This window comes from Apodemus sylvaticus, chromosome 6 (genome assembly GCF_947179515.1).
Source record: "Apodemus sylvaticus chromosome 6, mApoSyl1.1, whole genome shotgun sequence".
Lineage (NCBI taxonomy): Eukaryota > Metazoa > Chordata > Mammalia > Rodentia > Muridae > Apodemus > Apodemus sylvaticus.
This window is the reverse complement of record NC_067477.1, coordinates 110,817,256-111,105,613: the sequence shown is the minus strand read 5'-3', so window position 1 is coordinate 111,105,613 and position 288,358 is coordinate 110,817,256.

The window sequence follows — 288,358 nt, the reverse complement described above, 5'->3', positions numbered from 1 at the left end:
CAATCAGATTTAACGATCTGCTTTCTCCTTTAATTCTCTTTTTTTCCTTTTTTATTAATTAATCATTTTATACACCCCATATATATTTTTATACACACACACACAGACATATATATATATGTATATATATATATATATATATATATATATATATATATATATATATATATATATTCCCCACCCTGCCAATCCATGTCCACCCTCTGACTGTTCCAAATTCCATACCTCCTCCCCTCTCCCCTATCTCCACATGGATGTCCCCATTCCCAACCCCCATGTAACATCTAAACACCCCGGGGCCTGCAGTCTCTTGAGGGTTAGGTGCAATGTCCAACTTCTTTGCAGATGTATAAGGTTCTATAAAAGTTCTTGCTAAATTTCACATTTTTCTACATTGTAGTCAACAAATGCACAGCCCTATTGGGAAAATGTAAAGCTGTTTATAACATTTATGTCCTCCAAAACTGAAATATGTTTTTTAAGAAATATATTTCTATTTGAGGATTGATAGAAATCTATACCACTTCAATTTGCATCACTGGCTTCTTGTGGGGCTGGTCTTTTCAGTGAGTTTTCTGGCCTTCCTAAGTTGCTTATATTGAGTGGCCATTTCTCTACTGGCACACTTGAAAATTGTTTCCTATGAACTCCTTGCTAGTTGAAAATACATAATAAAATATCTCCATTTGCATGAATTTGTTTAATTTGTAACATTCCTTGATGTATATCTAACACAAAGTGATTTGATAAAAGATTAAGTCATTTAGTCAAAATTTTTTTCAGAGTTAGATCTTGAAAAACAGAAATGCATCTTATCTCTAAAGCAATCTCATCTTACCTGTTTTTTAATATCATTTAAAAATGTTCCAAATCTTTGAATATCTACTTATACAATTAGAATTGAATAGTTTTCTTTTAAAATTTTACATAAACTTCTCCATACATGTATTTTGTAAATTATGTTTCAATGATATATGCCTTTTACATATTTTGACCAGTTTAATGTTAGAAAATCTATGCTCTCTATATATAAACATACATACATTTACAATGGGATATTTTCTTAGACTTTTGGAAGATATGATTAATTTTACAAGACCTCTTTAAGTATATGGACTAAATATTAATGAATGTCCCAGGGAAAGTCTAACCTTATTAATCTCATATATACTTAACCATTTTCTCAACAGCATATCCTGAATAATTAATTGATTCCCTATTGGTATGTGTTGTATTCTTTATTGCAGTTTGATTGCAATAAATCATATACTGTGACTTATGACTAAATAGTGAATGTGGTTGTAAAGTGTGTTGATTCCTGAACCAGTTCCACTATGCTTGGTCATTTTAATTTTATAATTCTATGTCCATAATGCCTAGGTTATTTAATATTACTGGTTTTCAATACTGTTTCTACCAGTTTTACATTTTTCTATGAACCAGACCTCCAAGTTACCTTGTTATCCCAACTCTCTCCTTTCAAGAAGAAATCTTGAAACTTGATTGTCTTGAAACTCTATGCTGACATAAGGGGCACACATTCTTACTGTGGTTAGTATCCCTAATTAGGAATGTAAGATAGTCCATTAGGTACTGTATTCTTGCTTGTTTTATGCACATTTATATATTGTCTTAATTTCCCTAATACACAACTGTTCCTGATTTTTCATAGATTCTGTGATTTATTGCATCATAGTTTATTGTCATGTTGTCCCTTGACTTGCTGTTGCTGGTACATTCTAATGTTTTAATAGACTTCATAACATCTGAATCATGTATCAGTTAATTATCTTTTGTGTCCATACAAACAATTCATGGCTTCTGCTTTTTGTCTCCTATTATCAAGAGCTAAAGATTGACTTGAACTTTATAACTTTGTGCCCTGGTCAAAAATTTAAAATAAAAAGTACACATGGAGAGACCCATGGATCCAGTCACATATGTAGCAGATTGACTTGTAGAACATCAATGAGTACATCAATGAGAAGGGAGGATGGGATAGGGAGTTTTCAGAGGGCAAACGAGAAAAGGAGTAAACATTTGAAATGTAAATAAAGAAAATAATAAAAAATGGAAAAAAGAAAAAATAATGTAGGACAATAATAGGAATGCTAGGAAATGTTAGCATAATTCTCAACTAAGGGGAAAATGACCCAGCACACTTTACTAACTATAATCATACCTTTGTATGATTTGTAGCCTAGTTTAGAATGGATGTAGTGCTAGAAAAGTACATTTATCTATGCTTATTTTAAAATAATTTTCTGGGGCTAGAGTGATGGCTCAGCAGCTAAGGTCACTAACTGTTCTTCAGAGGTCTTGTTCTCAACACCTAAGTCAGGTGACTCACAGCAGCCTATAACTCCAGCTCCATTTCCATGAATTCATCACCCTTTCTGGCCACCAAAGGCAGCCACTCATGTGTCAAAAATGCATATAGGAAAAATAAATCTTAAAATAATTTTGCACTTTCAATAATTAAATTGTGCTACCACCATGGTAAATTTTTCTATAATATGGTATTTTTTTTATATTCTTTGTTTACATTCCAAATGCTTTCCCCTTTCCCACTTCCCCCATCCCCATTGGTCTCATAAGCCCTCTTTCCTTCACCTATTTCCTCATCACCCCCCACCCATTTCCCTGTCCTGGTACTCCCCTACAATGGTGGATCAACTCTTTTCAGAGCCAGGGCCCTCTCTTTCCCTCTTCTTTGGGTATCATTTGAAATGTTAAATGTGTCTTGAGAATTCAGAGCTTCTGGGCAAATTAATATCCATTTATCAGTGACTGCATTCCATCTGTATTCTTTTGTGATTGGGTTACTTCACTTAGGATGATATTTTCCAGTTCCAAACATTTGCCTAAGAATTTCATGAATTCATTGTTTTTAATTGCTGAGTAGTATTCAATTGTGTAAATATACCACATTTTCTGTATCCATTCCTCCATTGAGGGACATCTGGGTTCTATCCAGCTTCTGGCTATTATAAATAAGGCTGCTATGAACATAGTGGAGCATGTGTCCTAATCGCATGCTGGGGAATCCTCTGGGTATATGCCCAGGAGAGGTATAGCAGGGTCCTCTGGAAGTGTCATGTTCAGTTTTCGGAGGAACTGCCAGACTGATTTCCAAAGTGGTTGTACCATTTTGAAACCCCACCAGCAGTGGAGGAGTGTTCCTCTTTCTCTACATCCTTGCCAACACCTGCTATCTCCTGAGTTTTTTAACCTTAGCCATTCTGACTGGTGTGAGGTGAAATCTCAGGGTTGTTTTGATTTGCATTTCCCTAATGATCAATGATGTTGAACATTTCTTAAGGTGCTTCTCAGCCATCTGAAGTTCTTCATGTGAAAATTCTTTGTTTAGCTCTTTACCCCACTTTTTAATAGGATTATTTGGTTCTCTGGGGTCTACCTTCTTGAGTTCTTTGTATATATTAGATATTACCTCTCTGTCAGATTTAGGATTGGTAAAGATTCTTTCCCAATCTGTTGGTTGCCGTTTTGTCCTTTTGACAGTGTCCTTTGCCTTACAGAAACTTTGTAATTTTATGAGGTTCCATTTGTCAATTCTTAATCTTAGAGCATAAACTATTGGTGTTCTGTTCAGGAACTTTTCCCTTGTGGCCATGTCCTCAAGAGTCTTCCCCAGTTTCTTTTCTATTAGTTTCAGTGTGTCAGGTTTTATGTGGAAGTCCTTGATCCACTTGGAGTTGAGCTTAGTACAAGGAGATAAGAATGGATCAATTTGCATTCATCTGCATGCTGACCTCCAATTGAACCAGCACCATTTGTTGAAAAGGCTATCTTTTTTCTACTGGATGTTTTCAGTTCCTTTTTCGAAGATCAAGTGACCATAGGTGTGTGGGTTCATTTCTGGGTCTTCAATCCTATTTCATGGATCCACTTGCTTATCATTGCACCAATACAATGCAGTTTTTATCACTATTTCTCTGTAGTAACACTTGAGGTCCTGGATACTGAATCCCCCAGAAGTTCTTTTACTGTTGAGAATAGTTTTAGCTATCCTGGTTTTTTTGCTATTCCAGATGAATTTGAGATTTGCTCTTTCTAACTCTATGAAAAATTAAGTTGGGATTTTGATGGGGATTGCATTTAATCTGTAGATTGCTTTTGGCAAGATGGCCATTTTAACTATAATAATCCTGACAATCCACTATCATGGACGATTCCATTTTCTGAGGTCTTCTTCAATTTCCTTCTTCAGAGATCTGAAGTTCTTGTAGTATAGATCTTTCACTTGTTTGGTTAGAGTCAACCCCAAGACACTTTATGCTGTTTGTGGCTATTGTGAATGGTGTCATTTCCCTAATTTCTTTCTCAGTCAGCTTATCCTTTGAGTATAGAAAGGTTACTGATTTGCTTGAGTTGATTTTGTTACCTGCGACTTTGCTGAAGGTGTTTATCAGCTGTAGGAGTTCTCTGGTAGTTTTCTGGGTTACTTAAGTATACTACTATATCATCTGCAACAGTGATAGATTGACTTTTTTCTTTCCAATTTGTATCCCTTTGCTGTTGTATCAATTTGCTAGAGCAATTGTTGTCTAATTGCTCTAGCTAGGACTTCAAGAACTATATTGAAAAGATATGGAGAGAGGAGCAGCTTTGTCTAGTCCCTAATTTTAGTGGGATTGCTTCAAGTTTCTCTCCATTTAGTTTGATGTTGGCTACCTGCTTGCTGTATATTGTTTTTACTATGTTTAGATATGGGCCTTGAATTCCTGTTCTTTCCAAGACTTTTAGCATGAAAGGATGCTGAATTTTGTCAAATGCTTTTTCAGCATCTAATGAAATGATCATGTGTTTTTTTTTCTTTGAGTTTGTTTATGTAGTGTATTGAATTGATGGATTTCCTTATATTGAACCATCCCTACATCCCTGGAATGAAGCCTACTTGATCATGGTGGATGACCATTTTGGTGTGTTCTTGGATTCGGTGGACAAGAATTTTATTGAGTATTTTTGCACCGATATTCATGAGGGAAATTGGCCTGAAGTTCTCTTTCTTTGTTGGATCTTTGTGTGTTTTTGGTATCAGCATAATTATGGCTTCCTAGAATGAGTTGGGTAGTGTTCCTTCTGTTTCTATTTTGTGGAATAGTTTGAAGAGTATTGCAGTTAAGTCTTTGAAGGTCTCATAGAATTCTGCACTAAAACCAGATGGTCCTGTGTCTTTTTTTGGTTGGAAGGCTTTCTATGACCCCTTCTATTGCTTTAGGGGTTATGGGTCTGTTTAGATGATCTATTTGATCTTGATTTAATTTTGATGTTCGGTATCTATCTAAGAAATTGTCCATTTCCTCCAGATTCTCCAGTTGTGTTGAATACAGGCATTTGTAGTTTATAATTTTTTGAATTTCCTCAGTTTCTGTGGTTATATCTCCCTTTTCATTTCTAATTTTGTTAATTTGGATACTGTCTCTGTGCCCTTTGGTTAGTCTGGCTAAGGGTTTATCTATCTTGTTGATTTTTTCAAAGAACCAGCTATTGGTTTTGTTGATTCTTTGTATGGTTTTCTTAGTTTCTACTTGATTGATTTCAGCCCTGAGTTTGATGATTTCCTCTCTTCTTCTCCTCCTGGGTGAATTAGCTTCTTTTTGTTCCAGGGCTTTCAGTTGTGCTGTTAAGCTTCTAGTGTATGCTCTCTCCAATTTCTTTTTGGAGGCACTCAAAGCTATGACTTTTCCTCTTAGTACTGCTTTCATTGTGTCCCATAGATTTGGGTATGTTGTGCCTTCATTTTCATTAAATTCTAAAAAGTCTTTGATTTCTTTCTTTATTTCTTCCTTGACCAAGGTATCATTGAGTAGAGTATTGTTCAGTTTCCATGTGTATGTGGGCTTTCTGTTGTTTTGTTGCTATTAAAGTTCACTTTTACTCCATAGTGATCTGATAGTAAATTATTTAGGATTTGGACAACTTTTGTATTATCTTAATGCTCTCTTCAAGTTGGAATGGTTTAATAAAATAAATTTGGAAAACCTTGGTTTGGTCTCAGTAATAAAATGACATGATATTGGACCTACTTTGAGAAGTCATAGTTTAAATGAAATGTGGACTAAAACCATCAAATCCTATCCTCGCAAGTCCTGAGTGACCCTTAAGTAATTCTTTCCAGTAAGTATTAGAGACCTCTCTTTTCTATGATTGCTTGAGTTCTCATCACATAAGACAGTCCAGGAAAGAGACTCATCCATTGACTTTCTCAAATTCATTCACATCAACATATGTCATAGGAGTATACCGACAATCCTTGATCTATAAATGGAACCTTTATATTGTAATAGGATATATTTAGAATACTCCTCTTTTTAGTCTTACTCAAGAAAGATACATGCCTAAATTAATATATTTACAGTCTTTACCATCCTACACAATCATTTCTTCAATTTATTTTTCAGAATTCCTAGTTTGAATGTGTCAAGCAAATAAATTTCAGTATTTTTCCTTCCTCTGCTCTCTTCAGGCTTGTTGTGTTATTTTACAGAAGTGGAATGCTTTGATTAATGATGTTCATTTTTGTTAATGAATAATGAACGTGTTTAAGGTTGCACATTTGCCTCTGAGCATAGCTTTGGAGATATTTGACAAAGTTTGATTAAAACAATTCTTATGATAGCTGTGTAGTAACTTCAGTTTTTCCTTCTCATTTATTTGAGTTCCTTGTAATGAAAGCTATATTTTTCTTAATTAATTTGTCTTTAAACCTTTTTTAATGCTTTTAAGTAATACTGCCTTATTGGGATTGAGACTAGAGGGACACATGAACATTTTCATATTTTTGTCATGTTTTGTGGTTGATTTGCAATCCAAAAAAATAATTTCCCAAGCAAGCATGCCTTCAGATGCAGACAAAGAAAGCTCATTGGGGTACATCTTCCTATGTGAATACCTTCATTTCATGAACTGCTTTGGTTTGTTTGTAAGATTTGTACTTAGAATGTTTTATTCTTTACTAGTTCTTAGGAATGTGATTTTTAAAGATAACTTACCATTTAAAAAGTTGAACATTTTCATCAATTTAGTTTTATCTTCATTGTATACCTTGTTTATATATCTGAGGGCAAAAGAATCTCATGATAGAGACTTGTACTGTACAGTTGTTATTTTCCAGTACAAAATGACTTTATCCTATGTAATCTGAAGGTTTAAAATTAATGAATTTCAGATAATTTCTAACGTAAGGTTGTTATGATTCTTTTTTGATTAGCTTAGATATTTTTATTTCTTTTGTATTTCACATATCATACACAATTATTGTATTTACATTGTTTCTACTTCTCCAACTCTTCCCTTATTTCCCATGACATCATCTCAAATTCATGAGCCATACTTTATTTGTACATGCACACAGGTACATGCATGTGTATGTACACACGCGCGCGCACACACACACACACACACACACACACACATACTTAAGCTACTGAGTTTATTCAGTATTACTCAAAAACTTTTGTTTCAAGCTTACCATTTGTGATGGAATAACTTATCAGGGGTCTTCCTTGGAGAAGAATTGATTCTCCCTCTTCAGCAGCTCTTGGTTCAGGCATAAGAGGTTCCCCTGTCCATATTTTAAGATTTATTTTTAATTTCTGTTGTGTGTGTGTGTGTATGTATGTATGCATACTTGTATGTGGATGCCTGAAGAATCCAGAAAACAGCATTACATATCCTAGAATTCGAATTGTTGTTGTAACTAAACATATATTGGTGCTGAGAATTTAATGCTGGTTCTCTATAAGTCTCTACATGACTACTCTGTTCTTCATGTCTGTTTTCTTAACATCTATTCTATCACTTCAGCTACTAGTGATTTCTTTTTGCTTTTTTTAATTTTTATTAGATATATTCTTTATTTACATTTTAAATGTTGTCCCTTTCCTGGATTCCCCCCCTTGAAAATCCCTTAACCTGTTCCCCCACCCCCACCCCTGCTCACCAATCCACCCACTCCTGCTTCACTTTCCTGGCATTCATCTATACTGGGGCAACTAGCCTTCTCAGGACTAAGGGCCTTTCCAGCCTTTGATGTCCAACAAGGCCAACCTCTGCTACATACGCATCTGGAATCATAGGTCCCTCTATGTGTACTCTTTGGTTGGTGGTTTAAGCCCTGGAAGCTCTAAGGGTATTGGGTGGTTCATATTGTTGTTCCTCCTATGGTGCTGCAAAGCACTTGAGCTCCTTGGGTCCTTTCTCTAGCTCCTCCAACGGGAACCCTGTGCTCAGTCCAATGGTTGGCTGACAGTGTCCCCCTCTGTATTTGTCATGCACTAGCAGAGCCTCCCAGATGACAGCTGTATCAGGCTCCTGTCAGCAAGCACTTGTTGGCATCTACAATAGTGTCTTGGTTTTGTAACTGTATATGGGATGGATTCCCAGGTGGGTTATGATTCTTATTAAGAACACTTCTACTGAGGTTGCAGGTTCTCTCTAGAGTGGCAGGCACCAAGTTTTTAACTTAGGAAAAAAAGGACTAGTGGTTTTGAAAGGACAACAAACATTGATAGAGTTTTGGAAGGTGACTCATCAGTAAAGAACCCTGGATGATTTTGCAGAGGAAACTTGTTTAGTTCCCAACACCCACATGATGATTCACAACCACCATCAATTTCAGTTCTGAGAGACTCTCCTGACATCCATGAGCAATATGAACATGGTACATATACATTCATGCTAGCAGATCATTCATGCACATAAAATGAATTAAATCAGTCTAAAATGAATTACATAAAACAATCAATGTAGTTCTTAAATTCTAAGTTGATAACAACGTTTAAATAATTATAACGTCTTAAAAACACTTAAATGATGAATATCAAGGTTTCCATGTTTAAGTTTTCTGATATTATTTTTTACCTTCTGTTTTGGCCAGCTCTATTATTGTTTTTAGTTGAGTATCAGATAATATAATACCTCTTCTTTTGTGGAAACCTTTTTAGTTTTCTATAGACACTACTCTATGGGGTTTTGTTTATGTATGATATTTGTTTTGTCATTTTACTTTAAACAGAATAAATCTGAGAATGGCTTTAATTTTTGTTCATTAAAAATTACTGGTTTCTCTCCCTTCCTCCACACAACTGTCTGTCCCTCCCTCCCTTTTCTGCTTCCTTTTTGAGACAGGTCTTATGCTGGCATTGAGCTCACTAAGCAGCTTAAGCTGGACTCCCATTAGTGAGCCTGCTGCCTCAGTTTCCCAAGTGCTAGGATTTCAGACATTAAGCCACAAAGTAATTTTTTGTTCTAAACAGGTTATCTTTTCCTATTAAACTTTATTTTATTTTCATTTTATGTGTATGAGCATTTTTGTCTGCATGTGTGAATACATCAGCATATGAATGCCTGGTACCCAGAGGCCAGAAGAATCTTTCAGATTCCCTGAAACTGGAATTAGGGCTAGTTTGGAACAGCAATATGTGTGCTAGAAACTGAATGTGGATCTTCCTCAAGAATAATAGACAAAAGCTTTTTTAAGTTCTTTCCTAGATGGATGCATGTTTTACTTTTGGTAGCTACGTATTCAAAAAAGAAAGAGGAAAAGAAAGAAAGAAAGAAAGAAAGAAAGAAAGAAAGAAAGAAAGAAAGAAAGAAAGAAAGAAAGAAAGAAAGAAAGAAAGAAAGAAAGAGAGAGAGAAAAGAGAGAAAGAAAGAAGGAAGGAAGGAAGGAAGGAAGGAAGGAAGGAAGAAAGGAAGGAAGGAAAAGTAAAGAAAATTAAAAAAAAAAACACTAATGGTGTGGTCTGACAACTAAACTGCTTCCTTGTCTTTGGATCTAAGGTTTTGGTGTTTGGTTTATTTGTTAGTTTGGTTTGGTTTAGTTTGGTTTTTAGTAATGATTGAACTCAGCGCCAAATGCACTCAGGGCACACTGTCTACCATTGGCTTATATCCCTAGATCTGCTTTATTCTGAGATATGTTCTTACTGAGTTTTACAGGGTGCACACTAACTTGCTGTGTAGCATGGAGTAGAATTATGTTTCCAATCCTCTTGCCCCATCTCCTTAAAGTTAGGAATACACGTGAATCATTTCTAACAAACTGAGTTCTTTTTTATCCCTATATTCTAAGGATATTTTTAAGGTTTTCATGGATCATTTTATAACGGCATTTTATGGGAACATGAATAAGATTGTATTAGTTACTGATAGCATGGGTGTTAAATTTTTAATTATGCCTCTAATATTCAATTTATTTGGAAATTAATCTTTTTGAACACCAATAAAATATTAGTGATCCATGAAGTAAATAAATATATTAAAGTTATGTATGAAATAATGAAAGTGAATAACTTTATGAAATTAAAGTTATATTTTAATTAAATATTAAGTGGTTTTCAAAATGGAAGGCTAGACCAGTGGAGGCATATTGCACTTAAATCTGGAATAAGATTAATGCCATACTTGTCTGTAGTGCAGCACTGATACCAAGCTTAGTTCTCCAGTTATAAATACACATGAACAAATGAATGAAGATTTTCAGCATCTCATCATCTCGCTGAGTGTCACTTATATTTGAAAATATCTTTTTTATTAGTTTAGCAAGATATTTACCTTGTAGAAGTAATTATACAATTCTGTATTCTTGCAAGAGACATATTTTGCCGGAGAAGAGACTCTTTCAGAGAGTAACCATCAGGAAACCCCCTGAGCTTCAGGGGAATGAAGCATCAATTGGATCCCACTCTTAGAAAGTCAGTCATGACTTTCCATGGCATGAGGGTAAAGCCAAGGTACTTGCTAGCTTTGCCTACATAATAGGACATCAGTGTCAGAAGGTCTGTGGGGAACTATTTGCTCATGTTCATAAGCCATTTCCAAAGTAAAAAATGATAGCTCATAGTATCATCCCATTACTATAGAGACTATGGCAGGGGGATTATCATGATTTCTGAGCAAGTTTGATTACACAATGAATTCAAGACCAGTCTGGTTTACTTAAAGAGACTCTGTAACAGCAAACAAGCAATGAACATTTAATTACCAGTCATTCCTTTGTCTTTACATATCCATAAGATTTTTCAGCAAAATATGGCTTTGTTTGAGACAGCAATATGTACAGGCAGACCTATGTTTTATAAATTAATTGGAATTATCTGTATTTTAATATATATTTGAAACACACACACCCAAGCATTTGTACATGCATATATATGTGTGTGTATGAGAATATGCTGCTTGCAGCATATATATACATATATATGGCTATACTATGTCATATGCAAATTTATATTTATTTATAATATATTACATGCAAATATAAAATAAAAACAAGTCTTATGATTGATTGACAGAACACAGATCCTAAGATGTTTCATTTCATACTTTTCCCTTTCCTTGAGAAATGACACGGATGCACCAACTGTTTTGCCTATGATGTCAGAAGAAACAAGAGCAAGGGACATCCATAGCAGATGATGATGGCAATGGGGTAGAATAATGGCCATAACTTCATCATATGTTCATCAAACTCATTTGTTCCAGACCCAGCTTCATATCCTCCCCTACATCCAGGCACTTCCAGAAAAACAACTTCCCAATAAATAGAGCCTCACGTGACATCTCTAGCTTACTTTTGAAATTTTGCAATCGTTTGACATACAACAGTGAAGCACTGACATATAATAAAATCTGAGGAGAGCTGTAGCTTTTACATATAATATGAAATTCCTTTGGATACTGTAATTGTTTTAAGGAGGAAATGCCCTCAACTTTGAAATCAATAAGAGCTACACTTTAAACACCTCTTTCTCATTTTACACAGTAACTATATTCCCTAGATGCTCACAATTAACATTGACTATGTGACTAGAAAACAATAATGCACAAGGTGATCAGTGTGTTCTATATATTAAATTCTTTTGTCCTAATTAGATTTTATGTCCAGTAGATTTTATATTAGTAGTAAATGTGGTCAGAAGCATTGCCTACACTGCTAGAAACTACTCTACAAACAGGAATCAGAAATGGATTTGACCCCTCTAACTAACCTTGAGATATACAGGACACCCCCTCCTGTTCCCACCTCCAGTTATTGTCTAGCCATCTCTGTTTGAGAGAAGATACAAGACATTTCAGTTTGGACTACAATCAGTGAGTAAGAACTGAGCACTTCTATGTGCATGTCTGAATGACTGAAATCCTTGAGTATTGATTTTGAAGTCACCAATAAATCTTAGCAAGAAGAGAACTCACAAATGCAGAATTCACAAATCATAACCATTCCCTAAGTTGCATTTTGTTCCTTTGTAGGTAAAATGCATTTTGCTACACCTTTTTGAGTATTACTAGTGGCAACGTTTGCTATAAAAGTAGAACCTGCCTTCCAAATTCCTCTGCTCATGAAAGATTACTTGTATTTCCTTTTATTTCTGTGCTGGATGCATGAATACATGCACTCATAAACACAAAAATACAGAAACAGCACACATGTGCTCACAAATACAGACACATACACACACACACACATACACACACACACACACACACACACACACACAGAGAGAGAGAGAGAGAGAGAGAGAGAGAGAGAGAGAGAGAGAGAGAGAGAGAGAGAGACTGTACCCACTCCATATCATGTTATTCTGTACATAAACTTAATCAGTAGTCGATTTGTTGACAGAATAAACAAAGTAGAAAGTATATGGAAGAACCAATATCTTCTCCATGAAAATCTAGAGAAATGAGGCACCATGGTATCAGTCAAGAGGTAAAAGGTAATAGAATTATGGGGAACTGAGTTTCCTTTGAGGTGATGGGCATGTTCTAGATTACAATACATCAGATTGTTTTGATTGTTGAATTATTGCTTAAGGATGCTAAAACTCATTTAATTATGCACTTTAAATTGTGCCTTTTATGCTATGTAAATTCTACTTCACTATATCAGTTCATATAAATAGGGCACCACGCTAACTCCATCAGCCTAGGCAGCAGGACAAAGGGAAAGCATGCCTTCCTGGTCAGGAATTCATACTCACTGAGGTTGCCACGTTCTAGTGTGGTTTTATTATTTGCCTGTCACAAGAAAGCTGCAAAACTCTGTGCTCTCGTGAGTTAGAAATGTCTATTAACTTGTCAGCAAATGAAAAGGGTGAGGAGTTTTCATCTTTACAGATGAATTGGAACAGGTGCGGCATGTCTCCAAGATCGCTAATTAAAACAACCGAGGACTTGCGTTTCTTTTACAGGGAAAAAAAGTTTTCTATGTGCTTGAAAATTATATGGAAATAAAGCTTTTACAATCTGATGCAACCATCAAGCTTTACTTCTGCCTTATAGCACTGTGTGAATGAAACCCTCACTAGGGCATTCCACTTAAGCACTAATAGACTGCATTAGTTTATTGTTTTATAGACCCATATAGCAATATAATCTGTATTTATTACAAGAGGAGCTGGGTTAGTTTGGCCATGATTATATGCTTTCCATTTATACAATATATATTTGACTCCATGCAGTGACATATATGTATATGCATATATGTATATATAATCTGTAGTTACATTTTCTAAATTCTGTAAATGTATAGAAATTCATATAAATTCTGTATGTCTTTGTACATAGCTCAGGGAAATTGGAATGTGGTACACTTTAAAGAAAAAAGAATATAGTGCTCTGTGTGGTCTTGAAAAGAATGTGAGTCTGTGTATAGGAAGATCTGTGTTTGAAGAAGTTATAGAATCTTAAACATGTACTAGAGCTAACTTTCTCCTAGATGCTCTGTCTTTTAAGGGGACGCTCAAATGCTATCTCTTTCATAAAATGACTCAAGTTTCTAGCTGGAATCAATACTCTCGTCTTATGTCCTCCAAGAGAAGCATGTACTTTCAGCATATTACAGGGCAAAAGGAGGATATAGGCAGAAATGGAGTTAAGAGGGTATAGCCCTGTGATGGCATTTGGATCCTGAATTCAAGCTCAGGGTGTTTGGGATAAAGTCCTAATCCACACTGGCTGTTCAGCCTGGGAAAACTTGCTTTATTTTCCATTTGTAAAATTAGAGCAGTATCGGGTCTCACCTTACTTGTTCTGTGGTGAAGGTTAGAAGGAAGAAGGCAAGGAGCATGCCTTGAAGAATGTCTGATAGGAATGACTGTGGTTAATAGTATTTATCTAGTAGATGAAGTAGTCATTTAGGAATTCAAAACAGGAACATTCTGTTGGTCTTAATTCTACTATTAACCAGCCCAGTGGTCTGGGGAAATCAGGCAGTTATTTGAGCACGAATTCCTTCACTGGCCTCAAACTGGCTCAGACTGGGTAAGGATTGAATACATTTGGGTGTGTGGACTGGTTTTATATGTGATAAGACACTGTTTAAATTCTACATGTTATCTGGCAGAAGCTCAATGTTAAAATGACAGTATATAATTTGTAGACAATTAGACAGGATTTTAAATTATGGCACCATCGTCCAGCATCTTTGAGTCTTTAGTAAATCACCAGGCTCCAATCAGTTACTTCATTTTAATACTCTGATAAAGTCACTATGAATATTACAGAAATAATATTTTAAGCACCAGATCCACAACTGGATGAGCAGAAGGTACTGGGTTGTAATATTCACTCTTTTCTAATTTGTTTGGTTTAGCTTTTACAGCGGTCTGTCTTCCATTTCCTGGTCTCAAAACCTACCAGGTAGCAGCTTAGCTTGTAACAGTCTAGAGAAGCTCTACTCCAGGGAATACATGCAGCCTAAGGAGGCATCAGCTTTAGTCTTAGGGCTCGAGAATAGCATGCAGAAGCAACACCTCAACTTTTTGGCTTTAGTCACACTCCATTGCATCATTTAAAAGTTTCCTTCATCATAAACAAGTTTCTGTATAAGAAAGAAATGAATCCACAGGCATAAGAGCACTGAAAAATTCCATTCTCTAAAACACAGGTATTTTCTTGCTCAGTAGCTATTCTTCCGCCCATCTACAGATCCCATGTGAGGACTGGCTCACCGTGTCAATTCTTACTCTTAATTGTGCCACCACAGGAATAATGCATGAATTTATAGCAGAATCTCTTAGCAGATGTGGACAACCCCCAGGGCACCCTTTTCCTTGCTGTTTGCTCCAGTGTAGTCACCAGCCTGGGACTGGATCAAGCTTAGATTTATCAGTACAAGATCCTTCATCTTGCTCCTCAGACCAGGACTGAGAAGCAAAGGAAAGAAGGAAGCCCAGAGTTTGCTCTGTTTTCTGTCGGGTTGGTTGTGGTATTTGCCGTACTTCATAGGGTTAGGAAGTGGCAAAGTGTAGAAAGGAAAAATCATGCTTCTTTGGGACTTAGTTTTGGATAGAGGAATTGGGGATAAGATATGAATTGAATGTGAATCAAAAAAGGGGAATAATCAATCTCTAACAAAATTTTCATAATAGTAGGTAGTAGCTAAAGGTCTTGAGAGATAGTAGACTATTCCCGGACTCAACACATACAAAGTAGCCACTATAAATGGTTCTGGAGAACCAAAGATCATTTTTTGCCTGTTTTCTTGACATTTGTCCCTGGGTTACTATTTGAAAACCCTTTTCCAGGACAGATCTGCCAATCACTCCCAACCCTGGCTCCCAACATTTGGCTAAATTGGAAAACAAACAGAAGAATCATTAAACATAGCTGAAAATACTTAATGGCGGCAGCGCTTTGTGCCAATACCTTGATGACAGCCAATTTGACCGCTGGCAACACATTAGAGACAAAAAAATAAAAATAAGTAAAAGGAAAGGCACAAGAGAAACGACAGCACTTAGTAATAAGCTAGAGTTATACAATCGATTCAGATTCAACTCACAAGCCCACTTTTCTCTGGGGGAAGAGGTCTGGGCTATTTTCAAAATGTTGCTTTATGTGTGCCCATAGGAAGTGGTATTATAAATATTCCCTGATGTGCCATTCTGGAACACTTGGCAAGACCAAAGGAGGATCAAGCATTAAACATTCATTTCCCCACCTTCTGGCTCCTTCCCACTCTATGCTATCACCTTACATTTACTTTTAATGCACAAAGAGGCATCTGAGTTATACTATGCAAAGAAGAGAGTTTCTATAGCTTGCTGCTTATGCATCAGGGAGGCGAGCCGACTTCAGGTGCTTGGGGAAGCCATCTGCAGCTCTTGAGGCGATGAAACTGGGCTGAACAGGCAGTGCTTTTTGGCTGCTCTGTTTCCAGCTGGAAAGACCACTGAAGAAGCCACTCTCAAAGCACTTTCTGCAAAATTGCCTCCATCCAACCCATCTGGTGTTTTCTAGTGATGGAGAGCTGCCTGAATTGTCCCACAAACTGAGGAAAGGGTTGCCAGGGTTCCCTCCAGAGTAGCATGCAAATGGAAAAGAAAAATGGGATGTGTTTTTCCAGGTGAATCCCTGCATGCTGCTCTTATGCTCACATGCAGGCAGTCCAATTCTGGGGCAACATGGGGTTTGGGTGCAGGTCTGAGCACACTGGGTGGCTGATAGAGATTGTAGAGGGCCTGTACCCTATGCAGCCAGAAGAATAGAAGCTCATTTTAACATATAGTACAGCTTTTGAAGTGTGTAAGCTGCCGATGAAACTTTACTAAACAAAGGCATCAAGCAAGCATAAGCAACTTTAAGTTGGAAAAAAATTGATAGAGTATGGCCAAGATAAAATAGAAATCTCAAAGCTATACAGGAAAGGAAGCATGAAAATGCCCTGGAGGATGCGCAAGACAGAAGTCAAGGAGCTTGGAGAAAGGGGAGTTAGCACCAGACGGGGAAGGTACGCATCCTGCATGGCACATTCTCAGGGGATAAGACCCTTGTCTCCCTGCCCACTGTTTACCAAGGCACAGGGGAGAACAAAGGCAGAGGGTGTGCTTTGTATGATTTTTTTCATCATTTTTTGTGTGTTCTGATTGAACCAAAGCCTTGTGTGACACACTGACAATGCCCTTTACCCTCCTTTTATCTGTCCTGCTCTCTAGACTTACCATTATTTCACCAGCTCCTGTGCTGGGCCCCTTTCATCTTTTCTCAGAAATGATTATCTTCAGACCTGCTATCTGAAAAAGTGTGACATAACACATAACATCTAAGCCCTTTCAAATGGACCTCCTTGAAAAAAAATCCATTTTAATACTAGACAAAGTCCGCCTGGATTAATGTTTGTCGTGAGTTCTTACAAGATGAGTGGGAACACTTCACAGGGACACTTCCCTCTGAGGCCAGGAGGAAAGAGGAGGAAGAATTCTGTGAGCTGAATATGAAATTCTCATATAGCCTGGCTTAGACATTTTGAAAGAAAACTAATCTATGTTTCCTTTTCATAAATTATTTACATATGATGTACATCTTATAATGAATTACTTGAGGTACAGAACAAAACACTTATTCAGAAATAAGCAAAGGTACAATAACAGAGACAGTTATAAATCGACCAAATCTTTGCCATTATAGTACAAATCATTGCATTCAGTTCCCTGATAGCCAGTGAAAAAATATTATGGAGTGCTTGATTATTAACAGTTAAAGTAAAACAGGCTGGATAGTTTAGAAGAACAAATTAATTTTAGAGTTCTACGACATAATTAAGCACATTCAAGTAACTTTAGCTATAGAAGCATGGGGAGTGGCGAATGGAGTCTTGGGGATTATTTGCGGGGGTAGCTCTGGGAACCACCCTGCCCCTTCTCTTTGCATGTGTGCCTCCTATTCTGTGAAGGAATGCAAACTCAAGCAGAGCAGGGTGTTCTCCAGCTGAGCCCAATTCCATCTCAGAATTAAAATGGACTATGCTGAATTTCTGCCTCCCCATCTCTCACAAAACTGTGACTGAAGCACAAGGGTGAGGGACTGATTCTCAGGAACTCACGAGAAGTAAACCCTCACTCAACCTAGCCATGGCTCTGCAGAAGTGAAGGGAGAACTCAAATATTGAAAAGAGTATTCTTCTTTCTACAAAGTAGCCATTGGATCTTAAGAACAGACTGGATATGGGCATTCTCTGGATACTTTCGAATGTAACCCAGACTCTGCATTTGTTCAGACACACTAGGATGCACATTTTTCTTTTCACACTCACCTCATGGCCAAATAAGTGTAAAATCCATTGTTTTCCAGGGTCGTACATTTCACCTTTGACTCAAGATGTTCTTGCTCTGGAGAATCATGGTGGGGGGTGGGGCTTCTTTTCTAAGATATCTACTAAAATCCTCTTCCTTCTTAGACCTTAGTTGGGAGATTTGGTAAAGTCCCACTTTACAGGAAGGCTTTTAATAAGGCTTTAAGAATCTAAGCCTGGTGTGGACTCCATAAGCAAAGGTTCTGACAATAAGCATTAAAGACAGAATTGATTGACCATGATCATTTACTGATGTTTATCAAAGGACTAAATTGAATAAATTCTGAAACCATCCTACTAAACCTAAATAACGCTATGCCCCCTTGTTTTGCATGTGATTAAAAGCCCTAAAGATGAAGAAAAAAACATCTCTTCATGTGTCTTCTAACATATGAAAGAGAAACATTGAACATAGACGATCTCGATTTCTATTTCCAGAAGCATAGTGCTACCTGAATTTGGGGCTTAATTCAGTTAGAGGCTTCCCCAGAACCTGCACTATCCAACATATACCCTATTGATAATTATGGTCCAATGTGTCCTTCCCAGTATTCTACACCTGGCAAAACTTATTTGCAAAATCTTTCAAACTCAAGGTTGAAGGTATTGCCCAAATTTGATACAAATCTTCAAAAATATTCACACTGATCACCACTGAAATCAAGATCCTAGGCACTCAGGCATTTGACTTAGTAACTTGAGCATGTGCAGAGAAACTAACTATAGCCTTGCTGTAGAATCTTTTTTGGAGACTGGAGCTACAAAGCCTTCGTTCTAATCCTGCCCTGTTATGTATCAGCTGTATGAACTTGTACTAATTACTCAATATTTATGTGCTTCAATTTCCTTCCTTTCGAAAAAATGTTACCAGCTAAGCATATCTTTGCAAACATGTTGAGGATTGAACACATTTTGGCATGTAAACTGTTTCAAAAATAGCCAACATGTCAAATGAGCACCTATAGTCATCAGGTTTTTTTCTCTTCTTTAATTAATTTAAACCATGTATGTCTTTGGTCACCAAATCATCATGAGAACAAGTGTCTGAGGTATAAGCAGTGAGTCTACTAACATGTAAGGTGGTATCAGAGATAGCTCCATTCATCAAAGATCCCATCATGAAGTTACAAAGAAAAATGCTTCCACTGAACATCTGCAAGGATTAGTCTTCCTCTTCCAGAGGTTCTGAATAAGGGGATTGTTCTCTGTTCCAGTCCCTTTGTTTTACTCTTTCAGACAAACACAGGGAAAAAATTAAGTTTTTTTTATTATTATTTGATATCACAGTCTCTTTTTTATCACTTCTCCCAAATTTAACATTGGGAGAATCTACCTATACTGGGAATTGTTCAGTGGTATTGATTTATGAGACTTATGCCAAAGAGAACAGTCTTACCAATGCAAGTATCTATTTGGTAAAGCAGCCATGATTTATAAAGAAGATGGTGACAATTACATAAAGGCAGCTTTCCTGGGGCAAGTGCAAAGCAAAGAGAGCTGCTACCAGTCAGATGACAGATGCTCTTGCTATGTTAAGGAGCACATAAATGCCAACCTCACTTTAACTCACAGTCCACACTCTGGAGGGTGTGACATCTCAGATAGTGGTTACTATTGAGTTTCCTGGTCTTCCTGAATTCCATGTTATTTTTGCTTGTATTTTTATCTAATAATTATGGATGGTTTCACCACCAAAGATCTTGTCTAATATTCACTAAAGCTCTGTATATTTACAGATACGTCGATCTTTGTGACCTATTTGGGAAACTTATATGCCTAGGATAATGTATTCTATATGTCTCAACATGCACAGTTTGAAACCTAGATTTGCTAACTAACCTTGGCTTGTTAGAGTTTAGGAGATTATCTCTCATTACTTAGCCTCAATTATCAATGGGTTGGTTTTATATTGAAGCTCTTTATTCCTTCTCTCAAGCAGCTCTCAGGCCATGGCAGTTTGCCCACAGTGAACCTCATCAGGGCAGTCTGTATAGTCAGAACTCCAGCCTTATCACTAGACCCTTTACAGATGATGTGTAAACTTTGTGGCAGGCTGGTCATGCAACAAATTGATCAAACTTTGTCAATGAACTAGAACTTGCTGTCTGTGACTGGAGTACATCGCATAACTAGGAAATTTGAATTATACAGCTCTTTCCAACTTGTTTTTCAGTTAATTTCATTTTGTATTCTTCCTGTGTTTGCTGGGAGGTGCTTGGTCATTGATCCAGCTTCAGGATTTTAGCAACAGTCTTTTTATTTTTTTATTTTGTATTTTGCTGGTACTGTGTGATTCTAACTTGTCAGCTGGAACTATGTTCTTTATCATTCCTGCTCCTGAAACTATATTATTAAATCAAACTCTATCTCAAATATTTCTACTCATGTGACAGAAAGAAAATAATCATGGCAGTCTATAAAATGATAAGTATTCTTTAACCAAAACATTCTTTTAACCAATCCAAGAGTCTTGGGGTATATAATCCTTCTGTTAAGAAGAGGTACTATCAGGAGGGAAGGTAGATCTTGGACACGATCATCTCTCATACTCAACTCACATGATTACTGGTTCCATGGCAATATCCTAAAATGTACCAATGGAATAAGATGTGAGGACTTCATTCAAGAAAAGTATTGTGCAAGGAAATGAAACAGTGTAAGCAGTGATGGTTTCAAGAAAGGAGAAACAATAGTAAGAACTGGTCATTTAGTCTACAATGACTTAAAATGACTGGTTCCTTCTGTGAAATTTTCCCATATAGGAAAAGAGGCATTAGTAAAATCAGAAAGTCTGACAGAATGGCTAAGATCAACTCTGCCCTACCCCAAGAAGTACAAAGAGTAGGCTCATGCTAATTTGAATAGGATGTTCTCTGTGAGAGTGAGAGTGACCGTGTGAGAATGGCTGACAACATGATTTGTAATAAACAGAAGCCCTATTATTTCATAAAATTGGATAAACTTTCTTTCAAAGACGGGGAAAATAGCAATGGAGAATAGGTAATTATGAATTACAAAAAAAAAAAAAAAAGAGCACAGAGTACTGAGAAATAGTGATACAAAGCATGTTGAGGAGTTGAGTTGAGGGAGGAAAGGGTTGCCAGGCAAAGTAAGTGCAGAGGCTACAACAAAGGAAAGACAGCAGAATGCTAGGAAAGCAAGTTCAATGGAAATGCATTTTATAGTAAAGCTTAGCCAGGCTAAAGAGGGTTTTACAACAAGTGGTGGTGAGTGAGATGAACAGCATCAGTTTCTCAACTCACATTTTCACAGCCCTTTATGGCAGGCTCTGTGCCAGGTTCTAGATATGGAAAGCTAAGTAAGACAGAGACCTTAACCAGCAACCGTTCAGAGTAGATAAAAATGTATAAGAGCAACAGAGCTATGGAATAGAAGGCTGTGTTCAAGAAACTCAGAACAAGACATGCTGTGTGACAGAAGCACATGCAATAAGCCATCAGCTGATATCACTGGAGGAAGAGGATGCTTGTGTCAAGTGGGTCAACTGACAGTTAAACTAATACACAATGATTTTTCTCTTCCTAGAACAGTGGCACATGCCTGTGATTTCAAAGCCAGGATGCTAAGACAGGAAAATGAAGAGGTTAAGGTCAGCCTTGATTACTTAGTAAATTTGAAGCCAACGTAGGCCACTTGAGATGTTATCTGTCAACAAGGAAATAGGCATAAATTCTACTAGTCTCTTGGATTTTGTTTGTTTTTTCTGTTTTTTATTTGATATATTTTTTATTTACATTTCAAATGATTTCCCCTTTTCTAGACTCCCACTCCCCGAAAGTCCCATCAGCCCCCTTCCCTCCCCCTGTTTTCCCACCCAACCCTTCCCACTTCCCTGTTCTGGTTTTGCCCTATACTGCTTCACTGAGTCTTTCCAGAACAAGGGGCCACTCCTCCATTCTTCTTGTACCTCATTTGATGTGTGGATTATGTTTTGGGTATTCCATTTTTTTCTAAGAATGCTGATACAGATTAAAGAAACTGAAGACTGATTAACACTTTACCATATAAGAGGTATAGATAGTTCATGGTAGAAAGCAGGAAATCCAGTAATACATTTTAATAGACATCTAGATCCGAGATAAAAGAAGTATAAGTTTATATCCCGCATAAGGACAAGATCCAAGGGCTATTTAGATCACATTTTTCTTCATTTCTCCATATTTAGCATCCATCCCTTCAATTCTGATCCTGAAAGAATTATGACAGGAAATCCATTTCTGCACACAAAAGTCTTTTTCAGCAGCAGGCTACTCAAAGGTGTGGGAGAATGTACTCTCAGAATACCCTGACACTTCACAGATGAATAGCGAGTGTCATTTCAACATCCTGAACCACCATCACCGGTGAGTGAAGGATTTGGCTGTATGAGGAACTCATTATGAAGATGAGAAACAAGGAACATTTACACATTGGAAGAGGAGAGATGCAACTGAGGGTAAGTAAGCGTGGATTACAGAGAGATGAGATAAGCAAATGTTAAGAAAGGGAAAGGCTGAGAGTGGAAGGGTGCATATGAAAGGGGTGGGGGGCAGCAAAATCAAACTGGCAGAAGAAAGCTTAAACAACTGGCAGGTGGTAGGATACCGAGGTGAAGGAGAATATATTTTTCACCCATAAAGTTCAGTGGTGCTTTTAGAATTGCAAATATGCATTTAAATTTAATAATACAATTATGGTATATTAAATGTCAAATGACTGTTACAGAAAAGCACTTAAAATTAATACATATGCATGAGATAAATCCTGTCTGGTTGTCAAGGTCTGAATTCAAAGCTACATAAGCCATGCTTTTTTTTTTCCGTTGAATTTTCTTATATCTTAAAAGTTGTAAAGATCTATGAATTTCAGTGGTTTGTAGCAAAGAAGTATGAGGAAATATTAGTTAGAACTCAGGGTTGGGAAAAGGCAGAGCTTCAGAAAATAGGACAGCAATACCCAAATGCTCTTCAACCATAAAGTTGAAAGCAGATGTTTATTCATTGTGCTTTAACTATGAATATCTTGAGCATCACTATTGTTATAAAGGATCCCTTCCCTACAGGTGGACCTGTGATTGCAGCCATATTTTAGCAAGCTCCTTTTTCCTCCTAGCCTTTTTATTGTGTCCCTCTCTACCCATCATTCTATACTTTATTGAAAAATTTCCATGACCTTTAATCTATGCTTTAAATGTCTTGGCTACACATTTTCAGTCTTAATTGTAAAGCTGTATAATATATTCATGCACAACAATGGGGAAATCTTGTGATCTCTAATGTCTTCCTACCAGTTCAGCTGGCACAACATTTTCCTTTCAGAAAATACTTTCGGAGAGCTTGATGAATGCGTCTAGAAGGATGGGTATTTTGATGAGAAGCAAGCAATAGGCAAACATAGCAATAATGATTCCAACATGGCTCCAATGCAGTGGGAAACTCTGAGAGAAGTCACAGTCTCCTGATGCTTTGAGACAAATATCCTGAAAGTTGCTGCCCTTTAAATGTTGAGGTCAAACTGGAAGTGAAACATGGTAGGTTGAACAAATACATTTACCTTACCTTCGTCCTGAAATGCCAACATAGTGGCAGTAAATCAATATTTTTTTTAAAAAAGTATAAACCCACAAAGACTGACAAAACAGCATCAATACCATTTTCAAAACAGCAAAGAAGAGTGTCAGGAGTACCTGACCTGCAGCTGGGCAATAGGTGAGCTTTAAAGAGAGGAATGATGGTGTGCAGAATCAGGCAACTTGGACCAGAGAATCTCAGATAAACTAATAGTTTAGAGACCAAAGGGTAATAGGAACCAGTATGAATTTGTGTTTCAAAAGTGTTGAAGAGCTTATTGTTCTCCTAGCTGATTAGATTAAACTCTTTCTATAAAAATTAGAAGTTCCCCAAAATTCAGCTTTTCACATCATCCAGGTATAGCATCAGAAAGTGATCAATAACTACCCTTACATTATAAGGTTCAACCAATATATTTAGGTATTTATACATATTATGAGAAGACAAACGCCACTGGGTATTTAAAATACACTTTTAAAACACACATCTCCTAATACTTATTGATTGCCCCTACCAAGTCTTTCTTCTAAACATCTCCATGATAAGCTTGTGAATAATTTGAATGATTTCAGAATTAAATCAAGATGTTTAAAACATTCTTTCATGCAGTTCTGAGTAAGCCTAGTTAAATAAAAAGTGGCTTTGTTCTTCAATATGGACTAGAGAGCAAAAATAAACTTTACACTCCTTTGGAGATATTAATTTAGTGCATAAGGAGAATTAAAATAATATTATGTGCATAAAATGATGAAGGTCTTAGAGGATAGTGATACAACTTGAGAAAAAAGAATGGTATCATTTATTTCAGAATGCGAGTGAGTGGGGACGATAGGAAGGGAACAACACTTAGGAAATCAACAAGAAAGCAATGCTTGGAAATGGATAAGAACAAAAGGATTGAGGCCTGAAGGATCCATCAATTAACTCAGAATGGCTGAAGGTCAGAGAGCAAAACTTTCAGGAAGCCTTCCAAGAATCTTGTAATGATAATTCCTAACCTCTGTTTGTTTCGTTTCCATCTTTGAAGGGAATAGTGGTATACAGTTCAATTCTAAAATGAATTTCTATTTTAGAACCAGGAATTTTAATATACAAGAAGTCTTTTCAGAAGAAAGTATAGGAAACTTATCACAACTTATTTTTGTAATGATCCTCTGCTTTGGTATACAAAGAACCATACAGTCTCCTCTAAGGGAAGACAAGAATCCTCATTATTTCCTTCCGGATTTTAACTTGTCAGCTAGAACTATGTTCTTTATCATTCCTGCTCCTAAAACTAATTATTAAACCAAACTCTATCTCAAATATTTCTAGTCATGTTGCAGAAAGAAAATAATCATGGTAGTCTATAAAACAATAAATATTGTTGTGCAGGTGCCCTATGCTCAGCATATGTTACTCTGAGCACAGTATTTTACCTTTCCAATCAGATAAAACATACTCAATTTCTCTAAGTGTATCAAGTTAATCTAGTTCTGAAAAACAGAAATCACAAGCACACCTTTCATTCTACATCACTAATTAGAAAAGAAGCCTTTATTTACTCAGGCAGTAAAGATTGCCTTGAATCTGAGTCCACCATTTTCATCTCTGTTCCCTTTTCATCAAGACCCTTAGAAGCTCTGAGAGTCATAAAAACTATTTTCACAGTCAATTCCTTGTCAAATTCTTCTTTTAAGTTGATGTTAAAAGACATCTTTCTATAAGCCATCAAGCATGAAGTTTAATATGAATAGCATGAAAACAATGTTAATCATTTATGTGCAAAATTGTCTAACAAAACTCACTTGTATGGCAAACACTGCAGCACATCCCTCTAATTGTTGAAATTCTTAGCCTTTGGAGATTTTTCCAAAAATATTGGATTTATGTGATAATGTATTAAATTCTTCAATTAGAAAAATGATCACCTCTGACATCAAGCTGAATTACAAAGCAATAGTGATTAAAAACTATACAGTATTGGTATAGAGACAGGCAAGAAGATGGAATAGAATTGAAGTCCCAGAAATGAACCCACATACCTATGGTCACTTGGTATTTCAAAAAGAGCTAAAACTACCCAGTGGACAAATGACAGCATTTTCAACAAATGGTGCTAGTTCAACTGGAGGTCAGCATGTAGAAGAATGCAAATTGATCCATTCTTATCTCCTGGTACAAAGCTTAAGTCCAAGTGGATCAAGGACATCCACATAAATCCAGATACACTGAACCTAATAGAGGAGAAAGTGGGGAAAAGCCTCAAAACACATGGGCACAGGGGAAATTTTCCTGAACAGAGCACCAATGTTTTATGCTCTAATTCAAGAATTGATAAATGGGACCTCATAAAATTGCAAATCTTCTGTAAGACAAAGGACACTATCAATAGGACAAAATGGCAACCAACAGATTGGGAAAAGACGTTTACTAATCCTACATCTGACAGAGGGCTAACATCCAATATATACAAAGAACCCAAGAAATTATATTCCAGAGAATCAAATAACCCTATTAATAAATGGGATACATATCTAAACAAAGAATTTTCAACTGAGGAATAACGAATGGCTGAGAAACACCTAAAGAAATGTTCAACATCCTTAATCATCAGGGAAATGCAAATCAAAACAACCCTGACATTCTTCCTCACACCAGGAAGAATGAGTAAGATCAAAAAGAAGTGACAAAAGATGCTGGTGAGGATTTGAAGAAAGAGGAACACTCCTCCATTGTTGGTGGGATTATAAACTGGTAAAACCATTCTGGAAATCATTTCTACAGTACCTCAGAAAGTAGGACATATTATTACCTGAGGACCCAGCTATACCACTCCTAGGCATATAAGCAAAAGATCCTCCAACATGTAAGGACATATGCTCCACTATGTTCATAGCAGCCTTATTTATAATAGCCAAAAGCTGGGAAGAATTCAGATATCCTTCAACAGAGGAATGGATACAGAAAATGTGGTACATTTACACAATGGAGTACTACTCAGCAATTAAAAACAATGTCTTCATGAAACTCTCAGGCAAATGGATGGAACTAGAAAATATCATCCTGAGTGAGGTAACCCAATCACAAAAGAACACACATGGTATGCACTCACTGATAAGTGGATATTAACCCAAAAGCTTAGAATACCCATGATGCAATTCACAGACCACATGAAGCTCAAGAAAAAGGAAGACCAAAGTGTGAGTGCTTCGGTCCTTCTTAGAAAGGCGAACAAAATACTTATGGGACAAAATACAGAGATAAAATATAGAGCAGAGACTGAAGGAAAGGCCAAGCACAGACTGTGCTACCTGGGCATCCATCCCATATACAGTCACCAAACCCTGACGCTAATGTGGATACCAAGAAGCATTTGCTGAAAGGAGCCTGATATAGCGGTCTACTGAGAGGCTCTGCCAGAGCCTGACAAATACAGAGATGAATGATCTCAGCCAACTAGACTGAGCACGGGGCGTCCCCAATGGAGGAGTTAGAGAAAGGATTGAAGGAGCTGAAGGTGTTTGCAACCCCATAGGAAGAACAACAATATCAAACAACCAGACCCCCCCACCCCCAGAGCTCCCAGGGACCAAGCCACAAACCAAGGAGTACACATGGAGGGACCCAGGGCTTCAGCTGTACATGAATCAGAGGATGGCCTTGTCAGGCATCAATGGGGGAGAGGCCCTTTGTCCTGTGAATGCTGGATGGATGCCCCAGTGTAGGTGAATTCAAGTGTAGGGAGGAAGGGGTGGGTGGGTGGGTAGGGAAATACCCTCACAGAAGCAGTGGGAAGGAGGATAGAGTAGGGGATTTGGGAGGGAACACCAAGAAAGGGGATAACATTTGAAATGTAAATAAAGAAAATATCCAGTACAAAATAAAAACGACAATGTATTTTAGAACTGCATCAAATCATCATCAGTTTGTCATGATAAAATTGGCACTTTGTAAGTATTTGGTGAAGAATTTGTCAGTGGACAACATTAAGGATTGTACACAATAGATTCAATTGAAATTCACTGTAGCTCTGTGGCAGAGATAAACTATATGTGCAGCAATCCATTACCATTTTCTGGGACCAAACCTAAGCATGTCGCAGCTCTGTTGCTCTTCAGTGGAGAAAATGTGATTATGTTCTAGATAATGAGAAATAGGGCATGGTGGTGTGGAAATGAGACTAGAAATTTAGAAACTTGTCTCACAATTTGACAAACTAATTTTAAATGCATGACTCTTCAGAGAAGGGTTTGTATAGTGTCTATACTAATTCTATCTCATTGTTTCATTAAAAAAAATAAACAGGACCAGTGAGGTAGCTCAGCTGGCAAAAGGTACTTGTCAACAATCTCATGGCTTGAACTTGATCTTAAAATGCACATAGAGAGAATTGACTTCTGTAATTTATCCCTTGGCCTCTCTGTATTTACTGTATGTGCATGAAACCATACATAGAGATATAGAGAGTAAATTTAATTTTTAAAATTCAAGTAATTCATTTTATTAACCTAGTTACTAAAATATTTTCCAAGTTCTTCCATATCTCCATTTCGTCACAATGAATGATTACTGGAAGGACTATAAGAGGGTAGACTCAGAAAATGGAAGAAACTTATATTGCCATTTATACCAGCAAAGATGTTACATAGAACATGTGTGCATCATGGAGCATCTCATGAATGCAGACTAAGCTTTTCATGTTAAGAAATGAAAAGATGGGGCATTTATTTCTGATGAATAGCCAAGATTCACTTCCCACTCACTCTGTAACTTTAACATTGTTTTCCAGTCTTATCCTTGTCACACAGTCAGACCAGGCATTTTCACCTCTATCGGTTCAAAAATGCTGTTATTTTAATTGGCAGCTAGAAAATATTCAGACAATTATACATGGAATATTACCTTTCCTAAATCTCCTCATTATTTTTTTCTGGATATAGCATTCCAAATCATATGCAATTCTACTAAACCCCTATTTTAATAGTGTGACTCAAAAAGAAAATTAAGTTCTCCAGATACTAAAATATAAACTATGCTAATTAAAATGTGGTTTAAAAGATACCAAAAAATGGAAAAAATATAATGCCCTTAATTCCTTAGTACATATCCACATTTAACATATATCATTAATAAAACTATTTAAAATCCACAAATAAAAATTCACTTTAGACAATGTATTGGGATAAGTAATTAACCACTTAAGTAATGATAAAAATAATAATCCTTTCTAAATTATGCCTACACATTCACATAAATACTCAAGCTGTTAGTGATGAAGGTAAACAGACCTATTTTGTGTTTTAAATTTTGACTTAGAAAGATCTACCACAGCATAATCCCTATAAAAAGTGAAAAATAATAATTTTTGAAGATTGTTTACAAACTTTAATCTAGATGTCTTTTAAGCTAGATAAGTAAAAGACTGACTGATTACTGAAATGGTTTGATCAACAGTTAAATAAATCCATCATTAGTTTACTGTCTTCTATTTTTGCTTATTAGGGTAATACAACTGAAAATCACATATGCTGTAATATATGAACAAATGTTGTATATGAACATAAACCTTGTGGATAATATTTCCATAATATATTTATGTTAAAACACTCCCTACTTTTAGGTTCAATTTTTTCAATTATAGGAAATAATACAGAGATTAAAAGCACTGACATTTAATGGTTATGCATTCTCTATGAATTCAGATAAACATGAAGAGTTGCTTTTAATAATATCAGTATATGTATAAGCAACATTCCGTTTCAGAAGAGTTCCAAGGTGGAGAGAAGCGTCTTGAAATAATCCGAGGACAGGTTGGGGCTCAGTGTAGTGTCAAGATGCTGCTCTCTACTAGGAGAAAAAGTAACTCGCTAGGTTGTGAGTGATGGTACAGAGAAAGAGCCCTGCACTGAAAACTCTAGAGACTGCGAACGCCAGCCTTGATTCCACCAAACAATGTTTACAGAAATCTGCTGCTGCCAGAAGGTAAGGGGAAGAGGATTGACAGGTTTGAAGAAATATTGCAGCTCTGCTATCCACATTTTATTTTACTCAGAATAAGTAAGAGTGGCAGAGAGGCCTCTTGCTAATGCTTGCTTTTTGTAATGTTTTTGGATTCTTAATTTCTTTTGCAATGAGAGGTGACCTTTGTAAGATGGCAATCCATAAAGACAAGAAATGAATCTCTCTCTCTCTCTCTCTCTCTCTCTCTCTCTCTCTCTCTCTCTCCTCTCTCTCCATCTCCTCTTTCCCCCTCTCTCTATTTCTCTCTCTCTCTGCCTTCTTCAAAACCAATGAAGCCAATTACTATTAAATAATGTAGGAAGAATAATTTTACACAAAATATAAATGAGTCCGATATAGACAGAGGCCCTGCAAACTCCAATTGAACCAAACAGGGCATACATTTTGGTCAAAGGGAACCAGACCCTCATTACTTAACAACAGCAAAGAAAACACTTTCAAATGAAGCTGGCAATTTCCCCAGTCATTTGCACGCTTTTCTATATAAGTAATGTCTGGCATGGCTCAAAAAATATAGGACATTGAAGACGTCTGGATAGTTTGAATGATCAAAATTACAGAGATTTCTGTAATCTTTCTCCTAAGGAGGAAGAACATATTCAGGACTGCAATTCATAGCCCTGAGGCCAAATATTACCTTGTTTTTATAAATACAATTTTCTTGAAATAAAATTACATTTATTTATTTATGTATTGCCTGTGGCTTTCTGTGCATGTGTGCCACAGTGGCAGGCTCAGTAATGAGGATAAAGGTCACACAGCGAAGAAAAATTAAATATCTGCTCTCTGACTCTTTACAGAACAAATTTTCTAACCTTTGAATTTCATATTAGAGGTAATATATGAGTATTGAAAAGTAAGTATTAATAAGGTTGTAAAGAAGCTATAAGCTAAGGAAGGGTTTTCAACATCCATCTTGTTCCTTGTTTTCTTACTACCCTTCAGTTCCTTTTCTGTTTTTCTTCCCTCATGTTTTGATGTAACTGGGTTAATATTTCTTACCATTTAATACATGTTATACGTATTTTCTCTGTGGTCACCACAAAAATTACATAAGGAAATTTGTAGGCATGGTGGTCTATTTTAAGCCAATACAACTTGCATTCAAACACATACAAAGTTGCTACAATTTCTCTACCCACATACTACACACATCAGCATATTTATTAGCAAGCTATGTTTGCTACAGTTATTATATACTTTTGTATTTCGACTGTGTTCTACAGTTAAATATGATCCACATCTTATTGTTACAGGGTTATAAAATTCTGAGTTTGAGGTATTTCTCCTTTATATTATGGTTTTATAATTCCTTATTTTTGTGTTGCTAGTTAATATCTATTTCAAATTGAAGAACTCTCATTAGCATATTTTATCCAAGTCCATAGTAATATATTCCTAAACTTGGGATTATTTCTCTGTTCAATTCTTTATTTATGAGGGGCAGCCTAGCCAGATATTAAATTCTTGACTGATAGTTTGAGTTTTATTTTGACAGTATAGACAGAGCATAACACCCAATCTTCTGATCTGCCCGGGTTGTTGTCAAGAAATATGCTGGTAGCTTGATGCGGTATCTCACGTTCCTGAGGAGCTGTATTTCCTTCACAGCTTTTGCAATTCTCTCTTCGTCTTTGACTTTTTAGTTTAATTATAAGGTCTTAGTAAGATCTGTTTGTACTTAATCCATTTGGGGCCCTTCAGCATTCATGGATGTGGCTATTCATTTCTCTTTGTAGATTTGGGGAGTTTTCTGTCATAATTACTTTAAGTAATTACTTTAAGCAATTTACCTGTTTCTCTCTCTCTCTCTCTCTCTCTCTCTCTCTCTCTCTCTCTCTCTCTCTCTCTCTCTCTCTCTCTTTCTCTCTCTTGTTTGTTTCACTAAGACTGCTTTGGAGTTCTCTTGATTTTTTTTAATTTTTTTATTCGATATAATTTATTTACATTTCAAATGATTTCCCCTTTTCTAGACCCCCACTCCCCGAAAGTCCCTCAAGCCCCCTTCTCTTCCCCTGTCCTCCCTCCCACCCCTTCAGACTTCCCCGTTCTGGTTTTGCTGAATACTGCTTCACTGAGTCTTTCCAGAACCAGGGGCCACTCCTCCTTTCTTCTTGTACCTCATTTGATGTGTGGATTATGTTTTGCATATTCCAGTTTTCTAGGTTAATATCAACTTATTAGTGAGTGCATACCATGATTCACCTTTTGAGTCTGGGTTACCTCACTTAGCATGATGTTCTCTAGCTCCATCCATTTGCCTAAGAATTTCATGAATTCATTGTTTCTAATGGCTGAATAGTACTCCATTGTGTAGATATACCACATTTTTGCATCCACTCTTCTGTTGAGGGATACCTGGGTTCTTTCCAGCATCTGGCAATTATAAATAGGGCTGCTATGAACATAGTAGAGCATGTATCCTTATTACATGGTGGGGAATCCTCTGGGTATATGCCCAGGAGTGGTATAGCAGGATCTTCTGGAAGTGAGGTGCCCAGTTTTCTGAGGAACCGCCAGACTGCTTTCCAGAGTGGTTGTACCAATTTGCAACCCCACCAGCAGTGGAGGAGTGTTCCTCTTTCTCCACACCCTCTCCAACACCTGCTGTCTCCTGAATTTTTAATCTTAGCCATTCTGACTGGTGTAAGATGAAATCTCAGGGTTGTTTTGATTTGCATTTCCCTAATGACTAATGAAGTTGAGCATTTTTTAAGATGCTTCTCCGCCATCCGAAGTTCTTCATGTGAGAATTCTTTGTTTAACTCTGTACCCCATTTTTTAATAGGGTTGTTCGGTTTTCTGGAGTCTAACTTCTTGAGTTCTTTATATATATTGGATATTAGCCCTCTATCTGATGTAGGATTGGTGAAGATCTTTTCCCAATTTGTTGGTTGCCAATTTGTCCTCTTGATGGTGTCCTTTGCCTTACAGAAACTTTGTAATTTTATGAGGTCCCATTTGTCAATTCTTGCTCTTAGAGCATACGCTATTGGTGTTCTGTTCAGAAACTTTCTCTCTGTACCGATGTCCTCGAGGGTCTTCCCCAGTTTCTTTTCTATTAGCATCAGAGTGTCTGGCTTTATGTGGAGGTCCTTGATCCATTTGGATTTGAGCTTAGTACAAGGAGACAAGGATGGATCAATTCGCATTCTTCTGCATGCTGACCTCCAGTTGAACCAGCACCATTTGTTGAAAAGGCTATCTTTTTTCCATTGGATGTTTTCAGCCTCTTTGTCGAGGATCAAGTGGCCATAGGTGTGCGGGTTCATTTCTGGATCTTCAATCCTGTTGCATTGATCCCCCTGCCTGTCACTGTACCAATACCATGCAGTTTTTAACACTATTGCTCTGTAGTATTGCTTGGGGTCAGGGATACTGATTCCCCCAGACTTTCTTTTGTTGCTGAGAATAGTTTTAGCTATCCTGGGTTTTTTGTTGTTCCAGATGAATTTGATAATTGCTCTTTCTAACTCTGTGAAGAATTGAGTTGGGATTTTGATGGGTATTGCATTGAATCTGTATATTGCTTTTGGCAAAATGGCCATTTTAACTATATTGATTCTACTGATCCATGAGCATGGGAGGTTTTCCCATTTTTTGAGGTCTTCTTCCATTTCCTTCTTCAGAGTCTTGAAGTTCTTTTCATATAGATCTTTCACATGTTTGGTAAGAGTCACCCCAAGATACTTTATACTGTGTTTGGCTATTGTGAAGGGGGTCATTTCCCTAATTTCTTTCTCAGCCTGCTTATCCTTTGAGTATAGGAAGGCCACTGATTTGCTTGAGTTGATTTTATAACCTGCCACTTTGCTGAAGTTGTTTATCAGCTGTAGGAGCTCTCTAGTGGAGTTTTTGATATTTTTTTTTAACTTAAAACATTTCTTCTGCTCCATAACTTCTGTTTCTTCTTCATTTGGGAGGGTGACATTATTGCTGTTGTGATTACTGCATTTATTTTAATTTGGCTTGGGCATTGTTTTCCTAATTCCATCAGATGTCTGTGTGTGTGTCCTCTTGCAGCTCACTAAGTTGTAAATCATACTGAATTCTTTCTCAAACAGGTTGTAGCTTTCTATTTCCTTGGGATCACTTACAACTGCTTTGCTCAGTTTCTTTGATGACAACATGTTTCTGTGATTCATTGTAATTCTTATAGCTTGGTGTTCGCATTTTCAAGCATCAAATAATACCTTAGAAACCTGTTACAGCAAATAAAACCTTCTCCCAATCATCTTATCCAGAAACTGTGAGTAGATAATTTATAATGATCTGCAGACAAACTCCCTATTTAATTCTTTAAGTGGGATAGTACAGAGCTAGGGTCAGGGGAGTGTATGTCTCATGCTTACATTCATGCAAAGGATTTATATAAGAACTGCTATAAAATTATACATCTCAATAGAATCTAAACAAAAGGAACCAGTCATTTCTACAAAGATTGCACCTACCTGTATTAAATCAGGAAGTGATTAAAAAAAATAAAAAGAAAATCAAAAAAATAAAAACCTTGACCAGAAAAATAGAATCAAATCCACTCTATAAAAAACTCCAAGACCAGATGATTACCGTTGGTACATTCTACCAAACAATCAAAAAATTAGTGCCGAGACTGCTCAAATTCTTCCAAAAAAATGAGAAAAATGGAACATTTTAAGACTCATTTAGCAAAGCAAGGCTTAATATAATATCAAAGCCAAAGAACACTTAAAAGCAAAGAAAATTACAACCCAATATTCTTGATAAATATAGAGGCAATACTTTCCAACAAAATATGCACAAATCCAATTCACAGTACATTAAAAATATCATTCACTATGTTCAAGTATGATTTTTCCCTGAAACACAATGATGGCTTAATATATATAATCCAGTAAATGTGAAATACAACATTACACAATAAAAGACAAAACCACATGATCATCTCTGTAGGCATATAAAATATATCTAGCAAAATTTAACCTTGTTTCAAGAAAAAAGAAATCTTCTAAGAATTCATCTAAGAACAAATCCTCTCTAGGGCCAGACTATCTATGCTCACAACTGACATCCTACTCACTGTTTAAAAGCCAGCAGTTTTATTTGAAGATCAGAGCAAGACAAAGATTCTTTATATTAACAATTTTACTCAATATAGCAGATCCTAGCCAAGGCAATTAGGGAAGAAATAAAAGTAAAAGCATTCAAATTGCAAAAGAAGCAGTCAGACTGTTTTGTAGATGACATTCCCCAACACATTGTAAACAATGAAGGCTTTCTAAAGTAATAAATTCAATGAATCTTCACAACCTACAACTTAAAAGTGTCTTTGAACTAACACTAAACATCCTTAAAATAAGCTAAGGAAACAATTCCACTTAAATGACTTCAAAAATATAAAATGAAACTGCAACATAAATTTAGCCAAGTAGGTCAAAGATCTATAATGTGAAACCTGCAAAACACTTGTGAAATAAATTACACAACACACAAAGAAATGAAAAGATATTCAATGCTCATAGAATTAAAGAGAAAAAACATTTTAAGTACGCATACACTCAAAATAAATAGAGATTAAAGATAAGCCTATTAAAAGTCCAATGACATGTTCTAAAAAATAGAAATAGATGATCCTAAAATGTATGTGGAGTCATAATACACATTCTTGAAACACACAAAAAAAATAAATTCAAAGAACTAATCTGGATGTATATCACTACCTTAATCCAAATATTCCACCACACAATGCAAGCTGCATTGAGTGATGTATTCTGTAATACAATTGAACAAAGAACTAGGAACAAAATATAGACCTTTGCCACCTGTATGTCCTATAAAAATGTCAGGGATATACAGAAAATAATGAACAGTCCCTTTAGTAAGTAGTCTTGAAGAGATGAATGTGAACATGTAGAAGACTGAATTTGGAGCTTCATTTAATGACATTCAAAAATGAATATACAACAGAACAAAAATGTAACCATCTGATCTGAAAGTGTACAACTGTCAGAAGAAAGTGAGAGACAAATTTTGACATAGACTTTAACAGTGTTTCTTTCTATTGTGACCTTAAAAGCCTAGGACACAAAGAAATGGGGGAAAAGCTTTTCTAAAACTCCAATGTTATGCTACTGTAAAAAATCTTTGAAATGAATGAAAAGATACATTTGCCAACAATGAACATCATGAGAAGTTACTATCCTTATTGAATGACTCAATAGAAAAATAAACAAGTATAAAAGAAGAAAACAAGAAGAACCCCCAAGTTCTTTGATTAATGAATGGGCAAAGACCAACTGGTATTAATAAAACAATGGTCACTAATAGAAAGACTGTGGGGAAAATGTGTACTTATGTACACTGTAGTGAAGATATCAATTGTAACAACTGTTATATATAACATAGTCAAGATTTTCAAAAAAGTAAAAATATAATTTCCATATTATCCTGAAACATGACTATCAAGATTATGCAAAAGAAAAAGTATTAGTGCTAAATGGCAATGACTGATATCCACAAAAAGACAAGTCTTGAGAAAGGCTGAGTTCCATAAATGGGGTAGAAAACTTGAAGATCATAGTCCCATAAAAGATTTTTAGTTAGCAAGTGGTGGGTAACAAGCCTTAAACTGAACATTAAAAAATACTATTGATTTACAATTAAAATTATGGAGTTCAAGTATAAGAGATAATCTCCCCTCAAATTTTGCAATCATGAGATATAAACATTTACTAGTTTATAAGAATAAAAACCATGAGACTTATAGTACAGGGACTGTTTTGTTGTTGTTAGCTGTAGACAGAAGAAAATGTCAATAATATCATTAATAATATGGGTAATACCTTTTGTCAGAAAAAGTGGATGCCAAGAAGTGTGTTCTTTCTAAAAAAAATATTGTCTAGCAAGAGGAGTAAAAGTAAAATTGGATCTAGGGTAGGACCCAGTGAAATAAATAAGTAAAAACATAAAAAGGAGAAATTAGTAAAGAAATTAGGAGACATATGCAGATAACTAGGTTCCTGGAGGAATTTCAATGTATATTAGAAGACCTTGATTATTAAGATTTTGGAGTATAATTTTCATTGTGTTTGAAGTCGTGATACATGTTGGTAAGAGCTATGTAAACAGAATGAAAGAAAAGACCTAAGAAGTGTTTCTCTTCCCTCAAAAATACTTTGACCTGGATGATATATTGTAAATTGGAAATTCATATATATCATGAAATGTTTTAGGGAAAAAATAGTCTTTTCTAATTCCCCAAACAACAATAATTTAATTTCTTTATGCAATTTTCCTATTTAATTTCAAACAATTTCCACTGTTAGAAAGATGTTTGTGATGTTGAGTCCACATCTGTTTCCATATAATTCTCATATATTTGTCCCCGTTCTGCCTGCTGGATTCAAACAGAGCAAACCTGCTTCCTGTTCCACATGACAGCACATCAAATATTTATTGACAGTCCACATGTCATCAGTGTTTTCTCCTGGCCAAACTCCCTCAGGTCCTACTGTCTCAGAATCGATGGAGTATGGAAACACAGATGATGTTCCCTTCATTTTCAAAGCCACTAACACCTGTTTCAGATACTAACTGGTAGTGAAATAAATAAATTACCGGTCATTCTTTCCACCTGGGGTTCCCTGGCATATAATAAGACAGGCCCACATATGGAGACTCCTCTTCAAAGACAGACCATTGCTCTCCACTCTCCCACACTCTCACAGCAAGGGTACTTTAAGCTCCTCATTTATGTTTACTTTAAACCACCACAATTAAGCATTCATGATTAGTAAGTACTACTTATCAAGCACCACTTTTGAGCATCGTAGACCACATACCAGCAGTCACAAAGTAGGATGTGTGTCTGAAAATCATATTATGTCCCTCACTTACATTAATCTGAATCTTCAAATCCCAGTTGTTAGATCTACAACAGTCATGAATACCTGAAGATGAGAAGTATCTTTAACATCCCATCAGAGATAGAGGAAGTTGCAACAAGCCCCATCCCTTTCTGAGGTAATACTGATAGTAATGATTGATGCCAAAGGATGTGTCAACTACTGCCACTTCTCTCCAACTAAAAAGCTCATTTAGAAGATGTTCAACAAGAAAGTAAAAGAGTTAATGTTATGGGGGCTGTGTGGGAGTGTAATCATTATATATATATAAAGTTGTCCAAGAAACGTCATCAAGAAAAAATTTAACCTTGGTAATAAAGAACTTGTCAAGAAAACCCAAATAATACTAACTTTCCATAGTTAATTCAGTTTGTCTTAGAACTGGCCCTTGAACCCAAAGACATCAGGAAAGTGTAAGAAACACATTTTATTAGTGATATGAAATATCACACTAGTACAGTACTGTGTTAAACATTGGCTTATGTTCTTTTGGGTTGTATGCCCAACATTATTTATAACTATGTCCAATTCTTATCAAACCCACTAGCAAACTCTAAATCCTGTAAACGTCATGTTTAATGACAACACTCAGCAACTTCGCAGCATATTGTCACTTATCTTTTAAAGTTTCCAATATTCCTAAAGTAAAAAACTGCAACATTATCATAATGGATAGTGATCAATCATATACTTCAGGAAAATATTTTATGAACTAATATAAACAGTGTTTGTTTGTATTATTGTATGTTATGCATAGATGCTAAGTATTATAACTTTGTAAGAGTTTAGTCAACACCATATAATAACAACATGGTTCTTGACCGAGTTTTAAATTTCTATTAGCAAAGGAACAATATTGAAATAAAGTATAGAATATTAACCTTTCACTTAATTTAAAGTGTAATGGGTTATCACTGATTGCTCTAGAAACCTAGAAATATTTCCAAATAATATATTTTATTCCAATGCTTTAGGAAGTGGTTCAAAGTGGTACACCTCCAGAATGTGATCCTGGATATCTTTCCTCCTGCCATGTTTAGTATGTAAAGTAATTTTAACTAGATGTTTACATATAATCAACATGCCAATGAGCTACTAAAACATATCTTCTAATCTCATCCTTATACATTTTATTAAATGTCAATTAAGCATCTCAGCCCAATGATATCTAATTCTTAGAAACTATTTACTATTTAGTTTTCTACTTAGAGAAAACACAGTGCCAAACACCATGTCCTGAAAACAAACATTTCAGGTAAAGCCTCCCAATGCTGCCTTCCCTCTGTCTGCATCAGAGAGTTCTGTTATACATACTTTCATCACATCAAGTGATGTTCTTTTTCCTGAAGGACAGACAGACCCTTATCATCCTGCCCCAGGTCTCATCCAACTCCTATCATCTGAATTAGATTTTAAAACTAGTCAGTTTTCTTCCACTCTTGCCCTCAAATAATTCATGTACTCCAGCCGTATTCACATCTTAAAATGTTAAGATTTACCAGGCTATTTATTATCTGCCTTAAAAAATACTTTAATGATTTTGAATGGTAGGCCAAGGAAAATTACCAAACCATAATCAATCATGTGTCTAATAAGGTTTTGAATTGGGTGGACCTTGGCCAGCCCCACGAACTGATCCATGCTGTTCTTGCTGTACTTGCAATAGCTCAGTTACACTGGCCTCCTTGGTGATGCTAGACTTGACCACCCTTATCACCTTGCTTCACTTTTTTTTTTTTTTTTTTTGCATTCAGCTATGCCTTCTCTCTTGCTAGCTCATTGCTGTGCCTATATTTCAGGCTGCTACTTTGGAGACACCTAGAGTATAATAAATAAGCAGCACTGATGGAGATGATCTCACACTTCCAACCAGAGAGGACAACAGAGACATAGCCACTGCACTTCTGTATACACCCTTTTGTTTGCACCAAGGTATTACCTCTCAGTCATAGATTAAGATTGATAGTGACACTAAGACATACCCTTCTAAGGACATCCAGGCCTACCATAATAGCTACCTTCATATGAAGACACTTCAATAGTGTTTCCCGTCCTTAGAATGAACGAAAATTCTTCAGGTGTTAGGTATTCATCCAAACTTTTCTCCATTCTTCTCCATTCAGAGTCGTACTCACTGCTGCTATTCTACCCCAGTTGATTCCCTGTTTTCTCCCACACTAACAATTCTTTTACAAAAGTCTTCTTTGTGAGCGAGTCTTGAAAGACCTAAACTAAGACCTGGTAACATCTTGATCTGTCTTATCCCATTAATGATTTTATTCCATACTCACCACTGCTGGTAACCTAAATATTCTTGGCATTGCTTCATTTAGGCCCACAGAATCATGGTCCTCATTTCATGCTTGAGAAGCTAGGCATCAGGAAGAATAAATGACCTATATTATGGGTTGTAATAAGCAAGAATAGAAAAAGGATTTGCTTTCCAGTTCTAAACTTTTTTTGTGGTATTTTCTTCCTGGTTACTTTTTCTCTGTTTTATATGAAGTAAGGCTTCAGAGAAACCCAAAACAAAAATCTCTACAAGATCTGCATCCGATTAACACTCTAAGGTTCTGTACTTCCATTGTGTTTGACCCTGGGGTTACACATCTAGTTAGGAAGGACAGAATGCTTAGCATTTTTATTATACATGGCATTCTTCTCTGCCAGTAACATATACATTCCTTACATTATGCAAATAAGTGTCCTCCTGACCCCTCATTATTTTAGTGAATCAAGTCCACCAAAGGTCACCGTCTTTGTCAGCAATGTGGTGCAGGCTGACAGTGTGATGTGACTAGCGCCTCAGCCTGTTAGTGGTAATTGTCAGCAGCAGGTTGTGATCTGGCTTCTCTGCTCAGAGCAGTAACAGCAGGGAGAAATAATTCTCTCTTCCCTTAATGACTGGAAGCAGGATAGACCTGCTTTGCCCAATGCCTACCAGAACCTCTGCTGGATCTTTTTAGGAATCACTTTATCATAATACTCCAGAAAAACCTTCCTACTTCTTCATTCACGATAACTGTGCACCAATGTACCTGCTTTTCTGTCCTCAAGGAGAAAACCCAAACTCAAGAATAGCTAAAAGTCCATCCTCCAGGTTTCAGACCATGAAATATACAAAGGAACAGAAGTTCTCACTAGTACTGTATCCAAATCCTTGAGTTTCTGAGAGGCATGCCACCATTTCTATAGAAAAATCCAAACCTGTCAATCTATACAAATCTTCCACTTTTTTCTTTAAATTTTATTTTTAGTTCTTCATTCATTTGATATACATGCATAGCAGGAAACTATTTGTTGAAATAAAATTAAGGAGGAAAAAAAGGATGCCTGCCATCAAAATACAAAGAAAACTGCATGGATTTAAAGTATAAATACATGCCCAATTTTTCAAATATTGAGACTGGTTCTCAAGTATAATTTAACATATTTACTTATGATTTCCCATTCTTTTCTTCTCAGTGAACATTGCCTGATAATTTTAGTATATTTATTGTTTTTATTTATTTACTTATTAGTTTATCTGTTTATTTATCACTTTACATCTGAAAGCACAGAAATAAACCCACATACCTACAGACACAAGATTTTTGACAAAGAATCCAAAACCATTAAATGAAAAAACTTCAACAAATGGAAATACTCTGACTGTCTACATGTAGAAGAATGTAAATATATCCAAATTTATCACCTTGCACAAGACTCAATTTCAAGTGGACCAAAGACCTCAACATAAAACTGAATACACTAAATCTAGCAGAAGAGAAAGTAGACAATAGCTTTGAATGCATTGGTAAAGGAGACATTTCCTGAACAGAACGCCAACATTTCAGGCACTAAGATCAACAATTTATAAATGAGACCTCATGAAGCTGAAAAGATTCTATGTGGCAAAAGATACCATCAATAGGACAAAAAAGGCAGTCTAATGGGCTTCCAGGATCTTTACCAAGCCTACATGCAACGGAGAGATAATATCCAAAATATATAAAGAACTCAAGAAATATAGTACATTTCTTAAGTAAAGAAGATTCAATTGTGACTTTACAAAAAGTTCAGTATGAATGTGTGAAATGTCATGCAATATCTAACTATTCCACAATTATCTAAGGAGCTGTTGCATTTGATGGCTAATGGAAGGGGTAGGAGTCAGTTTTCATCAGCAACCTGTTGCCTAGTAGGTTTTCCATGCTCTAGTGGATGGCTTTACACTCATATACATATGGGTGGTCTTAATAGGATATGATGTCTTTTAAAGAAAGGACAAGTTTGAGAGTGATATGTTTACATGCTTGGGAAAGAAAATACTCCAAAAGTCAGAGGAGGGAGAACATGAATACAATCACAATATGAAGTATATTTTTATGGAATTCTCAAAGAATATATTATGTATTTAAATTACTAATCAAAACAGTAAAATAGTCCTTTTCTAAAATTATAACAAATTTGGTTTTCTGATGACAATTGCTTGATAAAGACAACTCATATGCATGTCATTCCTCTTTGCAGAAAATTAAATCTGAACTGCATTAGATGAGTCAGGCTTCCCACAGTCATGAGTCCTTAGTACTGGAGAAGAGGCTGGAATCTAGATTTAACTCATTTCTTGCTTTCTGTTCATCGTCCACATCTCTGACTACCATGATACACTTGAAATGATTTGGAACTAAGTAGCTCATACCCAATTTACCACAGGATGTACCATGACTATCTGTTGGAGGGTCTGGGTTTTCATATTCTTACAGATGTTCAAAATACAATGAGTACTCATTGTTTCTATCCCTGATTTGAAAGAATACAACTGAATATAAAATTGTAAGAATATTCAATACTTATAAAAACTGAGGAAAGAGATTTTTATGAAGACCTTCGGTGAGAGAATCTTGGAAGCATTTGAAAAGTAGCGAGTAGATCAACATACACAGAAGAGAAGCAGTCACATAGCTGAGAGGTGTCTGGGGTCCAAACATGGGACTCAGAAGTTTCCTGGAGATAAAATACTAACTAAGTGAATGGGAAGCCAACACACATAAATACTGAAAAGGAAAGGTTTATGAATTTAAAAAACATCTGAATTTCTATTTACTTCTCTCCCTTTCTCCCTCCCACTCCCTCTCCCTCACCCTCCCTCCCTCTCTCTCTCCCTCCTTCCTTCTCCCCCTCTCTCATTCTCTCTCTCTCTCTCTCTCTCTCTCTCTCTCTCTTTCTCTCTCTCTCTCTCAGCCATATAACGCTATACCAGAGCGTTATATGTATATCTTGCTGACTTCAGTATTAAATGCAAACTCTCATATATTAAGCAAAGGCAGTAGTCTCATTGAGGAATGCTGTTTCTAAAGGGCAAAATGAGAGAAGTAACTTACAGTACAGAACCACAGACTTGTTTCATTTTACATAAATATAGGAATAAACCCATAGTGTGATATAGAAAAACAAGAATGCGCAACCCTATGCTAGGAGGTGGAAATAAATTGGTGTGAGCATGAGAATCACATACTTGTGGGTTCATACCATTACTATGACAAATAACTCGAGAAAACAACTTAAAGGAGGAAAATTTTATCTCTGCTGACTTTCAGATGTGATAGTCTTAACCATCAGAGGTGTTCTGGAACATCCAAGATGAAGGCAGAAGTTGCTTTGTGTGGACTAACGGAGATGTAGGCTGAGAGCCATTGATGTAAGCAAGGGATATATTATAAAGAAATGAAACTGTGATGTATTCAGACAAAGGAAATTTGAAGTCTAACCCAGAGATGGGAAAAAGAAAGAGTGAAAACAAAGGAGCTCACCTTATCCCCTTCCCTTCCTTCTATTCTTCATTCTTCCTTCCTTATTTCTTCTGCAACATAGGCTCCAACCATTATTAAAGCAGAGTGGACCCAAACAAAGGCACAAGGTTCAGAAGCAGATGCAGTGGCACCAAGTTCCAGGATCCCACAAGTGACATGACTGACTGTTGCCAAAAAGAAACACACAGACTATGTTCAACATTCAGGCAAGAAATCTATGTCTTTATATCAGAGAATGTAGGCCAGTAACTTAGGGATTTAAATTGGCATATAAGCCCCATAGGGCAGTAGGAAATCCAATGCACTCCAGAACCAAATTACAAGTTAGGAAAGTTCAATTTACATAAATACATGGATTAACTGATCTGAGACTGGGGTTCAATTGTCACCTTTGGGAAAATCAAATCTGTCATATTAATAACAAGAGTGTTAAGATGATCTCGCTATTCACATGCTAATCACAATAAGGTCTTTTCTATGAGTTATCAAGCAAAATAAAACATTTTTTTCCAATAGAAAAATTCTACAAACTTCATAATACCTCTAGAGTCTTATTAAAAGTGTTCACACATTTAAATAAAATTAAATGCCAGTCTAATCACCTCAGGCAGATCTCTCCATGTGAGTTGGCTACCCCCCAGAGTCTCTTCCAAAAGACCCAACATGGGGGATTTCACAGTTGTTTGTCTCTTGTGACATCACAGAATCACAGATATTCAATTCATGGATGTAGGGGTGTAATGATCTAGAGACCATGGCCTCATGTTCAATGCTTATTAATCCCTTTGGCTGTGTAACTTGGTAGAAGATGCCAAGATTCCAAACAAGCAAAGAAACAAATAGGCAAATAAATCTCATAGAAGAGAGCCTTGTTTCTGAAGACAAGACTGTCAACCACTTTACCAAAACGTTAAATCCCCAGTGCTTCAGGTATGTTGTAAGCAAATGACAACATCATTAGGCTTCACACAGTCCCATGCTTCAGTCAACACAGCAAACGAGCCACAAACACTACCATATTCTGTTCTTCTCAAAGATTTATTACTACCTCCTGGCAAAGAGTTGTGCATTCTGGGGTTCATCTATACAGTACTACGGGTTTATGCCTATCCTTCTATAAAGACAATCCTATCAGGGATTTCATACCAGCAATAAAACCACCAAACTTTCTTTGCATGCAATTTAATGTAACAGAGGCAAAGTACTTCCTATTCATGTTACAGTCTAGTTAGATTCTAATTGGGAGAATCTAATTACTTCCATTTTGAATTCCCACCATATCTGAGGACTGTTCCTTGGTTCTCTACTGGACTATTTAGATCCACCCTCCCCCCTACAAACTAGGGGAGCAATGTGTAAAAGAGCAAAGAAGACTAATTGAGCTAATTTCCACATCATGACATGACTAGTTTGTGTTCATCTAAAACATAAGATTTAATGGAGCACAGAAGAATAACAGTAGAACGTAATGTGTTTTATAAATCAAGGAGTGGCATTGTTTCACTAAGAAATATTCATAAAGAGATAGGTATTCCATCCATTCATTACTGTAATTGTGTCCTCTTTATTTCATCCTAGAACCTGAGGCTGAAGACTGAATTTCATTTTCCCATGACTGAGAATACCTAGTTTCCTAAAGGGCATGTGGATTGAACAAGAAATAATTAAGCCCAGGAACTGTACATACTGGAAGAATCAAACAGGTATACTAAGAAATTTGTATCTCCTCAGGTTTTCTCTTTACTTCTATTTCAGTCTCAGGAGCACCCTAGTTTATAGCAAAAAGAAATGGAAAACAATTAAGTGCTTCAAACCCAACCACCCTTCTCATGAGCACTCATGCTAAAGAAATTCCACAGAAGTAAAATATTTAGAAACCAGCGTGTTCACAGCAGTATTAGCTACAATAGAAAAAAAACTGAAAAATAATTATTCAAAATGCCCAATTACTGATATTTACTTGATGGGGATTAATATTCAAAGTTAGATTAAGTTGCTACATGAAAACATGTATGTGACTCTTTTGTTGCAAATGCAAAGTGAAATGTTTACTTTGCATCTTGTAGATCTAAAAAATTTTAAAAAGAATGGCAGCTCCATTGCAATGTTGAAATAGTAGATGATTTCTTTATTCAAACATCTTTGTACAAAAATTGCTATATCAGCTTCTCAGCAATTAAAACAGTTATAGCATCTGTAAGTGGGAGGAAAGCATAATGGATGTCTCATTCTAAAAAAAAAAAAGTCAGTTCACAATTTGTTGGCATTTATTTCCTAGAGTTTTCTATCTCAACTATATAAGTCTTTTCCACTCCATTGCATTCCTCTTAACTGAATCCACCTCAGAATTTTATTTTTCTCTTACTTCATACCAACATCTTCTCTCCAGAATCATCAGAAATTGAATTTCTTTGAACCCCAAAGAGCCTGTTGCTGAACAGTGGAGAAAGCCCAGGGCAGTGATGGCCTAGTGTTCCCTTGGGTAATAGTGATTTGCAGTGTCTTTCCTAAAACTCAGAAAGTATGCAAGCTGTGGAGGAACAGGAAATATGTCCTGCTCTGAGATATTTTTGAGTCAGGAAATAAGGAATGGTCTCCAGAAAATGTACCAGATATCATCTAGAGATGATTAGACAAGTAAGTTCAGTCCAACTGTGTCAAGTGTAAGTAGCCTTAAGGTTGAGGCTTAAATATATTGCATGAAGTCACTCTGAGCTTTCCTCCACTAACCATATGTTGCTTTTAAACCCAGGGTTTAAAGCAGTGTTCCATTTTGTCAAAAGAGAATCCAGCTGACCTTCCTTCTCAGCTGATGTCCCAAAAGCTCTTCAAGCTGAATGTCCTTCCCTTCTGCTCCCTGTGCATCAGTCTGTCCTCCTGACTTCTTCTTTTTTTTTAATTCGATATATTTTTTATTTACATTTCAAATGATTTCCCCTTTTCTAGCCCCCCACTCCCCGAAAGTCCCGCAAGCCCCCTTCTCTCCCCCTGTCCTCCCACCCACCCCTTCCCACTTCCCCGTTCTGGTTTTGCCGAATACTGTTTCACTGAGTCCAGAACAAGGGGCCACTCTTCCTTTCTTCTTGTACCTTATTTGATGTGCAGATTATGTTTTGGGCATTCCAGTTTTCTAGGTTAATATCCACTTATTAGTGAGTGCATGCCATGATTCATCTTTTGAGTCAGGGTTACCTCACTTAGTATGATGTTATCTAGCTCCATCCATTTGCCTAAGAATTTCATGAATTCATTGTTTCTAATGGCTGAATAGTACTCCATTGTGTAGATATACCACATTTTTTGCATCCACTCTTCTGTTGAGGGATACCTGGGTTCTTTCCAGCATCTGGCAATTATAAATAGGGCTGCTATGAACATAGTAGAGCATGTATCCTTATTACATGGTGGGGAATCCTCTGGGTGGTATAGCCCAGGAGTGGTATAGCAGGATCTTCTGGAAGTGAGGTGCCCAGTTTTCAGAGGAACCACCAGACTGATTTCCAGAGTGGTTGTACCAATTTGCAACCCCACCAGCAGTGGAGGAGTGTTCCTCTTTCTCCACACCCTCTCCAACACCTGCTGTCTCCTGAATTTTTAATCTTAGCCATTCTGACTGGTGTAAGGTGAAATCTCAGGGTTGTTTTGATTTGCATTTCCCTAATGACTAATGAAGTTGAGCATTTTTTAAGATGTTTCTCCGCTATTCAAAGTTCTTCAGGTGAGAATTCTTTGTTTAACTCTGTACCCCATTTTTAATAGGGTTGTTTGGTTTTCTGGAGTCTAACTTCTTGAGTTCTTTATATATATTGGATATTAGCCCTCTATCTGATGTAGGATTGGTGAAGATCTTTTCCCAATTTGTTGGTTGCCGATTTGTCCTCTTGATGGTGTCCTTTGCCTTACAGAAACTTTGTATCTGTTTTTGCTTTTTTGTTTGTTTGTTTTTTTGTTTTCTATATTCACTCCCTGTTAACTGGTTGCTTGCTCTGCCTCTTGACCTAAGGTTGATTTTATTTAACCATGTTTACAATATGGTTACTTACATTTTGCAGTAGTTCTTTCCTTAATATTGATTTTAATATAAAAAGAGACTATGCTGCATTTCCAGTTGGTAGAAGGCAAATTTCAACACTCTATAAATGGTAGCTTCATCTCAGATGAGATATTCCTTTCCTACTTCATTTGTGTCATCCTTATCTATCTTTTCTCCTCTTGATCATTATTTCATATTTTTCTCAAATTGTTATATGCATCTCGCTCCATTCTACATGCATGCCCTTCCAGTGGATGTTCAAATATATTCACATCCCTAAAATTCTTAGAAAATAGAAACCTTCCCCAGTTATTTTTAAAACTTGGGTTGCTAATTTTCTTTGTTTGTCTTTCCATTTCAGTCACATTGTACCTGAATGTTGTATTCATCTGCCTGGATACGTATATTAATATGCTATAAATATTTAGACTAGATCATTCTGCTAGATCTTTTACAATAGAATACCAATGAAATCAAAATCAATAGAAGTTACTTTCCATGACTTAGTTATGTACAAAACATATTTTATGATGTTCCCATTTGCGATTTTATTTTAACATATATATGCTTGCTTAAATTTCATAATTTCATTCTAATTTTCTTACCTACACATACTTCCCTAAAATTTTCTTCTCTGATTCATACTCCATAGACCATCAAAACTTAGGCATCTACAGTATTCTATCATTTAAGTTGTTAGTATTTTTCCTATGAGAAATGTTCATGAAACAACCTCATTATAATCTTCATTTTATCTATAAAGCTTATATAGAGAGCTTCCAAGTGATATACTTGATTAGTTCCCAGCATATTATATTTGCACAGCTGAGAGTCTCATACATATTGTCACAGAAAACATTTTAGAAAACTAAACAGTTTGCTGGTGTTTAGTATTCCACATCCCAAACCTGCATCCAAGGTTAGAACAGAGCCAAGGCTAAGTTGTGGAGGCAGGAACATCATATGCATTCTTTGCCTCCCTATGTGAATACCTACCATGCAGAGTCAATAACACAGTTCAAAAATCTAGGCATTACCTCAGCTCTGTTTATGTTATTTTCTGTATATTTTTCTGTATAAGTCAATCTAAAATCAGAAACTTCACTACCCATTATACTCACCATATCTGCCCTACTACAATTTTATATCTAATCCTTCATCATTTCTTCCCTGAATATGTAAAATATTCAGTATATTCAATATATATATATATATATATATATATATGTGTGTGTGTGCGTGTGTGTGTGTGTATGTATACACATGTGTATAAATACAATAATATATGTAATATAATAATACCCTATATATGTAACATAAAATATCATACATTTTATACAATTTTTATACTATAAAGTATTAGATATAACTATATATGTTATATGTATAATATTATATGATAATAAACAACAATCCAATGGATTTTGTTTAGGGCTTTTGCCTCATCTTAAAGTTCTTGTAGACACTGACTACCCAGACATAGGTAGATCAGTTCCTCTTAAGGACTCTAGTACTAAACCTGCCATTTATTTCTCTTAAAAGTTGTTCAACAAGGGGAAAATTCACCAAGAGAAAGTCTCAATTCTGAATATCTGTGCCCTAAATGCAACGGCACCCACATTTATAAAAGAATTTACTAAAGCTTAACACACTCACTGAACCCCACACAATAATTGTGGAAGACTTTAACACCCCACTCTCACCAATGGACTGATCATTGAAACAGAAACTAAACAGAGACACAGTAAAACTAAGAAGTTATAAACCAAATGGATTTAACCCACATCTATATAACATTTCACCCTAAAAAAAAAAAAGAATATACTTTCTTCTTAGCACCTCATGGTACCTTCTTCAAAATTGAGCATATATTTGGTCACAAACAACCCTCAACTTATATATGAAGATTGAAATAATACCAGGCATTCTATCAGATCACCATGGCCTAATACTGGTCTTCAAAAACAGCAAAAACTACAGAAAGTCCACATACATGTGGAAACTGAATGACTCTTACTCAATGATAACCTAGTCATGGAACAAAGAAATTAAAGAATTTAATGAAAATGTTGACACATCATACCCAAACTTATGCGGCACAATGAAAGCAGTACTAAGAGAAAAGTTCATAGCACTAAGTGTCCTGGTAAGGAATCTGGAGAGATCTTACGCTAACAACTTAATAGCACACCTGAGAGTTCTAGAATAAAAAGAAGCAAACTCACCCAAGAGGACAAAAAGGCAGAACATAGTCAAACTCAGGGCTGAAATCAACCAACAGAAACAAAGAAAACAATACAAAGAATCAACAAAACCAGAAGCTGGTTCTTTGAGAGAATCAACAAGATAAACCCCTAGCCAAATTAACTAAAGGGCCTAGAGGCAGTATCCCAATGAACAAAATCAGAAATGGAAAGGGAGATGTAAGAACAGAAATGGAGTAAATTCAAAAAACCATTAGATCCTACTATATAAAAGCCTATACTCAAGAAAACTGGAAAGGCTAGGTAAAATGGATGGTTTTCTAGACAAATTCACATACCAAATCAATAGCAGGTAAACTATCTAAACAGGCCCACATCACACAAGGAAATAGAAGTCATTAAAAACTGCCCAACCAAACAAAGCACAGGGCCTGATGTGGTTAGTGCAGAATTCAACCACTCCTTCAAAGAAGACCTAACACCAATTTTCCTCAAACGATTCCATAAAAGAGAAAGAGAAGGAACACTTTAACCCTTTCTATGAAGCCAGAAATACTCTGATACCTAAACCAAACAAGGACCCAACCAAAAGAGAGAACTTCAGACCAATCTCACTTATGAATATTGATGCAAAAATACTCAATAAAATTCTTGCAAACTGGATCCAAGAACACATCAAAATCATCATTCACCATGATTAATTAGGCTTCATCCCAGGAATGCAAGATCGGTTTAATATACGAAAATGCATCAACATAATCTACTATATAAGCAAACTGAAATAAAAAAGCACACGATCATCTCCTTATATACAGAAAAAGCATTTGACAAAATATAGCACCACTTCATGTTAAAAATATTGGGGAGATCAGGAATTCAAGGCTCTTACATAAACATAATAAAAACAATTTACCGCAAACCAACAGCCAATACAAAATTAAATGGAGAGATACTTGAAGTTATCCCACTAAAATCAGGGACAAAACAAAGATGCCCACTCTCCCCATATCTATTCAATATAGTATTTGGAGTGCTAGCTAGAACATTAAAACAACAAAAAGAGATCAAGGGGATACAAGTTGGTAAAGAAGAAATAAAGGTATCACTATTTGCAGATATGATAGTATACATAAACAACCCCAAAAATTCTACCAGAGAATTTCTCCTCCTGATAAACAATTTCAATAAAATGACCAAATATAAAATTAACTCAAACAAATCAGTAAATTTATATATCATTTCTTTATACAAATGATAAACAGGTTGAGAAAAAATTAGGGAAACACCTCCATTTACAATAGCTACAAATAACTTAAAATATCTTGGGGTAGCTCTAACCAAACAAGAGAAATACCTGTATAACAATAACTTCAAGTCTTTCGAGAAAGAAATTGAAGATCTCAGAAAATGGAGAGATCTCCCATGTTCATGGATTGGCAGAATTAACATAGTAAAAATGGCCATTCTACCAAAGGCAACCTATAGATCCAATGAAATCCCCATCAAAATCCCAACATAATTTTTCAAAGACATGGAAAGAGCAATTCTAAAATTCATCTGGAAATGCAAAAAACTGAGAATAGCAAAAACAATTCTTAACAATGAAAGAATGGCTTGGGGAATCACCATCCCTGACCTTAAGCTTTACTACAGAGTAATAGTAATAAAAATTTCATGGTATTGGTACAGAGACAGACTTGTTGATCAATGGAATAAAATTGAAGACCCACAAATAAAACCATACACTTATGGACCTGTATGTAAAAAAATGAAAATAGACACATATTTGTCACCTTGAACAAAGCTCAAGTTCAAGTGACCTCAACATAAAACCAAATACACTGAATCTAATAGAAGAGAAAGTAGGAAAGAGTCTTGAACTCATTAGGGGAATTTCCTAAACAGAACTCAAATGGCTCATGCTCTAAGATCTAGAACTGATAAACGGGACCTCATGAAACTGGAAAGCTTCTGTAAGGCAAAGGACAGAGTCAATAAGCTAAATCAGCAACCAACTGATTGGGAAAAAATCTTCACTAACCCCACATCTGATAGAGGGCTAATATCTAAAATATATAAAGAACACAAGAAGCTAATCACCAAAAAACCAAACAACCTACTTGAAAAATGGGTTATGGAATTAAACTGAGATTTCACAACTGAGGAATCTCAAATCGCTGAGAAGCATCTAAAGAAATGTTGAAAGTCCTTAGTAATCAGAGAAATGCAAATCAAAATGACCCTGAGATTCCACCTTACACCAATCAAAATGGCTCATCTCTAAACCTCAGGTGGCAACACATGTTGGAGAGAATGTGGAGAAAGAGGAACAATCTTCCATTGCTGGTGGGATTGTAAACTGGTACATACACTCTGGAAATCAATCTGAAAGTATCTCAGAAAATTGGAAATATATCTATCTGAAGACCCAACTATACCACTCTTGGGAACATACCCAAAAGATGTCTCACCATGCCACAGGAGCATGTGTCCCACTATGTTTATAGCGGCCTTATTTGTGACAGCCAGAAGTAGGAAACAACCTAAATGTCCTATGACAGAAGAATGGATATAGAAAATACAGTTCATTTACACAATGTAATACTACTCAGCTATTAAGAACAAGGATATCCTGAGTTTTTCACGCAAATAGATGGAACTAGAAAATCATCCTGAGAGAGGTAACTCAGACACAAAAGGAGATGCATGGTATGTACTTAATGATAAGTGGATACTAGCAAAATATAAGTACAGAATACCCAAGAAACATTCCACAGAACTAAAAAAAGGTCAACAAACTGAAATGCTCAAGTGAGGACATCTCAGTCCCACTTGGGAGGGAGAAGAAAGCAATCACAAGTGGGAAGGAAGGGAGGGACCTATGATGGAAAGTTGGTTGGGAAGGAGTCCAGGGTAGAGGGGTTCCTGATCTGGTATTGGGTGAAGGAAAAGGACTGAATCCCTGAGGGCCAACAGAAAGAATAGGAACAGGCAACCTTGGGAAATAGGAGGTTAGGGGAACCTCCAGAATGAACCAGAGACCTGGGAGGTGAGAGACTCTCAGAGACTCAAAGAGAGGGACTTAGATGAAATGCCAGAAAGTAGGGAGAGGGAACATATAGAGCCCACCTTCAACAAGAAGACAGGGCACCAAATGAGGGAGAGGGGGACCATCCCATAGTCCCAACTCTGGCCCGTAAGTGTTCCTGTCTAAAAGAATTACAGGGATGGAAATGGAGAGGAGCCTGAGGAAAAGAAGGTCCAGCAACATGCCAAAAGTGGGACCCAGCTCAATTGGAGTTCCCAAGGCCTGACAGTGTTACTGGGGCTATAGAGTACCCACCAAAAGGGGCCTAGTATGACTGTACTCTGGAAGACCCAACAAGTAGCTGAAAGAGTCAGATGCAGATATCTGCACCCAACCAGTGTACTGAAGCAGATGACCCCTGTTGTTGAATTAGGTGAAGCTGAAAGAAGCTCAGAAGGGAGACCCTGTAGGAGGACCAGCAGTCTCAATTAATCTGGACCTCTGAGATCTCTCAAAAACTGGACCACCAAACAGGTAACATACACCAGCTGATATGAGGCCCCCAAAACACATGCAGTAGAGGATTGCTGGGTCTGTGTTCATTCAGAGATGATGCACCTAACTGCCAAGAGACTGGAGGCCCCAGGGAGTTTAGAGATCAGGTGGGGTGTAGGTGGGGAAATCCACTGGGAGACAATGGGGTCAGGAGGAGGTATGGGATGGTGGGGAGATAAAATATGGAGTGTAAAAAAATAAATTTAAATTAAAAATTGTAGAAGTTTATTGATTGCTCAAAGGATATTTTGGCATAAATGGCAGCATGCTATGACCTCTTTCGCTCTTCAGTTTAAATCACTTAACTATGAACTTTAGTTTCAATGCATTTTTTTATACTGAACCACATACTATATAAGGATAGCCCGATTTTGAAAATCTTCTTGCTCACAAAAGCAAATATAAGCTATCTATACCATGACCCTTCTTCAGCAATTGCCTTGGACAATTAAATTTAGTTTATTTCATCATAATCAACCTTAGAAAGTATATACAGATATACACAGTACAATGAATGAAGACAGACTGTGACCTCAGGGCACAGAATCACAGGGACATTTGCTCTAACTGTAGAAATTATGAGACTCTGAGGATAAATTCTGCATGCTTTATATATTTCCCATCAAAATTTTAAATCTAAGAAAATATAAAATGCTATCTGTGTTCAATGAAAAACAAAATATGTCTTCTCAAGTAAAAAAATGTAGTATTAGAAATGTTGAAAAATACGTAATGGAAGAATTAAGGGTATATAAAACATGGCTGAAGGAGTAATTTATGAAATTATATAAAGTGTGCACAAAGAGATGGAAAATAAGATAAAGAATGTAGGACTTGCATGCAAACGAGAGCATCTCCTACACATTCAACTTGATTGCAGAATGAGGACATATAAAGCTTCTAAAGCTTTTGAGAAGGCGATGACTGAGAACATTCTAGACCTCAGTGAAAATCAGTAGCTTGAGGAAAATCATATCTACTTTGTACTTTAATACATTAAGTGCCAGCACCATAGAAACAACTGTAGGAATAGCCATATCATAATCAAAAATATTTAGAAATGAACAGTCAATGGCATAACTTCTGACCTTCAAGAATAAAAAATATGAGTGTAATAAAATATACAAAGTCTGATAGGCAATGATACAGATGTGTGTGTGTGTGTGTGTGTGTGTGTGTGCATGTGCACTCAGACATGTGTATGTGTATCTGTATAGACATACACGTGCGTGTATATGCATAGACATGCAGGTATGTGTATATGTATAGACATACATCTCCAATATTTAAAGGTTAATGAATAAGAACTTTTTTCCAAAGGATAATTTGCTTCTTCATTTTGCCTGTGTCTATTGCCCCTGTCCTAGTGTCACCTAGCTTGCATGGTTAACATCTGTGCTTATTATACCCTTAAAGTTCTCAGTAGAACACAAGGTAGGGTGAGAAGATAGCTCAGTAGGTAAAGTGCCTACCCTAATATTCAGGAACACCATCAGTTTGATCTCAGGCACTACATAAACTGGCTTTTGTGGAACATGCCTATAAACCTCATGCAGAGGTAGAGGCAGGAGGAACACAGATTCAAAGCCATTCTGAGCTGTACTGAATGTTTCTGGCCAGGGTGAGCTACATGAGATGTGTCTCAATTGAACAAAAAAAACCTCAGTAGCTGTATGAAAGGGGCCACTGACATTCTTTCTTAAACATACATAAGTACTATCCTTTCTCTTTGAGTACAATCCAAAATTCATCACAAATTATTTGAAGTTCTGAAGGTCTTAATACTATCAATGAACTGGATTTCTATGAAGGTGTTTTCTCTCTTACTTGATATCTTTAGTGCTTTGCTCATAGAAGATATTCAAAGGCAGTAACAGTTATGATTACACAAACATATGCCCACATCACAATCTCACCAGGTATGTGGTAGCTACTGAATAATGTCTAAGAAGAAGAGCTAAATGGAGAGCTTTAAAGCTGAAGTGACCACTGGTACAACCACTCTGGAAATCAATCTGGCGGTTCCTCATGAAATTGGAAATAGTTCTACCTGAAGACCCAGCTATATTACTCTTGGCCACATACCCAAAAGATGCCAAATAATACCAAAAGGATATGTGCTCCACCATGTTCATAGCAGTTTTATTTGTAATAGCCAGAAACTGGAAACAACCCAGATATCCCTCAGCTGAAGAATGGACACAGAAAAGATGGTTCATTTACACAATGGAACACTATTTAGCTATCAAAAATGAGAACATCATCAATTTTGCAGGAAAATGAATGGAACTAGAAAATATCATGTTGAATGAGGTAACCCAGACCCCAAAGGACATACATGATATTGTCTCTCTGGTATTAGTGGATTTTAGCCCAAAAGTGCAGAATACCTTGGATATAACCAACAGGTCATAAGAAGTTTAACAAGCAGGAATGCCAAAGAGAGGATGTTCCAATTCCACTTAGAAAGGGGAAGAAAGGGTGACTTCTGCTCCCCCTGCTGCTTCCCCTGCTGCTGGTGCCTGTTGCTGCTGTTTGCCTGGTGATCTTGAGCAAAGAGACAGAAGAAGCTGAATGTATCTTGATGATGAAGATCCAAGATTGTCTGCAGAACCCATGTGACCTGAATGCTGCCATGCTTCCCACCATGATGATACTGGACTAGACTTCAGAACCTGGATTTGTACCTTTGGCTCTATTGATACTGGAGAAGGCTAGGGTCCTTGAGAGTAACAGGATCTCCAAGCGGCACAGGAAGCCAGCTGTACACCCAGTAGCCAGCATGGATGAGGCAGCCTGCACAGGTGAGACTGGCCTTGCAGATCGGAGGATCCTGTCCAGAGGCCTCTGGCAAGAGCCTGCCAGTTTCTGCCTCAGGATTAGGAATATTCCCAGCCAAAACAAGGCATCTTCAAGCAACTCAAGAAACTAGCTATACACCCAGTACGAGCACTGAGGATATGGCTTGCACAGGTGAGACCAGCCCTGCCAGGGCCTCTGGCAGGAACTTTCAAGTCTCTGCCTCGGGTTGGAAACATCCCCTGCCACAGCACACCATCTACAGGCAGCACAGGAAGTCAGCTATACACCCAGCTGTGCAGACAAGACAGCCTGCACTGGTGAGACCAGCCCTGCAGATAGGAAGATCTTGTCCAGAGGCCTCTGGCAGGAGCCTTCCAGTTTCCAGCTCCAGATCCAGAACATCCCCAGCCACAGCATGCCTCCAAGAGGTTCAGGAAGCCAGCTATACACCCAGCAGTATGGAGGATACAGACAGCATCCAGAGTTGATCGTGGCCACAGAACTACATACCCAATTACAACAACAAGAGAGGGGGTCTCGGCCACCATCTTTACTCCTGTGACTGTAACAGATTGGTAGGCAGGGATTGCCAGAATAGAGGACCACTTGGGACACACTCCACCCTGCCTCCACGTGCATGCAGAAACTCGGCAGCACCACTGCAATTTGTGCCAGGGGAAAGCAAGTAACCCAGGGTTGTTGAGATAGGCCTGTAGGCACACAGGAGGGGCAAACACCAGCCAGTGACAGCAAGACCAACTAATACCAGAGATAACCAGATGTGATAAACAACTTCAGCGAAGTGGCTGGATATAAAATCAACTCAAGCAAATCAGTAGCCTTTCTATACTCAAAGGATAAACAGGCTGACAAAGAAATTAGGGAAATGACACCCTTCACCATAGCCATAAACAATATAAAATATCTTGGTGTGACTCTAACCAAACAAGTGAAAGATCTATATGACAGGAACTTCAAGTCTTTGAAGAAAGAAATCAGAAGATGGAAAAATCTTCCATGCTCTTGGATTGGCAGGATTAATATAGTAAATATTGCCATCCTGCCAAAAGCAATATACAGATTTAATCCAATCCCCATCAAAATCCAAACTCAATTCTTCATAGAGTTAGAAAGAACAATTCTCAAATTCATCTGGAATAACAAAAAACCCAGGATAGCTAAAACTATTCTCAATAGTAGGAGAACTTCTGGGGGAATCAGTATCCCGACCTGAAGCAGTACTACAGATAAATTGTGTTAAAAACTGCATGGTATTGGTATAATGCCAGGCAAGTAGATTAGTGGAATAGAATTGAAGACCTGGAAATGAACCCACAAAGCTATGGTCACTTGATCTTTGACAAAGGAGCTACAACCATCCAGTGGGGAAAAAAGATAGCCTTTTCATAAAATGGTGCTGGTTCAACTGGAGGACAGCATGCAGAAGAATGCAAATTGATCCATTCTTATCTCCTTGTACTAAGCTCAAGTCCAAGTAGATCAAGGACATCCACATAAAAGCAGACACACTGAAACTAATAGAAAGGAAATTGGGGAAGACCTTAAGGACATGGGCATAGGGGAAAAGTTCCTGAACAGAACACCAATAGCTTATGCTCTAAGATCAAGAATTGAAAAATGGGACCTCAAAGTTTCTGTAAGGCAAAGGACATTGCCAAAATGACAAAATGGCAACCAACAAATTGGGAAAAGATCTTTACTAACTCTACATCCGACAGAGGGCTTACATCCAAGATATACAAAGAACTCAAGAAGGTAGACTTCAGAGAGCCAAATAACCATTTAAAAATGACCTAAACAAAAATTTTCACCTGAGGAATATCAAATGACTAAGAAGCATGTAAAGAAAACATTCAACATTATTAGTCATCATGGAAATGCAAATCAAAATGACCCTGAGATTAGACCTCACACCAGCCAGAATGGCAAAGATCAAAAACTCAGGAGAAAATAGGTGCTGACAAGAATGTAGAAAAAGAGGAACACTCCTCTACTACTGATGGGGTTGCAAGCTGGTACAACCACTCTGGAAATCATGGGAATGATACTTCTGGAGGAGCCAGCTATACCACTCCTGGGCATATACCCAGAGCATTCCCCAGCATGTAATAAAAATACATGCTCCATTATGTTTATAGCAGTGCTATTTATAATAGCTAAAAGCAGGAAAGAACCCAGATGTCCCTCAACGAAGGAATGGATACAGAAAATGTGGTATATATACACAATGGAGTACTATTCAGCCATTATAGACAATGAATTCATGAAATTCTTAGACAAATGCATGGAATTAGAAAATATCATCCTAAGTGAGGTAACCCAGTCTCAAAAGAACACTCATGGTATCCACTCACTGATAAGTGGATATTAGCCTAGAAGCTTGGAATACCTAAGACACAATTCACATATCAAATGATGCCCAAGAAGAAGAAAGGAGTACCCCCTGGTCCTAGAAACGCTCAGTGCAGGGGAATACCAGGACAGGGAAGTGGAAAGGGGTGGATTGGGGAACAGGGGGAGGGAAGAGGGCTTATGGGAATTTCTGAGAGTGGGGATCCAGGAAAGGGGAAATCATTTGAAATATAAATAACGAATATATCAAAGAAAAAAGAAAAAGGGAAAGACAAATAATCATAGGAAGAAGAGAGAGGGAGGAAGAGACATGAGTGTGAGAGAGGAGAGGTTGAGAAAAGGGAGAACAGGATCAGGTATGGAGGTTGGAACAAGAGAGAAGCCCAGAGGGCCAAGAGAATGAATGGAGATAAGTAGCATCTTGGGGAGGAACTGTCTAGAAAGTACCAGAGATCCAGTAGGTAATTGATCTCAGGACTCAATGGGGATGACCTTAATCAAAATGCCCAACATGGGAGATGAAATACAAACAGGCCACTTCCAGTAGACAGACAGGGACTCAGGTGGAAAGACATGGTTACAAACTCACAGTAAACATTTCTGGCCCAGAACTACTCCTGTCTAAAAGAACTGCAGGGACACAAATGAAGAAGACACTGACGGAAAGTCAGTCCAATGACTGGCCCATCTTGGAATCCATCTCATGGGAGGGTGTCAAGGCCTGACACTGTTACTGATGTTATGATGTGCTTACAGATGAGAGCCTGGCATAGCTGTCCTCTGAAAGGTCCTACAAGCAGTTGACTGAGACAGAAGCAGATACTTATACCCAACCATTGAAGTGAAGTTCCCCAATGGACCATTATGGTTAAATTAGGGGGAGGATTGAAGAAGATGAAGAGGAAAGTGACCCCATAGGAAGACCCACAGTGTCAACTTACCCAGACCTCAGGGAGCTTCCAGAGACTGATCTATCAATAAGGAATATACACAGGCCAGACCCAGGACCCTGGTACAAATATAGCAGAGGTCTGCCTGGTTAGGCCTTAGTGGGAGAAGATGCGCTTAACCCTTGAAAGACTTGAAGCCTCAGGGAAGGGAAAAGACTGGTGGTAAGTACCCTCTCAGAGGCAAGGGCAGGGGGAATTGGATAAGGAACTGTTGGAGAGGTTGAAGAGAGGGTGGGGAATGACTGTAATGCAAATAAATAAAATAATACAAATTGAAGAAAGAATTCTGGTTCGCACCTCTGCAGAAAAGGCTAGAGGTTCTTGCTACAATAATGTTCCTAATCATCACTGCTTGTCTGTCTTCTCACTCTCCTTTCTCTGGCTATGTTTAATGTCCTCCCTCAGCACCTCTTTTCCTCACACCCAATGCATGTATTAAGGCACAATTAATCCTAACAAGACAACTTGCGTCACTCACTGCCAGTGCTTATGAATCATTCAATTAAATTAATCAATCATTGATTGAACTATTAACAGCTAATCACTTCACATGTATGTTGCATCCTGAAAGAAAAATAGCCCTTCAAGTTGGGGAAACACTTATGGCCTGGCTTTCCAAAGGAAAGAGTTTGTTCCATAATACAAAATTAAAAAAAAAATGTCTGTGTGTGAGGTATAATGATTTAAGACTCCTACAGTCCAGTTCTCATGAAAACTGATATCACATGTATTTGTACAATGACTGGGAACCAGCAACATACATTTACATAGTACTTGTATTGTGGAGATACATTTTCTCAGGGATGAACAAAAAGTCTTTATTCCCTTTTTAATGGGTATTCAATTCTAACGCAGGAGGAATACAGGATGAGCGCAATTCTTTGTCTTTGCACTTTGCAATAAAGTAATTGGAAGAAAATTACTAACACTCTCACCATCCAAATGACATTTTAAAAAGGCTATTTAAATTTAACTCAAGACCCACTGAGTCCCTATGATGTCTGAAAGGTTTTGCTAAGTACTGGACACAATAAAGACTAAGTTATACTGCACCCATGATTTATGTATGTGTTTTGAATGGCTGTCAATGTTTTCCTGTTTCCAGGACCCTTCATACCCCTGAAAATATTGTTCTAAGCAGGTCCAAGAGTCAATCTGTTTGCATTTTGGAGGGGAATGGTGATCATATTTATAGAAGAGAAGCCATATACACATTAAATAGATCTTTCTTACAAGATAATGTCTCAAAGATACTAGAACTGTACCAGGCAGAGCATACATGTGTGCATATCTTAGTTGAAGTCATTTTAAGGTGTTTGCAAGTAGAGCTTGCATGATATTAGCAACCACTACCCTTACCTGAACTCACAGACTTCTAGGCATGCTGTTCAAATGAGTCAGCCTACAACAGGCTAAAAGAATGGTCTGAGCAATATCCATTCCCCTGCCCACCCTCACCTTTTCTGAAACACTATATGAGAAACTCCTTCAGGGTGGAATGGAGAAACATATAGAAAATGGAAAGGAAGTGCAGGCCTGCACTCCCCTGGCTTTCTCAGAATGCAGGGTGTAGGACACAACGGAGAAAGCAAGTACCCAACTATCTATTCTACAGAAAATCCAGGGCCCTTCCTTCCTTTCCTGAGGTCTTGAGTGGTTTATGCATCCCCTTGTTGTGAGCCATTTAAGTTCCCCAGTACAGTGGTTATTGCTTTTTTGTAATAACTCTTTACCCTTCAGTGAGTTCTACAACTCTCCTGGGATGAAAGCTGGTTTATTACATCTTGAAAGATCTTGCTTCTCAGCGATTCAATATTCTTCATTTAAAACCTCAGATCTTCAGTTTCATTCTTTTTTTTCTCCCATCTGTACCAGAAAAGAAACAAAGAAGCAAAGATCCCTGCACCTTTGAACATCTACCTCAACGGGGAGGGGTCAGGTACTGGCTGACCGACATTAACTAATATCATCCTCACAACATCGAATCAATTGTTTTTATTGCCCATTTGCAGATAAGAAATCTGAATTACGGTGAGATTAAGTGAATTGTCCAGGAAATTCTAGACACAACCACTATAACTTTCAGTCCAATTGAATTAAACCTCATGTTTACACTAATCGTGCCAGAAATCTTTCTTTTCAGTTAAATAGGCAAATTCAGTTTTCAAAGGAATCCTACATAATTTGGCTACACGACATTTGGTAAGGAATCAATGAGCATTTAATAAAAAAAAAGGAGTTGTTCTCTGACGTGTGTATCTCTGTTTATGTCCATAGTGTGTGTGTGTGTGTGTGTGTGTGTGTATGTGTGAGTGTGTATGTGTGTGTCTGTGAATATGAATGTGAATATGTGTATTTGTATGTGTCAACATGTGCATGTGTATGTCTGTGTGCATATGTGTGTATGTTTGTGTGCCTGTCTGCATGCATATGTATGTAATGGTATATTTGAACATTCTGGATTCAGGATACTGTGTAGATTTTGTATAATTCTCTGAAAAACATTAGCAACACATACAGTAATTGTTGCTTCTCACAGTATGTGCATCATTGTTTTACAGATTTTAAGATTTTATATTGCTTTTCTGTCCCTGAAAATGAAGAAAACAAAACTGTTATGTAGGCCACTGGTTTCTTCAGACATCTCCCAAACAATATTAAGTGTGACCTCTACCTCACTAGTTAAGCTAAATATAAAACATCCTTTCTTACGAAGTGGGTGGAAGGAGCTCTGCTACCTGAGAAAGAACTAAACCATTTCCTTTAGATTTCTTCTGGATCCTTCTCTTCAATGAGATTAATGGATTCAACTAATGAGTCACACTATCAGTATCTATATAATTATTTAATAGTGAAATTTAAAAAAAATCTTCCAACGTTTCTGTCTAGTAGTACTTCTAGACATTGCAAATATTCAAAAGGAAGATATAACTTAATTTTAAAAATGTGAAGGCAGGTTTGTGTGTGTGTGTGTGTGTGTGTGTGTGTGTGTGTATTTGGGGGAGAATTCAGATGGAACTGATACCTGCAATATTCAACTGACTATCTAACTGAAATGCCAAAGGCGCCTTTTTCCTGCATTTAGACACGGCTGGGACTGAGGGTGGTCCAAATAGATGGATTTTGCCTTGCTGGATTCTCTACTTTTCTAGAAGTATAATATAAGAAATTGAAATAGGGGGATATTGAATATTACTGGTGCAGAATAGTTTGTACCTTGCGTGTGAACTCCACAGCCAGTCCCATAACACCCAGAGGAAGCTTCAATTCTAGGTGCTTTAACATGCCCAGGAACATAGGATCAGAGATTAGGAGGACATAACATCTGTCCCAACACCACTGGGCTTAATTGGCAGCAGTGGGATCCAGGGACACAGGAAACCCACTCTTCCAGTGGCTCCGGTACCTTCCAGTCTGGGCTGGTTTACCTTGGGCACAAAATCCAAAGCCAGTCTTGCAACACTCAGAGGAAGTTCCACTCCTAGCTGATCTAACAGGATCACAGGATCACAGGATCAAGGATCTCAGAAGCTTGGCTACACCAGAATCTCAGGGCTCCAGAGGTAGCTTGACTCCCAGGATTTCTGACACACCCAAGATCACAGGATCACAGGATCCAGGAATCACAGGACCACAGAGACAGCTGGACTCTTAGGAATTCTGACACAACCAAGATCATAGGAAGGAGAGGCTCCAGTTAAATATATCAAGGGGAAGTAGCACTAAAGATAATCAGATGGGGGGGGGGCAAACACAAGGCCATAAGCAACAGAAACTAAGGTAACTTGGCATCATCAGAACCCAATTCTCCCAACATAGCAAGTACTGGACACACCATCACACCAGAAAAGCAAGATTTGGATGTAAAATCACTTCTCATGATGACGTTAGAGAATGTTTAAAAGGACATAAATAACTCCCTTAAAGAAATACAGCAGAAAACAGGTAAACAGGTAGAAACCCTTAAAGAGGAAACATAAAATTCCTTTAAAGAATTACAGGAAAACACAATCAAACAGGTGAAGGAAATGAAAAAAAAATCCAAAATGTAAAAATGGAATTAGAAACAATAAAGAAATCACAAAGGGAGACAACCCTGGAGTTAGAAAACCATGAAAGAGATCAGGAGCCATAGATGCAAGCATCACCAACAGAATACAAGAGATAGAAGAGAGGAAGAATATCAGATGCAGAAGATACCACAGAAAACATTGATGCAACAGTCAAAGGAAATGCAAAAGGCAAAAATCTCCTAACCCAAAAGACTCAGAAAACATAGAACACAATGAGAAGACCAAACCTAAGGATAATAGGTATAGAAGAGAGCTAAAATTCCCAACTTGAAATAAATATCTTCAAGAAAATTATAGAAGAAAACTTCCCTTACCTAAAGAAAGAGATGTCCATGAATATACAAGAAGCCCACAGAACTCCAAAAAGACTGGACCAGAAGAGAAATTTCTCCTGCCATATAATAATCAAAATACCAAATGCACTAAACAAAGAAAGAATATTGAAAGCAGTAAGGGGAAAAGGTCAAGTAAAATATAAAGGCAGACCTATCAGAATTATACCAGATTTCTCACCAGAAACTATGAAAGCTCAAAGATCCTGGGCAGATGTCATATCGACCCTAAGAGAAGATAAATGTCAGACCAGGCTACTATACCCAGTAAAACTCTCAATTACCAAGACAGAGAAAACAATATATTCCATGAGAAAAACAAATTTACATAATATCTTTCTATAAACCCAAATCTAAATAGGATATTAGATGGAAAACACCAACACAAGGAGGGAAACTACACATTAGAAAAAGCAAGAAGGTCATCTTTCAATAAATCCAAAAGAAGATAGCCACACAAACATAATTCTACCTCTAACAACAAAAATAACAGGAAGTAACAATCAATTTTCCTTAATATCTCTTATGATCAATGGACTCAATTCCCTAGTAAAAAGACATAGACTAACAGACTGGATATCTAAAAAGGACCCAGCATTTTGCAGCATATAAGAAACTTACCTCAGTAACAAAGATAGACACTACCTCAGAGTAAAAGGTGGGAAAGCAATTTTCCTAGCAAATGGTCCCAAGAAACAAGCTGGAGTAACCATTGTAATATCGAATAAAATCTACTTTCAACCAAAAGGTATCAAAAAAGATAAGGAAGGACACTTCATACTGATCAAAGGAAAAATCTACCGAGAAATACTGTCTATTCTGAACATCTATGCTCCAAATGCAAGGGCACCCACATTCATAAAAGAAATATTACTAAAGCTCAAAGCACACATCACACCCCACACAAAAACGGTGGGAGACTTCAATATCCCAGTGACAGCAATGGACAGATCATGGAAACAGAAACTCAAAAGAGACACAGTGAAACCGTCAGAAGTTATGAACCAAATGGATCTAACAGATATTTGTAGAACATTTCATTCTAAAGAAAAAGAATATGCCTTCTTCTCTGCACCTCATGGTACCTTTTCCAAAACTGACCACATAATTGGTCACAAATCAGGCCTCAATAGATACAAAATTTAAATAATTCCATGCACCCTATCAGATCACCATGGACTAAGGCTGGCCCTAAATTACAACAACAAAACAACAACAACAACAACAACAACAACAACAAAATAATGGAAAACACACATATACATGGAAGCTGAACAACATTCTACTCAATGATAACTTGACCAAGAAAGAAATAAAGAAAGAAATTAAAGTCTTTTTTTTTTATGGTGCCATGGTATGCATTTAGCTATGCATCATTTTTCTTTTATTTTCTTTTTTTTCTTTTCTATATTCTTTGTTTACATTCTAAATGCAGTGGAGACAGATAATACCAAAACTTTTGGGACACAATAAAAGCAGTGGTAAATGGAAAACTCATAGCTCTGAGTGTCTCCAAAAAGAAACTTGAGAGAGCATACACTAGTAGCTTGATAGCACATCTGACATCTCTAGAACAAAAAGAAGCAAATACACCCAACAGGAATAGACTGCAGGAAATAATCAAACTCAGGGCTGAAATCAACCAAATGGAAACAAAAAGAAAAAGAATCAACAAAACCAGGACCTTGTTTTTTGAGAAAATCAACAAGACAGATAAAACCTTAGCCAGACTAACCAGAGGGCACAGAGACAGTATTCAAATCAATAAAACTAGAAATGAAAAGGGAGACATAACAACAGAAACTGAGGAAATCTAAAAAACCATCAGATCCTATTACAAAAGCTTATACTCACCAAAATTGGAAAATATGGAAAATTTTCTAGATACATACCAGGTGCCAAAGTTAAAACAGGATCAAATAAACCATCGAAACAGTTCCATAAGACCTAAAGAAATAGAAGCAGTCATTAATAGTCTCACAACAAAAACAACAACAACAACAACAAAAAGCCCAGGACCAGATGGGTTTAGTGGAGAAATCTATCAGACCTTAAAAGAAGACCTAATACCAGAATTTTTTTTATGAAATTAAACAAAAGATTCCTCTGAAGTTTATTTTATTGCATTGCTATAGGTTCTCCCAGAAGAAGGTTTTATAAGATGTTTGTTTAGGAACCACCATTAAGTATTAAGATCCTATAGTATTGAGGACTCAGTCAAGGATTTTAATTAACAAGGTTGCAAACTCTTAGAAATTAAAAAAAAAATGGAGTTGTGTGACGCATAGCTCAATGATTGTTAAAACGAATGCAAATCTGACTTTCCTACAGGCATTGTAGTTACAGAGAATAAAGAAAAAGTATGTATTGGCTGGTTTTGTGTGTCAACTTAACACAGGCTGGAGTTATTACAGAGAAAGGAGCTTCAGTTGGGGAAGTGCCTCCATGAGATCCAGCTGTGGGGCATTTTCTCTATTAGTGATCAACTGGGAAGGGCCCCTTGTGGTTGGCACCACCTCTGGGCTGGTGTATTGGGTTCTATAAGAGAACAGACTGAGCAAGCCAGGGGAAGCAAGCCAGTAAGAAACATCCCTCCATGGCCTCTGCATCAGCTCCTGCTTCCTGTCCTGCTTGAGTTCTAGTCCTCAGCTCCTTTGGTGATGAACAGCAGTGTGGACCTATAATCTGAATAAACCCTTTCCTCTCCAACTTGCTTCTTGGTCATGATGTTTGTGCAGGAACATCAGACAAACCCTGAAAAAGACAAAGTAGTTTTCCACACTTATAGGGAGAGGAAGATTAAGGAGAGAGGGTAGAAAAGTCTCTGGATAGTAAGGAAGACAAGGCCATGAACACTGCACCCCACCACCCCATCTTTCATGTTTGAAGATTGGCAGAAAGTGAAATTCTTAAAAGAGATCAGGAACATGAACTTCAAACATGAGTTTCAGACCAAAACAGAGGAGCCCACCGTCAGGAGCTGGAGGGAGAGACTCTCACCAGACAAGAACTGTCAGAAACACCACTGATAGAAGAACAAGGCTAACAAGAAAATACCTCCCTTGTTTCTTTGGTCAGTTGTAACCAAATCACCAATTTGGAATTCCCTGGTTGATCTAAACGGCTGAGTACATGGCTTGTAAACAATGTAGGCATTCTATTAGTTCTATTTGGGTACTAAACATGGTTGCCGTAAAATTATTACCATTGCTTATTTAGATTAAAAACAGTAGATGCTGCCATTGAGTCAGCTAAGAAATTTGTACTAACAGGAAGTTATCAATTTGTTTAAAAACAACCTTTGGCAGTTTGGATAAGAAACACCCTCCATAGTCTGGGGCATGTGAACTCTTGGTTCCCAGGTGGGTGCACTAGGGAAAGTTTAGGAGGTGGGGATAAGTGTGTCACAGGGTACCATATTGAAAGCTTAACGCCTTTCCACTTGAAGTTCACTCTCTCAGCTTCATGCTTGTGGCTTGATCTGAGTTTCCAGGCTTTCGTTTTGAGCTGCAATGCCAGGCACCTGCTGCCATACTTCCCAGCTGTGCCGACTGCTTGCTTCCCTGCCATCGTGGACTCTAAACCCAAATGAATTCTTTGTACCATAAAAAAAAATGAAAGCATCTCTCTTTTTAAATAAATGAGTATTCAAGGAGGATGAATTTAATGACTATGTCTGTTGTCAGATTTGGTATTTTCTCCTGCAGTTAGATGAGTTACTACAATGCTTCTCTTTGCAAACTTGGCTATACATCACATTAAACATGCAATGAACAGACATGGGGCGTATGCAGGCATGAATTTAGAAAATCTTGTTTTCTTTCTTTCTGTTTTTTTAGTATTATTAATTCTTTCAGCACTAGGGCTTATGGACTACAAGAAATTATATCCCCAAATATAAGAATCCAATATTATGCTAATTGTTTTTATTTTCTCTTTTGCCTCAATTATTTTTAGAATATTTCAATGCTTTACTCTCTTTTTATATTTAATAGAAAATAGATTTTTTAATATATAATATATTTTGATTATGGTTTCCCCCCTCTGATTTCTCCTCAACTCCCCACCTACCCAAATCCACATCCTCTGATGCCCTCGCTAATTAGAATTAGATGAAAGAGAAGGAGGATGGAGGCATCCCTGTGTGCCTGTAGGGCACAGGGTTAGCACCTTTATGCTGACTCTAATAACATCATTTTGGGGGGATTATTCAGATGAGAAAAAGGGTAAATGAGAGATCCATGAAAAAAATGCCAGGATAGTGTAACGGTGACTCCAGAATATAGTATTGAAAGAATGAGATTTTGGTAAATAAAGTCTAAGCAAAGAATCTAGACAAACTGGCAACCAGGAACTCTGGCCTAGAAAAGAAAAGCCTGTGCCTTTTCAAAGCATCAGGCATGTGAAAACACTGTCTCTATATGTGCCTGTTAGTGTGCACACTATGAAACAGGGAAAGCATAGTGTTGTCTTCCATGACAGTTTGAAGAACACTATAGAATTATAGACCCAAAGTTCAGCAATTTTAATAAAACCCACATGTATTGGGCTAGAATGTTCTAAATGCCCAATACTTTTGGAAATGCTGTATAATAATGATTATTATTATAACAATAACAACATCTTGCATTATTGTTGGGATGTGTTGTCACCTGGGAGTCTGACATCACAAGGATGGCGTAACCCACACTCCGCTGCAATGGTTCTCAAAAGACTATTTCCAACAAAACTGACATAGCTCTTGAGGAAGAGTGAACTCAACTCTGGAGAGAAAAATGACATGGACATGTAGAGACAGTCCTTCACAGTGAGTTTTTAAGAAATGGAGGATGTTTAGAAGATTCTTCTCTAATGTTTAGAACTCTACTAGATAATGAAATAAAATATGTTCTACTTAAGCCTCATATCAGGCATTATAATTTTTTTTAAATTTTAAGAAAGATTTTTTTATTCGATATAATTTATTTACATTTCAAATGATTTCCCCTTTTCTAGCCCCCCACTCCCCGAAAGTCCCGCAAGCCCCCTTCTCTCCCCCTGTCCTCCCACCCACCCCTTCCCACTTCCCCGTTCTGGTTTTGCCGAATACTGCTTCACTGAGTCTTTCCAGAACCAGGGGCCACTCCTCCTTTCTTCTTGTACATCATTTGATGTGTGGATTATGTTTTGGGTATTCCAGTTTTCTAGGTTAATATCCACTTATTAGTGAGTGCATACCATGATTCACCTTTTGAGTCTGGGTTACCTCACTTAGTATGATGTTCTCTAGCCCCATCCATTTGCCTAAGAATTTCATGAATTCGTTGTTTCTAATGGCTGAATAGTACTCCATTGTGTAGATATACCACATTTTTTGCATCCACTCTTCTGTTGAGGGATACCTAGGTTCTTTCCAGCATCTGGCAATTATAAATAGGGCTGCTATGAACATAGTAGAGCATGTATCCTTATTACATGGTGGGGAATCCTCTGGGTATATGCCCAGGAGTGGTATAGCAGGATCTTCTGGAAGTGAGGTGCCTAGTTTTCGGAGGAACCGCCAGACTGATTTCCAGAGTGGTTGTACCAATTTGCAACCCCACCAGCAGTGGAGGAGTGTTCCTCTTTCTCCACACCCTCTCCAACACCTGCTGTCTCCTGAATTTTTAATCTTAGCCATTCTGACTGGTGTAAGATGAAATCTCAGGGTTGTTTTGATTTGCATTTCCCTAATGACTAATGAAGTTGAGCATTTTTTAAGATGCTTCTCTGCCATCCGAAGTTCTTCAGGTGAGAATTCTTTGTTTAACTCTGTACCCCATTTTTTGATAGGGTTGTTCGGTTTTCTGGAGTCTAACTTCTTGAGTTCTTTATATATATTGGATATTAGCCCTCTATCTGATGTAGGATTGGTGAAGATCTTTTCCCAATTTGTTGGTTGACATTTTGTCCTCTTGGTGGTGTCCTTTGCCTTACAGAAACTTTGTAATTTTATGAGGTCACATTTGTCAATTCTTGCTCTTAGATAATTTTTAATACCAAAAAATATTTGTTCTGTAAGAACGTTAAAAGAAATCAATGTGTTAATTGCCCATTTTACCAAGGTCAATGTTAGAAATGCCAAAGAGTGTTGCAATAACATGCAAAAATCTTCTTAAAACATTCCATCATCATTGAATATAGTAGCAATTTTCTCTTTTTTTCCCAGATCATAGTTTTTCTGAAAACACTATCAATAAAGATTTCCAATTCAGTAGAGTCTGAAGTTCAGCTTGCCTTCTCCATTCAAAGAGTAAACAAGGCAACCCCTTCACAGACCAGACACTGATGCAAACAGAAGGTATATGAAAAAGTATGTAATACCTTACTATCATTAAATTTCTGGAGCCTTGGTGAGGACAGTGAAACTCTGTCATAAATTGTCTCAGTTGATTCCCATCCTAACCCTACGCCCACACAGGAAAATCCTTCCAGCACAGGGAGGTCTATGAAATGCTGTAGGAGGGGAGTCCTTTGATTAGAAGTGAATGTAAACCATAATCCTAACAGTAACTTATTGGTGAATAAAGAAGAATGGCTGGATTTATAAGAAGTACAAACATGCAGATGGAATAAAGGCAAACAGTGGAGTGATATACTAAATTAAAATTTGCTAAACACCATTTTTTGTCACTTGGTAAAACCACTTAAAGTTCCTCTATATGTTCTAATGACTTCATTTTCCCAAAGTGATATATCATTGTATATCATGTAATATATAAGCAATATAATTTAACCAGTATAAATGACTAGAAATTAATTTAACAATTGCTGTCACTTACTAATATCATTTAATGTTCTCTTATGCCTTTTAATACCTTGATATATCATTAGTTAATAGCAATATAACATAATATGTCATATATTGTAATATATACATGTATGCCCATAATATACAAACATACACATACACATATACATACATACATACACATATATACATACACATACACACATAAACATACATATACACAACACATACCCTTACATATACATGTGCCTGTACATGTATGTATACATGCACATACATACACATATATATACACATACACAAAATCACAACACATATACATACACATATTCATAAGCATATATGCATATATATATCACATATACATAAACACACTACAATATACATATATACGTTATATACATGTGTAGACATACAGGTACAGACAGACTGATACTCCTCTCCCCTCTATCTGAATGGACTACAGCTTACCCAGTCATTACTTTTAGGATATTTTGATTGCTTTTAAATTTCAACAATTATGAATAAAGTAGTTAACTCATATGTGCAGGTACTTGTGGAGATAGAAGTTTTCAAATTTGATAAGTTGTTGGTAAAAGTATCACTGAGTTCATTTACTAAAATATGTAGCATGGCTTAGCTTGTTATAAGCTAACCACTTGCCCACGTGTCTATACTGTTTATTATTATCACCAGCAATGAAGAGTTCCTGTTGCCCCATGCTCTCAACAGCATCTCATACAGTCAGTATTCCATATCTTAGCATTCTAACAGGTATATAAGATATCCCATTGACATTTTTATTTGCCATTCTGCAATGTTGGACATAGAACAATGCCTCATATGCTCTCCATCGTGTGTTTCTTTTGTGTTGATGGACCCTTTAAAGTCTCTCTAAACCATCCAGGATTCCTCTTGCCCAAAGCTCTCTCCCAGCTTCCGTGAAGTACATCCATGAAGTCTAATTATACCCTATGTGCATGAGGTGCCATGCCCCCCTACTTTGGAGCATGCGCAACCTATCCACAATGACATCACCTAAGGAAATAGACTCTCCCTCCCCCAGGGACTATCAACTGCTAATTGCTCTTTGGTTATCCATGGGGCCTTATGAGTTCCTTTCCTCTCCAGGATGAAATGTTACTAGCTGGTCTTGTTCAGGCTTTCTGCCAGAAACTATAGCTACAGTGGAGGTCATGAGTGTAACAGCCTTGTCATGCCCAGAAGACAGTATTTTACAGCAACCTTTCTAAACCTCTGGCTCTAATAGTCTTTCTACTCCCTCTTTCTTGATGTTCCTGAGCCTTGCTGTGTTAGGGGTATATGATATACATGACACATCTAGTGAATAGGAGTCCTAAATCACTTATTCTCTGCACAGAGACCATCCGTGAGTCTTTGTATTCATCAATCCCTGCTGTATGAAGAATTTTCTCTGATGAAGGTGAGAGTTACAGTACTCTATATGTATATGAATAAGTGTTTGTAAGAAAGCTTGATACTGCATGTCTTTAATAACATACTTGTATGTTCTATATCCCAGGGAAGGGGATGCCAAGAGCACCCTCTCAGAGACAATGGGATGGGATAATTAGATGAAGAATTCTGGGAGAGGGTACTGGTAGTGGGGACATCATCTGGAATATAAATAAATAAAATAATAATTAAAAAGAGATAATAATGTCTTAGTATAAAGAAGAAACCACCAGTGAATACATCTGAATATAAAAGTTACTGTGTGGGAAAAAATGTTTACTAAATACTCTACCATTAACATTTAGCATTACAAAACCACCTTTCTTTTTTTGGATTATATTTCTGTTCTATAAGGACATCATGGGATAGCAAAATAACTATTCCAATTTTCTCTTGATTATTGTTAATATGCAATGCATTCATACTAATTTTTCCATTTTCTCTTTTCTATGTCATATCAGGAATACATTTCTTAACAGGCAGTAGTTAGTGTGGTCATGAGTTTTATTAAAGTTCAATATATCTAACAGTTAAATTTAGATAAGTGAAAAATAATGATTTTGATAAAATTGAGTTTATCTGCAGGCTTTGAGACGTGCATTTACTTCATGTTATTTTTTTTTCATTTTTATTTTTATTTTTTTTATTTACATTGCAAATGATTTCCCCTTGCAAATGATTTCCCCTTTTCTGGGTCCCCACTCCCCGCAAGTCCCATAAGCCCTCTTCCGTCCCCCTATGCTTCCATCTAGCCCTTCCCACTTCCCTATTCTGGAATTTCCCTATACTCTTGCACTGAGTCTTTCCAGAACCAGGGCCCACTCCTCCATTCTTTTTGGACATCATTTAATTTGTGGATTATGTCCTGGGTATTCAAAGTTTCTAGGCTAATATCCACTTATCAGTGAGTGCATACCATGATTGATCTTTTGAGACTGGGTTATCTCACTTAGTATGATGTTCTCCAGCTCCATCCATTTGTCTAAGAATTTCATGAATTCATTGTTTCTAATGGCTGAATAGTACTCCATTGTGTAAATATACCACATTTTTTGTATCCATTCCTCCGTTGAAGGACATCTAGGTTCTTTCCAGCTTCTGGCTACTACAAATAGGGCTGCTATGAACATAGTGGAGCATGTGTCCTTATTGCATGCTGAAGAATCCTCTGGATATATGCCCAGTAGAGGTATAACAGGGTCCTCGGGAAGTGACATGCCCAGTTTTCTGAGGAACCGCCAGACTGATTTCCAAAGTGGTTGCACCATCTTGCAATCCCACCAGCAGTGGAGGAGTGTTCCTCTTTCTCCACATCCTCGCCAACACCTTCTGTCTCCTGAGTTTTTGATCTTACCCATTCTGACTGGTGTAAGGTGAAATCTCAGGGTTATTTTGATTTGCATTTCCCTAATGATTAATGATGTTGAACATTTCTTAAGGTGTTTCTCAGCTCTCCGGAGTTCTTCATGTGAAAATTCTTTGTTTAGCTCCGTACCCCACTTTTTAATGGGGTTATTTGGACCTCTGGGTTCTACTTTCTTGAGTTCTTTGTATATATTAGATATTAGCCCTCTGTCGGATTTAGGGTTGGTGAAGATTCTTTCCCAGTCTGTTGGTTGACGTTTTGTCCTTTTGATGGTGTCCTTTGCCTTACAGAAACTTTGTAGTTTTATGAGGTCCCATTTGTCAATTCTTGATCTTAGAGCATAAGCTATTGGTGTTCTATTCAGGAATTTTTCCCCTGTGCCCATGTCCTCCAGGGTCTTCCCCAGTTTTTTTTTTTTCAATTAGTTTCAGTGTGTCAGGTTTTATGTGGAGGTCCTTGATCCATTTGGAGTTGAGCTTGGTACAAGGAGATAAGAATGGATCGAGGCGCATTCTTCTGCATGCTGACCTCCAATTGAACCAGCACCATTTGTTGAAAAGACTATCTTTTTTCCACTGGATGCTTTCAGCCCCTTTGTCGAAGACCAAGTGATCATAGGTTTATTGGTTCATTTCTGGGTCTTCAATCCTATTCCATTGATCCGCTTGCCTGATATTGTACCAATACCATGCAGTTTTTATCACTATTGCTCTGTAGTAGAGTTTAAAGTCTGGGATATTGAATCCCCCTGAAGTTCTTTTACTGTTGAGAATAGTTTTAGCTATCCTGAGTTTTATTTTTAATTGAATAAAGAACATGTTCTGTTCCATGCACTAATTTACTGATTCTAAATCTCCTTGTTGCTATATTGTTCACTGCACCCCTGGAATTTGTACATGAGACCTTTAACTTAACATAGACAATCTTCAAAAGACTGTAATCTACTACTACTCAGAAAAAAAAATGATTAGAAACTTAGAAGACTATTTTCCTCCTCAATTTTCTAGCCATTTTCAGTATATTTTATCTTTATGTTATATCTCCCAACATTGAATTACTAGACAATTAACTTTTAAAATATTTTAATTGTAAAATAATTCCCCCTACCAGTTCCTGCATTACATAGTTTCATGGATTTATCCCTCTGTGTATTTCACTATTTTCTGGGTTCCTCCTTATGCTGTTTCTCCCATTTCCTGACTTTTAGAGCTCCCTCTCTCCCTTCCACACTTCCCCATTTGGCTTTCCTGTTGACTTTCCTCAGATTCCACCGACGACAGAAAACATGGCATGTTTGTCCTCCTATGCCTGAATAACTTATTGTCATATGGTATCCTTCTCCTCCACATGACCACAGAAGACAGGATTTTATTTGTTTTCATGGCTGAGAAAAATTTCTGCCTGCAGGAGTCCTTCTTCACCCGGTTTATTTCCCCCTTTGGCTACTTTGAATGCCTTTCCAATTTTTTATTGGTTTTGAGGAAATTGACTTTTTTCTTTGTGTTTCTCATATGGGATTTCTCCTGACTTTGATGTTTGAATTTACAGTTTTAGACAAATTTGGAAAATTTTATGACTGTTTCTTCAAAGATTCTCTTGTATTTTCCTTCCCTTCTTCTATGGCTCCTATTGCTTGTAGACTGGAAACAGCTTTTCTTCGATTTATACAGTTTTTTTTCTATTTTATTTCTATTCTTTTATTGCAATGCTTTTAAATTCAAAAATTTTATTCTATTTATAGCTAATCCGCCATTTCCCCCAATGCATATTCATTACTATAGTATACCTCTCTATTATTGTAAATGTAACCATTTTTATTTTTCTTGGGTATCACTGGACTAAATTTGAAACAGAATGTATTTCATACATTTTATCTGTCTTCTTGACATGTTGGAGGTGAATCCAGTTACTGTTGTTTGACCTAGACAAATGTGAAAGGCATTTCTTTGGAATTCAATAACATGGGCATGTATACTGCTACTCTACAGAAACTCTGCCCAAAACCTATATATATATATATATATATATATATATATATATATATATATATATATATATATAAACCTTCTTAACTTTCTTTCTTTTGCTTTTGCCACTCTCAATACTTCACAGCTAGAGGCTAAAGGGTTTCACTATACTTCACAGTGCATGGAATAATGCGTGCACCACAACTTAACACTTCGCAGTCAAGAGCATTAACCACAAATGAGACTCTACTCAAGCCAAGTTCCTCATCCTGGCGTCATATAAGCCTGAAAATGTGCTTATTTTCTATGCTTTCAGAAACCACTTTAACTTCAGTACAGGGGAGAGTCATTTAATTTATTGGATATTACATAGGAAAAGATAATCTATCTACTTGCCATGTGTATTACAATATACACCTGTTACCTCTTCAGAGCTGTGTTTTATGGACAAGGGAAATAAATCAAGCATCCTGCTTGCCTGGATACCTTTCCTTATCTTGTATAACAGATGTTTATTATTTATTTATTTAAAAATATAGTTTGGTATATATTTTTTATTTAAATATTGTATTTAATAAATTATATAATAAATAAAAATATTTGCTGTATACCATGTTTTATATAATAAATATATTTACATATAAATATTCATATATTCCTATATATAAATATTTATGCATGTATATAACTATTTATAAATGTATATAAAATATTTATATGCATATACAAATATATACATATATTTTTGTATATACAATTTTATTAGTTATCTTCTTAGTTGCTTATTATTTATTATATTATTTATATATGCATCTCATGTATGCACACATACATATACATATATAAATATATTTATATATGTAATATGCTATGTGTAGTAATTATTTAGTGTTTATTAAATACTTTATCTAATGAAATGTTAAATAAATATTTTAATTATTAAGTAAATGCTTATTTAAAGTATACACAGTTCAACTGGAAGATGTAATCACTTTTGTAATAGTTAAATAGTTAAATGGTTAAATTGTTAAAAAGTTAAATAGTTAAAACATTTTCCAAATTCCCAGTGTGATTAAAACCATGAATAGTTGAAGTGTTTGTCCTATCTCTACTTGGACATGCTTTGTAAAATAAAAATATTAATTTTGAAATCACTTTCAAACAACTGAAAATTCTGGATTTCAATTACATTTAAAATGTATTACTTCTTTCAGAATTTATACAGAAAAATTAGTTATCCTGAATTGATTTCTATATATATAATTTTAATATTTTAATTAGTATTATTTTTGTCCAATGTATTATAGTAAATGTATACCATGTGTGGGATTTGTTTATTAAGCAGAAACTCCAACTTTGATAGAATTGAATCAATCAGAACTGGATTCTTAAAAATGGAAAAAAACAAAGGGCATATCTTGCTTTTGAAAAGTAGTAGAAAATATTTCCCTAGAGAATTTTTAAAATCCTGTGTTTTTTTTTACTTTAACTAACTATTTCTTACAATTTGGAGAATTCTTCTCTTCCTTTAAGATAAACCACAGACAGAAACCAGAGGAGTTTTGCCATCTTCAAAGTTGTTTGGTAACAAATGAAACCCCAGAACTGAATAATCCAATTCAGCTCATTCAGACAAAAAACATATAGAAAAATAATATATTTCAATTATGTCAATATTTGTGTGAATTATTCTGAACATAGTTGGTATATTTGAAATGGTATGGGAGCTGGGCGGTGGTGGCACACGCCTTTAATCCCAGCACTTGGGAGGCAGAGGCAGGCGGATTTCTGAGTTCAAGTCCAGCCTGGTCTACAGAGTGCATTCCAGGACAGCCACAGCTACACAGAGAAACCCTGTCTTAAAAAACAAAAAAAAACAAAACAAAAACAAAAAAAAAACCCAAAAAAAAAAGAAAGAAAAAGAGAGAAAGAAAGAAAGAAAAAGAAAAAGAAAAAAGAAAAAGAAAAGAAAAGTTATGGGAGCAAAATAAGTCATAATTGGACAACTTTCTCTGCAAAAACCTCAACAGTGAGACTGGGTCCCACTGAACCTCAATACTTTACATACTTACATATTCTGGTACATCAGCCTTGGGAGCTACCACCATTTCTGCTCTAGCATGTAATTTATTAATAGCAATAATAAACAATATTCTCTTAATTTCCACCACAGTAGCTTCTCAGGACAGTACTATACTGTGAATAAGGTAGGATAATAGTCACTGTCATTTGTCTTCATCCATTTGGAGGCTGTTCCCAATATAGACCTAGTCATAGCATCTTCCATGTATGTGCTCATGTTTGTGGAAGGTTTATGCTTTGACAAAGCTTTGCTCTATTTTAAACAACAGTCTGCCAGACCCCAGTCATCAGCACTCAAGTTTACATAAACTGAGTTTTAAGGGACTCTTCCCAAAATCCTACAATTACCCAAGGCATACTTACTAATTACCCTACAGTGAAGCTACCCTGCAAAGCACATTCACCTAAATAGCCACACAGACTGGAAGGATACTTATATGCACAAGGATTCCTAAACCTGCATATTCCTCCTAGAGACTCCTTTTTTTATATAAATTATTATTCAGTTTTTACTTTAAGTATGTCAGACTTTTCTCCTCCATTTGAAGGCAAGGCCTCCCACCTTGAGATAATAACATGTCACTCCATACAGAATTGACATTCTGGGTACCACTCTTGAGTGAGCTTGACCTGAGGGACTGTTACATGAAGGGTGTTTTACAAATGTCAAAGATGATTATTCCCCAGGATAGCCAATGACAGTAACTAGGGAGCATACGTCTCTTCTTTCTCCAGAGAAGGTTTTATTGTGTTACCTCCCACTTATTGCAAATCCCATTTGCAGAAGGATCCCATGGGGAGTGTGCCTCACACTAATTTTTGAGCTTGTCAAACTATCAAGGAATGAAATCATTGTATTTCTCAAATGCAAATCTAGCATGAATATGGAATAGGCGTTTCTGTACATTGGGAGTGTGTTTCTGTTCAGCTTTAAAATAAATCCACAAGAAGGCATATTTCTTTCCAAACATTAAAAAAACAACCAAGCTGAGTTGCAAAATACCTTCCTTTCCCAAGTTTCCAGGACAAGGAAAAAAAACAACTGTGTTTCTAGGCTCTGCACCAACCTTATTCAGGAGAAAGTAGTCTGGGTACCTTCCCAAGGTAAATTGCAATGGAAATAAATGTTCCCATGAAGCCTAAAGAAAAGATTCATCTGCCTCTTCATCTTTGTGTACTACTATCCCAACTCATAAAAATGTGCACCCAGCTTATATTTTCTATTTCTACACCCACTTCCCTGAGATATTCTGGTTATCTCTAGAGATTTGGTTAGGAAGGCATTCTACACACATGTGACTGGCTTTATAGATTGAAGGAAGTTGCTTAAATTTCACATCAGACCCACTGAAAGACTAAAGTGACAAAATCTTAGAGCAGCAGATAGCCCAACAGGAGCACTGCTTATTTACCCTCAGATGTATCTCTCTAAGTGTTAGTACACCTAGAGAACCACTTCTAGAACAGTGGTTCTTAACCAGTGCCTCATGACCCACTTGGAGATCGAATGACCCTTTCACAGGGGTTACCTAAAACCATCTACATATTGGATATTTACATTATAAGTCTTAACAGTATCAAAATGAGACAGTTATGAAGCAGAAACAAAAATAATTTTATGTCTGGGGGTTGCCACGACATGAGGAAGTGTTAAAGTGTTGGAGCATTAGGAAAGGTAAAAACCACTGCCCTAGAAAATCACTATATTAAAACTTGTACACCAGGACTCTATCAAAAATCAATGAACTCATTACCATATCTTCCACTTTAAAGCTCTTCATACATCCTGAGCAACAAACCCCAAACCAATCTCTTAGCATTCCTATAAATTTATCCACTTCCAAATGCACACATCAGGGTAAAATCATCTAATTTAGACATAAACTATGTATGTCCTGGTAATCACCCTAGGATAAGACATCCTTTGCAATGCTTAAAATTAAGTTTTGAGTTTAATCTTTCAAAATTCAAATGAAATCAACTTTGGTTTTCTCAGTGTTTGTCTAGTAGTGACTAAATTAAGTAAACTACACATATTCATGACAGTCTGGCACTTAGTACTAAGTATGTCCGTACACAGCTCTTATTCTGTCTGAACTTACAAGGAAAAAGAACAACACATGCTGCTAACCCCAGGGCCACTAAATCACTACATTATAATCTCCTATTGGACTTATGTTTGGACCACAGATTATATCATGATGTTCTGACATCCTGTGTTCATCTCCTGTACTATCTGATGGCATATACAAATGAGATTCCAATAAGCCCTTGGTTGAGTTGAACAATATCATTTTTGGTCAACCCAAGTCATGGATACATTCTCTTTTTTTCTCCAAGATTAAATCATGTGAGTTTAGTCAGAACTATGCTGATCCATGTTGCCATGCCAACCCATCCCAGTTATTCCTCTTCCGTGTGAATTACCAGAATTACCGTGTTCCATACAGAAGCGAACCTTGCCCTGCTCCTCTCTCTAAGGGTGATAACACAATGGTTCTCAATCTTCCTAATGCTGAAACCCTTTAATACAGGCCCTCATCTTATAGTGACTTCCAATCATAGAATTATTTTTGTTGTTATTTCATAACTAGATTTCCTACTGTTGTGAATCATAACATAAATATTTGATATACAGAATGGTCTTAGGCAACCCCTGTGAAAAAATTCTTCAACCCCTAATGGAGTCTTTGGCCACAGGTTGAGAAACTCTGGGCTCACAGATGTATCATGATATCAGGTAAACAGCATTTGTTCTGTTGTTCCAAAATTAGCGTGGCCATGGATAGATTAGACAATATACTAGAAAAATGCTAATTGCCGAATATCATTCAATGTTTCTCAAAATAAGTCATTTCTCTTATGTAAGAGAATATGCATGGTACAAAAAATAAAATGTTTCCCCAGTGGTGTATACACCTTTCAATAAAATGAATTAGTTTGAATTTTCTAAGATGAAAATGAAATAAATATACTTGTCTGCATGAAATAGATTAGACATTTCTTAAAAAAAAATCAAAGAAGTGTAAAATTGCTTACAAATTCCGGGAAGTTATTGTATAAATATTATCAACTTAATGGTGCTTTATATGATGTCTGTCTTTGATAATGCATGGTATTCTGCTCATACTTTTACCTTCCTCTTTTCCTGATTTATTTCTACATTTCGACTAGGATGTCTGCCATTGTCCTTATACAAACATTTACCTTGGATCCTATGCTCATCCAGGAAACTTGACCCAGGTGCAGTGATCTTCCTAGTTCTATCTCACCTTCTTTATTATGTAAACATTGACCTATGGCCACAAATGATAAATTGCTTTCTAAGGAAAGAAGAGCTCTGGTATCTTTCAATTTGAATGCATGTACACATTTGGAAACATTTTTATGAACATATATGCTAATGAATTTGTGTGCCTTACTTATTTTTGGTCATCTCTTAAAACAGGACTAGACATAGGTATAGTGAAGTACATTATCACTCATATTCTCTGAATACATACACATGTATATATACATATATACATATAATATACATGTACATGTAATATACATATACATCACATACATACACATATACATATGAACATACACCATAACACTCTGACAAATATACTTCCATGTTGGTGATGTATATAAACCCTACTTGGTTACTGCACAGGATACTAATAGAAATAGATGCTATTACATAACCTTCACCTGACTTAGTACTTAAATCATCAGATTTGAGACCACTAGAAATATTAGAGACATGTGGAAATTGGCTCAAAGGAGAATGTCATCTTCAGATGCAGATCTACAAGAAAGATATGCCTAATGACTTGTTGCCTAAGACATGGCCACTTCATCACCTCTGTATAACACATCACTACCCAGCTAGACTTAAAATCTTAGCACTGTCATTCAACTTTACAGAGAATACAAGAAACAGATTGAAACCAAGATTGGGATCAAACCATGAAGTTCTAAATTCCCCCTAATATTAGCCCAGTAAAATATTTTGGGTAAGGCTCAAATTTCTGGCCATCATTTCTAGGTTTGTTTGGAGACAGAAGAGCAAGAGAGTATCCAGAAATTCTGGGTTCAATACATGTCCTCAACTCTCAAGCTCTCTAAATTTAGGGTTTTCTTGCTCCTACAATTTGAGAATTTGTTTCTACATAAAACAGGTTCATGGTATCAGAAGGTACCGTGAAAGCTTCCAAAGGAGGTAAGTAACCAATAATCAGTCCTAACAAGCTATGATGTGTTTGAACTACTACAACATACAGCATGGATCAAAAGCCTAAGGATGTAGTAGTGGCATGCATACTTTGATGATAACCACCAACTCTCCCACTGTACTTAAAAGCCTCTCAACAAGGGGTAAATCATTACTGGTTCTGGAAATCCAGTCAATTACCTATGGCTAGTGAAGTAATGGATCTTAGAGATGAACCTACAACCACCAATTTAATATACCTAATTTTTTCTAATTTGTTCTAATACCTGCACATAAAAGGAGTGTTCACCTCTCATTAAGCAATCTTCTCTTTGTAATAAATGGAGATCATTAACAAAAATCACAACTAATCGAACTGCTTTAGAGCTTAATCCCAATGCATAAATCTAAAAAAAAAAATATTACATTACCTTAGGCTTGGGGAACACTGCAGAAAAGAAGATACAAATGTTGTTTAAAAATCTGCTATGTCCCTGTATAGGGGAATGCCAGGACAGGGATGCTGGAGTGGATAGGTTGATGATCACAGCGGGGCGCGGGGGATGGGGGTGTTAGAGAGTTTTCCTCCCAGTAATCCCTCATCTGAGTCCTTCTCTTACTGTCTTTAGTAGAGGAATCCCCACTTTGGATGTTAACCCACAGGCCTGCTATCCCACTCCCACCCCCATTCCCCTCAGTCCCCCATCTATAATCTTCAGACCCCTACCCAGCACGTCAAGTTGTTTCAGAATAAGGCACATCCTCTCCCACTGAGACTAGAAAAGGCTGCCAATTTAGGAATGTGGAATCCACAGGCAGACAGATAGGCAATAAGCTCAGGACAGCCCCTGCTCCAACTGTTTGGAGTACCCTCATGAAGACCAAGCTGTTCATCTGTTATATATGTGCAGGGAGCCTAGGTCCACACCATACTCACTCTTTGATTGGTGAGTCAGTCTCTGGGAGCCTCCAGGTGGTCTTCCTGTAGAGTCCCTTTCCTTTGGGTTCTTCATTCTTTTTCCAAACACTTTTGTAACTCTCTGAGATCCATCTCCTGTTTGGGTGTGAGTCTCTGCATCTCTTTGCATTGTATTTTGGGTGGAACCTCTCAGAGGACAGTTATCCTATCTGCAAGTATAACAGAGTATCATTAATAGTGCCTGCAATGGATTCTTGGATGGGTCTCAATTTGGGAGAGTCATTGGTTGGTCATTCCCCCAGACTCTGCTCTATCTTTGTCCTTGCTTATCTTATAGGCAGGACAAAATTTGGGTCAAAATGTTTTATAGATGGATTGGTGTTCTTATCTCTCCACTGGAAGACCTTCCTGGCTACAGGAAGTGGCACTTCAAGATCCATATCCCCCACTGCTAGAAATCTTAGCTAGAAGTGCCTCCTTAGATACTCTGTGGCCTCTCCCCACCAGGTCTATGCCATGTACTAGAGATTGCCCCTACCACCTGGAAAATCCCATTTATTTTTCCCTGCTCTCCCTACATATAACACCCCTGCTCCACTCTCAATCCTTTCTTCTTCCCAGTTCCCTACTACCATTCACCTCCAATATCTATTTTATTTCTCCTTCTGAAAAAGATTCAACCATCCTCCCTTATGCTCTCCTTGTTATTTGAATTCTTTGGGTTTGTTGATCAGAGCATGATTATCCTGTAGTTTGGCTAATATCCACTTATAAGGGAGAACTTATCCACTTACATGTTAGAATGCCTGTGCTTTGTTTGGGTTACCTCACACTAGATGGTATTTTCTAGTTCCATCCATTTGCCTGTGAAACTCATGGTGCCCTTGTCTTTAATAGCTGAGTAGTATTCCATTGTGTAGATATAGCACATTTTCTGTATCCATTCATCAATTGAAAGACATCTATGTTATTTCCAGTTTCTGACTATTGCAAATAAAGCTGATACGAACATAGTTGATCAAGTGTCTTTGTTAGATGATACAACATCTTTTCTACCCTTATACAATCAATTTCTGAAAATATATGTGTTTGAGAAAATGTGTTTCATTTCAGTATGGCATGAAATTCAGGTAGAGATTAGCTGAGCTCTCTGCTTAGTGTCTTATCAAATAGAATCCTGTTGATTGAAAGAGACCTGGCTAGAACTTATCTACTTCTAATCTCTGTCAACTATTTGAACCATTTACTTCCTTGAAACTATAAGAATGAAGCTTTTCCTTTCTTCTTGTTATCTAGAGATGATGTTCATTTCTTAGGATAATCAACAGTCCTTGTTTTTTGACTCTGTATATTGTAAATTTGCAATGGATCCATTTGCTTCTTTAAAGGCAAGGGATAGAAAATCTCCTCAAAAACTACTGAAATAAAATCCCATAAAACAAAACATAATCATGGTAGAATAGATGGAATTTTATTGCTTTGTTTTCAAGGCCTGTTAATTAGAACCAAGCCATAGGCCCTGCTTTTCTTAAAAAAAAAAAAAAAAAAAAAAAAAAAGAGTTCTACATGACAGCATGATTCCTTGACAGCATGATTCCTTGTGGCTTACCTACTTTTGTCATCCATGGGTTACTTAAAGGTCTAGACGTTCTTTAACACTAGGAACTTATCCATCATACTTCCAAGGTGAATTCAAATTTGGTCATGGGCATTACCTTAAAAATATTGCTATCATCTTGTGAATTATAAACTGACAGGCTAATTTTTTTTATGTACCTACACAGTATTATAACTACTGAAGAAAAACTACAAACCAAACAACATATGCTACACATAGCAGAATTATTGAAACAGATGGTCAATGGATATAAAAGAAGCACAATAAATATTACTTGTAGGAGAGAATATATTAATAATATACAGTAATAAGAAGTCATTTTTAAAGTTGAAATATTAAATATGAAGAGTAAAATAGATGGAAATTTTATGTTACCTAAATAGGAGTTCAGTGGAATAATGAATGAGTAAGCAAATGATTGCATAGAAAAATATTCTAAGAATACATAGTAAATGGAGAGAAGCAGAATATAGCAGACACCTGGGAGATGCAGAGATAAATAGAAGTGTCAACCTCTATAAATTTAAGACAAAAATTAGTACATGAGAAAAAGTATGTTTGCACAAGTATAGAGGGGAAATCGCCATAATAAAAACAGGGAACAGGGGGAGACCTCAGTCTTGAAGTGCCTAGAAAGTATCCAGTAGGTTAGGTCAGAGAAGATTGTATAAAAATATCTGAGGCACATAACTTGCCAACATATTCGCACAAAAAGCAAGCTGTGTATGGTAAGGGTGCCTTCAGATTCTAGGGTTTGTTGTGCAACTAAATTTGCTATTGAACAGTGAAGGCAAGGTGCTGAGGGAATTGCCTAGCAGACACAAGTCCATGGGTTCCATTGACCGAATACAACCATAAGAGAAAGAATTAAAGCACTTTCAGACATGTTTGTGGAAGAGTAGCCATGTGAAAATGGACTTGGGACAACACTCTAGGGCAGAGGAATGTACATAAGAAAAAGATAGAGCCATATTTGAATTAAGGATGGCTTCATATGATGCAGTAGGTTATAGCTGCCTCTTGAAACAAGCAAAGAAGGAAACATGGAGTCTATATGTACTATACGCTTACCACGCAAGTCATTAGAAATGAAAGGGGGGCTAAGAAATATTTTGTAAATTGCTTGTCACATGTTATGGCTAATCTTGGTTATCAACTTGACTACAACAGGAGCAACTGAAGGCCAAGCAGAGGGGCACACCTGGGAGGGATTTTCTTGGATCATTTGAGGAGGGAAGACCCACACTAAATCTGGGCTCTGTCTTCCCATGACAATCTACATAAAAGTTGAGAGAGGAGGAACGCTTTTCCTTTTCAGCTGCCTGCCCTAATTCTCATCAGCAAGCTTATCTGCCCTGTCACTGAGACATTATCTCACAAGTATTAGAACCTACTTCATGAGAACTCCAATGTAGATGGAAGGTCAGCTGAAATATCCAGCCTCCTGCACTGAATAACTACATGGTTCTTAGATGGTCCATTAATGGTCTAGCTGGACTACAGTCTATAAGCCACTTTTAGGAGTCAGTTATTTACTTTTCTATATAAGCCTTGAGGATCAAACTCAGGTCATCAAGCTTCATGGCAAGAAACAAGATATATATATCTCAAAGTAAAGATATCTATCTATCTATCTATCTATCTATCTCTATATCTATATCTATATCTATATCTATATCTATATCTATATCTATATCTATCTATATCTATATCTATATCTATATCTATATCTATATCTATATCTATATCTATATCTATATCTATATCTATATCTATCTATCTATCTATCTATCTATATATATATATATATATATATATATATCAAAGCACCTATGTAAAAAAGTCAAGCACTGAAGTATGCACCTACAATCTAGCACTGGATAGACTGAGGAAGATGTCTAGAGCTTAGAGATTGGTCAAACTAACTAAATTGGCCTACACTTACATGTGCCCACAGACACACACACCCACACACACACACACACACACACACACACATATAACTAAATGAATATATAAACATCTAAGCAAAAACTAAACATACAAAAAGAAGGGGAAGAATAAAAATGCTATGAAAGGGAAAATATTAAACTGAAAGGCTAATATACCTTTGAACATGTAATAAGGTTAATTCAAAAATAAAATAATTTCAGCCCAAAATACAAAAAATGTATCTATGTGTAATTTCTTAAAATTACAACTAAAAAAATAAACAAAGATGAAAACTGTTACCATGTAAATATTAACTGAAAAACATGTGATGACATATTCTTTTTTTGTCTTTTTTTTTAATTCAGTATATTTTTTATTTACATTTTAAATGTTTTCCCCTTTCCTGGCTCCCCACTCCCCGAAAGTCCCATAAACCCTCTTCCCTCCCCCTGTTCCCCCATCTACCCCTTCCTACTTCCCTGTTCTGGCATTTCCCTATACTGCTGCACTGAGCCTTTCCAGAACCAGGGGCCACTCCTCCATTCTTCTTGGACATCATTTGATATGTGGATTATGATTTGGGTATTCCAAGTTTCTAGGCTAATATCCACTTATCAGTGAGTGAATACCATGATTGATCTTTTGAGACTGGGTTACCTCACTTAGGAAGATGTTCTCCAGCTCCATCCATTTGTATACGAATTTCATGAATTCATTGTTTCTAATGGCTGAACAGTACTCCATTGTGTATATATACCACATTTTTTGTATCCACTCCTCCGTTGAGGGGCTTCTTTCCAGCTTCTGGATATTATAAATAGGGCTGCTGTTAACATTGTGGAGCATGTATCCTTATTACATGCTGGAGAATCCTCTGCGTATATGTCCAGAAGTGGTATAGCAGAGCCCAGGTTTCTGAGGAACTACCAGACTGATTTCCAAAGTGGTTGCACCATTTTGCAACCCCACCAGCAGTGGAGGAGTGTTCCTTTTTCTCCACATCCTTGCCAGTGCCTGTTTTCTCCTGAGTTTTTGATCTTAGCCATTCTGACTGGTGTGAGGTGAAATCTCAGGGTTGTTTTGACTTGCATTTCCCTAATGACTAATGATGTTAAACATTTGTTAAGATGCTTCTCAGCCATCTGAAGTTCTTCAGGTGAAAATTCTTTGTTTAGCTCTGTAGCCCATTTTTTAATAGGGTTATTTGGTTTTCTGGGGTCTAACTTCTTGAGTTCTTTGTATATATTGGATATTAGCCCTCTGTCAGATGTAGGGTGGGTGAAGATCTTTTCCCAATTTGTTGGTTGCCGATTTGTTTTTTTGATAGTGTCCTTTGCCTTACAGAAACTTTGTAAGTTTATGAGGTCCCATTTGTCAATTCTTGATCTTAGAGCATGAGCTATTGGTGTTCTGTTCAGGAACTTTTCCCCTGTGTCCATGTCCTCAAGGGTCTTTCCCAGTTTCTTTTGTATTAGTTTCAGTGTGTCTGGTTTTATGTGGAGGTCCTTGATCCACTTGGAGTTGAGCTTAGTACAAGGAGATAAAGATGGATCAATTAGCATTCTTCTACATGACAACCTCCAGTTGGAAAAATCTGCCATGTTCGTGGATTGGCAGGATAGTTAAAATGGCCATGTTGCCAAAAGCAATATACAGAGTCAACGCAATACCCATCAAAATCCCAGCGCAGTTCTTCATAGAATTAGAAAGAGCAATTCTCAAATTCATCTGTTATAACAAAAAATCCAGGACAGCTAAAACTATTTTCACCAACAAAAGAAAATCTGGGGGAATCAGTATCCCAGACCTCAAGCAATACTACAGAGCAATAGTGTTAAAAACTTCATGGTATTTGTACAATGACAGGCAGGCGGATCAATGGAATAGGATTGAAGATCCAGAAATGAACGCACACACCTATGGTCACTTGATCTTCGACAAAGGAGCTGAAAACATCCAGTGATGACATATTCTTAACATCTAGAAAATATAATTTTAGATTTAAAAATCTCTAAGACCTCAGAAAAGGCTCAGATATTGAGACTACATGCTGCTCTTACTGAGCAATTGGGCTCAGTTTCTAGCACCCACATTAACTGCCACATGCTAGCTGCCTTTAGCTCTAGTTCCAATGTTCCTTCATGATATTCAGGCCTGGTGGCACCAGTATGTCTATGCTATACACAGACAGGCAGGCATATGCATATACATATGAACTTAAAAATTCACAAAGTGATCAAAAATATCATTATACTAATAAAATATGCAATAGGACAAGAAAATAGAACTATCATAAGTAATTATAAATCTTACTTAATAGACTCACAAAATATATAATACCAAATTCAGCTAATACATACACAAATTATCTGTTGTTGCTAGAGCAGTGTCATGCTCCGTTCAAGAATATATAGACCACAAATGTATAATAAATAGAAATTGGAAATCACAGGCAATAATGTAAATGAATATAATTAATCTGTGCAGTAAATTGAGACATTTATAGCCAAGAAACCATAGAACATATATTCTTATTGATCACGCATAAAGTATTTATAAAATTGACAATAAATTATTAAAGATAATAACTTTAAAAAAGAATAACTTAGTGAAGGGATGGGAGCAAAGAACACATAACCACCTAGGGAAAGAAGATGAAAGATTAAAAATACATGTGATCTAAATGCAAATAATACTAATTATATGCATTATAAATATGAAAAATGCATATAAATATGCATAATAAATATGAAAAAAGTAATTACAAAGAGTTTTAAAAGTTCTTGTGGATTTGGAAATGAAATACCAAGTTAGTAAGCTGACCTCTATTTATAACAATCAACATATGAATAGATAATGCTTAATCAAAATTTGCAGGAAGCAAATTTAATTGCGCTTGTCAAGAAGGTGTTTTTAAAATAAAGGAAGATTAAAATTTAGGTTACACAAACAAGAGCATTACAAAAAAGGCAAAAGGTAGAATTTAAGGACAGGAGAGATTTACATAACACAGTACCCTCAGCAAAACACCAAAGCTAAAACAAGAGCGTATTATACCCCAATCCGATTTTTGTAAGACATTATTAATGGGTAACTGTGATATGCTAATTCAAGAAAAAAATGTGGAGAATTTAAAATTTAAAAATGTGTTCAAAAGAACAAAGCCACTAAAGACAAAATAGCTTGAAAATAATTGCAATAAATTAATGAGGTGGTTAAAAATCTAGTTGACATAAATGTCTAGCATAAATGTTAAAAGGGAGGAGAAACAGAAACTAAAAGATATTAGAAGAACAAAATTATAAGTGAGGCATGCTAGTGGAATAAACCCTGGCCAAATGCTTCAGTCCTTGGCTCTCTTTTGAAACTCCAGTCTCTTTCCCCAGGCATCTTTGCCTACCTCTGTCTCCCACTGTCTCTCATATCCTGATAGCCAGGACAATACAGTTGCTAAGATAAAAAAAAAAAGGCCTGTTGGAACAATCAACCCAAGGAGGGAAGACATTACAGGCTTGTACTTAGCCCTCTGAAGTCATAAATCACCTGCCCACTCACCAAAGCCCCCCATACAAATTCCAAGAATCCCCTTCCCTCTTCAGCAGACATCCCTTTCCTGCTGTGTCTGCCCCTTGAGTCTGAAATCCACACTGAGTTCAGACTGGTCTTTTAAGCCCAGTGTGTTGTCTTTAAGCTACTCACCACCTGTAAGCCCAGAACCTTAGAAGGTGGAGGAAGAGGAGTTCAAGGTCAGCATAGACGACATAGTGAGAGAGACCTTGTCTAAACATAAAATAAAAATAAACAATTCTGTCCTTCCTCAAAGCTTCAGACTTTTACAAGTAAACTTCCAAACATCTATGAGGTTAGCTCATAATTTATATGATTTAAAAAAAATAATAACAAGAAAAAGTAATAAAACTAAGCTTCAAATACTCTGAAATCCTATGAAAGTTCTGAGTTGAATTTTTTAGAATTTCATCAAAATCGTGTTATATATTTATATACAAATAAAGATTATAAGCTATCATTATTTTTGTCAGATGAAAATCACAAAAGTAGGTGCTGGAGACTTGGCTCCGTGAGTAAAGTACTTGGCACCCTGGGCTGAAAATTGCAGTGCAGGTGTTCAGGGCCCATGTAAAAAGCTTCATGTAGTCGCAGTATCTCCAATGGTCACATTAAGGGTTGAAGCTAACTTGTTAGTCCATCTAGTCAAGCCATGAGCTTCATTGTCTATGAGATTCTCTATGTCAAAAAATTGGCATGTACATATTCAATGATGTGTAACACACACAGAGACACAGAAATGCACATGCGTGCATGCGTGTGCGCACACACACACACACACACACACCAAGACATGAAAGTAAACTAGCCATAATATTAACACCTCTTATAAGACTGTGCCCATTAGAAATAGCCTGTTATCATACAGAAATACCTAAATAATGGGCTAAAATATAAAACAAATAAATATCACACTTAATTAAACACACACACATGCACATACACTTAATTTAGAAGTGAAGCTCTGATAAAACACAATCAGGAGAAAAACTAAAGAAATGTATACTATATAGGGATACTAAGGTCTAAATGTGGGATAAAATAAATCTAATACAATGGAATGCATATTGAAAACTAATTGTAATACACAAGTGTGGGAGAGAAGATTAATAATATATCGAAATTATCTACAATGTGGATTGTGAAAGGATATGACTGTGAAAAACTTGAGAAAGTTCTTCCATTGAAGGGCATTATAGTCATGTTAAAAACAGAGAAATTCCACCCCAGGAAGAAAGGCATTGGTTACTGGCCTTTAAGGCAATATCTAGAATAAAAATGTTTAGAACACCTGTAGAAATTAGTAGAAAGGACATTAGAATGAAAAGGAGTGAATAAATTATAAGTTTTATAAGAATTTTTTAATCTTACTATCAAGCCGAAAGAGTGAAGGTTAAAATAAAAAATAACTCTCACATGCTGGAAAGATGTACAAACTACTGTCCCTATACCCGGAAATGCAGTACCCTAAGGCAATCCAATCTCTGGGCACCAGCACCAAAATCAAGAGACAGTTTATCCCAGTGCTGATAAGACATATAGCAGCAGATGTGTAGTGACTATCCTAAAAACCAGACTATCTGAGTTGACATGCAAGGTGTCTTCAATATAATGCAGAAGAAGAAAGACACAATACCCAAACCTACACAGGAAATTTTAGGCCTACTTCATGTTAGTGTTCAAAAATCTCAGCTGTGGAAAGGTTCCACAGTAGGGGTCCCACAGCCCAGCGATGGCCAAGGATTAAGAGATTTTATTCACATATGCTTTATTTCCTTAGGGGAGGGTAAATCTAGATGGGATGCATTCTTCCTTCCTGAGCTCCAAATAGCTGGCTCAGGATAACCCATTAACCCACACCCATCATGCAGCAGGATATAATCCATTCAAAATAAGTAAACTCTTACCACAAATTAACTTCTGATTAAACACTTTAGCAATTAGAATATGTTACCAATTATCAATTACTTAAGTGCTAACATTTCACACTTAGCCAAGCCTGGTTTTCAAAAGAACCTCAGCTAATTCTCCCACCTACTGCTTGTGACACACAGCAATAACAAGCAAGCTGCCTCCCAATGTGTTCAGCCTCACCTGCCCTGGTGGAGTTGCCCATTCTCTTTCTTACATATTCATTTACAATTTTTTTTGCACTATAAAGAACAGGGGGTCTAATTGTTTTCTGAATTTCAGATAAAGGGCAATGCATGCAAATACAACCCATATGTCATATGTGGCATACAATATCTATAAATCCCAACTGGTAATTCTAAGTTAGCCTTTTCTTACATATCATAAATGTTCATATTTAGGAATGTTTTTAATTTTTACCATTTTTTCAAACTAATTCTACTTTTTACAGTAATTTTCATTGCCTGTAAAGATTCAAGTATGTTGCCAAGACAAAGAAGGAATCTAACAAAACTAAGAGCCAGGTGCTCAAATCTATATAGAAAAAAATTCAAATTTCAGTTGACTTGTTTTGGTTGCTTAATAGAAATAGGGTCTCACACTGTAGCCCAGGCTGGTTTAGAACTTACTATGTATCCTAACCTAGCCTCTGACTCAAGGAAATCCTCATGCCTTGGCTTCTTTAGTTCTGAGACTGAAGTGCCCTACTTTGTTTTCTGTTGTTATTATAAAAACACTTTTGATTAAAAGTAACTAAGGGAAGATAGTGTTGATTAAGCTTAACATTCTAGGCCACTACTCATCATCAAAGAAAGCCAAGGGGACTCCAGACAGAAGTTTGACTAAGAAACTGCAGAAGAACTACAAGCTTGTCTCCAGGTTCACATTTAGCTACATTTTTTTTTTATCCAGTCCAAGTTTAGTTGCCTAGGGATGGCACCTTGCACAGTAGCTTGAACCCTCCTACATCAACCACAAATATGCACATGCACACACACACATGCACACACATATGTGTGAGCACACATAAATGTTCATAGACATGCTTATGGGCTAATATGATAGGGAGTATAGTCCAACTGGGGTTCTGTCTTGCAAGGTATGCCAACTTAACAAAGACTAGGCATCATGTCAAATGTGAGCCACTCAAGAAGAATGCAATTTAAAGTTATGCCTGGCACTATGTAGCTTACAAGTAGAGCCAGCCCTTAGATGTAGGGAAGTTGTGTTCCAGAGCCATTCCCTTTCCATTTGGCCTCACTGAAATGGAGGTGGAGATATTTTGTTGCAACACAAAGCCGTCACTCATAAGGAACAAGGAGACTATCAGTACTACACAATGACTGTAGGTTCTCTCTATACACTGAACAAGGCCATGCATAGACTGCAGCAAGCGCTTTAGGAGCTCCGTCATCTGACCTAGGGAACCCAAACCTGAAAAGCCACTGTAGACAAAGGAATGCAGGAAGAACAAGAATGTACAATGGTGGCTTGGAGGCCCATTAGCTCATATGTGCTGATTCCTAGAGACGGAGAATAAGTCGTCTGTAACCTCCCTGCTGTACTCACCAATAAACAAAGCCCAAATATGAAGTCAGAGAGCCTTAAACTAAACCCAGTGCACTTTCCACCTACCCTCTTCCAATGAGAAGGCACAAGGTTCCTGATCTTCGGAGAAATCACTCTGATTACATGAGCTAATTATTCATGATGTTTCTCTTTTGTTTTTCTATTCTGCTACTTACATTATAGTCATTTTTAAGAGAATCCAATAGCATTTTTAAGCAGAAGATTAAACTACTGGGATGTAAAAGAAAGTCCTAATTGGAGTTCAAACCAAATAAGGGCCACAGTTTAAATTCATCCTATTTTTTAAAAAAGACTCATACCCTTCGTCTCCAGTTTTCAAGTTTCCACTTGGTCAAAGGGGAAGAGTGACCCAGTCACCATGAGTCTCACAAATTGACAATATTTTTTCTTTGTTTGGTTTCTTTAGTTTCTTTCAAGCAGAAGGAACTGTTCTTCACTGTGTGCCCGTGAAACCCAGTTTAGGGCACTTTTGTGAGTCCCTGTAGTATCATGATTTTCCTTCAGAGAGTATGCAATTTTAGGTTCTTGCATAACAGCACAGATTTTTATAGCATTAGTGAAGGTTATAATTTTATTTCCCTCTGACAATTAAGTGCACACTGGTGTTATGGAAATTTTTTTCTTCCTCCCATCATATTTAGATGAAATCAGAAGGGCGAACTGCATAGCACTGGGAGTTCTCAAGACTAGAAGTATAAACGTTCTGTAATTCCCTTGTTAAAGAAGCATTTCATACATAGGCAAATCCATCACATCACTACTGCTTGTTTTCAGTTACAAACAAACTGTAACCTAAAGCATACAAGGCAGCAACAAAAAACAATCAACGTGCCATTTATACAATTTCTTTGTTTAGGAAATAGTTTAAGAGTTTATAGTACATTAACCCAGATGTGGGAACTAACCTTTCTGCAGAGCGGTCACATCTTCTGAAGAAATTCATTTTCCCCTCTAGAATTCATCATTTCCCATCAGTCATCACATCTTTTTCTTGTCTGCTACACCTAGATCTGAGCAGTAACATCAGCCTTCTAGAGAGACCCTCACTGCTCCTCCCTTAGTGTAAATGAGATATGTCACCTTTCTATTCCTGGCAACTGCATGCAAACAAATATTTTGAACTGTGAATGAAGCAACCAGATGTACACCTGCATGACTCACCCTGTTCCTCAGAGGCAGAGTGAAGCATTTCTATAGCAAATGGCAAAACAATTAAGTACGTGGTGATTCGCCTTTGACTCTTTGTGAACAGATGTTATAATTTATATAAGAATATCTAAGAATAATAATCCTCCCTTTTGTCTTTGGTTGTGTGAGCCTCTGTATGTGTGCATGTGTGTGTGGGTTTGTGTGTGTGTGTGTGTGTTATGTGCATGCACATGCACACACACGAGAGAGAGAGAGAGAGAGAGAGAGAGAGAGAGAGAGAGCAAAATGTGTGTATACATGCCTGTGTGCAAAGTGCAAGCTCTCAAATGTGTTCATGTCTGTGTGTGTGCATGCACAGGTGAACATTCATGATATAAATGTGGGTATGGAAATGTTAGGCTACATATATAGAGGTAAGAAGACACCTCAGGTATTGGTTTTCATCATCTACCTTATTTAAAACAGCTTCTGTTTTCTTCCTGTCAGACTAGCTCACGAGCTTCCAAGACTACACCTCCCATCTTCCAGTAGAACCACTGGGATTTTAGACACTCATGTGATTAAGTCTGGCTTTTTATATGGGTACTGAGAATTTGAACTTGGTCTTGCATGGAACACTTTACCCACTTATAGCCAATGAACCATTTCTTCAACATGATGATGCTTTTGTTAATCTTCATCCACTGTCTTTAATTTGTTCAATCATCTGAGCCCAAGATTGGGTAGAGATAGAATCTAAAATCCAGTCTGGCTCAACCTTTTCCTTTTAGTTCAGTGCAGCTACACTCCACTGAAAATCACTTCCTATAATAGGCAGATTTCATGTTTTCTTCCTCCTTTGCTTATATTTAAGAAAGTGGGTCAGTAGATGAATATGTGTAATCTTCCCTTAATGAGATAACCTTACCAAAAAATCTACTACCAGGCGTATAGTACTAGAGAAGGGTTCTCTATTCTTTACAGCACATAAACATATTCTGTTTCAAGCAACCAATCCATAGGCTAAAGCTTTGACGTCTGATGTGATTATATTTAAAGACCAGTTAACTGAAGAGATTATTAAGTAGAAATGGAGTCATCTGGTAACATCAATATCTTTATAAGACTATATAGAAAAGTGCCCAAACACTTCCCATATAGAGGCAGCAAAGGAGGATTACATGGAGATATATAAAGTAGCCTTCAGTAAGCCAGAAAGCACTTAAAAGAAACTGATTACACTTATACCTTTATTTCAGACTTCCTGTTTCTAGAAAAAGGGAAATAAGCTCTGTTGTTTAGTATATCCATGTAGACATTGGCTCATGAGGGCCAGAACTGATTAATATGAATTCCTGGAAAGAGTCTCTTAGAAACATTTCTCTGTAACTGTTTCTGTAAACTGTCTTGGGTCTATACAAAATAGTCAAAAAATAGCATAAAATAGCATAAAATAGCATAAAATAAAATAAAATAAAATAAAATAAAATAAAATAAAATAAAATAAAATATTTCCCTACTAAATGTTCTGTCCACTTTGGAATGTCACACCTCTTAGGATATTTCCAAGGGAAAATGTAATGGTAGGTATTTTGTCTTGGATGGCTTATGCATTTTTACTATTTGTCTAAAACAGCAACTCTTAGTTGCCTTTTAAAGTAAAGTTGTTTTGGTTTGGGGTTTTGTTGTTATTGATCTGGATTTGGTTTTCTGGTCATTGTTACTGTTTGTTTCTTTGTTATTTTGTTTTTATTCTAAGAGCTCAGCCTCAGTGCTGATTGGTCATCAGTGTGATAGATATGTGTTCCCAAGAAGAGTGAGCACAGACAAGATAAGGACCTTACATGCTCTTTCTGATGAGCACTATGCCAATAATTTCAAAGAACTCTTTGGTCAAACTGACCTGTCGTGACTGAACAGATAATTCCACCACACTGAAGAAAATATCTAAAGAAATTAATTTTCCAGCTGTATTAATACTGACTTATGATATGTGTGTTTACATGTATTTGTACTTGTCTTTCAGTTTTATGAAAACTAGGTTTCCATTGAATTTCCACTTTTTAGGCACCCTATAACTGATGAAAATCTGGGCATTCAAAGATCCAAAGGCGCTTTAGGTCAGTTGCTTGTACTTCCAGAACTCAGCAGCAGATTTGCTTTTTATCTTAAATCAGCTCATACTAAATAACTAGCTCTACTTTGCCTCCCCCGACCTTGCTTCTTCGTGTGAGTGCTTCCATCAGAACCGCCGAGTTGTTCCTTCAACTAGTATACTTACTAGCTTATACCAAAGAATAATGAAGAGATTCCAAAATAAATAAAATTGGAAGAGAGAATGAAGCTAATTAACCTATTTTTTATTAGATACTTTCTTTATTTACATTTAAATGTTATCCTCTTTCGTGGTATTCCCTCCAAAAACACCCTATCCCATTCTCCCTCCCCAGGCTCACGATCCTACCCACTACCTATTCCCCAAAGGCCTCTCCTCCCTTTGATGTCCAAAAAGGCCATTCTCTGCTATATATTCAGCTGGAGCCTTGGGTCCCTCCATGTGTACTCTTTGGTTTAGTCCCTGGGAGATCTGGGGGGTACTGGTTGGTTGGTTCATATTGATGTTCCTCCTATGGGGATAAAAGCTCCTTCAGCTCTGGGTTCTTTCTCTAGTTCCTCCACTGGGAACCTTGTGCTCACTACAATAGCACCCACCTCTGTATTTGTCAGAGCCTCTCAGGAGACAACTATATTAGGCCTCTGACAAGTGCTTATTGGCATCCACATTAGTGTCTGGGTTTGGTGACAGTATATGGGATGGATCCTCTGGTGAGACAGTCTCTGAATGGCCTTTCCTTCAGTCTCTGCTTCATACTTTGTCTCTGCTCCCATGGGTATTTTGTTCCCCTTCTAAGAAGGACCAAATTACCTATACTTGGAGAGGAACTGGGCGGCGGCGGCGGCAGCAGCAGCAGCGGCAGCAGCAGCAGCAGCAGCAGCAGCAGCAGCAGCAGTGGCTGCTCCAGCTGAAGGGCCATCAGCAGTGGAACCAAGGCATCACAGGGACCAGTTAGGCCCTGCGCCCACAACCACTGACCTTCGCTGACCAGCCGGGCAGCAAGCAGCTGCAGTTGTGCGGTGCCTTTCCTGCACGGAGGCCACTTCAGAACTCGGCCTCCCACCAGTCAGGAGAGGCGCATCCATCTTGGTTCCGTACTCCACGGATCGGACTGAGGTACACAAACATAATCCGAGGCCAACACCGCGGTGGTCTGAGCCCGACGGGCGTTGGCCTGCACCCAGGCCCTGGGCGGGTCCGGGGGCCATCGGGGTGCCAACCCAGCCAGGAGGTTTTTTGCCCAGGCCTGCGAGCGCGCCGCCGCCATTTTGTCTGCAGGACGACAGAGAGCTCAGGCGGGCAGACCTGTAACAGGCATAGCCTAAGGCTAACAAAGCGGGGGTCCAGGCCCCAAAAGGCACAGGACTGACCCCAAGAACTGGGCGGCTTGGTGGGCCATCTGTGAGTCAACCCGCCCAGGTGATTGTTAGCAAAGCAGACTCTCCCGGCGCTTTCAGGGAGCGCGGGCGCGCACGCCCGCCATCCTAGTCACCTGGCAGACCCAATTAACAGTCATAGCCCTAGGGGAACTTTGCTCGGACCTTGGCCTCCCAGGCTTTTGCCTGGACTCAGGGACTGGGCGGCCAGGCTAACCTTGTGTGCGACAGCCCGGTTGGCGGATCGGCTGCCCAGCGGAGTGAACGGAACACAGGGGAGGTCACAGTAGCATACACCGTCTGCCCTCCCTGGGAGTGCACACGGGCTCCATCTGCTCCACAGACACAATCTGGGGCAAGGCCTCAGGCAGAAGCCCTTAGCTCTACTCTCTCCACTTCCGGATCCAGATCAGTCTGGGCGGCAGCATTACATCTCCAAGTCCTGCAAGTGGCTAGCTGGGCTTCCGGGCGGCCAGCTGGGAGAAGTCAGTGTGCTCCAGTGAATCCAGCGGGCCCCAGCGGGAGCTTTCGGGTGCCTGCTTTGGGATCTGAACAGCCTGGGCAGCAGCACACTGTCTACAAGCAGTGCAGGAGGTAAGCTGTGCACCAGAGGCCAACTGGGAAGGGGCAGCTTGCACTGGTGAGTCCAGCACTGACAAGATAAACTAACACCAGTGAGAACTAAATGGCAAAAGGCAAACGCAGGAACGTCACTAACAGAAATCAAGGCAATATGGCAACATCTGAACCCAATTCTCCTCTACCAACATGTCCTGGATACCCCAGCACACCAGTAAAACAAGATTTGGATTTAAAATCACTGGTCATGATGCTGGTACAGGAACACATGAAGGTCATACATAAAGAAATTCAGGAGAAAATGGATCAAAAGTTAGAAGCCCTTACAAGGGAAACACAAAAATCATTGAAAGAAATCCAGGAGAATACAAAAGCCAACAAGGAGGAAATGCAAAAAACACTTAAAGAAATACAGGAGAACTTTGCTCAACAGGCTGAGGTCATGAAAGACGAAACACAAAAATCTCTTAAAGAAATACAGGAGAACTTTGGTCAACAGGCTGAGCTCATGAAAGAGGAAACACAAAAATCTCTTAAAGAATTACAGGAAAACACAAACATGCAAGTGAAGGAGCTAAGCAAAACCATCCAGGATCTAAAATCAGAAGTAGAAACAACTAAGAAAACTCAAAGGGAGACAACTTTGGAGATAGAAAGCCTTGGGAAGAAATCAGGGGACAGAGATGCAAATATCAACAACAGAATACAAGAGATAGAAGAAAGAATCTCAGATGCTGAAGATTCCATAGAAACCATGGACTCAACAGTTAAAGAAAATGCAAAATGCAAAAAGCTTGTAACCCAAAATATCCAGGAAATCCAGGACACAATGAGAAGACCAAACCTAAGGATTATAGGCATAGATGAGAGTGAAGATTTACAACTTAAAGGGCCAGCAAACATCTTCAATAAAATTATGGAAGAAAACTTCCCTAACCTAAAGAGAGAGATGCCCATGAATATACAAGAAGCCTACAGAACTCCAAACAGACTGGACCAGAGCAGAAATACTTCCTGTCACATAATAATCAAAACACCAAATGTTCTAAACAAAGAAAGAATACTAAAGGCAGTAAGAGAAAAAGGCCAAGTAACATATAAAGGAAGACCTATCAGAATCACAGCAGACTTTTCATCTGAGACTATGAAGGCTAGAAGGTCCTGGGCAGATCTCATGCAGACTCTAAGAGAACACAAATGCCAACCAAAACTACTATATCCAGCAAAACTCTCAATCCATAGATGGAGAAACTAAGATATTTCATGACAAAACCAAGTTTACCCAATATCTATCCACAAACCCGGCCCTAAAAAGGATAATAGGAGGACAACACCAATACAAGGAGGGAAACTTCACCCTGGAAAAAGCAAGATAGTAACCTTTCATCAAACCCAAAAGAAGTTAAGCATTCAAATTTAAAAAATAACGTCAAAAATGATAGGAAGTAACAATCACTATTCCTTAATATCTCTTAGCATCAATGGACTTAATGCCCCAATAAAAAGACACAGACTAACTGAATGGATACGTAAACAGGACCCTACATTTTGCTGCTTACAGGAAACACACCTCAGGGTCAAAGACAAACACTACCTTAGAGTAAAAGGCTGGAAGACAATTTTACAAGCAAATGGTCTCAGGAAACAAGCTGGAGTAGCCATTTTAATATCAGATAAAATTGACTTTCAACCCAAAGTCATCAAAAGAGACCCTGAGGGACACTTCTTGCTGGTCAAAGGAAAAATACAAAACGAAGAACTGTCAATCCTGAACATCTATGCCCCAAATGCAAGGGCACCCTCTTTCGTAAAAGAAACTTTATTAAAACTAAAAGCACACATTGCACCTAACACAATAATTGTGGGTGACTTCAACACTGCACTTTCCTCAATGGACCGATCAGGAAAACAGAAACTAAACAGGGACACAATGAAACTAATTGAAGCTTTGGACCAATTAGATTTAACAGATATATATAGAACATTCTATCCTAAAACAAAAGAATATACCTTTTTCTCAGCACCTCATGGCACCTTCTCCAAAATCGACCATATAATTGGTCACAAGACAGACCTCAACAAATATAAGAAGATCGAACTAATCCCATGCCTCCTATCTGATCACTATGGAGTAAAAGTGGTCTTCAATAGCAACAGAAACAACAGAAAGCCCACATACACGTGGAAACTGAACAATACTCTACTCAATGATACCTTGGTCAAGGAAGAAATAAAGAAAGAAATTAAAGACTTTTTAGAACACAATGAAAATGAAAACACAACATACCCAAACCTATGGGACACAATGAAAGCAGTGCTAAGAGGAAAACTCATAGCCCTGAGTGCCTCCAAAAAGAAAATGGAGAGAGCATACATTACCAGCTTAATGACACACCTGAAAGCCCTAGAACAAAAAGAAGCTATTTCGCCCAGGAGGAGTAGAAGGCAGGAAATCATCAAACTCAGGGCCGAAATCAATCAAGTAGAAACAAAGAGAACCATACAAAAAAATCAACAATACCAGGAGCTGGTTCTTTGAGAAAATCAACAAGATAGATAAACCCTTAGCCAGAATGACCAAAGGGCACAGAGAAAGTATCCAAATTAACAAACTTAGAAATGAAAAGGGAGATATAACAACTGAAACTGAGGAAATCCAAAAAATCATCAGATCCTACTACAAGAGCCTATACTCAACACAACTGGAGAATCTGGAGGAAATGGACAATTTCCTTGACAGATACCAAATACCAAAATTAAATCAGGACCAACTAGACCATCTAAACAGTCCCATAATGCCTAAAGAAATAGAAGGAGTCATAGAAAGTCTTCCAACCAAAAAAAGCACAGGACCAGATGGCTTCAGTGCAGAATTCTACCAGACCTTCAAAGAAGAGTTAACACCAATACTCTTCAAACTATTCCACAAAATAGAAACAGAAGGAACACTACCCAATTCCTTCTATGAAGCCACAATTACGCTGATACCAAAGCCACACAAAGATCCAACAAAGAAAGAGAACTTCAGACCAATTTCCCTTATGAACATCCATGCAAAAATACTCAATAAAATTCTTGCCAACCGAATCCAAGAACACATCAAAACGATCATCCACCATGATCAAGTAGGCTTTATCCCGGGAATGCAGGGTTGGTTCAATATACGGAAATCCATCAATACAATCCACTACATAAACAAACTCAAAGAACAAAACCACATGGTCATTTCATTGGATGCTGAAAAAGCGTTTGACAAAATTCAGCATCCCTTCATGCTTAAAGTCTTGGAGAGATCAGGAATTCAAGGCCCATACCTAAACATAGTAAAAGCAATATACAGCAAACCGGTAGCCAGCATCAAACTAAATGGAGAGAAACTGGAAGCAATCCCACTGAAATCAGGGACCAGACAAGGCTGCCCCCTTTCTCCTTATCTTTTCAATATTGTACTTGAGGTACTAGCTCAGGCAATTCGACAACATAAGGAGATCAAAGGGATACAAATTGGAAAGGAAGAAGTCAAACTATCATTATTTGCAGACGACATGATCGTCTACCTAAGTGACCCAAAGAACTCCACTAGAGAGCTCCTACAGCTGATAAACAACTTCAGCAAAGTGGCAGGTTATAAAATCAACTCAAGCAAATCAGTGGCCTTCCTATACTCAAAGGATAAGCAGGCTGAGAAAGAAATTAGGGAAATGACCCCCTTCACAATAGCCACAAACAGTATAAAGTATCTTGGGGTGACTCTTACCAAACATGTGAAAGATCTGTATGACAAGAACTTCAAGACTCTGAAGAAGGAAATGGAAGAAGACCTCAAAAAATGGGAAAACCTCCCATGCTCATGGATCGGTAGAATCAATATAGTTAAAATGGCCATTTTGCCTAAAGCACTATACAGATTCAATGCAATACCCATCAAAATCCCAACTCAATTCTTCACAGAGTTAGAAAGAGCAATTATCAAATTCATATGGAACAACAAAAAACCCAGGATAGCTAAAACTATTCTCAGCAACAAAAGAAAATCTGGGGGAATCAGTATCCCTGACCTCAAGCAATACTACAGAGCAATAGTGATAAAAACTGCATGGTATTGGTACAGTGACAGGCAGGAGGATCAATGGAACAGGATTGAAGATCCAGAAATGAACCCACACACCTATGGCCACTTGATCCTCGACAAAGAGGCTGAAAACATCCAATGGAAAAAAGATAGCCTTTTCAACAAATGGTGCTGGTTCAACTGGAGGTCAGCATGCAGAAGAATGCGAATTGATCCATCCTTGTCTCCTTGTACTAAGCTCAAATCCAAATGGATCAAGGACCTCCACATAAAGCCAGACACTCTGAAGCTAATAGAAAAGAAATTGGGGAAGACCCTTGAGGACATCGGTACAGGGAGAAAGTTTCTGAACAGAACACCAATAGCGTATGCTCTAAGAGCAAGAATTGACAAATGGGACCTCATAAAATTACAAAGTTTCTGTAAGGCAAAGGACACCATCAAGAGGACAAATCGGCAACCAACAAATTGGGAAAAGATCTTCACCAATCCTACATCAGATAGAGGGCTAATATCCAATATATATAAAGAACTCAAGAAGTTAGACTCCAGAAAACCAAACAACCCTATTAAAAAATGGGGTACAGAGTTAAACAAAGAATTCTCACCTGAAGAACTTCGGATGGCGGAGAAACATCTTAAAAAATGCTCAACTTCATTAGTCATTAGGGAAATGCAAATCAAAACAACCCTAAGATTTCATCTTACACCAGTCAGAATGGCTAAGATTAAAAATTCAGGAGACAGCAGGTGTTGGAGAGGGTGTGGAGAAAGAGGAACACTCCTCCACTGCTGGTGGGGTTGCAAATTGGTACAACCACTCTGGAAATCAGTCTGGCGGTTCCTCCGAAAACTGGGTACCTTACTTCCAGAAGATCCTGCTATACCACTCCTGGGCATATACCCAGAAGACTCCCCACCATGTAATAAGGATACATGTTCTACTATGTTCATAGCAGCCCTATTTGTAATTGCCAGATGCTGGAAAGAACCCAGGTATCCCTCAACAGAAGAGTGGATGCAAAAAATATGGTATATCTACACAATGGAGTACTATTCAGCCATTAGAAACAATGAATTTATGAAATTCTTAGGCAAATGGATGGAGCTAGAGAATATCATACTAAGTGAGATAACCCAGACTCAAAAGGTGAATCATGGTATGCACTCACTAATAAGTGGATATTAACCTAGAAAACAGGAATACCCAAAACATAATCCACACATCAAATGAGGTACAAGAAGAAAGGAGGAGTGGCCCCTGGTTCTGGAAAGACTCAGTGAAACAGTATTCAGCAAAACCAGAACGGGGAAGTGGGAAGGGGTGGGTGGGAGGACAGGGGAAGAGAAGGGGGTTTGCGGGACTTTCGGGGAGTGGGGGGGCTAGAACAGGGGAAATCATTTGAAATGTAAATAAATTATATCGAACAAATTACCTATACTTTGGTCTTGCCTCTTCTTGAGTTCTTTTCTGTGAATTATATCTTGGGTATTGCAAGCTTCTGGGCTAATATCAACTTATCAGTGAGTTCACATTGTTTGTGTTCTTTTGTGATTGGGTTATCTCACTCAGGATGATATTTTCTAGTATAAAATCCATTTGCCTAAGAATTTCATGAGTTCTTTGTTTTGAATAGCTGAGTAGTATTTCCATTGTGTAAATGTACCACATTTTCTGTATCCATTTCTCTGTTGAGGAACTTTTGCATTCTTTCCAGCTTCTGGATATTATAAATAAGGCTGCTATGAACATAGTGAAGCATGTGTCTTTATTACATATTGGAGAATCTTCTGGAGTGGTACTGGTCCTCCAGTAGTATTATGCCCAATTTTCTGAGGAACCACCAGACTGATTCCAGAGTAGTTGTACCAGCTTGCAATTCCACCAAAAGAGGAGTGTTCTTCTTTCTCTACATCCTCTCCAATATCTGCTGTCACCTGTTTTTGATCTTACCCATTCTGACTGGTGTGATGAGGAATTTCAGGGTTGTTTTGATTTGCATTTTCCTGATGACTAAGGATATTGAATATTTCTTTAGGTGTTTCTCAGTCTTTTGGAATCCCTTTGTTGAGAATTCTTTGTTTAGCTCTGTACCCCATTTTTAATAGGGTCATTTGGTTCTCTGGAGTCTAACTTCTTGAGTTCTTTGTATATATTGAATATAAGCCCTCTGTCAGATGTAGGGTTGGTAAAGAACTTTTCCCAATTTGTTGGTTGCAATTTTGTCATATTGAGAGTGTCTTTGCCTTACAGAAGCTTTGTAACTTTATGAGGTCCCGTTTGTCAATTCTTGATCTTAGAGCATAAGCAATTGGTGTTCTGTTCAGGAAATATTCCCCTGTGCCCATGTCCTCAAGGGTCTTCTCCAATTTCTTTTCTATTAGTTTCAGTGTGCCTGGTTTTATGTGGAGGCCCTTGAACCATTTAGACTTGAGCTTTGTATAAGGAGATAAGAATGGATCCGTTTGAATTCTTCTGCATGCTAACTGCCAGTTGAACCAGCACCATTTGTTGAAAAGACTATCTTTTTCCATTGGATGGCTTTGGCTCCTTTGTCAAAGATCAAGTGACCATAGGTATATGGGTTCATTTCTGGGTCTTCAATTCTATTCCCTTGATCTACCTGCTTGTCACTGTACCAATACCATGCAGTTTTTAACACTATTGCTCTGTAGTACGACTTGAGGGCTGGGATACTGATTCCCCCAGAAGTTCTTTTACTGTTGAGAATAGTTTTTGCTATCCTGGGTTTTTTGTTATTCCAGGTGAATTTGAGAATTGCTCTTTCTAACTCTATAAAGAACCGAGTTGGGATTTTGATGAGGATTGCATTGAATCTGTAACTTGTTTTTGGTAAAATGGCCATTTTTACTGTATTAATCCTGTTAATCCATGAGCATGGGAGATCTTTCCATTTTTGAGGTCTTTTTTAATTTCTTTCTTCAGAGACTTGAAATTCTTGTCACACAGATCTTTCACTTGTTTGGTTACTTTATATTGTTTGTGACTATTGTGAAAAGTGTTTCCCTAATTTCTTTCTCAGCCTGTTTATCGTTTGAGAATAGAAAGGCTACTGATTTGTCTGAGTTAATTTTATATCCAGCCAATTTGCTAAGGTTGTTTATCAGCTGTAGGGGTTCTCTGGTGGAGTTTTTTGGGTCACTTAAGTATACTATCATATCATCTGCAAATAGTGATAGTTTGACTTCTTAGTTTCCAATATGTATTCCTTTGACCTCCTTTTGTTGTCTAATTGCTTTAGCTAGAACTACAATTACTATATTGAATAGGTATGGACAGAGAGGGCAGCCTTGTCTAGGCCCTGATTTTAGTGGGATTGCTTCAAGTTTATCTCCATTTTGTTGATTCCTGGTTTGCTGTATATTTCTTTTACTATGTTTAGGTTTGGGCATTGAATTCCTTATCATTCCAAGACTTTTAACATGAAGGAATGCTGAATTTTGTCAAATGCTTTTTCAGCATCTAATGAAATGACCATGTCATTTTCTTCTTTGTTTATGTAGAGGATTACATTGATAGATTTCTGTATATCAATCCATCCCTACATGCCTAGAATGAAGCCTACATGATCATGCTGAATGATTGTACTGCTGTGTTCTTGGATTTGGTTGGCCAGAATTTTATTGAGTATTTTGCATTGATATTTATAAGGGAAATTGGTCTAAAGTTCTCTTTCTTTGTTGGATTTTTGTGTGGTTTTGGTATCAGAGTAATTGTGGCTTCATAGAATGAGTTGGGTAGTGTCATTCTGTTTCTATTCTGGGAATAGCTTGAAGATTCTTGGTATTAGGTCTTCTTTGAAGGTCTGATAGAATTTTGCACCAAAACCATCTGGTCCTGTGCTTTTTTTGGTTGGGAGACTTTCAGTGACTGCTTCTATTTCTTTCAGATTTATGGAACTGTTTAGATAGTCCATCTAATCCTGACTTAACTTTGGTATTTGGTATCTGTCTAGAAAATTGTCCATTTCATTCAGAAGTTTCAGTTGTGTTGAGTATAGGTATTTATAGTAATATCTGAAGATTTTTTTAAATTTCCTCAGTTTCTGTTGTTATATCTCCCTTTTCACTTCTGATTTTATTAATTTGGATACTGTTTCTGTGCCCTCTGGTTAACCTGGTTAATCTATCTTGTTGATTTTCTCAAAGAACCAGCTCCTGGTTTTGTTGATGATTTTGTTAGCTCTTTTTGTTTCTACTTGGTTGATTTCAGCCCTGAGTTTGATGATTTCCTGTGGTCTACTCCTCTTGGGTGTATTAGCTTCTTTCTGTTCTAGAGCTTTCAGGTACGCTGTTAAGCTGAGTATGTTCTTGCCAGTTATTATTATTTTTTTTTGAGGCACTCAGAACTATGAGCTTTCCTCTTAGCACTGCTTTCATTTTGTCCCATAAGTTTGAGTATGTTGTACCTTCAGTTTCATTAAATTCTAAAAAGTCTTTATTTATTTCCTTATTTCTTCCATGACCAAGATATCATTGAGTAGAGCATGGTTCCGCTTCCATGTGTACGTGGGTTTTCTGTTGTTTTTTGTTGCTATTGAAGACCAGCCTTAATCCATAGAGATCTGATAGGATGCATGGGATTATAACAATTTTCTTATATCTGTTGAGGTCTGCTTTGTGACTGGTTATATGGTCAGTTTTGGAGATGGTACCATGAGGTGCTGAGAAGGTATATTCTTTTGATTTAGGATGAAATATCCTATACATATCTGTTAAATCCATTCAGTCCATAGCTTCTGTTAGTTTCACTGTGTCACTGTTTAGTTTGTGTTACCCTGAGCTTTCCATTGATGAGAGTGGGGTGTTGAAGTCCCCCACAATTGTTGGGAGAGGTACAATGTATGCTTTGAGCTTTAATAAAGTTTCTTTTATGAAAGTGGGTTTCCTTGCATTTGGAGGACAGATGTTCAGAATTGAGAGTTCTTCTTGGTAGATTTTTCCTTTGATTAGTATGAAGTGTCCTTCCTTATCTTTTTTGATGACTTTTGGTTGAAAGTCTATTTTATTCGATATTAGAATGGCTACTCCAACTTGTTTCCTGGGACTATTTACTTGGAAAATTGTTTCTCAGTCTTTTACTCTGAGGTAATGTTTGTCTTTGACACTGGGGTATGGTGCCTTTCCTATATGCAGCAAAATGCTGGGTCCTGTTTACAAATGCAGTCTGTGAGTCTATATCTTTTTATTGGGGAATTGAGTCCATTGATGTTAAGAGATATTAAGGAATAGTGATTGTTGCTTCCTATTATTTTTGATGTTATTTTTATGGTTGTGTGGTTATCTTCTTTTGGGTTTGTTAAAAGATTACTTTCTTGCTTTTTCTAGTGTGTAGTTTCCCTCCTTGTGTTGGTGATTTACATCTATTATCCTTTGTAGGACTGGATTTGTGGAAAGATACTATGAAAATTAGCTTTTTATCATGGAATATCTTAGTTTCTCCATCTATGGTCATTGAGAGTTTTTGTGAGTACAGTAGTCTGGTCTGGCATTTGTGTTCTCTTAAGGTCTTTATGACATCTACCCAGGATCTTCTAGCTTTCATGGCCTCTGGTGAGAAGTCTGGTATAATTCTGATAGGTCTGCCTTTATATATGACCTTTTTCCCTTAATGATTTTAATATTCTTTGTTTAGTTCATTTGGTTTTGATTATTAAATAACAGGAGGAATTTCTGTTCTGGTACAGTCTATTTGGAGTTCTGTAGGCTTCTTGTATGTTCATGATCATCTCTTTCTTTTGGTTAGGGAAGTTTTCTTCTATGACTTTGTTGAAGATATTTACTGGCCCTTTAAGTTGGCAATCTTAGGTCTCATCTATACATATTATCCTTAGGTTGGGTCTTCTCATATGTCCTGTATTTTCTGGATGTTTTGTGTTAAGAGATTTTTGCCTTTTGTATTTTCTTTGACTGTTGTTTCAATGTTTTCTGTGGTATCTTCTGCATGTGAGATTCTCTGCTCTATCACTTGTGTTCTGTTGGTGATGTTTGCATCTAAGTCTCCTGATCTCTTTCCTAGGTTTTCTAACTCCAGGGTTATCTCCCTTTGTTTCTAGTACCATTTTTATATTTTGGATATTTAATTTTCTTTTCCTTCACCTGTTTGATTGTGTTTTCCTGTAATTCTTTAAAGGATTTTTGTGCTGCCTCTTTAAGGGCTTCTAACTGTTTATCTGTTTTCTATCTCAAGAGTTGTCTCCCATCGTGGTTTCTTTGTTGTTTCTATTTCTTTATTGTTTCTTTTTTAAGGCTTTCTATGTATTCTCATGTTCTCCTATATTTCCTTATTTATTTCCATATTGAAGTACTCTATCACCATCATGAGATGTGATTTTAAATCCAACTCTTGCTTTTCTGGTGTGTTGGGGTAACCAGGGCTCACTGTTGTGGGGAAACTGGGTTCAGATGATGCCATGTCACCTTAATTTCTTTTGGTAGTGTTCTTGCATTTGCCTTTCACCATCTGGTCATCTCTGGGGTTTGCTGGTCTTGCTGTATCTGACTGTGGCTTATCTATCCTGCAAGCCTGTGTACCAGTACTTCTGGGAGACCAGTTCTCTCTAGGAGAAATTTAGGTATGGAGAGCTGTGGTACAGGGTCAACTCAGGTGGCAGACAAAAACCAGAAGGATCCTGTACCCAGCTAATCCTTGGTTCCTGTGTCCTGATGGCTTTGTGTAGGTCCTTCTTGGGCTAGGAATCTGAAGAGAAGTGGTGGTCTTACCTGTTCACACAGGTGTGCAGGCAGTTCTAGGAGACCAGCTCTCTTATTTGTAGCTCTATGACCCAGGTTTAGCTGTGGGCACAGACAGAAATCTGAAGACTCCTGCCCTAGGATACCCCTGGGTTATTGTGTCTCTGAGTTCCTCTGAACAGCAGAGTTGTTTCTACCTCTGCTCTCAGGCCTGTCCACACTTCTGGGAGGTTAGCTATCTCCCTGTGACACCTGGGTATGCTGCTCTGTGACAGAGGATGGTCCCCAACTGGAGACAGAAACTTTTAGGCTCCTGCCTGATGGTTCTGTGACAGGTTCCTCTGAGCAGCAGGGGTGATCCTACCTGTACTCTCAGGACTGTCAGCACTCCTGGGAGGTTAACTATCTCCCTGTGCTACCTGGGTATGGAATTAACCTATTTTTTGACAGAAGACATCTAATCTTGTTTGTCCAGTAAGATGTCAGAGATCTTTATTCAAGGTAGAGCTTATATATTGTATGTCTGATGAGGGGTATAATGAACTAAAAGGATTCTTGTTACTTGTCTAGGAAAATTTCTGTAGTTTTTGCATTCTTGCCTGAGTCTAGCCAATGAAAGTCACCAATGAAATACTATCTTCCATTCCTGAAATGACTTTGCTGCTTCCAGTTAGATTGGTCTAGGAGGGCAGTCTGTGTATAAGTTGGCCTGATTTAAAGCAAGATTCATGAATCCTTTGCTGGATTGTCATACTGTCTATATCACTGTAAAATTATCTGCTGGCAATTTAGCAAACAAGACAGCATTTTGAAGCTGGCTTTTCTCAAGACCAGCAGAGAGACTTGCAATAATGCAAGAGTGCTAAGACTGACAGGAGTTTAGTTGGAGTAGTGGGTTTGCCCAACTCAGCATGGATTTTCTGGTACCCACACAGAGCACAAGTGGAGAAAGGCATGTTTGCACAGTTTCTGCACTCATTATTAATGCACAGCATATATTATTCAAAATAAGCAATTATCCCAAAGAAAACAAGACTATTTGCATTTCCCAAGAGAGTATTTGCCCCTATGAGGAAACTGGTGTCAAACAGCAAGCAGGAAACTGTGGATTGGGGCAGAAACCGTATCCTTTCTTCTGCAGGAAAAGATGCAGGAAACATAGGTGCATGATCTCTCCTCCATGTGATACCCCTGCCCATCCTGGTTGTACTTAACCCTTATCAATACACAGCATGTTCTTTGTGTTTGGGCTGTCCAACATTATAAGCACAAATATTTTTGAAATTATAAGTACAACATTAAAATTGAAAACTGCTTTTCTATAAATTATAAGAGGAATCTGTTATTGTTTAATAAAATTTCTTAGCAAAGCCTTATAGAAAGGCTTTGGAAATAATTCTTTCTTAAAAATATTCACCTACATACAACAAGGTTCTCAGAATGTCCTAGGCATTTGTTTTCAAATTTTCAAAAGCAATCAAAATGGCTTGTGTATGTTAGAACTGCTGATTCTCAATCCCAGAAATTCATATTAATGGGCCAGTGACAGTACTCAATAATTTATATATATATATATATATATATATATATATATATATATATATATATATATATAAAATGCCCATATACCTCCAAAACAGAGATTGCAGAGATGACCTGTAACCAAAACTATTCTAAAATTTCAGAGTTTGATAAGGTAGTCTTCAGTACCATATAGCAACTGAATACCAGCATTATTATGCAATAGGACAGTAACATATGCATTAAAATAATAAGACATTTTGTAAGATTTTGTAAATACAGAATAATAGATTGATTGCTTTATATGATTACATCTCAAAATAATATCTTCAGATATTTTGAACTAAGGATTATAATCACCAGAAAATACCTTACCTATTTTTCCTGTTTAAGGTATCTATTAGAAAGTTTAAAATTGCAAATATGTCCACATTGCATTTCTACCAGACAGATATCGATATGAAAATTATGCCCAGGCTTGAGCCAACATGCTATGATAATCAAAATAAATTTGAAGGACAAGATACATTTAACCTATGATTCCAAATTTTATTGCCCCTGGTACCTTTTAAAGATTTCTTTTTGTTTTTAACTATGTGTATTCATGCATATATGAGTGATTCTGTGTTTGTGTCTTTAAGTACCTATGGAGACCAGAGAGTAGGTATCAAAATCCCTTGGACTAGAAGAGTGGGTACCTGTGAGACTCTATGTCTTGGTGCTGTGAACACTCTGTCAAGGCAATAGATGCTTTCGACAGCTGAATCATTCCTCTAGCTCCAGATTATCCAAGTTTTCTAAGATCCTAGAGAAGCATACAGAATCGTGGTGACAGATAAGAGCTGTGAAGCAGCTCAAATGACCTTCTGTAGGGATAGAGGGTGGACCGACCAGACAGAAATTTTGATTAACTTAAGTAAGACCAATTATAATCCTCAGAATCCTGTCTCTTTAAGAAATCCCTAACATGTTTTCCGACCATGGTCTCTGAGTTTTGTAAGTCCCTATGTGTCTAGGAAAAAGTGTCTATGAAATAGTTCTAATTATTTGATGCTTTTTACTTTTTTATGTGCTGTATATTTCTTGTGTGTGTGTGTGTGTGTGTGTTAGGAGGGGGGTGGACCTGGCATGGGGATCACTGCCTGTTCTAACACCTGGAACTAAGTCTGCCTTTTACATCATTCTAGACACTTGGCATTGCATTACTATATATTATCTCAATAAATATAAAAATGAGTGACTGTAATGTTAAAGATTATATATTCTCTTAATTTTAGGAAAAAGCACACTTGGATGTTGTGGAAACAGTTCACTGTGACATTGCTCAGATTGTGTCCAACCAACATTACACAGTCGGTAGCTTTAGCAGCTTGGAAGGGGTCACATGTAACTTAAAAATTTGCACCAAAAATTAATATATTAAAGATACAGCACAATCTGGCAATTAGAAAACATCTAATGCTATCTTACTGAGTGCTTTATATAAGCATGGAACTATTTTTATAATATACATTAACTTCCTGCACATTATGTTTCCATAGTAACCACTTGTGGAGAAACTCATCTGGAGGCAAGAGGTTCCTTGCCCATCACTAAGCCCATGGACCAGGAAATCAGAAAGAGGAAAACTATTTCTTTGATGAGACATATAGATAACACCTTGCTGGTCTTCAATATTTCTTCGTCTATCTTAGCCTCTGGAGACAAGGAAGAATTCAATTGCCTTAGTTCTGTCTATGTCTGTATGGGATTAGCAAAACCATGTACTTCAGGGTAAAGTCTTGGAATGGTTAATCATCTCTCCTCTATGCTTCTCATTTTCTGATCTTTTTCCCAGGATTCCTTGGTAGTGTTCTCCTAAAGTCACATTAATTCGGTGGTGCTATCACTAAGTGCAAGCCCAACATAGCTCTGGAGAAATGTCCAAGTCCACTCCTATTACTTTAAAAGGATCACAGGCAGTAATTTACACATGACATCAGTGTGGCAGTCATCTTTCTGAAGATTTACAGGATTAAGTCAACATTTTTTAACCTAAGAAAGAGCTGCCATCCTCCTGGAAGAAGTAGCCAGTAATGTTCCTTAACAGGACAGAGACAATGGACAGAGATTTAAGAAGCACCTAGCTTGTTGTCCCTGGCCTCTTTATAATGGATGAATCCTCATTCTGTGAGAACAGCATCTTCATGACCTGGTCACCTTCACAAATCTCACCCTCTCCAGACAGTGGCTTTGGGATTAACTTTCACATAAAATTTGAAAATAACACTGTCAAAATATAGCAACCAGTATTCAATAGTCAGTCTACAGTTATAGCCAGAATAAACAGATAAACAGCAGGGAGCATTGAAGGGGACATCTCTGTATTCAAGGTATTTCCCATCACATCCCTTCCACTGCAGTACCTTTTAAGGTGCTTACATAAAAGACTCCCATGGCATGTATTATTAGTGTTATCTTGGTACAGAGATTCTGTTTCTTTTGCCACCTCGCCGGATAAAGTGATTCTGCAGGCAAATATTTACTGTAAAAACATGTTGTTTGCCTTAGTCCCAAATCACAAACAAAAATCATTTGGTCTTCAAAACTGATTTAAGCTTCTCCATGACAGGAATTTTACTCTAGCTAAACTTCACCTCCACGCACCCCATGAAGTTTACCCTGAAGATGACCACGCAAGTCTGAATTTGTGTTATTATTATTTTTCCCTGAGACCACGTTAGGGCTCCACTCCTTGGTTATGTATAGGCATTTTGAACAGACAGCTGCACTCCACTGGGAAGTGTGTACTAAAAGGCAATGTTGGCATTTCTTCATTTTATGATTCTGCCGCTGTTATTCCCCAAGCAAAGGCATAGTGTTTTCTTCCAGATAAAGAATCAGAATGCAAGATTTTTACAACGTCATTTAGCAAACACATATTTCACTTGTGGGGAGAGGGTGAACAAAATTCCCTATCCTCTCTTTGTGCTGGAGAACTCAGTTCATGCTAAACCACCTTGCATTCATTCATTTGTTGATTCATTCATTTGTTCATTCATTCATTCATTCATTCATTCATTCAGTATATTCATTTTAGCCAAACAAAATTTGTTCAAGACAAATTCTGACAGTGCTGTAAAGTGACACTTAGAACAGGAGATAAGTAGGGTTGGCTGCCTCAAACCCCAATGTTGCTGTCACTTTCAAAAATTGTTGTTATACTCCATTGATGTGGTTTCTCCTTTCTTAGATGTATGGTTGGTAGCTGTGAGGAGCCAATTTACTTAACATAAAATATTAACATTCATTAGGTTTCAGGTTTTGGGTTCTTTTTTTCCCAGTGTGTAATTAAAGCACCGTGGAAACAAATGTAGTTCCTTAAATGAGGTGTGACTGTGCCAGCCCCAAGTAAAACCCTGGGCATGGAAGTGAAGGGAAAAAGAAAGACATGAAAATACTCTCTCATTACTTTACTCTAAGAATCTTAATTAGTCCCAAAGGTTTTTTTCCTTGCTCATTTTAAACCAAAATCGGGAAGATCAGACAATGAAATGGGTGTCAATCAATCTCCACTAGAGTCAGCCAGCTGTAGCCACTCTGCTCATAGGACTTGACCCTCTATCCTTGCAACTGTGAGTTGGCTAGAATTTGCTCCTTTCCAAATTACAGGTGTGTACGTAGAATTGTGCCGGTAAGTGAGCTTTTCTAATTGAGTTCATCCTTGTAAATTAATAAAAATTCCTGCCAATCAAACATGTGCATGTTTGCAGGAATATTATCAGTAGGTAATAGAGATAATTAATACTTCATGACATCAAGGTCTGAAATTAAAATCAAATCTGAGACTTAACTGCGATTATTAAATCTGAGGAAAATTATCTTTCAGATGACAAGAGTCACAACCTTCAGCACCTGAATTAATAGGAAGGAATGAGCCTCCAAAAAATACAGGGCATGCTTTTCCTTTTTCTTATGTTGCAATAATTACCACTTTATGACATCAAGGACCTGTAACTGGCTCAAGATAATATTGCAGCTGGGTAAAGGATTGTTGCAAAAACTACAGTTTTAGGCAATTTAACCAGTGGCAAAATAACTAAATGAGTGTAGAAGTTGGTTGAGGTTCTTACTCCCATCCCCATGCTCCCAGAAAGAGGACTCTGACAAAAAATATAGTAACAAATGCTTTGGCCATATAGCTAGGTTCTTCTCTCACTAGAATCATAATTTAAGATAATCCATTTATTTTCACCTACATTCTGCCAGGTAGCTGGTTATCTGGGCTTAGGTAACTTGTGTCCATCTCTTCACATCTTCCATGGCTAATCTTCTGCACTGGCTGTATCCTAGAATTCTTTCTGCCTCCAGGATGTTCTGCCTTCTATTCTGCCCTTTCCTATAGGCCATCAGTTTTTTAATTGTCAGGTGATACATCTATACAATACACAAAATATTCACTCTACTAATGAATATAAAACTAGAAGCTCGACCAAGTCTTTCTGACAGTTGTGAGACCTGGATTTTAGCCAACAATCTTGCAGCTGTGTCCCAATTTTACTCTGGCCAAACAAACCATGATGTCTTTTCAGGTCCCAGCATAAAAGTAGTATTTTCTCTGTTTGCAAGAATAATGTCCAACACAAATGATTTTTAACAATTAATTTATCCCTTTTATTTTTCTCATTCATTCCTTTGATGTGTATGCCAGGCATCATGTGGAGTGTTTTAAAAAGAGATATTAGAAAAAGATAAAATGCCTGTTCTCAGAAGACCTCACAATCTGGCAGGAGAATTAAATGAATAAAATTGTTCTGAGGCAGGGACACACTTAGAACCAGTGGGAGCAATGTGTGATATGGTAGGAGAGGTGGCAATGGATGATAGGTGAGGGACTTATCACACGCATTTTTTTTTTGTTGTTGTTGTTTATTAGTTTGGGGTTTTTTTGCCACTGATAAATAAACATTCAAGAAAATAAGGTAACCGCTCATAGCTTTGGGTTTTTTTTTCCACCTCCACTGAATTGAAGTTGTTGATTTTCATGGAATAAATACCTTTCTATGACTACCATAGGTACATGATAAAACAGAACACTACTTCTCAAACCACAGTCACATTAGGAAGTAAGGTACCTTATTAAGATATAGGTATATAGGTTTGCCTGAGGAAAGCTAGCTACAAAATGGTAAGCAACAACATGAACCAGGTACCTTAGTTGCATATGTTCATTGGTTTGATTTTGTGCTTTGAGGACTGACACATTGGTCCTTTTTCAGAGGAGCAAGCTCCCAACAGAGCAGATTGAGTCAAGAACAGATTTAAAATAGGAAACTCAAACTCTGCAGAAAGCATAGCCAAGGAGACTCAGCTGGTTTATAGGTGTGTAAGGAGGGCTACTTAGACCACCTGAGGCTCAGGCTCAGGGCCAAAGGGTAGATTTGGAAAATGGTTTGGAGTTCTGAGCCTCCTTGCTTGAGGATTCCTTCACTGGGACTGACCAAGGGATTAATACTAAAGTATAGCTCTGGGTCCTATCAATACACAGGTATCACATAGGCAGATGAAGAAATTTTAATAATAATAATAAAACAATTGCAACAGCAACAACAACCTGTCTATTTTAGACCAAGCTCATGAAATTACAACTAATTTTTCCCTTCTTTTTGGTACATTACATTTAATAAAGGTTAGCTCTTCTCTACATAGTAGAGCACCCATGATAGTGAATAATTTTACACACTTAGGTAAGATTGGCCTTTTTAGCGTATCAGTAATCACCAGCCAAGCACCATACCTCTGGGACCGCCAACCTCTATTCGATAATTTTGTAGATCTCCCAAAAGGAAGTTAAGACTTCCCATGTAATGGGGAGAATGCCTGTCCTAGGAAACTGCTATGCACACTGAAATATTTTAAATATGCAAGTACATAGACAATGGCATTCCCTGTTGTTTCTGTGCATTTCTGCCACGGCTGTAACAGACCACACTGGGATGGATAATTTAAGACTGCTAGAAATGCATTTCTCATAGTTCTTGAAGCTGGAAAGCTCACAGATGGATAAGCTCATTGGGAGCCTGATAAAGGCAGGCTTTCTTCTTTCGGGCTGCCTTCTTGCTATGACTTCACATGGAGAAAGAGACGTGTGCTATGCTTCACAAAGGAAGCAGGAGCAGAGTGGAGGGGCATCACAGGGCTGCCTAGTTCATTCAGTCTCTTTATGAGGGTGTGTGTCCCATTCATGATGACAATGACCTCATGACTTGGCCACTCCTTAAATGCTCCCCTTCTTCATACCAGAGAATTAAGGATTAAATCCACATGAACTTTGAAAAGATATAAATGTTCAAGCTGTCATCCATACATAAGGGCACACTGTATTGTGGTCCCTGGGGGATAATTCCCCCCACACACACCCCGTCCTCGGGACAGGTTTGCTGCACATACAAAGCAGCATCCCTTCTCAGCTCTTGTCTCACTCACATTCAGGAAAATCTTTTTAAAAAGAAAACTCACAAGCACTGCCAGCTCAGCCTGTGCCCTTTCCTGGCACACTCTACTCTTGTCCTCTCTCACCTGATTAGAATCTTCTATACGATGCTCTACAGCTGTGACATAAAATGTCCAAACCATGTAAAGGCAAAATTCTGTGACATGTAATTTCCTTTTTCCTTTATTCATCGGAGCTTGCTATTCATTATCTCATTTCTTCTGATCCTGTCAGATGCCAGAAGTCTCAGTGGAGACAGATAATAATTAGCACCCTGGAACTGCTAATCACTGGGGGGTAGTATACTCATTTGACTAAGCATAAAGGTTAGTCAGAAAGACCTGATCTAAAACCCTATCTCAGCTACTTAATGAGTTAATGACCTTGATCAAATAATCTCTTCTCTCCAAATCTCAATGTCTTTAGCTGTACAATGGGATTGTTACATGTGATCATTACATAAAGTCGATGTGTGGGCTAAATGTGACCACATGTCTTAAATATTTAGATGTGCTTCACTGAAGAGGAGAACCTAGCTCTTTAGACATCATTACTACTAATTCTCAACTGAACACTTAGAGTAACTGTGCTAAATCCAAGGGTAGAGCCTCAAAATTTAGGCTTAAAATTGTAGCATCATGGTGTCTCAATCCTCTTGGGCTGCTCTAACGAAGCCCTACAAACTGAGAAGTTCCTAAGCAGCAGACACATTTTTCTGTAAGTGGGAAGGTTGAAGCTCACGAGAGAGAAGGCCCTCTTGATAATTCATATGACACCTTCTGCTGTGCTCTCATACTTTAGGAAGGGAAAAGCTGGCTCTTTTAAGTCTCTTCTATAAAGGCAAGAATAATAATACCCATAAAGGTCTATTTTCATAGCCCCAAATTTCCTAATATCATCACCTTGGCCCTCGGGTGACTAAGATAGGAACACACAGAACGAATGAATAAGTTGGCAGATAAAGACTTTTGGGACAAAAACTAACGCCCTTTGTTTGATCCCAGGTCTCATGTGGTAAATGTGGTGAAAGGGGAAAATTTTTGCCTTCTGGCCTGCGAACACATGCATGCGTGTATGTACACACATTCTCCCTCTCCCTCTTTCTCTCTTCTCTCTCTCCCTCTTTCTTCCTCTGTCTCTGTCTTCTCCCTTTCTCCTTCCTTCTTTCCATTTTTCTTTCCCTTCCTCCCTCTCTTGGTGTAATAAAGAATATCTTTGTACATACCTCTATTGGAGAGACATAAACATTCAGACCATGTGGAAATGTCAAAAGTAGCATGAGAATAGTAAAGAAGAAAGATTTGGGGTAGAGGTACCAATCCCATAGTCAGTCACCTCTAGTTAATGAGGAGATGACTAAGTTTGTCCTTAAACACTATGAAAGCCTCAAGAAAATATCTGGCCCCATTTGGGATGCTGAAAAATAGGGAATCTGGAAAGTATTCATCAACAGGCAAACATATGCTGCAGTTGAAAGGTAGCTGAGTTTCCAGGCCATATGTAGTCTCTTGAGAATTTGATGTACATTAGCATAACTAGAGAACTCATTTTTTTTCTTTTGAGCTATCCTCCCATGACAAGAATGGCAGCAGACCCTCTCTTAGCTTCTGGAGGCCCTGGGGGGGTTGTGAGTTGCCTGGGTATGCTCCAAAGAGAAGGATCTGTAGAAGCCTCCCTCCCCTTCCAACAATCTTTATTCCTTGCCTAGTTCTCTAAGAAGAGGCATATGTTTTTGCGATTTGTTGTTTGTAGCAAGGTGCAGCTTAGAGGGTAGTGTGGATGCGCTTGTGTTTGCCATGAAATTAAATAAGAGCAATGATACATAGCCAATGTGCACCCATAAATTTCAAGCAGGAGAATTCGAATGTGGCGTGAGGATAGAAGTTGCTGATATATTAGATGGGAAATGCACTGAATCTTGGGCAAAAACGAGATAAATATAATTTCCCTGCATTATCTTGTCCCTTTCTTAATTGCCTATCAGGATGCATTCATCACCTCACTTCCCTGGGCCCGTCGTTTTACTTGTATGCATTTTATAAAAAAAAACTGGCTTGTGTTTTAAGTATAAAACACAGAGCTTGTGCTATCACATCAGACACAGACAATGGATAAAAATCTTCACTTGTCACTTTCCAGATATAACACATTTTGCATTTCAAAGCTGGGAAGCAGGCTGCAAATACTGAGCGGGGGATGATAAAGCTAGGGGCAGAAGCACCCACTGGGCTCAGGATGCTGCACTGAGACTCATGTGAAACCAGGGCTTCATAAGGTTTCCCAGCAGGTGCTTGAAGAGAAAACAAAGCTAGATTTTCAGACAAAGCCCACTCTGGCTTGGTCTTGAGATTCCAGATGAGGAATCACTCATAGAAAAGAAAGATGATGGGGTTTCTCTGACTTAAAGTTATATAAGGAAGATAAGAGGAACGGGGGTTAACCTGTAAACTAGACACATCAAGAAGGACATGTAAAGGCCTCATGTGGAAGACACATGTAAACCATATGTCCACCAGATGCCAAAAACGGTCACCTCAAGGAGGCAGAGCGTGGCAGGTGATGATGCCGGAGCCTGTGTACTGACAGGTGCAGGCATGCCAGTTAATCTTAGATCTCAGATGGTAGAAAGAGCTCTTCCAACTGCCTGCCAATCTGCCAGCCTGTTGCTTCATGAAAGCTCTGCCTTGTAAGAGCATGATATGTGGTATCTTCTGGCTAAATAAAGGATCCCACTTAGCCTCAGATTCTCTCTCCCTAAGCCTCTCCCTCTCCTTCTCTCTCCCTTCCCCCTCTTCTTCCCCCAACCTCTCCCACCCTCTCTCCCCCTCTCTCCTCTCTCTCAGGTAGCTTAATCCTAGATTCTTCTTTCTGTTTCTGTCCTTGATATTTAAAAAAAAATATTTTCTTTTGGCTTCAGTTTCCTCATGCTACTCCCTCAGCTGCAGAAATGTAGGGACAATAGACATCTTCACTGGGCATATTAATGAAAATCTCCTAGTGCTATGCCAATGACTAAAGTGCAAGCTGTTGACAATTCACTCAACACGTGCCATGTACCTTCGTGTTCCGTGTCACCATCCAATGTTATGGATTGGTCATGAAAGCAGCTAAGAATTTGCAGAAGTGCAGAGACTTTATTCACTTTATTGTTTAAGTTTGGAAAGAGAAAACTCAGCATGAGTTTACTGAAAACCATAAAAGTACCGAAAAAACTTCTTTGATTTCATTCTCTGTAATGATATATTTTTCATATAAAAGCGCTTTACATATTATATTTTTGTGCTATTGTAACTTGGCTTTTAAACATTGTTTTTTGCATTCCAACCTATCGATGTTAATATATCAAAACATAAATTGCTAATATCACTTGTATTCATGTAGCATTAGTATAAGTTAATTCTGGAATAATTCTGTCTACACAGGGTGTCCCTTGGCTGGCTAACAACTATCTATGTAAACAGGCTGGCTGTAAACTTGAATTTCCCTTCTTTTTATGACATCATTCTCAGGAGAAGACATGTACAATCATGACCATCTCTAGACTCCAGAATTTTCCAGAATAACAGTTATGCATTCTTTGAGAAATCTCTTATTTCTTCTATTATATATGTAGACGTTATTTGTTTTTCTTTCTTTACCATACTGGCAAGGACTACCTTCCTAGCAGGACAATATTGACCATAATTAAGTACAAATGACGTACTTGTCTGGAATTTGTTGTTAGAAATAGGATTTATGCTTTCATATTAGGAATGATCCAGACAGATTTCTAATAGTCTCCTTTTCATCAGGACAAAAAATTCCCATATTTATAATAATCTTAATATATTTATACCATGAAAGAACAGTGAACTTTTTGAAAAGGTTTTCAGCATATATTGTAATGATTATATGATTTTGCTCTCTTATTTTGATGACTATCAGATTCTTTTTTAACAAAACGGACAGAAGCATATACACCAGTGAAGTAATTTTACTTCTGAGGATAGACATTCTGATGTAGAGAACTTCTGAGAAATTAGAGGATGTCTCCTTTACTCTGGGGTAAATTGAATCCATAGATGAGTCCCACAGGGCTTAAAGTAAGGTCACCAGTTCTGGCCTCAAAAAATGCTTATGGGATTTTTTTCAGAGAATTACAGGTGAAATTCCAAGTACCTTTACTTTTTAAAAACAAATCAACAGTTATTCTTTCATTAAGTAAGTTGTCCAGTGAAATATAATTATCTCCAAAGCTGAATGGGAGCACTGATCTGGGAGCATTATAGTGACTAACCAACTTTCCTGAAGGCTAGGAAAGTCTCCTGAGAGAGAGCTTGCTGGGGCACAAACACAGCATAAGAATTGTCAGTGTCCCATAGCAGATAAAGCAGTTCGAGAAATGATTGACACAATGAATTCATACCCAGGCATGACCATCAAAGCCCTTCAACATATCCTGAAAATGTGAAGAGTGTGCGTGGGTGGGTATACTAGGAAAGTATTGACTGAGTCTCGATTTTTTTTTTTATTTTTAAGAAATGTACTCTCTGCCTCTTAAAATAGTATCTGTCACTGCCTGAATAATTTCCACATATGAGTTATACATTGCTTCCACTTCTACATTTTCATGTATCTTCGGCTTTGAAGCGCCCTTCAAGGGGTTATTGCTATTAGTTTCTCCACCACTGTCCACTTGATCTCACACTGCTCCCCCAATAGCTAGCCTATAATGGGATTTTTTTTTTAAAAAAAGCAACACTTAAATTGTTTTAGAAAACACGAATAAGCAGAACTTTTTTTCCCTCATTTAATTTTCTCCCTTGCAGTCTGGTGGAAAGAGGAGCTATCTTAGCCCAGCTCTCTAGCAGATACTCTGGGTCCCGTGTTCCGTATGAAGGAAGCCATGTATTAAATTGGGATGAGCCTTTGCATTTCATCACAGAAAGTGAGTGTTGGCTTGAAATGGAGGATCAGCTCATGTGGGAATGAGATGGTGCCTGGATCATAAACTGCTACTCCCGGGCAAAGGACCGAGTTATTAAAACTATTGTTTGTGGTCCTTATCATTTACAAACAGGTGAACATGGAAAAAGGACTTTCAATTTCCCTAAATTAATTTTCAGTTGAGGGTTCTCTTGTGTTAAAAAGATAAGAAATTTGTTTAGAATTACAGTACAAGGAGAGTACAGCTCTCTAAAGGAAGCTTAAGGTTACCTAGCAAGTGCGGATATGGCATTTCTCAGAAACTATTCCTGTTTACCACACATTTGAGAAACTGAACAGCCCTTAAAACAAATTGCTCTCTAACTTTATCTAATCTTTCATTTATTAAATAATTATGACATCCTCCCATCTCCTCAAGGTAGCTTCTTAGGCAATGGCTGTGCAGATAAGTCTGAGATATGTTTTTAAAAGAAATAATGACGATATTGCTATACTGATACACCCAAGACTTGTACCATTGTGTTACTGTATTGCACATCAAGATGCCCTTCCCAGTATGAAATTAGAAAAAGACTCCTCAGCCTTTTGGTTTGAGAGGCATCTTCTCTTATATCATCAACTGATAGATCCCATCATTTACTCTTTATATACAAACTTTCTCCCCAACTCATATTATCCTATTGATATACTTCCTCTCCTTTAACCTCATGTACAGATAGTTCAGTGCATACTCAAACCCTCTATAATTATTAGAATGAAGCTCTTAATAGTAATAACATATTTTGTGGATGCCTTCTGTGTCATAGAATCTTACCAATCATTTGAAACACATGAGCTTGCTTCCACCATGCAAAATGGTTGCCTGCGAGTGATTCCTATTCTACTACTGAGAAGTTTTCAATTTTAGAAGACAGGTGACTTGCACAAACACATGTCCTTTGCAAAGAAAGTACTCCAAATGAATATTTCTTGTTTTTTTTTTAATTGCCACATTTGTGTATTTTACCATTGGTAGTATGACCCAGTATCTTAGCTTCTTCAATAGCTAGCTATTTGAGGAATGTGTACCAAAGACAATGCAATATGACTTCCCAGATGTTCATAATAAAGTTGTATAATACTCAATTCTTCTTCAACCTCATTTACAGTACAGTAACTTATATCTACTAATGGATTACCAATAAATCAGAGTCTGCTTCCTATCAAATGTACCTAGTTATCATCCTTTAGTATTTACAGTGGCATTTCTTTATCTACTCTTTCATTTATTAAATAATTATGACATCACAAATTATTCTAGGGTGATCTCAAAGCCTCCCAAATATCACCTACTACCCAACTCTACGGATTCCCCCTGCCCCATACTGAGGCTTCTGCTACAGGTTGAGCCATGTGACTTAAGCTCCTCCCAGGTTGTAAATCTATAATGAATATATTTGAGTATTTTGCCTAAGCACAGAGATGTATACTTTGTATGAGTTTGGTACAGCAAATCCCCATTGAGATATCAGATGATTACACAACTCAATGATTATATACTTTATAATAAATAGATCACTCTGGAGTTAATCTTTATAGTCACTTTGCCTGGATTTAGAATCAGCATGGAAATTCATTTATTGGGAAGATGTGTGAGGCTCTTTCCAGAAAGGTTTACTAGGGAATGAAAGACTCACTTTGAATGTGAACAAGGACAGCCTTTAGATTGAGGTCTTGAGCTGAATAAAATAGAAAAAAAAAAAAACAATCTGAACATTGGACTCCCCCCCCCCTCCCCTGCCTCCTTCCCTCCCTCCCTTCCCCTTTCCTTCCTGGAAAATGATTTATCCAGCAGCTGAATATTCTCACTGCAATGTAATCTGTATCTTCTCCAACTATGAACCAAAATAAACTTCTTAACTTGCTTCTTCTCCAGTATTTTGCAAATGAAAATAAGTAAACTGCGAATAAAAAAATAACAATATGTAAAGCAAAAGCTTTAAAGCTTTGACAAAATGATATTAGATATCAAAACCAAGGGAATTATCCTAATAAGAATAGAAATGAATCAGCAGGAGACCTGAGAAGAAGAAAGCCAACTATGCCTTCACATTAAGCAACTGTCTTTCAACTAGCCACTTCGCTTGGGCAGAGAAAATGAAAAGCCACTTCGTCCTTTTCACAGCAAGGAAAGTGTACTAGCTATACTTCACCCTGGTCACCTACTCTGAGCTGACAGATGTCCAGAACGTGGCCCAGAGATCACAACTAATTTTTCAGTTATTAAAGTACAGTCGCCCCATCTCCTTATGAGGACAGGTCGGTGGGTGCTATGCTCAGGATCCTTTTGTGCAGAATGTAGGATTGGCATTCACTAAAACCTTTTCTTCAATCATTTTACTCTCATTATGCAGAACAAGGGCTTAGGTAAGTAGGGATTAAAGCAAGAATTATTCTAAAGCAAGAAGCTTTATCCTCAAGACATGAAAATAGAGAGAAACCAGTTACAAATGTAGGATTAGATTATAAACTTGTTCACTGAACAGTTACATGGCAATTTGCTGTGGTAATTATTACCATTAATTTGAGAGCCAATAATTATTATAGAACTTCTACCATTCCATCTCTCATTTATTCTGAAATCCTGGGGTGTATTTATTAATTTATTTTTCATATACCTGGTTTGCTTGGCTGGTCTATAAACCTCTATCCTAATGACTTTTTTTAATCATAGACATTTTGGATGTAAACCAAAAAATTCTCACATTACCTTCTTATATTAGAAAGGCAATGCACAAAGATTAAAGAAGTAATTCATCTTGGTCACCCTTCTCTGTGCAAGCTGTCCAGCCCAGAGGTTAATAGAACAGAGGAGAGTGGCTGCCATCTTGGATGACATTCCATTTCAATTTTCTAGTCACAAACACAATGCTGTTTCTAGCCAAGGGGAGTGAACAGGATCATATAAGTCTCTTCTTGATGCCTTTCCCTCTGGCCTTTCAGGCTTTGGAGATCAGGACTCAGTGCTAGTGTAATTGAACCGCTGTGCTTGGCTTCTCTGCTGAAAGAGATATATAGACCCTCTGGTGAGTTGTTGCAATGGAATTTGAACTCAGCTGGATTTAACTCTATAAATTAAAAATTCTGGTTGAGGTGGGGGTCCCAGTGAAGACAGAAATTTTAAAGAGTCCATGTAAACCACTTTTCTTTTCCTGGTCACCAGAATGGCTTAGAGGGGATTGTAGATTACTGTAGTAAATCTTGGTGGAGCACCTAAATGAATCTGTGCTGGAGATAATATAATCCATAGACTGGGAACCCAGATAAAATAGCAGAGGAAAAAGGAAAAAACAAACAAACAAAACAGTGTGGCATACTCTACATTCACATCCTGGATCCAAGAGACAAAAAATAATAATTCTACCTGCTCTGAGATATTCTTCCTTTTACCATGAACAAAACACAGAAATGTCTGAACCTAATTGAACCTTTCCTCCCTTAATTTGTGAATGTTGGAATTTTTCATAATAATGGGGAAAAATATAACTGTATCAGTTACTGTTCTCACTGTTGTTCCCAAACACCTAGAAGACACAACTTAAGAGAAGTAGGGTTTGCCTTTATCTTAAGTTTAAAGTTTGTATTACGATTACATTTATCTTAGGTTTGACACAGAATCTAGTCCATCATGATTAGAGAGGCAAGGCATCAGGAGCTTGAAAGAGACAGCATAGTTGTGACGCAAGGAGTAGGCAGAAAGTAGGACTGGGTCATCAAACATCAAGGTTCACCCATGGCTATTCACTTTCTTCAGCAATACATCACTGGCCTAAAGATCCTGCAACCTATCAAAACAACGCCAAAAGTTAATAATCAAGTCCTTGAACACATGAGCCTGTGGGATTCACTGCCCATTCAAAGGTTGGCAGCACTAAAACTGTAGAAGAACTAGAATCAAAGACTATAGAATTTGCAGAATTTGGACTATAGACCTATTAAGAAAAATATAGTATGTGTGTGAATGGTGATTACTGGGGTGACGTCCCAGTGGTTGATGGAATTTACTGCTCTTCCAGAGTACCAGGTCTGATTTTGATTCCCAGCACTCAAATGGTTTACAACCTTCTGTAACTCCAGAGGATCAGATACCTCTGGTCTCTGTAAACACCTGCACCCCTGTGCTCGTACTCACATGGAGCCGCACACAGTAAATAAACTAAACATCAACAAAAAATAAATCCCTAAAAAGTTTTTGGCTATAAACATGAGTGTGCTAAGGCTCAGATAGTTAACTGACTATTCCATTATCCATTTAGTTTATGAAGGATAAAATCAATATTGAAAAGTTTGTAGTTTTTCCCTATCTGGATCATTTTTCTCTTTAGTATACAGCAGTGTCTTACTTTGGGAAAGGTCCGAACCTATTAATCAGTTTTGCTACATAACATAAAGATGAACTGGACAGGGATTCACAAAGCATCATTAAGATAGAATGTTATACTGATAAATCACAGCCAAATAAACACCCATAGGTCTCCACATGTAGTTGGTTTTAGATTCTGGGATTCCCCAGGCAGAGCCAATGATGGAACCAGCTAAATATAGATGAGCTTTAGGACGCTGGGAAAAATCTCTCAGCAGACAAGAAAAGAGAGGAGCTATTCATGTGTCAGGAAGATCAAGAGGCAAGGAACAGGTGTATTGATCTAGATAGGAATTGTTCTTAGCTTAGGCCTGATAAGACGCATTAGGATTTTAATTCATTATTATCTGTCTCAAGCTAGAACTGAAGGACTGACACAGGGGAAACTGCAAGTCAAAACCTCAACCTGATATATTTTCCCCATAGCAAGTTTATAGCAATGGCGACCAGTCACTCATTAAATCTCCTAATGCCTGCCACACTTCAGGCTTGGTAAGAGATGTCCAGACAAGATGAATCATAGCTCCTTCCAAGACAGCAGAAAACTTGAACTGCATAGTATTCTGATAGGAGAACCATACAGTGGAGATCATCATTTCCTAGGGACTCAATGATAAAAAAAAATGGTGACATCTCATTTTTACAGTGAAACTTTGCAGAAGAGGGAATGGGATGACCTCAAACCTTTGTAAAAGAAAAGCCTGGGTTTAACAAAGAGTGAGTACAACTAGGGATAGCAGACAGTTTTTATAAGAGCTCAAGTCATATTGGTTCACATCCTAGGAATTAGGTAGGAAGCAATATGTCTACAGAGGACATGACGGGATATAAGGTCCTCAACCATGGAGGAATAAAGATGAGACAGGTCTGTGATGTGTTGGAATTTGTGTAAATGCCAGTGACAAGTGGGCATCAAGAGCACTGGCTGCATTGCTTGTGTGTCCAGTCCCCATTTTAAAATGGGCATGCTTGGTCCAAAGGATGCTAGCTAAATTTATAAATAGTTGCTTCTTTTAGCTGTTACTCTGCTGTCAACTTGGGCTGCGTGTTGCCCATGCTCACTCACATCTTAGAGATGGAGTCATCTATCCTTCTCTAGTCCTGTTGTCCTGTATGGTAACTTCTTGGGAGTTAAGGCCTTTTTTGGGTGGGGTAGTAAAAGATTATAAATGAACAGTAATTCCTTCTTTTAAACCTGGGCAAATGATTCTTGCTTCAGGCCTTAGTTCCTCCTTCTGAGATCACCTGAGGACATGACAGATGGCTTAAGATCCCGTCCAGGAAAGCTGTGAAGAAATATTGATTCAAAGGAAGCTTGTATCTTTATGACTATGGAATGTAGGAAGGAGCTCAACATCAGAGCTGCTAAGGAATGAGAAGAGATGCATCAAACATGTGATGTGTCCTAAAGCTGTTTCTGTCTTCAGGCTTAGTCAAGTGGGGGAAAAAAACAAAGGAGACACTGAATGCTTCCTCTTATGCCTTGGGCTCTGAGGAGACTGTGGTATTAGCTTCATTATCCTGCTTTTCTTCAGTGGAGATGAGTCTCCAGAACAGAAAAAAAATAACTGGTCTTGGAAGCACAGTGTCTCTCATACCCTGGAAGTTCTGTACTTCCAAATGCAGTTTGCTGAATAATGCCTGCAGTCTCGAAGCTCTGGACACACAATTTCTGACCTGGCTTTCGAGGTGGAGTGACTGCTTGGTTGGGTTCAAAATGGCTATATATATCTTACTTGGTTTTATCTAGTGAAATCCCTCCTGCATGATACACATCCTGGTATCACAGTGTAGTCTTAAAGATACAGATGTGACCTTGGCTCGTGAATTCTGGCACCTTTCAGAGACACAGAATAGTCTCAACTTAGTACAAACCTAGAGAGGGAGAACACACTCCCATTCAAATTCTGGTGGTTTGATTCTTAGGAAGCTCAATGTATCATACTAGCTGGTGATCTGAATAGGGACCCTAGCAAGAAATGTGATGCAAGTCTTTGCTAATTAATTCAGCCACACTGATATATGCCTCAGTATACATACATACATCTTAAGACCAACTCCAAACATTTCCTCTTGATGAGGTGATTATGACCCCCATCACATGTCTACCATGCATGCCTTGCACAACATCCCCCTTTGTATCTCTGCTCATTTCTACCCAGCTTCTACATTGTCACAACCTGCCAGAATCCACCTGCTCACAGCGTCCTTATTCTGATCATATAAAATGATTTACTATCTTATCCTTTCCAGGATCATTCCTCTCTTGAACTATAAAGCTGATAGCTGGAGTTCAGCCATAATTGTGGAAGTATAGTATTGATACTGTGAACCTCAGCTAATGTGATGAGTCAAAGCTTCCTGCTACTTCCATTTCAGCCAGTAAATGAAAATCACATACAACAGGAAATTACATATCAATAACATGAGATGCGTTTTTATTGACTAGGTTTTTACCTACTAAGGATTTCTTTCTTTTTCTTATTATCTACTGTACAAAATCTTTGCCTTTGAAAAATGATATATTTAATTACTGGGGTCAAAGATGTTCATAAAAAAATGATACAACATATCAAGACTGAATAGAGTGGGTTAAGAATTGTGTTCCAATTGATTTCCATCATTCATAACAAATGTAGCTCTTTTTGTGAGAGATATGGATTTTAAAATACTCATGTGTTTCTGTTTCAAAATATAATAGTAAGGTTTTAGAAGAAGGTTGTTTTGTTGACATGCACACATGCACACACATATACAAGTATGCATAAACATATAAACATACATACACACAGATATCTACATATGTATACCTACACACACACACACACACACACACACACAGAGAGAGAGAGAGAGAGAGAGAGAGAGAGAGAGAGAGAGAGTTCAGTAGAAACCCGAACACTGTGCCCTCTACAAATCCACTGGATTTCTTGTTCTCCTCCAGTCTATTTGTTTGTCTCTCTTGCCCAGAACAGACTTCAGGGAGCACATGCAGTCTAAACACACAATCAAAATTTGATTCATTAAGTGATAAGCAATATGAAGTAGCTAAATTAAAAAAAAAACTAGATAGGCACATAGTTAGAAATAAGAGGACATTAAGGGAGAACATAGTAGGTTCTTGACACTCAATACTTTTATTTCTCAGTGGTTAATTCCTTAGCTCTATTGAGATATTTTCCCTGCTTCTTATAGCGACCTAAGCAAGAGTGACCTAAGCAAGAGTATGAGTTTTGGCTGAGCCCTGACTATGTATACCTGATTTAGCTCATGGTCAGATATCTTCAGGTATTTATGCAATGGCATAGACATTGTCTCATGGAAATATTCCACTTCAGGGGGGTTTTAATCTATGCAGACTGCCAGAGGAAAAAATAACTGGGATAAATAGTAAATTTCATTTGTTGTTTGAAAAGCAACAAAGCTTAATGAGAATGAAAATAAATTTGCTTTCTAGGAACTATGACTTTCTTGATTATAAACTTCCCTTATTCTTTAATTGGTGCCTATGGATGTGAAAGGAGTGAGCATTCTGTTTTCCTTTACAAAGATAATGATCTTGTCAGTATAAAGCCTGGTCTTAAGGTTTCATTCAACTCTAACCATTCTTTGAAAGGTCCCATCGCTACATACAGTACAATTGGAGGCAATTATTAATAGACATTTCAGGAACACAATTGTTCCCCAATGAGGGATGACTTCAAATAAAGATGGTGCCAAAATCCTATAGAGATAACACACACAACACACACACACACACACACACACACACACACACACACACACGGAAATAAGTACACAATGGCCAAAAACAAATGAGATAGCACGAATATAAACCAAAATAACTTTTAATCTTTGCCTGAAAACTTCTATTTCAAAAAGAAAAAAAAACCTTGAAAGTCATCCACATATCAAAGTTGCTTTGAATGTACATTATAAAAATATTGAACTACTCCTAAATTAATTTTATAAATAATTGCTATAATTTATGCGTACTGAGTAAATCAGATAAACTATCTAGTCAAACACTTGTATAGAGGTGGAGAAAAAGTTTAGAATAGGAGGTGCTTGATGGTGTTCTACGTACTAAAATTGTTCTACGTAGAACAATTGTTCTATGTAATAAAATGAAATGTGTTGACTCTATACTGATTTCCCCATCACACCATTAAACAGAAAATCATTTTGTTCACCAGAAAGATAGCTATTAATTGCTTCCCAGTAGTTTTTGAATTTGTAACAATTCTATTAATTAATTCATTTATTTTGCAGAGGAAAGGGCCACAAAACGTAGTGTGTGTGTGTGTGTGTGTGTGTGTGTGTGTGTGTACATACACGTGTGCATGCATGTGTGGTAGTCAGAAGACAAATTGTGAGAATTGGTTGGCTCCTTTTACCGTGTGGGTCTTGGGGATTGAACTGGTGTCAGTCTTGGAGCCAAGTGCCCTTTGCCAGAGCATCATATTGACAGTATCATTATTCCTTTACATTTGTGTCTAACTTAACAGAAAACTCTATCTCGTATCTCTGGATTCCATAGAAACAGCTTCAGATATATAGCCTGCTTAGTCAAGGCTATACTAGTCTGTGTGGTCTAGACTCTATCAGTATAGTCTATGCTAGTCATGTCCAGTCCATTGCAGGTGATGGGCCTCAAGACTGCATAAGAGTTAATACCAGTTTTCTAGGTTAATATCCACTTATTAGTGAGTGCATACCATGATTCACCTTTTGAGTCTGGGTTACCTCACTTAGTATGATGTTCTCTAGCTCCATCCATTTGCCTAAGAATTTCATGAATTCATTGTTTCTAATAGCTGAATAGTACTCCATTGTGTAGATATACCACATTTTTTGCATCCACTCTTCTGTTGAGGGATACCTGGGTTCTTTCCAGCATCTGGCAATTATAAATAGGGCTGCTATGAACATAGTAGAGCATGTATCCTTATTACATGGTGGGGAATCCTCTGGGTATATGCCCAGGAGTGGTATAGCAGGATCTTCTGGAAGTGAGGTGCCCAGTTTTCGGAGGAACCGCCAGACTGATTTCCAGAGTGGTTGTACCAATTTGCAACCCCACCAGCAGTGGAGGAGTGTTCCTCTTTCTCCGCACCCTCTCCAACACCTGCTGTCTCCTGAATTTTTAATCTTAGCCATTCTGACTGGTGTAAGATGAAATCTTAGGGTTGTTTTGATTTGCATTTCCCTAATGATTAATGAAGTTGAGCATTTTTTAAGATGCTTCTCCGCCATCCGAAGTTCTTCAGGTGAGAATTCTTTGTTTAACTCTGTACTCCATTTTTTAATAGGGTTGTTCGGTTTTCTGGAGTCTAACTTCTTGAGTTCTTTATATATATTGGATATTAGCCCTCTATCTGATGTAGGATTGGTGAAGATCTTTTCCCAATTTGTTGGTTGCCGATCTGTCCTCTTGATGGTGTCCTTTGCCTTACAGAAACTCTGTAATCTTATGAGGTCCCATTTGTCAATTCTTGCTCTTAGAGCATACGCTATTGAAAACTGGAATACCCAAAACATAATCCACACATCAAATGAGATACAAGAAGAAAGCAGGAGTGGTCCCTGGTTCTGGAAAGACTCAGTGAAACAGTATTTGGCAAAACCAGAACGGGGAACTGGGAAGGGGTGGGAGGGAGGACAGGGGAAGAGAAGGGGGCTTACGGGACTTTCGGGGAGTGGGGGGGGGCTGGAAAAGGGGAAATCATTTGAAATGTAAATAAATTATATCGAATAAAAAAAAAAAAGACTTAACCAGAAAAAAAAAAAACATAAGACCCCTGCATTGCAAGTCTATGAGCCAATGACAAAGTAGCTTCTCTTCCAACTAGACTTGACAGGAGGGAGATCTTAGAGTAAAGAACAATCCCATTAGCTCAGAAAATCTTTATATTATCCTAACCTAATTAAAATAAAATAGAACAAAATACCTAAAAAAAAAAAAGTTAATACAATTTTAAGTTAAGCCTATGGAGGTCTTCCTAGAAGAAAATTTTATATATTCTGTATCCTATAATGATATTAGGACCAGATGTGATGATTGAAATTCTTTCAGTAACCATGTTACCCAAAAGTGAAAGTGGCACGGAGAAAATATTCTACATAGGATCTCAGAGAGATCCAAGACCCACAACACACAGGGCTTCTTTACTTGAGTTTCTTACTTGAGACTTTTGTTAATCTTGCTGTGAAAGCTAAAGTTGAGATTCTACTATTTTTTTCTCTTCGCAATGCAGCTACTTAAAGGGAAAAATTCTGTGTGTGTGTGTGTGTGTGTGTACACATTTCATCAATGCATATGTTTGTTTGTGATAAGGGAATCAGTAGAAAAGAAGTACATTTTATTTTTATTACATAAGATAATTTGTGACTCAGAACACCATTCTGCATTTCTTATTGTAAGTATTTCCCCTAACATGACTAATGTTTGACTAGATACTTTATTTGACCTACTATGTGTGGATAAGTGAAAGCCATTATTTATAAAAATTAATGTATATATACATATATAGTTTTTCTTAAATAGCTATATACACACACTCACATGCACACATCCACTTTGATTTTTTGGAGAAAATGGCTTTCATTAAAGGATGAAGGCAGGCGTGGTCACAGAAAACAGTGTATCACTCTGATTTCAGGCAAAGAAAGAAGGCCATTCATAAAAAGAGCTTTTTGTTTGAATGAACTCAGCTTGAAGAGCAAATCATCTTATTGTCCTTCATGTTATTGAGTTCGCCTTTAGAAGAAGCAGCCCAAATGCAGGTCTAAGAACTGCATGTGCTGAAATGTTTCCCTAAAAGGCATGCTTCAGAATTGTGAAATTTGATTGGTCATGATTATTATTCCACCAGTTTTCATATCCAGCATTCCTTTGTAACAGGTGCAGGGAACTGTTCCCCTTACAGGAAGAAGCTAGTGAAATCAATCACTGGCTTGATATAACAAGAGTTCATTGAGAAAGGGTTAGGGTAGCATTGCTATTAATATCTTTTTGATGAGCATACATCCTGTTTGCTTCATAAGGTCCCCATCATCTTTAATTGGAATTGCCTAAACAATTCCACCTTGTATATATATTTCCTTAAATACGTTTTTCTAGGAAGGAAAGTAATGGGTTAAAAGTTTCTAAGTTCATTCACCCAGAAATACAGAGCACAGGACTGCATCTCTGACTTAGGATGCGTACATCCAGCTCCCATAGATCGTGGATTTAAAGGGGCTATTTAGCCTTTTTCCTTTACCATCTTTTTCTTTTCAGTTCTCATGTTCCCTTACTTTCTGCTTTTGCCCCATTCCTGTAAGATAGCAACTAAGAAAGATGTAAAGTTGACTCAGAACAGATCTTGAACCTGACTGTCTCTAAAATATTCTCTCCTATATACATCAGTACCTCAGAGGAGAGGATGACAATATTAGAGAATAATGCATTAGAGAATAATGAAGACTAAGTGTGAAAGTAAAATACCCAAACAAAACATAAAAACAAACAAACAACAAAAGTTGATTCTATAGCAGCAAAGTCTGATAAGAGAAGTGCAAGGCAATGATTCTCTGTGAAGATAGGAAAACAGAAAAAAAGTATACTACATTTATTTGGATATAGGAAATGTCTCAACATTTTAGAAATGACAGTATCTTGGGGAGGTAGCTCATGTGCTAGGTTGAGATAATCAACTGTAAATGATGTCTATGAGAAGAAGACCCTAAAAGTAATTTCACTTGTCCAAAATGTTATAGTTTGGATTCATATAGCTTGATTAACTAGAGGCACATTTTGCTATGCCATCACAAAGGATGTCGTGTCCTTCATCATGACTAATGGTCCTTAACTGATCATCTTTGTCTTCTCTTGACCACGGCCTGCCACTTAGGCAAAATTATATTCTTCCCAGATTCCACACATATCTATTCCCAGAGAAGTTTTGCCCTTCAAGGGGAGAACACAGAAAATGTGTCTGGGGCATGTGAAAGAAAGAAATACTTGTTTAGTTTTTAGGGTGCTAGGGAGTTAGAGAGAATAATACTATGTCTCTGTTAACTCTCCAGAGGACAAGGGAGTAATTTATTACACTCCATAACTGAGATTGGAAGATGAGGAAAAACTTAAATATTTCAATCAAGATGACCTTCCCCTACCCCTGAATACTAAGCCATTTGTCTTCATTTTACTCAGAGAGCTGTGACTAAACATTATTATATGAATGCCAGTATAGTAGATGTTAAATAGGAGGAAATAAATTACATTTAATATAGCTATATATCATGCGTTTTCATGAAGCTCTTGTAACAACTGTTTGTTCATTCAAAACAATGTTTGAAAAACACCCTCAGGCTGCTTGCCCTACTTCTTGTCTCTTAGCGACACAGGTGAGTCATGGGCGTGATAAGGACAGCTTCTATAAGTGATTATTTCCATATCTGCTCAGAACAGTCACAGGTTCTCACACATTGGACAGTTGTGACCTTGTTCTAGAATCTTGTTCTAGAATCTGTTCTTAAAACAGAATAATGTGTTATAAACATTCAACTCCATAAATCTAATAAGGGACTGATGTAAGTAGTATGAAAATTACCAAAGTCTTCCAACTTGATTTCATTTAAAAGAGTCTGAGAAATTCTAGGCCAGTAGAGACAAAGAGACTTAGAACATAGATTTTCACACGAGTCGCAGCAGGATGTCGAATGTAAGGCTGTAGCTGGATGGATGATTTAATTTGGAGCAGGATTAGAATTATAAGGGGGGAATGGGATAGGGTGCTTTCAGAAGGGAAATAAGAAAAGGAGATAACATTTGAAATGCAAATAAAGAAAATATCTAATTAAAATAAAACAAAAAAGGGAAATTTAAAAAGATTATAAAGTAAGTATAACACAGTCTTATGGTTGAGAAATCTAAATTTCAAAGACAATATTTCAGTTTACTTTCTATTGTATTAATCAGAATTCTCTAGAGAGACAAAATCAATAGACTACATGTGCATTCGCAATGACTATTCTAGATTTGTTTACATGTTAAGGGTCATGTAGTTGAAAATGGCCATTCGTACACTGAGCAGGCTGAGAACCGCGTAGTTCATCAGTCAGCAGGCCTGGATGCCTCAGTGGTCCCTACCTGAAGCTGAAAGCTTGAAGGATTTCTAGAGAGGCCCTGGACTCTAGTTTGCAATGAAATCTTACATCTGTGAAGGACCACAGCAGCAGTAATAATATAGAATCACTCAATGCCAACGAACAAATGTGAAGGAATCCAGTGGAAGGGACCAGAGACAGAGACAGCCTCACCCTGCTAGTGAGGGGACCCACATGAAAACCATGCTGCACATTTGCTGCAAATGTGTAAGAACTCTAGGTGCCATTCCTTCACATTTTCTGGTTGGTAGCCCAAGCTCTGAGACCCTATGTCCCCAGGTTAGATGGCTCTGTAGGTTTTCTTGTGTTGTACTTGACACCCCCAGCTTGCCCACTTTCAACTCCCACTCTTTCATAAGACCAGCCAAGCTCCACCTAATGTTTGGTGCTGTGTCTCTGTATCTGCCTCCATTTGCTTCCGGATTAAGCATCTCAGTCATGCAAGGCTCCTGTCTGCAGGCAGAACAGAGCATCATTACTAGTGTCAGGGGGCACGCTCTCATAGGAATGGATCTGAACTTGGGGCAGTCATTTCTTAGCTGTTTCCTCAGTCTCTGCTCCATCCTTATCCCTGTAAATTTTGTAGGCAAGACAAATTTTGGTGTGAAGACTTTAGACTGCCTGGGTAGGCCTCAGTTGGAGAGGAGGTACCTAGTCTTGTTGGGATTAGATGTCCCAGGGTGAGGTGGTACCCAAGGAAGTCCCCCCTTCTCTGAGAAGAGGGGGTGGGGACAATGGATAAAGGAATTTGTAAGGGTGGGACTGGGAGGAGAGGAGATATAGCAGAGACAGCATATTCATAACAATGACAGAAGCAAGAACTGGCATCAGACAAAAACGTATTCACATCTTTGCTCCATTACTACCTCACATCAAGACTGAATAAGCTCACTTAATTTCTTAAGACTCATTGTCTCCATGTGAAAAGAGAATAGTAAAAGTGACCCCAATTGGCTTCTTTTCAATATTAATTGAGGTGCTATATGCAGGTATTTAGAAGAATCTGTCTAGTAAAATGGCTTCCATCTTTACATCTGCTCTAGCCTCAGACATGTTTCTATGTTTGACAAAGCTCCTTCTCCATCTTGTAGGTAGATGTTAGTTCATATCCTTTTGCTACCTTATTCTATAATCAGTTCTCACTGTGTTCTATATGGATTATGTTATTCTACCAGTGTCTACTGACTTATTTTCAAGGTGGCAGTTATCTTGAGAACAAAGAACTATTAAGTTTCCTGCTACTGCTATTCTCCCCCAAGTTCTGAAGCTGTGTGGGAGCAGGTAAGCTCTTATAGGTGACCCACAGGGAAATCAGATATTTGTGACTTTCACATATAAACAAAAGAATCAAGAGAAGACTCCAACCCAGGATGAGTAGGTACCTCTGTTCCTTTTAACAGAGCAAGTCTAGAATATTCCTGACCTACCCAGCTTAGAGCTAATGTAGACAACAGACTCTGGCTGTGGAGTTTAATTTCCCATTTTTATCTGTCACTTGAAAACACCAACATAATCCAACTCCAGTTCCAGGAAGAACACACCTTGGCACAGTGCAAGAGTGTCAACGGGTACTCACAGCCCAGTCAGGCTTTTTGGAACAGAAGGAGGAGTATAAATAAAAGAAACCAAGTACATTAGCGACTCCCTCTGCTCCATATGTTAACATAATTGCAGCTTCCTTTCTCTCCCACATGGCCTTCAGAAGCTAAAAATGCAAGATCTCAGTGCTCTGTTTTTATTTTTGTTTGTTTTCCAATATATGCTACAGAGAAAGGCGAGCACGGGGCTATTTTTCAGTTGCAGAAGAAAAGAACCCAGTTGAAGGAGCAATGAGTCAGGGAAAGTGTCTGATAAACAAAAGCCATTGCTAAAAGGTCTCCTGAAGCAGCCTTTGCCCTGTGTAGAAAACGAGCAAGACTTGTTCGCCGGGTTCATTTCCTTGGATCCAAGCCTTGAAAAATCCTACATGCAGAACATGTAGGCTGTGTCATAAGGACAATTTTACTTTTCATTTTGGCTTTGCTTTTAGTTTGCTTCCTTACCCGCCCCCAACCAAATAAATAAAGAAATCTGCATTCATTACCTCTCTGAGGCAAGAAGGAACAGATAGCCTTGTATACCTAATTTCATATAATCAGAGAGAACAGTTGGTGCATGCTATCGAGTTAAAATTCACTTAACGGAAAGTACCTCATACCTTCTCTCCTGGTAGTTACAGTTTCTCTCTCACCCATTAGCAGGGACCTTCCCTGAAGAAAATGAATTCTTTACACAAATAAACAACTGATAACTAATAAATGGCTGGTAATATGTCAACTAGAAACATCTTCCCATTGGTGTTTCTCACTGTTGTATTAACTATTTGAAGAACATGACAATGTATTTTTTTTAATTCAACTACATTGTCCATTTAAGGCTTCAAAGTGCTTACCTCTATCCAATTTTTTAAAATGCGCCTTATAGATATAAGTATCAGATAGCAGGAGAAAGAACATTATAATATGTTGGCTATTTGGGAGATTTTCATCTTCCTATGATGCTGGACACTAGGACTTTAAGTAGAGATGGGTGGAGGAGGAGGGCGAAGAGGAAGAAGGGGAACAGGCAAAGGGACGAGACCATAAAGGAAAAAAGGAGATGGCTAAAAAAAAATCATTTCAGCCCATGGGATGCATGATATTCAGTAGTGGCATAAAAACAAAGAAAACGCATGCATAGCTGCAGCAGTGGACTGTTGTCATAGCTCTTCTGGAAAATGCCGTTTTTGTTAACTTGTGAATGTATCTGAAAGTACTTCCTAGCTTAGCAAGTCCATCTCCCAGGCTTAGGTGACTTTTATGGTCATTGTAATCTTTGGTTTATCTTTGGCGTTCTTGCAGTATGTTTAGTTTGAAAGCATTTACATTAGAGATATTTCCAAAGAAGGTTAGATGCCTTCCTCAAGATTTTACTCAGCAGGAGCAGGCTATGATAGGAGAAATGCAGGCTGACATGGTGCTGAGCTAAAAACGCGTTTCCCCAGTCATAAATGACAGGGCTCAATTGCACATTTTGTACGTTCTGCTTTATTCTTTCTTTGTCCCCATTGACTTGAGATGCCTGTCTCTGATTATTCCCAGCAGGACGCTGCTTAGCATGTCCTCACTAAATAAAGATTTGGATTGTCACTGAACTTCTATCATGCGGCTTGCTCTCACTCAACAAGAACTTTCTGTTTCTTCCTCCTCAGAATGTCTTAGAGACTGCAGGTTAATCCTTCCTTCTTGGTAGGCGCTTTTATCCACGAGCACTCAGATACTGGAAGATTCAGCTCTCCGTGGTTATTTTTAGTACTCAATTGATTCAAGCATCTTCCAAATTCTCAGGGAAAAAATCACTTCAACCAAGAGATCCTATCAATCACAGCATGGTTTGCATGCTTATTTAGCTGGTTAGTAATTAAAGGCAGCTAAAAATACCAGGCATGCATGAATGGTGTGATTTTTATATCTTAGCTCCTTCCCAGAGAAGATGCAAGACCCATCAATCAAACAGTTGGTAGCTGAAGTCATTATCACTAAAATTAAGGCAATTATACACAAATGAATATTAATGAAGTACCTAGTCAAAATTAGGGTCAGTTCTTAATACTTGAGAAGAAATTGTAGAAAATCTAAGTTCAATGCTAATCAATTGAAAGGTAAAATAAGAACATACCTTTCAGATTTGGCTCTACGTCGTTAATGGAGACTCCATTATGGTGATGTTTCCTTGATTTGGAGAAAAATGATTCTATTTCTGTATTATGGCTTTTATTTGAAAATTCTAAAATGGTCTATAAACCTAAATTTAATGTAGTGACACAGTGCTCTGAGGAGAAACACATACATTGCTCCCAGACACTTCTATTTTATAATTTTGAGAATGAGATTCATTGCAGTACACAGTGCCTTTGTTTATAAAAATAAGGAGAACATGCAGGCTGATCTCCATGCCTCCTGTTTTAGTTCTTTCACCCCATTATTATTGCATCCTAATGTGGAACAAGAACAAATCATTTTAAGTGCTTTGAAATAGTAAAGAATTTTAGTAGAACATGGTTTACCAGGGGATTCGCTGAGAAAGCTATGAATCGAAAAAAAAATGTGAAAATAAAATGGTCTGAATTTTCTACATATGTACAGATGATTAAAATGTTGTGGAAAGACCTTCAACATCCTCCAAGGATGGATGCTGCATCCCAGGACTCCAGGGACCATGCAAGCAGCAAGGGTTGTGGGAATGGCTCTCCTGGGGCAGTGTGGAACACAACCTGCATAGACAAAGCTCTTGGCTCTGCAGAGAAAAATGAGGTTGGATTGATTGTCCACTTCATGCAACACTTCAGTGCACCGAAAACAAGCAAAAGCAAAGGAAAAGGCAAGAAAAGAAGGCAGGAACACTCTTCTGTGAAAACTCTAAAGTAGAGTAGATTTGGACCCCATAGGCCTTTAAGTCAGCGATGCTGCAGTCAGCAAGTAAACAACAAATGGAATCTTTTAAGTCTTTTTAAAAAATCTTATAAGATGCTCTTGTTTTAAAGCCTCCAAGAAGGAGGAGGAATTAGGGCAACATAAGCTGCCTCTTCTGCAAGGGTCTGAGAATGATGATCTACAGGACAAGGGGGGACAATGAAAATGGTGGGAGAGAGGAAGCCCTGAAGAAAGCTGTATAGAGGAAGCACTTGTTCCTGCTGAATCCTACCAGCTCATTTTGAAGGTTCTGTTTTAATTTAATTTTATTTTATTTTCCAGAAATTTCAGCTGTAAGAGAGAGACTCACGATCACCACAAAACTATAACTCTTAAGAGATGAATGCTACTAGCCTGGAGTACTAGAAGAAATGGTCACACATAGAAGCAAGGTTTTCAGGCAAATGTTCTCTTAATCCTCAGACCTCAAGCTATGCTGCTTTAGGCAGCACCCATGCAGGGAAACTTATATATCAGCCTAATAAAAACCACATGAGCCTTAAATAGACACTGCCCACTTTAATGCACATTAATGGCACTTGCCAATTCTTACCATTATCTCAATCTTGTTTTGATTTTGTAGAAGCCTGACGGGATGGGATGTCTCTATATGGAAGCCACAGATGTGTTTAATGAGGTATAAACAAGAGTATATGTACTTAGACACATGTCCACACATATACACATAAGTGTACATGCACATGTGCTCATACTCATACACACATATTGCACACACATGTACACATAAACACAGATTTTCAGTTTCAAGTTGATATTTGAGAACAGTTAATTGCACTGAACCATAAACCGGTAGTGAGTATGTTAATGATTTATTTATTGCTCGTTTAACACTTTGAATTCTATGTAAGTATGCATTGAAATAAATTTTAAATCAGCATACACAGTCACTACAACACTACATTTTGTTACAGCACTGTGGTTATAACTGCAATAGTCCTTTTCTAGAACTGCTCAAGTGAAGGCCCTGCTGAAAATGCCAGGAGGCATCATGCGGGTCTTTTATGGTATCTACAAACAAGTCCTTTACACCCCCGGACAATAAACAGATATAGGCTGGTTGGATGTTAATGCAAACGCAGGAGCTTCCCTTCCTCTTATTCTTTTACCCAGAATTCTTACGAATATTTTTATTACTTAAATACTATACTCATTGGGAATATTTTAAAATGAACTATCTGGGAATTGAGCCACCAATAAATGTACAAATGATATTTGCAGAGATGCATACCCAACGTTTCTCTTAATATGTTGGGAAAGGATTCCAAATTACACTCAGGATATCTTGGCTATCTCCATATTTTATATTCCAGGTGTAATTTTGATTTTGCTAATAGTATCTGTACTAGGATTTTCTAATTTCCGTATTTATGTCCATATTATATATCACCACAGAGCAAAGGAAAGAGAATTTAAGAGTTTTCACTTAATTGTGGTATTTTACCATGTACTAAGTAACCATGTACTAAGAAGACTTTTTTTGGCCCTACCCATCTGGCTAACTTTCCTTTCATATACTTTTTTATTGGTTATTTTATTTATTTATATTTCAAATATTATCCCCCTTTCCTGATTTCCCCTTGGCAAACCCCCATCCCTTCCCCCTTGGCCCCTGCTTTTATGAGAGAGCTTCCCCACCCACATACCCACCCACCCCCACCTCACTGCCCTAGCATTCCTCTGCTTAGGGTATTGAGTCTCCACAGGACCAAAGGATTCCTCTCTCATTGATGCCAGATAAGGCCATCCTCTGCTACATAAGCAGCTGGAGCCATGGGTACTCTTTGGTTGGTGGCTTAGTCCCTGGGAGCTTTGTAGGGTCTAGCTGGTTGATATTGCTGTTCTTCCTATGGGGTTGCAAACCCCTTCATCACCTTCAGTTATTCCCCTAACTCCTCCATTGGGGAATCCCATGCGCAGTGTGATGATTGGTTGTAAGCATCCACATCTGTATTGGTTAGGCTCTGGCAAAGCCTCTCAGGGAACAGCCATACTAGACTCCTGTCAGCAAGCACTTTTTCTATAGATGGGATGGATTGCTAGGTGGAACAGTCTAAGTAAGAGGCTCCCAGGACCCCAGTGGAGATGACATTAGCTGAAATAGTAAGAAGGTGGGGGGAAGAACCTGTAGAGACCATATTCAGAGGTTAAGCACAGCCCTCTGCTGAGGGATGGAGCCACCCACCCATCTCAAAAATATTAACACAAAATTGTTCCTATTTAAAGAAAATGTAGACACAAAGAGTGGAACAGAGACTGAAGGAAAGGCCATCCATTCAAATACTTTTAAAAAAATAATGTAAATAACTAATAATCTTTAAACTACAGAAAAACTGGGAATAATCTATCACTGTCATTTAGTTATTCAGGCCTAAGAAGTGTCATGTGCCAGATGACTCCAGCTTGTTTTCTATTCTAAAAAGAAAAATGTATTCACCAAGTCAGCAAAATTATTTCCTCTCCAACTCTTTCCTTCTCTTCATCCCTCCCCAGGGATAACGGGTTTCCCACAGTTAAGAAGTACAGTGCTCATTATTTTGTGTTTACTGTTCTTTACACATTTAAAAACACATATTCCAAGTATACCTTATACTTTAAAACACTACCCAAGTTTTGGCCATTCCCAAATCCAAAACTATATATACATCTGAGCTCCCTCTACTAATTTACTTTGGACTAATTAGCAGGGCTTCTTATTTTCCCCTATTACCAGAATCCAGTTGTAAAGATACTTGAATTGCTGCAAATATTCTGAGACTATGTAGAAATGTCTCTGGTCCATGGCTTCTGAAATATCATTACTCTTGTGGCATTTTATCTGTACATTTTTTATCCTGGCTCTCCAAAATGACTGGTATTTCATTCTTACAAACATAATCTTGCCTATTTAATATTATTTGTTCTATAATGTAGTTTTACATTATTGGTAAATGAACACAAATTTAGTGGAAGTAATGCAATATAGGTTGCTGTTAATTTTAACTGGACTTTGGTTTGCATTAAAATCTTCAGTAGTGTTTATGTCCTATGGAAATTTAAATTATATATACAATGTTTATACATATATAATAATTTATATATGCATTTATATATGCAAATACATGCATTTATTTATGATACTACTTACATTTTGTCTCAATTTCTTATTTTTATTGTATTGTATTATCTTTAGTTTCACTATCCCATCCACTAAATTAAATGCCATCCATCAATTATTTTGTCTTTTCCATTTCTTGATACTTATATTTAACCAATATCTAAGGCTAAAGGAAAGCAAGATAGCTCAGTGGGTAATCGTGTTTGCCTTGAAGGTAATGACCTGTGTTTGATCCCAAGATCTCACATGTTAGAAAGGGAAAAAAATTAGCACACGATTTTCTGATTTTCACTCATGAGCCATGCTATAGTCATACACAAACACCCACACATTCACACATATACACACATACACATACCGACACACATACACACAAAAATACTAAAAAAAATATAAGATTGTTTTTAAATATAAAATCTAAAACTAGCCATATCATTTTCCTGCCTTTAAATAAGAATCTGGCCAAAGGTATTTAAATTCTCCTCAGTTTGGAAGTGCATTTTTCTGTTAATCAAATTTTTTTTTTGGTATTTTTATGTTGAAGAGCTAACTTATTTTCTCTTGTTTGAAACAATGCATACATTAAGCACATATTTATTCTTTTCCTTTGATTTTCTTGAACTGAATTTATCCAACTGTGTTTTCAGAAATGCATTCATGCAGTAATTATCAACTGATGTTTGTTTGTTTTGTCCTGTTCTCATTTGTAATTTATCTTGTTTTATTTTATTATTATTATTCTCTGGATGCTTGTTGGTTTTCTAACAAGAGACAAGAAAGGGCATGGATTTGGAGAAAAGGAGAGGGGAGAATGTTTCAGAAAATCTGGGGAAGAAGAAACTATAATAATGTATTATATGAAAAATATCTATTTTCAATAAAGAAAAATAAAAGGATCCTTTGATGATGTAGTGTTTCAGAAATTGTTAACTGAATATGTTTTTATCTCACTCTATCCTAACCTTGTGTTCTTCTGAGATGTAGCTTGTCCTCATTTCAAGGATGAAATACTTAATATATCTTTTTTTTCTCTTTGAGGACAGTAAGTTTCTTTTTTGCTTGGGCTTTCTTATTTTGTCCTGTTATTTGTTTGAGGTGGTTATTTGTTTTTTTATCTTCTTCAGTCCATGTTTCCTGTGAGCTGTTGAGTTCTGTTTACATGTTTTTCTTGCTTTTTGTTGGAGGATCTATACAATGACTTGTCATAATTAAAATAAAATAAAATGTAAACAGCTACTGAATTCCCCAGAAGCACGGAGCGAAAGGACATGGTGTCAACCTCAACTCCGTTTGCCGTGGTTGTGGGACCATGGGATGAAAATCACTACTTCCAACATCTTTACCATCTCTTTCACCTATTAATATACTAACAAATCCTCAGCAGAGCTTCTCAGTCTTCGTCTTCAAGGCTTCCGCATTCCAGCTCCCATTCTGAGTGAGGTGGTACAAGCTTGACCTTTTCTTCTGTAGATGACCAGATACATTTTCATTGCAGTTTTTAAAGAAGGGAACATGCACGGACTACAGAGGCTGTGAAAGGGACTTAGGAAAAACTCCCTGTGTCTTAATGGGTCTCACACCCTCCCTATTAGATGCTTCTAAACCAAGAGTTAGTGCAGCTGGGCGGTGGTGGCGCACGCCTTTAATCCCAGCACTTGGGAGGCTGAGGCAGGCAGATTTCTGAGTTTGAGGCCAGCCTGGACTACAGAGTGAGTTCCAGGACAGCCAGGGATATACTGAGAATCCCTGTCTCAAAAAAAGCCACAAAAAAAAAGTTAGTGCTTGCTTTTGACTGTATAGATTGTCCCCTTCTATTCTTTATCCCTCAAATCTCACAGCTCTTATTTACAAGTGTCTCCTCATCAAAGAATCAAGTTAGAAGAGTTTTGTTGGTTGGTTTTGAATTTTATTTTTGAGAATTTATCTATGTTTCTAACATTGAAATGTTACCTTGCTTTCCACGTTTTTTTCTAGTGAACTTCAAAGTTAACTTGCCTTATTTTCTTCCAGGAGCCCTACCACTTCAATTTACCTAACACAGTAGCAATCAATCCTTAAGAGTAGTACATGAGTCCTTTCCTTTACACCAGTCTTTCTAATTAGGTATCAGTGTCCACATTTCACAGATCAGAAGACAGACATTGGGGACAAGCCTGAAGATGATATCACAGTGTTGTAGCTTGAAACCAGAATTTTCTGCACCAAGTACATTTTCAATCAATCGGCCAATCTTCTATGTGTATTCATAGAATTCATACAAAGGACTCTTGCCTATAAAGGGTATAATTCTGCTTTTGTAAGCATGTACCTCTATGTGTGGTCCGTCTGTGTCTGTGTGCGTTATTGCGTGTTTGTGTGTGTGTGTGTGCTTGTATCTCTGTGTGTGATTGTTTTGTGTGTTAGTGCCCATATGTATGTCTTTGTATGTGATTGTGTGTCTATGTAGGTGTGTGTGTTTGTGTGATAAACAGTTCTTAAAACGTGGTGCCACCATGATATTGGGTTCAGGCAATATCACCTCTCACTCGTTCTCCTCCTTCATCTCTGCTAATTCAACAGACTCTAATAAATATCATTTCCCTTCTCACTAACTTCGTATTTATTTGTGATTTTCTGCAAAAAATGCCTACCGTGTTCAGGTAATGAATGTTGCAGCATGCACACTCCTTTGGAACGCTGGAAACTCTGAACAATACTTTCACTTTCAAATGAAAAACTGATAGGGACAGGGAGGATGAGAAGACTTTACTGAGACGTCACAGAATTAAATGTATGTGAATCTCTGAGTTTCTAAGAGGAGTCACAAAATGTATGACATGGCACTTTTGTTGAAGAAACTGTCACCTATAAAATGCACCTATTAGTGTTTCCAAGACAGAAGTGTCATCATCAATAATATTTCAAGTATCTGCAAGAGCAGGTACAGAGCAGTCAGTTAATATACACTGGTTGGGCATAAAGGGTTACTCATTGGGAGATCATAAATTCATGCTAATGCTACATATTTTATAACATCTCCAACTAGGCAGTATGGTCTTATGAATAAAAAACACTTATTTTATTCATCAGCCATAATGAATCATACATTTTGTACAACTCAAAAAAAAAATCCTCTCATGAAGAAATCGAAATCCTTTTCTTCCTCAGCTCTAAAGAAGCATTTCGTATCTCTGGTACACTTATCACTGTGCCCCTTTTGTGTCTTGTGCACAGTAGGACCACACCAGGAACATCATTGAAAATAGAGTTTCTTGTCCCTTTGGGAAAACGGAATTCATACTTAGTTACAGCTTTCTGGCTGTGAGCAGCTGGACTACCAGATGGGTCAGAAGACGGAGTTCACCAGAGTACACTACAAATGGATATGATACAGCACTCTCGCCCAGCCCAGCAAAAGGACAACAAGACATGCTCAAGAATAATGCTCCTCTCATAGTTGTTGCCATGCCTCAGTTAAATGCCACTGAATCCAGCCATGACAGCTCTAATTATAACATTGTCTGTTTCTACCACCCAAACCTTCCATGTCTCTCTACACCTACTTAGAAGTTATAAAAAAATTGCTCAGTTTGTATTTCATTTTTAGAGGATTTATTTTTATTTTTATTTGAGATTGTAAACATCATGTGGTAAGGGAGCACGTTCTATTCATGATCCCTAGAAATGATTTTACATTTGTTAATAAACTTGTAATTCCATGAACCTATTATTTTTCTTCCCTCCTGTTGTTCCGGAAACCAAGAACATTATTTTGAGCTTGAAGCAATCTCTCAACTTGCCACAACTTCATTTCCAAGCTCAGCACAGGCTTTGGAGGCTGCCTACCCGGGGAATCATGTTTCTGAGAGTGGTGGTGTCTCTCTGCAGTAAAAATGCTCTTTCTATGTGAAACCTCCCCGTGCTCTCTATACAGCTCAGCAGCAGCTGAGAAGCCAGTCACTTGTGCAAACTCTGAAAGACTATTGATAAAAGAAAAGGGATGGCATTTGCTTCTGGCGCTTTTACTCAAAGGTATGTGCCTGAAAGTCAGACAAAGATATCATGCACTGTAGGAAGTAGGAGTGATCTCTGAAGACAAAGTAGAAGGATATTCACAGGGTTGGAGCTTTTTATGGAAAATTCACTGTGTTCTGTGACAGAGACCAGCGAGGGGATGGAAAGATGAATGAATGGGAGTCAGTGGAAATGACAGCAGAATGGAGACTAAGAGGGAAAAGGAGACTCGTCTCTCCAGTGCCATGACCTTGAATCTGGCCTGGGCTCCTGCAGGCGTTCCAGAGCACGGAGAAGCAGAACCTGAGATCCAGATCCCACTGTAGACTGTAATGGCAGCCCAAGGAGGGAGTTAAACCCAACACAGGTGGATAAACCTGATCAAGCTTGTGTCTAGTTTATATGCTCTTATATGTTCATATAAAGACAGAATATATGGAAACAGATAAATGAGCGGTTTCCCAGAAGATTATTGGTTGGAGGAAGGAAAGAAAATTGCCCTAATTTTTGGTGTATTTCAGCTGAGTTTTCAGAGGAAAATTCAAAAGAGAAATTAGCAGTGTTCTCCATCAGTGTTCTAGTGCAGCCATTTAGAGTGCTTCACGCTGCTTCATTGCCCAGGAAATGACTTTTCATCCACCTAGAATTCTCAAGTACTTTCAACTGGAAGAGCTCGTCTACATTTCTCCATGCGAGAAGTCAGTTCCAAAACGATATTGACCCAGTTCTTCTGTCATCTTCCACTTCAGCAACAGGCACATGTGGAAGCGAGCCCTAGACATTACTTTCAGGTGCTCCCATGGGAATTTTAAAAATTCTGTCACTTCGTAATATGAATGAGCAAATAGGTAGATAAGTAGATAGGACTATGTGTTATAAAAGGGAACATTAATAAATGCTGCATACCAAGAATATACTCTTACCACATTCATTTGATCATTCATTCATTCCAAAATTACTGAATCAATTTCTTCTACTTATCAGTCAGGGTTTAATTAGAGTGTACCCTTGGACCAACACTAATTAAGGGATTGATTATAATGTGTTGACTACGGTGTAAAGCTCTTCCTGAGCTGTCTGCAAACATGGCTCTTGCAAAGGATGATGGGAAATTAAATCTACATCATAGAGAAAGAAGACCTAAGGATCTAGGAAGAGCAAGTAGGAACAGTGCTGTATATTCTAGAAGCCATATTGATGAAGAGGAAAACAGTCTCTGGTTGCTTTTAAGCCATGGAGTCTGATCATTCAAGTGTCTTTCTGACGAAGCTAGTGGCGGTGATCTTCTTGGAGCCTGACTTAGGAGTTGAGGAAACAAGATGTTCCAGGAGATTGCAGGAGGCACTACCCATGTGGGCATTGCCTGTGGCTAACAAGGTGAGTCACTAAAAATTTCATGTTGACTTCAGGAGCAGCCAAACATGTGCTCTCCATCTGAACACAAAAAGAGCTGGCAGAAATTTCTAAGCTGGGTTAGCTCTAACTCAGAGTCATACACTAAGAATTCTGGGAAGTGGACTGATGATAGCAGAAAGAAGCCACGGCGAGAGAAAGATGACAGAGGGCTTAGGAAATAGCTACTGCTGAGTATGGAGACTTTAAGTCCTACGTATCTTGGGTGCAAATGTTTACTTGTTAATATTATAACTATAAATTATAAAAACTTTTGTGCATTATCTAACTCAAGTTAGATTCTTTCCACATGAACATTAAAGAGATCTGATAATGTGTATGGTATATGCATTATATTTACTATAAACTGGACAAAAATTTGAAACTTTATGGAACAGCAGTGTCAAGTCTATATGCTCAAGGCAGTCGATTTGTGAATGATTGAGAGTCTCATAAATGCATAGTATATACGATAGAAAAGTACAATAGAAAATACTTGTTTCCATGAATTCTATTCACATTAAGAGTACCAAGAGTGCCTCCAAAGAAGTGAGAAGTTGCTGTAACTCAAAATGGGCCTTCTGGACCAAGTTTCCTGTCCCTTTTCCTCTTCTCCCTCATTCTCCTCTCCCCTCCCTTCCCTTCCCTTTCCCTCATCCTCCACTCTCTCCAATAATCATTATGGTTATAGACCTTTATGGCATTACAAAGACCAGCACATCTGTGTCCACTTTGAACATTTGGTAGCTTTTCATCACTCAGTAAAATGCCTGACACAATTGTGAGCCAATAATTATCATAAGTCAAAGTAAAATTAATCTAATTAAATAATTTTGTAATTAACACCAAATTTTTCTTTGCTGTCAGTCCTTAAAATCCAAGATAGTACAGTACTGTGGGGAAAGACTGATTTCTCAGGGATCTCTGTGCTCCTAGATTCATCGGATTTCTTCAGTTTTAGATATTAGAGCTGTGTCTGGATCTTTGTGTTCTGTAATCCACATGGCTAGAAGCTAATTATCCGGTTCATCTGGCCATGGGGACCTCATTTTGGTGATCCACTAAGGGAGAATAAGTATCTCTTAATTCATTTATTAGTCTAAGGAATTGCATTTTTAATACCACATAGAAGTTGCCCACAACCCCATCACCCCAGTTCTTGATTTGTTAATCAGGTCACTGTGGCTGGTTGGAAAAACAGATGAAGAAAAACAGATGAGCCCTGGCCTCACAGGGATTCTCTGATAAATATGTATAAAGGCTACCCTGTATCTGTAGAATCCAAGTATGAAACAAAGTGAAATATCTATTGCATTTATCCTATTTGCCTCATGATGGGCCCTGAATAGGTATAACTTTCTCCCAGGTTCCATTTAGGGATACATATGGAAGACTCAGGTTACAAGGCTTTAACTGGTAGATTGCTTCTCTTCTGTCACAAGAAGTCTCCCAGCAAAAGCCTGTGGGTATTTATGCAAAAGCACATTTCCAGGATTCATTCCCAATTGCTGATTGTGTGGATTTCTGTCATATTTAAGAATGTATTAAAGTTTCAAGCAAGTTCACGTGCCAGGGAGCTTCAGAATGGAAAATACACCAAGCACATTAGAAAGTACAAACATCCTAGAACACTTCATAGACTTAATGATGCTTCAGTAGATGGATTGTAATACATAGGCACCTTATGGAAAGGACAAAGGAAGCTGGAATTCTTGTCAGGAATAAAAGGTTAATGGACATAGGGTAAGCAACTAAAGACTTTAGCCATGTGACCCAGATAATTGTGACTTCATAGAAGTGATTTAAGTTTGGTGTTTCTTTTCTTTTCTTTTTTTTTTCATTCTCACTTGCTTTTCTGGACTATATTGGAAGGGAGTTAGCCTGAGACTCTGAGACTCCTAATGACTCATTTAAATTTAAAATAATGTTAGTTTTAAACATAAAGATACCTAACACCTGCAAGCAATTCATGTTGACAATCAACTTAATATAAACATTAAATGATAGTAGATGGCTAAACTGGAAAAGTTATAGCAACAAACAAGTTTTATGTTTGTATGGAGAACAGAAGCATCCAGAAAGGAAAAAAAAAAAAAAAACAATTTCTTTAAAAAAATAAGAGGCCAAAGGTGGTGACCTTTAACTAGGCAATATAGCCCAAGCTAGGTAGCTGTCACATGGACAGAATCCCTTCAAAAAATGTCGCTGATCATTAGAGATAACTTTTGCATACTTTTCTTTTGTCTTTAACACTAGTTTTTGTAAACAAACTTGGGAAAATAAAATGATATCAATTACCAATATGAATACAAATAGACTTCTTAATAAACACCAAGAGTTAGGTTTATTTTTAAAAACTCATCAATTTATGACTAGAGCCAGAGGTATTTCAACATCAAAATAACAGAATTATGAAAACAAAAACCTAGTAAATAATATCAGAATATAGAACAGTAAAGGCTCTTATGAATAACTATAGAATTATGAGAAAAATACTAACTCTGAAGAATTCAGGTGTGGTTCGAGCTTTACAAAAAGCAAAATATAAAAGAATACAGAACAATTCAGCTGATGTGATTCTTCTTAATTCACTGCATTCTGATGTGTACAATAAATGTCTGAAATACAGCCATCAACATTAAAGTAAAAGACAGACAGACAGACAGAGGGAGAGAGACAAAGAATGAGAGAGCGATGTGCAGTATTGGGAAAAGACTAATGAATATTACTACATTATTTATGCAGCTTAAGAAGATCAAATATGGCAAATTTAAGACTAGAACAATGGCATTAATCTATTAAACCAATGAATGATATCAGTTTATCCATTATATAAAATACGCCTTCTAATTGGCATTAAAGTCTACCTACAAACAAAGTACATTATAGGCATAAATTCCCTATGCACAGTATAATAAACCAGAAATTTATTACAAAATGATTTCAAAACCAATATAATCACTTGTAAATAAAACAAAATCTCTGCTAAATCATATTCAGCTCCGAAGCTAAATCAAATCTGCAGCATCAAGTTATTAAATTTAACTACAGGAAGATTGTTATGCGTCACGCTAATCTCATTGCAGCTATTGGGTCTCTTTCAGGTGTGGTTAGAGCTTTATAAAAACTAAAATTCATTTGCCTAATTACGTTTTTCATTAAATAAGAAAGAATGAAACAAAATGCAACTAATATTAAACTCCACGAACTAAGAAATTCACATAAAATAAACCTAATAAATCAATAGCTACTAAATTTGAACAGGAACAGTTTTAAATGTACAAGAATGCATTGTTTTTTCATTATTATTTATGCTACTTGTGTGTATGCATGTGCACATGTGTGGGTGTGTGTGTATGTGGGTGTGTGTGTGTGTGTCTGTATGTGTGTGTCTCCATGGGGTTGTATGCATATGTGTATACAGGTGCGCAAGGAGTTGTTAACTCACAGTATTACTGTAAATTTCCCCAATCTTCAACTCTAATTTAAGTAAAAGAAACCTTCTTTGGTGGGAGAAAGTGATTTTATCAGGTTGTCTTAGTAGTGAGTATCTATCATCTACACGTGGAGCCTGATTTAGAGTAACACTGGTTGCCCCCATGAAGTCACTTACTTTATCCCTAGTTGAGTATGAGCTTGGACAACACAGGACCATCTTAGAGGAGTTTGGACATTGGCTTCATTGCATGCCCTCCCTGTCTGCTTCATGTGAATCTTCCTATCTTGCTTCAGGCTATCTCCTGGAGAACAAAGACCCAATTCCTCTTGAGTGAATGATAAAAGCAAGTAGAGAATGGGCAATTTATCAAGGTCTGAGACTTCAGCTAAACAGCTTAAAGGAATAAGGCAGCTGTGGATGTATCCTTTGTAAAACACAGTGACCTTGCCTATTAGGAAATAGCACCCTCATATTCAGGAGCCTGAACAATCAGATAAGTAACCTGGTGAGGTAGAGTAGTGGGGCAAGAAAGCTGCTTTCTGGTACATAGTTGTCTTCCTGGATGAGGGTGGCATGCCTGAGACAAGAAGAGTTACACACATCCTTAATATGCATTTCTTGGCTTGGTCAGCATCCAGAGAGTGTGGAGTCTGTATAGAGGATGTGAATAACACTCTGGCAGGGCATGGGGAAGGATGTGTGGAGTATTAGTTCCTTCTCATGATTTATATGATGGGAATAATACATAGGCAGATTTTACTAACATACCCAAATGCTTCCTTAATGATTGCTTAAATAAGGACAGCTCTGCTGTGAGAACAGTTTACAAAAAACAATTTCCTCGGCCTAAATGGTGACTGCAGAACAATATTTTCCTAAGCCTTGAATCAGTATGGAGAGTTGAGCACACTGCCTCTTTATACATAATTGTGAAAAACAATTAGTTCTTTGTGGTAAATGGAAAGGACTCTCCAAAGGAAATTCTTAGACATGAGTTTATCAATCAAAGCCTAGGGGAATTGAAAGGAAATAATTTGTGGAGGATTAGTAAAACTCTTCCCTGCCTCCAATTAGAAAGACGATATATGCAACTCCCAATCAGTTATGACATGTAAGATGTTTTCGTTGCTTTTGTTTTCAGTTCCACCCCCCAATGCCTTGCTGGCATAGCAAGGCTGACAGTTACGAAGATGAATGAGGATCCCCAAGTATGTCACAAAGAAACCCACAAGCACATGGAATGCAGCCTGTGTTTATTGTGTTGAGATTTTTATTGCAAGAATTTAAAACTTTCAGTGAGAGTACTGGTATGTGGAGTCATCAACCAGAAATAACCTAGCATCTAATCCCTAAATGGCCTTCCTGATTGGCAGCTTTGCCAGGGCTGTGGAGTACCATTTCCTCTTTCTTAAGCTGATCTGCTCGCTACATAAAGGAGGCAACACTTTTAGCTAATACTCTTGAAAGTAATAGAACTTAATGTGATTCTGTTCTTTATCAGTAAAGATCCCATTTCTATAGACACCAAGTCAAGTTAAAAAGAACTTGCTAGCTGTCTGCAGTATAGATATCAAGTGAATTAAAAGGACTTCCTGACTGCCTATAGTACCTAAACATGAAATATAAAATTTTAAGATGAAATTGAACTTCGGGAATCTTCTGTTAATTCTCATATTACACAGAAAAGTAATCAAAGTACTTGTTTCTTGACCAAAACTGTTAAACTAGATGTATCTTTCAGAATTCTTGACTTATGAAAATTATTTTCTGTTGTATAAGTATATTTATACATTAAACATGAGTGTTTTGTCAATTAAGCATTATACTTTGCTTGGTTATTTCTGAAAAAACACAAATACATCTTTGATAGTCTTTGAGAAATCATCAATATTTGGAACTCTTAAGACAAGAATTTTAAATTTTGCAAAGCTGAAAGCAGACTAGAAAATAGGCAGCTCTCCATACCTATGTGTTCTGCAAGAACAAACTGTAAATCAAAAACTATTCTTTAAAAAAGATAAAATATAATGCACTATAAAAATGATCCCGTGATCGATGCCCCAGTGTACGGGAATGCCAGGACAGAAAGATGGGAGTGGGTGGGTGGGGGAGCACCCTCACAGAGGTAGGGGAAGGGGGCTGAGATAGGCAGCCCCCAAGGGGAGACCTGGAAAGGGGAAAATATTTGAAATATAAATAAAGAAAATATCCAATTCAAAAAAGATAAAGTGTGTCCTGAAAATATGTAAATGTCTTTAGTCACTGATAGCTAAACAAAAACTTGGATATTATACTTCAATTGGGTGTGCACTGTGAATAAGGAAGAGACTGGGGGCTTTTCTCAAGTTTTAAGCATGAACTCCATCTTTTTCTGGTTTAGAAACCCACTGAATGTCTATTAATACTGAGTGATAAGTTCTTGCTAACTATATCAAAGATCTGAAAACTAAGATCATGGTAAAAAAAAATCTGATTACTATGTTAGATTTCTCATTGCCCAGATAAAAGCTCTTGAAGTAGGTGTTTCATGGTTTTAGAAAAGCATTTCAGAGTTTTTATTTGAATGAAAAATTGTTAGCCAGAAGTAGTTTTAAACTACTCGGTAACTATTTGAACCCACATACAACTTAGGATCCCTTCAAGTTTCCTGTTTGCCTGGAGAGCACTTCCTAGTGACCCTGTGCTGAGCCCCCCACCCCACCCCAGTCCCTTGGTTCAGTAATCATAACTTTCTTACTGACCAAAACATGGAGCACATGGACTTGACAAATGGAAACTCTGTTTAAGCTGGAAGGGAGCAAGGGGAAAAATCAAAGTTCAAAACTATCTTGGAAGTTTGCAACGTGTTTCCACAGCCATTGTAATGAAATAAAGCCTTTTATTGCTCAAAGTTCCATAATTGGGGTTAAGACCATTTGCATCAGTACTGAAATTTGGAAACTGAACATTTCTGAATCTTTTGATTTTAGGACCATCTCAACCCGAGCCAGTGATCTCATGTACCCAATGCTTTTTATAAGTGAATTTTCATAAAGGTATACATAAGAGAAACTAAGTCACAGAATTCAGGCCTTCCTTTGTAGTGTGAGCTCTCCAATTGAGATGTAGTTAAGTTTGATGTCTTAAACAGCATGGGAAAGAGACAGGAGGAATAAAGACATGGAGAAAACTCTGAGGTTAATGACTATGGGGACACATGAGAACAAATTGTGGCTGAGGGGAATATAGTCATTCATTAAAAATTCCTTCACATACTAACTAGTGATTAATCTCCAAGATTATGAAAATACAAAGGAGGGCATCTCAGTCCATCCTCTGAATTCACAATTGCTTGAGAGAAAACACATAGATGCTTCTAATATTAAGCACGTGAAGAGGAGACTAGAGAGTGTGAAGCCACAGACACAGCAAGGCTTCTTGGTGGAAAGAGCAGCAGAACAGACAGTTGGGATGGGATGGTTGGAAGATTTGGCTTGTGCTTCATAACCTTCCTAGTTCTGTGACCCTTTAATACACTTCCTCATGTTGTGGTGACCCAAGCCCATAAAATTATTTCATTGCTACTTCATTTTAATTTATCTACTGTTATGAATAATAATGTAAATACCTGATATTCAGGAGATCTGATATTCGACTCACAAAGAGATCATGACCCACAGGTTGAAAACTTCTGGTTTAGAAGACAAGGCCAAGGAAAACAGCTGTTTAACTGAATTATACTGCCAATGCCTTTGCCTTCCTACTAATCGGCTACATTCATTTCACTGGGGCAACTTTGCTTCTTCTGCTAGCCCTGCTGGAATGTCACCTCTCCAAAAGCCTATTTACCTTTAAAGATTGCCTAACAACCTCACTCTCCACACCCAACCAACATATCATGTCTAAGCTGGCCCCAAGAGTAAATTACTGTGTCACCTTGAAAATCATAGAGTGCTTCTATTGTGGTCAACCAACAGAGCTTCGGAAAATCTGCCCTTCAGAGCAGGAACAAGCAGTTTTTTCCCAGACTCTGAGCATGATTTGAACTCTGTGTTCATTTTTGAGATGTATACATCTGTAATCCCAGCAGCACCCAGTGACAGAAAGATGATCACTTCTGAGTTCATGGCCAGCCTGGGCTGCATAGTAAAAACCCTATTCTCAAAACAATAAAATAGCACAGTGAAAGCCAAATAACCCACTTCTTCAATAAGAGCTCCTGCCATTGAGAACCAACACAATTCCCTTCCTTTATCTCTTTCTTTATTTCCATCTCAGAAGTCAGGGTTTTGCTGAAAATGTGCCCTGGATAACTGCCAGGGTCCTAGTGACTGAGTTGTTCCTAATCTCATGACACGGACAGGTTAGATAAAAGTCTTGGGTCCTGTAAATGGCCTTGGTTCCTGCATAACCATTATGCCAGCTGTGATGATTTGAGTCATGTGTAGTCTAAACACAGAAAACACACACACACACACATACACACACACACACACTTTTGTGTCCATTTACCCAGAAACTTGCCGAGGTATCTTGCTTCCTCTTTCTAACATTGAGGATGTTTTTTCTCTCTGTGTCCATTACAGTTGTTGAAAGCCTTAGGCAGGGACAGCAGTTCTCTGGGCTCAGTGGTATATATATTCTAGACTCTTCCCCAATGACAACAAATCTCCCCTGTCAAACATCCCTACATCTTGTTACAAATAAGGCTGGTGGATAGAACCTGCTCAGGGAACAATCAGCATTCTGGTGGTTGCTTTGAAAGCAGTATTACGCTAATACAGTATCTCATTAGAACACCTTTGCTGGGAGCTAGAGGTTTCTTCCCAATCCAAATGTAAGATGGTCCTGTTCATTATGTGTTCAGAAGAGCTACTTCCCTGGGCCATAAAACAGCCTGAGGAGAGAGCATCTTTTGACCTTTGTAATTGCTTCAATATTATGTGCTGTTCTTTCTACATTTGTACAGGGCAGTAAATATTGCAGACATGTACTTTTTAGCCTAAAATGCAATTAAAATACATATTTTTTCTGAAGTAATTTAACTGATGCCCCACTACCTAACGTCTGGATGTGGTATTTGTAGAGGGACAGTACTGCAGGTGGCAAGAGTCGGGGTCCATTTAAGATAATTTCCAGCTACTGGCTGGGGGCCTTAAGTTGCAGAATTAGCTCAACCAGGGATCTGGCTCCTGGTTTCAGACTCATTAAGACAGTCTTGTCAGGGTATGTATATGATCACTTCTGGACTGCAAGCTAAGCCCAATAAATTGCTGAACTCGGCTTAAAGAAGTTAATTACCAAATCTGGTGCATGTGGTGCAGAGGAAAAAAGGACAGGAACTACAAATTAATGTGCAGAACAGCAGTTTTATTTTTTTAAATTAACTTCAAAAAATATAAATATTCCTCAACTACTATCCACTCCTGAGTACAGCCTTAACACATGTCTGAGTTCCTACTTTTTTTTCCTATTTAATGTATTTATTTATTCACTTAATATCCCAATCGATGTTCCTTCTTCCTGCCCCACCACCCAATGCTTTCTTGTCTAGTCTCATAGAGCTGGGAATTGTTCCTCTTCCCTGAAGCACAACAAATGTGTACAAAGGAGGCAGAAAGAAGGATCCCATCCATTTGATCCCATCTCCTCTGTTTTTCTATGTCGAACCCAAAGTTCCTTCAAACAGATGTTCCAGAACTATTGAGGCTTTACTGAATCTAAACTTACTGGGAAGTCAGAGAAGATCTCCGGGTGCTGCTGAGAATACACTCTGTGAAAGTGGGGCTCCACCTTGCCATTCTTGCTTCTAGATTAGCTTCTGGTGTGATACATTCAGGTTGGCACTTTCAAAGAACAGAGAACTCAGTTCATCCACTGATAATTCTTCAGCATAATTAAAAGAACAGAATGCAAAAAGCTATTGCATGAATGTAATGAGAGGACCAGATGAGCAAGGCTGGCCCTCTTTAGCTACAGGTTCTACAGATTACAAATATTTGAAAAGAATATACCTGTATCCAATTTGTGCATCTTCAGTCACCATATCTTAAACAATAGAGAAGAACAATTATTTCCATAGCAACTTCATTGATTATGTATTATAATATTCATCTACAGATGATTTGAAGTATGTGGGAGAATATGGGTAGGTTACACACAAATCCTGAGGCAATTTAGGGTAAGGACTTGATCACTCTCTAAGGACTCTAGACAAATTCTCCATGAATAATGAAAGACAGATTTATGAGTTGATGAATTGAGAACACTGGGGTATGAGAACTGCAGGAAGTGGAAGAGTTTAAATAACCGTTGAAGAAATAGTTTGAAAGGTTCTGGGAATATTATTCTATATCTGAGAAAGCTCCTCATTCTTCACACCAAAAGAACTAGCATTTCCAAAGTCCTTACTAGGAGGCAGGTGCTGCAATCTGAGGTGTGTAATTTTTCAGTTTTGTTATGTAAATATGGCCCACATAAGCACAGTTATACCAATTTAATGGATATAGAGATTGAGGTTGAAGAAATGTAGGTCGCGTCCCAATTGCATAATAGTTGTAAAAAGCAAACTAAGATTTCAAATGCCATTTCTTAAATTTCACATCCTGATCGTCCACACAACCATGTGATGCAACTGGAAAATGGGAAAAATAAAATCCCATATTTCCTATTGCCAGGAAGCAAAAGCATACACATTTAATCTTTTTTCATTCTAATTCTTCAAGTGTTATATTCATTACTTACAGATTTTTGTTTCCTACTGGAAGAAATTCCAAACTTTGCCATGAATTTATTTGCTACATTAAGAATCAGGCCAAGAATAATAGGACTAGAAAACAACTCTTGCCACCCGCTCCTCCTGTCTTCTCCTATTTATCCTGAAAAGGCTTTGCAGTTGCCTAATGGTTACGACATCAACAAAATAACTTCTCTCCCTTTCCTCATTAAACTAAACAGAAAAAAAAAAAAAGAAAGAAACCCACCAACTGATGTACTGCCTCCTTGTTGACTGGTGGCTCATTACAGAGGCTAATAAGAGAAAATACATTCTCATATACTGATCATTGGTGCTCAGAGAATTTGTGGAAAGCCACCGACTGAGTAAGTATCCATTTCCACTCTGACTTTGTATGTATTAGTCTGGTCAATTTCCCCAAGCTGGCCTGATTAGGAAAGTTTTATTAAAACAAATGGAGATGAGACTTAAAGTTAGTCAAGAAAAACAGAAGCTGAGCCTGAATGATCCACACAATCTTTGCCCTTGGCCAGATGTGCATCCTTCTTGTAAGGGGCTGATCGTAGTAGAGAGCACAGCATATTCACTGACAGTCAGGGGATTATCCTTCCTTCATTCAGCTGGACTACATTTCCCAGTCTTCCCGCCAACCATCCACCATTCCCTTCTTCCATGTATCTGAGGGAAATATGCAGGTCAACTTCATATCCACATACCAAAGTCACACAATTCATTTTTGTGCCACCCCACCCTACTGCAATCCCCCCACCATTGTATGTGTGATCTGCTTCTTGAATTCTTTGACTCATGGTGACTTACCATATACCACGTACAAGTTGTGATTGACATTTCCTTAAACACTTCACATTTCTTCATTTAAAAAAGTATATTTCATTTTATTTTATGCATATGGGTATTTTGTCTTGGGTATGTATATGTGTGTACCATCTGTGTACCTAGTGCTTACAGGATCAGAAGACTTAGGTAGGTCCTCTGGCCTGGAGTTACAAAATGTTGTTAGCCACCATCAAGGTATTAGGAATTGGACCTTGCTCCTCTAATGAGCACCTAGTGTCCTCTTTCCAGCCCATGCAAATGTTTTAAACTGAGTTTCTAAATAACTTTATATGCACCTTGCTTTCATGCTGTCAAATGTAGTCACTAATTAGACTTTATGTAAGTAAAATATTGATTTTTACATTTTAAGCTATTAAGATTTTGAAGATAGCTTATTAATACTGTCCTGACTTAACTAGTATATGCTTCATAATATGTAAATCATACATGGAATTTTATTTGATTCTTTAGGACATGATTTGGCACAAATATACAAGCAAATTTCAAAGTGCTAGCATAAAAAACCCTGAATTAAACAGAATAATCCATAATATATCTACTTGTTATACACATAAATATCAGTTCCTTAACAGGGAAATTGACTTTGTTCATAAACATAGTACAAAGCTTATCAGACTATAGGTTCAAATAAGAGACTCTTGTGAGATTAATTGAATTGAAAACTTAACCAAATTTAATATAGATAACTGCAAGACTTACTTGCATCCCATCTGTTTCACATCAATAAAAACTTCCCATCCTAACCTAATATATAAACAGAGAAATATAAAATGCAAGTAATATACATAGGGGGCAGGAAGACAGTCAGTTTATACTTCCACGTCTGAAAAATCCCATGAAAGGTTATATGATCCTTATTGTTCTTGTTGATGTTTGTTTTCTGAAACTCTAGGTACAAATCTCCCAGATTCATGTAAAATGCAAAAGAAAAAGTCTGAATTTGAAATGAAGTGCCACTCCAGATTTCTAAGCCCCTTGAAGAAAATAAGGCGTCTCAGAAGCCCAGAAGATGTTTAACTCAACAAAAAAACCTTCTGAGAGGTGACAATAAATAAGCCATTTTACAAAATAAAATCCAGAGTAATCCCTAAGACATGACAGGAACACTTCCTAGTGCAAGAGAGGGATGGGTGATTCTACTAGCAGGGTCCTGAGTAGTTTGGAGAGATCACACACCTATAGCAGAGAATGTAACAAGACACCTTAGCCTTAAGCAAGGACTCCACAGATACCTAATACTAAGTGAAACAGGAGTGTGGCACAGCTAGCACAACTGTCAAAAAGGTTGGTCCTGAAACTGTATTGAAACTGTGGGACTGGGCTTAGGATCAGTGATCAGTCAGTAAAGCTCTCCCTTTGAGCATGAGGACCTGAGTTCCGAGCATTGCAGCCTACATAAATAAGGACATTATAGTACATGCCTGTAATTTCAATGGTACCACAGCAAGCTATGATGTAGAGTCAGGAGAAACTCTAGAAAGTCACAGAACAGCTGAATTGTGCAACAGCACAAACAGGTGAACCGTGTCTCAACCAAGATGGAAAGCGAGGAATGACGTCTGAGGCTTTTCTCTGATCTCCAGAAAGCACTCTTGTGCACACCCACACACACACAAACACAAAGGAGATCCATACATGCTCTCTCTACTGTGGTCATATTAGGCTGGAAGAGTGAGGTGTCTAAACTTTTATAATCCAAGGAACACCAGGATTCGTTCCTTCGAAACCAGTACTGCCTGGTTGACCCTAACAACTAAAGGTTTCAGCTGCTTGTACAGGTACAACCTTGGCTACCTTGGAACTCTTGAGAAAACACTTTCCAGATGATTTCACCTCAGTGATGTTGGTCTCTTCCTAATCAACACTAATTTCTTAGCTCTAGCTTAGTAGCATCTATTGTCCCAGGAACACAAAGTTTCATTTTATTGGCTCTGGTCTCTTGTTGATTACAGCTGATTCTTTGGCTCCAACAACGTAGAATCACAGATTCTCAACTGAAAATAGTCAATAGCCCTCTCAGAGTCTTTAAACTTTCTTCTGCAATTTCACAAGCCAGACCTCTATCATCTGCACTGCTCCCAATATTCTTATTTTCCAAGCTCCTAAATAACAACATACTGAGGTCTTAACACAATGGCTTTCCTAGCCCGAAGTTCCCACAATCCTCCTTAAAATAGGGTCAGGTTTTTCACAGAAATACTCCACTATCCTGGTACCAATTTATCTTACTTAGGGTTACTATTGCTGTGTCAAAACACCATGACTAAGCAATTTGGTGAGGAATGAATTTGTCCTATACTTACATATTATTTATTACAGTTTATCATCAAAAGAAGACAGGACAGGAATTCAGACAGGGCAGGGACCTGGAGGCAAGAGCTGATGCAGAGGACATGGAGGGGTGCTACTTACTTGCTTCCTCCCCTTGGCTTGCTCAGCCTGCTTTCTTGTAGAATCCAGGATCACTGGTCCCAAATATCACCACCACAATGGGTGGGATCCTCCCCCATCAATCACTAAGTAAGAAAATCCCCTATAGTTGTATCTTACTGAGGTATTTTCTCAGCTGAGGTTCCTTCTTTCAGAAAGCTAGCCACCACAACGCCCAAAGGCAAACTTCTATACTTGAAGCCTCCATACACAGACTCACAGAGCCTACATAAAAAGCATGCTGGGAAGCCACAGGAGCAAGTGACCACATTAAACCTGATGAACTGAAAGAAATACTAAAGACACAAGCACAGAAGCCCTTTTATAAGACTTTAATTTTGTGTACATTTATAGAATGTGAACAGACTGCTAAGAAAAACAAAACAAAACAACACAACCAATTACAGAAATTTAAAAATTGAAGGTACAATCAGAACCATGAAGGCAGAGACAAATTAAAGTAAGAAACTTAATTCTCTCTGTTGAAAACTAGAAAATAGATTCCTGTTCTTTTTATATGGTATTTTTTAAAAAATTGATTTAAAAAAACAAGTACTTTCAATTTATTTCTCTGTCTGTTTATAGTATATGTAAATCTTTTAAAGGATTTAGTAAGATCTTTTCAAGCTTTACTCCCAGGAATTTCTTTGTCAATGAGCTATTCATATTTCACAGAAATGCCTGCAGAGAGGTCAGAAGGGTCCCGTCATTTAGCTCTGTGGACTCTTAGGAGTCTTTGGTGTTTAGTGTTAGTTGGTCATTTAAGAATGTAGGCTTTTCTGGGAGATGGGCCTCTATAGAAGTGCGTGTAGATCGTCTTTATTAAATTAACTGATGTCAGCTGACACATCCTACTTGTGTGGGGGAACGATTCCTTGGACAGGGCAGGCTGCACTGCATAGAAAGGAGTCAATGAGCTGAGCTCCACTGTCCAGCTATTACACTTTTACCACTTGTCTTCTACAGGCATCTAAGGTTTTGTGCCATGAACAGTGACCCACTTTTCATTTATGTAGTTTTTGTCAGTATACTATATCATAGCAATGGAAAAAGTAACTAAGACAGGGTCTGAAGTAGGTGGATATAATTTCATCTAGAAGTAAAAGTATCTTCTGTCACAGAGATATAAGAATCTTGAGAAAAGCAAAAGAATATTTCCTTTGTCTAGAGACAATTGTCTAACACATCTAGTTACCACACTTATGCAATGGGTTTAGAAAAAATTGTGTGTAACAAACAGCCTTCTGTGCTCTACTGCTTGAAGACTGTACTGTTTGTCTTGAGACCTTCCCTTCCATGTCAGTTCTGTGACTGTAGAAGCAGATGAGGCTTCTTTGTCTTAGAAAGTCCCTCAGGTCTTTGTGACACACATTCCTTTCTGCCTTGATGCTTATTCAGTAATGAAACTATTTTCCATTCTTGTGAAGAGGATTTTCTAAAATGACAAATGTTAGTTTTAATCATAATTCCCCAACATAATTAAGGAACAAACTACGAGGCGAGAAGAAGGAGCCCAGGAATCTACCCTGAGAACAACAGGCTAAAGAGACTCCATGATGAAGAGTATGTCATATTTAAGAAGGTTTGTACACAAGAGTAAATATGATGGACAGATGGGAGACATGGGGAAGGAAAAACTCAGTGGTGAAAACATTTAAAAATTTAGATAAAAATGCATTATTTCAAGTAAATAAAAGAAAAGAAAATCTCTAAACTCCACATCAAACAAATCAATTATTGTAAATTGTACTCTGATTTCCATATGTTCTCTTTGGTACATACACACATACATACACAGACACACATATATGCACAAACACACACACACACACACACACACACACACGCCAAAATGAATGCAAGCTAAATACAAAATTATCTTAGCATCATAAGTGATCAGGAAAGGATATAGAAATTAACATTACCAATTTAAGTCCCTTCTGTCATCAAAGGGTATAACTAAAATATTAATTATTGCTAATCATTTTAATATTAATTATAAATATAGGAAAACTCTAATATGTGGAATGGTTGATCTTCTAGCGTGAAAGAATAGAGTCATAGTTAGGAATAAAAGCAAATGAGCAAATGGGAAGAATTTACAAAATTACTTTGCATTATATGCATTAGAAAAAAATCAGTCTTTCCTATAAATATCTAATTATGAGTTGTCACTTAAAAATGACATAAAATGCAAAATCAAGAAACAACAGTAGGAAAAAACTTGCATTCATGGTCATAGGATATATTAAGGCCATAGGATTTTGATAAGAAATAAGGTTTCTTTTCTTTTTCAAATTTATTGTATTTTTAATTGTGTGTTTGTGTGCAGGGTATGTGCATGTGAATGCAGGCGACATTAGGGACCAGAAGGACTGGATTCTTGGGAGAACTGTAGTTACAGACAGCTATCCCACATGAGTGTCAGGGATCAAACTTGGGTCCCCTGCAAGGACAGTCAATACTTGCTTTTAATCACTGAACCATCTCCCCAGGCCAATGAGCTATTCTTGAAATTAAGATTTGAAAAAGAAAACAACAGGATGGCTGGCTGTCCTTGGAAGTTATCGATGAAAATAGGCAGGATGGGCATTCAGTAAAGACTGAGGGTAAGTTAGGAACAAACCTAGGGATTCTATGAGGACAAAAATGAGGTCTGGAGCACAGGTGGTATGTAAGCTTTGCCCTTGAGAAGGAAAAAAACCCAGCTCATTCCCCAGGCACAGAAAGGGAAGGAATAACTACATGGGGCAAATAGGTAAATTTAAATATAAAGTAGAAATGCCAGGACTTGAAGGTAATCAGATGAAATCTACTCAATTTTCCTCCCTCTCTCCCAAAGTGAAAAATAGATTTACCACTCGAATTTCTGGACTTGAGGTTTGGGTATGGGCCTCAAGGACAATAATGAACATTTAAAGTCGTTTGTCAAGGGAAATGGGAAAGGAAGCCAATCACCTGAAAGTAAAGGTTAGCTGAGATTACTAATGTCACAGCTAGAAGTCGAGGGATTTCTTTATAGCATTGATATTGACTTTAATGAGAGGGGATGCAGAAGAATCACTGTTTTTCCTACATCTTGAATCTCTGTGATTGCTTCTGTTGTTCTAGATATGAGAGCTGATCTACTTTTTTTTTTAGCTTCCATTCTCTTTTCCTAGAAAAAGTCTCATTGTAATTTTTTTAAAGATTTGTTTTTAAGTCTCTCTCTCTCTCTCTCTCTCTCTCTCTCTCTCTCTCTCTCTCTCTCTCTGTGTGTGTGTGTGTGTGTGTGTGTGTGTGTGTGTGTGTGTGTGTGAGAGAGAGAGAGAGAGAGAGAGAGAGAGAGAGAGAGAGAGAGAGATGGTCATATACACTCATGTATGCAGGTACCATGGAGACCAGAAGAGGAAGTCAAATCCACTGGAGCTAAAATTCAGACCATGGTTTTCGGTGGTGGGAACCAAACTCAGGTCTTATGCGAGAGCCAGTACATGCTCTCAACCTCTGAGTCATCTCTCTGGCCCCTCATTGTCATAATTTAATTTTAATTTTATTTGTAATTAATTGTATATCAGTGTCTATGTGTAGCTACATGCATATGAGCTCACTTGCCAAGAAGTTAGATACCAGGGCTTCAGTTAAAGATGGCTGTGAGATAGCTAACTTGCAAGCTAAGAAGTGAATAATGGTCCTCTGTAGGATCATATACAGTCTTTATCAATGAATAATCCCTTCTGCCCCAATCTGTCAGGGTTTGTTTTTTGTTTGTTTGTTTGGTTCGTTGGTTTGGTTTTTAATCATGAAACAATGTATTAAAAACTATCCTTGTATTATAATATGAATTATGTTTTAATCCCAAATCTTAAGAACATTCCTTGTTGGTGGATCTGTGGGGAGAACAAACGCTACTTGGAATTACCAGATGTGTAGTATGTTACTGGATATGTTGTTTATATAAATGTATGTATGTATGTATGTATGTATGTATGTATGTATATCTGTATGTATGTATGTATGTATATCTGTATGTATGTGTAATTGTTCTGTGAAAAATTAGACCATATGTAGTCAAATGCATTATCATTGGAACTTGTTTTGCAGCTAAAGAAAACATCTGTAAGTGAAAATAAAAATTTTTGAAACACAATGCAAGAGCAGACTTGTATGAGAAGAGTTCTGAGTGGTGATGAGAAAACTCCAAGAAAATAAGACAAGAATCTTCTGAACTGTTGCTTCATAAAACACGGGATTGTCCTTGAAATGTGCTTTTGTGCCCCACATGTAGTGGATAGGAGTGCATTTACTTCAGATTATTACAAATGGCTATAAGTATTTGTTTATATGCCTCTTTAGAAAAGCATGGCTCCAGGTAGTGGTGGTGCACGCAGGTAATCCCAGCACTTGGGAGGCAGAGGCAGATAGATTTCTGAGTTTGAGGCCAGCCTGGTATACAGGGTGAGTTCCAGGATAGCCAAGGCTACACAGAGAAACACTGCCTCAAAAAACAAACAAACAAAAAGCAAAAACAAAAAAAAAACAAATACAAAAACAAAAACAAAAAAAACCACAAAAAAAAAAACCAAAAAAGAAAAACGTGGCTTTGTACCTGCAACTTGTCCTTATGGTTATATACAGCTTGAACTCAAAAGAACTTTATTCATATGACCTTTCTTAATTCACACAGTATAAACTATCTAATGCTATGAATAATGTTGGCTATTGCATGAGACTTTAGTCCACCTTACTTTTAGGCTCCATTTTCCCAGGTCACATTTACCTTAGAGCAGCAAACAAAAGCCAAGTTGACTAGGTTATAACTTAGCTCCTGTTTATAATGGCACATGTTTTCCATATCCAACTATGGAGGACCAATTGCATACATTATGGTAAGTCAATAAAACATAATGATGATAAAGAAAACATTTCTGATATGCAGAAGAATGACTTAAGAACAACTTAACATTGAAACAAAAATAAGAAATAAAATACTCTCACAATACCTAGCTCCTACACAGGATGCCGGAAGACTTTGTGTGTTCAGAGCAGAGAATCATGCAGTTTGGGAAAGAGAAGAAAGGAGCTACATTCTGAAGAAAAGTAGTCTGGATAAACTCTATGTCTTGTGGAAATGGTGTTAGATATCCCTGTGAACAGGAGTAGCTGACAAATTCCTACAGCTGTCATAATTCCTGAGACCTATTTTCAGATCATTTTTTCTGTTTTCCCTTTTTAAGACTTTATACCTTAAGAATTAAACCTTACAACTCTCACTAGTGATGCCTGGGATGCACACTGTCCAGTTCATATTTCAGGACAAAAATAGCTACGCTAAAGAAGGCCAGCAGAGCACAGGTTGCAGAAGGGAGTTAGTTGTCCTCTGAGCAAGTTAGCTTCTAGGATAGAAATCATTGAAATACCTAAGGAGGAAGGCATATGAACTATAATAATATGACATATTTTAACATGGCATTAATATATGATATTTTAGCATTAGATGATAACAGAAGTTTAGAAACTGAAAAAACTTAGGTGATCTTACTTACTAGTGATACCAAAACAAAACATATTTCTGACTTCAAAGAAGACAGACACTGTCTGGTGGAAATGCTTAGGGAAAAAAATTATAGGGAAGTCCGCACGTAAAGATAGGAATGGGGAAGGTGGCTCAGTGGAAAAACTGCTAGCTCATAAACCTGAAGACACAAGAGAGAAGCCAAAGAACCTATAAGCTAGGATCTGTAGCAATGTACCTGCGATCCTTAATACCTGTTAAGAAATGGGAGGCAGAGACCAGAGTCCCCAGCAACCCTCAGGCCAGTTTTCACACATACATACAGACAAACACACACAAACACACACACACACACACCACCACCACCACCACCACCTCCACCACCACCACCACACATAGAATTTTCTAAAATGATAGTTAAAGTAGTATCAACTTCAAGCATGTGGAGGAAATAAGTTAATTGTGTCATTCATGCTTAGGTACCCAGCAGAAGGTCCTCTATTATTGCATGGACAAAGTTTTCCATAGATATGTCTAAGATGAGAAAGACGAGTTAAATCTTGTTTCCAAATGATGCCTTTTAATGTCATTGCAATGTATTAATTATAATATGAACACAAGACAAGGAATAGTGGCTCAGGGCTATAATCATTCTGGCTACTCAAGAAACTAAAGCAGAAGGATCAATATGTTTAAGTTCTGGACATACAAAATAAGTTCCAGGACAATTTGTTCAATTTATTGAGACATTTTCTCAAAATGTAAAAAGTAAAAAAAAAAAAAAAAAAAAAAAAAAAAAAAAAAAAAAAGCACTGGGGATAAAACTTTCTCAGTGGTAGAGCACTTGCCTAGCATTCCAAAGATCCTAGATTCAGTTCCCAGTGCTAACTAGAGAGACAGGAGGAATTCAGATAAAGTCCCTAGCTGAGCTGTAGAACAGAATCTATTCTTAACCCCAAAAGGCATTCTGTCCAGAGAGAAGGAAAGATCTCAGACAATTGTTTCCAGTCTGCCTTCTCTCCTGCAAGTCAGCTGGGGTCTGTCAGGGTCAAGAAGTTCAAGTAGTGCAGCCCAGAGAGCATTATCTTTTCTTTGATCCCAGAAATGCCATGTGGGTTGATTTGAAGGAATGCCTATTCTTCAAAGGCTTGATCTCTAGCTTAAGAATGTGAGTTAAGTAGGGATTTTATAGGAATTTCTTGGCTTTAGGAAATAAAACATAAGAGACCCCCTGCCTCTTACAGCCTTCTGTAAATCCCCATCCCTAATTGTTTCTCCCTTCAAAGCAAATTCTTCTGCACTTCATAACAGAAAGTCTCCTACAGCCTTGTGTCTAATTATTCTCTGCCATCTATCCCAGTTCAGGGTGAAATGCTTAGCCCTGTTTGTTGTCAGGTTGTCCCTGGGAGATGACAATTTATAACAAATCACTATGTCTCAAAAATAGGAAGGTCTGCCAGGGTGGAATGCAATCCCACAGGTCCCAAAGTGGATGGAATTCTTCACTCGGTGTGTAATGTTAATGTGTTTGCTGCTTAGTGTGAGGAGTCGAGCCTTTCCAGGAGCCAAACTTATCCATGCACCACCACCCACCAGCTGATAAAGCACCATTGCATGAGCCCAGAGCTATTTGCTGGGATCATTCAGAGCAGTCCTCACCTGTTCCCCACCTGCTATCCCTCCAACCCTGTCTCTGCCAACTCAGGTCCCCACTGAACTCTTCAAACTTAATATTCCTTCTTCCCTTCTGGGTTTTCATCTACTGAGCATCTGCCTAACAAACTTGCCCAGCTAACTCCAGCTTGAACCTGGCCCCTACCCTTTCCTCCCATCCAATTTTAACTGTGATAAACACGGAGATCAAACCTTGGCACTAGACGTAGGTGCAGAGGCATGCCATATCCTTTGGTTCTTCAAGCCATGAAATTCAGGATCACTCTTTTCTTTCCCTTTCTTCTCTTTTCTTTTTAAAAATATAGTGTTACATTTATATAAATTCTTTTTCATTATAATTAGCTTTCCAGTAATGAAAATTTTACACTCATGGTATAAAGAAGTGAATTCTTGTAAGCATTTATGGGAAAAAAAACTTGTATAAAATATGGAACATACAGTTTCCTATATAAAAAAGTAAAGAATGCATCCTTATATTTTGCAGATGCAGTATAATATGCGGTCCACCATAACTGTTTGTGTTATCCTCCAAATGGGAATATCCTGAAAACCTAACTTCCTTTCCAGTGTAATGAATCAGGAGGTAGAACCTCTGAGACATGGATAGGACATAAGAATGAAGGCCTATGGACAGGACAAATGTTGTCTAAGCGAAACTGTGGAAAGCTCCCTGGCCCTCTTCACCATCGAGGAACAGAGGAAAGACGCAGTAACGAGCAAGCCCTCACCAGACACTGAACGCCAACACACATGACCCTGCATTCTTCTGTCTTCAATTGAGTGAAAAACTGATTCCTACTGCTTGTAAGCCACCTCGGTATTCATGGCCTTAACCAAAAATGATACCAATTTTTTTTCTTTCTAAATAGGGCTTGTTGAAAGACACTTACATGTAGTTTCATGTAAAAAACTTTCAGTTTCCCTCGGTTTTATGAAAAGCTCTACTGTTCATGACTTGGATTGATAATACAAGGTACGATGGGAAACTTCGTGCATGGTAGATCCCACACAGGGCATCTAGTCAGCCTTCGTATTAAAACACCTTGGGATCATTGCTAGCCTGGGCCAAAACCAAGACAGACAAAGCAGCCTGCCATCCTAGGAATGGGGGGGGGGCTTGTTTTCTGTCTACCCTTTGGTGATACTTCCAAAGTATTTGTGGGTACAATGGGTGACCCACTCTTTTCAGGCAACACAGAATTACAACTGCTTTTTCTGTTGAGAATGCTAGCTCCTGCCCTCTAGTGTGTCGGTTCTAGTCTTACAAAGAAAGGAAATCACTCCACCTGATTGAATCGCCCCTCTAACTTTGATTTCATTTCCCCTGCATTGCTTGGTAATCCCCTAATCCTGCTTTTCAATACATATCTGCAGAACAGGGATGACTGTATTAAGAACAAGAATGATCTACCAAGATAAGGGGAGAAGAAATGAACGATGGCATTTGTGCTGGAACCTCTCAACCCTTGGAAGGAGGCAGAGTAGGGGGTGGATAAAGTGCTCGATGCTTGTCAACCCTTGTTCCCGAGCTCGCTCCCAACTTTTCAGACTTCACCAGTGTTCCTATTTGTTCCCTCCATGGTAATTACAAGTGTTCCAAAAATAAGAAAACCGTAAGTGAGATCTATTTTGACTAAGAAGCTGCTTTCAATCTAGCTGACACAACAGAGTGATTTCTGGATTGTGTTTCAGAGAATAAAATCAGCAATTAGCAAATCAGGTATGTAATTTTACCAGAGAATCAGAACTTTAAATTTAGCAAATTGCAAAGGAGGTGTCCTTGAAAAAATAGCATTAATTCTTTCTTTGTGGTCAGAATTCTTGCTCTGTTGCCTAAATTTTAAATCATTCCACATTAAGGGACTCAGATATTTTTACTTTGGCATGGCTATATTTGCAGGGGGTATATGTGTGTGTGTGTGTGTGTGTGTGTGTGTATGTGTGTGTGTGTGTGTGTGTGTGAGTGTGTGTGTATAATGTGTGTACTTGTGTGCATGCACTTCTTTGGTTTTGGTTTTTGGGTTTGTTTTTGGAGGGTTGTTATTGTCCTTGTTTATTGTTTATTTATTTGTTTTTCTTTCTGATGTTTCTCAACCTTGTTTTCTTCATATACCTTCCCATTTTAGAAGTGCATTTTTTCTACCATCTATCAATAAGGCTCCTGAATATAATGCCATGATACACTTTAAAATTTAGCAGTTTGTTTTCAATGCTCCCTGTTCATCCCACCTGCCTACTCAGATAGCTTAGCATGGACAGTGGTGACCTGAGTCTGCGGTCATCTCTCTTTTACCATCCTGAGCATGTGTCCTTTGTCATCTGTAAGAGAGGAAATATGTTTCCATCTGAATTAAATTATGTGCAATAATGAAGACTAAAAGTTTATAAAAAATAAGAGGATATATATTTCTTTTCTTCCTGTTGCACTTAACTTTGTGAGATTATACTGGGTAATCTCAGTGTGTAGCCCGCGTATGTTCAGTATTCTGAATTCACTGCTCCAGAAAATGGAACAGAAATGACGTAAGGCAAAAACACAATTGGAAATGTCAAGCCTCTGCCATGTGTCTCTGAGCACCCACCATACCAGCTGAATCATTTATAGAACTGCTTGCTGCCTTTATCCTGAATCTAGTCACATAAAGTGGCAGGGTCTGGTCTTTACCCTTTGTATTGTGGGGTTATCTAATTTCAAATTTCCATTTCTAAATGCACATCGTGTCTCTTCTATTTCTTTTTTTTTTTAAACTTTAAAGTAAATCGCTTGCCTAAAGCTAAATATACAGCACTTTGAACATGGCAATGAACCTATTTTTAATTTGTTCTTTCATTTTAATTACACTGCCAGTATTATTATGTAGGCATAATTTAAAACATTTTGGTTGTTACCTACAGGCACCCCAGAATACCATCAAGGATGTTTGGAGCTAGGTGTAGAATTTACCTTTTTATTTAGAAATAGAGATTGTTTTTTCCTGAAATCCTAGCTATTAGTTGTAGTGTGGATATAAGGGTAATGAGAGTTTAAAAAAATAGTTATGTCTTTATTTATTTCACAAAATAAAATGATCTGCAAGATTCTCATAAAGTCAGTAAATAGGACAATCTTTGAAAATATAAAGACTTCACCCGGGGATACTACAGGAGAGATCCTACACAAATGTGTTCTTAATCGTTTCTATAAGTAATAAAATCAGCATGTTTATGAAAAACCTAAATACATAATTGATCAAAGCAATTTTCACAGTTTAAAATTTATTAGCTATGGAAATAGCTGATGTGAAAAGGAAGGTTATGAAGAAAACAGAGCCCTAAGTCTTTTAAAGAGTAATTCACCCTCATCTTGACAATCATTACTGAGCTAAGTGAAATCACAATACATACAGGGGAAGCAGCAGCAAAGAGGGAGAAGCAGAGGACTGCTTGGCATTTGAAAATGACAATGGAAGAGATTGTTTTGAGTTTTAGAACCTCCTCGAGGATCTTGGCTCTCTACATAATAAAGTAAGAGTCCAAGTCACAGACTACACATGTTCTGTCTTTCGAGTGCTGGCCTCAAAGGGAGTGGGACGCTTCTTAGTACAACAGTCTTTAAATAATTTTGTGTGGAACACCCAGTAATCTCATTAACCTTCCTAACAATTTTCCCTTCCAATATATAATGTCACCTAGGTTAAAAAATATGACGGAGGGCGTTGTCATTTTCTTAGGCTTTATGATTTGCATCCCTTGGCCCTAAAACCATATTATTTTGAATTAATCTTTTTCCTCAGTATGTTTGTGTTTATATATATATATATATATATATATATATATATATATATATATATATATATATAAACATACATACACCTGTGTATGCACATCTACACATGTAGAGGATAGAAATTGACATAGCATATCCTCTTTAATCACTTTCTACCTTATTTTTTGAGATAGGGTCTCCTACTAAAGCATGACTTATTTTTTTGGCTAGACTCCCTGTCTAATGAGCTCAAAGTATCATTCTGTTTCTGACTCTCCCACCACCGAACGCGCACTGTGAAACCTAGTATTTTCATAACTCCTGGGGATATAAGCACAAGTCTTCATGCACAGCAGACCCTTTACCACCAGAACCACCTCTCCACTCCCACTGTAGCTTTTTCAGAGTATAAGCAACCCTTGAGGGTTCAAGAAGGAAACCTTTATATCTTCCGACATTGCATGTAACTTATCTATATATTTCTTATTTAGGAAACCATACTCTGTTATTCCAGAATCTCTTATGCTCAATAGAAATTTTGAGGTGAGGATGGCATTTCATTCAAGGAGTCTGTCACAAGGCAGTAGAAACAAGTAAGTAGAATAGAATCTGTTTGAAGCTGTTACAGGGCCAGGTATCTGTACAGTGCAAAGATAAAAGAGGGAAAAATACATGCCCTGTTATAAAACCTTGAAAAACAAAGGGTCACGTGAAAGACACACACACACACACACACACACACACAAAAACAAACACATACACACATATACATATACACACACATACACACACACAAACACACACACACACACATGCACGTGCGCGCATGCACACAAAGGGATATTGTTTTAGCCATTCCCTCTCATTGTCTTTTTCCTTTTTGTATGTGGTCAAAGAAAGAGTTTTTAAAATATAAATCATAGCATGACATTCTCTGCAGAGGATATGGTAGAACATGTGTCTTTGTATTAGAATATCCATCCCCCTTTATTAATGAGAAGCTCTCTACCTTCTCTCCAGCCTCAGTTTTTCTTTTTCATTTTAATGTTATAAATACTCTAGAAATGATTAATGCCATAACCCTTTCCTATCACACATTCCTCTGAGTAAGCAAGAGAAAATAAAATGTGGCTACCAATGTAGAGTCATTCCAAGACTTTTCATGAAGGTATTTGGAATTAAAAATCACCCAAGCTTGTACTCCAGTAATAAATCTGACCATTTTCCTCTTTCAACTAGTATTTTCCTTTCCAACTACCTATAAAACATTGGAAATGCTATGATTAATTATTTAGAAACCAGCACAGTATTTTCACTTTGAAAATATAAACTTCTTAAATATTAGAAATTAAAAATTTAAAAATATCTATTTTAACATTTATGGCTGAGTTCATATCTGTAACTCCAGCTCCACAGCTTCTAAAGGACTCATCTGACCAACCACTTCAGGAACCTACGTCTATACAAGTGCTTACTCATACAGACACTCATGCATTCACCTGTAATTTAAAGATAAATATTTTTAAGAGAATAACAAATTTTACAGGAGTAAAAGATGAAAAATAGTGTAAATTGTACCAAAAACTGCAGTGAAGTGAGGTACTTAGAAGATTTGAAATTGACAAACTGTCATCAACTTCCTTCATACATATTTTCCCAAATTTAACAAAGTCTAATACGTCTCATCTTACTATATGGCAATTTCAGATCACCAGTGCTATGCCCAATTTCTGGTCTGCTCCACTAGGAAGGAGAAAGTAAACCAAGGAGACTAAAACATCACCACGCTTCTCAACATTGCATGAGTTTTCTCTCAACCATCGCAAGGAAGGCCTTCTTACCTCAATCAAGCCAATGGAGCAATGGCTCCAGACACCATAGGAAACCACTCACCAAGAAGTTCCATGGGAATTCTGGCATCTCAATTGAGTGTCATCATTTGACTTTTGTTAGTATATCTAAAGCATGTCCTGTTAGTGTGGGATAAAAGAATGCAATTTCCTATGCTGAATCTGATATATCCGAGACGAGCAAATAAACATCAGTATATCAACTAATAGTCTAGAATGGCTGTCTACAAAAAAAGAGCCGTTCTCTAAAGCAGAGTAGCATTTGGACAATCAGGAAGGAAGTTGATACTTAGAGAGAATAAGGACCCTGGTAGCAGAAAAGAAAACATAAGAGGAATATGCATATCCTCAGGAGACAGCTGTAGCCAGATTGGCAAACTCTAGGTTCACTGGGAAACAAAACTCTTTACAAAAAGGAAATGAGGAGTTATTCAAGAAGACACTCTGTGTTAGTCTCTGACTTCCACATGATCACACACATTTGCACGATTAGTAAACGTGCACATAAACACATGAAAAATGCTTATAGCAAGAAATTGTGGGCAATATGTTTCTTAAGTAAATTTGAAACATTTTAATCAATAAATTTTTAAAATCTGGTTGGTTTTCAGAATAATCAGTGCAGAATGAGTTAGTTTGAATTTTGTACTTTATTAATTATGTGTGCTTGTGTGTGAGTATGTGTGTGTTTTCACATGCACACTCAGGCACCACAGAACCAGTGTGGAGGTCAGAGAAGAATTTTACAAGTAGATTCTCTTCTTCCTCCATGTAAGTCCAGTCATGAGGACTGAGAAGAGAACTTTTACCCACTGAACTATTTTTCCAGCCTCTAGAAAGACAGTATTTCTTTTAAGTAAATATTTTCCAATGTTAAAATGTTAACCAAATATACAAACTCACATAAAAACTTGTGATATATGACCACTTTAGTCTGTTCCCAAGTAGAGCATGTCATTTACTATAATAAAAAAATAAAAACGTGACTTGAGTTACTAAAGCTAAATTCCCAAAGCAGGATTTTTTTTTTTTTTTGGTTTTTTGGATTTGGTTTTCTTGGAGACAGAGTTTCTTTGTATAGCTCTGGCTGTCCTGGAACTCACTCTGTAGACCAGGCTGGCCTCGAACTCAGAAATCCACCTGCCTCTGCCTCCCAGAGTGCTGGGATTACAGGCGTGTGCCACCACTGCCCGGCTCAAAGCAGAATTTCAATTAAGAATCAGATTGACAAGTGTTTAAGATAAATTCTATAGGGCTCCTTCATAAGCAAAAGCCATCAGGCATAAAATACTTTGACTTTCTAAACTTTCCAAGGCATCCTGCATTCTGACTTATGTAACTGATTGTCTTCTGAGAATGATTAAGCAGATATAGATAAGTTGCAGCAATACTGATAGTTGGAAGAATAAAAATATTAAATATGAAAGTCATGATGAATTTGTGCCACAGTGGGTCAGAAGTGTATTCTCACTTCTTATTTTGTGTTGACACAAGCATGTAGGACTAGGAATTCTCCTCTGAATTCTACTTGCGTTTCCCCCATGTATTGTGCTGCTGCCTTCCAGAGATTATGAAAGTTTGCTGAATTTCTTTTTAGAGCTTTAAGGAATGCATAGAGAGGTGGCTCGGTAGTTAAAAAAAAATACTTGCTACTGTTCCAAAGAGTGCAAGTTCAGTTCACAGACCATTTCTAGTTTGCTGCTCACAACTACCTGTCAACTCCAGCTTAAAAAAGTATGTGATGTTCTCATCTAGCCTTAGTTGGCATACACACACATACACACAGAAGCATAGACACAGACACACACAGAGACACACATGAGAGACACAGAGCAAGACAGACAGAGAGAGGAGTTAATGGGGGGAAGACTTTTACTTGCAGGAGAGGAGAAAGGGGCTGAGACAGGGATGTAAAGTGAATAAATACAGCAATTAATGGGAAAAATTCTTTAAGAATACTTAAAAATACCTTACACAACATCCTCTACATCATCAACCTATCTGATTCTATTATACAAAAATCAGGAAACTCTTCACTCCACGCCATTTCTCATATTTTGCTGTAAAGAGTTTCTCTTTGTACTTCAGATATATTATTAAAAGATACACATGCATCTTCCTTTTCAGAATGATGAGCTCTTTGTTGATGTCAATGACCACAGTGTTTTTACATGTGTCTTGTCCCTTTTCTCCATCCTTCCGTATGATGATTACAGTGACATCATTTTGTGCACCTGTTTTAAAAAGTGTTGACACATCTCCATTTTGAAACGTACTTTTTAAAGATGTTTCTCTGCCATCCGAAGTTCTTCAGGTGAGAATTCTTTGTTTAACTCTGTACCCCATTTTTAATAGGGTTATTTGGTTTTGTGGGGTCTAACTTCTTGAGTTCTTTGTATATATTGGATATTAGCCCTCTATCTAATGTAGGGTTGGTGAAGATCTTTTCCCAATTTGTTGGTTGCCAATTTGTCCTTTTGATGGTGTCCTTTGCTTTACAGAAACTTTGTAATTTTATTAGGTCCCATTTGTCAATTCTTGATCTTAGAGCATAAGCTATTGGTGTTCTGTTCAGGAACTTTCCCCGTGTACCGATGACATCAAGGGTCTTCCCCAGTTTCTTTTCTATTAGCTTCAGAGTGTCTGGCTTTATATGGAGATCCTTGATCCATTTGGAGTTGAGCTTAGTACGAGGAGACAAGGATGGATCACTAGTCATCAGGGAAATGCAAATCAAAACAACCCTGAGATTTCACCTTACATCAGTCAGAATGGCTAAGATTAAAAACTCAGGAGACAGCAGATGTTGGCAAGGATGTGGAAAAAGAGGAACACTCCTCCACTGCTGGTGGGGTTGCAAATTAGTACAACCACTCTGGAAATCAGTCTGGCAGTCCCTCAGAAAACTGGGCATGTCACTTCCGAAAGATCCTGCTATACCACTCCTGGGCATATACCCAGAGGATTCCCCAGCATGTAATAAGGATACATGTTCCACTATGTTCATAGCAGCCCTATTTATAATACCCAGAAGCTGGAAAGAACACAGGTATCCCTCAACAGAAGAATGGATGCAAAAAATGTGGTATATCTACACAATGGAGTACTATTCAGCCATTAGAAACAATGAATTCATGAAATTCATAGGCAAATGTATGGAGCTGGAGAACATCATACTAAGTGAGGTAACCCAGTCTCAAAAGATCAATCATGGTATGCACTCACTAATAAGTGGATATTAGCTTGGAAAACTGGAATATGCAAAACATAATCCACACTTCAGATGAGGTACAAGAAGAACGGAGGAGTGGCCCCTAGTTCTGGAAAGACCCAGTGTAGCAGTATAAGACAAAACCAGAACAGGGAAATGGGAAGGGATGGGTGGGAGAACAGAGGGAGGGAAGGGGGCTTATGTGACTTTCGGGGAGTGGGGAACCAGAAAAGGGGAAATCATTTGAAATATAAATAAAAAATATATCGAATTAAAAAAAAAAGAAAAAAAGAAAAAAAAAGAAAGAAACGTACTTTTAGGCCCAGGGAGCTTAGAAGGAGAGAAGTCCCGAGGCCATATTTGCTGCCTGCTGGGGACGGAAAAGGATCACTAGGTACAGTACCACCCTGAGCTTTAGAATTCTGGTGGTGCAAACCACCAGGGTTCTGCCTGCACTCAGGAACTGAGCACGTAGGCGGGTTTTGTCCACCAGCCTGCCGGGCTTGGGGCCTGTGTCCTGCCCAGGGAACATGGAAGGAGAGAAGACCCGCAGCCAGATTTGCTGCCTGCCGGGGACGGAAAAGGATCACTAGGTACTGTACCACCCTGAGCTTTAGATTTCTGGTGGTGCAAACTGCCAGGGGTCTGCCTGCACTCAGGAACTAAGCACATAGGCGGTTCATCTGCCAGCCAGTCCATCGCAGGACCTGTGTCCTATGTGAGAATCAATAGAGGGAGTGACCCCCACCACAACATCTTCGCTCCATAATAGAGCAAGCAGACATAGAACACATGGCTAACCTTGAAAATCTAAGTATAACATTGCTTGAGGCAAGACAGAGAAGAGCTCCAAAGGAACAAAACAGGAAGGGAGCATATCAGTAATCTGTGCCAGAAGAAACCCAGTCATCCAGTGTTGCAGAGATAACCTTAAAGATCCACAGTAGCTTGAAGCACCAGCCAGTGACAATAAGACCATCTAACTCCTGGGAGAACCAGATGGCTAAAGGCAAACCTAGGAACGTTACTAACAGAAACCAAGGCATTATGGCAGCACCTGAACCCAATTTTCCAACATTAGCAAGTCCTGGATACTCCAACACACCAGAAAAACAAGATTTGGATTTAAAATCACTGGTCATGATACTGGTACAGGAACACATGAAGGACATACTTAAAAAATTCAGGAGAAAATGGATCAAAAATTAGAAGCCCTTACAAGGGAAACACAAAAATCATTGAAAGAAATTCAGGAGAATACAAAAGCCAATAATGAGGAAATGCAAAAATCACTTAAAGAAATACAGGAGAACCTTGATCAACAGGCAGAAGTCATGAAAGAGGAAAGACAAAAATCTCTTAAAGAATTAGAGGAAAACACAAACAAGCAAATGACAGAACTGAGCAAAAACTTCCAGGATCTAAAAAGAGAAGTAGAAACAACTAAGAAAGCACAAAGGGAGACAACTTTGGAGATAGAAAACCTTGGGAAGAAATCAGGGACCATAGACTCAAATATCAACAACAGAATACAAGAGATAGAAGAAAGAATCTCAGATGCCGATCATACCATAGAAACCATGACTCAACAGTTAAAGAAAATGCAAAATGCAAAAAGCTTGTAAGCCAAAATATCCAGGAAATCCAGGACACAATGAGAAAGCCAAATCTAAGGATTATAGGCATTGATGAGAGTGAAGATTTACAACTTAAAGGGCCAGCAAATATCTTCAACAAAATTATGGAAGAAAACTTCCCTAACCTAAAGAGAGAGATGCCCATGAATATACAAGAAGCCTACAGAACTCCAAACAGACTGGACCAGAACAGAAATACCTCCTGTCACATAATAATCAAAACCCCAAATGTACTAAACAAAGAAAGAATACTTAGGGCAGTAAGAGAAAAAGGGAAAGTAACATATAAAGGAAGACCTATCAGAATTACACCAAATTTCTCACCAGAGACCATGAAAGCTAGAAGATCCTGGGCAGAGCTCATGCAGACTCTAAGAGAACACAAATGCAAGCTGAGACTACTATACCCAGCGAAACTCTCAATTACTATAGATGGAGAAACCAAGATATTCCATGACAAAACCAAATTTACACAGTATCTTTCTACAAACCTAGCCCTTCAAAGGATAATAGGGGAAAAACACCATTACAACGAGGGAAACTATACCCTGGAAAGAGCAGGATATTAAGCTTCTTTCATCAAATCCAAAGAAGATAACCGCACACGTATAAAATTAAAATAAAAAAATGATAGGAAGCAATAACCTCTACTCCTTGATATCTCTTAACATCAATGGACTCAATTCCCCAATAAAAAGACATAGACTAACAGACTGGTTTCATAAACAGGACCCTACATTTTGCTGCATACAGGAAACACACCTCAATGTCAAAGATAAAAACTACCTTAGAGTAAAAGGCTGGAAGACAATTCTAAAAGAAAATGGTCCCAGGAAACAAGCTGGAGTTGCCATTCTAATTTCAGATAAAATTGACTTCCAACCTAATGTTATCAAAAGAGACATTACTTGCTAGTCAAAGGAAAAATCCAACAAGAAGAACTCTCAATCCTGAACATATATGCCCCAAACACAAGGGTGCCCTCATTCTTAAAAGAAACTTTACTAAAGCTCAAAGTACACATTGCACCTAACACAATAATTGTGGGTGACTTCAACACTCCACTCTCACCAATGGACCAATCAGGAAAACAGAAACTAAACAGGGAGACAATCAAACTAATTGAAGCTTTGAACCAATTGGAGTTAACAGATATATAGAGAACTTTTCATCCCAAAGCAAAAGAATATACCTTTTTCTCAACACCTCATGGTACCTTCTCCAAAATAGATCATATAGTTGGTCACAAGACAGACCTCAACAAATATAAGAAGATTGAAATAATCCCATGCCTCCTATCAGATCACTATGGAGTAAAAGTGGTCTTTAGTAACAGTAAAAACAACAGAAAGCCCACATACACATAGAAATTGAACAATACTCTACTCAATTATACCTTGGTCAAGGAAGAAATAAAGAAAGAAATCAAAGATTTCTTAGAATTTAATGAAAATGAAGGCACAAAATACACAAATCTATGGGACACAATGAAAGCAGTGCTAAGAGGAAAACTCATAGCTTTGAGTGCCTCCAAAAAGAAATTCGAGAGAGCATACACTAGAAGATTAACAGAACAACTGAAAGCCCTGGAACAAGAAGAAGCTAATTCACCCAGGAGGAGAAGAAGACAGGAAATCATCAAACTCAGGGCTGAAATCAATCAAGTAGAAACCAAGAGAACCATACAAAGAATCAACAAGACCAAAAGCTGGTTCTTTGAAAAAAATCACAAGATAGATAAACCCTTAGCCAGACTAACCAAAGGGCACAGAGAAAGTATCCAAATTAACAAAATTATAAGTGAAAACGGAGATATTACAACAAAAAAAGGAAATACAAAAAATCATCAGATCCGACTACAAAAACCTGTACTCAACACAACTGGAAAATCTGGAAGAAATGGACATTTTCTTAGACAGATACCAATTACCAAAATTAAACCAGGATCAAATAGACCATCTAAACAGACCCATAACCCTTAAAGAAATAGAAGGGGTCATAGATAGCCTTCCGACCAAAAAAAGCACAGGACCAGATGGCTTCAGTGCAGAATTCTATCAGACCTTCAAAGAAGACTTAATACTAATACTCTTCAAAGTTTTCCATCAAATAGAAACGGAAGGAACACTACCCAACTCCTTCTTCGAAGCCACTATTACGCTGATACCAAAACCACACAAAGATCCAACTAAGAAAGAGAATTCAGGCCAATTTCCCTCATGAATATCGATGCAAAAATACTAAAAAAAAATCTTGCCCACCGAATCCAAGAACATATCAAAACGATCATCTACCATGATCAAGTAGGGTTCATCCCAGGGATGCAGGGATGGTTCAATATAAGGAAATCCATAAATGCTATCCACTACATAAACAAACTCAAAGAAAAAAACCACATGATCATTTCATTAGATGCTGAAAAAGCATTTGACAAAATTCAGCATCCTTTCATGCTAAAAGTCTTGGAAAGGACAGGAATCCAAGGCCTGTATCTAAACATAGTAAAAGCAATATACAGCAAACTGGTAGCCAACATCAAACTAAATGGAGAGAAACTTGAAGCAATCCCACTAAAATCAGGGACTAGACAAGGCTGCCCCCTCTCTCCATATCTTTTCAATATAGTTCTTGAAGTCCTAGCTAGAGCAATTAGACAACATAAGGAAGTCAAAGGGATACAAATTGGAAAGGAAGAAGTCAAACTATCACTATTTGCAGATGATATGATCCTATACTTAAGTGAGCCTAAAAACTCTACTAGAGAACTCCTACAACTGATAAACAACTTCAGCAAAGTGGCTGGCTACAAAATCAATGCAAGCAAATCAGTAGCCTTTATATAATCAAAGGATAAGAAGACTGAGAAAGAAATTAGGGAAAAGACCCCCTTCATAATAGCTACAAACAGCATAAAGTATCTTGGGGTGACTCTATCCAAACAAGAGAAAGACCTATATGACAAGAACTTCAGATCTCTGAAGAAGGAAATCGAAGATCTCAGAAAATGGAAAAACCTTCCATGCTCGTAGATTGGCAGGATTAATATAGTTAAAATGGCCATCTTGCCAAAGTCAATCTACAGATTCATTGCTATCCCCATAAAAATCCCAACCCAGTTCTTCATAGAGCTAGAAAGAGCAATTCTCAAGTTCATCTGGAATAACAAAAAACCCAGGATAGCTAAAACTAACAGTAAAAGAACTTCAGGGGGATTCAGTATCCCAGACTTTAAACTCTACTACAGAGCAATAGTGATAAAAACTGCATGGTATTGGTACAATATCAGGCAAGCAGATCAATGGAATAGGATTGAAGACCCAGAAATGAACCAACACACCTATGGTCACTTGGTCTTCGACAAAGGAACTGAAAGCATCCAGTGGAAAAAAGATAGTCTTTTCAACAAATGGTGCTTGTTCAATTGGAGGTCAGCATGCAAAAGAATGCGCATCAATCTATTCTTATCTCCTTGTACCAAGATCAACTCCAAATGGATCAAGGACCTCCACATAAAACCTGACACACTGAAACTAATCGAAAGAAACTGGGGAAGACCCTGGAGGACATGGGCACAGGGGAAAAGTTCCTGAATAGAACACCAATAGCTTATTATTGTTATCTAAGATCAAGAATTGACAAATAGGCCCTCATAAAACTACAAAGTTTCTGTAAGGCAAAGGACACCGTCAAAAGGACAAAACATCAACCAACAGACTGGGAAAGGATCTTCACCAAACCTAAATCCGACAGAGGGCTAATATCTAATATATACAAAGAACTCAAGAAAGTAGAACCCAGAGAAACAAATAACCCCATTAAAAAGTGGGGTATGGAGCTAAACAAAGAATTTTCACATGAAGAACTTCAGAGAGCTGAGAAACACCTTAAGAAATGTTCAACATCATTAATCACTAGGGAAATGCAAATCAAAACAACCCTGAGATTTCACCTCACACCAGTCAGAATGGCTAAGGTCAAAAACTCAGGAGACAGCAGGTGTTGGCGAGGATGTGGAGAAAGAGGAACACTCCTCCACTGCTGGTGGGATTGCAAGATGGTGCAACCACTTTGGAAATCAGTCTGGCGGTTCCTCAGAAAACTGGGCATGTCACTTCCTGAGGACCCTGTTATACCACTCCTGGGCATATACCTAGAGGATTCTTCAGTATGTGATAAGGACACATGCTCCACTATGTTCATAGCAGCCCTATTTGTAATAACCAGAAGCTGGAAAGAACCTAGGTGTTCTTCAACGGAGGAATGGATACAAAAAAAATGTGGTATATTTACACAATGGAGTACTATTCAGCCATTAGAAACAATGAATTCATGAAATTCTTAGACAAATGGATGGAGCTGGAGAACATCATACTAAGTGAAGTAACCCAGTCTCAAAAGATCAATCATGGTATGCACTCACTGATAAGTGGATATTAGCCTAGAAACTTTGAATACCCAGGACATAATCCACAAATTAAATGATGTCCAAGAAGAATGGAGGAGTGGCCCCTGGTTCTGGAAAGACTCAGTGAAAGAGTATAGGGGAATTTCAGAACAGGGAAATGGGAAGGGGTGGATGGAAGAACAGGGGGACGGAAGAGGGCTTATGGGACTTGCGGGGAAAGGGGACGCAGAAAAGGGGAAATCATTTGAAATGTATATAAAAATATATCAATTTAAAAAAACGTACTTTTAGAACTATAACTATTATTTTATGTAGTAGAAAACTGTTTTTTTTTTTAACCCATCTTGTACCTTATTTGAAAGCCTCTGGTTTCTTTATATCTAGGTTGACCTGAGATAACATTCCCATAATTCCCCTTTTCTTAATTAGACATATCGTTTGAAATTTAACTCATGCTATTTAGACTAGAGTGTTCCATTTTCACAGCATATCAAATCCTTGTCCTTTTAAGTAAGTGAGTTAACCTTACATATACTCGTTGACATTAGAGAAAAGAGGTCTTTACATTTTACATTCTGTTATTTTTTTATACTTACTTTTGTGATTTATGTTGGTCTGACATTTGTAAGGGTTGGTATTTTACATTTCAGTGTGTACGTTTAGCTTATTTTTGTAATAAGCGTTCTTTATTTTAAATATCATCGATTCACTCTATTGACTATGCATGGCTCTTCAGTCCTTCACTCTCGATTCCCTCACTGCCACTCAGTGTTCAACCTATGAAAGTCTCTTTCTAGCCCCTCCCTAATATTACCAAGTGCTCTTTTGTTATTCCAATTTGGTTTGTCTTCTTGAACTCCTATTCTCTTTTTCAGTAAGGAATAAATCAGGACATTCTCTATATATGTTTTCTATATGGTTGTCTCTGTGTTTTATTTTTTAATTTATGATTAGTCAGAATATGCAGTCAAGTTTGAGAGTTTTTTGCTGAATTCATTCATGGGGAAGTATGTTCAGTTGTTGTTTCTACATGTTCTTTGGCTAATGTTTAACTTAAATCTTCCCGATGGCTAACTTTGACACTCTATTACTTTTCTTAAGGAAAAGTATCTTCATTAAAATGGTAGGAGAGATGTTGTATCGTCATTAACAATCCTATACTCAAATCTCTCTCTATTTAAATGTGAACAAAATTAGTTTACATTTAAGGATCTTAGCTCTGTCCTAAAATGTTATGTAGTCAAAAATAACCTATTGGAAAATTCACTTCATTCTACTGAAAATTAACAACTAGCCACAGAGAACTCATGTACAGCCACCTGCTTCCTCCCTACCTTGCTCAAGACTAGCACGAGGGTGAGAGATGGCTGCCAATGGGTAAGCTGTGAGCATGATATTCCCTTGGAAAAGAGGAATCTCCTGCATGCTCAACCACCACCTTCTGAAACAGGGCTTAACTATGCAAAGCACTCTACTTGGCTTAAGAGTAGTTAGAAAGCCACTGGATTCAGAAATGAAGAGGTATCTCAGGGTCAGGAGTGCATATCACACATGTATTCTTTTGTTTCCTTTTGTGAGGTTTTGAGATGCATTTCTTCATCCTTTTTAGAATTTTACTAAATGAAGGTAGCCATGTGTTCCAAAGGGAAGGAAGTGGCTGGTATATGCAATTTAAAACAAGGAAAAGCAGATTATGAATATGTCCTGGTAAGTGGGTCATGTGACTTCTGCAATTGTACCTGGCTTTTTTATCTGGTGCCCCCAAAAGTGTTTGCTCCTCATCATTTCATCAATTATATTTTCATCTTCTATGTATCTCTTTCTTGAGATATTTTCTTTCATATTCATCTAAATTATGTCCCAAAATTGATACTTCTTAATAAATTCTCTCCCAGTGATTTTCCAATATATAGACCATTTGTCATTTCTTTGGCAAAGGGTTTCTTAAATTAGATTTTTTTTAAAAATTGAATATCAGTGTTGTTTTCTTTTTATGCATTTCTTTTCTTCACCTTTATCTGTATTTCAAAGTCACTATTTTCTCCAAATTCCTCTTGTATTCTGTTTTTTATTTTCTTTCTGTATATTGTTATTATTGATCTATTTATTGTTAATTATTTACAATAACTGTGTTCTTTGATGACCATGTCCATTGTCCATTGGCAGTTGCTCCTGTAATCACACTCACCATAGCTTTAAAACTTGCTTTCATTAATAGGAATTCTATAAACAAGGTAAGCGCATGGGTCTGGTCAGCATGTGCACATCAGGTTTGCCCTCTTGGAATATTCCCATCTTATTTGAAGAAGCCTAGTTTAAACATTCAAGCCTTAAATCATATGTACAGAAAGACCCAGGCATCCCAACTTCACTGAGCACACAAGCAGTTCAACAGGTAAATGAATCCCTTTGAGGGAGCACAAATGTGATCTATAGAAGAACTAACATACAACCCACAGATGCCAAGAAACATCAATCATTGTATTTAAGTCATTACACTCTGGCTAAAAGGGAAAGTGCTACCTAGAAATGAGGCATAGCTATAATGAAATTTCAAGCATGAGACATTGGCTTCAGAACTGGGCAGCAGGTGGAGGTTTGAGAAGTACAAGGGGGTCTATTGGCAAAGGCAACAGAGATGCCAAACAAAACGGTTGGCAGAGGCTGAAAGTGGGTTTGGGAAATTATTAGAAGCAAGAAAAAGAATGGCAGGCCATGTTTTATGGTTACAAAACATTTGGCAAACCTGTCACCTGCTGCTACCCAGAAGTGACAATCCTGCTTGATAAAGTGGTGGACCTGGCTGAGGAGACCAACTGGCAGTGATGTTGAAGGGACCAGTTGGCTTGTTACAAGTGCACATGGCAAGACTGAAACAAAGCGAGAAGCCAAGAAGATGGTTTCATTTGCAATGGGAGATTAGATGGGAAGAAGAGACAGGAATGTCTGGAAACAAAGGTGCTTTTCTTGTTTCCAGTGTTCCCATGTTAGCAAAGTTTTTTGAAATACAAGAAATAGCATAGGGAAACAATCAAGGGAAGAATATGAATGCTGAACTCCTTTTGTTACTACAACTTCAGAAGGATTTAGATTGCTTCCTAGCAGAACTAGAACACAGTATCCTAGAAGCTTAAAAACATTTGCCAGCAATATACTGAGAAGGCCACATCACACTAAGATTCATCTTCAAGAGAACCAAGCTGACATCCCAGCATGGAGTGAACAGTCATTGTGTTCATAGGAAACACTTGCAATGTTTAAGGCAGTTGCCTTGTATTCAACTTAAAAGAAGAGAGAACATTTAAAATGAACAGGGGTCTTGAGTCTGCCACCATTTTACATTCTGAATGTAAAAAGAGATGAACTAGCTAGATTACCTAGCTGTTTCCTAGAAGAGGGGGAGAAAGCTCTAAAAACCTCATCAAGAGCCTAGAAGAACAAATAGCCGTATCCAAGGAGTAAGAACCCCTTAGTAGAGGAATAGCCATTATTTCTTTGGGGAAAAAAATCCAAGAAAAGCCACTCAGTTAGATTGTAACTGTGAATGGTAGCAGTGATTGTCACCCGAATTTAGCTTGCCCCTTTTAGGAAAAAAATAATGCCCTGATCCCATCCTATGTTGTCTCTGTTGAAAGAGTGACTTGCATTTTTGTGTGTGAATCTCCAGAGTAACAAAAAAGGTACCTTTTGTCTAACCAGACACAGTGGACAAAATTAGCTTTTGAGCTGGAGTGGGCCTGGTGTGAAACTGCAGTCTGGCAGTTTCCAAAGGATATAGCATTGGGTGTCATCTCAGGAGCCTTTCTTTGGGTAAGCACACTGTGCGACAAGCACAGGACAAAATCAGATCACTGTCCTTCCACTGTCTCCTGGGGGCTAAGCTGCTAGGTGACGCATGTGTATTTGAACATTCTTTTTGTGAACTTTGTCATTTCTGTTTCATAAATCCTCTGAAGAAAAAGAAAGAAAGCAAAGAAAGGAAAGAAAGAAAAAGGGAGGGAGAGAGGGAGAGAGGGGGAGAAAGGGTTGGAGGGAGGGAGGGAGGGAGAGAGGAAGAGAGAGAAAGAGAGAGAGAGAGAGAGAGAGAGAGAGAATTCCAGCATCTCCCCAGTGCAGATTCCAGGCAGCAATTTTTTATTTCTTTAGTGGTATTTAGAAATTGCATCATAGTTTCCTTTAATTCCAGTCTTGTTTTATTTTAATTTTTATCCCTTTCTAAAGTTTTCAGGGCAATAAAAGAACATAAATAATTAAGCTGCCGTCAAACCTCAGCATAAAGCTTTTCTGATTCCTTTTAATTTTCCTCCTCCTTTCTCTTCCTTTTATTTTTCTTCTTGTTCATGTTCTGTAACATTAAGTTCAATTCAGGGTATCTAAAATCCATACTGCATTTCAGAAGGTGTTACTTTCAACAAAAAGCCATCTAGGTTCTCAGTTAAGACTCAACTTGATGGAATTAAAATTAATGGAGGTAGGAAGAATCTCAAACTCAATATATAGGAAAATACTCTGAGCAGTTCAATTTATGTTTTGGTGAACATTTCATAATAATAGTATGGAAAAATAGTAAGATCGGTATAATTAGAAAACACAGACTCTCTGGCCTGGGATAATAATTTGGGTTATTACAGTGTTTGTGTGCAAGCATGTGGGCCTGAATTTAAGTCTCAAATCCTCTTTTTTTTTTTTTTTTGAAGATAATGACAACACCTATTTTTTTTTACATTTTTATTTTCGATATATTTTTTATTTTCATTTCAAATGAATTCCCCTTTTCTAGCCCCCCACTCCCCGAAAGTCCCGCAAGCCCCCTTCTCCCCTGTCCTCCGACCCACCCCTTCCCACTTCCCCGTTCTGGTTTTGCCGAATACTGCTTCACTGAGTCTTTCCAGAACAGGGGGCCACTCTTCCTTTCTTCTTGTACCTCATTTGATGTGTGGATTATGTTTTGGGTATTCCAGTTTTCTAGGTTAATATCCACTTATTAGTGAGTGTATACCATGATTCACCTTTTGAGTCAGGGTTACCTCACTTAGTATGATGTTCTATAGCTCCATCCATTTGCCTAAGAATTTAATGAATTCATTGTTTCTAATGGCTGAATAGTACTCCATTGTGTAGATATACCACATTTTTTGCATCCACTCTTCTGTTGAGGGATACCTGGGTTCTTTCCAGCATCTGGCAATTATAAATAGGGCTGCTATGAACATAGTAGAGCATGTATCCTTATTACATGGTGGGGAATCCTCTGGGTATATGCCCAGGAGTGGTATAGCAGGATCTTCTGGAAGTGAGGTGCCCAGTTTTCGGAGGAACCGCCAGACTGATTTCCAGAGTGGTTGTACCAATTTGCAACCCCACCAGCAGTGTAGGAGTGTTCCTCTTTCTCCACACCCTCTCCAACACCTGCTGTCTCCTGAAATTTTAATCTTAGCCATTCCTACTGGTGTAAGGTGAAATCTCAGGGTTGTTTTGATTTGCATTTCCCTAATGACTAATGAAGTTGAGCATTTTTTAAGATGCTTCTCCGCCATCCGAAGTTCTTCAGGTGAGAATTCTTTGTTTAACTCTGTACCCCATTTTTAATAGGGTTGTTCGGTTTTCTGGAGTCGAACTTCTTGAGTTCTTTATATATATTGGATATTAGCCCTCTATCTGATGTAGGATTGGTGAAGATCTTTTCCCAATTTGTTGGTTGCCGATTTGTCCTCTTGATGGTGTCCTTTGCCTTACAGAAACTTTGTAATTTTATGAGGTCCCATTTATCAATTCTTGCTCTTAGAGCATACGCTATTGGTGTTCTGTTCAGAAACTTTCTCCCTGTACCAATGTCCTCAAGAGTCTTCCCCAGTTTCTTTTCTATTAGCTTCAGAGTGTCTGGTTTTATGTGGAGGTCCTTGATCCATTTGGATTTGAGCATAGTACAAGGAGACAAGGATGGATCAATTCGCATTCTTCTGCATGCTGACCTCAAGTTGAACCAGCACCATTTGTTGAAAAGGCTATCTTTTTGCCATTGGATGTTTTCAGCCTCTTTGTCGAGGATCAAGTGGCCATAGGTGTGTGGGTTCATTTCTGGATCTTCAATCCTGTTCCATTGATCATCCTGCCTGTCACTGTACCAATACCATGCAGTCTTTAACACTATTGCTCTGTAGTATTGCTTGAGGTCAGGGATACTGATTCCCCCAGATTTTCTTTTGTTGCTGAGAATAGTTTTAGCTATCCTGGGTTTTTTGTTATTCCAGATGAATTTGATAATTGCTCTTTCTAACTCTGTGAAGAATTGAGTTGGGATTTTGATGGGTATTGCATTGAATCTCTTTATTGCTTTTGGCAAAATGGCCATTTTAACTATATTGATTCTACCGATCCATGAGCATGGGAGGTTTTTCCCAATTTTTGAGGTCTTCTTCCATTTCCTTCTTCAGAGTCTTGAAGTTCTTGTCATACAGATCTTTCACAAGTTTGGTAAGAGTCACCGCAAGATACTTTATACTGTTTGTGGCTATTGTGAAGGGGGTCATTTCCCTAATTTCTTTCTCAGCCTGCTTATCCTTTGAGTATAGGAAGGCCACTGATTTGCTTGTGTTGATTTTATAACCTGCCACTTTGCTGAAGTTGCTTATCAGCTGTAGGAGCTCTCTAGTGGAGTTTTTTGGGTCACTTAGGTAGACTATCATGTCGTCTGCAAATAATGATAGTTTGACTTTTTCCTTTCTAATTTGTATCCCTTTGACCTCCTTATATCTTTGAATTGCCCGAGCTAGAAAGTTAAGTACAATATTGAAGAGATAAGGAGAAAGTGAACAGCCCTGTCCAGTCCCTGATTTTAGTGGGATTGCTTCAAGTTTCTCTCCATTTAGTTTGATGCTGGATACCGGTTTGCTTTATATTGCTTTAACGGTGTTTAGGTATGGGCCTTGAATTCCTGTTCTTTCCAAGACTTTAAGCATGAAAGGATGCTGAATTTTGTCAAATGCTTTCTTAGCATCCAATGAAATGACCATGTGGTTTTTTTTCTTTGAGTTTGTTTATGTAGTGGATTGCATTGATGGATTTCCGTATATTGAACCAACCCTGCATTCCCGGGATAAAGCCTACTTGATCATGTTGGATGATCCTTTTGATGTGTTCTTGGATTCGGTTGGCAAGAATTTTATTGAGTATTTTTGCATCGATGTTCATAAGGGAATTTGGTCTGAAGTTCTCTTTCTTTGTTGGATCTTTGTGTGGTTTTGGTATCAGTGTAATTGTGGCTTCATAGAAGGAATTGGGCAGTGTTCCTTCTGTTTCTATTTTGTGAATAATTTGAAGAGTATTGGTGTTAACTCTTCTTTGAAGGTCTGATAGAATTCTGCACTGAAACCATCTGGTCCTTTGCTTTTTTTGGTTGGAATACTTTCTATGACTCCTTCTATTTCTTTAGGCATTATGGGACTGTTTAGATGATCTATTTGGTCCTGATTTAATTTTGGTATTTGGTATCTGTCAAGGAAATTGTCCATTTCCTCCATATTCTCCAGTTGTGTTGAGTACAGGCTCTTGTAGTAGGATCTGATGATTTTTTGGATTTCCTCAGTTTCCGTTATTATATCTCCCTTTTCATTTCTAAGTTTGTTAATTTGGATACTTTCTCTGTGCCCTTTGGTCAGTCTGTTTAAGGGTTTATCTATCTTGTTGATTTTCTCAAAGAACCAGCTCCTGGTTTTGTTGATTTTTTGTATGGTTCTCTTTGTTTCTACTTGATTGATTTCAGCCCTGAGTTTGATGATTTCCTGCCTTCTACTCCTCCTGGGTGAAATAGCTTCTTTTTGTTCCAGGGCTTTCAGGTATGTCATTAAGCTGGTAATGTATGCTCTCTCCATTTTCTTTTTGGAGGCACTCAGGGCTATGAGTTTTCCTCTTAGCACTGCTTTCACTGTGTCCCATAGATTTGGGTATGTTGTGTCTTCATTTTCATTGTGTTCTAAAAAGTCCTTAATTTCTTTCTTTATTTCTTCCTTGACCAAGGTATCATTGAGTAGAATATTGTTCAATTTCCACGTGTATGTGGGTTTTCTGTTGTTTTTGTTGCTATTGAAGACCACTTTTACTCCATAGTGATCTGATAGGAGGCATGGGATTAGTTCGATCATCTTATATTTGTTGAGGTCTGTCTTGTGACCTCAACAAATATATGGTCGATCTTGGAGAAGGTACCATGAGGTGCTGAGAAAAAGGTATATTCTTTTGCTTTAGGATAGAATGTTCTATATATATCTTTACATCTAATTGGTCCAAAGCTTCAATTAGTTTCATTGTGTCCTTGTTTAGTTTCTGTTTTCCTGATTGGTCCATTGAGGAAAGTACAGTGTTGAAGTCACCCACAATTATTGTGTTAGGTGCAATGTGTGCTTTGAGCTTTAATAAAGTTTCTTTTACAAAAGAGGATGCCCTTGCATTTGGAGCATAGATGTTCAGGATTGAGAGTTCTTCTTGTTGTATTTTTCCTTTGACCAGCAAGAAGTGTCCCTCAGAGTCTCTTTTGATGACTTTGGGTTGAGTGTCAATTTTATCTGATATTAAATTGGCTACTCCAGCTTGTTTCCTGAGACCATTTGCTTGTAAAATTGTCTTCCAGCCTTTTACTCTAAGGTAGTGTTTTTCTTTGACCCTTAGGTTTTTTCCTGTAAGCAGCAAAATGTAGGGTCCTGCTTATGTATCCAGTCAGTTAGTCTATGTCTTTTTATTGGGGCATTGAATCCATTAATTTTAAGAGATATTAAGGAATAGTGATTGTTACTTCCTGTCATTTTTGACATTATTTTTTAAATTTGGGTTCGATGAAAGGTTACTATCTTGCTTTTTCCAGGGTGAAGTTTCCCTCCTTGTATTGGTGTTTTCCTCCTATTATCCTTTGTAGGGCTGGGTTTGTGGAAAGATATTGGGTAAACTTGGTTTTGTCATGGAATATCTTAGTTTCTCCATCTACGGTGATTGAGAGTTTTGCTGGATATAGTAGTTTTGGCTGACATTTGTGCTCTCTTAGAGTCTACATGAGATCATCCCAGGATCTTCTAGCCTTCATAATCTCAGGTGAAAAGTCTGCTGTGTTTCTGATAGGTCTTCCTTTATATGTTACTTGGCCTTTTTCTCTTACTGCCTTTAACATTCTTTCTTTGTTTAGTACATTTGGTGTTTTGATTATTATGTGACGGGAAGTATTTCTGTTCTGGTCCAGTCTGTTTGGAGTTCTGTAGGCTTCTTGCATATTCATGGGCATCTCTCTCTTTAGGTTAGGGAAGTTTTCTTCCATAATTTTATTGAAGATATTTGCTGGCCCTTTAAGTTGTAAATCTTTACTCTCATCTGTGCCTATAATCCTTAGGTTTGGTCTTCTCATTGTGTCCTGGATTTCCTGGATATTTTGGGTTACAAGCTTTTTGCTTTTTGCATTTTCTTTAACTGTTGAGTCCATGGTTTCTATGGTATCTTCAGCATCTGAGATTCTTTCTTCTATCTCTTGTATTCTGTTGTTGATATTTGCATCTATGTCCACTGATTTCTTCCCAAGGCTTTCTATCTCCAAAGTTGTCTCCCTTTGAGTTTTCTTAGTTGTTTCTACTTCTGATTTTAGATCCTGGGTGGTTTTGCTTAGCTCCTTCAGTTGCTTGTTTGTGCTTTCCTGTAATTCTTTAAGAGATTTTTGTGTTTCCTCTTTCATGACCTCAGCCTGTTGACCAAAGTTCTCCTGTATTTCTTTAAGTGTTTTTTGCGTTTCCTCATTATTGGCTTTTGTATTCTCCTGGATTTCTTTCAATGATTTTTGTGTTTCCCTTGCAAGGGCTTCTAAATTTTGATCCATTTTCTCCTGAATTTCTTTAAGTATGTCCTTCATGTGTTCCTGTACCAGCATCATGACCAGTGATTTTAAATCCAAATCTTGTTTTACTGGTGTGATGGGGTATCCAGGACATGCTGGTAAAGGAGAATTGGGTTCAGATGTTGCCATATTGCCTTGATTTCTGTTAGTGACGTTCCTGCATTTGCCTTTTGCCATCTAGTTCTCACTGGTGTTAGTTGGTCTTGTCAATGCTGGACTCACCAGTGCAAGCTGCCCCTTCCCAGGTGGCCTCTGGTGCACAGCTTACCTCCTGCAGTGCCTGGAGACAGGGTGCTGTTGCCCAGGCTGTTCAGATCCCGAAGCAGACACCTGAAGGCTCCGGCTGGGGCCTGTTGGATTCACTGGAGCACACTGACTTCTCCCTGCTGGCAGCCCGGAGGCCCCTCTTGCCTTTTGCAGGACCTGGAGATGTGGTGTTACTGCCCAGGCTGATCTGGATCCAGAAGCTGAGAGGTCTGAGGGCTACTGCCAGAGGCCTCCGGACTGGAGCCTAAGCTCTGTGCCTCAGGAGCAAGCTGTGCTGTGAGCTTCCAGACTGCCTCTGGGTGCACACCAGGTCTCCCACACTTCCTGGGGACCGAGTGCTGTGGCCCAAGCTGTTCAGATCCCAAAGCAGGCACCTGAAGGCTCCTGCTGGGGCCCGCTGGATTCACCGGAGCACACTGACTTCTCCCCGCTGGCCGCCTGGAAGCCCCTCTTGCCTCTTGCAGGACCTGGAGATGTGGTGTTGCTGCCCAGGCTGATCTGGATCCAGAAGCAGAGAGGTCTGAGGGCTACCACCAGAGGCCTCCGGACAGAGCCTAAACTCTGTCTCAAATCCTCTTAATATGCTGAGTGGGGTGGCAGGTAATGAAAGTCCCAGTGCTGGGTAGAGAGACAGAGGAATTTTCCTGGTGATTACTGGGGCCAGCCCAACTTGTTTGATGAGTTACAGAGCACTGAGAGTCTAAAACAAACAAACAAAAATACATAAAGAAAGCAGCATCTCTACAATTGCCTTATTTTGGTGTACAGTAGACTTCCAAGGAGAACAAAGAAAACTAACTTCTCATTAAGACTTTTTTTAAGAGCGTCTATATTTTGATAGGGCGAATTTGACTCTCTCATTCTTTGAGGACAATCTTAGTGTGTTGAAACATTAAAAAAAAAGTTAACTTTCCCTGAGTGTGATTTCAAACAAGGAAACACACAGCTGATAAACCCTACCAATCACTTTACTTACTCCATTCTACAAGAGGAAGCATCTTCTCTATGAACACAAACCTGGATAGTAAGGACTTGTAGTATAAAGAAATGACCTGGAAGTCAAACTGCTGCAAGACAAGCATTTTCTTTGGAATGGTCTATTTTATTTGGAATGGTCCTTATGTCAATGTCAAGCCTAATATTCAGATTCTGTGGTGTACTGAAACCAAACACACTAGAACCTGTAGAGCTGTGTTTCGCCTTACCCAGGATGAAGAAAGCAGAATTCTTTCCTCACAGTCTGGAGTCAGCTGCATCCTAAAGCTGCAGCAGGTACCATCTGGGCAGACATATCTTCCTCAACCAGCATCTACAGGCCAAAGAGCAAGGACCTTCACTCCCAGGTCCAAGTACTTAGTTTTATATTTTAAGAGAATGTCTGAAAATTATATAACTGTTTGAGCTCTTGCAATTATGAAAATATTCTTTGCCAACCAAATTTCTAATGGAAGGAAAATTCCACTAAATGTGGGCGTGCATGATCCAATATTAGGTCTTGAAAACTATTGTTTCAGGGAAAATCAGAACCATGCAAATCAGTCTGAGTTGTTGCTTATATATTAGTATCCAAGGCCAGTGAAGTCCTTCTCTAGTCATGGTAGAATGAAGGCTTAAAGCCATTAGTGATGGTGAGCTTTATAGAAGTGAAGACCTTGAATTACTCTCTATAAAGGGTTTTCTCTAAGGGGGGGGGAAGAAACTCAAATATTAAATTACTTTCTAGCACATAGGATATTATTAGTTTTCTAGATTTAGCAAAACAGAAAAAAGAAAGAAAAGGAAGAAGATATCGAGTGTACTTCCATGAACTCTGGGAGCAAATTTTACTTTTCTGTTAGTGAAGGAAAAGCCCATTTTCGGAAAACTTATGAGAAAGAGATTTATTCATAGAGTCTTTGGATATTTTGGGGCCATATGAATGAAGCAGATCTTGAGAATCAAGGCCCTGAATTAACTGTTTTGAATACTAAAGTCTGTGAAGAATTCTAGATAAAGTGCCATTTCAGAATAGGAATTTGGATGCAAACAACTTTGCAAACTTGCAGATTTTGAAGGCAGAACTTCGGAGGGCTGCTGCTGTCTGAAATAGCTGCGCATGTGGCTCTTTCTGCAATTAAAAAATCTGCATAAACATTTTGTACTTTTTAATGGCAATTCTGCCCAGAAGGCTTTTAAATCTCTGTCTTAATATCTTATTGCAATATTTTTCACTTTTTTTTTTTTTTTACTTTTTATGTGATTTGGGTGATCACCTGGAGTATAAAGGCCCTTGCTACATAATAGTAAGGACTAAAGTTTAGATTCCTACCCCCCCCCCTTTAAAAAAAAACAAAAAAACTGGGCATAGTCCTTGTAAGGAAACAAAATGAGAAAAACTAGAAAACAAATTATTTTGCATGCACTTAACTTTAAAAAATTAGATTAGAAATAATTAACTTTGGAAATTATTGTATTATACTATATAAAGAGAAATTATAAGCATTTTCAATTTTAACTCTAATTTGACTTAAAATGTAATTACATCATTCTTTTCCCTCTTATTCCAGCATCTCACTTATGGACTGCCACTCTTAAATTCATAACTGCTTATTGTTTGATTATTACTTGTACATATATATGTGTGAGTATAAGCATTTTTGCTTACATAGTATATTAATTTTTTCAGTGTATGCCTGTCACTATTTTCTGGCATTTCTTTAAAAGCTTACATATTGAGTTATTGCATGGTAGATGCATCCGTTGGATAATTTCTACATGCTAGCCCAAGCATGTATAAAGTAAATAAGAGTCAAGGACAGGACAATAGGAAGAGAAGATGGAAAGAGGGGAGACAAAGCAGGACATGATACGTTTTTGGAGAAAGAATTTTGCATAAACTATAATTTATTCTTGAGTTAACTCAATTTTTTGTGTTTTATGAACATATTTTACAAGTTAGGAAACTAAAGTTCAAAAAGTTTACTAGTCAATGCTTTTGGCAGAGATGTGGAAGGAGTACAGATAAAATAAAGGAACACACACAAAATTATTATGGAAAACATCAATTATAGTCTACTTCTATATGTATATATTTCTTTTGATTTATTATTATTTATTTCTGGTGCTAGGGAATTGAATACAGGGCTCCACCTTTCAGCTGGATCCCTTCCTTGTTAGTTAGTTAGTTAGTTAGTTAGTTAGTTAGTTAGTTAGTTAGCTAGTTTGTTAGTTTGTTTGTTTTGAGACAACGTCTCCCTAAGTTACTTAAGCTGACTTTGAATGTATAAACCTCCTAACTCAGCTTTCTGGGTAGCGAGAATGACAGGCATATGCTACCACCATGTTTCATTCTTTTTTTTTTTTTTAAGGAACAGTAAAGTACTATAGAGACAAGGTCTTAAGGGTTTAATATGAGATGTGATTAACTAAAATAACATCATGACAAATCCACAAGTGATGTCAATGAACTATTCCATGTTGGCCCAAGCACAGTATAGCTATTGTAGCCCCTGAGGTTACCAGTTGACTCTCACAGAGTACCCAGGTCTAGATGTGGCCTTTGAAACACCTGTATATCACCCCTGATTTGTAACATCCTTTTCCTTTTCCATGCATAATTCCTATGAGTTATGCCAAAACTACTCAAAATTCTCAAAAAAATGTAGTATTCCTTATAGCATATATTTAAAGAAGATCAAGTCTTAATTTAGACATTATGTGATTTCATCTAAAATAGAATAAAATTTTTATCAAAAACTCTTTTGAATGAATACTTTCAATTCTCCACTGGACTCTCTTAGCATCAAGCCCCCCTTCTGATCTCCATGGGATTCTGTATACATGGTGTATGCATATACTTACATATATGTAGAGGAAACACAAATGCCCAGAAAATTAAAAGAAATGTATAAATCTTTTTAAAAGATACTTTCTCTGCCACATGGTGAAAAAAGTATGTTCAACCTACACGTTTCAGTGTACATCCTTCATAAAACTATGAAGTAAGTATTCATCACATATTTTATTTCATATACATATAAATAAAAGTATACCATAAAAGTATTTTTTAGTAAATAATGATTCAACTGAAGACATATTTTATTTGTTATTATGAGAGTTTAAACATGAACAAAATGCTATAATATCATAAATCTCCATCCACCTTCAACAACATTTAATAGCTATCAACATCTGGTCCATTGCATTTTATCTCTATTCTACCCTGCTTCGTGTGGTCTACATTGGGTTGTTTTAAAGTACATACCAAACATGATGTCATTTCACCAAAAATTTCCAAGGTATGAATTTTCAGAAGACAAGAATTAGATAAACAAAAAGAGACACTGCCACAATGCCATAATAAGCCCAAGTCACTTTAAATAATTCCTTAATATAATCAATATTCCCTGTACATATTTCCCTGATGAGTTTGTACATGGCTGTTTTGTGGTCGGCTTGTTAAATCAGCATTTGCAGTCTTCATATTGAATCTGGCTGATTTGCTTTTTAGGGCTCATATTATCTCCCAATCTCATTTGATTTCTTTCCCTGTCATCATTTTACGGCCTCATTCCCAAGAGTTCACTGTATTCTACTCTATGGATATAACACAATTTAGTCAAACATCTCTCTATTATTGAGCGTTTCTCTTTTTTTTCCATCTTTACTTTTATTAAACAATGTCCTGATGAATATGCATATAGATAAATCTTTGAGCATCCCTAGAATTATCCTATTAGGATTAATCCTGAGAGGTGGGCTGCCTCCTGGCTCTTTCCTTCAGCTTTTGCTACAGCTTGTCAAATCACTCTTCAAAATGATTGAGCTAATTTGCACTCCTACCAGCATAAGGAGCTCACCAATGCCCCACACCCTCATCAAGACTGCAGCATATCTTTATTTTAAATATTTGCCAATTCAGTAGACTAAAAAGAGAGCTTGCTGCTTCAGTTTGCATTATTTTTTCAGATTATTAGCAAGAAAAGATGCCCTGAATCCTTGCATCCTTGGTCAGTGTTTACCAAGAATGTTAAACCATGTTCTGATAAATCTGCAAAGGGGATAGACATTTAAGAATCAAGGTGAGGAAAACACTGCTCTTCAATATGAGCTTTAATTAGGAATTGTAGCCCTGCTGTGTCTATGAGCTGAAAGAATCAATTATTATCTTCTTGGAGTTGAGATAATTTTAAGTGTTTTTAAAAATATAGCCTTTCTCTTGTGTGGTCTTTCTGGAATGACGACATTTGTAATTGGAAAGGATCTGCAGAATCACTGCACTACCTCTGCCATACGACTCTAAAAACACATATGTCCCAATATCTAGTCATCTAGTCACTTCTTTAGAGTCTCTCTCTCTCTCTCTCTCTCTCTCTCTCTCTCTCTCTCTCTCTCTCTGTGTGTGTGTGTGTGTGTGTGTGTGTGTGTGTGTGCTTCTGTCTCTGTCTCTCTGTGTGTCTCTCTGTCTCTTTCTGTTTCTGTCTGTCTGTCTGTCTGTCTGTCTGTCTCTCTGTGTGTGTGTGTGTGTGTGTGTATGTGTGTGTGTATGTGTGTGTGTCTGTGTGTCTGCCTCTCTGTCTCTCTCTGTCTGTGCCTCTCTCTCTCCCTCCCTCCCTCCTTCCCTCCCTTCCTCCTTCCCTCCCTCACTTATCAAATACTAAGGCCAGTTCTAAGTCAGAATGTTTGCCCTGCAGCAGTGTTCTTCCTTCACTAGGGTTGAACTTGGAGGACATAAATGATGCAGAGGAACCAGGAGCAGCATATACTCACCTGCCCTTCATGAGACATACATCCAACAGTAAGATGAAGTTCTTTTCCTGTATAAGTTTTAGTCATTAAGGTTTTTCTTTTGTGAAGGGCCTTTTTATTTCCCTAGCCAATCAATGAATGTTGAACAATTGAAAGAATGAATGATCACACTTTGGGTGTCATCTTTCAACCCATTACAAATCAAACAAATCGTACTGTCTTTTGGCCCATATTTCATTCTCTTGTCAACTTTTATTGTAAGAACTATCCAGTCAGTAGCCCTCTATTTCAAAGCAGGCTTTTGTGCCTCACGTCTTTCTTAGAATTCTTCAAAGCAACTTGAACAGTCAGGGTCTTATCTCCATGCACCCCTCTAAATGAATCCAGGTAAGATCTCTCTAGTCTGAAAGGCAAAAGATCAAAGACCACAGAATTATTGATTGTGCTTTGCTTCTTTCGATGTATGAAGAATAGAGTTCCTTCTTAACTGGGAAAAACCTAACCATATGCCTTGCATCTTTACCCATTCATTTCCCCTCACCCAAAGTTGTCTTCTAGCAGTACTCTCTTATAATCACTTTCACTCTGAAAACAGTGCTAATAAAGATCTTTATCTTCCATCGATGTTACAGCATTCAGACCCACAGAAATAGTATTCTCCAGTGAATCTAGGCTTGGAAAATCATTTGCTGTCAATTCATTTCTTAATTTTTTAAAAATTTGAGTATATGTATGTACCTTTGTGTAGGTCTGTGCCTGTGCATTCAGTATCAATAGAGATTAGAGGTAACACTGCATCATTTGGACATGAAGTGAGAGCTGGTTGTAAGCTGCTCAGCTTGTGAACTCACTGCCCAGGAGGTCTAGTGAGATTGGTGGCTTTCAGGTTTACCCGCAGACCTCATTCCAAACATCCAATGGAAAGCAACTGAACACACCTAATGTGTGTCCGTGATCTTCACCATCATGCATACACATATGCATGCCCACCCATAAGTACATACATGCATGTGGTTACATGCACACTCCTGGCCTTGATTAAGCAGATGATTTTTGTCCCTTCATCATTTTTAATTTTGAGATAACATCTTGCTAAGTTGCCAACACTGTCCTTGAACTGACTATCTGTCCAGGTAGGTCTTGAATTTGTGATCCTCTTGCCTTAGCTTTCCAATTAGCTGGATTACTCACCTTTGCAATGACATTCAACATGCCAAGTCCGTGCTCATGCTATCTACACTCTAAAACAGGTCTGCAATTTTTAATGGATTCTATAGAATTAATCCTATGTCTCTGTCCTCTCTCTCTCTCTCTCTCTCTCTCTCTCTCTCTCTCTCTCTCCCCCCCACCCTACCTTCCTCTCTCCCCCACCCTTCCTCCCTCTCCCCCACCCTACTTCCCTCTCCCTCTCTCCTACCCTCCCACCCTCTCCCCCTCACCCTCTTCCTTTCCCTCCCTCCCTCCCTCCCTCCTCTCTCTCTCTCTCTCTCTCTCTCTCTCTCTCTCTCTCTCTCTCTCTCTCTCCCCCACCCTACCTTCCTCTCTCCCCCACCCTACCTCCCTCTCCCCCACCCTACTTCCCTCTCCCTCTCTCCTACCCTCCCTCCCTCTCACCCTCACCCTCTTCCTTTCCCTCCCTCCCTCCCTCCCTCCCTCCTCTCTCTCTCTCTCTCTCTCTCTCTCTCTCTCTCTCTCTCTCTCTCTGTGCACATGTGTGTGTGTGTGTGTGTGTGTGTGTCTACTCAAGTTGGTCACTGTCCACCTTCATTATTTGAGACAAGGTATCTTAGTGACCTGGAGGTGCATCAATTTTGGTAGCCTGGCTAGCCAATGATTTTCAGAGACACACTTATTTCTGCCTCTTGCATCCAATGCCTACATCAAGCCTGAGGTTACAAGCATAGCCTAGGATTCCTGGCCCTTTATGTGGCAGATATTCTACCAACTGAACCACGTGCCCAGCCCCTTAGGGCTTTAAAGAATTTTATAAACTCTGTATTGTATTATCCACATATTTATGTATTTCCCTCTTTAGATTGTTTCTTGTTTTAGGTCAGAGAACAAATCTCTTTCACTATTATATTTTATTAACCAACCCACACATTGTCTGGCACATAAAAGGGTTTCTATTTTTGCAAGTTAGTTACTCATTCAACAATGTATATTCTGCTTGGATTATAAGGAGTATAAATAATATACATCTTGACCTGAATGCAATATTTCAATATGGCATTGTTTTATTTAAATAAAACAAATAAGAATAGCTACAAGGTTCTCTACAGAAATGATGAAGAGTCTTTTTCCCCAAATGTCTGGTTATTGTGTTAATTTAACCATAATTGGACCCAAGGAGGTATGAATACTCAGAAACAGAAAAGCCATTCAGGTTACCTACTTCTATTTTTTCCTCTCCTTTTACAATGGGGTTTATTTAGAGTTTCTTTTTCATGTTTAAAAATATTTAATATTGTTTGCATATTTTGTTTGTATATTTTGCATCTTTATAAGGGTAAAAATATTCTACAAAGCAAATGGCCACTTAGTCATAAATGAGAAAATCTAAATGTATCTTATGGACCATAGATACTTTTTCAAATATTTTCTCTGTCTACACTGGGTACAGTATAGAATCAATGCGAGGGTGTGACTATGTAGCAATATAGAATGGGATGTCTTTTCAGGTTCAGCTCTAGTATATGAAGACCTTCTCTTCTAAAATTACTCCTTAATAATGAAGACTCTCTGCTAGGGAATAATGAAAGGCCCTGCCTAATAGTATACCTTTTAATCCCCCTATTGTAAAGGAATAGCATATTTTACAAGCCAAGAAATCCTTAGTGGTTTGCAACCATTTTAAAAATGAATATCCCTCCTAGAATCAGAGGGTTGGGGTGTGATGAGGGGTTTCTGAGGGGTGAAACTGGGAAAAGGGATAGTATTTGAAATGTAAATGAAGAAATTATCCAATTAAAAAATGAGTATCACTAAGTTATCATCATCGCTTTAGATATACCAAAACAAACAACAACAAAACCCCTGATTTCTACTTGTAAATTCTTCTTCATTAGTATCTTTATATTTAGTTGTAGGTACTCTACTTAAAGAAGTAAAATGTCATATTCATAGTAAGACTGCTGGAACCAGCAATAAGAAAGCCATGAAGCCTGAGCAATACCATAGAGTTATACCTGAGCCACCCCAAACAGTTATTCATTTAACTAATTCCTGTAGAAGACTACCAAAAGCCAATGCCAACTATTCATTTTTTCTATTTATTTGAACATTTAACATGACGCTCAATTAGCTTTTTAGAAAAGATTGTACCAAATGTTTACAGTGATTATAGTTGTGTATAAGATATATACTGTTTATCATCTCAGTCCTTCTGATTAAGGATTTTGAGGTCCTATATGGGTTAAGAGACCTAGCAAAAGTGACTGCTTTAATTGACATTTTCAACAGTGTCAAAAGAACCAAGCTTGGAGGAACTTAAAGATTTGTTCTCAGAACAGAATGGTTCATTATGGATTTAGCCTATAGGAATTATCTTTTACTTCTACAGAACAGTGAGGGAAATTCCCCACCCCCAATTTCTTTCTGAGATAGTGTCTCTGAGTTCCCCCCATAGTTTCTGAGACAATGAGTCCCCTTATTTAGAAGCACAAGTAGGAAGCAAAAGTTAGGACTCAGAGAAGTGACACAGGGCATCCAAGTTAATGGAGCAGATCATAGGAGAAGTAGCAAGAGGATGAGGGACCGTCAACATCCGCAGATGCCAATTCAAGCAGCAAATATCTTAACTGCAGAGAAATAGCCAATCCCTTGATGACTGATTTCTATTGTGAAAAATCAGAAATTTCTCTTGTAATGTCTTTTTAGCCTTGCCGAGAGTTGTTCTGGCTACTTAAGAATTCATAATAATTATGCTTAAGTTAACTAAATTCTGGTTTGCTCTTTGTAACCAGACACATTTTACATTATGTGGGGGAAATAGGCATTATCCCGGTAGTATCAAACATCTTTAAGTTAAAGAATACAGACATACAATTTACTTGTTAATAACTATTTCTCTGTTGCTATTGCAGATACTGCTATGTAACAGTATAACTCTTAATTTCTGGATGAACTTAGAGCAAACCAATAAATATGATTAAATAAACTATTTGAAAGCAAAGCAGAGTGTCTCATATCTCTAATCCCAGTAGTTTGGAGGTAGACGCAAAATGATTAAAACGAGTTAAGGGACAGCCCTTTCTATATGGTACAGGTTCTATAGAGAGATTATGTCTCAAAAATAAGCAAAGGAAAAAGAACTTAAAAAATCACATTACATCTTACTATGATCTATTTTTTCAGAAAAAATTGTCATGATTAAAAACAAATAAACACAATAGATTATTTCCTCTTATGTATCTACCATATATTTATCTCCTAATGCATCATCCACTGAGCTATGACTTTTTTTCATCAGAAATATATTGTACCTTCCAATCACAAGGCCTACACACATTACTTGTCATGTGACAGAACTAATTCAACCATTTTAGACACTGAAGCGGAGTTCTGCATGAGGACATGACCTCAATTTGTTCATCTGAAAGCCTGGGGACCTGGCTTACCATTAGGTTCGTGGCTTGGCACAACACCAAGAACATCAAGAAAGCTGTGAATATTCCAGAAAGCCCATATCAAGGTCAGAACAAGCCCTGTCTGGCCATGATCAAGCATCTCTATGACAGCACAGAGGGCAAAGGCATTTAGGGCTGAGCTGGACCTGCTTTTCCCATCAGCCATAGTCTACAGGAGTCACAGTGACCTTGGGACCAAGAGTGCTGCAGGTCAGAAAAAGTACCAGACCATGTCTCACAATCAAAAATAAATAACACTGAAGGGTTGGCTGGTTTAATTTTCCCAGATAATTAGCTCTAGAAGAGTACTTTGAATTGTCTGTCCTTTGCAGCATGCAGATTTTTAGCTTTGTAGTGGCGATCATATTAATAACTCCTTTGTGCGGCTAGAAGAAACAAACTTTTCTAACTATACCCAGTCTCTGTCTATACTTTTTATAGCTCTCTTTTTCCATACTTTTAACTGTTGTTCCAATTTCACTACTATTACCCTAACACACACACACACACACACACACACACACTCACACAAACACACACACACACACTCACACAAACACACACACACACACCCCACACTCATACAAACACACACCCCACCTCACATCACCCCTCCTGTCAGTGAAACAGAAAAGAATGAGCTCAATATTTGAAAAGTGTCAATGTGCAGATTTTCTTGTTTTTATAAATCTTGAGTTTAGAAAGGGAGAGTCAGAGAGAGTAGCTGTAGCACATCCCATCTTAAGTGACAGATATTTAGTGTCTGTGACTGTGTACATTCATGAATTTGCTTTAAAATCAGAGACAAAACAGTATGTCCACCTGATAATAGGCATCCAAATGAGAAGATGGAGATGCAGAGAGAAGAGGCAAACCCACGAGGAGTAGAGTTGAACCACACTGATCTGTGTTCTGCCCATAAGCAATGTTGTTGAAAGGCTCTGTTTAATTCAGAGGAATGGAACTTTATGACATGGAATTTTAAAAAGCCATTTGTATCTGTAGAGACCTAACTCAGCCCTAAGGCATGATTAATGTTCCAGTGGACCTGACCCAAAGTGAAATCATTACAGCCTGTGAAGTTCATGTCTTGAAATGATTCATGTCTACAGGAGATTGAAGAATAACAAGAATTGTGTAAATACAATGATCAATCCAAAAGAGGAATTTTAAAAGTTTATGATGCATCTTTGGCTCCCAGTCAGAGGCTGTCCATGGATCCTAACACAGAATATCAATAAGTTCAACAAATCTGTTAGTTCAAAGACATGCTCATGCCAGGTCCCATGGAACTGCTTCTAACTGGCTGTAACTTGTGGAGGCATAACAGCTGTGCTAGAAAAAAAACTTAAGCGACTTTACTTCTCTTCCTTCACAGCAGAGTTTAAGAACACAATGTTTTCTCTTTTTCACTTTATTGAGTTCATTTTATTGATTATTAATTTGAGCTTCTCAATTCATAGGCTCCATAGATCTGTTTTTTTTATTTAGAATGATTGAATATACTTAGAATTTTTTCAGATAGCTTTCAAAATATATACTCAACTAATTTTGATTTCCCTTTCCTCCTTCACAGTTGTGTATTTGCTTTCTATAGAGGAAAAACTCCAGTTCACTATCAAACATGGCTTATGACTCATACCTGGAGGAAAATGATGTTCTTCAAGCTTCTTAGAGTAAGGCTATTTTTAAGGAAATTGGCAATGCCATTGAATGTTCTCAGAATCTTAGTTTTTTTTTCTTTTACTATAAATGCTATAACTGGGATTCCTATCTTTGGTGGGAGGTTGGTCTAGACCCTTAAGGTCCTTTCAATCTCTAAAACTGAAAGTTATGAGTAACCCTAGGACCACTCCACTTTGTCAGTGTAACATATGCCCTAAATCAGAAGGTTGAGGTGATGAATATAAAGTTAGGTGCCAGGGGCCCATTCCCAGCTCAGACTCTCCTGGAGGCAAGACAGATCATGTTGCTATTGCTATTTCCACACCTCACTTACCACAAGCCTCAGGAAGACAATAATATATCACCTTTTTTTTCTGAGTCGGGGTCAGACAAAGTCTATAAAGCTCAATGAAAAGCCAGCATAACCCTTCATTTTTCTCTTAGTAATGTACTACCCATGTTGTGGGGGATTCCAACTCAATTACAATGTAATTTAGGGTCAGCAGAAGAAAAGGACATAACTATGGTTGGTTGGGTGACAGGAATGGAGTTGTTTTTTGAACTATTAATAACTGTGGACAGTTAAGGCCACTGTGGATTAACATGCTATCCAGCTTTTAACTCTTAGTTGAACCTGTTCTACTCGGATTGCAAGTCACAGCTACCTTCTGTTTATCTAGATAATTCGGGCTTCAAAGGAAGAAATCAATGCTGAACAATTATGAACAACAAATGTACAGATGAGCTAGACAGGAAAAGAGCCATGATGGGGAAAACATACTTTAAACTGAGTAAGTCAAACCAGGTGTGATGAAGCCTGACTTTAATTCCAGCACTCACAATGCAGAGGCAGAGAGATGTCTGTGAGTTTAAGGTCAGTCTGCATCTACACAGTGAGTTACAGGATAGCCTGGACTGTGTAGAGAGATTAACTTCTTAAAACCAAGGAAATCTGTATATGATAGAGTTAATAATATTCTTCCTTCCTAAACAGTAGCATGCTTTTGTTTCAGCCAAGGTACCTGAAATGTCGTATTTATCATCATCAGAACCAATTCTTAAACAAATAAAAAGACACACCATAACTGCCAGCTTGTTTCCAGCCCTCTGACTCCAGCAATATCAGTAAACGCCTTGCACTTTCTGATCATAATTATTATTTTTTAGATTTTTTTATTAGATATTTTCTTTATTTACGTTTCAAATGTCATCCCCTTTCGTGGTTTCCACTCTGGAAGCCCCCTATCCCCTCCCCCTCCCCTGCTTCTATGATGGTGTTCCCCTACCAACCCACCCACTCCCACTTCCCCCATCCTAGCACTCCCCTCCATTGAGGTATTTGAGCCTTTGCAGGACCAAGGGCCTCTCCTCCCATTGATATCCGACAAGGCCATCCTCTGCTCCATATGTGGTTGGAGCCATGAGTCCCTCCATGTGTGCTCTTTGGTTGGTGGTTTAGTCCCTGGGAGCTCTCAGGGATCTGGTTGGTTGATATTGTTGTTCTTCCTATGGGGTTGCAAGCCCCTTCAGTTCATTCAGTCCTTTCTCTAACTGCTCCATTGGGCACCCCGTGCTCAGTACAGTGATTGGCTGTGAGCATCTACTTCTGTATTTGTCAGGCTCTGGTAGAGCATCTCAGGAGACAGCTACATCAGGCTTATGTCAGCAAGCACTTGTTGACACCCACTACAGTATCTTGGTTTGGTAACTGTATATGGGATGGATCCCCAGGTAGGGCAGTCTCTGGAATGTCTTTTTTAGTCTTTGCTCCATACTTTGTCTCTGTATTTCCTCCCATGGGTATTTTGTTTCCCCTTATAAGAAGGACCAAAGTATCCAGACTTTTGTCTTCCTTCTTCTTGAACTTCATGTGGTCTGTGAATTGTATCTTGGGTATTCTGAGCTTTTGGGTTAATATCTACTTATCAGTAAGTGCATATCATGTGTGTTCTTTTGTAATTGGGTTACCTCACTCAGGATGATATTTTTCAAGTTCCATTCATTTGCCTAAGAATTTCATGAAGTTGCTGTTTTAATAGCTGAGTAGTACTCCATTGTATAAACGTACAACATTTTCTGTATCCATTCCTCTGTGGAGGGATATCTGGGTTCTTTCCAGCCTGTGGCTATTATAAATAAGGTTGGCATGAATATAGTAGAGTATGTGGCCTTGTTATATGTTGGAGCATCTTTTGAGTATATGCTCAGGTTCCTCAGGTAGTACTATGTCCAATTTTCTGAGGAACCACCAGACTGGTTTCCAGAGTGGTTGTACCAAATTGCAATCCCACCAACAATGGAGGAGTGTTCCTATTTCACCACATCTCCACCAGCATCTGATGTCACCTGAGTTTTTGATCTTAGCCATTTTGACTGGTGGGAAATGGAATCCCAGGGTCCTTTTTATTTGCATTTCCCCGATGACTAAGGGTGTTGAACATTTCTTTAAGTGCTTCTCAGCAATTTGGTATTCCTCAGTTGAGAATTCTGTTTAGCTCTGTACTCCATTTTTTTTTCAAATCATATGCCCTTTCCTCATTACCCCTCTGAAAACAACCTATCCCATCCCCCTGCTTCCCGATTACCAACCCCCTCCCACTTTCCTGACCTGGCATTCCCCTACCCTGGGATATCTAGCCTTGGGTAGAGACCAATGGTCTCTCCTCTCATTGATGTCTGAAAAGGCTATCCACTGCTACATATGTAGCTGGAGCTATGGGTTTCTCCATGTGAATTCTTTAGTTGGTGGTTTAATCCCTGGGAACTCTGTGGGTACTGGTTAGTACTCCATTTTTAATAGGGTTATTTGGTTTTCTCAAGTCTAACTTATTGAGTTCTTTGTATTTCTTGGATATTAGCCCTCTATCAGCTCTAGGATTGGTAAAGATCTTTTCCCAATCTCTTGGTTGCCATTTTGTCCTATTGATGGGGTCCTTTGCCTTACAGAAGCTTTGATGTGATAAGCAATGTTTTTCATGACTTACTTTATCTAAATCCATGACTGGGTCAAATCAGAAAAAGTCATTTGATACTAACCTTCTCCATGACTTGAATTAAAATAAAATAAAAAATTACCTGGGACTAGAATTGGGAGTCTCTCCTAGGAAATCAGTTTTGTGTGTATATTTTAATGTTTGAGAATTTAGGAAAACAAAAATAATAAGCGTATGTATTATCCTCACCATGATATGTCCTCATCAGTTAAATCCCATGTAAAAGATAGTGATGGCATTATCTAGTGCATGATGTAGGTTAGGTTAATAACTGTGAAATAGTAAATTGAATAAGCAAAGATTTGTGAAAATTTTAAGTAGAATTTATCTTAAGAGAATATGTGGAAACTTCGCTTAACTATAGAAAATAAATAAAACCATGAAATGCATTAATGTTGACATTTAAGGATATCCAGTGTATATTTAGTAAAACTACCTGTATTGGTAAATCTGGGGAAATGAAGAGCATAAGCAACCTGTTACTTAGTGAATGAGCCCAGGGAAATGACCCAGTAGAACAGCACAAGTACAGGATCTCCTTGCTCTTACCTAGCATCTGAAAGGTTGCTCATAGTCTACAACTGTGTCCTGTTATTTCTCTCCTTCACCTCCAAAATCATCAATAATAATCATATACTAAAAAGTGGGATCAGGTATAGGCAGAAGGACCTACAACCAAGTAGAATTAACAAGAGGAAACACTCATGCATGGACAAGTTTTAAAGAGAAATGCCTGTATTCTGCATAACTATTCTTCCCAAAATGCACTGAAAATTATGAAGCACAAAACATTTTGTACATGAAGCACAAAATGATTTGAACCACATATCGTACATAAACTAACTTGAATATTTAGCAATAAAACAAAGGGGATGTCTTCGCATGGTTAAAGTTGGTTGATTTCAGCATTTCCAATCACTGATGTACTACTCTCTCCACAAGTTTTAACTTTCAGAGATACAAAATAACAGTCTCTGTTAGGCCAGCAAGTAATACTACAGCAAGCACCAATTTAAAAGATCACTCATTTACATTTAAAGAAGATTCATTTAATCACATTGTTGTTATTACCTCTCATCAAAACAAAAGGGCATAAGAAAGCTTTTGAAGTGTTCCCTGTCAACTTGGAGAGACATAAAATCCAACTGAGAATCACTTCCATGAAACATAGGAGACCTGACTTTAAAAATAGCATTGGACTTCTAATTTTGTTAAATATGACTTCATGAGGACCTGCAACTTCAGTAGAATTACTATACCTAAAATCTTCTGAATCCAGAAGACTTTTACTGCAGAGATTAAGAGTGCTTCAAGTACCACAGCCCTAGCAAAATACATAAGAATGGGAGAATATCACCCAAAGCTAGTCTGGTCATGGTTGGAATGCCTTCCCATATTAGTATTCATGAGGGTGTCTCTGACAAATGGAGTTATTATCCACAGATGCTGTAAACATAAATCAGGAGGATATCATCAATAATGTTGTATTCTCTTTGTCCTCATCGTGTTTACAGATCTTGCTTTGAACAGCACATAAATACTTAGAGCATATTGTGGGAAACATGCCACTCATCTTATTAGCTTCCTCGGGCTCCAAGCTCTGACGCTGATCATCCCCTGACAGTGTTTGCCAACAACAAAAGGAGCCTATTGATCACATTGCTTCTCCCTTTGGCAGCCTTTCTGCCCATGATTACCTTGCATCGCTTGCCTTAAGTCAAATGTCACAGAACAACTTACAAGGGATATATCTATCTAGCAGAGCAAAATACAGTAGTGTCAGTTTAATTGAAGGAAAATCCCTTGCTATTATGAATTGCTTAGAATTTAAATTTTTATTTCTTGGCATGTATGAGAAGAAAACAGCAGACCTTGTGTGGCAAGCTCTAAATACAATAACATGCATTCATTTGCAAAGCATTGTTTAAAGGGTTTTCAGAATCCCAGGTATCTTGGAAGCTGACCCATCAGTCATCTTCAGAGTCATTCTATGTATGAACAGTTTTCTCAACTGGCATTTTCATCCTGTAACAGAACATCTCTATTGAAATGTCCTGGTAATTTTTCATCTGTGTCTTGGTCTCCATTTGTCTTTTCACTTCAGTTCTGGATAGATACTACGAAAGGAAATATTATTTTTGGTTTAAATTGAAGAGCATACTTCATAGGTCAAAGATTTAAGAACATAACAAGGACATATACACTATAGGTGAAAAAGAGGATGTTTTATGGGATTGTTGACAAGGAAGAAGTCATATTTGTATGGAAAATTTATAGAGAATATGCACTAATATGCAAGACTTTGCTCCTTGTCTTGATATTTTATAACAACTACACTGTTCCTTATGATTCATGCAGTGTAGTCTTGTTAGACATTCTGTAGAGAGACTTATTTCAATATCTGATATAACCATGAGAAATGTAGCTTAGTTAATGCTTATTCTAAGCATTAGTTATTAGTATGGACTTTCAAGTCCATGTCCAGCATCAGGCATCCCAAAGGATGCAGGAGATCAGTGCTCTTTGTAGACCTGCCTGCTCTACATGGATAACATTGTGAAAGTCTTGAGCTCTCTCTTCTGCTGACTTAACCTTACCATCTTGCTTAGCACCCAATCCAATGGTGTGGCCCTTCAGATATCTACATATCTTCATGTGAAGTCTTCAGACTTGCATGAGTTTTGACTGAGATCGGGAGTTAAAGAAACTATGTCCAAAGATGTCAAGTTTAACTCTAGGCAGGGAAAAGAGTCCTGTGAGCCAAAGCCACATGTTACTGAAATAAAAATTATAGGAAAAGAAAACCTGAGTAAAACAGGGGAGAGATGCTTCATAAGTGCTGGTCTGAGACATCCTGGAAGCTACAGAGAATCCACATTCAAAATGCAAAATAATTGCATTGGTATCATCCTCAAAATGACATTTCAATATTACTTGTCGCTATCACTCATTACGTGCCCAATATACACTTAATCAGTGCGTCTTACTTTTTCATGCTCCTTGCACTTCTTTCCTGTGGCTGTTTCTGTCTGTCTCTCTTTCCCTGTTTTTTTGTATCTCGGTGTCTCTGTGTCTCTGCTCTCCCTCTTTGTTCCCCTCCCCCTTCCCCTCCCCGTGTCCCCTTCTCTCTGTCTTCCCCTCTCCCCCTCCCTCTCCCTTTCTCTCCCCCCCACTCTCTGCAGACACATAAACCAGTTTCCTTATTATTACTTGCAGTACTGTCTTTGAGCACTTTGAGCATTTTTCTCTTTCAAGAAATCCTATGCTACCTTGTGACCTCATGAGACAGTTTGAGCATTAATTGCATTAAGACTGATGTATGCTGGATGTGTCTAGTCTGGACTCCCAAGCCAGTATGGGTTTTTATCTGGACTCCCAGAAAAGTATGGGCTTTTCCTGGCAGGCAGTGGTGTATGGTTCATTGATTGGTTGAATCATTCATTAATGTATTCATCCCTTCAGAAAATAATTGAGAGATAAATAGGAGCAAGAGTGTTTATGTGGAATATAAGAGTCAGCAACAACAAAATAATCAAGGCTATCATAATCCATAGTGTTATGGTTTTTTTTTCTTTTTCCTTTGTAAACATTAATGAGTTAGGCAGCCAGGGCTTTAGACCCTGAGGATGGAATAGGGTCAAGACACTAGCTCCAGCCCTGAAAATAATGTATGCTCCATTGCCCCTGCAAGCCTCAGCTTCTTCATCTACCTCTTTCTGTATCCTGAGGATGTTTGGTGAATAATTGAAATAATTGCATAGATGCATATTGAAAGGCTCTTTATAAATCCAGGGTATTATTGTTGCTATAATTAGGCCATGCACAGTATATAGAAATCTTGATTAGAGTATTGCTTTTATAAAAGCTAATTAGCTTGCACAACAATATGTTTCCTGGATGTGTTTCTGTGGATTGTTTTATATTTCCTTTTCATGCCTGTCTCCAGAACAAATGAACTGAACTGGCCTCCAAGGAAGACTCAGAATTCTGAAGAACAAAAGCTGCAGTGAGGCCGAGGGAGCATTTCCCTGGGTGGCTTAGAAGGAAATTTATAGTGACCTGGCAGCCAGGTGTGGAGACACTGTTGCTTCTCTCATGATTATATTAGAAACAGATAACCAGCAATATCCATGGATTCATATGTAGAAAGCACTTAGCCTTATCTCTCCAGTAATCCTTTTCCTCTCTGTCCAACAGCCTTTCCCTTTCCATGAACAGGTTCTCTCTCATATTGACTTGAGTTATGCTGTGATAATTTGTACAAGTGATAGGGAGCCACCTGGTTCAGATGCTAAGAACTGTACTCAGGTCCTCCTCAAGAGCAGTGTATAGACTCCCAACCACTCAGCCATGTTTCCAGAAGAACGAGGTAGTTCTTAAGCCTTCTAATTATCAGACTTCTGTGAATCTACTGTCTCTCACCCAGACAAAATACATCGCGATAAAACGTGTTTAAGAAAATTTATGGACTCCTAGTCTTTAACATAGATATACTTCAGTACATATTGCTTCAAGCCAGTACCCTGGATATTCTTAGGACCAATTCAGGTATAATAGTAATGGAAGCCTGAACTACGTAGTATGATCTTGGCTCAAAACAGACACTTTTATGCACTTCTTCCACAAGACTTTAGGCAGGATAGCTACGTCTTCTTGCTCATTCCTCAAAATGGTCTTTGGATTTGGTCATGATACAAATTAGAGCAACCACAGCCTTGCAACTAAATTCTGGTGGGAGCACAATATACATATACATATACATATACATATACATATACATATACATATACATATACATATACATATACATATACATATACATACATACATACATACATACATACATACATATATATATGTGTGTGTGTGTGTGTGTGTGTGTGTGTGTGTGTGTGTGTGTGTGTATGCTTGTCTCTGGAATCCCTTGTTCAAACAATCAGCAGAGTACAAATGCTTCTAAAATTTGGCAAGAAAGAACATGTGGACACCTGGTCCAGCACATAGTACCATTGTAAGCACCATGAAATCTATGCAGAGAAACATTAGGGAGAAAGGAAACAGGGCCTTTCTTAACCCAAAATCCCTTCTGCAGGAAATCGTACTTGTTGACTTGAGTCCACATATTACTATTGCACCAGGTATGTGCTGATCCCAGATTTCTCTATTATAAGCATGAAATGATTCTCAACAGAAGCCAAGGATAGAAGATAATATCACAGGCACTCAGGAGGATTTATCACAGCACACATACACCACTTTCCCTCCATGGTATAAAGCATTGAAGGAACAGAATTTTCTGAGTTGATTCAAGTTTGTTTTTTTCTTCCCAAGGGCTAAAGATTGCTGGACTGGTTTTTCTAGATGGGCAAATGTGTAAAATCAAAAGGATATTACAAGCTTATACCAAAACAGCATATAAAAGACATGGTTACAATCTCTCATTGCATCATCATGCTTCCTAAAATCCTATGACAGAACTGTGACTGTTTTCCAAATTGCATATGAGAAAACAAAATTTAGTAGAAACAAACTCATGCTGTCTGACTCTGGAGTTGTGCCCGAGAGCCTCACACAACCTGCTTCACTGGTTAATTATGACATTCCCCTTCCTTCTTTTCCCTGGCCAAGTAGGAAGCACTGAGGCAGGACTCATTCTGGAAGGTAGCAAAGCATATCTCCATCTGGAGAAACAGCCCCATCTTCGGAGTCCTCCAATTATCTTTCACCCTCCCCACACCCTCTGCCATTTCCTGTAACACTGCTCATGATTAGAAAACACAGGTCCTCATTAAAGTCCATCTCTCTATCCTATTGGCACAAATTAAGACTAGCAGTGGCCCGTGCAGTGAACTCAGTAGGATCCTAGCTAATCATTTTTGCAAATTGAAAAATAGGCTGGTTCTTCATAAGCACCATCTGTACCTTCAGGACATTTTTATTAACACTTTCTCTCCTGGGCCATCATTCCTACTAAAAATATCAAGAACAAAGGTTTCTAAGCTTCTCATCTGGCCTCTGAGAGTTTTCTAAAGGGATTCAGGCACCAGCAGCCTTTTTGACCATTGTGATAAAGTAGTGAACACACTATGACACTTGCTATTTTTTCCCCTAAATTACAGCTAAAGCAGCATAGACTTGGGGACTTGAAAGTAATGTGCCCATTTACTGAGCAAAAGTTTTTGAGTGATCATTATGTGTCTGGCATTATTTGAAGTTCTTCACATATTCTAGTGAGCAAAATAGAGCTGGAGGGTGGGGCTTGAAGTTTCCTTCCCTTGACATCGGGAAGACTTCATTCCAGCAAAAGAAGCCAAGTCAATTATGCAAGACTTCATATTTAAATCAGATATTGTTCTGAGGTATACATTATAGGTGTCTGTGAATTTGCTTAAAATTATGAGACAGTGACTGATGCTAACACTACTTGGGATTTGAAGAAAGTAAGAGACAAAAAAGGTGAGCATTGATCCTAGGTCCCAGCGGATGAGAATCAGAAGTAGCCTCCAACTCCAGACACTGATGCCTGAGAACATGTTCCTAACTTCATTCTTATTCCTCATGCTGCGGTGTTACCAGCTGGTAGAAAAGTACCAAGGGAATATTTCCTAACTTTAGGTATAGGCTTTTGTACCACAAAAACTAACTTTATTGGAAAAAACAGAAATGTATTGGTCATATTGCTTTGGTTGTTTCCAAATTTTTGTTATTCCCTGTTTTCCTGATGAAGTAAACAACCTGGTCATACATTCAAAACTGGTTCAGACTCAGGCTCCACTTAGTGTGTGCCTGCGTGCATGTGTGTGTGTGTGTGTGTGTGTGTGTGTGTGTGTATGTGTATCTTTGTATCTGTGTGTGAGAGTGTGTATAATAAGGAGTGAGAGAGAGGAGTATATGGTGGTTTGAATATTCCTGGCCCAGTGAGTGGCACTATTTGGAGGTATGGCCTTATTGGACTAAGTATGTCACTGTGGCCTCTAATACCCTAGTCCTAACTGCCTGGAAATCAATCTTTCACTAGCAGTCTTCAGACAAAAATATAGAATTCTCCTCCTGCACCATGCCCACATGGATGCTGCCATGCTCCCACTTTGATGATAATAAACTGAAACTCTGAAAATGTAAGCAAGCCCAATTAAATGTTGTCCTTTAAAAGAATTGCCTTGGTCATAGTTTCTGATCACAGCATTAAAACCCTAACTAAGGCAGGTATAGTACAACAATTTCCTCTTTTTTAACTGGGGTCATGCGTGCCATTCCACAGCTTTTAGCTTACCTATGTATGGTCCCATTTCCCTCTAGGAGAGACTTCAACTATGCACACCCTGAATATACAACTCTTGGATTTTCTGCATGAGCTCTTACTCTGCATCAAGGCTCTTTTATAGTCTGGAGTGCTAAAGAATTTGGTCCTCTAAAAGTTATCCTAACCCTACAAGATATGGTAGTTGGTGGATATCTTGTTGATTTCTTTTCCTTTGATCAGACACAGATGAACTTATATGGCATTATCTAGAAGATCCTTAGAAACACAGAAGCCACAATGATAACCTACCTCTGAATGTATCATACTACTGGCTTGTGTACCATACTACTACATACCCACAGACTCTTGTCATTTCTAACTTCTCCATATCTGTGAACATCCAGGCTTCTACCAGAAAAAATTAACCTCACCTAAGTCTTTGCCTTGCAACTTCATTTGTAATGACCCAACCCAGAACTTGTTGGGAAAAAAAAATCAGGAGATAAGGAAACCTGTCTTTCTGACAAAGTAAGCAGAAAAGTTCCCTGTAACTACAACAATTTATCTTAAATACCTTGTATTTTCTTGTTACATCTCAGCTTTGTTTAATGAGATAGCCTGTGACAACTTACTGGCTGGTGGCATCAAGCTTGGTGATGTCAATGGACAATGAAAGCCCTGAGAGACTCAGATCCATTCCAGATGGTGTGGATAATCTCCAGAGAGAAAAGGATGATTCCTGTGCCCCTATCAGAAAACCAAAAAGAAGACTGTAAGCAGGTGGGCATCTAAGAGACAGCTGCTCTGTGTGCTTCAAGAGTTTAGAGACAGTAGGGAAGAATAGAGACTGTAAATAATGTAGCTCTCTCCAGATGTAGCCTGAGTAGGCTTCAAGCATAGGATGGTTTACAAGATGGAAATTGCCTCTGACTTTGCTTTCCATTAATTCTAGTCACAGCATGTGAAGCTCAGCACGGAGAAGGGAGAGTCCAGAAAAGATTAGCCACATACACCAAGTTGCAGTTGCAAATGTCCTCCAAGCCTCCACCCTCCTTGTTCAGGAGCTAGTGGGATTCATAAGAGACCTCCCTCAATGGGGCTGGCCTTAAGGGGTAAGGCCTTACAGCAGACACAGTACTCATGGAGCCATTGGACTAAGCTGAAACTAAATACATCCTAAACTTTGCATGTCCCAGATTTTTCGCACAAATGGCATAAGACATGGATTTGGTCTTAGACTAGAACTTATATTGAAAGTATGGTGATAAAAACAAATGGAGAAATTCATATTTAATTAGATTCACCAGGCTTGTGAATCTTGAGGAAAAGACTAGACAGGGTCAGCTGTCTGAGCTTGAGTACAATATGTAAGAAATGTTGGCCAGTTTTTTAATCACAGTCCATCAGATAATCCACAAGTACAAGACAAAGTGTTTCCAGTTATACTTATTATTATTATTATTATGGTTTTTTGAGACAGCATTTCTCTGTGTAGCCCTGGCTGTCCTGGAACTCACTCTGTAGACCAGGCTGGCCTTGAACTCAGAAATCTGCCTGCCTCTGCCTCCCAAGTGCTGGGATTAAAGGCGTGTGCCACCACAGCCTGGCCCTCCTGTTATACTTCTAAGACTTGAAGAAAACTCATCAAGTAATTTTACACTTCTTGAATGAACATGCTTAAGTGGTCAGAATTTCCGAGAAGAAGAAAAGGTATGCCTTCTAGTAAATCTGAGAGGAGATAATTAGCTCCATACCTATCTACAGCAAATAACCCATATTTAGGTACACGTTTGTATGGGTGTGTAGTGCTCAGCACGCACATATACTCAGTGTGCATCATAACATACTAATAACATAAAATAGTGGTCAACATCATAGTCATTTGCATTACCCGTCTCTTATACAATGCATGAGATATAGTATTTCTATGTGATATGTATGGAAAGAATGAATGAAAGACTTAATCCTAGGTCATTCTTCTATTTCCATGCCTTTTGTGTGTTTGATAACCCAGCCACGTGATCCTTATCCAAGCAGCACTGCCCATAAGAAGATGCTGAACTGCTCTCATCGTTCATTTTAACATTTTTTTCTGATTACATCAGTTTGGTTCAGGCAGCATTTCCATGCAGTTACTGCATAACTAAAAGGGGATAATGCTTCATAAAATTAACAAAGCGTCATTTGTGGGTTCACTAAGTTTTCCTTTCTGCTATAGACATCATCTTTTAAAAGAGTGTTCATTTATATTGGATTACAATATTTCAAGCAATTTTGCATAGATTTTTTTTTCTACAACAGTGATGAAAAGTTGCCATGGAATTATAATTTCTATTCACATGTCAGCTCATGACTCACCCAATAAATAGAAGAATGAAGTCTGGGCTTAGTGTGTGTGTGTGTGTGTGTGTGTCTGTGTGTCTGTGTGTCTGTGTGTCTGTCTGTGTATGTATGTATGCATGTATGTATGTATGCATGTATGTATTTATACTGCCTGTGAGAATGGGTTGGTCTATTGCAGTGTCAGCCAGTGACTCACACTGTCTTAGCCACCATGTAAAGATGTATCATGGACTCTTCACTCAGCAACAGAAATACATAAACAAAGGAAAATATGTAAATATTCATTACTTGTGGACCTTGGGTAATAGGCATGTAAATCAAGTAAGAAAAAAAGGAAGAGAATAGCATTATATTCAGTAAGAAATGATATCTTCTCAGAGGTGTTTTAGTTGACTCTGAACGAAGCATAGAATTTGGGCAGATATAAACATTGTAAGGAAGGTATTCTGTATAGAGATACTATGTGAGGACAGTAAGGTTATTTGGGAAATTGTGAGTACCACAAGGATCGTCAAAATGCAAGAAAACAGTAAAGAGGAAAATAGAAAGCAAAGATTTAGAGTAATTATAAATGCCACTTAAAGGTGTGGGAAATGATGTGGAGATGGATTACATATCTTCTAAAGGTTACTGTATTGGAAATGTCTGATGTGTTAATGCTAAGAGACCTAATGTGGAGTAAAGGATATTAGGTCTTATTTGGGGTACTACTTGTAAAAATGGTTAAGGTCATGTCCATGGGTTAGGACATGGGTCATGTCCTAAGTTGTTCTAGCTTCTAGTTTGGCCATATGATCTTTTCCTCTCAGAGAGTTATGCTGCTGGGATGCAAATCTGTCAATAAGGTGATGTGGTTGACAGAGATCTTCTAAACACCCGACTCTATGTCATGTGGAATTTCAGCCCCTAATACTGTGAGCAGAAGAAAGATTTTTTTTTTCCGTTGTGAGCTATCCAGACTCTGGAATTTTCTTATGAGAGTAGGAAAGAGAGAAATAATACAGCATTATCAAAGGTCTGCTTATTTTACAGAATGTGTACATGTCTCATAATTTCTGAACAAAGAGGAAAGAGTAATTTCTGCAAGAGGAATGGGAGAAGGATTGAGACAAATTAGCAGGTTGCCATAGGTTGAAGGAAACAGCAGACCCTTTGTATGCAGCATCCCTTGACTGTCACTGGGTGGAGTTTCTGTGCTATTCTCTGGATCAACAACATCTTGTTCATGGTCCTGTTGCAGTTGGTGTGTATACCTGAGTCTGTCTCAATTTGTCTTTCCACTTCTGCTGTTGCATACAACTTACAGTTAGAATGACTGGAAAAGATGACTACCACTTTGTGTGTTATTAATCTTTATAATCCAAGCTCATTTTGAATCGATTGGTTCACAGTAGGTGGTTAAATAAAGTTTTATTGGATTTTGTTGAATGGAGTGCACAGGAAAAGACAAAGAGATATGAAAATATTGATGACATTTAGATAGAATGAAAGGAGTTAAGAAATTTCATTTCAAATGATCATTATATTCTCAGTATGATAGGAAGTAAAGTTATCTATTGGAAATAAGAGACATGAATTGTGCTGATTTCTTCAGGAAATCAGTAAATGCTTACCTCTTGAAAAAGCAAAAATACTGAATCATAAATGGGCCAACAGATATTTAAAAATAAACAGGGTCCACATGGAATAAAAAAAAAGTATGTTAAAGAATAGGAATCCAGGCTAGGAATTTTAAGTGTGTAGAGTCAAGTCGTCAAATAATTTAGAATGCTGTAGAACAATCAATTGAAATATAGATGGATGGGACAAGAAGGACAGAGAATGAGAAGAGGAATGCTTATTAAAATTATCGAAGATTTTTTTCCATGGGGAAAAATTAAGATAGTTAAAAAAAAAGTCAAAAATTAAAACAAAATGTTTGACTTTCAAAACAAAACAGATAAGAGCCTAGAAAATCTCATGACCCACTACTACATAGCAACTGTGACTTAGAATAAAAGTATTGACCTCCCAGAAACTAGAAAACTAGATATTACTGGATATTGTAGAAACATGGAGATTTTTCTGTTTCTAGATTTAAGAAATGACATCTCCCACAATCTAAATGCAGAGAATAATCAGGCATTAAAATCAGTCACCTCTAAGGAGCCATGTGACCAGAATGTACAAGCACCAGGCAGCCAGCACTCACCACTGTCACAGGAGAAGATGAACAGGTTTCCTGGAAGAGTGACCATTATCCCATGCCGTGCGGAGATGAGCATCGTCTTCCACCACTCTTCACTTTCTGCTAAGCCTTGAGATGCTGGCCTCTGATTTTCAACCCAGAATCCCTTGCTTTCTGGCTTCCATGGCAGTGAGACATCAGCAGGATTCTGAAGGGCAGAGAAGAGAGAGGTCAGGGCGTTTACCTGCCTCCATGTGTTGACTTGCTGCCAGGTCATTAGATGCTAGTGGCAGAGCTTTGATGACAAGATTTCCTATAGGCAAAAACCTCTTATACTTCAGCTCTTTCATCCATATTCCTGCTGGGCAAGGAGCTGGTAATGAACAATATTTAATGCTCTCTTTTTCATCATTTGACTATCTTGCATGTTCTTAAAGGGTTCTTTTGAGCATCATTTTTTACCGCTCAGGGGGAAAAAAAAAGATAAGTGGTTTTACGTAAACTCAGCTGAAATTGAGAATCAGCTTTTTAAGGTATATGTATTTCCTTGTGACTCTGTGTATTTTGTGTACTCTCTGTATTAGTATATTCTGCTATACTAAATGATTCCATTTTGCCAAGACTTTTGCTTCATTTTAAGATGGAAGCATAGATACAAAAAAATCTTAACCCATTGGAGTCAAAGTTTGGTTTCACTCAGTCCTGGTTCAGTCAAGTTGTTAAACATGGATATGGGAAAAAAATAAAACATTTCCCATAGGAACTCATAATGACCCACCTCTCTCGCTGAGGATTTATAGGCAATTAGTGGTTACTAGGTAAAGGAGAGACATTTTCTTCAGTGCTACCCAACAGGTAAGTTACTGATGTTTCCACTGTTTCATACACATATAAAGAAGGAGGGCTAGTTAGGAAGAAGGTGATTAATGTGATTGTGAAAGAAAGAAGAATAGGATGATTATGACTAAGATACATTATATTTTGTATGAAAATACCATTATGATATCTAAAGTATAAATGATATATTTAAAAAGAAAGCATCTTGTGTGAAGTTCTGCCTAAGAGTACGTTCTGAATATTGGCTGGAATAATCAGCTTGAGGAAATTGAAGATCAGCACCAATAATGTTTGCCTCACCTCTAAGCCAAGAGAAGACCCTCCCCTCCCCCACATCTATGCTTCTTAGCTATTCATGGTACAGTTATGAGCCCCTGACAAACAAGTAGCTCTGCCTAGGCAGCCAGCTCAGCCTGGTGCCACCTTTGTTCAAAGGACAAACAAAGAAAGAGGGGCAAGCAAGCCCTTGTGAGTTCACCTCACGGTGCCTATAATTTGCAGTGCTGAGAAACGATGTGAAAGGCCTAAAAATAAAACACAGAGCCTCTATGCATTCTTCCCTATCCACATGCTCTGTTCTCTTAGTTTCCCCTGATCTCTAGTTGCTCAGGATGACAATGGCAAAGAAGCCATTAATTAGTCGTTAATAACAAGTCCTTTTTAACCTTTATCACAAATATCAAATATTCATCAGCTCTGCATGGAGAACCAGACCCTCCCTGAAGTGGGCAGTGTCTCTGTTAGATTTCTCTCAACCTTTTCACAAGGAGAGAATAGCAATTACATTTTTTTACTATAACCATCTTTTGATAATTTTTTTCTAATTATAAAGCATAATGATGTGGAAGACATTGGCTAAGATCATCGCTAAGCATTTTTTTTAAGTCTGCTTCTACTTCAGCCACACACAAATCATAGGGACAGATAGGAAATTTGTTTCTCCCCCAAAAGAACTTAATAGCACTGTTAACAAACTGGGATAATTTTAGACTAAGAGATGAGCAGCATGCAGAACTAGATCTATGTAAAAACAAACCCAGAGGAAAATACAGCCAAACATCCAGGTGAGCATAGCTGTAAGACAAAAGTGGTCCAGGTAAAACGGCAAAAGGTTCACTTGATAGAACTAAGGAGAAGAATAACCAGAACCTGATGGAGGAATTTAGGCGGATGGTAAACTGAACTCACTATATCTCTGTTTATCTACACATTAGGTCAGGCCAGCTAACTTAACAACATGAAGACCTCATGAAGCCATTGATCAGAAGTTATTGATTGTTAATAGAATGGGTGGCTATTTTTCATTGGCCACGTGGTAGATTGTCTGTACACCAATGTCCCACACAACCCTGTACATATGGGTAGTGCTAACTGGACATGCAACTAAAGTAAACTATGAAATGAGGAAGAAGAACTGTTGGGGATCTGAGAAGAATTAAAGGAAGGAAATGTAAGGTAAGTATGATTGTAATACATTGTGTAAATGTTCTAAATCTTCAAAGAAAATGAAAAAAATTAAAGATTAATACCTAAGTCAATTGGCTGCTTTCTGTTGATAGAAAGTTCTTCAAGCAGACAGGAGGATAGTGCTTGGGGTCAAACTTTTGTTCTTTGCAGTTTCCTGTCCTTAGATATCAACATATTCTAGGGTTGGTAGATGCTAGGGAATTAATGTAGCACACAAAGGTCTAATGCTGGAGGCTTGATCATTAATGTTGTAATGTGAGGCCTTTAAATGGTAACTAGAATGCAGAAATCTCAGCAATGCCAACGCCATAATCGCAAAAGTGGTTTCCCATCACCAGAGAGGGTTAACTCTAAGTGCAAGTTTACCCCATCTTGCTCCAAGGCTGTCCTTTGAACTTCCTTATTTTGCCATGAGATGATGCAGCTCAAGACCCTCTCTAGATATGATCCTTCAATACTGAACTTTCTAATTCCAGAAACATGAGCCCTATAAACTTACATTGTTTATAAGTAGTCTACTCTCAAGTATTCAGACATAACCATACAAATGTAGCTAAGGTATGTATCTGAGCCTTGGGAAGTCCCTACTTGTCTTGGAGACACCAGAGACAAACCAGAGTTATTGGATTTTCACCCTCTAAGTGGCAAGCCACAAAGCATAGGTGAGAAATTTAAAAACTGCATTTAGTAAATATTCCTGTTTTCATAGTAAAACAACATACTCTTCCCCAAGTCTCAAACTAACATACCTTTTTTTCCAAAGCAGCACTAAATTCCATGTAGACAATGAACTCAGCAGTTCATGTTCGGGATTATTGAATAATACAACAATGAATATTCCTTGTATTTGAACTGTCATTTGTCTTGTCACTAAATAGAAAATGTTTACAGAATGCAAGCAAGATATTTGGCCTAAATTTTGAATTGTTGCTTCATTTAAAAAGAGCAATCAACATGCTGAGGAAGGCAGAAAGATTTCTGAGTTCCAGTCCAGCCAGGTCTACACAGTGATTTTCAGACTGGCCAACCAGTGAGCCCTGTTTCAAAAAAGAAAGACAAAATAAAGAGAAGAAAAAAGGAAGAATAAACTTAAAGAGGGAGAAATGAATCAAAGAGAATAATATAAACATCACACCTTTGAAATAGGTAATATGATTCTGCATGGATGTGATAATTACATTTTGGAAGACTTAGCAATCTTAGTTGTAGATATAATATATCAGGAGACTAGCAAAAAATTAGACACACATTTGCTGTACTTTGATGCTCTAGGGGTACACAATAAATGCAAGGTAGTTGCATTAATTGGCTGGAGTTGGAGAATTCCTGATACTCAAGTACAGCTGGGAGTTGGCTCGTATGTGTCTCCATAACAGTGATGTCAACAGAGAAGCAGACGGACACCAAGAAAATCAGAGTCGAGAAAAGTAGATCCAATCACTCTGCAATTCTCTAATTACGTTCACAACATAAAAGACATAAATTCTGGAAGACAGTCCAAAAATACATCTACAAAGAGCAGGAAATAAAAAGAAAAGAATGAAAAAATCGAGCAAGGCAACTCCGATTCCAGGGTTCAAATAAGAGTAAGTGGAATGCAAGAAGGGGAAGGGCTATAAAGCAGACAAAGTACAACACACAAATTGATCTACCCAAAAGGCTATTATATGTTAAAATATTTTAAAGGCTAGGTAGCCTTTGAAATATTTAGAACAAATCTCATAAAAAAAAAGAAGAAAGTGAGAAACCCATAACCTTTGTTGGAAAATTGAATCCCATCTCCCTGTAATGAACAAAACAAATAGATAAATACAAGTAAATAAGGGGGGTTGAGGATTAAATAAAACAACTGCACTGAAAAGAAAAAGTCTGACCCAGCAGACAGAAAATAAAGTCTTTCCAATGCATATGAAACGCTTTCCCATACATAGCAACTATTTTAAAAGGGCTCAATAAATTACTACCATATTATTTAGCCACAATGTATCAAAAATAAAAATTAAATATAAATTAGGCTATCAAAGGGTCTATTTACTTGGGAAGCTTTAAAATGACTTTTAAATAACTATTGGCCTGGAAAGGGCAATCTAACCAGCAATCACATTAGAAAAGAACTTGAAAACTTTATTTGCAAAACACTTTCTCTAAGGAGAAAAATCTCTCCCCAGATGTAGAAGACATTGATCAGGTTTATGAAAATGAAGAGTCCTGTATCCTACTAGGTCTCTCTTCACATGCCCTTCAGAAATAAAAACAACAAATATAGAGTAATTAAATATAGTAATCAGTTCTATAGAAAAAGATATACTCATGAACTATTGACAAAATTTTACATGGGTAGATCTTCTAAGGGGTCAGCTGGTCAATAACTTTAATGAATTTAAGTGTACATCCCATTTGATTGAACAGAATGACTTCTAGGAAATCAACCCAATCCAATATTCACTCTCTTGTAAATGATATGTACTTAAGAATGTCCTTTGTGCAAACGCTTTCTCTGAGAAAAAGTAGAAAACCAGGAACTATAAATCAATGCAAAAGTACTTACACAAATGGTATTTGCTCAGTTAATGAGATATGGTGCAGATTCTGTTCCATTTTGTTTTATTATTTATTTGAAAGGAAACATTCTGATGCAGTTGTAATTTCAGACTGTTATGAAGTCAAACTACCGGCTTTATAACAATGCTTAGGAATGAGTCCTCACTTTGATGTGCATTTGTGTATATGTGCTCATATAAGTATGAAAGAAAAAATGAAGGTACAGCAAATATTACTGAATATATGTTAATGGGACAGAATAATAGCCAGTGAAATGTTACAGATGTCCTGGGTGCCTTAACAGCAGCCTTGGAAAGATTTTTTTTCATCTCTTGGTTCATAATTTCTAGATAGTATCTAGATTTTAAACAATATATTCACATAATATATCCGAATAAAAGATGAGATTTCCACACTCTGTAAAATATAAAACTGTAAAGAAACAGAAATATCTATTATTTGGAATTCACCCATACCATTAAGGCAAATTACTCTTTTCTTTTTTATTTCATTTTTATTATTTGAAGTAGTTTTTAATTTTTTTGAAGTAGTTTTTAAATTTAAACATATTTGATCACATTTTTCCCTTCCATAATGGCTTTCCAGATCCTCTCCCCATCCTTACCTACCAAACTTTTAAGTTCTTTCTCAAAAGACAAACAAAAATTAAATAAAACAAAACCACACCCAAAAGGAAGAAAAACAAATGAAAAACAAAAATGTAACCAAATAAAATAAAATAGCTATGGAGTCTAATTATATGTTGTTCAACTATTCCTGAACATGAAAGCTGTCTGGAAGAGGCTGACAAATTCAGTTTCACTCTATTGGAGAAAATAGATACACACACACACACACACACACACACACACACACACAGGTATAAGTGCCAGTTTGTTGTACTTGAGTACTAAGGTTTTGTTCTACTATGTCTAGATAGCTCCTCTAAGCTTAACACAAAATGAAGGACACTTTTTTTTCTAGCAGGACTTTCTCTTCTCTGCCTGATATGGGTAATCTGACCCCTAGTTTTCTACTCAAAGAAAGGCACATACTCTTTGACAAACCTACAATTTCACCTTCCCTCTTTCCTGATAAGAACATACACATCAAGTACCTGGGGTTCCAGGAATGTCTCTTCATACAAATGAGGCATTCACAGTACTTTACATTCTAGGCAATGATTTTACATTCACCCTGTAAATGCCTTCCCAACTTTCAAAACACATGTATAGCCCTTGGTTACCCTGAGTAAAGGGTATGTGTATTACCCAGTTCACTCAAGACTATCTAAGAGAGCTGTTTCATTGAGTATTGTCCAAAAGAGCTGTAGCACTAAAATCCTGAGAGAAATACTTCCTTGGAGAAGGCCTTCTACCCAACAGCACACACTTCTGACTGGACTGGGGTCTTACAAACCCCACCAATTCCAAACTCTTCTTCATCCTTCCAGATTGGTATGCAGTAGTGCCTAGATGTACAGCTGGCCTCCAACACACATAACACAATAGTTCACTTATTAACCTTTACACTGGTGGTTGAGTTTTCATTCATTCATTCATTTTTATAAATATTACAAAATCAAATATAATAATACAAAAACTATCACATACAAGTTGGAAAAGATAAACCAACAGAAAGAAAGAACCTAAGAGAATCACAAGAATCAGACCCATTTGTTTGCACACTCAGGAATCCCAAAGAAACATTTAAGTGGAAGCCATAATATATACACAGAGGACCTGCTTCAGATCAATTCAGTTCAGGTCCTGTGATGCTTCTTGAGTCTCTGTGACTTCATATAAGTCTAGATCATATTGTTTTAGTGGGCCTTGGTTTGGTTTTGGTTGGTTGATTGGTTGGTTGGGTTGTTTTTGTTGCTGCTGCTGCTTCTGCTGGTGGTAGTGGTGGCAGTGTGTGTGTGTGTGTGTGTGTGTGTGTGTGTGTGTGTGTCTTCCAACCACTCTGGCCCTCCCTGAGCTCTGAGGGGAGGGATTTGATACAGATATCGCATTTAGGGCTGAGTGTTCTGAATCTTTCACTCTGCATGATGTCTTGCTATGGGTCTCTATATTTGTTAATACAGTTGAAAGCTTTTCTCTGACGATAGCTGATCAAGATATACTTTTCAAATGATTATATTGAAACATATCCACTATGGTCCATTGTATACATATGGTTTCCTTTATCTTTTCTGCCTTATGTAAGATCCCCTAACAGTGACAACTAGTGCTCATAATGATGATGATAACCACCCACAAGAACATTAGGCAGAAAAATGATATCGAATTTCTTCATTAGACTCCACTAAAGACAGGAGTGGATTAGGGCATTTTAAAAGTCATTTCTATAAAAGTTGATGAGTACAAATTACAATTTTGTATGCTTTTATTCTCAAGCAATACCTTCAAAACACTATAAGGTTCCTTCTACCTATGAAATGGACAACTTCTTTGCATCTCACATGTTAGTAAATGGCCTTTTGCGTTCATATGACTCTGTTGTTAAATAGATAACAGTCTTTCTATCACGTTATACTTCTGACTCCTTAGGTTTCCTCTGAAAACTCATAAGGGCTCTTTTCTTCCACTATAATTCCCAACTACCCTACCAACATCCACCCCAGGACTTGGGACATAGTCTTTCCCATCCAACTTTCACACCAGCATATCTTCACAGAAAACTCAGTATAATCTTACAAACATAAAATATAAAGAAAAAATATAATAACTTGCCATTTTGATAAAAAAGATACACGTGCTCAGAATAATAAAAATTGTCCCATATGACACACACCAAATACTTGTCTTTCTCTCCTTCCGAATTCTTCTTTCCAATCAGGTCATCTTGGTATTCTATCAAACAGTTGAGCCATTTTTGTTTTACATTGAGTAATATATGATTCCACACCTATGTAAACCTTTGTGGTGTTTCATTCAAATGTCATTTTCTCAGAAAGCCACCATAACTATGCCATCTAAAACAGCACCTGACTTGGAATCCACACTCATCCTGAAGTGCAGAGTAAACAGTGGTCATTATAAACACACATACAAGTAATATTCTAGAGACAGAACAAATTATATTTAGGAATATAATATATATATATATATAGTATATACATGTATATATACATTTTTGCATGTAATAATAATTGAGAAAAAAAGGTCGTAAATCTGAAGTGGGGATTATTAAATGTTTGGAAGAAGAAAATGGAAAGAAAAAATGATAACCATAAAACTGAATACTCATGGTCTTAATATCAAGCTTTGAACTAAAATACACTAGAGTTGTCCATACAAAATGCAATGATGTCCTGTTATATCTTAATACCTAGAATGCCACATATCTCAATCTCATTATGTGGATAGAAATCATTACAAAATATATGTTAAACATGACTCATAATTATTTAATAATAATTATGTATATTATAGCTATGACAACTGTGGCTCTGTCTTTGGAAGAACAATGCTATGCAGTGAGTCTTCTCATACTCACATGTTATGAGAAAACTTTACCCCAAGCACAGATGCCTGGATGAAATTTCACTCCAACTGCCCAACTCCCAGTGTTGTCATGGCCATTGCTAGAGATATTTTGGTTTCAGCCACATTCCCTCAGCAACACCAGATACCATGTGAGAGCTTAGGAGACCATCCTTTGGTCATGACTACTACAAATGTCATCATGATGATCCTATTCTTAGTCACTCTACAGGCACCTGCTGATGCCTGTTCCTAATTCCAAGTAACTGTTGTCAATCTAGAAGTATCATCTCCCTTGCCATTCACATCCAAGTCAGAAGTCTGTAAGTAGCACCCTCTTTACTGTCCACAGGTTATTCCAGGAGACACACTTCCTGCACATTTATTCTAGTTTGCATTGTTATAAACAAATTAAGGGTTTAAAAAATAATAAACTATTTCTCGGTGAAAGAATAAGAAGCAATGAGTACCCAGTGAGGAATTGCTTGAGAAGTCAGGGGTGTGAGACTGTTTAGCTTGCTGTGTGCTGGAAAAGAAGAGAAATGCAAACAATCACACATCTAAAGAAAGAGGGGTGCTCAGTTTGGACTTGTTTTCTGATTTGTCCCATCAAATACCCTATAGGCAAACTTAGTGTTAGAATTGAACACCAAAGCTTATTGTTCTATTTTTATTTCTCAGAAATTTGAGATAAAAATTAAAAATTTAATTGTCCTAGTAACTAATAATATTTTGAAGTGAACTAAAACTATGTATGATTATAAAAGTCAAGGTTAGACCTTATCCTAAAACATGAGGTTATGGACAGTTTTATATGATATTACCATTTCTCCATTAACATTCATTTCTCCATATTGACTTGTGGTTATGAATAAATGTATCAACAGCTTCCCTATATTTAATACTTGGATACTGTGAATAATTAACATTTGATATTCTCTTTGAGACTTCCTCAGTCAATAAACCTACCATGAGCATCACTGACCAACCATTTGCTCTGTTATGCTACATGAATAAACTGCATTGTTATTATGTTTATAACTAGACAGGACATATTTGTAAAATTATCATTCTAATGTTTGTTCTGACTTTTAGTTCTTAAGAAAAATCATTATATTCTCTTATCCCTTTTTTATTAAGGTAGTAGGAAATATATCTACTATGCACATGGTGTTCAGTAAATGTTATTGAGTTAAATTTATATTTATTTTCCTTCAAAACATTGCAAGACCTTTTCCTGTATGGAAACTCTTTTGTACAGCATAGAAAAATAATCTGATTTTCTTTATTTCATTTGCTTTTTTTCTCCAGACGCACATATTCTTCATAGGCCAGCTATCTGTCCTTTACCCTCTTCTCCATTTTTCTCTCTTTACACTCTGATTTTTACTACTATAGTACTGATTTGATTTTATATAGTAGAAGTTCTATACCTTATGCTCCCTTAAAGGAATTTAACTCTTTCTGTTAAGATCTATTTAGGGTTTTTTGTTTTGGTTTGGTTTGGTTTGGTTTTTGCTACATTCTAGAAAAAGACTACTTTGCCGAAAGAGAGAGAAGCTCATGTAACCTCTTGCAAGTGATTTGGTCCAACTGAGCTTTAATCAGCTCATCCGTAAAATATGAATAACGAAGGTGCCTTCTTTGTGAGATTGAGGAGGTTAAATGTAAGGAAACATAAAAAACTATTCTTTTTTTTGCACACATTCTAAGGCTGGAGGAAAGGGTTCAATTTCTCCATAGATGTTTGCTTCTGTGTGATGGAATATACTATACAGAATACACCTACAGAATACACCATACAGGAATACACCTTCCTCCCTTCATCTTCCCTCCCCTCTCCAATAAGCTAAAAGCTTGGTAGCAGTCAGTCCTCAGGCTCTTCTCCCTTCTGCATCCTCCTTGTCTATGGCAACATTTCTCAGTTGCTGTTGATGAAACTTAAATTTTTAATGACTGGATTAATTTGCTTCCTTACTTGTTTTACTTTTTTTCATTCTAATTAACAAAGGAATCCTAACTCATGTAGAAAATAGGTATGTGCCCTATTAAGGTAATCTCAAATTCCCAGTATTTAGTTTATTAGGCTGGGAACCTTGAAAGAAAAAGTATACACACACACACACACACACACACACACAACCACAAACAAAGACACAAATAAATAACATAGAAAGGTAGGTACTATAGATTGTATTCTGGGATGTCAAAACATCTGGAATTTATCATTTATAGCATCACTAAGAGACGGAGTTGCTTATTTTAATCATTTTATATATAATATTATATATAAAACATGTAGTTTTTCCACCTAACATACTATTTTAGGAGGAAAATATTTATTTTACATTATGTAAAATAAATTTGTTACATGTATGTAACAAAAATCAATACTCTATTATTTTATGACTAAGTAATACTCAAGTATACATTACACTGTGTTTTATTTATTCATCTATAATTTGATAGGTTAAAGAGAAGAATTTTAACCTTGATTCCCCATTTTATCTATTTATCTTTGAATAAATAGTTGTTTCTATAGAAGTATGGTCCCATGTTCCAGGTCCTAAACAAGATACCATAAATTTCTTTTGTTTTCAGCATCTCAGAATAGGCTGCACCATCTAAGAAAAGGCAAGGGGCACCAAGCAGAAAATGAGTGCCAACCATGTGCTTAAAAGGTTTATGGGCTGTGAGGACATTACCACTCAAACCTGAGTTCCCATAGTTATAAATGGCATCGTGCAGCCCTGGGGGTCTTATAAAATCTGACCTTGAACTATATACATGCAGTGAGTCTAATGTTATGGGCTAATTTACACATACTTGCTTAAGCTTATAGAAAAATAAAACACTAATTGCTGCTTTTAAACAGCTGAGCTTTTCATAGACTCTCAGATACAAGTGATGCCCCAGCTGCAGATTGCCAACATAAGACAAGATTGGTAGTGCTGGACCAGCTGCCAAAATGTGTTCTACATTGTGATCTAAGAAAAGATTTGTAAGTGAATATTTAATAACTTATCCATACACCCAAATACCATGCTCACAAGCAGTACCAAATTAGTTTGTATGTGGCTAACTATATATGAGGGGGTGTCTCTAGGATATAACTCAAATTTCCTTAGTTCAAGAAAATTTATGCCAATAGGCAGTTAACTGGGTGTAGCATAGGATTAGTGATGCATGGTCACGGATAACAAGGGTGCCCTGTTACGAGATGGCATCTCAGCCTCAACTCTTCACCATATCATAACGATAACAGAGGCCCTAAAGGAGAAATAAAACTTAAGGAATTTTGGATATATAGACTGGGAAACAAATGTACCTTGGATAGGTCCTGGTGACTGGAAATACAATTATTTGTAAATCTCTGACTTTACTGTGAATGCAGCAATCTCTCAAATGATACTTTGAGAGAAAGGAGATGTTATAAAAATATGGTAAACACATAATGCCCAAATCATTTTCTACGAGGAAATTGTTCCCAATTGAGTTTATTACAGGACATAGATGGGCTGAAATTTGATGGAAATATAAGGATTTGGGGAATTAGGGCATTTAAAATATATGAGGAAGTAATCGTGAGCAGCTGGCTGTATTGGAGTTGCCTTGAAATCTCCTCAGGTGGCAGATCCAGTTACCCTTGCAAGCACTGGAAACACGATTGGGAACAGGTGATCATCATTAGTGTAAATTAATCTCTTGCTGGGAAATTTCTCCCAATCTAGTTCAAAGATCACAGCTCTCATTCTCTTCTTCATTTCCCTCACAGATTATGGACAAGTAGAATCCACAATTTGCATCCTGTATAGTAGACAACAGTGAGCTACTGAAGGCAGGAGGGAGGCAAGGATGCAATTGATTTAAAACACTAATGATTTACACAATCGGTGATAGGAAAAAAAAAACCCACAACTTACAGTGAGATGATTGCTCTGGGGCATGGAGATGAGTTTATAGTTTTGCCCATATTATTCTGAGTCTTCCACAATTAAAAACCCATGAAGTGCACGAGAGACTGGAATTGCCTTAATACAATTCTAAAATGTCTAGATTCCACCTTGTCATCAAGTATCATTTCAGCTTAAATTATGAAGCATGGGAAACTTGGAGAGGGGCAGCTGCTCTAATAATAGCCTTTCTTGCATAGCATCAATGAAAGGCGATACTCAAACAATCGAATTTGTTTTAACTCATTTAAGTATCAAGCTAACATCAAGAGTAAATTTACCTTCATTTCACTGATTATGAAAGCAAACACATAGCTTGATGGAAAAATTACAGTGTCTCATATTTCACATGTGTGAGCTAACAGAACAGACATGAAAACCCAGGTGTCCTGAACCAAAAGCCAGAGATTTTGTTTTTCTTTCTGTTTTTTACTTTGTTTTGTTTTTGATTTTGCAGACCTTTTTCTGAAGGAGACATTGTATATTTTATTTCAGACTTATTTTTCATGAGAGAAATTTTGGTTTTAACTTTTAAGTCCTTTGTAAGGTAAAATACAGAGAGAATTTAACATGTGAAATGCAATACTCAGTACTTAATATAGAAAGAGTCATCTTCAATTGTGAACAAGAGCCTATTTAGTCATATTCTTTGCTCCTGTTACAGAACTCTCTAAAGGCTATCTTGGATTACTCATTATCCAGATTTAGATAAAATGTTATAAAAAAAAAATAAGCTTTCTATATTCGGCTTGCTGTGAACTTAATTTTTCAATGTGTTTTCTGACATATTTCAGTACTTCAGGATGACAAGATTTTTAAAATGTCCATCAGCAAACCTTGGAAGTAAAAAGAATAGTATATGCAATTGAGTAAATCCTAACATGAGAACAGGACTATGAGTTTAGTAACTGCTGGCTTCCTCCATGAGAAGGATACCCAACTCTCTGCGTCTGTGTGTAGGGGGAGTACTTGTGAAGATGGGTGTTAACCGCAAAGATTTATTTCCTTGTAGAAAACAGATGCCCCATCACCTGTGATCATCCGCAATTCCTGCCTTGCACAAAGGAGAGGTGTTTATTTATGTATCAGATGGCTCTGAAAACAAATAAAGCCCATGTATTTCTTTGTACGGTCTATAGCCCAGAAGTTGAAAAGCAGGTTTACAGCATGGTCAGCTCCCTTGAAGGGCATTCTTCTAAAATGTAGGCTGCTACTTTTTCTTGTAAGTTTACATTGAGAGTGGAGGGTGAGGAGATGTCTGGAGTGATTCTGATAAAGGTATTCTTAAGGCCTCCATCGGAAATGACCCTCCCCTAATGCTACACAACTGCAGTTGGTACACAACTGCTATCACTATGGAGTCATGCTTGGCTCATGAGAATGCTGACTTCATCTATGGATTAATCTCTCGACAAATGCATAGCTGAATGGGGTTGTTGAAGATGGGACCTACTTGAAAGGAATGAAATCACTAGGTGTGTTTCTTTGAAGGATATAACTCATACCCTTCTCTACTCTCTAATCAGAGAGAGCAGCTTTATTCTTGGGCACATGTAGACTATAAGCAACCAAGAACTGAAACCTCTGACGGCATGAACCAAGGTATAAATATTGACTTCTTTGTTTTTCTTATATTTTTTTCACAGACATGAAAAGCTAACTAATTACAGGCACAAACACCTTTTGCTTCTTTTAAATTTATTTTAATTTTAAGCATGTGTTCATACATGGGAATAGGCATATTACTGAAGATTACCATTGAGGGCATAAAAAAGCACTGGATGTCCTGGAGTTGGATATAGGCTGCCTGATATGGGGGGGGGGGGGAAGACTGGGAATTGATCTCCAGCCCTTTGCAAAAGCAGCATCTGTTGTTAACTGCTGAGCTATGTATCCAGCCCCACCAATCCCAATACTGAGGGCTTTCATCTTACAACCTTAAGTCTAACTCTCACACCTGCACAATAAATGTTAAAGTTTTAGGACCCTAATAAGAATTTTGAGAGTAAGGAGACATGTAGCAGGATCAGTGGGTCCACCTCTATGTAAACGCTGGTGGCCTGCAGCTGCAAAAGCATCTCCTGCAATTGGACCTCATTGAGCACTGCCTGAGGGACCAAGGACTGCTGGTGCAGACAATGCTGGCCAATCAGAAACTGCTGTTTAGAAGAGATACTTTCTTGGAACTAATGGGGCATGGGTGGAAGGTCTTTACAGTAGTGTTCAGATGAGCTTGCTTCAGCATTTCTCTCCTGCTCCTGGAGTCTGTGTGTTGACTCAGCGACACCTCACAACACCTCACCTCCAAACAGAAAGGCGGGTAGGATTGGCAGCGAGTAGTCCATGGCACAGGTAACATTGGCATTCAGACTGCCAGTGTAGACTTTTTGCTATTAATGTCATTGTCATCACCTGGCCTCTTCTCTCAATGGGTTTCGCTTCACCACAGTCTACCTAATCTTCATAAAGATATGCTTTGTATTCAAAAATTGACAGGTATTTTCATATATTCTTAGTTCAGACTTAAGAATTAACATATAGCATTTTTCATCTTCTGGTGCATATTTACATCTGAAAATGCAGTGTTCTTTTAAAATCATATTGTTTTCATAAACTGATATAAATGTGTACATATTGATAAAATGATATTTTTCTTCTTACTAATCTTTGAGAGATAGGAATGGATGGGTCATTGTGTTTACAAATGAAACGTGCACTTCAGTTACATATCATATGTAAAGTGGAAAATAGGAAGACATAAGGAGAATGAGTGTCATATCTGACAAGTCAATAGGGCCAAAATTCTTCTGTGTGGCTCACCTGGATCTCCCTGCTACTGCCTCCGGAGGAACAGAAATGATCCCTGTCTTTGGAAGGTTAAACTGGGGATTGTACACACGCCACAGGAGGAAAATATGTGCTCTCACAATAAAACTTTGCGGGTAAAAAAAAAAAGTTCTCTGAAGCAGGTTCACAAATGAATGAGAAACAGAAAGTCACTACACACCCAGGCCTTGTGAGCATTAATCTTGGTGAAAGTTGGGTATGGCATGGTATTCTGTCTTGGAGAAGGATGGGACCATGCACTTAGAACTTACTTCTAAAGCTAAAGGAGAACTCACCTGAGCAAATTTATCTACTTGCGCAGGAGGGTCTTAGAAACAAAGGGTAAAAGACTTAAGCAGAGCTGTGCAACCTGTGGTCAAGACCCCTTTGGTCTCAAAGGGTCGTCCGTCTCCCAGGGATTACCTAAGACTATGATCCAGATATTTACATTATGACTCATAAAATTAGCAAAATTACAGTTCTGAAGTAGAAATGAAAATAATGGTATGGTCGTTGGTCACCACAACATGAGGAACTGTGTAAAGGGTCATAGCATTAGGAAGTTTGAGAACCAGTGGACCAAAGGATGTTAGCACTGAAGCAGCAGAAGGTGGCAGCCAGCCAGGCAGAAGATTTTAACAGATGACCCTGGACATGATTTCCATTTCCTAACATTTACATTAAGACAAAAGATCAGTCTTGTGGAATACTGTGAACAAAAATGTAGTCAGCATCCATACAAAATTAGACTGAGACTCCAGAAAGCAATCTTCAAAAGGGTAAAGCAGTATGAGGTAGAACTTTTAGACAGCAGTTAAACTGAGCTTAGGACTTGGTCTTGTTTAGCAAGAGAAGAAACATAAAAATATAACCTATAACGGCGCATCTCTAGCAATAATGCTGAGCTATTAGAAAAACATGCAGTTGGAAAGTGACTTAAATTTTAAAAAAAGGGCGTTAACAAGTAGAAAGAGTGGGTGTGACTTGCAGATCATTCAAAAGAAAGAAAAGAGGTCTAAGGAATCTGGAGCAAGAGAAATCAAAATGAGAAAAATGGTTAAGACAGATAAGATGATTAAAAAGGACAAATGTGAAAAAGCTCAGATGTCTATAAATACACAAACTGTAATGTCTCAGGAAAAAGGTCTGTGCTTTTGGTGTGGAGAAGGCATGTCCAGTGTTGTTGAAGGAAAAAGCAATAGAATATGTTCATGATAGAAAGGAATAAATAAATCAGAATACATAGACTAGGGAATACTGTGAAAGTGTTAGAACTTATAAACTAGATCTCCATGTATCAAGTATGTAGGTGCCAGAGCCATTGCTTAGTCTATGTAGAAAGTAAACACCTGTCAGAATGTATACATACCTGCATACAATCATCCTACTTTTAATTACCTACAATTAAGACTTAATTCCATACCACAAAATAACTCACTTAACACTTTTAGTGAGTAAAGTATAAGAATTAAAGGGAGAGGAGAGAGAGAGAGAGAGAGAGAGAGAGAGAGAGAGAGAGGAGAGAACAGGAAAATACAGTACAATTTTAAAATAATAGTTATCTCCAGGGAAACCTGATTCAAAAAGTTCTTAACTGGATTCCTAAGGTTTTATTTCATTATTCCATTAATTAATTATTCAATTTTAATGACCTAAAGCAAATACAGCAATGTATTAGAAAAAGTCAAGTTGAGCATAGGCATTGAATATATTTATATGTTATTCTCTGTATTTTTTCTCTCACCAGAAAGCATTATCTTCTTGACCTTCTGTTAATCTATGGTGCTTCCTAAAGAATAGACTTCTTGTTAAAAAAAAAAAAAGACAGTGTCTTTAAATTAAGACAGGAAATGGGATACAAAGAGCTAGTCCAGAAAAATGTAAGAAATGCAGTTTAAAGGGGTTGCTAACCTGGGTATTGTTCTTAATCACATGTGAAGGGATGGAGCCAGGCAACTGGAAGATCTGGAATCCCTTGGAAATGAGTAGAATTGAAGAGAAAAAGAGAACAGATAGAGTTAGACATAGGAATGTTGTTCATTTAGAGAATGAGTTTTCCCATTTGATTGCTTCTATTTTCTTTGTAAATCAGAAGCATAGGTTGTCACGAGGAAGGATAAAAGAATGTGGAGGCCATGGTGTTTAGTGAATTGAAAACCAAAGTTTAGAATGCTGTCTGTCTGTCGAGAATGGAAGAACATCTGAGCAAGTGAACAAGCAATATGGTGGCACAGTACTAATGAGGGTGGCCTCCATCACTGCTGCTCCCTCCTGACCTGGAGTACAATCTGTCAACTTGTCATAGGCATCCCAAATATAGACGTGAAGCCATATAGTTCTATAGTTAGATTCAATCACTGTTGAGATTATGCCAGGAATCTATGATAATCATGAGTGAATTTAGTCTTGGCAGCAAACTGACTATCATAAGAAATAGGGACTCCAATATGATATAGACATGATCAAGAATATCAGATGACAGGAAAAGATAGCTAATGAGGACAATGTTGATATTAAAAGTCTCATGATCATTTCACTTAAATACCACAATTTTGATATCATCTGAACAATTAAGATAATATAGTTCTGTGTAGAGATATGAATATATATGCAAGTCCATATTCAAAACATCCATATGTCATATGTTAATTTTGCATATACTGAAGCGAATTGGTTTCTAAATATGGGAGTAACTGTCTTTCAATGTTAATAGATATTAACCAGCATAGATTTAGTATATAAACACTATATATTTGGAGAAATTAAAATGATTTAAATAAATTATTCATTATTGTGTATAATTGATATTGTTAGAAATTATTTGCTATCATGAAATATGGTTATGTAATTAGAGTCAATATTCTACAAGATTTAATTACTTTCTTAAAATAGATTTTAGAAGATTACAATACAACTTTATTTTGACTATAAATTATACTTATTCACATATAAATTATACTTATATACATTCTTTTTTAAATTGATTTCATTTCTCTCTTCTGTCTTTTTCATTCAATCTCTGTCTCACTGTCTCTCTTCTCTCTCTCTTTCTCTCTCTGTCTCTGTTTCTCTCTCTCTCTCTCTCTCTCTCTCTCTCTCTCTCTAGACATTCCTGAGAAAACTGTTCAGTAAGCTACTTGTCTCTCTGTTTCTATCTCTCCTGTGGTGTGTGTGTGTGTGTGTGTGTGTGTGTGTGTGTGTGTGTTCAGGCACATAATACTACATGTATGAAAGTTAGGCCACAGCTTCTAGGAGTCGATTTTCTTTCACTGTCTTTTGAATTCCAGAGATCAAATTTAAGTAGTAAGTCTTGACCACAATTGTCTTTGTCTCTATGTAAAGTATGATTTCACTGGCCCAACACACACAAACATATCCTATCAACCAATAGATGTGTTCTTTGAAACTTACTTCCTAGGACTCTCCAGGAGTCTATACCACCATCGAATGAAAGTCCTTGTTTTCGTGACTAACATTTTTCTATAATCCTTCAGGGATAATAAGAAGAATGTATCACACATGTACAATGAGCACTGAACTCATAATTCACCCAGTTCCCTATACTCCAGTCTATTAAACACAATGAATAGTAATCAGTTTAAATTTCTTTCCTTGTTCAATTCCTTACGAATGCTACAACATTTCTTTTGCTACTCAAGGCAATCATTTCTTAGTTATTGTCTCTCCTGCCTGTCAACATTCAGCCAATTTTTCTGAACACAAAAGCCATTCATCTAGCAAATATCTGCCAGAGCTGACCATACAACAAGCAGTTCCCTGGTTTGGAGAAATGAAGTGATACTCAATTACACAAAATGTAGACATTGCTTCCTCCTCAATATTCCTTAAGCATTTGCTATGTCTACGACTCTTTGAACCTTAAGACACACAAGCTGTGGAGGATAGATTAGGTTTCCTGGGAAACAGACTTTGAGATGCATATTTGTATATGAGTAGCTCACTGAACAGTTTGCTCAGGAATATCAACTACACCAAAAGAGGAAAGATGGCCACAGAGAGATGTTGAATGGTGATAAGGAGACCATAGCTCAGTGTCCATTCAGAGATGCCCTTGAATGAGACTAGCAAGCTAGGTCTTTGCACCTCCGTGTTGACCAGTCATTGAATATATGTTACTTCTGGAGAGAAAGAATTACCTTGAATGATAAAAATCTCTTTTAGGCTAAGGTCCACTGTGAATCATTCTCCTTATAAAATCTGAGAGAATTATTCTGGTGAAATCTTTAAAAGAAAAGATCAGTCAAAGTAAGTGGTTGAGATGACGTCATGCCCTATCTAACTTGTGCTGCAAAGCTGACTCTGTTTATCTAGTCTTGTCAGGATTTTTAGAATATTAGTTCTGTAGCTTCACCTCAAGGATAGCCTCTGAAAGATAGTGGAAGTTATCTAAACCTGTCCTGTTTACTCACAGCTATGGTATAATATATACTATTAGATACTCCACAATGCCTTGCATTTGATTTATCATAATCCTGCCTCTTAATATTAGAATGCACTTACATCTTATTTCTCACTTGTAGCCTTGACATCAGCTTAAACATTTGTAATTCATAATAAATGTTGCTTGCATTTTATATGCAAATCTTACACTTTTATTTCCTTGGAAAAATACATTGTATTTTACAAGAGGGTAGTAAATTATTTCTTTATGGTTAATCAGAGTGGGTATTGAAATCTTAGTATGGATCTATGTATTAAATATGAACTTTCTCTTTTAATGCACTACATATTTGCAAGATTTAAATTACACATCTGATTCCAAGCGTTCTGTCTTCTCAAATCTTTATCTTTACCATACAAGTTCAAACACATAGTTTTTCTAGATGAATGGTTCTCAGGGTGAATGTGAAAGAGGCTAGATGAAGCTGCAGCAACACACTTCAGAGGTGATAATCTAAAGAGACTGAGGTCAACCTCTGAAAAAGATGAATGATGCTACTTGTTAGTAAGTGCATATCTTTAATCTGAGCACTGTGAGTTCAAGGTCAGCCTGGTCAGCAACGGCTACACAGAGAAACCTTGTATCAAAGAAAGAAAGAAAAAGAAAGCAAGAAAGCAAGAAAGGAAGGAAGGAAGGAAGGAAGGAAGGAAGGAAGGAAGGAAGGAAGGAAGGAAGGAAGGAAGGAAAGGAAGGAAGGAAGGAAGGAAGGAAGGAAGGAAGGAAGGAAGGAAGGAAGGAAGGAAGGAAGGTCAAGAAAAGAAAGGGGAATGAAAGTGAAGGGAAGATGAAATTTCAGCTACCCATCAATTCTTCCCTCCAATGGTCAAAAGATACAGATACACTTGCTCCAGTTACCAGTCACTAAAATAGGTATTACTTCAGAAAGCAGAGAGAGAGGGACCTGTCCCAAGGTTTATGAAGGCATGCAGGTCAGGACACCTATAGAATCCAACGTACATATTGACAGAGAGGATGTGGGATTTGCACATTTCTTGTGACTCTAAATGCTGATATGCTTGGATAAACTTGCATATGGATTTTCTCTCCTCTGTTGGATCAGACATTAGGGTGGCACGTATTTCTCTCTCCTCTTCTGCTTTTGCCTTTCACTTGTTCAATTCAGTACCTCCACCCACCTATTTTCTCTTCAGATGTCCGTCTGCTGATCTAGCTATCATGCCCACTGCTTTCTATTCAAAATCTCAGTGTAAGAAATTTACAGAAACTCTAGCCCTGTGTGTGATGACTCCTCTCACACAGTAACTAACATCAGAGAAATTTCCTATCTTGCCAAAGGTCATATTTTCAATAAATAAAAGGATTGAAAATATGGAATTCTCTATTTTCACCATCCTGCCAGTCTAGAAACACCTGGATGGGAATGTTATCATTTTTGGAATACAAATAAATCATCTCAGTATTAAAGACCATCCCTTAGATCTGCCCATCACATCAGAACAGAGGCCAACAAGGCTAATTCCTCATCCAAAAGAAAACATATTTATTGTGAAGATACCAGACTGGAATTGCTCCTTACTAAAGTTACATTGTGGATATCTAGACTGACAAAACTGACTTCTTGCAAGTATCCCAAATGTATGGCTTGCTAGTACACCAGACTGTGAAATGGGATGACTAATCAATAAATATAACCATGAGATGGAATGAAATATATTTTCAGAACTATATACTACATTAATTTGGCACAGACAGTCAGTAACATATTCCTCAGACCTTCTTACACAATGTAGTGACACACCACTGTGTTATTAATGCGTCGGAAAAATTTATTTATTCTATTCCATTAGTGTATTTTAACAAACATTGCTTTGGGACAGTATGCCTGCCAATTTATGTTTATAAGACTGTCAGCATAATTTACATGCAGACAAAAATATGATACAATATTGCCAATGCAGAATCGCCTTGTCAAATGATATTGTCATGAAAAAATGAAACAGTACCCCAGCTGAGGAACTAAGCATATTCATCACTGTTGGCTGCACAGAATTTGAGGTGACATGCTGAAATACATTTAATGCCTATTTTTCATGCATCAAATGAATAAAAAAGTGAATGAACGAGCTACTTCTGACTGCCATATATGGTGTAAACGCAAATAGATTTCTTGTCTTCCTGAAAAAAAAAACACATGGGTTCCCAAAATAGTTGACAGAATTTTATTTATTATTCATTTGCAAAACCAAGTCTGCCACAAAAGGCACAAGTGATCCTAAGCATCCCAGTGCAGATTGAGGTTACCTTGGAAAGATATGCTGACATTCCTATTTATCCAGGATGAAGAGCTGGGAAAGCATGGAATACCATGGTCATTTGTGGTAAGACATCATATCAGGTGATACAGGGAGATGGAGGAAATATTAATGAGACTGTTTTCTTTGAAAGACAAATCTTTAGAAACATGAGCTTGCCTCTTCTGAATTGACAATTTCATTCTCAGGGGCTAGTTTTCAGAACCAAATTCTGTTCACATACCTACTAAAGCATTTCTGTCACAAGATTTTTCTGATTCTCCTGTGATGATCTTCCTGGGCTGGGTTCAAGGGCTTTTCCTGGCCAGAGATCACCCAGCTTGTTCCCAGAAAGAACCACTGCAATGGGCACAGATATTTGATGGTACTGAGGCTATCACTCTCCTAGCATTTACCCACCAATGAAAACATTCACTGTTTTGGAGCCTTCCCTGTCCCTCTGGACTATATCATCATAGGTAAAGCAAGCCTACCTACAACCTGCCTGCCACAGGTATGCCTGGTGTAATGAAACTGACTACCCAAATGCTCAAAGGAGCACCTCCACTCATAGGAATTTGATAATCAGAGAAAATTGCTCTGGTGAATCTCTCTATTATCAGAATTCAAGGGCTTAGAACTCATGTTTGCCAGAGGATGGGGGGAAAGTGTCCTGAGTTCAAGAACCAATCAAAATATCTCAGGTTCATGATCTTGTACTGAAAGCAAACTGAAGACACTGGGCTATCTGACTTGTTTACTTTCAAATGAAACATCCAAATGACAAAGTGAGATTGCAAAATAACTGGATTTGACTGAAGTGCTGACTCTGCCATGTACTGTAAGGACTTCTCTTTGACCCTGAGCTCTTCCATATATAGGACAGAAATATTTCCCTCCAGCTTTGTTGTAATTATTGAATCTGGAACCTGATGATGTGGCTGATATTTGGGCATTTCTGATACAGTATAAAGGCTATATCATAAAGTTCACCATGACCAATCCATTGCATGAAACAAAGTCTTATCAGATAGTTAATTAGACTACTTACAATGTGTTAAATGTTGACCAAGTCATGCAAGAAGCAGAGTGATGCATTTTAATTTTAAGACTATTGTGGGAGACATAACAACAGAAACTGTGGAAATTCAAAAAATCATCAGATCCTACTACAAGAGTTTATACTCAACAAAGTTTGAAAACCTGGAGGAAATGGATAACTTTCTAGATACATACCAGGTGCCAATGTTAAAACAGGATCAGATAAATCATCTACATAGTCCCATAAGTCCTGAGGATATAGAAGCAGTCATTAATAGTCTCCCTTTGGAAAAAAAAAAAAAAAGCCCAGGACCAGATGGGTTTAGTAGGGAATTCTATCAGAACTTCAAAGAAGAGCTAATACTGATACTCTTCAAACTTTTTCATGAAATAGAAAGTCAAGGAACACTACCCAACTCATTCTATGAAGCCACAATCACGCTTATACCTAAACCAAACAAAGAACAAACAAGAAAAGAGAACTTCAGACCAATCTCCCTCATGAACATTGATGCAAAAATACTGAACAAAATCCTGGCCAACCAGATTCAAGAATGCATCAGAACTATAACTCACCATGATCAGGTAGGCTTCATCCCAGGGATGCAGGGATGGTTCAATATACAGAAATCTGTCAATGTAATCCACTACATAAACAAACTAAAGGAAAAAAAACCACATAGTCATTTCATCAGATGCTGAAAAGACTTTTAAAAAATTCAGCATCATTTCATGATAAAAGTCTTATAGAGAGTGAGAACAGCAACAGGGGCTGGTCCAGACAAAGGGCCATCAGCAGTGGAACCAAGGTGACAGGGTCAGGCAGGTCCTGTGCCCACAACCACTGACCATCGCTGGCCAGCAGGGCTGCAAGCAGTGGCAGATTTATGGCGCTTTTCACCGCACAGAAGCCACTTCAGAACTCTGCTTCCCACCAGTCAGTTCTGAGAGACTCACCTCCATCTTGATTCTCGGACAACGCCAGAGAGATCACACAGCCTGAGGTAAGCAAACATAACCCGAGGCCAACATCGCGGGGTCTAAGCCCAAAGGGCATTGGCCTGCACCCAGGCTCTGGGCTGTTCCGGGTGCCATCGGGATGCCAACCTGGCCAGGAGGTTGTTTGCCCAGCCCAGGGCACATGAGCCACCATTTTGCCTACTGGACACCAGAGAGTTCTAGCAGGCAAAGCAGGCTAACAGGCATAGTCCGAGGCTATCATAGCGGGGGTCTAGGACCCGACAGGCCCTGGACTGACCCCAAGACCTGGGCTGCTCAGTGGGCCATCCGTGTTCCAACCAAGCCAGGAGGTTGTTAGCCCAGCAGACTCTCCCAGAAGTTTCAGGGAGCATGCGCACACCTCCATCCTGGCCACCTGACAGACCCAATTAACAGTCATAGCCCAAGGGGAACGTTGTTCAGACCTTGGCCTCCCAGGCTTTTGCCTAGACTCAGGGCCTGAGCAGCTAGACTAGCCTTGTGTGCATCAACCCGGTTGGGAGTTTACCTGCCCAGCAGAGTGACCAGCACTCAGAAAAGGCCCCACAGCATACACCATCAGCACTCCCTGAAGGAGCAAACGGGCACAATCTGGTTCACAGACACAATCTGGGGCAAAGCACACTAGGGCTACAAGGGCATCAAAGAGGAGGACAGCATATCAGCAATATGCAACAGGGGAAACCCAGCCATCCAGTGTTGCAGAAATAGCCCTAGAGCCTCTCAGGAGGCTCAAACACCAGCCAGAGACAAGACCAACTAACGCCAGAGAACAAAATGGCAAAGGGCAAGCACAGGACACTACTAACAGAAATCGAGGCAATATGGCAGCGTCTGAACCAAACTCTCCAACACCAGCAAGTTATGCCAGTATACCAGAGAAACAAGATTTGGATTTAAAATCACTGGTCATGATGCTGCTAGAAGAACACAAAAAGGACATAAATGAAACTCTTAAAGAAATACAGGGGAACATGAATAAGCTAGAAACCCGTATAATGGAAACACAAAAATCACTTAAAGAAGTTCAGGAGAATAAGGCTCAAGAGATAGAAGCCAATAAAGAAAAAATGCAAAAACTTACAGAAATGCAGGAGAACTTGAGTCAACAGGCAGAAGTCATGAAAGAGAAAACACAAAAAATCTCTTAAAGAATTAAAGGAAAACACAAACAAACAAATGATTGAACTGAGCAAAACCATCCTGGATCTAAAAACAGAAGTAGGAACAACTAAGAAATCACAAAGGGAGACAACTTTGGAGACAGAAAACCTTGAGAAGAAATCAGGGGCCATAGATGCAAATATCAACAACAGAATACAAGAGATGGAAAAAAGAATCTCAGATGCTGAAGATACCATAGAAACCATTGACTCAACAGTCAAAGAAAATGCAAAATGCAAAAAGCTTGTATCCTAGAACACCCAGGAAATCCAGGATATAATGAGAAGACCAAACCTAAGGATTATAGGTATAGATGAGAGTGAAGATTTACAACTGAAAGGGCCAGCAAATATCTTCAACAAAATTATGGAAGAAAACTTTCCCAACTTAAAGAGAGAGGTGCACATGAATATACAAGAAGGCTACAGAACTCCAAACAGACTGGACCTGAGCAGAAATACCTCCCATCACATAATAATCAAACCCCAAATACACTAAACAAAGAAAGAATATTAAAGGCAGTAAGAGAAAAAGACCAAGTAACATATAAAGGAAGACCTATCAGAATCATACCAGACTTTCACCAGAGACCATGAAAGCTAGAAGATTCTTGGCAGATCTCATGCAGACTCTAAGAGAATACAAATGTCAGCCAAGACTACTATACCCAGCAAAACTCTCATTCACCATAGATGGAGAAACCAAGACATTCCATGACAAAACCAAATTTACATAATATCTTTCCACAAACCCAGTTCTGCAAAGAATAATAGGAGGAAAACTCCAATACAAGGAGGGAAACTACACCCTGGAAAAAGCAAGATAGTTACCTTCCTTCATCAAATCCAAAAGAAGATAACCACTCAAATATAAAAATAACATCAAAAATGACAGGAAGTAATAATCACTATTCCTTAATATCTCTTAACATCAATGGACTCAATTCCCCAATAAAAAGACATAGACTAACAGACTGGATAAGGAAACAGGACCCTACATTTTGCTGCATACAGGAGACACACCTCAGTGTCAAAGACAAAAATTACCTTAGAGTAAAAGGCTGGAAGACAATTTTACAAGCCAATGGTCTCAGGAAATGAGCCGGAGTAGCCATTCTAATATCAGATAAAATTGACTTTCAACCTAAAGTCATCAAAAGAGACACAGAAGGACACTTCTTGCTGGTCAATGGAAAAATCCACCAAGAAGAACTTTCAATTCTGAACATCTATGCGCCAAATGCAAGGGCACCCTCATTCGTAAAAGAAACTTTACTAAGGCTCAAAGCACACATTGCACCTAACACAATAATTGTGGGGGACATCAACATTCCACTCTCCTCAATGGACCGATCAGGAAAACAGAAACTAAACAGGGACACAGTAAAACTAATTGAAGCTTTGGACCAATTGGATTTGATTGATATTTATAGAACATTTCAGCCTAAAGCAAAAGAATATACCTTTTTCTCAGAACCTCATGGTACCTTCTCCAAAATCGACCATATAACTGGGCACAAGACAGACCTCAACAAATATAAGAAGATCGAACTAATCCCATGCCTCCTATCAGATCACTATGGAGTAAGAGTGGTTTTCAATAGCAACAAAAACAACAGAAAGCCCACATACACATGGAGGCTGAACAATACTCTACTCAATGACACCTTGGCCAAAAAAGAAATTAAGAAATCAGAGACTTGATCTTGGTTTCGGACTCCAGACAGATCGGACAGACTGAGGTACACAAACATAATCCGAGGCCAACAACGCGGGGGTCTGAGCCCGACGGGCGTTGGCCTGCACCCAGGTCCTGGGCTGTTCGGGGGGGCCATCGGGGTGCCAACCCAGCCAGGAGGTTTTTTTTGCCCTGGCCTGCGCGTGCGCCGCCATTTTGCCTACAGGACCCAGAGTGCTCAGGAGGGCAGAGACGGCTAACAAGCATAGCCTGAGGCTAACAAAGCGGGGGTCTGGGCCCCAACAGGCCATGGACTGACACCAAGAACTGGGCAGTTTGGTGGGCCATCTGTGTGTCAACCCACCCAGGAGGTTGTTAGCACAGCAGACTCTCCCAACGCTTTCCAGGAGCGCGAGCACGCATGCCCGCCATCCTGGTCACCTGGCAGACCCAATTAACAGTCATAGCCCTAGGGGAACTTTGCCCGGACATTGGCCTCCCAGGCTTTTGCCTGGACTCAGGGCCTGGGCGGCCAGGCTAACCTTGTGTGCGCCAGCCCGGTTGGGGGATCAGCTGCCCAGCAGAGTGATCAAAACACAGGGGAGGTCCTGGCAGCATATACCGTCGGCACTCCCTGGGGGTGCACACTGGCTCCATCTGGTCCACAGACACAATCTGGGGCAAGGCCTCAGGTGGGAGCCCTCAGCTCAACTCTCTCCACTTCCGGATCCAGATCAGCCTGGGCGGCTGCACCACATCCCCAGGTCCTACAAGAGGCTAGAGGGGCTTCCGGGCAGCCAGCTGGGAGAAGTCGGTGTGCTCCAGTGAATCCAGCGGGGCCCCAGCGGAAGCCTTCAGGTGCCTGCTTCGGGATCTGAACAGACTGGGCAGCAGCACCCTGTCTACAGGCACTGCAGGAGGTAAGCTGTGCACCAGAGGCCAACTGGGAAGGGGCAGCTTGCACTGGTGAGTCCAGCACTGACAAGACAAACTAACACCAGTGAGAACTAGATGGCAAAAGGCAAACGCAGGAACGTCAGTAACAGAAATCAAGGCAATACGGCAACATCTGAACCCAATTCTCCTCTACCAACATGTCCTGGATACCCCATCACACCAGTAAAACAAGATTTGTATTTAAAATCACTGGTCATGATGCTGGTACAGGAACACATGAAGGACATACTTAAAGAAATTCAGGAGAAAATGGATCAAAAGTTAGAAGCCCTTGCAATGGAAATACAAAAATCATTGAAAGAAATCCAGGAGAATACAAAAGCCAACAATGAGGAAACGCAAAAAACACTTAAAGAAATACAGGAGAACTTTGGTCAACAGGCTGAGGTCATGAAAGAGGAAACACAAAAATCTCTTAAAGAATTACAGGAAAGCACAAACAAGCAAGTGAAGGAGCTAAGCAAAACCATCCAGGATCTAAAATCAGAAGTAGAAACAACTAAGAAAACTCAAAGGGAGACAACTTTGGAGATAGAAAGCCTTGGGAAGAAATCAGGGGACAGAGATGCAAATATCAACAACAGAATACAAGAGATAGAAGAAAGAATCTTAGATGCTGAAGCTACCATAGAAACCATGGGCTCAACAGTTAAAGAAAATGCAAAATACAAAAAGCTTGTAACCCAAAATATCCAGGAAATCCAGGACACAATGAGAAGACCAAACCTAAGTATTATAGGCATAGATGAGAGTGAAGATTTACAGCTTAAAGGGCCAGCAAATATCTTCAATAAAATTATGGAAGAAAACTTCCCTAACCTAAAGAGAGAGATGCCCATGAATATACAAGAAGCCTACAGAACTCCAAACAGACTGGACCAGAACAGAAATACTTCCCGTCACGTAATAATCAAAACACCAAATGTTCTAAACAAAGAAAGAATATTAAAGGCAGTAAGAGAAAAAGGCCAAGTAACATATAAAGGAAGACCTATCAGAATCACAGCAGACTTTTCACCTGAGACTATGAAGGCTAGGAGGTCCTGGGCAGATCTCATGCAGACTCTAAGAGAACACAAATGCCAACCAAAACTACTATATCCAGCAAAACTCTCAATCACCGTAGATGGAGAAACTAAGATATTTCATGACAAAACCAAGTTTACCCAATATCTATCCACAAACCCAGCCCTACAGAGGATAATAGGAGGAAAACACCAATACAAGGAGGGAAACTTCACCCTGGAAAAAGCAAGATAGTAACCTTTCATCAAACCCAAAAGAAGTTAAGCAATCAAATTTAAAAAATAACGTCAAAAATGATAGGAAGTAACAATCACTATTCCTTAATATCTCTTAACATCAATGGACTTAATGCCCCAATAAAAAGACACAGACTAACTGACTGGATACGTAAACAGGACCCTACATTTTGCTGCTTACAGGAAACACACCTCAGGGTCAAAGACAAACACTACCTTAGAGTAAAAGGCTGGAAGACAATTTTACAAGCAAATGGTCTCAGGAAACACGCTGGAGTAGCCATTTTAATATAAGATAAAATTGACTTTCAACCCAAAGTCATCAAAAGAGACTCTGAGGGACACTTCTTGCTGGTCAAAGGAAAAATGCAACAAGAAGAACTCTCAATCCTGAACATCTATGCTCCAAATGCAAGGGCATCCTCTTTCGTAAAAGAAACTTTATTAAAACTCAAAGCACACATTGCACCTAATACAATAATTGTGGGTGACTTCAACACTGCACTTTCCTCAATGGACTGATCAGGAAAACAGAAACTAAACAGGGACACAATGAAACTAATTGAAGCTTTGGACCAATTAGATTTAACAGATATATATAGAACATTCTATCCTAAAACAAAAGAATATACCTTTTTCTCAGCACCTCATGGCACCTTCTCCAAAATCGACCATATAATTGGTCACAAGACAGACCTCAACAAATACAAGAAGATCGAACTAATCCCATGCCTCCTATCAGATCACTATGGAGTAAAAGTAGTCTTCAATAGCAACAAAAACAACAGAATACCCACATACACGTGGAAACTGAACAATATTCTACTCAATGATACCTTGGTCAAGGAAGAAATAAAGAAAGAAATAAAAGACTTTTTAGAACACAATGAAAATGAAAACACAACATACCCAAATCTATGGGACACAATGAAAGCAGTGCTAAGAGGAAAACTCATAGCCCTGAGTGCCTCCAAAAAGAAAATGGAGAGAGCATACATTACCGGCTTAATGACACACCTGAAAGCCCTGGAACAAAAAGAAGCTATTTCACCCAGGAGGAGTAGAAGGCAGGAAATCATCAAACTCAGGGCCGAAATCAACAAGTAGAAACAAAGAGAACCATACAAAAAGTCAACAAAAGCAGGAGCTGGTTCTTTGAGAAAATCAACAAGATAGATAAACCCTTAACCAGACTGACCAAAGGGCACAGAGAAAGTATCCAAATTAACAAACATAGAAATGAAAAGGGAGATATAACAACAGAAACTGAGGAAATCCAAAAAATCATCAGATCCTACTACAAGAGACTGTACTCAACACAACTGGAGAATCTGGAGGAAATGGACAATTTCCTTGACAGATACCAAATACCAAAATTAAATCAGGACCAACTAGACCATCTAAACAGTCCCATAATGCCTAAAGAATTAGAAGGAGTCATAGAAAGTCTTCCAACCAAAAAAAGCACAGGACCAGATGGTTTCAGTGCAGAATTCTATCAGACCTTCAAAGAAGAGTTAACACCAATACTCTTCAAACTATTCCACAAAATAGAAACAGAAGGAACACTACCCAATTCCTTCTACGAAGCCACAATTACGCTGACACCAAAGCCACACAAAGATCCAACAAAGAAAGAGAACTTCAGACCAATTTCCCTTATGAACATCGATGCAAAAATACTCAATAAAATTCTTGCCAACCGAATCCAAGAACACATCAAAACGATCATCCACCATGATCAAGTAGGCTTTATCCCAGGGATGTAGGGTTGGTTCAATATACGGAAATCCATCAATGCAATCCACTACATAAACAAACTCAAAGAACAAAACCACATGGTCATTTCATTGGATGCTGAAAAAGCATTTGACAAAATTCAGCATCCTTTCATGCTTAAAGTCTTGGAGAGAACAGGAATTCAAGGCCCATACCTAAACATAGTAAAAGCAATATACAGCAAATAGGTAGCCAACATCAAACTAAATGGAGAGAAACTTGAAGCAATCCCACTGAAATCAGGGACCAGACAAGGCTTCCCCCTTTCTCCTTATCTTTTCAATATTGTACTTGAGGTACTAGCTCGGGCAATTCGACAACATAAGGAGGTCAAAGGGATACAAATTAGAAAGGAAGAAGTCAAACTATCATTTGCAGACGACATGATAGTCTACCTAAGTGACCCAAAAAACTCCACTAGAGAGCTCCTATAGCTGATAAACAACTTCAGCAAAGTGGCAGGTTACAAAATCAACACAAGCAAATCAGTGGCCTTCCTATACTCAAAGGATAAGCAGGCTGAGAAAGAAATTAGGGAAATGACCCCCTTCACAATAGCCACAAACTGTATAAAGTATCTTGGGGTTACTCTTACCAAACATGTGAAAGATCTGTATGACAAGAACTTCAAGACTCTGAAGAAGGAAATGGAAGAAGACCTCAAAAAATGGGAAAACCTCCCATGCTCATGTATCGGCAGGATCAATAGAGTTAAAATGGTCATTTTGACAAAAGCAATATACAGATTCAATGCAATACCAATCAAAATCCCAACTCAATTCTTCACAGAGTTAGAAAGAGCTATTATCAAATTCATCTGGAACAACAAAAAACCCAGGATAGCTAAAACTATTCTCAGCAACAAAAGAAAATCTGGAGGAATCAGTATCCCTGACCTCAAGCAATACTACAGAGCAATAGTGTTAAAAACTGCATGGTACTGGTACAGTGACAGGCAGGAGGATCAATGGAACAGGATTGAAGATCCAGAAATGAACACACACACCTATGGCCACTTGATCCTCGACAAAGAGGCTGAAAACATCCAATGGAAAAAAGATAGCCTTTTCAACAAATGGTGCTGGTTCAACTGGAGGTCAGCATGCAGAAGAATGCGAATTGATCCATCCTTGTCTCCTTGCACTAAGCTCAAATCCAAATGGATCAAGGACCTCCACATAAAGCCAGACACTCTGAAGCTAATAGAAAAGAAACTGGGGAAGACCCTTGAGGACATCAGTACAGGGAGAAAGTTTCTGAACAGAACACCAATAGCATATGCTCTAAGAGCAAGATTGACAAATGGGACCTCATAAAATTACAAAGTTTCTGTAAGGCAAAGGACACCATCAAGAAGACAAATCGGCAACCAACAAATTGGGAAAAGATCTTCACCAATCCTACATCAGATAGAGGGCTAATATCCAATATATATAAAGAACTCAAGAAGTTAGACTCCAGAAAACCGAACGACCCTATTAAAAAATGGGGTACAGAGTTAAACAAAGTATTCTCACCTGAAGAACTTCGGATGGCGGAGAAGCATCTTAAAAAATGCTCAACTTCATTAGTCATTAGGGAAATGCAAATCAAAACAACCCTGAGATTTCATCTTACACCAGTCAGAAGGGCTAAGATTAAAAATTAAGGAGACAGCAGGTGTTGGAGAGGGTGTGGAGAAAGAGGAACACTCCTCCACTGCTGGTGGGGTTGCAAATTGGTACAACCACTCTGGAAAGCAGTCTGGTGGTTCCTCTGAAAACTGGGCACCTCACTTCCAGAAGATCCTACTATACCACTCCTGTGCATATTCCCAGAGGATTCCCCACCATGTAATAATGATACATGCTCTCCTATGTTCATAGCAGCCTTATTTATAATTGCTAGATGCTGGAAAGAACCCAGGTATCCCTCAACAGAAGAGTGGATGCAAAAAATGTGGTATATCTACACAATGGAGTACTATTCAGCCATTAGAAACAATGAATTCATGAAATTCTTAGGCAAATGGATGGAGCTAGAGAACATCATACTAAGTGAGGTAACCCAGACTCAAAAGGTGAATCATGGTATGCACTCACTAATAAGTGGTTATTAACCTAGAAAACTGGAATACCCAAAACATAATCCACACATCAAATGAGGTACAAGAAGAAAGGAGGAGTGGCCCCTGGTTCTGGAAAGACTCAGTGAAGCAGTATTCGGCAAAACCAGAACAGGGAAGTGGGAAGGAATGGGTGGGAGGACAGGGGAAGAGAAGGGGGCTTATGGGACTTTCAGGGAGTGGGGGTCAAGAAAAGGGGAAATCATTTGAAATGTAAATAAATTATATCGAATAAAAAAAAAAGAATAAAGTTTGCATTGTCCAGTAAAAAAAAAAAAGATATTCTGGGCGAATCACCATCCCTGACCTCAAGCTCTATTATAGAGCTATAGTGATAAAAACTGTTTGGTATTGGTATGCAGACAGGCAGGGAGATCAATGGAATAGAACTGAAGACCCAGAAAAGAACCCACACACGTAAGGTCACTTGATATTTGACAAAGGAGCTAAAAACATCCAGTGGAAAAAAGCCAGCATTTTTAACAAATCATACTGGATCAACTGGAGGTCTGCATGCAGAAAAATGCAAATTGACCCATTCTTATCTCCTTGTACACAGCTCAAGTCCAAGTGGATCAAAGATCTACACATAAAATCAGACACCCTGAAGCTTATAGAAGAGAAAGTGGGGACAAACCTTGAACACATAGCACAGGGGAAAAGTTTCTGAACAGAACACCAATGATTTATGATCTAAGAACAAGAATCAACAAATGGGATCTCATAAAACTGCAAAGCTTCTGTAAGGCAAAGGACATAGTCAATAGGACAAAAGGGCTACAAAGAACTCAAGGAGTTAGTCTCCAGAAAATCCAATAACCCTATTAAAAAAATGGGGTACAGAGCTAAACAGGGAATTCTGAACTGAGGAAACGCAAATGGCGCTAAAGCACCTAAAGAAATGTTCAGCATCTTTAGTTATCAAGGAAATGCAAATCAAAACAACACTGAGATTCCACCTCACACCAGTCAGAATGGCTAAGATGAAAAACTCAGGGGACAGCAGATGCTGGAGAGGATGTGGGGAAAGAGGAACAATTCTCCAATGTTGGTGGGATTACAAGCTGGTAAAACCACTCTGGAAATCAGTTTGGCAATTCCTCAGAAAATTAGACATAGTACTACCTGTGGACCCAGCTATACCACTCCTGGGCATATACCTAGAAGGTGCTCCTACATGTAGGAGCTCCACATGCTCCACTATGTTTATAGCAGCCTTATTTATAATAGCCAGAAGCTGGAAAGAACCCAGATGTCCCTCAACAGAGGAATGGATACAGAAACCGTGGTATATATACACAATGGAGTACTATTCAGCTATTAAAAGCAATGAATTCATTAAATTCTTTGGCAAATGGATGGAACTAGAAAGTGTCATCCTGAGCGAGGTAACCCAGTCACAAAAAAACGCACATGGTATGCACTCACTAATAAGTGGATGCTAGTCCAAAAGCTCAAAATAAAAAAATTTACAATTCACCCAGCACAGGAAGCTCAAGAAGGAGGACTTAAGTGAGGGTGCTATGGTTCCTCTGAGAAGGAGAACATAATACTCATGGGAGCAATAAGGGAGGCAACATGTGGAGCAGAGTCTGAAGTAAAGACCACCAGAAACTGCCCTACCTGGGGAATTCATCCTATAAATAGTCATCAAACCCCGACACTATGACAGGAAGCATGTACCAAAAGTAGCATGCCATGGCCCTGCCAGAGCCCTACAAATACAGAGGCAGAAACTAGCAACCAACTACTGGACTGGGCTTGGGGTCCCCAACAGACAATCTGGAGGGTGGTCCAGAGGAGCTGAAGGGGTTTACAGCCCCAAAGGAAGAACAATGACTCCAGACACCCAGACACCCCAAGATTCCCAGGAACTGAACCATCAACCAAGGGGTATACATGGTTCATGTCAAAAATGTGGCAGAGGAATGCCTTGTTGGGCATTAGTGGGAGGATTGGTCTTTGGTCGGGTAAAGGCTTAATAGAAGCCCCAACAAAGGGAAACGGGTGGAGGTGGAGGGGGGGGTGGGAGTGTGTTGGGTAGAGGGGAATATACATGAAGGCAGGGGTGGGAAGAGAGGCAGGGAATATTTGGGGAGGGGCGATTTGAGATGGGGGAAATTGGGAAAGGTTTTACCATTGGCAATGTAAGTGAAGAAGATAATAAAAATAAAAAAAGACTATTGCTACTGTAGCTACCACCACTAGTAGTTCCCAACCACTACCTTCTGTCAGTGGCATTAGGAAGCAAATGATTTAAATGATTTAAATGATAGACTTCCGATCTCCCAATATAATCATTCAGTACAATGTGATGAAACATCAAAAGGCTATCTTAAAATGAACTTTAGTTCTGGACATTGCCAGTGTCTCTTACACCCTTATTGCCAGCCTTGTCACAAACAGTAATTGGCTTTTGCAATTTTCTGTAGAATGCCACCAATTGTCCCAGTTAATGACTAGGCAGAAGAATAATGGCAGGATGGGTACATCTGCCAAGCACACCATGAGAGAAGAATGTGGAGACTTGGCTTTTGATGGTTTACAAACACGAGTATCTCATCAGTGAAAGGGGAGAAGAAACAAGTAGGGACTGAAGAATAAATATAAGGAGAAATGGAGGTGGAGAGTAGGCAGGGGAAGGAATGGGAAGGTAATAGGAATACATTACTGGAGGAAAGCATAATCACACATGATCAAAAAGAGTTTTCACGCATCCTAAAAGAGAACAGGTTTTCATTCTGGCAATATTGAAGTGAATTGTGTCTCACCATTTCTTTGTCCAGAAAGCTGTTCTGCCTGAGCCCAGCTGGTGATCAGATGTCCAAGGAGACTGGGAATCTATCTCCCACTATGTTGATCTTTGCAATGGAAATCACCACTGCAATATCATCAAACTCTTAAATGCATTTTCAAGAAATTACACTAAAAATCACATTGACAGTAACTTACAGATGAACAGATAAGGAGGAATTTAAGATAAAAGGAGCAGAATTTCAAAACAAAAATATCTTTTGGGGACTACTCATGCATGAAAGAGGAGATAATGTATTTTATCTTACTTAATTGTGTGAAATGGTATACATATTGGTCAAAATCACTATTGAACCTGACAAGTCATTGAGTATAGACAGTTCTGGCTAGAAGTGTAAATGGTCTCTGATGATATATTCTAAACATAGTTGTAACTAAATTAGAAAACTTGTAGTTGCTCAGAAGACTGAAATATAGAGTCAGATATAAATGATGTTGGCAGAGTTTCAGTGACAGAGACTAGCCAAAGACCCAGATGAACTACTGAAAATAAGATGAATTTTTTTAAACTTAATACAACGATGTCAAGACAGAAGAGATGTCACTGAGTGGGAGAATCTTCCCACAGCATAACATATATCAGTCCATGTATGGGGGGTTGGCTTCAGATATAATGCATACTTCTAGTTTTAGGCTGTAATATAGAAACTGACACCATGGTTTGGCCAAGTATTTGATGGTGCTTCACTTCTATTGTCTTTTAATGCTAGAGCCTTCTTTTCCTAAGAGATACACTATTAGTGAGGGAATGAAAGTTATACTTAGTACATAAACCGACCGTGATTTATACAGAGAAGTACTTTAGGCATTAAATCTATATTATACTCTTACACTAAAAATGATTTTATAGACATTCATTAGAAAATATTAGATTTATAGCATATGCATGAATGCCAAAAATGTACCCAAAATGTGGCTTTAGCCCTTGACTGATTAAAGTTTTCAGAACTAGAGTTTATAGGAAGGCGTAAGTGGCTGTTGGCCAAGTCTCCAGATGGTGTAAAGCTAAAATGGATGGAGCCAGTGTCTGATGAGAGAGCCTGGATGGAGGGAGAAATGCTAGGCTGAAACTAACAGGAATAAATCTCAACAACACCAATGTAAAACTCTATATTTTAGGTGAAAACATCAGAACAAACATAGTGAGTCTGGGACCATATCTCACTATAATTTGTATAAAAATAGCATGCTTTTTAATAATGTGAATGCCTTATGGTGTTAGTGTTTGATTCAGGATTCAAATTGTGCTCAATTTTGTGTGTTCTCTTTTTGTTTTCAATAGTGTATCTCAGTATGAGTCAACATTACAAAAGTCTAGATAAGGATAAAAAAACTATAGTGATTTCATCAATAGAAAGGAAGTAAGTTGACTTGATACACCCAGAAAGAGAGGCAAAGAATCACTCAGTTATGCTTCCTTCAATCTTGATTCTGGTGTACAAGTGAAGGAGAAACAAATTTCCTCTCCATTTTTACAGGAAGGAATTCTTGTTTCTGTACTGCTATCTTCTTTGTCAATAAAATCTGTAACTTTTGAAATGGTTCCTATAACAATCATTCATGTTGCAGTGTTTTTCATTTATAGTTAGTCTTATACATGAAATGATGAGAATCTGTCTTATTTTTCTTTCCAATGGGCTGTCTTCCATTTTTCTTTGTGTTAAAATATCTACATTTGTGACATTTTTGTTTCTTTTAATTTTTTTCTTACTTATCTTCCTATCAGAAGACTAAACCTTCCAAGAGTTTATGTTTAGTTGTCAGGGGATGGGCATGTGTTTGTATATGTGTGTGCTTGTGTATGTTTGTGTTTGTGTGTATATGCATGTACATATGTATGTGTATGTACATGCATGTCTGAGCTTGGAATAATTATTGGCTAGATGATCTAAACTTATACATATCTGGAAATACTTTTCTAAAACTCTTCACTTTCCTACATCTAAATCATCAAAGCTGGATAAATTCATCTTTCACCATGCTTTTTTTTCTGTAAAATTCCATAAGTGTTCATTCATTATTTTTAAACAGCTTCTGTTAAAGAGCAAAAAAAAAAGGGGGGGGAAGATTATTTAAGATTAGTATCCTATTAAGAGAACACATTTCTGATGTTTTTATCCTTTGCTTAATGCTTATGTGATATAGCTTATATTTGCATTTGTTATCATTCAAAATTATAACTTATAAAATATAAAGTATTTCTTCTTCGGGTGAAAAATGGATATTAGCCTATCTGCTGTCCTCCTGCTTTACATGTTGCTATTGAACAAACTTCCTGTATGTCAGAGTTCTCTGCCCACCTATTCATTCATTTTTATCAATCTGAGGTTTTATTCTTTCCAATTATGCTGCATGTTTAGAAACCTCACATTGGTTTTCTACATCCAAAATTCAGTTGGTGCACAATCATACTTAACCCGTGGCCTTTACTTATCTCCATTATCTTGAAGCTTTTCCTACACATCCTATTGTTTGTTCTTCATCTCCTAATAGCATTCATTTCCTATTTTATAAAGCATGAGCTCCTATCTTAAAGACAATGCCAAGCAATAGCTCAAAATAGCCTTTCAGAAGTTTGAATAGAATTGTTTCAATGTTTCTACTAGCCTTTCATTCATTCTTATTGGGTCTCCACCATTTCTTCTAAGCTCATTTTTAAACCAGGCAAGGCTAACCCATAAGCATCTCTTTGGGGTTTGTACTCAGGACAGAACATGATGTTTCCTTTCACTTGGGCATATTTTTGCCTAATCTCAATCAAGGACATTAACATCATGCTTGCAGCTGTATCAAATGCAACACATTAAAATAGTCACATCCAAGTCAGTTCTAATGTTGACTCCCCACACTCACTTGCATTAGCAGGTACCATTGTTACCCAGCAGTAACTACTTATTAACAATTTCACTTCTTCCCTTTGAGGCCACCATGTTCTTTTTCTAATGCGCTGTGATCTCTGATTTGCACTATGTAGTTTCTGAGCTGCTTTTAATGCATCTACCCTTGCCATATCCTACTTGACTCTTCATAAATGCAAGTGAATACATGAGGCCTAGAGAAAAATTATTTAAGAGCTTATCATTGCTTAGCGCAGAACTAGCTTTCTGTTTTCATCACCTCCATGATTCTTCATACCTTGGCTCAAATCATCTGGTATATCGCTACATGAGTTGCTTGCCAGGCTGTTTCTTTGTTTCTAGTAGTTTATTGAGTTTTCCAAATTACATCCAATCACAGCCCTCATTCCTCTCAGTATCCACCTGAAACAGCCCCTCCCTTCTCATCAGAGACAGTGGAGTCCCTATACTGGCCAGGTACCAACCTACCCTGAGATATCATGTCTCTGTACAACTAGGCATATTCTCTCCAACTGGGGCAGACAAGATATCCCAGTTAGGGGAAACAGGATGCACAGGTAGGCAACAGAGTCAGAGGCAGCCCCTACTCTAGTTGTTGAGGGACCCACATCAAGACCCAAGCAGTACATCAGCTACATAAGAGGGGCTAGGTTTAGTCCATGTGTGCCCTTTAGTTGATGGTTTAGTTTCTGGGAGCCTCCAAGGGTCCAGGTTAGTTGACTCTGTTAGTCTTCTTGTGGAGTCCTATCCCATCGATGTCCCTGAATCCTTCCCCTGACTCTCCCACAAGACTTCCCGTGCTCCATCTAATGTTTGGCTGTGGATCTCTGCATCTGTTTCAGTCAGCTTCAAGGTGGAGCCTCTCTGAGGACAGTTATGCTAGGCTCCTGTCTATTAGCATAACAGAATATCATTAATAGTATCAGGGATTAGTTCTGGCACATGGGATGGGACTCAAGTTGGGCCAGTTATTGGTTGGCCATTCTCTTAGTTTCTGCTCCATCTTTATCCCTGCACTTCTTGAAAGCAGGACAAATATGTGGTTGAATGTTTTGTGAGTGGATTGGGGTACTTATCATTCCACTGGGGATTCTGCCTGCTTGCCAAGTCCTTAAAAAACGATTTATTTGTGCCATAGAATCTTTCCACCTATTCTTTCTATTGCCAAGAAGGCTTTCTGTCCCCTAACATAAAAAAAAAAAAACTCTACCTTAATACAAACTGCACTCTGTCCACACAAACATATCCTTCTGCATCATCGTCAAAGCTCAGAGAAGGATCGATGTTCCCCTTCCTCTCCCTAGAGTGAAGTCTTTCTCTTTCTGCTAGGTTATTTCACCCTCAATTTCTTCTGTGTATCTAGAAATTCCATAAGAAGGTGATTCATTCTGTTTTAATCAACATTTGCCAAAGTTATAACTGTCTGTGCACTATTCTCAGATCTATAATTCAGAAAACAGGCTGAAGTAAAGAATTTAAATTCAGTCTTGCATTTCAGGTGTCTCCTCATACTCTACTAAAAGTGTAGCAGGTGTCTTAAAAGGGACAATTTCCAGTTTGTTCTAGGAACCAAGTTCTTTGGCCTTGCTTACAATAGTTTATATCTGAAGACTCATTTCCTCTCAGAATGCAGCTCCACTAGGTAACCAGTCCCCGAGTCAATTTTAGATCAAGTTGAACTCATATAAAAAGTAATTTCCCTCATATTGGTAAGCTAGCCTCTTCAGTTCACTATATCCTGTGCCAGTATTTTATTTGATTTTTAATAATTAATGCAATTCATATGATTCCTTCTTTCTATGGCTTCTCCAAAACCTCACTGGGCACACGAACACTACTTCCCCTATTCCCATTATATTCAACTGCATTCTACCCTGGAATAAAGTCAGATTAAAATAAGAAGCTATAAAGCAATAAAAATTGACCTGATTTGGAGCTTTCAGTGAGGGCTGGTGGTATAGCTCAGTGTCAGAGTGCTTTTCTAACACACAGCTCACCAGTTCCTTTTCCAGTAAAACACACACACACACACACACACACACACACCTTACTTAACACTCTCTGTTCTTCTAAAGATGTACTCATGGTTGTTTTCCCCACTACACATGAAGGGGAAAAAAGGAAGTTGCTGTGACTCACATTTTTCCTTCCAGAACCTCCAGGCCCTAGAGGAGCCAAAAAAGAAGTAAGAGTGGCCCAGGGAGAATTTGTGTCACCTTCAGGTAGACAGTTCTAGAAAGGGACTGAAGTCAGAGCACTCCAGAAGTCCTCTCACAAATATCCAGCAACAATGGTACAAAGCAGAGGCAAGAATATGCAGCCGACAGAAGTCTGTTGCCCAGAACTCACCATGTCTCTTTATCTCCTGTTCCTCCTGTCAAACTGTTTGTCATCTGTCACCTGCACCTATCAGTAATGAATGTGTACCTTGTAATTAAAACAGAGGTGGCATCTTCTTAGACATCAGTGTTGCCTTTCAGACTTGAACAGTTCCAAGAAGCCTAACTCTGAGCAATGAAGATGCTTGGCGAACAGTAGTGAAATGGCAGAAATGAAATACAGATGCAAGCAAGAAGGCGGCCCATGCATCCCCCGTGGTGACCTAGGAGTTCCAGGCATGATCCAGATCGTTCCTTCTAATCTGATCCTTAGGGTGAATAACATCTTGAGATTCTGAAAAGGCATATAAACCTCTTTCAGTGCCTAGAACAAAAATTAGGCCTGTTCCCTTCCTCTATTTTTTCTCAGTTTTACTTATCTCATGTTACTTTGGGAAGCACAGAAAGATTGTTCTATTCAAAGAGATGTGAAATATTTCAGACATATTGCGCCAGGGGTGTGTGTAGCACAAATCAACTTGCCTTGAGCTTCTCTGACACACAGCCAGTGTTTTAATGTTCCCATTTATACCGGTAGGTAATACATCTTCATAGTGTTGGCTTAATCAGAAATGACAACAGTGGAAGATGCAATAAAGACAGGGGCACATTAATCCACTTTGTATGAAAATGTGGAAAGGTAATCCAATTTTGAATTGCTTGCTCTTAAAAAATATATAAAAGTTTGTAAGATTTCTTCCTCTTAGTCGAGCAAACAGCAGTCAGTCTGAAGGACCCATACGTCAAACAAGAAGCTCTCACTAGCCTGAGTTTGTACACAGGTGTCATGGCCTAAGGTGAGAAATTAAGCCAGGGCCCTGGGAGTCCCTGTGATGTCTTCAGGTAGCTCCTTAATCAGATCAGCCTTCAGGTGGCATGCAGGTATACTCCTCCCCTGAAGGCCTCAGAGAAGGAGTCCACTGCTGTGGATGCTATTATGTCTCCCCAAATGGCTCTGAAGGCCCATTTATATGAGCATACAGTTCTGACCTGTTCCCCGAAGAAAGGCTAGTATTCATATGTTTTTCTGAAAATTGCAGACAAGAGAGGTAGACACAGCTGCAGCTCATGCTTGCATCAGGGAAGCAGAGAAGAGAGATGTTGGTGATGACAATGTCAGTTTGGCTTTAGGCATCAATTGCTCACATCCCAAGAATTGTGTGAACTTGTTCTAAGTGGGCAAGTATTGAGTGTGTGTGTGTGTGTGTGTGTGTGTGTGTGTGTGTGTGTGTGTGTGTGTGTGTTCATGTGTACAAGCTATGTCCCTAGTGCTCAAAGAAGCATAAATTAAACACCAGATCCTGACTTCCCATCCACTGGAATTTGACTTCTCTTTATTGGCTCTCTTACATGGCAAATGTTTTAAATCCCCAAAGCCTCAGTTTCCCTGTCAGTGAAACAGAAAAATGAGATATTTACTTGATGGGGATAGTAAGAAATGTAGGCTCCAGCCATTTCATTCCCAGATACTATTTTAGAGAAAGAAAATGAAATGATACAAAACTATTCAGAAGCATGTTCATGAATACCACAGCAGCATTATTCCTAATAAGTAAAAATTGGACACAAACATTAATCAATGGGTAAACAAAAAACAAACTCTGGTATGTCTATGCGATGAAATATTATTTTGCTTTAGAAGAAACAAGGTACTGATGTTTGCTGTAATGTGGATGAGCCTTGCTTAAATTCTTATGCTACTTAAGAAAGCGAGTCATGTGAGTCCATATGTTACATGGGTCCTAAAACATGAAATATATAGATAACAGAGGGAAATCTAGAAGAAAGAAAACATGATATCAGTTTCCTGTTCTTCATCAAGCTTCTCATATAAAATCAACCTTTGTTTCCCATCTGAAGTTGATAGCCTTTTTCTTATGAACGTATCAGTTGTTTCTGCCATTTTGTTGTCTGGCAAAGGAATGACTACTGTTCTGCTGGCAGATCCTTGGCACACTTGTTAGTTCTCCTACTAGCAGAATCTAACCTGGCAAATGATCCACAGAAGATAAGATAAACATTTGGAATTATAAACACATCACAAAATAGTGTGATAATTACTGGGTTTGATCCTAAGAATCTTTGTGTAGAAATGAATTCTAGAGCCTTTGGAGAACAAGGAAGGAATGTGGTGTTGGACTGAGCCAAATTTACTGATGTGATTTTATGAAAGAAAATTTGGATTTGGTGTAGTACATGTCAAGTGTTTAAGAGCGATCCTACCAGCTGGTTTGGTGGATTGAATAAAATTTTGTCCTCCAAATGGCCTATATTAAATGAATTTCAAATCCTCTTTGGCATTAGAGGAAAATACCCACTAGCTTTGGAAAATTAAAACATTGGAATGCATTTTCTGCCTAATAACTCACTTTGTTATTTTTCTCCCAAAGAAAACATTCTACACCAAAGTTATGAGAAATGTTGACAGGTACAGTTCTAGAATTAAAAAACACTAACTCAGTGGTAGTGACTTCATGTTTGCTAGGATTGTTGATCAAAGTGCTTTCTACTGACTAGGATTCCTTGAATCGAGTTTGGGATTGATGGGATCTAAGATTGGCAAAGCCAAGTGATGCCACTTATTCAGCAAGGTCAAGTTAGGGTCAGTTGCTGTCACACAACGTAGACTTAAAGCAATCAGTAGTCACCAAGAAGTATTAATTATTTGGCAGTGGTCTCTCAACAGTTGAAAGAGATTGACAGGCTTTCAAAATATTTTTGTTCAAAAATATCTTTAGGTCTCAGCATCAGAATTCTGACTTGACTCAGTTGGACAGAGTCATGGCTGGCCAACCAATTTCCAGTTTTGAGCCAATTCACAGATGGCTAATATCATGTAAATAAAACAAACGGCACTAAGGTTCTTGAGAAGGGATGCTGGCATAACAGTAAATAATTTACCCTATCCCTTTACCTGATGTCTCCTAAAAGAACTTCTGTCTTAGCTATTTACCATAGTTGATATGTATTAGGAAAAGGAAAACAATCCTGCTTGACTATTTTGACATGCCAGAGGCCATGTGTGTCATATCCAATCACCCTTCAGAGCAAACATGAGGGGGGAGAGTAGAAAATGAATGGAAATTTGCTGACTTCTGAGTCATTATATCCAATGGTCTCTTTGTGTCTTATTTCTCCTGTTTCAGAGTACATATGAGAAACAGTAAGTGTCTGTCAGAGTCAGCAAAGTTGCTACTTGTCCTATAGAATGTGTGCTTATAGAGAAATACAAATTTAAAACAGTGTAACTACATCCTGGCAAACTAGCAAACCACTAGGAAAGCTGTGAATACTAGCAGAAGAATCAAGAACTAAAAGATAAAACCTTGGTTCTGTCTTTACCACTCTCTCTCAAACCACCCTGCCAATGGAACACACCAATTGAGCTGAAAAAATTATGGTGGAGCGGTAACAACTTAACTATGTAGTAACTTAAGTCAGACAGGTTGTTTTATTATTGCTGCAAAATTCACATATCCTGGAAGTGTCCTCAATTGAATTTGTTTCTCTGTATCTGATAACAAAGCATCAAAATAGTTTCCCACAGATAGGGCCAAGAATAGCCTATTTTGCCCACCAAGAACTAACTCCCTATTTAATATAATAATCTATGTCTATAGATTCTTTGAGAGTCTTTCCATTCCTTCCACAATACTTCTGCTGATCCATCATATTATTACAAAGAATGCTAATACATTATATTATTACAAATAGTGCATGGTATAACTGAAAGTCCTATCTAGCTTTAGACCACATAGATATTTGAGATTCTGGTGCCTCATTTTACTAGGCTCCAATCATACTAACAGTTCCTAACTTCAAAGCTTTGGACCAAGTCAAAATTTTAATGATTTTTTTTTTTTTTGGTATTTATACATTGAGAACTGAAAACACTGTACTTCCCTCAGAGGAGTTGAGAAAACTAAAGGAGATAATGAAGGCAAATGGAAAGACTGGTTCAAAAATAATTGCTAAGTAAACATTAGTCATTTACCTTGGCAGGTTCATGTGTGCAAAAAAAAAAAAAAGGGTATAAATTCTGCAAAGTTGTCAGAGTTTGCTACCTCAGTAAAATGTTTGGGAGGATCGGGCATTGAAAATTATCAATTTAGTTCTTCCTCTGAAGAGGAAAAGTAAATTGCTTCTCTTGCGACTCTTGGCAATAATCATCACAATTCTCTCAGTCTCTTTTCAGACTGCAGAGACGTCACTTGAGTGTGCTGGTCTATTCCATTTTCCAAGGAACCTCAGAAGTTACAAGAATAAAAGCCCACAACAAGGAAAGCTCTACACTGGGTCTTGACAACCATGCCAGATGCTTCGCCACTTACCCCATGAGACCTAGCAGGTACTCCACAGCTTGAAGTGTCTGTGGCAGATAGAAATGCTATCAAGAGTCCTTGTCAGACTTTTCTCTGTGAAACTTAGCACATACTGACCCTTCAAAGAAGAGCTTTGCCATCCACTAGTGCTAACTATTCTTTTAAAAATCAGTTCTGCTTTGTTTCTCAGTCTTAGTAGAAACTGAATATTTAATTACAAGCTGCTAAATTCCCAGGAAATCTGAGCAATCATCTTGAAGTGGCATCTTTTGTCTCAAAGTGTCACAAAATTGGGTGTGTTCAATAGTCTCTCAACCAGTAGTGACATAAAGCAAATATTAGACTTAAGCAAATCCTTACTACAAGAACACTTACATTTGTCCTGAATGCACACTTACACTGCTTCCAACCTGCAATATTCCTACTAAACTTATCATTCTTAATCACTGGCATTCATAAGCATTGCTGTTCAAACAAGGTCTTCACTTGAAAACAAACAAACAAACAAACAAACTGGTGTAGTAATATGTCCATGCCAATGAAATCCATAAAAGTCATACTTTTTTTTTTCTATCACCCTGAAGGAACTGGCTTGAAGGTATCACAAACTGATTATTTTAACATCACAGACAGTTCAAGCTGCAAAGTAGGTCTATGCTACTCATGGGCTAAATAGCCAGGAAGCTGGAAGAGTTGTCAAGACCTAGTGTGGAGCTTTCCTTGTGGGCTTTTGTTCTTGTAACTTCTGAGGTTCCCTAGAAAGTGGAAGAGATCGGCATGCTCAAGTGACGTCTCTGTAGTCTGAACACACACTGAGAGAACTGCGATGATTACTGCCAAGAGGAGCAAGAGGAAGCAATTTTCTTTCCCTCTCAGAGGGAGTTTTCTGATATTTTTAAAATATTTGGTAAAATACACAGAACAGGAAAGGAAAACTTAAATTGCCACTAATAGGAAAACTTTCTCCCCATTGGCTAGCTCCTATAGTTACAGAAAGTGTTATACAGCCAAAGAAAATGTATTAATGCTGATGTCCAGCAGGTAATACTACATGACATAGCACAGACTCAACTGTCAACAATACACCCAATAGTGCAACAGTGGCATGATAACTAAGGGGCTAGCCAACTGCTTTCTGTTTCAGTATGTAGCTTGCTTCACAAACGGTATATCATGTGTTTTACTGTAAATCAGGTCAAAAGCTCATGACCATGAAGATCATAAACCCTAGTTGGAGAGTTTTTTTTTTTTTTTTTTGTCAAAGTGCCTTCTATATATTATTTGTAGATTATGGTTTATAAATTTCTGCTTCTCTCACATTAGGTCAAAGGAACTTCATTTTACAGTAAGTGACAATTAATACAGGGATTCATAATTGGTCAAAGTGCCATGTAAGAGTAACCATGAGTGTTCACTCTTGGATGAAGCATCTATAAACACTTCTCCCCATCCGAGGCCCTGAAACCATCATAGAACGGTGGTAGACAGATGTAAAAGCTGGAAAATAATGAGAAGAGAGGAAAATTCTGACTTCTGAATATAACATGACTGTTACATATATCATTCAACAAACAGTAACTATAGTTACCTAAACAGTACCTTCACAAGGTAAAGCCATCCAAAATTCTAACAGGGATAGAGAAGGAGACTCCAAATCATCACCATTGATGGAAGAATGACAGACAGTTGATGACTCTTGGGGTAGAAAGAGAGAGGCACTCTCTATTTGGGGATATAAGTACAGGTAGGTTGCCATGTTTCTGGGGATGGGACCACACCTTTGTCTATATGACCAGCACCTGCTGCAGTCAGAATGCTATCAAACAACAAAAATAAGGGATGAAGTCGGGATGGAGGAGCTGGAAGGACATAATAATAGATCGAAATTATCAAAATACATTATGTAAATGTACAAAGTTTTATTTTTTCCGAAATAGCACACCATTGTGGTTTTGACAGAAATTGTACTGGATCTACAGGTTGCACTTCTTCATAGTGTCAACTTCTCATCCATGAACGTGGGTATCTTCACATTCATTGGTGATGTCTTTGATGTCTTTAAGCAACATTTATCTCTTTAGTTAATTCCTAAGTATTGTATTCTTTCTAATACTACTGTAATACAATTTTCTTTGGGGGATTCCCATTGTGAATCACAACATGCAGCTAATTCCTCTATGCTGATTTTGTAGATTGCTACTTAGCTTAATTCATTTATTAGCTCTAACAATTTCATGAGCTCTTCAGTTTCCCACGTCTGAATTCACAGGATGTGAAAACAGAGACAAATTTGCTATTCCTTTTCAGTCCAGGCAGACTTTGTCCTTTTTACTGGCTAATGGCTCAGCCTAGAATTTTCAGTACTCTTCTTGAACAAAAATGAAGAAACCAAAGGCTGAAAAGATAGCAGGTTAGTTAAGACAGCTTATTGGTCTTGCAGAGGACCTGAATTTGGTTCTAAGCCCTACATCAGGCACTTCACAAGTGTCTATAACTCCAGTTCTAGCAGATCTGATGCCCTCTTCTGCCCTCCACAGTCTCCTGCATGCATGTAGCACATACATAAAGCGTGTAGAGGCACACACAGATAAAAAATAAGTAAATAAGCATTCTAAAGCTCATGGCATCAGATGGCTTTACTTAGGTCTGGTCTTCATAGGTGTGGATTTAATATTGAGGTGGACTCTTCCCATTTCTAGTTTACTGAAGGATATCAATAAAGAATGTTAATGTTTCCAGGACCATTTTATACATTGATTAAAATAATTGCATGATTCTTTTTCTCCATTCCTGGCAATGTAGCACATTAAACTTTATGGTTTTTATATAGTGCTCTAGGAATAAACACAATTGGCCGTGGTATATGAGTTTACAATATGATGTAGGAATCCCTTTGGTAACTTTTGTCAAATTTTATCAGTGTTCTCAGAGGAAAATAAAATGTAGATTTATTATTTTTACTAGATATTATAAATTAAATATTTGTGTTTTATTTATTTTTAATTTATTTTTATTATATACTTAAATAATGTTTTATGGATTTTCTCTTATGTTTCTTGGAATTCAGAGTTAAAGTCCTGTTGATCTTCTAGAATGAGTTGGAAAATATTCTCTCCTTAACATTGTTTTGGGGGATTATGAAAAGGCTTATTGTTGCTACTTGCCCTGTAAATGTTTAATGAATTGGTCAGTGATGATAGCAGGTCCAAGAATTTTATGTCTGGAGGTTTGATGACTGATTCAAGCCACTTTGTGACTATAGAATTTTTTTGTTTGTTGGTTTCTTCTGTTTTAGGTGACTTAGTAGATTTTGTATTTCTTGCAATTTGTTCATTTCAGCTGGTATCTAAACTGTGGCTATATACTACCTTTTTTATCCTCTTGTAATTATTTTCATCTCTATATAATTGGTAGGAATGTCCCTGTTTTCATTTTAGGTTTCGTTAGAGAGTTAGTTTATCATGCTTAAAATTTTGTCAATTTTCTTGAACTTTTCAAAGAACCTACTTTTGGCTTTATTGATTGTCTCAAAACCTTTTCTATTCCCCATTTTTCTTATCACTAATCCTTATTAGTTCCTTCCCTCTGTTGACTTTGGATTTAGTTTGGTCTTTTTCTAGCTTCTTAAGTTGTAAAGTTATGTTCTTTACTTGGTAACTTTCTTCATGTGGAATGCTCTAAATACGTCTGTTAGATAAAGTGGTCTTATTGTGTTAAGTTCTCTGCTTCTAATTTATTTTTCTCTAGTTCCTTCATCTATTATTGAGAAAGATACTGCAATTTCACACTAATTTTCTTCATTTTTGCCTTCAATTCGGTTATTTTATTATTATATCATAATGGTCTGCTGTTAGCTATGTAAATATTTCTAAGGTTTATACCTTCTTACTGTGTTAAAGTTTTTTATTACATATAATGTCTTTCTCTCATAAGTTTTCTTTCTTTTTTTTTTAAATACTCAAAATTTATGTTATCTAATATTTCTACTGCTACCTACCCTGCTCTCTTTGGTTATATTTTGGAGAATGTCTAGTTTCAACTTTTTTCAGTATAATTGTGTCTTTTTACCAAAACTGTTGTTTTTTAAACATAATGTTTACTGTTTTACATAATCTTTGTTTTTCCATAAATAATTTAATCTTACATATGAACCCTACCAAATATCAACAAGAAATTTTCTATATTCACTTTATCTACGTTTTATACCATACTTGCTTTGTTAGTTTGGCTTTTTATTTCCCCTATTATGTGTATTACTATGTACCCAATTGATATTTGTGAAATGGCTTTATTTTTTCTCATTCCTTTGTGAATACTCAATAGCTATTTAGTTTGTAATAGTAGTGATTATATTCAGTATCTTGGATTCACAAATTTCTGAGATAAATTGATACAGGATAGCATCCAAACACTCTGCTCGTTCATAGCGCAGACTTGTCTTTTTCCATTGTTTATTTCATATGGCTTCTTCGCACTTCACTTCAACCTGATGAGGTCCATTAAAATTTTTCTGTGGAAAGTTGAACATTTCTTCAGTAAAACATTCCATCTGTTTATCTCGGAATGTTTCATTTTCCCTAATTCATGGGCAGAGGACATGCTCCTTTAGCCAAATACAGAAGCTGTGGTTGACAGAGATTTTTGGTGAAAGTCAAAGAAAACTAAAATAAAAAGACAGAAGGAATTGGGAGCAGTATATCAGGGATTGAATGTGCAGCATAGAAGAACGAAGGGAAACAAGATGCACATGGAATGGTATATCCAGGAAGTTATAAGAATTCTCAGATATCTGTCCTTGCCCTCTGGTGAATAATCTGAACATTCAATATTATTGCTAATTCTGCAAGTACTTAGCCGCACCCTTGAAGTTGCAAGATTTTCAAAGTATAATTCAGGTTCTAGATTGGTTTACTGTTCTTTTGATAAAATATCCTGACAAACATAATTTAAGGGGGAGAGGTTTTATTTAGTTCACAATTGCAAGTTACAGTCCATGACTTTGGGGCAGACAAGGAATAGCTCTCTAGAACAACTAGAAATAGCCACTGTGAAGAGCAGAGCAAATGCATGCATATCTACTCAGATCCCTTCTCCACTCTCACACAACCCAAGATCTCCCACAAGAGGAAGAGCTCTCTCTATTATGGACAGGTCTTCCCATATCAATTAGCATAATCATTATAATTCACCACAGATAAACCCAGAAGACACCACAGATAAGGCCATAAAACAAGTCTAGACAAGTCCTCAATGAAACTCTGTAGGTGATTCTGGCTTATGTCAAATCCACAATTAAAACTCACAATTTTAATTCAGAATAGAAAGTTATCTGCTTCTCAACTTGGCATGCCCAAGATACAGCCTGTAGAGGAGGTAAGTTACATGTAGTCCCCTGAGGCTCATTGTCTAGCTTTAACTTAATCATCTGTCCAGAGGTCTCTTGCATGCCACCAAGAGTGTCCTACTTCCTTAAGGAAACCTTTGGGGGTCACAAAATTAACCAGCTTAGAACATGGCCCTCCCACTCCCTTCCAGTAGTCTACTTGAGGCACAGCCAGAAAAACAACAGCAACAATGACAAAAAAAACTGCATGGAGTTGGTATAGGAATAGACAGATTAATGAAGGGATTGAATCAAATATCCAGAAATAAACCCATATGCCTATGGACACTTGTTTTTTTGACAAATAAGTCAAAATCATACAATGGAAAATGGAGAGCATCTTCAACAAATGGTGCTAGTATAACTGAAGGTCTGCATTTAGAAGAATGCAAATAGATCCATATTTATCCAAATAGATCCTGCAGAAAACTAAGAGCTCAAAATAAAACCAGATACAGTAAATCTAATTGAACAGAAAATGGAGAGTAACCTTGAAATTGTTGGTATAGAAGACAACTTCCTGAACAGTACATCAATGACACAGGCACTAAAGTCAAGAATTAATAAATAGGACCTCACCAAAACCTTCTGTAAGTCAAGAGACACAGTCATTAGGACAAAGCAAAGGCCTACAAATTGGGAAAATATCTTCACTAGCCCTACATCTGATAGAGGATTAATATCCAAAATATATAAAGAACTCAAGAAGAGAGACACCAACAATCTTAATAACCCAATTAAAGCCTGGGATATAGAGATAAACAGAATTCTAAACAGAGGTATCTCTAATGGCTGTGAAATACCTAAGTAAATGTTCAATGTCCTTAGACATCCAGGGAAAACAAGTCAAACGACTCTGAGACCTTACACTCATCAGGATGGCGAAGGTCAAAAACTCAAAAAACAGAAAATGCTACCGAGTAAGTGGAGCAAATGGATCTTTCCTCCATTAATGATGGGAGTGCAAACTTGTTCAACGACTTTGGAAATCAATTTGATGACAGTCCCAAATTGAAACCCATGCCATGGGTAAGACCCAATCCCTGACACAAATAATGATACTCTGCTATGTTTGCAGACAGGAACCTAGCATAACTATCCTCTGTGAGGCTCCACCCAGCAACCAATGGAAAGAGATGCAAAGATTCACACCCAAAGATTATTTAGAGCTCAGGGAGTCTTGTGGCAGTATGGAGGGAAGCTAAACACTTGATCATGACAATAAACATCTCTATCATTAATTTATATTCTTACTGTATTATGTCTTTAATGGCTACTGTGGAGTATATTCCTCTCCTTATATATAAAACCTATTGACATAGGGCATGCTATGTCAGCTTCATAGGTCCATGTCTGTTGTCTCTTGATTGTATCTCACAATTGACCTATAATATATAAGTTCATATATGTTTTATGATCTTTTCACACTAGTAGAATGAGTTAATGGCATGTTATTCAAAACATATCCCTCAAAACACACCTCCATCATTAACTGCAGTCACTACATGAATGCCAGGTTAAACTAGCTGGAAAATAGTGAACTTGTCCCTTATTGTGGATAAATCTGTACACGGACAGTGAATCAAATTAGCTGAAACATCTATTTACTCAAATATCCTATACTGAATATTTCTCTGTCAGCACCATCAGCAAGAGATATTTAACAGGAGTCTTAGGAACTATAAACTAAGTATTTCTTCTCAGTCTCTGCATCTCTACAGGGCACCAAGCACAGTTGCCAGGGAAGAATTCTTTTGCTTATCAACTACTTCACCTGGCTCTCTTAGAATACCATCAAAGCCAGTTCAACTAGTTTCCACCTATTTTCTTGGTTTCTCTGACTCCTGGACTGTGTGTCAGATGAAGAGTAAGTCTCATACATCAGTGAGGTTGAGGTTTTGAGGCAGTGAGAGCCCCATGCAGTTTTAGTCTGTACACCTGGGTTTCTAGCTCAGCCTTACAGAACCTAGATTTTTTTCTCTTTGTTCTACCTTACTTTATATTCATCTTTCTTTCTTTCATGAATATATTGCTTTCTTACCAAACTGTCTGCACTGCTCACTTCAAGGCCCCATGCTAAACACTGAAGCAGTAACTTTTTCAACACTGTTAAACCAGCTGTCACAGTTGCCTAACAGAATCATTACAATAAATTACATATTATCTGTTATTCATATTGGGTCTGCTTTTCTGGTCAAAGCAATGCATTTATAGAGCAGTTTATATGGATAGAAGACATAGAAGAGAGAACTCTGGGCAGAACCCTCACATGCCTCTGCCACTGCTAAGCTCAAAGGACTGGATAACAGCGTTGGGATTCAGACCCAGACAAATGGTTGAGCTGCATATTTTACATACCAAAGCAGACCTGGTCTCCAGGTTCTCCCAGCATCCCTCAGTCCCTACCTGTTACAGGGCGTGGCTGGCATATCCTACCCTCTGCCCTGAACTTTCCAGCTGGGGGGCTGCACTTTCCTTCTCCAGAAGCTCTTCCCTATATACCTATATAACCCAGACATTCTGTACTCTCTCTCTCTCTCTCTCTCTCTCTCTCTCTCTCTCTCTCTGTCTGTCTGTCTTTCTGCATTTTCCCTCTTTCTGTGTAAGCATGCTCTTTCTCTCTTTCCCTCTTTTTCTTCCCTCCTCCATCGGTCTCCCCATAGTGACTTCCCTGGCCTCATTCCTTGAGACCTGCAAATCCACTGAAGAGCAGCTTGCGAATAAACCTGCCTTAATATTTTAATTTTGCTTACATTGGCTTATTTCATAGATGCAGAATACCTATCAACTGGGACAAGACTTCTGGCTAATGCCAAAGTTGAGAAAGTATACCATTGATGGCTAAAACTAAAGAAAGCAGTAAAAGTCACTTATATTAGAAAAAATGTTAAATTAAGAATTACTAACATGATGTCTATTGTTGTTATGAGGTAGCTCCTTCAGAGAATACACACACTCTTTAATAGAAAGTCTTTATTCACTGGCCAACAGGCTACATAGTGAACTTGCCCAAATTATGTGGCCTTGTTCTTGACTTTTTTTATGCACAATGGCATTTCCTGGTTGGCATGCCTCAAATAGCAAGAAAAGTTATTAATGAACAGAGCTACAGAAGAAGAAGAAAAAAGGCAAGTTTAGTATATTTAAAGAGTTTCCAAGAACTATGGACTATTATGGATTCTTTGGGTACTTTGTACAGATGTTGGAGCCCATGTACTGGGCTTTTAGGTCACAATGGTACCTTTGGAACTCTAAAATGGTGTTAATTCTGTAACTGGCCTATTACATTGTCATTATCTGAGAATACAAAAAAATTAGAGAAAGTCCTGACCCAACAACTCAAGGATGCATGGACCAGTTCTGAACCAGACAAGTGTGAGGGTAAAAAGACTTAACTGGCTCATAAACTAGGCTGAAGGGAGATGTATCCTGAAGACAGAGCCTGAAAAGGAACACTATTTTCTAGATATGTCTAAAACTATATGAGGTGATTTGAATAAAAATGCCCCCCAACAGACAAATAGATTTTTGAATGGTCACCAGAGAGTGATACTTTAATAAAGTATAGCTTTGTTGGAGTAGGTGTGGCCTTGTTGGAGGAAGTATGTCACTGGGGGTGGGCTTTGAAGTTTTGAATGCTCAAGCCAGGCCCACTCTCCCTCTATCTGTCTCCCTCTTCCTGATACCCACTAATTCAGAGGGAGAATTCTGTTGCTTCTCCAGCGCCATGTACTTGTGTGCCCCCATCATGCTTTCTATCTTGAAGATAAAGGACTAAACCTCCAGAAACTGAAAGCCAGCCCCAATGAAATGTTTTTCTTTGTAAGAGTTGCTATGGTCATGGTGTCTCTTCATAGCAGTAGAAACCCTAACAAAGACATGGTACATTAGGCTTACAGCATCTTTAAGCTCTGCCTTCAGCCTGGGGCTATCATTCAGCATTGGCCTTAAGCTGCTTCCTCCACTGGTTTAATGAGATGCTAAGGTTGACAGAGGCTGATCAATTTCTAAAAGACATGGAAGCACTAAATGTGGGAAACTTCTGGAATTGCATCATGACCATTCTTTCTAGATTCCATACATGATTCTATACCAGAGAAGCCATTTATATTCGATACCCACCAGTGCACGGACTAGCCAAAGACTAAGCTGGAATATCTTTTTAAAATTTTTAAACATTATTATTATTATTAATACTATGTGCATTCATATAAATGTGTATACGTGTATGTGTGTGTGTGCGTGCGTGTGTGTGTGTGTGTGTGTGTGTGTGTGTGTGTGTGTGTAAGAGAGAGAGAGAGAGAGAGAGAGAGTATACACTTGTACACGCACCACAATGTACATTCAGGCATCAGAGGACAAATGTATGACCTTTTTATGTGGGTTCTGGGAATTGAACTTATGTCATCAAGTTGCTTGGAAAATGCCCTTACTCACTTAGTCATCTCACCAGTCTATGCTTTGGAGTATCACACGTATCACAAGAGTGATATGCTGAAACCAGACTCCATGTCTGGAATGATCAACGCAGCCTGGCATTGTAAAACCAAATTAAGTCCAAAGGCTGAGGACAGGACTAAGTGATACAGGTAAATTCCAAGAGGACAAAATATCTTGATCAGAGTTGAGAATTGGTAGAAACCTACACCAGTCAGGATAAACAAGGACCATAACAAGCAGTTAATGCTAATATTATCTTAGATCTACACCAACACTTTCTACTTTAAAAGGCGCTTGAAATATTTATTCAGTCAATGCTGCAGGCAGAGTTTTATGCATTAGAGTATGGTAGTGATAAAACAGAGAACGAAAAGGGCCCACTGATATAAGGCTCACTCTTTTGAGGAAAGCAGGCAATTCACAAGGAAAGAGATAATTGGTGCTATGGACTCTGAAAGTCCGGAGGAAGATGGGAATGGTGGGGGGTCTATGTCATAGCAGAGAATCAGCCAAAATATTGGTCTGAAAGTAGCCTTTATTTTGGGCCTCTGAACTAGGGTGGGAGAAAGGTGCATCAAGTAATTGATGTCAGATTTGAATCCAAGGTAGCTGGTTTATGGACTTTTATTTTTTTCATGTTTCTTATTTTTTATTACTCATTTTATTCATTTACATTTCAAATGATATCCTCCTTCCTGGTTACCCCTCTACAACTCCCCAATCCCATTCCTCCTCTATCCCTCCCCTGTTTCCCTATGAGGGTGCTCCTCTACCCACTCCTGCCTCTCCACTCTAGCATCCCCCTTACACTTGGGCATCAAGCTTCCACAGGACCAAGGGCCTCTCTTCCCATTGATGCCAGACAAGGCCATCCTCTGCTGTATTACCCATCTCAAAATCGTTAACCCAGAAATGTTCCTGTTCAAAGAAAAAACAGGGACAAAAATGAACAGAGACTAAAGGAAAGGCTGTCCCACCTAGGAATGCATCCCATCTGCAAACACCAAACCCTGACACTATTGCCGATGCCAACAAGTGCTTGCAGACAGGAACGGTGGTATGTCTGTTCCCTGAGAGGTTCTACCAGCACCTGACCAATACAGATGCAGATACCCCCCCAAACAATCAAACTGTGCCCAGGGACACCAATGGAAGAGCAAAGGGAAGGACTGAAGGAGATAAAAGGGATTCCAACACCATAGGAAGAACAATATCAACTAACCAGACCACCCAGAGCTCTGAGAGACAAAAGCACCAACCAAAAAGTATATATGGAAGGATTCATGGCTTCAGATATAAAAAATTATATTTTCTTTCCAGTATTCTTCATGCTATTCTTATTCTCAGGTGATGCCTGACACTTGAGTATATCAAACAGTATCCAAAGAAAGCTGTGTATTATGTTTATGTTCAATCTTCAATGTCTCTCAACCTCCCAAGCTAATGTCAGTTCCTTCTGAAGGAGCCAAAGCTTTGGTAGGAGGATTCAAGCAAAGGTCTCTTACACATAAACCAGAATGCCAAAGGCCATGAGACACTACAGTCAAATGGGCATTCTTCCATTAAGTTACCTATGGAGGCCTCATATTTGTGGCATCAATCAGCCCAGCCTTTGAACAGCAATAAAAAAGAAGAAAGCCAGTTTTGAACCTAGACAATGTAGGCATACATAAATTGAAAATCCAGGCTTTGTAGGTTTGCAAATTCTGGAGGCTGAGATTAGTGCCCAATACCTTTTATTACAAAGAATATCGTACTGGCCTGGTTACCTGATATTTGAACACTCTCCCTTCCACAGCTCCTTGGATATCAGACAAAAGGCAAATAGCCCAACACCAAATTTTCAGCAGCTGCTTCAGTTTTGTCAGAATCTAGCCATTTAAAAAATTCACTTGCAGAAACTCAGTTCATGGGGGAAGAAAGAAAGAACCTGCTGAGAGGAATGATGAGTCACTTCCATTCCCCTTAGTCAGTGAAGACATTCATGTCCCTCAAATTTAAAGCAAAAGTTTTTGTGTGAGCTAGTTCTTAATATATTTTGTGAAGCCTTCATTCAAATATGGACTTCTGCTACTTGGTGGTGGCACACACTTTTGATGCCAGCACTCAAGAGAAGTGGGGGTGGGGGAGCATCCTGAGTTTCAGAATAGCCAGGGCTACACAGAAAAACCCTGTCCAAAAACAAAAACAAAAAGCAAAACAAACAAAAAAAAACAAGAAAGGAAATATAAACTTCATGAAGTGAGGTACACAAGTCATGAATGCCTTTCTTGATAAAAGTCCCCTAAACTTCCTTATGAAGTTCCAATTATAGGTCCCACATAATAATAATAATTAGTAGTAGTTATAATAATAATAATTTACTGTCTTTGTTAATGTTGCACAAGAGGAACAAACATCACATACTATTTCCTAGCTGCTATCTTTTCCCAAAAATTATTAATGTTTCTTCCATATTGCTGCATGCTGAAGAAGTTTATTCTTATATACTCTATCCTTTAGTACAGCTTTTTTATGAATTCCCAGATGGATACCTTGTTTCACTAACTCCTGTGTAACATAGGTTTAAATTCAAAGACCTAAGAGTGATAACTCAGTTTACATGGGAAACATTAAGAAATGTAGGGGAAAGGGATAATATTAAATATAGAACCCTTTGAAAAAGAGCTTAGACCTGAGAAAGAAACTAAATGAAGATATTAAATCATGAAAATCCAGTGGGGATTATCCTTGACACAGGAGTGCAGGCATCTCTTCCTGTCTTGATATCTGATCGCAGAACATTATTCCACTGTCTATTGAGCATTGACCATATGAACATTGAATTGAAAATTAATGAATATAGGATGGTCAAATGTACAATTGTGAGTATCCTCGTAATGCCCCAAGCTAGAAGCTGAAAAAGATCAAATCCCCAAGGGACTGAGAACAAACACTAAGAAAAATGTTGGCTCGGGGACAGAAAGTGCAAACTGGAGAATGAGGCCATGATCCCCAACACCAAGGATGGGTGCCCTGGAAAGCCATTCTTGTAGATGAAAACAGATTGTCTATTACATTAATTAACTGCCACATTCTGTTTATCAATAAGGTTTTGAGTCGATTGTGATGCAATTCACTCCTGAAATCTCAAATTCTGTTTTGTAAAAATCTGTAATTTTCTAACCCTTGGTTGGTTTCCTTATCTACAACCTAAGTTCCAATTCTCAAAGTATTATTGAGAGAATCAGATGACTCAAGGTAAAACCAATGACAAGATTTTGACATATTTGTCATCAGTCTTTATCTATTAAATACAAAAATATTAACTTGAAAAAAGTAGAAATGAGAGCATAAACTGCTGGCTTTCTAGATGGCCAATTTGTGCATACATGTAGGCATTGATATTCATGAATCTGACAGAGACAAGCAGGGATGTTGAGCTGTCATCTCTGTTATCATCTATCTTTAAGCCACCTGCCCAGGACCCCTTTCACTATCAGCTAAAGAGTCTTCTAGCTGGCAGGTGCATATCCCTCTAAACAGAACAAAGGTCACCAGAGTCCTGGCTTCTTTATAAAATATCAGACCCTGAAAGCTGTAAAGAACTCACAGGACATATGACCAGTGTCCTCCTAGGGCTTGTATCTGTGGTATCTTTGGCAGAGGTCATTCGCCTTCTGTTTGAACATCATCCTTGACAGGAAGTGCAGTGCTTTACAAAGCTGCATGCCCTGTTGTCGAGCTTCCCTGATAACTACAGATTCCATGTGAAACTGAAGCAGTGTCTCCCTGTAACACCATCCATTGGTCTTCCTTCTGCACCCCGCCCCAGTAATACAGTGTCAATTCTTACACATAAAAATCAATCCACATATCAAATAATGTCCAAGAAGAACAGAAAAGTAGCCCCTGGTTGTGGAAAGGCTCAGTGCAGCAGTATAGGACAATACCAGAACAGGGAAGTGGGAAGGGGTGGAGGGGGAACAGGGGGAGGGAAGAGGGCTTATGGAACTTTCGGGGAGTAGGGAGCCAGAAAAGGGGAAATCATTTGAAATGTAAATTAAAAAAATATCGAATAAAAAATAAAAACTAAAAAAAAAACAAAAACAAAAAAAACAGAAAAATCAAATAAAAATTCATTCAGAGAGATTTCTTTCCCTTTTGAATATGGATCACTCACAAAAATGTGATTGGCAAATGAACCTTCAGAGGTGTATAGCCTCTTCTCTTTACTTCCGTAATGTTGCCAGACTAAATTAACCTCCAAACTCTGTGTGTGTGTGTGTGTGTGTGTGTGTGTGTGTGTATTGAATTTTACATGTAGCAGTAGTGAAATAATTGTTTATAAGGTTTACCAAAACTTTTTGCTTATATGAAACTAACTTGATAGAAAATGGTTCCATCATTCAAATTCAGCAACATGTCAAATCTCTACTGCTAGGGAGTAGAGAGTTGTCTTGTTGTTCTTAGAAGATGCTGAGAAAAGTTGGTTAAACATGGAGAATGTGGGATTCAATGGAAGTATTTGAAACAGTATCTTGTGGCCGAGACTTATCTCACATTTGTTTTATGAGAGTAAATGACCTTAAGTTCCTCATCTTCTTGCATCTACTTCCGAAGTGCTGAGATTGCAGGCATATGTCATCATGTTTGGTTTATGCAGTGCTTGGGATTTAATCTCGGGTCTTATGCATGCTAGGCAGGAACTCTATCACTGAACTGCATTCTTAGCTCAGAATATAGGCTGTGCAGTCAACCTGCCATAATGAAAATGTTGCACTTCTCTACCCTCTACTTATTAAGTCACCTTGAACAAATCCATTTTTTCTGAACATCCGTTTTCTCATTTTTCAATAGTTTACTAAAAATTTTATATGAGAAAATTATGAATATTTAACTCAGCAACACATAGTACATAACCAATAAAAATAAATTGTATAATGATAGTTATTATTTTGATTACTGTTATTCTGGACTGTCCCTGACCTAATTTAAGTACATTAACCTGAAATCCATTTTCCCCCAAATCTGTCAGGGCCACAGAAGTAGAAAGAGTCAAGGTAGAAAATCAACTTTAAAACATTTAACTTTAAATACTGTGATTCTGTTAACAGGCCCAATCTGTCCCCATGTCACAGGCCTGATTAAATAAGGAGCCAAGCCTTCAGCAAAACATGAGACTTTTTCTTGCAAATAGTTCCCACAGGAGATAATTCCTATATTCCAAAGATGTCACATGCTCAAAATATATCTAGATTCCTTATAGAAAAGATTTAAACTTTGAAAATAAAGTCTCAGTGGTAGCAAATTGTGCTTTTTGCTTCCAAAAATAAACTCACCCTCACTCAGAAGTCATTCAGAGTCCAAGTCTGCTGAATAAACTGATTGATGGAGGTGGGGTTAGCCTTCTGCTACCCATGGCACTGTGCCTATGAAACTGGGCTGTTTTCATATTGAAGCTCATGAATGAGCTCCAAAAACTGTTCCCCAAAGGAATTTCCATAACAGTTTTGGGTTGTTCTCTCATGATTAAGTCTATGCCTGAAAGAAATTTCATTCAAGAAAGACTGCATTTTTGAAGGCATAAATTCTTACTTGTTTGTTAGAAATTGAAAGTCAATCCCTGTAATTTACCTAAAGGCAACAATTTGGTAAAATGTGTTTACCAAATGCTTCAGATTGTACCCTAAGTCTGAAAGATACAGTCTTGTCCTAAAGTCCTACAGACTTTAAAATGTAGACAGGGAAAAGAGCTAGTAATGATACCATGGGAGCTGATTCATGTACAGGGTGTAATGAGAAGGAAAAGTAGATGTTCAGACTCAACAAGTACACAGGGAGGCTAGTTAGAGACAATGACAAATGACTGGCTTTCAATGGATATCTATCTAAGAGTTAATCAAGGCGATGGTAAAGAGGAAAAAAAAAAACTACACATACAGAATACAACCAACCTTCAGCCAATGGCATAAGGCAATAGAGGACCTATACTTACAAAGTCTTAGTATTGCTAATTTGGAAGTTGTTTATTTTGGTATTATAGAAATACTTGCAGAATCATTATTTTATAGAGCTGTGCTAGAAATATAAAGAAGGTTGCTCCAGCCTTGTCAGTGTAAGCAGAAAGGTATGGCCAAGTTTAGAGATTAGAAAAATTATGCCTTAAAACCAGATAGGGTGTTCCATCACTGTAACCCAGAACATGGGCAGAAGATGCAGTGGGATTTCAAATTCAAGGTCATCTTTAATTACACAGAAACATAGCAAGCTCAAGGCCAGGCTAGGTTACATGAAAATGAGGACTTGGAGAAAGAAAGAGGAAGAGAGAGACAGAGACAGAGACAGAGACAGAGACAGAGAGAAACAGAGACAGAGAGAGAGAGAGAGAGAGAGAGAGAGAGAGAGAGAGAGAGAGAGAGAGAGAGAGAGACTGAGAGAGAAGAAATGAAAGGAGGAAATCCTAACTGCAGCATGAAGAACCAGGAGTGATGTATGAATGTGGGAGAGATGTTGGTATGTATGTGCACACACATGCACACAGACACACACACACACACACACACACACACAAACGTAAATACATTTTATTCTTTTTAGTCATTGACAGAGTCTTCACATAGAAAGTAACTGATACATGAGCTAAGAACTGATTTTTGACCTCTGTGTTTGGCATTTATTTTAGGTTATTATCAGGAGATAATCGTCTATGTGCTGCCTATAACAAATCTGTAGAGTTTTCTTTTTCCTTTCTTTTTATTTCTTTCTGCAAATTAAAGTAGCAAGTAGTAAAAGTGCCTTGGGCAGGACAGCGATGTTAAGCAGCTTCCTTTAGTTTCTTTCTCAGGTCCAAGGTGATTTTAAATAGTCCCTGGAGATTGCTGAGAGTTTCTTCTTGATTCCATATGCACAGAGGTTCCAGGTGTGTTCCAGTGCTGCCTATTGTTAGCTACTTTTCAAGGAGGAAGGGTCTAAGCAGAGAGAAAAGTCACAATTAGGAGTTTCAAGGGTGCTACCAGCTGGGTGTGGTGGCAAGGATCTTTGATCCCAACACTTGGGAGGCAGAGGCCAGCCTGGTCTACAGAATGAGTTCCTGGATATAATAAAACTCTAAATGGAGAAGGAAAAGAATAGAAAAGACAGACAGACAGACAGACAGACAGACTACTTTTTCCAAAAGACTGATGCACCGTCACAACTCCCTTTTTGCTAGAGATTTATCTTAGCCCATGGGCCACAGCGTAAACAAAAGTATAAAATGCTCTTCTGGAATTCCCAGTGTATTTCAAAACAAATAATTAAATAAATGCAAAAACTTTGCCAAAGAGGAAGGAGGTAGAGAGGGAATATGGAAAGGGGCTACAGAGGGAAGAAAGGACTACCCATTTCTCCATGGAGTGCAAGTAATTGCTAAAGAGAAGAGCTCTGGGATAGATAGCAGTAATGTGGGAGCAGGCTCCATGGAACAGGGGGTAAGGTCACTGTGGCCATAGTGACTACAGACTGAGGGAAGACAGCACCACAGAGCAGCCTTACCCCTCAAGGTTCAAGGCCTGGCCTCACAGACAGGACTTAGTGCTGAGAAAACAACCAGGCAACGAGCCCTCCTATCTCAATAATTCACACTAGTGAAATATGTTAGCAAATTTACATTTAACCCGTTGGATTTTTTGGGAGATTTGTTGGGCAAATGCAGACAAATAGAAGCTATTCACATCCCTTTCCCTGAATGAATTCATAATTTGGAGGTAATTCCTCCCATCCCTTATAGCTATGTTGTATAGTAAAAAGGGTGGCATATCTCAAAGCACATGGACACGCTGTGGAAGCAGGGGGAAAGTCATTGTTGGCACCTGGAAGGCAACATTTATACACATGTTACATTTACATAGGACACATTCAAGTTAAACAGGAAGTATTAGTGCCAAGGCTTCCCCTGGGTGTTATGTCTTGGGCAGATGAGTATGACATAAGCTTTTCCTTAGTAAAGATAAGTTCTCCATCACCATATATATTCATGGAGGAGGCAACGGTCCTAAAATCTTCCTCCATCTATTCAGTGCACAATACCTTGAGAAAATGAAATTGGAATTTATCATTTCATAGACATCTGAGATTTCCCAGAGAGTGGGACTAACTGAGGAGGGTGGGAAGGAGAAATGATTTGATATCCTGCAGTTTATATTTACATCAGATAGAGATAGAGGAGCAATCCTGACACGGAACAAGATGGGTCAGTTACTTTCAGCACACTAAATTTAGTCACAGCACCTCAAGAATCCCTTACCTGTTGCACTTGTCTTTGAATCACTACAGGAGTGCACCCTACTTTGCTCTAAAACTACGCTGCATTTGTCTACCTCCCCAGAAAACTGCAGTTATCACAGCAGCATGATTTGGAGATATTCTAAAATAGATCTGTCTTAGTTATTTGATATGTTGTAATCAAAGTAAATTAAGGAAGTAAAGGTTTATTTTGACTCACAGTTTGAGGGGGTTTGGAAGGCAAAGTAGCAAGAGCTGAAGGCAGCAGGTTATATCACATTCATAATTAAGAAGCACAAATTAATAAAAGGTGGTACCCAGTTTCCTTGTTCCTTTTAATATACTTCTGGGTTTCAGCCTAGGGAATGGGGATACCCACAGTGGGCAGGTCTTCTGAATCAAGATAATTCTCAACCTAACCAATATAATCCTCCATAATTATGCACAAAGACCAATCTTCTAGGTGATTCTGTTTTATTAGTATGGGAAAGTATTTCCTTCTGGTCAGAATAATGGACTTTACCTCTAGGGAGAAATATGCTGTTGTCTCCTTCTTTGTGACCTAATATAGTTTGGCCATTCAGTCTTCTGGCGACAGGTGATTCAAGAAGGCATATTTACTTTACGCCTCCCATGGCATCCACATGGCACCCTATTAGCATCCATGAACCCTATTCCTGGGAATCTCATACCATCTTATGATGTCTTCAGGTACCAAGTATATATATGGTACACCTACATAAATGTAGGTAAAACCCTCATTTTTTTAATATTTTAAAATATTTTTAATATTCCCAAAGAGATAGGAAGAATAATTATCCCTTTTATGAGATATACTATTCCTTTCCAAAATGCCTACCCTTGGCAAATCACGCTAGAATCTCCATGAGGCATATCCATGGAGATTTTCTCCTCTCTGAGGAGAAAAGGAGAGGAGAATGAGAGGAAGGGAGGGTAGAAGGAGGGACTGGGGGGGACAACAGAGAGGCGAAGCTGTGATAGATCAGGATATAAAATAAATAGATTATTTAATTATGGAAGAAGAAAGAATGGCCACGAGGTTCTGTCAGATATGCATACCATTCTGAGTCCCAACTTAGGATAATACTAATTTCCCTTTTCCATTTCTATCTCTTGTTTTCAGATGTTGATCAGAACCTAAGTATAATTAAGTTTCCTTAACGTTTTCCGGAAAGTCCACCCGTCCTTACTCGCACCACCACAGTGCTCCTTTTGCTACATGGCTGCTTGTTTTATACATTGTCTGTTGTGGCAGGAAGCATCTGTGAACCCCAAAAGGACACCAAGGAGCCGCCTCTGATACAATTGCACTGGGGTCTTTTATTTATAAGCTCCAGCTCAGGCCGCTCCATCATCGCTGACATAGCAGGATGGGAAGGTGGAGCCCTGAGCCTTGTTTCAGGCAAGCATTTGTAGAAGCAAGAAGGGGGCATATAACCTGGCACACATCTCATTGGGGGGCATTACGGCCTTTAACATAATTGTCTGGTGCTGTGCTTTCCTCCTGATTGGTGGTTGTTAGGAAGTGAAGTGTCAGGGGCAGGCTTGAACATGGAAGTGCAGATATTTTGGAGAGTAATCCAGAAACTGCTGCTAGATACAGATTTTACTGGGAAGTAACCTGGAATCTGGTGCTAGGTATCAGTTTGTTAGTACACTCAAGTTCAGCCTTAAGTCATCTTCTCTAAGATGGATTCTGTACCCAAAAGATCTGGTCTCCTACCTCCAATTACTGAACATGCCAGCCTACACAAACAGCATGACTTTCTTAGATATAGCAATGTCCAGTCTACTTGTCCTATTGTTTATCTCTCTTAAGTATTAATGAAATTACACTCCAACTTATGAGCCCTTTCTTAAATTTGTTTAATAAAGAGATTAAGAATCACCAGATATTGGATCTAGAGCAATGGCTCTGTGACCAAAACACTCACTATTCTTGTGGGGGACTTGGTCCACAACATCCACATGGCAACCTCTAAACATCTATGAATCTGGTTCATAGGAATCTGACACCATCTTTTGGCCTCTGCAAGTACTAGGTATACATATGGTACACCTACATATATTCAGATAAAAAACTCATCTGCATAAATATTTCTTAATTATTGGAAAAAATAGAACCCCACCCTGAGATGGGACACCAATTTTCCAAATAATATATGTTATCCTAAGAGGGAATCCTCAAAATTTCTGTTCAGAACTCTAGATCTCATTAAATGAAATTTATCATCATGAGCTCCATAAAAAAGAAAAGAAAAAAGAATCAGAGTTGCATTTGAACTTGGAAGAGAAGTACTTCTTTTGTATCATGGACAATTCAAATCTAAAAACCAAATCCATACCCATGTGAAACCTCTTAATAAGCACAAGCAATCCATATTCAAGGATGGTAAGAAGAGGAGGGCATCATGCCTCATAGGTGAGGCACAAAAAGACCACAGTGTGGAAAGGTAGGTCTCAGCTCTAGTGAGAGAACTAACAGGCTAAGTTTGCAAAGTCTCATTCTGTCCAAAAGTAAGAGCACTCTCACTGCCCCATTGGCTGCCAACTCAACTGTGTGCAGATCTGTTGCCTCTCTTCGTCTTCCTCCTCAGGGACCACCAAATAAATATATTTACATTATTTACACATTCTCAGAATATTAAGTTAACTTGAATATTGTAGGAAAATTAATCTAAACAGTTGTTAAAATAGTAGCTGACATTTATTGAGAGCGCATTGTGTGAATTAACTAATTCATTTGCTCTGCACTATTGATGATTTTTTAAACAAATTAACTAAGTTATTCTCTTACTTCAACAATAAGATGGAGGGAATTATAATTCTTGTCCTAAAAGTGAGGAACAGGAAGCTGAGCAATGAGCCCAAGACTGTAAAGGGTTAAGTAGAGAAGTCAAATTTTACACTTAGTCTTTTGACACAGATGTGGTGTGGTTTCAAGTACAAAATTAAAAGTGAATAGACAATGATTAAAAGGACTTCAAAAGCATTGAATTTCTAAATGTTTCTCTTGAGGTAAGGGCCTTTCTCTTCTTTAAAGATTCTTTGTATAGTGTGTTTAAAGCATATGAGCTTACATATGACCTGTCATACATACTTCACATTCATGACTTCAGGATGACCCTGTTACAGTAGTATTAAAGGCCCGTGGTCCATGCAGCAACTCCTTCATAAACAGCCCCTGAAAGCAGGATGCAGTTCTAATTGCAGGCATAGGTAGTTCCGTCTAAATTCCTTCCCAAGTAGGATGGACTGAAACCATGAGTGTTCCCTGGTGACTTTGCACTTTAGGAGCCTTATTTGTGGGTTGCTCTGAACTCCTCCAGAGGTCTGACTTTAGAAAGGCAAGCCTGACAAAAGCAAAGTGAAAGGAAGACCAGATGTGCTGAGATATTCACTGCTTCGCTCGCTATCCTTGGAGTCATCTAGCTACTACTTTAAGATGAATTAATCTACCCCAAAAATAACAATAAAGGAGAGGAAGCAGGATGAAGTGAGAAAATGGGGGATCAAATTTGAGTAGACAAATCCAAGAAATAAGCAGCCCTAAGAGATACCAGGGCTGAGCCTGGCGTAGAACATGGCGAGAAAAGTTGACAGAGAAAGGACAGTGGAGGCAGGGGTTGGTTGACACAATAGAGTCAATGGGAAGACTGTGAGCATATGATGAGTTACTTGTTCTTGGCATAGACAGTGAGCCAGACACTCTGCTAGGCACAGGAGACCCAAAAGAAATCAGCATATGTCAAAACAAACACAGGAGGCAGGAGGGAGAGAGAAGCTTCGAGGGTGCTTTCAATGATGCCATTCACCATCAGTCAAGCATAGCTAATTAAAGACATCAGAAAGAACGTTAGCATCTTTCTTGGTGTGGTAACTGGGAAGAAAGAGGTCGTCAGGGACACAGAATCCTTCAGTCCAACTGTTCATCCAACTGTGTGCTCAGCAGGTGTATCTGGAGACAGTTGTTGTGGACAGATTACTCATTAATGTCAGAAATTGGGAGGGGGAGCCAGAAATGGCATGGAAAAAAAAAAACTTCTCTGAATGTAAAAGAAGCCAAGGGACAGTCCAGAATTGAGGGAAGGTTTTACTCTTCTGAGCTCTTACTAAAGGGTTTTGACAAACTACGGGGTTGGTGGCTCCATGGACAGAGCGGCCATTTGCTGAAGGAGAGCA